Consider the following 234785-nt stretch of genomic DNA (forward strand, 5'->3'; position numbering starts at 1 on the left):
ACCAGGTGGCAGATTATGGTCCATTTCCCTCCACATGAATCGTCAAGGCTTCCATCCTGCAGTTGATAAGGCTGCAGTTTACCTTTTTTTACTTTAATTAGCACATATTAAAGTAATGTGTGGGAGGAGCTAAGTCTGTGTGTCACTGCATTATGCCATGCCTCCTCAGTGATTTCTCAGGTGTATCATATTCTACAGGCTAACCAATATTTCTTCCTGTTTGGGTCCTTTAGCCACTTTGGAGGAACCTTATTTTTGATGTAACTAGATAATGATCTATTTCCGATTCCCATCGTGGGAACAGATAATGATCTATTCCCACGATGTAAGGGTTCATCCATGGCAAACCTTTACATCATGAATGTAGTTGGCAAGTTTTTCACTTAATATTATGTAATTTATAATTGTTTTATAACCACAGATCAATTATCAACTATGCCAAGTATATTTGTCATGAGCCTTGTGTTTGAAGACGAATTTATTACTTTGCTGGATGTTATAAAACTTATTAATCATCGTTTATATACTGATAAGTGAAACTATGGTATCCGATGCAATTCCAATACATTTTACTTTATTGTCATCAGTGTTATTATTATTATAGGACACATGTAATCTAAAGCATGTTCAAATATGATGTCACAAGATGATCCTCCTCCATGTGCAGTGTAACATATAACATGAGTAACTTTGAAAGATTCTTGAATACACATCTTGAGTGCATCAACTGAGACCACATGGTGCCAAACAACTTGCCTTTAATATAACTCCAGTGAGAACTATCACAAGATGACAAATCTGTGTTCTATGGAGACTGGGATAATGTTAATGAAGTCTGCCCAATCACCAGCTGGGAAGAATAGCATTCAGACAATTCTAACAGCAGCTGCAAATAAGCCTTATTTCCAATATGTTAAAAATAAATTTAATCAGCAATATCACATCTCTACAAGGTCAGACTTATCAGGGTGTAGTAGCACAGCTATTCCAGGACCCAAAATCAAGGAGGAGTATGTGGGTGGGAGCGGACAGTGCAACTAGTGTAAGAAAAGTCTTCAGAATTTAATTGCATTTCATTTAGTGTACTTATTGCTCTTTTCATTCATTGTATTTATATCTATTTATTTAAATGCAATTATCTATTGGAGATAATTTATATAAATTTATTTATATCCAATTCCTTTTTACTGTATTTATTGCTATTTTCATTTATTACGCTTAAAATCTATTTATTTAAAAGATTTTAAATAAATGGCTTTATATAAATAAAACGATTGTATGTGAGGCTTAACCATGGATCTGTGCAACAGGGACTCTGGCATGTGTAGATCTGCCCACTGCTAATCATGAAATTTTCTGTTGTAGTGAGTGCTGTTTTGCAACCATCTTCAGGCAGCAGTGTGTTTCTTCCGTTTTTGCTTGTTAATAGGATTAATTTTAAGTATACAGTAGTTAGAAAAAAACGAACCTTGGCTGAACTCCAGATTATGGGTACACCTTGTCATCGTGTTGCGGGCATGGCCAAATTTGGGATAAATTCAGCAGAAACAAGGACGTAATTATCCCTTTGTATAAGGCAGTGGTCAGGCCATGCCTTGAGTACTGCATACAGGTCTGGAGGCCTCATTTTAGGAAGAATGTAGAGTTGTTAGAACGAGTACAGAGAAGGACAACAAGATTGGTGAAGGGAACAAAGGGGTGCGGTTAAGAAAAAAGGCTTAAGTTCTGCAAGTTGCAGCATCCGGAGACTAGGCACCTGCAAGGTGATCTGATTGAGGCCTTGAATGGTTTCAGCAGGCTCAATGCTGATGAGATACTTCCGCTTGCTCCGATTAAGAAACTGAGGGGGAACAGATTCAAATTGAGGAAAGAGAGTTGTAGAATTGATGTGCTGAAGTCTGCCGTTAGCCAGCAGGTAGTTGATTGCTGGAACAGACTTCCATCTGTTGTTGTGGAAGTTGATAGCTTAAATAAATTTAAGGCTGAACTAGACAAACATTTGGAGTGACCAGATGGATGAAATGGGAAGGATTTTTTTTTTTTTTTTTTTGGCTGTTGCTGTATAAGCTTGCTTTCTTGCATCATATGCCTCAACTAATGCTAATGCTAAAAGAAGTGTGGGTATTTTAATAGACTTTCATTTTTGGCTAGTGAAAAAAGGTTAGGTTAGTTTACGACTTAGAGATTCAAGCAAAAGAAGCCACTTCTTCCACAGGTATGCCCATAATCTGGCATTTTGCCAGCACTTTTTTTTTTGTTTTGCTTGAATCTCCAAGTCATAACAAAGTAACTTAATCTAATCTTGTTTACATAGAAGGTGAGTTGATCTTAAGAATATCATATTAAAAAAAAAAAAATAGGTTAGGTTAGTTTGTATGACCTTAGGGAAAGATTCAAGGAAAAATGAAATATATATATATATTTTTTTTCGCTTGAATCCCTCCCGAAAAGCCAACCTTTAATTATTCACAGCAATAAATTTACCGATTACCTAAAAAACAAACAGTGGATGGAGCTGCATGTAGCCAACAGTCTATCACAAAGATCCATGGGTAAGCTTAACATACTGTAGTTGTTAAAATTATTTACTGGGGATACATTAATTTATATTCTCAACTATTCCATATCCAATTCATATCAAAATACACTGAGAATCTAATAGCGAGATCACAATTTATGGGGAGGGGAACCAACCTCTCAGAAATTAGCATTAGCATTAGTAGAGGCATATGATGCAAGAAAGCAAGCTTATTCAGCATCAGCCAAAAAAAAAAAAAAAAAAAAACCCTCTCCCATTTCACCCCTCCGTTCGTTCGAAATTAAGAAAAGCCACCTAATCGTCTCACCCATGAAAACTGTGTTGTGTTGGGAGGTTGTGTTGGGAAGGCGGTTTTCATGAAAACTGCCTTCCCAACACAACCTCCCAAGAAGTTATTTGAGTACACCCCCATTAATCCATTTAATGGGAGCATGAGAAAAGCGAATGATTTTCTTTACACAAAGAGGACGGGGAAGAATTAAATACCTAGCTTGTTGGGGATATGCAGCAACACATTTTAATGTATCAATCAGAGTTTTTTGCTCATCTGCTGTCAATCCGCCATGAGGAGAGACAGCTGTTAAAGCACAAGCTCTTGCTAACTCCCACTGTCCTAAATACACGTGATTGAATACTTGTCGTAGAAGCAGCTGAGCAGTCGGAACAGAAACATCCTGAACGCCTTCACGACCTTCTTCTTCTTCTGAAACGCTCGCCATTTCAAAATATATAATCTATTATATTCTAAAACAATCACACCCTCAGCAACATAAAAGGACTAATTGCAAAATAAACTCCGTTTCGATGGCACACTGCGATACAAAGTCTAAAACATAACACGTACGACGCCATGTTTACATAACTCAAAATGTGGCGCTACAGTGTACAAATTTTTAAAAAATTATATAAATAAAAGAAAATAAAAAACAGTGTTTTAAAAAATATCTCATAAATTGTTTTATAAAAATAAGGAAATATTTTTAGAAATATTTCTTTCTAAAAAATTTTTAGAAAGAAATATTTTATTAAAAACTCATATATACAAGAGTAACAATTAGTACATGGAGGTACTTGTGGACCAAGAAAATATACTTCTCGACAAAATTAACAGAACAAAATGTTTTTCGTGAATATTTTATCATAAACAGTGTCACTGTAGGCGAATATTTGAAAACTTATAGGCATCCTGGCATGCAAATTCCGGCTATCCAATAGAAATCGATCTACCACCTTACAGAGCCGCACATTAAGCAAATTATTCATGCCTATGAAAACACGACTTGCGACCACATCGCTCACTTCCCGTTTTTTTTTTGGGGGGGGGGGAAGGTTATCTTAGTGGGACAGCAACATTTCAGAATGGAAAGTCACCATCGTTTAACTAATTCTCGGAGATGGTGGGCCATTGCACAACGCGAAGCCAGGCAGGAGGAGATGGCACGTTGGATTAATGTGCCACGCACTGTCGTCTCGGCACTATGAAAGCAGTTTGTCTGCGCGAGTATCACAGTGGTATAGTCACCGTCCTCCCCACACATCAGGTGAAAAAGGCACCTGAATCCCGGTTCAGAATCCCGTCGATAAAGCGAAGAAGAGGATTTTAAGGGGATTTTTTTCACTCTGTGGCTGAGTCAGTCGGTCTCAGGTGTAGATAGCAAGTTGCCTCCCACCACCTCCGGAAACTCGAGATTTTCGTCCAGCAAAACAGACAAATCGACGAAAGAACACACGACATGATACACAATGCACGGCAGATGAATAAAAAATATTCCGGTGGCCTAATATAATGATTTAATTCAATTTTATGGAAGCAGTTTCAGGAAACAAGAACCATTACAAAAAAGGCTGGCCAAGGTCGCCCGAAAGCTACGTCAACCAGAACAGACCGCTATCTGGCTCAAACAGCAAGACGGAACTCTACGATGTCCTGTCATCAACTCTGTCTCTTGAGTGTGCTGTGGCCAGAAGTAAAAATATTTCCAACCGGACTGTGTTAAGAAGGCTCCATTCAAGGGGACTCTGCAGAAGGAAGCCAGTAGACCGTATCCGATTAACCCCACAAACCACCGAAGAGATGGTCAAAACTGTTACCATGAAAATGCATGCGACTTGGAGCCCTAACAAATGGAGTACCGTTCTGTTTTCTGATGAGCCCTTTTAGCCAACAAACAAATTCCAGACATTATTTCATCTGGAATTACATTCCAGATGATTTTGATAGGAGTATCATAACTACGCAGAGATATAGAGAACAGATCCTCGAAACCTATGTGTGGGTTCTAGGAGTGCGATATGCCGAGATTTTCTTTTCATGCACGACAACGCCACTTCTCATAGAGCTCAATTGGTGGAAAAATCTTGAAACTGAAGATAATCAACGACTATAGTGTTCAGCACGATCAGCAGACTTAAATCTAATCAACATGTGTGGCCAACTCCTCAGTCAGTTGCCACACGGTCTCTCCATTTCACTATTATTATATGGTAGACCACCATACGTATAAAACGTGGTTTCACTCGTGCAAATTACGACGAAACAAGGCAGAATTTGGTATGGTGGTGTACCATAAAATAATAATGAAATTAGGAGATAGGGAGAAGCTTCGGACACGTATAAAGGCCATTTAAAGTAATAATATAAGAATTACCAAAAGGGTCGCATTACAGAAGTCGATACAGATGCTCGAGAATATGGTTGCATGACATCAGTTTAGCATATGATCCTTCCAAAGAATAAAGAGCCCTGATGGAGTTGAACCATGCTATATAAGGGAGGGGGGGGGGCTATAAGATTATGTGGCAACAAATCCCATACTTCCACCAGCATTGATGTTAGCTCACCAAGTGATCAAGGAATTGACTGTTGGTGTGCAATGCGACACACAAGGGAATCCCAAACATGTTCAATCGGATTTAAATCTGTTGATTATGTTGGCCATGGCAGTCAATTGGATAGCTTCAATTTTAGGATATTCCGCCACCACTTGAGCATTATGTGCGCTGGAGTTGGCATGCATGAAAGTAAAATCTGGGACAACTGTACCCCTAAAAAATCACACATCGAAATTGAGGATATGTTCTCGGTAACTGTGCACAGTTATGGTACCCCTATCAAAAACATGAAACGGTGCGGAATTGCATCACTTTCCACTACTTTTATTACGACTTATAATAATGTTCCAAAAAAAACGAAAAAAAAAAAAATACATACCTATTTGGAAAGCACATCAGATAGGTCGGGCCACTCAGATTGGTTGAGCTTTATTGTGTATTTTATTAAATATACCTGCGTGTACACCAATGCTAGGAGTTTGGTAAATAAATTTGATGAATTTGAGGTATTGCTCAAAACATCAAAGGCAGATATTGTTGGGATATCAGAGACGTGGTGTCACACAGATATAAGTAATGCGGAACTGGAACTTGGGGAATACAATGTGTATAGAAAGGATAGACAGGACAGGAGGGGAGGAGGGGTTATGCTATTAATTAAGAAACACATAAAGTCCAAGGAAGTGAAGCCAGTCGACATCGATGGACAGGGCAGTGTCGAGTCAGTTTGGTGTGACATAATCATAGGGAAATCAAAATTGAGAGTAGGAGTGTGCTATAGGCCTAATGACTCTGATGAGTATAATAAGATATTGTACAGGGAAATAGAGTGGGCCAGTAAATCAGAGAGTCTTATAATGGGGGATTTTAATTTCCCAGATATTGACTGGAATTTGTGGGTTGGTCACTCGCACACTAGCAAGGCTTTTGTGGATTTATTGGATGATTGTTTTCTACATCAGCATGTTCGTGAGGCAACAAGAGGGAGCAATACTCTTGATCTGATTATCAGTAGTGATTCTTCATGCATTAAGAATCTGCAGATAAATGAACCACTAGGTGGCAGTGATCACAGTGTGTTGAAGTGGGATTTACTCAAGGAGGTAAGTACCATCAGAGGTAAAGGGAAGGGTTTTTGTTTTCGTAAAGGCGACTATGATGGTCTGAGACAGTATTTAAATTCTATACAGTGGGACCAACTGATGATGTTACCAACAGCAAACTCAAAATGGGAGGCATTCAAGGAACTAATCTTGGAGGCTACCAGGCTTTACATACCAACTAAGAAATATTGTTCAAGGTATAGGCCTAAATGGTTGTCAGATGAACTAATGAGACATGTGGCAGAGAAGAAAAATGCATGGGATACATACAAATTAATGGGTGATATGGAAGCCTATGATAGATATAAGTTGGTCTGTAACCAAGTCACAAAGGAGATTAGGCAGGCAACGGCAGACTACGAAAAATCCTTGGCAAAGGATGCAAAGAAAAACAGAAAAGAGTTCTTTACCTATTTAAACTCAAGAAGGAAAGGGATGAATCAGATTGGTCCACTGGATATTGATGGTTCAACAGTTGAGGATCCTGCTCAGGAGGCTAACAATCTAAACGAGTATTTTGCATCTACATTCACGCATGAGGAGTTATTCAGGAAGGAGAATGATGTAGGTAAAGTAAACATTGGCAGTGAGCTGGATGATTTTGTAATAACTGAGAGGAAAGTGGAGGAGAGATTGTTGAGGATGAACATAAAAAAGGCACCTGGGGTGGATGGGATCTATCCAGTTATATTAAAGGAGGCAGCAAAGGAAGTAAGCAAACCCCTAGCCATAATTATTAGAGCTTCTTTGGACTCAGGGGAGGTACCCATAGACTGGAGATGTCCAAATGTAACCCCAATTCACAAAGGAGGATCAAAGGCTGACACAAGTAATTATAGACCTGTTAGTTTAACTTCTGTTCCAGGTAAATTAATGGAGGCACTGGTTAAAGAAGCACTGCAGTATCATCTAGACAAGAATTCAGTTATAGCTCAGATGCAGCATGGTTTTGTTAAGGGCAGGTCTTGCCTGACCAATTTGATTGGATACTATGATGTAGTCACAAAAGAACTGGATGCAGGGAATAACTTTGATATTATATATTTGGATCTTAGAAAGGCTTTTGATACTGTTGCACATGGAAGACTGCTGCACAAATTGGAGCAGTGTGGCATTGGAGGCAAATTGCTGCTATGGATAAGGGGCTGGTTGAGTGGCAGAAGACAGAGAGTGGTAATCAATGGACACTGCTCAACGTGGACTAATGTTATTAGTGAAGTTTCTCAGGGTTCAGTGTTGGGTCCGTTGTTGTTTTCGGTGTTTATGAATGATATTGATGATGGGATATCAAGTTTAATGTCCAAGTTTGCAGATGATACAAAGGTTGGCAGGGTTGTTAAGGACACTACTGACGCTATGCTGCTGCAACAGGATCTGGAAAGGTTGAACAGATGGGCTGAGAGGTGGCAAATGAAGTTTAACATTGACAAATGTAAAGTTCTACCTATGGGAAACAGTAACCCCAGAGCAACGTATCAACTCTGCGGTACTACACTGACAGTGGTGGAGAATGAAAAGGACCTGGGGGTAATTGTGCAGGCAGATATGAAGTTCTCTGAGCAGTGCAGACGAGCTGCAAGAGTAGCTCATGGTGTCTTGTCAATGATATATAGAGGAATTTTTCTAGCAGGGATAAGGAGGTGATTATTCCCTTGTATAAGGCAATGGTTAGGCCACATCTTGAGTACTGTATACAGTTCTGGAGGCCTCATTTCAAGAAGGATGTAGAGCTGCTGGAACGGGTACAGAGAAGGGCAACAAGATTAGTGAATGGAACAAAGGGTTGCTCTTACGAAGAAAGGCTTAAGTTTTGCAAATTACAGAGTCTGGAGACTAGGCACCGGCGAGGTGATCTGATAGAGGTGTATAAGGCTTTGAATGGTTTGAGCATGCTCAATGCCAATGGGATTCTTCATCTTGCTCAGAATAATCACCTCAGAGGGCATAAATTCAAATTGAGGAAGGACGGATGTCGGATAGATGTGCGGAAATTTGCCTTTGGCCAGCGGGTGGTTGGTTGGTGGAACCGACTTCCATCACTTGTTGTTGAAGTTGATAGCCTAAACAAATTTAAAGCTCAACTGGACAGGTATTTCGAACGAACGGAGGGGTGAAATGGGAGTGGGTTTTTTTTTTTTGGCTGATGCTGAATAAGCTTGCTTTCTTGCATCATATGCCTCTACTAATGCTAATGCTAATGCTAAATAAATTCAATGTCGATTCGACTGTTTTGCTCTATAAAAATCTAAGTTTCTAGAAGGCAAAAAAAAAAAAAAAACATTGCAGAGAGAGATTAAGGAATTGCATCTGCTGTTGCCTGGTTTCGCATCTGCAATAATGAAGAACTTGAGTTTTTGCTTGGTCCTGTTTCAGACATCAGTGAACCTACACTGATATCTGAAACCGGCTAGCACAATGAGTCAATATTGAATATGGCGTAACAAACTTTTTGTTGTACCCCATGGCTAAAAACGAAAAATTTTACAAAACGGAACAGAATGCTTGACCTTAAAATATCTGTAGAAGGCAGATAATCAATTGGAGTAGAATGGTATTAAAGGTAAGTTGCTACAAGGGATAAAAGGGTGGTTGAGTGGGAGAAGACAGAGAGTGGTGATCAATGGACGCTGCGTTTCGTGGACTAATGTTATTAGTGGAGTTCCACAGGGTTCGGTGTTGGGCCCACTGTTGTTTTGTATATTTATCAATGATATTGATGAAGGTATATCAGGCTTAGTGTCGAAGTTTGCAGATGATACAAAGGTTGGCAGGGTTGTTAATGACAGTAATAGCAGTATGCTACTGCAACAGGATTTGGAAAATTTGGGCAAATGTGCTGAGAAGTGCCAACTGAAGTTTAAAATTCAAAAATACAAAATACTGCATATGGGAAGAAGAAACCCCAGAGGAATGCACCAACTGTGCGGTACTACACTTAGGGTGGTAGAAAATGAAAAAAATCTGCGAGTAATTGTGCAATCAGATATGAAGTTTTCTGAACAATGCAGACAGTCTGCAAGAGCAGGTCATGGGATTTTGTCAATGATATACAGGAATTTTGCTAGCAGGGAAAAGGAGGTGATTATCCCTTTGTATAACAAAATGATCAGATCAAGCCTTGAGTACTGCGAACAGGTCTGCAGGCCTCATTTTAGATAGGATATAGATTTGCTTGACCGTGTACAGAGAAGGGCAACAAGATTGGTGAGAAGGAACGAAGGGTTTCTCATACTAAGAGAGGCTTAAGTTCTACAAATTGCAGCGGCTGGAGACTAGGCACCTGCACGGTGATCTGATTGAGGTGTATAAGACCTTGAATGGGTTGAGCATGCTAAATTCTAATGGGATTCTTCTGCTTGTTCCTATTACGAACCTAAGGGGGCATAAATTCAAATGGAGGAAAGACAGTTGTAGAATAGATTAGGGGAAATTTGGCTTTAGCCAGCGGGTGGTTAATTGCTGGAACAAACTTCCAGATGTCGTTGTGGAAGTTGATAGCTTAAGTAAATTCAAGGAGGAACTGGACAAACGTTTAGAGGGAATAGTTGTGTGAATTTTATTATTCATTATTATTTTTTTTTTTTGGCTGATGCTGCATAAGCTCATACGCTTGCTTTCCTGCATCACATGCCTCTATTACTATTATTAACGCGTTAAATGACAGTCCAATTGCGTACCATGGTGGTTAATGGCCAGCAGTTCTTCCTTTAACAAACCAAATTTTTACGTCCGTCCAGTCATAACGAGACCTTATTTAAGGATTTAAAGTTGCAAAAGAACTAATCTCGATCGTTGTGTGTTTATTTTTTTTAACTGAGAAAAAATCACCATGTAAATAGAAAGTAAAACAAAAAAATTATTTTTAAGATGGTTTTTCAAGATATTTGCATTTTTTATATACAGGTAAAACGTGCACATCAGCCATGTAGCAGTTACACGAGGACAAAACTTTGTAAATTTTAGTTTCTGACCCCTACCACGAAATTTCTGATTGAGGCTTTCAATGATTTGAGCAAGCTCAATGCTGGTATTCTTCCTCTTGCTTACACCACTCACAAGGGGACACAAATTCAATTTGAGGAAGAACGGTTGCAGAATACATGTACGGAAGAGTGCCTCAGCCAGCGGATTATGGATTGCTGGAAGAAACATCCAGTTGTTGTGGAATTTGATAGTTTAAATAAATTCAAGTACTACATGAACATTAGAGGGAATAAATAGGTGAAATGGGAGATGTCGATTATTACTTTTTTTTCTTTCTTTTTTTGGCTGATTGTGTATAAGCTTGCTTTCTTGGATCGTTTGCCACTGCTAATGATAACCTCACAAACCCATGTGTATTATGGCCAATGGCCATAATTTTGTTGGATCAACAACTCGAGAAAAGATCTTGCATTCGCCTGAGATCGATTAAAAAGGCCGTGGAGAGAAAAATGCCCATAAAAGTTGCCGTTTTGACAGGTACAAGCAATGACCTTTTCCAAATGATGGAGGGAAGACGGTGCTTATGACCATTGTGGTAACCACAAGGACTGCCTGGGAGATGAGATACACTGGTGTTCAAAGAATGTTCATCACCCCTTAAAATTGTAATTGTCGTCCGAATAACGTAAGTATATAGTAATATACTATATACTTATATAGTAATATACTATATACATTAGAATGGGAAGAACATACAGGAGGCGTAGCAAGTGCAGTATCACTCAGAAGACGCCTCTTCAAAAATTGGCTTGTAGCCTGTCGTCTAAGAAGCCCGTCCTCACACAGAAAATGAAAAATTCCCGATTAATTTGGTGTAAGGAGCATGACAAACGGACCCCGCGCAGTGGAAGTCAGTTATTTTATCGGATGAGAAAAAAATTCAACCTGCAAACGATTCGCCGTAGACGTGGTGAAGAATACCATCCATACTGTATGGTGTCTACAGTGAAATTCCCAACCAGCTAAATAATATGAGGGTGCATTTCGTATCGCAGAGTAGGTCACCTGTAGTTTATAAAAGGTTCCGTAAATGTCATTGGTATCTGGCTAAATTGGAAGGCAAATTGCTGCCAACCATTAGAGACCATTTCAACCTGCCAAATAACAGTATCTTTCAGGACGACTCTGCTCCTTATCGCCGGGCGAGAAGTGCAAGCAGGCACTCCTGTAGTTATTTTAGCTTCATTTCTGCATTAGAGGTTCGATAGTAATGTGTTTGATACAGGTGAAAAAATTGTTGGAAGAACGGTCCATTACAACTGTTAGCTGGGCAGGAAACACCGCGGACCTGAATCTTACAGAGAACTGTTGGCATCGTGTGTAATCTGCAGTTGCCATAAAGAAACCAAAGACTCTTCGTGAACTTCAGGAAGGCAAAATTCGTGTTTAGAACCACGAACTATCAGTTGATTATCTTCACAATTTGATGTTTTCAATTTTTCGACGTTATGTTGCTGTCCTCAGAGCCAGAGGCGGTTCAACTAAACATTAGTTTGCTCCTAGTGAACTTTTCATTTTTCATGATAAACTGAAGCAAATTGATAGATTTCAGCCATAATTGTTGTATAAAGGTTGGAAATGCTCATTTTGGAACATTTTGAGAGCACCTGTCAAATATAGCTTTGCCTTAACTATTAATAAATATCTTTTGTTTTTATTTCTATTTGTGATCCTAGTCATTAATGTAACATAATGTAATGTAACATACCATCGCGAAAAAGGGTTAAATTGTGAAATTCCTAGGTGATGCACTTTCTTTGAACACCAGTGTAGGTGGATTACCTACCTCTGGCTGGAACTTGAGCAACGTAGTTTGTTGATGAGCCTGCATCACACCCGGTAAACCTGAATGGCTGGTTTGTTGGCACACCTGGTCATGCTTTCTTTTGGAGATTTTCTTTTAATGTATTCGTTTTTCAACCCATAAAATCTGAATGAAATTTAGTGTACTTACTGCGGAAGTTTTGAATTAGACATACTTATTTAGTAACAATATCAATACGGAACAGTATGAGTCTTCAGTGAGATACTGGTTGACAGGTAAAAAGGTACCAGTAAGAGACCAGAATTCCCAGCTAAACTACTCAGATCAATAGTTTCCCTCCTGTTGTCTTCTTGCAGAGTTCAAAACTAGGTGTATTCCCATGGTGGTCGTCAGCTGTGACAGCCCAAACCCTAGCTAGTGTCCAATGCATGCTGATATAGGTTGCGATCCTTGTATTGTACTGCATAATCAATCATTTGCATGCATGTACTAATGGACAGAACAGCAAACCTTCTTCTAGCCACTTTGGTGAGTACATGGAATGTCTGGCTGGTAGTGCTATGGCTAATAGCATAATATAAATTCAGAATCTTCACCAAATTACTCAATAGCTCTAACTTCAGCTTAACCAGCTCTAGAGCCATAGTGCTTTCATAATCGGGCCACTCATAGTACACATTTAATACACTGCCGTATGGATTGTTGTTGTTGGGTTTCAAGAGCATCAGCAACAAAGGCCTTATTACACCCTATATACTACTTGTAAATTTGGGTTTTGCGGTCGATTTTCTGAATGAAAAACACGATACCCCAACCCGAGATGTTTTCATAATGTTTTCATAATGTAGCTACATTATGAAAACATCCCATTTTCGATGGGATTTTTTTTTAATGAAAACCCTAAACACGAGAGGTATTATAACCTATAGTACTTAGTACCGTGCTTGGTCGATGGTTGAGAAGACGAAAGAAGATATTTCTTGACATTAGACTTTAACTTCTCTAGACTGTAATTTTCAGGAAATACGTATGAAAGAAGGTTGTTCCAGAAAACAGCAGTTGAATGAATAAATGAGGAAGATGAAAAGTTGGTTCTGTGAGTTCGAAGTTGTACAGTAAATGGATGTTGGCTGGTGACGGCACATGTTCGGACTGTTTTGAAAGAGAGAGAGGGAATTATAGAAGCCGATTCAGAAGAAGATGGAAGTATCTGTAGAAAAGGTGCAGCAGAAACATGTCTATGAGACAGCGAGTGGACAGACTCTGTTAGAGACGAGTCATTAATTAACCTAACTGCCCTCTTCTGAATGGAATCTAGAAATCTGAGAGAAGTTTTGGGGGCACCGCCCCAGATGTGGGAACAATATTCCATGGAAGGGCGGATTTGCGATTTGTACACAGTGAAAAGCCGAGAGCGAAAGAGAAAAACCCAGATTTTTAGATGCAAAGAGATCAGAAGCCAGGGTAATCCCCAAAACAGAGATATCATTTTGCCTAGAAATTGGAGTTATTATTGTCATTATTTGGTTTTCAGGAGCATTAGCAACTAAGGCCATATTGCTCCGTGAATATGCGGTGGTCATTTCCTGACCTTTCCGCATCCTCCGTAATTGGTTGTCACGGGTTCGAACCCCGGTCTGATCAAGAAGCGCGTGCTATGCACTGCTGCTCCTGCCCACCTGGCTATGGAGGTGGCCAGAAATTGGAGTGTCACCAAAGATAAGCATAGGAGCAGAAGATTCCTTTTTGCGAGATATAAAACAAGACTGAGTTTTAGAAGGATTGAAATCAACTAAGTTGTATTTGCCCCACTGGAGAATTACCTGGAGATTGGCATTAAGCAATTGGTAGCAGAAGCTGATTGAGCACGGCAAGGTTTCTCAAAATGGAAAGTGGAATGGAATGTGCTATCATTGGCAAAACTATGGATAGGATTTTCAGTCAATGGAAGAAAGTCATTAATATACAAGAGGAAAAGAGTTGGGGAAAGAACTGAACCCTGGGGAACACCAGCATTAGTGGTGAAGTTAGAAGACAGAAAGCCATCTACCATCACCCTCATTGGGCGATCAGAGAGAAAACTGGATAACCAATTACAAAAAACAGTTGGCAAACCATAAGATGGAAGCTTGTTTAGAAGACCTTTATGCCAAACACGATCGAAAGCCTTTGAGATGTCAAGAGCAACTGCTTGTGTTCCACCAAACTTTTCCATTGAATTTTCCATAAATAAGTAACACAATCCAGAATATCACCAGTGGATCGACACTGACGGAATCCATACCGGCGATCGTTGATCAGGCGGAAGATTTCTAGGTAGTTTTAAGAGTTGGCGGTTAATTGATTTCTCCATTACTTTCGAAAGAATATAAGTAATTGCGATGGGACGATAATTGGATGGGAGAGATTTGTCACCCATTTTAGGAACATTTATGGCTGGATATGAGCAAATTTCGAAGCAGACAGAAAAACACCTTTGGAATAAGAAAGTGAAAAAAGGCGGCAAAGAACAGGAGTAAGTTCAATTGGACAGGTTTTGAGAACAAGTGGAGAAATACCATCAGGACCTGGAGCTTACTTAGCATCAAGATTAGTCAAAATCCTTCTGTCATCCCTTTGACGGAAGACCCCAGGAGGCATTAAATGGAGTGTGTTGGGAGTGATGGGAGGTGTTTTACCAAGATCATTAATACACAAGTTGGAAGAAAAATGGGAAGGTCAGCTTTATCCTTGGCTGAAGTGACAAGAGAACCTTCTGATTTTGACGGAGGAGGGAGCAGTGATGGGCAAAATTGTGGCCAATAGCTCTGGCAAGAGACCAGAATGCTCAGCTACCATTAGGGAAAGAAGCAAGTTTTCTACTCTTAGCCTGTTCAAAATCTAGTTTGGACTGATTAATAAATGCTTTACAATTGTTGTGAGCTTTGGTGTTGGCAGAAAATGAAACTGGAGAATTGGAAACAAGCCAATTGAGATATGGAACATTCTTCTCTTGAACAGCCTTAGCACATTTTTTTATAACCAAGTTTAGATAAAGGACGAGATTTTAAATTGGAGTGTGGAATAAAGGATTCCGTTCCTACAAGAATAATTTCACTGACACGATCTGAGCAAATGTTGACATCAGAAGTTTTGAAACAGAAATCCGACCAAGGAAAAGAAATCTCGCAGGTCATCCCAGTTTGCATTCTTGTAATGCCAAACAATACAGGCTGGGAATAGCCATAAGATAAAGGCTCCACTGGGGAAGAGACAATCACTAAGTTGTGATCTGAAGTGCCTAAAGGACCACTGACTGGGACCGTGTACTTAGAAATGTTGTTTGTGAGAAAAAGATCAAGCGTGTTGGTTAGGATTGTTCGGTATTCTTGTAGGTAAATGAACAATCTGTGCTAGGTCATTAGTAATTGCAAAAGCCTCAGCACCTTAACCAGCTGGGTTGGCATGACTAGAAAACAGAAGCCAGCTGGAGTTGTGAACATTAAAATCACCAAGTAAAATTACCTCACTGTAAGAAAGTTGCAAAGGGAGGAAGTGATTAGTGGAGTTGGGAGAACGGTAGAGACAACAGATGAATTTGACACGATGGGATAGAGAGAATTTAATCCAGAGACCGAAAAGAGGAGATTCCAAATTACCAAGTCTCTGAGAGGTAATATCAGAACGGACATATGTACAAGTACGACCTTTGAGGAGGAAGGAATCAAACAGCCAACTGAGATGAGCAGTGGTTGAATCAACCGATAACTGAGATTCTGTTAGAAAAAGTACATGGGGCTTGGCAGACTGCAAGTGAAAATAGACATCGTTGAGATTAGAAATGAGACCACATATATTTGTGAAATGAACTCAGGTCTTTTCAACTCCACTAATTCCAAAAGTACTCGGACATTAAAAAAAAAAAAAAAAAAAGGATTACAGATAAGATTTAAATATAGCATAAGACCTACTCAGGACTATAACGAAGTGCACAGTTTTTGGGGTACATTCAAACGTACGGTGCACATAATAGAAATACAAAAACTTGGTTTTGATGGGCTATGCTTTTGCTATGGTTGAAAAGATTTGCATTATGGATTATGTCATGTCATGCCCTTGCAGAGGGTTCCCTCAGCTCCCTCAATGTGAATTGTTAAGTAGGCTTCAATCCTGCAAGTGGATTTATAATGGCTCCAGTTTACCTTTTTTTTTAACCCTCAGCTCCACAGTCTTCCTCTTGTGTAGTTTAGTTTAGCGTAGCATAGTTTAGCAAAGCCAGTCACACTTAGTGTGGGCACTGCTAGTTATTGTGGAGGGGGGTGTAGTTTTTGTCGTATGAATGGCCTCAGCTATCAGGAAGCTAATATCACATGGAATAGCATCCTGGTACCTTCCCAGAACTTCATCAATCTCACACTGGTGAACCAGTGGCAGTTTTCGAGGGAGACTAGAGGAGCAGAGGTTGAACCTCGTACACAAATCCCAGTGTAAGCATAGTGAAATCCCTGAGCAAATCCGAACATGATACAGCAGAGAAATTTTGCATCATGGAAGGAGTCCCACAATGTTCACAATGCTGGAGGATGTTTCCAGTGTCAGCTGCTGACCCAATGGTGGAGTCTCTACAATCAGCAAGGGTGGAACTACTGTCAGCAATAATAAGTATGTGCTTGAGATGGCAGATGGGGACAGGGGAATTTTTGTCAGTGGTTGTTACCTATAGAAGGATGCCTCCCTTTGCTCTGCTTAGGGGCAACTAGTTAAGCCAAAGACCCACAAGTCTGGTGAATAGTCTATGAAGTCTCTCTTCGAAGACTTTTTGAGAAATCTGAGAGTACTTTAAATTTCTCCAGGTTCAGAATGTAGCTACTTTCATCACCTGCTGTTGGGTATTTAACAACAGAGTGTAGTGGTGCAGGCACTGATGTTAGCACTAGCAAGGCTTTTGTGGATTAATTGGATGATTGTTTTCTACAGCAGCATGTTCGGAGAGCAACTAGAGAGAGAGTAATACTCTTGATTTGATTATCAGTAGTGATTCTTCATGCATTAAGAATCTGCAGATAAATGAACCACTAGGTGGCAGTGATCACAGTGTGCTGAAGTGGGATTTACTCAAAGAGGTAACTACCATTAGGGGTAAAGGGAAGGGTTATTGCTTTCGTAAAGGCGACTACGATGGACTGAGACAGTATTTAAATTCTATACAGTGGGACCAACTGATGATGTTACCAACAGCAAATGCAAAATGGGAAGCATTCAAAGAACTTATCTTGGAAGCTACTAGGCTTTACATACCAACTAAGAAATATTGTTCAAGGTTTAGGCCTAAATGGATGTCAGATGAACTAATGAGGCATATGGCAGAAAAGAAAAATGCATGGGATACTTACAAATTAACACATGACACAGAAGCCTATGATAGATACAAGTTGATATGCAACCAAGTTACAAAGGAGGTTAGGCAGGCGAAGGCAGATTACGAGAAATCCTTGGCAAGGGATGCAAAGAAAAACAGCAAAGAGTTCTTTACTTATGTAAACTCTAGAAGGAAGGGGATGAATCAGATTGGTCCACTTGATATCGATGGGTCAACTGTTGATGATCCTGCTCAGGTAGCTAACAAACTAAATGAATATTTTGCATCGACATTCACACATGAGGAGTTATTTAGCGAGGGGAAAGCCAGAGGTGTATTCAACTCTAGCAGTAAGCTAGAGAATCTTGTAATAACTGAGAGTAAAGTGGAGGAGAAATTGTTGAAGATAAACACAAGAAAGGCACCCGGGGTGGATGGGATGTATCCAGTTATATTAAAGGAAGCAGCAGAGGAAGTAAGCAAACCCTTAGCCATAATTATGAGAGCTTCCTTGGACTCAGTGGAAGTACCCATGGACTGGAGATGTGCAAATGTGACCCCAATTCACAAAGGAGGTTCAAAGGCTGACACGAGTAATTATAGACCTGTGAGTTTAACTTCTGTTCCAGGAAAATTAATGGAGGCACTAGTTAAAGAAGCACTGCACGATCATTTAGACAAGACTTCAGTTATAGCTCGGACACAGCATGGTTTTGTTAAGGGGAAGTCTTGCCTGACCAATTTGATTGGATATTATGATGCAGTCACAAAGGAACTGGATGCAGGGAATAACTTTGATATTATATACTTGGATCTTAGAAAGGCTTTTGATAATGTTGCACATGGAAGACTGCTGCACAAATTGGAGCAGTGTGGCATTGGAGGCAAATTGATGCTGTGGATAAAGGGGTGGCTGAGGGGGAGAAGACAGAGAGTGGTAATCAATGGACACTGCTCGTCGTGGACTAATGTTATTAGTGGAGTCCCTCAGGGCTCAGTGTTGGGTCCATTATTGTTTTCTGTATTTATAAATGATATTGATGATGGTATATCAAGCTTAATGTCGAAGTTTGCAGACGATACAAAGGTAGGCAGGGTTGTCAAGGACACTATGCTGCTGCAACAGGATCTGGAAAGGTTGAGCAGATGGGCTGAGAGGTGGCAAATGAAGTTTAACATTGACAAATGTAAAGTACTACACATGGGAAACAGCAACCCCAGAGCAACATATCAACTCTGTGGTACTACACTGACAGTGGTTGAGAATGAAAGGGACCTGGGGGTGGTTGTGCAAGCAGATATGAAGTTCTCTGAGCAGTGCAGACGGGCTGCAAGAGTAGCTCATGGTGTATTGTCAATGATATATAGGAATTTTTCTAGCAGGGATAAGGAGGTGATTATTCCCTTGTATAAGGCAATGGTCAGGCCACACCTAGAGTACTGTATACAGGTCTGGAGGCCTCGTTTCAAGAAGGATGTAGAGCTGGATGTTGTTATTTGGTTTTCAGGAGCATTAGCAACTAAGGCCATATTGCTCCGGGATATGCGGTGGTCATTCCCTGACCTTTCCGCATCCTCCGTATTTGGTGGTGACGAAGGATGTAGAGCTGCTGGAACGAGTACAGAGAAGGGCAACAAGATTAGTGAATGGAACAAATGGGTGCTCTTACAAAGAAAGGCTTAAGTTTGCAAATTACAGTGTCTGGAGACTAGGCACCAGCGAGGTGATCTGATAGAGGTGTATAAAGCCTTGAATGATTTGAGCATGCTCAATGCTGATGGGATTCTTCCTCTCGCTCAGAATAATCACCTGAGAGGGCATAAATTCAAATTGAGGAAAGACAGATGTAGGATAGACGTGCGGAAATTTGCCTTTAGCCAGCGGGTGGTTGGTTGGTGGAACAGACTTCCATCCCTTGTCATGGAAGTTGATAGCCTAAATAAGTTTAAGGCTGAGCTGGACAGGTATCTTGAACGAACAGAGGGGTGAAGTGGAAGTGGTTTTTTTTTTTGGCTGATGCTGCATAAGCTTGCTTTCTTGCATCAAATGCCTCTACTAATGCTAATGATAATGCTAATGTTAGTGGGTAGCCTTATAAAGATGTACAGAGTGTAGAGTGCGTTTAATGTAAACTGGTACCAGGGGTTCTCCTGATCTCAGCATAGTATACATTGTGGGTGTGAAACAGAACACTGTCAAAACCAGAGGTTTAAAGGTGTATGGATTTTGTATGTGTAGTGTGGTGTACTGTTGTTTCTTTGGGTATTTAGGCACTGGACCCCTAATAGGACCCAACGTTATCCACACTCTGCCCCATGGAGGCAGACCTGGTACACCAGTATTAGTTATTTACTCTGGCAGGTACTGCCACCTAATTTCCTGAGATTTCAGTGGCTAGGACCTAAAAAAAATAAAACTCTATAGATAGAGGTCAGCCAAAAGGAGTACTAGTTATGCAATTTGATGTTATTAAGTTTTTGGGTGTAGGGTTCAAGCAATTTAGAGATGATTCGGACACTAGTTGTAAGTTGGGGGGAGATTAAAGGCTGGGGGAAGACAGAGATACGGGATCCATGGAGATCACCCCCAAATCAGTGGAGCAGGTCAATGCCCCACCAGAGGGAAAAGAGGGGCAGTGAGGAGGAGGAGGAAAATATGTCAGGTGCTACATATTTTGTTCTAGTACTAAGGAAGATATGCTCAGCTTGCTAGGAAGTGGTCCAGTGAAAGCTTCCAAAGCATAATGGAGATCAGTGTAGAGAAGAGCTCCACATTTTCATTCATCCCACATTTGAAGGCTGAAAATTCTGAAATTCTAAGATCAAAAAGCTTATTCAAACTGCCATGGCCCATCAAGAGAAATGCAACTTGTAATCCTGTGGAAAACTGGGAAATGTTAGCTTGATTGAGACTTTTGATCAGTGGAAAGAATTGCTTAGTAGTGTGACCTATTTGAGCAGTATCCCAACACAGTTACTAAATACTTTGAAGTTTCATTTTCAAATGGACCATTTCCTGTTTGAGCAAGACCTTTGAGTTGGTCTGCAGTCGGTTCCAAGTATATCCTTCCTGTAAGCATAGATGAACCTTGCACAGGTAAGCTTGAGATCTAGGGATGGAAAGTCTGCAGGAACTTGTAAGGCTAGTGTTGATACAGTGCAATATGCTCTGGTCATTTGAAGGAGCAAGTGCATTGTACCTAACAGACATGATGTTGACAAAATGCCTTGTCCTGTTGAACCCCAGTCCTAACTAGTTACTCTGGAGATCTGGCAGACAGTTTTTGTCATCTTCAAATAATGGATGAACAGAAAGTCAGCCTGGTGTATAAGACCACACTAAGACAGTTGTGGGTGGCAATAAACAATCTCTTTGTTTTTGTACTTGAGAGCCATAAGTTTCTTTCAGTCCAGGATTCCTTCTAGAGGTCTACACAAAGTGATTCCCAAATGTCTCAACAAACAAGTGTTCATTGTTGTTTGTGCCAGCAGCACCCATTATGATACAAGGGTGGAAATGACTTCATAGTTGCATAGCAATGAATGAGACATGGTGCAGGCATTTTGCACCAGAGAGCAAGCAAAACAATGTGCAGTGGAAGATCGAAGTTATGCTTGTGCTATTCTTTGACTCAAGGGATAGCTCTGGGCAATTTCACACATAGAGGTAAAAAAGTTAATTTACAAAATTATGCATGAATCCTCAGTCAAACTCCCATAATAAACTGAAGGACCATCCTTTGTACAGACTTTGTTGCCTCGCAATTTTCATATTTCTCAAAGACCCAAAGTTGGATCTGGCAAGATGTCAATACCATAAGGACCAAAGTCACAGAAAACAAAACACTGGTAAAAACAGCAATGAACATTTATGAACAGGGTATAAAAAACCAAAAAAAACCAAAGGTATAGAAGAGATAAGTGCCTGAGCAGGGATATTTTTTGAAAAATAAAGTGCCACATATTGGTAAGAATTGGCCCCTTCAATTTATTCAAACAAGTGACATTGGTCTCTGTGAATGGGTTTCTACTGGGTGAATCTATTTGGTTTCTAAATGGATCAGTCGATTAGAATATTATCCACTGAAAATCAAGTTATTCACTTACCATAAGCACATGTCTTAAAGACTGAAGGTTTGGCACTGGTGTGTGTTAAATACCAGTTATGGTTCTGAGGGATCAGTTATTGTCTGTAATAGTGTATTCTTTGGTCAGTTTGCTGCATAAAGAACCTGAGTTGTTGAGAGATAAAACTATATAGCCCTCACCAAGACCAACCACCTTGGGGTGTTTGTTAAAATAAACAGGCCTTCCCATTTGCTCACAAACCAGGCATTCCCATTTGCCCCCAAACTTGCTAGCAATGGCATATCTGCAATGTGCCATTGCCAGTTAGTCCCGTGAGATGGCTATCTTCTGAACAGGAGGATATATTCATGAGTTTCAATGCAAAGTAAATGTTCACAAATATCACACTCACAGATATCAAAGTTAGTATTGATCCCTGCCCTATGACCTTGAGGATCTGGAGCACCCAAGGTCACTGCAGTGGAAACTGATACTGTTATCTAGCCTTGTCGAGTCAGTAGAACAGATCTGGATATGACAATGATGAATTCAGAATACCAAAAGCCAGCTAAAATATTTATTTTTATTCTAAAAATACAAAAGGGACCTAATTGTGGTCAGTGTATTACTCAAGCTCAACAAATAAAAATGCATATATATACATAAACATGGATTCAAAAATTCGTAAAATGTTACCAATGTTACATTTTACGAATGTAACATAGGTAACATTACATAGATTAGATAACATAACAATGTAACATAGATAACATAGGTAAAATGTTACTAATGTTTCATTAATGATTTAGGATCCATAAATGTAATATGTTTTGGTATATCATCAGCTAGAAAAATTCCCTGATCTTTATGCATATCTAATTCATCAATGAAACCAAACCAATAAATTACCATTCCAGGACCAAACCTATAAAAGAGAAATAAAATTTGATAAATCAGATACAGGTAAACACAGCATGATCATTTATATATCTGATTAGTTTTTTCCACTGGTTAGCAATACTATTTATGAATACTAAAAATAAAATATTTTCATAATCTTAATTTTTTTTAAACTGCTGATTAATGGTGGTTGTTACTGTTGTATTAGGGTAGGAGCATCAGTGACTAAGGCCATATTGCTATGTATACACACAAATGAGCCAAACATTATGATCACCTACCTAATATGATGTTGGTCCTCCACATGCAGCCAAAACAGCTCGTACCCGGCGAGGCATGGACGCTACAAGATTTCTAAATGTGTCTTGTGGTATCTGGTACCAACACGTAACCAGCAGATACTTTAACTCCTGTAAAGTCCGTGGTTGAGATGCCGCAGATCGGAGTTGCTGTTCCAACATAAACCACAGATGCTCGAGGGGATTGATGTGTAGGGAAACTGGAGGTCAGGGCAACATCTGGAAGTCTTCCTCGTGTTCCACGAACCAGTCTAGAACAATCCGGGCGGTGTGGCATGGTGCATTATCCTGCTAAAAAATGGCACTGCCAGAGAGGAAGACCATTGCCATGAAAGGGTGTACCTGGTCAGCAATGATGTTTGGGTAGGTGGTAGACAGAGTGCCCAGCACATGGATGACTGGACCAGGGTATCCCAGCAGAACATCGCCCAAAGCATGACACCGCCGCCACTGGCTTGTTTTTGTCCCACGGTGCATCCAGGCGCCATCACTTCCCCATGTAAACCACGCACACATATACCCAGCCGTCCACATGATGCAACATGAAACGTGATTCATTGGACCAGACGACCTTCTTCCAATCACTGAAGGTCCAGTTTCGATGCTCGCATGCCCATTGTAGGTGCTGTTGCCGGTGAAACTTGGTTAGCATGGGCACTCAAAGTGGCCTGTAGCTACACAGCCCCATTATCAGCAGGGTTCGATGTACTATGTGTTGTGACACATTATTCACATCACCAGCATTCCAATTACCGGCTAGTTGTGGCACAGTCGCCCTTCTGTTGCCATGTAACATCTGGGAAAGCCTTTTCTCACCTCGAGCATCAATGATGCAGTGATCATCCAATACCTCACTGGCGGTTTGTGGGTTCCCCCTTCTCGGACCACTTTCGGTAGGTACTAAACACGGCTGACCATGAGCACCCCACCCGCCATGCTGTTTCCAATATGCTCTGACCCAGTTGTCTGGCCATTATAATTTGGCCTTTTTTGCCAAACTTGCAAGTCAGCTGCCTTTCCCCATTTGAAGAAACAAGAGTAACACTGATTAATGGAGCTCAGTATCAGGTGTTTTTTATAACGTGTCCTGACCCGCCCGTGTATCGTAGTTCACCTGCAGTTGCTTCGATTTACATAATGGCTTGCTGGTCATAATGTTTTGGCTCATCGGTGTATACTGCCTGTAAATTGCATGTGTTCTGTGGTTGATTTTCTTTTGGTGGAGAAAAAACCATACTACCATTGCTTGAGACCGACTAACTCAGCCACATTGTGAAAAAGGCCCATAAAAATTCCTCCTTCACATCATTGATGTGACTCGAACTCAGGTCTTTTGCACCTGGTGCGAGGAGGGCGGAAATGATACCATCTGTGCTACTCACATGGGCTGATTAATGGTTGTGTGGAAAATTTTTAGATCATAACTTTCAGAAGCCTACAATAATATGCAATATTCCTAACTGAATTTTTTTTTTTCAGTGGTCATTAATGCCAAAAGCACAGTAAAAACAAAATATATTTGCAAATTACAATACTTGTTTGTAAAAAATTAAACCACTAATTACATTAATAGTTATAATGCAAACTGTGTATGTTTCTAACTTTTTTTTTCTCTTTATAATCATTGGAAAAATAACAAATTCATAATTTTTATAGCCACTAAAAAAAATTTTTTTTTTTCGTATCATCTCATCTTTTCAGAAATTTTACCAGTCAATTTCTCAAAAAACACCCTCCCAAAAGGTTGTACAATACAATACAATGGTCTACAATAACACTCAAATACAATGGTCTACAATAACACTCAAATAACATTCTTGGAGTGATTACTTTGCACTAATAGCGCACACAGCACTAAAAATGAATTTTTTTTTTTCAACTGATCAATAACACTAAGTTTTTGCATTGAGCAATATATCTGTACCGTGCATAAACCTAGTAGAGATGAGAATGAAAATCAACTAATTTTCTCCTCGGAAATAATGGGGTTTAGTTATATACTGCTGAGCAAAAACTATCTACACTTAAGTGCGAGCAGCCATTTGTTGATTGTGGTATTTTCAAATAATGGAAGAATTTTCATGTGACAACACCAAACATTTTTTTTTTTTTTAATTTCATAAATTCAATTTAGGATAGCTGAAACTGCATGTGTATTGCAATTTCAAAAAAAAAAAAAAAGAAAAAAAAGTGGTATAAAAGTATTTTACAACAGATCAACCTTTTTCTGTTGTGAAAACATTATAAGGGGAACCGTCGAGGCAAGATTTAATATTCATACTGGGTCTTGCAATTTCCTAGATGCTCAGTAATTAACGAAAATTTCTTAATAGTTTTTTTGAACAAAAATTGGTAGGCAGACAAAATGAGCCTAAAAGAGTTAAAACAATGGGAATTATTTTCTAGGTCCTTCATTTATTATACTGTATTTTGATATATTAAAAATAATATAAAAAAGAACACTTAAATCTGTTATGTTCTGTTTTATTGTTGTTGGGTTTCAGGAGCATCGGCGACTAAGGACATGTTGCTCTGTGTATATTATCTATAAATTGTGTGTTCTGAGGTTGATTTTCTGTTTGCTAGACGAAAAAACCAAGTTTCCAGGGGGAACCATGCTACCCTTGCCTGAGACTGACTAAACTCAGCCAAGCTGTGAAAAAAGGCCCATAAAAATTCCTCCCATCATTGATGGGATTCAAACTCTGGTCTTTTTCCACTTACAGCTCTAAAACGGTGTACAGGGTACAGCTCTAAAACGGTGTTCGCAGGCCGGCCGCTAGTTAGTACACCGGACTGAACCAATTGGTAACTCTCTAGGAAGCTTCCGGATCAGCTAGTGTATAATCTTGCTACCTCTACTCTGCCAGATCATTGTCGAGGCCACGTTATGTCAAGGATCTGAGTATATTCTTACCACATGTACGCCATATCCAAAAATTTCATTACTTCATACAGCATGTCCCACCTACTTTTTCTTACTATTGAATACACCATGAATTGTCAAACCAATAGAGCAAGCTTATCTGCAAAAAGATCAAAACCTCCCAAGGACTTCCTAATTCATTTCACAAATATACGTGGTCTCAATTCTAATCTCAACGATGTCCATTTCCACTTGCAGTCTGCCAAACCCCATGTACTTTTTCTGACAGAATCTCAGTTATCGGTTGATTCATCTACTGCTCATCTCAGATGCCCAATTTATTCGCTGTATGATTCCTTTCGCCTCAAAGGTGGTACTTGTGCATATGTCCGTTCTGATATTCCCTGTCAGAGACTTGGTAATTGATCTTCTCTGGTCTTCTCTTTGATCTCTCTTTGATCTTCTCTGGCTTAAAATCTCTCTACCTCATTGTGTCAAATTCATCTGTTGTCTCTACCGTTCTCCCAACTCCACTAATCACTTGGAGCTCTTTGACTTCCTCTCTTTGCAACTTGACTTTCTCCAGTCCAACTTTCCTAACAGTGAAGTAATTTTCCTTGGTGATTTTAATGTTCACAACTCCAGCTGGCTTCCGTTTTCTAGTCACACCTACCCAGCAGGTTGAGATGCTGAGGCTTTTGCAATTACTAATGACCTAGCACAGATTGTTCATTTACCTACAAGAATACCGGACAATCCTAATCATACAGCCAATACGCTTGATCTTTTTCTCACAAACAACCCTTCTAAGTAAACGGTCGAAGTGAGAGGTCCTTTAGGCACTTCAGATCACAACTTGGTGATTGTCTCTTCTCCAATGGAACCTTTATCTCATGGCTATTCCCAACCACGTGTTGTTTGGCATTACAAGAATGCAAAATGGGATGACCTGCGAGACTTCTTTTCTTCTTTTCCTTGGTCGGATTACTGTTTCAAAACTTCTGATGTCAACGTTTGCTCAGATCGTGTCAGTGAAATTATTCTTGCAGGAATGGAATCCCTTATCCTACACTCCACTTTAAAATCTCGTCCTTTATCTAAAACTTGGTTTTCCAATAAATGTGCTAAGGCTGTTGAAGACAAGAACGTTGCATATCGTAATTGGCTTGTTTCTAATTCTTCAGTTTCATTTTCTGCCTACACCAAAGCTCGCAACAGTTGTAAAGCAGTTATTAATCAGTCTAAACTAGAGTTTGAACAGGCTAAGAGTAGAAAACTTGCTTCTTGCCCTAATGGTAGCCGAGCATTCTGGTCTCTTGCCAAAGCTATTGGCCGCAACTTTTGCCCATCTTTGCTCCCACCTCTGTCCAAACCATATGGTTCTGTTGCCACTTCAGCCAAGGATAAAGCTGACCTGCTAGCATCCCATTTTTCTTCCAGCTCATGTATTAATGATCTTGGTAAAACACCTCCCACCATTCCCAACATGCTACATTCAATGCCTCCTGTGGTCTTCCATCAAAAGGATATCAGAAGGATTTTGATGAATCTTGATGCTAAGAAAGCTCCAGGTCCTGATGGTATTTCTCCATTTCTCAAAACCTGTGCTGCTGAACTTACTCCTATTCTTTGCCGCCTTTTTTTCACTTTCTTATTCCAAAGGTGTTTTTCCTTCTGCTTGGAAATTTGCTCATATCCAGCCAGATCCTAAAAAGGGTGACAAATCCCTCCCATCCAATTATCGTCCCATTGCAATTACTTCTACTTTTTCTAAAGTAATGGAGAAATCAATTAACCGCCAACTCTTAAACTACCTAGAAACCTTCCGTCTGATCAACGATCACCAGTACGGATTCCATCAGTGTCGATCCACTGGAGATATTCTGGCTTATGTTACCCATTTATGGACTAATTCAATGGAAAGGTTCGGTGAAACACAAGTAGTTGCTCTTGACATCTCAAAGGCTTTTGATCGTGTTTGGCATAAAGGTCTTCTAAACAAGCTTCCATCTTATGGTTTGCCAACTGTTTTTAGTAATTGGTTATCCAGTTTTCTCTCTGATCGCTCACTGAAGGTGATGGTAGATGGCTCTCTGTCTTCTAACTTCTCCACTAATGCCGGTGTCCCCCAAGGTTCAGTTCTTTCCCCACTCTTTTCCTCTTGTATATCAATGACCTTCTTCCATTGACTGGAAATCATATCCATAGTTTTGCCGATGATAGCACATTGCATTCAACTTTCCATTTTGAGAAACCTTGTCCTGCTCAATCAGCTTCAACTTCTTGAAAATCTGCTACCAATTCCTTAAATGCCAATCTTCAGGTAATTCTCCAGTGGGGCAAAGACAACTTAGTTGATTTCAACCCTTGTAAAACTCAGTCTTGTCTTATATCTCGCAAAAAGGATTCTTCTGCTCCTATGCTTATCTTTAGTGACACTCCGATTTCTAGGCAAAATGGTATATCTCTTTTGGGGATTACCCTGACTTCTAATCCCTCTTGGCACAAGCACATTACAAATATTGCTTCCTCTGCATCTAAAAAACTTGGTTTTCTCTTTCGCTCTCGGTGTTACTTTTCTTCCAAACAGCTGCTCACTCTGTATAAATCGCAAATTTGCCCTGCCATGGAATATTGTTCCCACATCTGGAGTGGTGCCCCCAAAACCTCTCTCAGGCTTCTTGATTCCATTTAGAAGAGGGCAGTTAGGTTAATTAATGATTCATCTCTAACAGAGTCTCTCCACTCGCTTTCTCATAGACGCACTGTTTCTGCTGCATGCCTCTTCTACAGATACTTCCATGGGCACTGTTCTTCTGAATTGGCTTCTATAATTCCTGCTCTCTCTTTCAAAACAGTCCGAACACGTGCCGCCACCAGCCAACATCCATTTACTGTCGAACTTCAAACCCACGGAACCAACTTTTCATCTTCCTCATTTATTCATTCAACTGCCGTTTTCTGGAACAACCTTCCTTCATACATATTTCCTGAAAATCACAATCTACAGAAGTTCAAGTCCAATGTCAACAAATATCTTTTTTAGTCTTCTTAACCTCAAACCCAAGCACAGTACTAAGTACTATAGGTTCTAATACCTCTCGTGTTTGGGGTTCACATAAAAAAAAAAAAAAAAAAAAACCTTCCACCTGGTGTGGGGAGGATGCCAATCCCACCAACTGTGCTACCCACAAGGGCTGTTCTGTGCAAATCTCTAGTTTTTAAAATACCATTATTCAAATATGAAAATATGTAGGCAGAAAATTGTGTACAAGAATACAACTTTTTTTTTTCCATTTTCATTCTCAATCTGTATTCATCCCTTACAAATTTTAGTCACAGCAAAATTAAGGCCTATACTTCTTTACTGATCTAATTACTTTAAAAAAATCTTTATATCATCTCTATAACTGTAGTAAAGATTCGTGATGAACTGAATTTATTCTAGCTAGCTGCATTTGTTAATTTAATCATGCCATGCAATGCTGCAAATCAATTGTAACATTGCATGTAGAAAAGCTTTTGGTAAAACATACCACATTGCTAGCAGTAAAAAAATGTTGCTATCAATCACAGCTGAGACCATTATAATATAATAAAATCAACAGCATAAATAATCTATATATTATATAAATGCTTAAAAATAAATAGAAAATCTTTATCAAGTATAATCTTAGACAATTCCTGTAATTTAAATCTACCTGTTCCAATAACTCCAGTACTGATCTTTCATATAACTTTTATGACTATCTTCATCTCCAAATGATGCTTTACTTTCAATCCAATTAATAATATGTCCATCAACAGCTGAAAGCAAAGCACATTTCAGAATTAAAATTCTATTATTGAAAGAAAATATTCCAAAGTTATTCTCAGATTCAATATCAGCTTCATTTCATTAATGACAAGTATATTTCAACAAATTTATACATTCAGAAATAATCGACACAAGTACCTTACATTGCTATTGGTTTTTTCTTACTGAAATCCAAATATAAACTTGTTGATGTTGGGGAAAAAAACTTTTCATTTAACATGACTGCATATGAGCATTTTTCATTTTTTTTTATCCTGCTTAATAACTTTATATGCAGTGAAATTCTGAAATATCATTATTATTGTAACAGCAGTATATATATTTTTAAATTATCCTAATTGGTCACATGTTGATTTTTGCATATTATCCTTCATATAATGTGGCTATGTATGAATACGGTTCAATAATTTTTTTCCATCAGTATTCTATATATACGGTAAATGTACTATTATTATTATACAGTGCAACCTTAATATAACATGCTTCATATGGTTTCTGATATTCCACAGTTATATTCATGTTCTCAAAAACAAATTATGAAAAAAAAAAGTAGTGTTCAAAGAACTAGCAATTTCATATTGGAAACTGGAAAATGTGAGTATCGTATATACTTGTGTCTACTGTACATCCTACTACCGTATTTCCAAGAGGGGAAATTAGCTAAAAGTTGCCTGTATAACGGCTAAACTAGACAAAAATATACAAGAACTGACAAGTGATTTATGGAGAAATCATGTGATTTCACTTCAGCACTATGACAGGCCAGACAGCTTGGTTTTGATTTAGTTTTCTCAAAACAGAGTAAATTCTATCAGAAATAAATACAAGGCAAAATTAGCAAATCAGTAGGACTGAAGTAATGGCCACCAAAAGAAAAAATTATACATTTGAATAAAAGTTATTTCAAAGATTATTAAGAGAGTTCAGAGTGGAAAACAAAATGCAGAATATTTTGCAAGTGCGGAATTTCAGAAAGAAATGATCCGTGGTTGGATGAAAGAGGAAGAAAAACTGTTCTGTCGCAGACTCTATAGAAGATGAAGTAGGCTTCCAAAGAAAGAAAACTAGACTTTGTGAAAATGACGATGCTTATACAAGTGATTTCTACAGAAGTGTACTGAAGGAGTACCAATAAATGGGGTAATTTCTTCAATTTCATAAGCTACTTGGTGGAGATAATGACACATTTAAAGCTTCTGAAGGATGGCTTTGGAGATGAAAGGTATGTCATGGGATATTCCAGGCTAGTCTTTTAGGTGAATCTGTATTTGGTGACATTACAGCAATATAAGCATTTCCTGAATTTCTGTGTAGTATGATTTAAGATGGTGAATTTAGAGATGAGCAGTTGTACAACCATGATGAAACAGTGCTGTACTATAAACTTCTCCCTGACAAGTCATTGGATATTAAAAAGGCACCCAACAAAGTCGGCATGAAAACTAACAAAGGGAGAATTACTGTGTTACTGTTCACAAATCACAAGCTAAAGCCATTGTGCATTGGTAAAAGTCAAAGTCCCCATAGCACATCACCATGAAATTGCTACCTGTGATTTATAAAAATAGATCTAATGTTTGGATGATGATGATGAGTGATATTTTTTGCTTTGTGGTTTGAAAGTGGGTTTGTACCTTTGGTGAGATGCCACTTACTTTCCAAACAACTGAAAAGGCTCTGTTACTGAAAAGGTTGATGTCCTGAAATCAAAAGATGGCAAGATCAGAGTTGTGTTTCTGCCAAGGAACACAACTGCACTAATTTAGCCCATGGATCAGGGCATTATTCAAGCCTTCAAAGCCTACTATTATGGTCAGCTGCCTGCTGGTGTTGTGAACTCAGAAATTCAAGTTCTAGAATTTCTGAAAACGTTAACACTGAAAGACGTTGCATACAATATTGGATTAGTGTGGGAGAAAGTAAGTTCAATGACAACAATTGAAAACTGCTGGAGAAAAGATATTGAAAAAGATGAAATCATTAATAACCTTGGATTAGCAGCATTTTCAGAATAAGAAGCAAAGGCTACTTGTAATGTACTTGGTGGTAGCCTTGGAGCAAATGACCTGCCTGCTTGGATTGAGGTAGATGCAGATGCTCCAGTTGCACATTATCTGAGTGAGAAAGAAATTACAGCCCCTGTGAACAATGGGAAGACAACTGACAAACAGAAGACCAGTAATGTAGGGAGTGACTCTGAAGATAATATGGATGACTCGTATCAGGAAAAAATATCAGAAATTAACAAAGTGCTTGAAAACGTTGAGGTGTTTGTGTGGTCAGAACATCAGGGTGATAGTGAACATCTTCATTTATTGCATATTACAACTATTAAGAATTATGTATCGAACACTGTCATCGGTTCTGAAAACGTAAATTCCATGACTATTTCTGAACGGATGTGTAAAATGTAAGTCCATAACAGCATTGTGTATTAATAGAATGTACAGTGAATAATATAATCTTTAATACTTTGTCTTTTAGTCTGTATACTTATAAAACATTAGTAAATAAAGAAAATTAATAAGTAAAGTGTATTTATGTTAAAAAAACTGGGGAAAACAATAGTAAAAAATTTTTTTGCTATAACATGATTTGCATATAATGCCTGTATTAAAGTTATATCAAGGTTGCACTGTATATAATAACAACAATGAATTAACATTGAAGTTAGACATAAAAAATTCCTGAAATAATACTCGCTTCTCTACACGTTCCATTTTTATTAGCTTATAATGCAGCCACATATGGAAATTTCACATAGCTATTTTATTTATTGTTATCTTGGTCATTTCTGGTAATTAAAGTGCTCCATTTTTAAAAAAAAACTTTTAATGCATCAAAGAACAATTTTTGTTTAAAATCTAGTCAACTTTTCTCTGTACACTGTTAAAATAAAATCTCATATAAAGACAATTGATTATTAAAATTAAATAATTTTAATAATCAATTTTCAACATAACTGGTCATTTTTTTGTAATCACTGCAATCCAGTTTTATAAAATAATAACATTGTAACAAATGTAAATTTTATTTCTCATTTTAATTTTTTCCACTGAACTGGTCATTTTTGCTAATTGCTGAATTCAAATTTTAGAAAATTATAACCAGGCTGTGAGCAAATTTTTCATCAAATTTTTTTTTCCATCAAAGCATCTCTAAGTACACTGTTGTTATTTGGTTTTTAGGAGCATTAGCAACTAAGGCCATATTGCTCCGAGGATATGCGGTGGCCATTCCCTGCCCTTTCCGCATCCTCCGTATTTGGTGGTCATGGGCTTGAACCCCGGTCTAATCAAGAAGCGTGTGTTACGCACTACTGCTCCTGCCCACCTGGCTATGGAGGCGCCCTAAGTACACTATAAAAACAATTAGCTATTTTTGTTTTAAATCTAAAAAATTTTTAAATTGTATAACTTAAAAAAAAAAAAAAAAAGAGAACAATTCATATTTTTGTATTAACACAATTCTATGTGACCACTAACCCTGTTATGCTTAGCCCATTTCAGTAGGTTACTAGGGTATTTGAAATACCTTGTGTGCTATTTGAGCCTTTGCTTTTTTAAAGGATACTGCTCCTCAAATTATTTTCCTGCCACCTAACTGTGCTCCATAGTGTCTGTGAATGGCGTGAAAGTTGATTTTTCACTGGATGCTTCATATTTTGGTGTGAAAAATTTCAAACAAGCAATTATTCAAATTTTAACACCTGACTGTTCCGAACTAAAGTCAAATCTAATACCATTTCCTCCATACACAATAAAAGAGGTGTAAGTGCTGTCTTTAATGAAATAAATTCCATCACTTCAAACACAATAAACCAAAAAAACCAAAAAGTATAAAACCAAACATTTAGTATCACTGACGACAATTAAACAGTTATAAAATTCATAACACAAAAATAATTTTATAATAATAATAATAATAATAAAATAAAACTAAAGATGCATAGGAAATTTAAAATTCATTTGTAAAGCCATTATATTCACCTTTTAAAATTAAAAAAAAAACAAAAAAAAACTACATGAAATACTGCTGAAATTGAATACTGAAAAGTTTTCAGATACTGCTGCTCAAAGAGCACCAGATGAAATGTGAGAATCACAGGCTTAAAGCCTGACTTTATTGAAAAGAAAAGGGCAGGTCATGTGATTACTGTATTTGTTTACATTTGCCATTTTGAAAGTGAATTCTGTACTGATATCATGGATTATACTGTTTTACATTTATTTTAAATTAAAAACCCCTCCTTACGGCTCCTAAAGTTAATAAACTTCATACAGAGAAGAAAAGAACAACAACATTAAAGCTTAGTGACAAACTTGATATAATCAAAACTATTACATTAGGGTCACCCGGAAAGTTAATTCAAACACCCATGAGTATTGTGTTTGTAAATTGCATTTGTTCTCTGGTTGATTTTCCTGTTTTGCTGGACAAAAAAAATCCCCATTTTCTGGAAAACTTTGCTATCTATGCCTGAGACCCACTAACTCAGCCATGGAGTGAAAAAAGCCCATAAAAGTTACTCACTTTTCTGACAGAATTCGAACTCAGGCCTTTCCCCACCTGTGTGGGGAGGACGGTGACAATACCACTGTGCAAACTAAACTTGATATAATAAAGAAAATAGAACGGGGCATAAGCAGGAGTGAATTAATGGCAGAATATAACATTGGATCGTCAACATGTTTATGTTTTTTGTGTGCAGTTAATAAAATTGCATTCTCAATCTCTTTATTAAGCCTCATTATTTCTGCATTAAATATATTAAAAATAAAACTTTCTAGATAACAGAAAAATTGAGATAACGGTACCTTCAAAGTGCTGTTATTCTGAAAGTCTACTGTATACCACTAGTAGTGCAGTCAGTGCTGTAGAATTTATCGTTATTGAGATACTGTGGTCCTTGTATGAATTGTCTAGACTCACTTGTGGTGATTAACCTCTTTGGTTGTCATAAAAACAATGCAGCCATGGTAAATTTTTTCTTGATAACTAACTTCACTTTGGTGTTACATATACGACCCAAACATACCTTTCCATCTGCATTTTGTTAAATTATAAAAATGCAGGTAGTTTCAATTCGAAGCTTATACAAACCATGCTTAATCTCTCACATATATTTGTGAGAGATTAGCTATGGATGATGAATGATAAAATCATGATTTTTCTTACAAATGAAAGCATGAGTTGCCATAACTAGGAGCATCAATCATAAGTCCAGTGAATGGAATGAAATTTGGGTTACAGACAAAAGTTAAGAACCATCACCCAGACACTACTAACACACACACACACACACACACACACACACACACACACACACACACACACACACACACACACACACACACACACACACACACACCCCTACTGTCTGATGCCATTTTCCTACTGGCATTCTGGGGGAGGGAAGACGTTTTTTGTCTCTTTCTCTCCCTGCCACACCTCTTTTCGGGGGGCATGGGCCTGCCTCACTGACCATCTGGGGTCGTCTTCTATCGTCCCCATACTTCTGTCTTTCTCCACCAGCCTTCAGTCTCCGCCCCCTACTCTGCCTAACACTCCAGTTTATGCCCACACAACTGTCAAAATCTAAATCACACTTTCAGCCTTTTCTATTCCCAGTGCTTAACCCCCCCTCCCTTTTTTATAGGCCCTAGCCACTGAAATCTCAGGAAACTAGGTGAATTTATATTTACTCTGGGGGCCTGCCAGAGTAAATATAAATCTATTGGGTACCTGGCCTGCCTGCATGGGGCAAAGTGTGGAAACAGTCCCAATAGGGGCCTACAGCTAAATGGCCAGAAGAACCTCTGGCCTTGACAGAGTACTGTCTCACACTCACAATGAAAACTATGCGGAGATATGGGAAATCCATGGTGCTGTGAGACCTAAACATACTTTACACTTTACTTCCCACACCCCATGTATGCAATTTCTATGAGTATCATACAGTATGTGATTACTGGTGATCCATTCATATGTATAACTTTGCAACTTTGCAACATCCTGAACAGCTTACTAGGCATGCTGTTTCAACAGAGAGAGAGAGAGAGAGAGAGAGTTTGTTTGTTATTTGGTTTTTAGGAGCATTAGCAACTAAGGCCATATTGCTCCGCGATATGCGGTGGTCATTCCCTGACCTTTCCGCATTCTCCGTATTTGGTGGGGACGGGATCGAACCCCGGTCTAATCAAGAAGCGTGTGCTACGCACTGCTGCTCCTTCCCACCTGGCTACGGAGGTGCCAAGAGAGAGAGAGAGAGAGAGAGAGAGAGAGAGAGAGAGATCCTCCTGGCATTATAAACATTTCTATTTTATACTCTAATGTATACTGCAACAGGTTTGGCAGATTGGCAGTTAAATTTATTGCTTTCAATAGAAAAAAAAAAGTCTCAAAGCTAATTAGCCCGGATGTGGTGGTATCTGCAACCAACAAGATCAGCTGATGATAGCATATATTAAACTAGCCACACTCAATATTATGACATTGTCCAGAAAAATTGAGGAGTGTGTGGACATCTGAAAGGACAGAAAAATAAGCATACTTGGATTGAGTGAATCAAAATGGAAAGGAAATGGGTAAAGAGAGTTAAAAGGAGGCTATTATCTATATTGGTCTGAGGGTGATGTAGCGAGGAAGGGTGTAGCCATCATTATAGACCACAGGATTAAGGAAAGGCTACTGGAGTTGAATAATATCAGCGACAGACTCATGTCAATTAAACTGTAAATGAACAACAGCGAAAACATTGAAATAGTACAATGTTACGCACCAAAATCGGTTGCAAAAAATGGAGAAACTGGATTTTGAGGACAAGCTCGAAGAGAACATCACAGGTGGAGATATAGTTATCATGGGTGACCTGAACACAAAAGTCGGAGTGGAGAGACACGGACTAGAATACGTTATGGGTCTACACGGGGACCTAAGAATGATGATGGTGACATGCTGTTGAATTTCTGTTTATGGAACAGCATGGTCATAGGAAACACCTGGTTCAAGAAGAGAAAGAGTCACAAAGTGACAAGATACGGTTGGGAGGGTCAACAGGAATCCCTCCTTGACTATATACTCATGGATAAAAAGTGACACAGAAGACTAGTGGACATCAAGGTCATTCCTAGTGTCTCCTTGGGTAGTGATCACAGATTAGTTTTTGGAGTTTTAAGATTCCCTAAATTGAAGAGGATCAAAATAACAAGAGAGAGAAAACTAAGGGTGTGGAAATTGAAAAAAGGAAAAAGGGGCGATGTTCAGAAGAGTTCAGGAAGGTTGTACCTAAGACAGGGGTGAACAGCGTGGAATCAGAATGGAAAGCATTCAAAGATTGTATAGTAGGACTGACAGAGCATTTGTGGAAGGACAAGCAACTGAAGGAGATGGAAAGAAACCCCATGATGGAATGATAGGATGAGAGAGGCTGTGAAAATTAAGAATAATGCATTCAGGACCTACTTTCAGAACAGAAATGATGAGAATAAAGAGAGATATGAAACCGTGAAGAGAGAGGCTAAGAGGATAGTTAACGAAGAGAGAAGACTGTGGTTGGAAGAATGGAGTGAAACTCTACAACAAGATATAGACGGTAATAAAAATATGCTGTATGGTATTGTTGTTGTTATGTTGTTGTTATTTGGTTTTTAGGAGCATTAGCAACTAAGGCCATATTGCTCCGGGGATATGCGATGGTCATTTCCTGACCTTTCCGCATCCTCCGTGTTTGGTAGTCACGGGCTCGAACCCCGGTCTAATCAAGCAGCAGTGCGTAGCACATATTCCTTCTTTATTCCTCACCATACCATACCATACAGGGCGTCTCCTATGGAGACGCCCTGTATGGTATGGTATGGTATGGTATGGGCGGTATGGTATGGTATATTCCTCACCATACCATACAATACAGGGCGTCTTCTATGGAGACGCCCTGTATTGTATGGTATGGTGAGGAATGAAGAAGAGATTGTGAACAAAGCAAATACTTGATGGATGAGAATGAGAATCTAATAACCACGGATGAAGAGATAAGAGAAACATGGAAGAAGTATTTTGAAAAAAATCTGTTGAACGTGCAGGACAGCCTGCAAAAAGGAACAAAGGCAGGTTGATCACAGAAGAGACGGAGAGAGAGCAGACAGACTTGACGTGGAATGATGTAGTGCAGGCATGGAAATACATCAAGACAGGTAAGTCTGGATGAGATAAATGGAGAGATGCTGAGGGTAACAGGCGAGGCAGGGATAGCATGGACATACAGACTGGTCTGTAAGATCTGGGATGAGAGACAGCTGCCAAAGAACTGGAAAGAAGGTTTGATCATCCCGTTGTTCAAGAAGGGGAACAGGGAAAAAGTGTTCCAATTATAGAGGCATCACACGTGAGTAAGCTGTATGAGAGAGTGTTAGAGCGGAAGATAAGAGGAACGATTGAAAATAGGATGGCCGAGGAACAGTATGGCTTTAGGCCTGGCAGATCGAGGGTGGATCTAATTTTTTGCATCAGACAACTGATGGAAAAGTGTTATGAACACAATAAAGAATTATGGATGGCATTTTTGGATATAAAGAAAGCATTTGATGCTGTAAAGAGGGAGAAAGTGTGGGGGATTTTGAGAAACTTGGGGATAGAGGAACATCTTGTGGAGAGAACTGAGAATATGTGCACCAATATGGTAAGCAAAGTAAGAACATTGATGAGGTTGATGGAGAGCTTCAAAATAACATCACGTTTGAGGCAAGGAGGCATTCTGTCACCACTACTATTCATAGCTGTCATGAATGATGTGTGATGTAGAGTGGCAGAACAACTTGGACAGGACCAGATGAAAGTCATGCTCTTTGCAGATGACCTCTGCATATGGGGAGAGAGCAAGGAACAAGTGCAACGTCAGGTTGATATATGGGCTAGTATGGCCAATGAATTTAGACTAGTTTTCAGTCAGGAGAAGAGTGAACTAATGGTTCTAAAGAGAAATGGCGAGCTTGACGGATACATTACAATGGAAGGGAAAGAGCTAAAAATGGTTAACAACTTCAGGTATCTAGGATGCCCCATTACAAAGACTGGAGTGATAGACAAAGAAATAAATAGAAGGATACAAATGGGCAGAAATTTCTATAGGCAGACAAGAGATCTGATCTGGAACAGGAACATACCACTGAAGTGTAAGAAGGCTATATATCAGGCCTATTATGTACCAATTCTGATGTATGCACCTGAAACTTGGACTATGAGGAAAAAGGATGAAAGCAGAATTCAGGGGGCAGAAATGAGATTTGTGAGGAGCATAGCCAGAAAGACAAGATGCGACAAAATCAGGAATGATGTGATTAGGGAGAGAATTCAGGTTGAAAAATTCCAGAATTGGATTGAAAGGTTCCCATTCCTCTTGATATGTCCACTGGGACATGTCAAGAGGATGAATGAGAGGCATTTGCCAAGAAGAATGTTTGATTTACAATTAAGGGGGGGGAGAACAAGAATGAGATGGCAAGACATGATAAAGACCAATGTCAATTAAGAGAGGAGGAAACTGGAGCGAAATCAATGACGGAAAGAAGAATATGGACAGGGCATGATGGCGAGACTTCATACATTGACCAGTGTAATAGCGGAACAATGATTCTAATGGATAACAGCAGTTTTTCAGGCTGGGCATGCAGTTACCAGTTCACAAATGGTGCAGATTACAAATATTGTCAATAGTGACCCAACTTGTTTATTTTTTCCTATACACAAAGAGGACTATTTCTCCATCAGTGTGCATGGGAAGAGGGAGATCACATTTCAGTGTCCACCAAGTATGTACTGTATACACAAAGGCAAGAACAACATCTAATGGCGTTTCAAAAAAAATTAAAACGTGTGTGTGTGTGTGTGTGTGCGCGTGTGTGCGCGTGCGTGCGTGCGTGCGTGCGGGCGCGCAAGGTTGAATTAATAAGTCAGATACGTGTGAAGGAAGCATAAATTACACAAAATGCCAAAAGCTAATAGGAAAAGAATAGTAGAAATAGGAGATATTGTAGATGCGAAAAAGAAAGAAAGAAAAGTAAAAGCAAAAACTGTAAAGTAAAAATGATTAAATTAATAAAAAGAATAATAGCCAGCATCAGATATGGGTGGTCAAATTCGGCTATAAGTCGAAAAAAGGGGAGTAGAGCAAATATGTAATTAAATCTTGATGTTAGCAAAAGTAAATATAGATACATGATCAGGTATTTCATCAGGAGACTACACCTGATCATGCATTGTCCCCTGATGCATGATCAGGTGTAGTCCCTGTTGCATGATCAGGCCCCTCCTCTCTAATTGGCTTTTAAATTCAGCCTATAATTTGCTTAATTGCACTCAAGAAGGAAAGTAAATAGGAAGGCATATGGGCCTGTGGTACTGGATTGCACGATTAAAAAGTAACAATACAGTGTATCCAGTTACACTGGATACGCTGTATTGTTGCTCTTTAAAGTAAATAGGGTTAAGAATAGCAAATAGTATTTGTGACAAAGGTGGTGCTCAGGTAGTTCAGGGTTGCAATTCCCGTTTCTCTAGTAGGACCTTGAACAAAGTTCTGGGAGCAGGTTAAGAGTGTTTAAGTCAATTGTGTTGAAAATGGTGGAAAAACCATGTTTTTTACCATTTAGGGTTAAAACCTTTAATGTGTAAGAGTTTTAAGATTAAGTAGATATCTAAATATATAAAGAATTAAAATAAAAATGCATTAAAGTTAAGAAAATATATATCAAATTTAAAATATAAGTAAATACCAGTTAATTAGCCAATTGGTGGGCACAAGTTTTCCAGACTGTGAGACACCAAAGAGGCTAAGGGGTATATGCTGTACATATTTATACAGCCTGATAGATGAGGATGATTGCTTTATATTATACATTTTATATTAATAGGGTGGCTGATTAATTTTTTGTAAAATAAAATGTGGAGAGCTTTATTGAAATGAAAGTGTAGGTAGGCTGCTGGAAACTTGTTATCCAGCAATTTGTTATAGAGGTATCTTATGTTTAGGGTGACTAAGTTGTGGCTGCTACATATAGATGCTATTCTTATACACTGAGTTAGCATGAATTTTCTTTGCAATGTTGGAGTGCCAATGTGTGAAATTGACTACTTTGAAGCTGAATGCATTACGTTTATTGTAGATGTTTATGTTATGGAGATTAATATCCAAGTCTAGATAATATGCAGCAAGGTTATCGCTATTAGTTTTTCTAGAGTGAGCTCTGAAGGGTAGATATGAGCAATAATAACATAATAACAACATAACATAATATTATATATATATATAAGATATTAAACATAGTATTATATATATAAAATACTATGTTTATATATAACATAGTATTATATATATTATATATAACATAATATTATATATATATATAAGATATTAAACATAGTGCTAATAAGTTCAAAACAGTGGAAATAAAGAAAAAATAAAAATAAAGTGAATATGTCAAATGCACCAAAGCATGCAAAGCAGCAGCAAAGGATGCAGATGTATATATATTTAATATAAAAATGTAAATATGAGTTACACGGAAAGCCAAAAGTCAAAAAGGAATAATAGCCGAAACATAAAAGAAATATTTTAAAGGAAGTGCCCTGTAAAATAAATAAATAAATAAATAAATAAATAAATTAATTAATTAAATTGACCTGTAAAATAAAATAAAATAACGGTAGCTGGCATCAGATAATGGTGGATAAATTTAGTCATAGTTCAAAAAAAAAAGGGGGGGGGGGAAATAGAACAAAAATACAATTAAATCCAATGTCAGCGAAAATAAAAATTGATACACGATCAGGTTTTTCATCAGGGGATGACACTTGACCATGTATCAAAGTACTGCGTTTCCATACTTGTCCAAAACTGTGTAAGAGTAGAAATTTGAAAATAAAGTAAAAATAATAATCGAAAAAGAAAAGCAAAACAACTCCTACAAAGTATGGACAAGGTAGTCCCTAAGCAGTGCTTATAATGAAAGTTACAGTAAAATTTAATACCAAAGTTATGGTAAATTTAATGCAAAAGAATTAAAGTAAATAAATACCAATAAGTCAAAAACTTAAAAGCATAAGATATTTTAGAAAATCTATACCTGAAATACAAAACCAAATGGGCAGGAAATGACAGAGTGAAAACACATAGTCAATCCGATAGCTGCAACCAAAGCGTTAACAAACAGGGACCAGATGTAATATACAGTAACAAAACTGTGAGAGAGAGAGCTGTAAAATAAAATAGTGACCTCTATAATGCATTTTACCCTCAATTATGGACAGAAAGAAATATGAAGAAATGCGGCAGGAAATACAATGAACACGACTATCTAAAGCAATAAAGAAATTAAGCAGAAGTGGCTGTTAAGGCTAGCTTTGCACAAAGCAGCAGAGGGCTAAGACTTAAATTGAGGATAGATAAACATATATTAAATATAGATTGAATATAACAAATGCCCCATAGCAGCAGAATAGGAAGCAGATGTATATATATAAATAATTATACAAATATATACACATCTGCTTTCTGTGTATAATCTATTATGTAGTACAGAGCGAAACAAAAAGTAAAAAAAAAAAAAAAAAAAGACAGGTTAATGTTAAATAGTAAAACAGAATATGTTAAATACATACAGTACAAAAAAAATCTTTCGGTTATTATGGTAACCTTCATCAGTTGAACTGAAAGTTCAGGAAAACAGAACTTAAGAGTGTGTAGTGCCAGTCATGCACAGCAAACTGCATGATGTAACAACTAACTGTTTGAAGTTGAAGCCTGTGGTTGTGACGTATGTGAACATTGCCAACGTTTGTCAGTCATGAGAATGGTTGCCTGAATAATAGGGTGGACACGACATCCACTGCTTCTGTTGACCAAAGTATTAGAGCACATGATGTGTAATGACTCCCACCAGGTGCAGCATTGGTAACGGCAGGACCGATCGACAACCATGACATCGCGGTGTGGGTCAATGTCGTGTCGGGTTGACCACAAGTGCTCAGTAATGGCCGAGTGTTCTATATCTGCTAAGCAGATGGCTCTTTCATGTTCTGAGATACGTTTGCCAAGCTTTCTGCCAGTTTCTCCGATGTAGCAAACAGTGTAGTCATGGCAAGAAATGCGGTAGATTGGTTGCTATGTTAGAGAAACTGGCAGAAGGCTCGGCAAATGTATCTCAGAACACGAAAGAGCCATCCACTTAGTGGACATAGAACACTCAGCCATTGCTGAGAACCTCTGGTTGACACGACACTGACCCACGCCGCGATGTCATGGTTTTCGATCGGTCCCACCGTTACCGACGCCACACCTGGTTGGAGTTATTGCACATCACGTGCTCTAATACTTCCGTCAACAGAAGCAGTGGATATCGTGGCCACTGTATTATTCGGGCAACTATTCTCATGACTGACAAATGTTGGCAACGTTCACATACATCACAACAGGCTTCAACTTCAAACAGTTAGTTGTTACATGACTGGCATTATACGCTTTTAAGTTCTATGTTCCTAAACTTTCAGTTCAACTGATGAAGATTACCATAATAACTAAGCTTTTTGTACTGTACGTATTTAACATATTTGGTTTTACTATTTAACATTAAACCTGTCATTTATTTTATTTTACTTTCCGTTTTGCTCTGTGCTACATAATAGATTATACACAGGAAGCTGATGTATATATATAATTATTTATATTATTTATATATATACATCTGCTTTCTATGCTGCTGCTTTGCGTGCTATGGGGGATTTGTTATATTCAATCTATATTTAATATAAATTTATCTATCCTCAATTTAAGTCTTAGCCTTCTATGCGAAGCTGGTCTTAAAATACAACTTCTGCTTAATTTCTTTATTGCTTTAGATAGTCATGTTCGTTGTATTTCCTGCCGCATTTCTTCATATTTGTTTCTGTCCATAATTTAGGGTAAAATGCATTATACAGATCACTATTTTATTTTACAGCTTTCTCTCATGTTGGTTTTGTTACTATATATTATATACGGTCCCTGTTTGCTAATGCTTTGGTTGCAGCTATCGGATTGACTATTTGTGTTTACACACTGTTATTTCCTGCCCATTTGAGTTTGCATTTCAGGTATAGATTTTCTAAAATGTCTTACGCTTTTAAGTTTTTGACTTATCGGTATTTGTTTACTTTAATTCTTTTGTATTAAATTTACCATAACTTTGGTATTAAATTTTACTGTAACTTTCATTATAAGCACTGCATATGGACTACATTGTCCACACTTTGTAGGAGTTGTTTCGCTTTTCTTTTTTCGATTATTATTTTTACTTTATTTTCAAATTTCTACTCTTACGCAGTTTTGGACAAGTATGGAAATGCAGTACTTTGATACATGGTCAAGTGTAGTCTCCTGATGAAAATCCTGATTGCTAATGCTTTGGTTGTGTATCAATTTTTATTTTCACTGACATTGGATTTAATTGTATTTTTGTTCTATTTCCCTTTTTTTTTTGAACTATGACTAAATTTATCCACCATTATCTGATGCCAGCTACCGTTATTTTATTTTATTTATAGGTCAATTTAATTAATTAATTTATTTATTTATTTTACAGGTCACTTCCTTTAAAATATTTCTTTTATATTTCGGCTATTATTCGTTTTTTGGCTTTTTGTGTAACTCATATTTACATTTTTATATTAATCTGCATATATTTCCTTTTTATTATATAAGCTGGTTAAGCTTGCATTATGTCAGTGGTGTGGCTCTGATCAAGAGTGCTGTCTGTTCTATAGATTATTTCTCGCTGCATAAGGACCACTGCCATGCAAATCCTCTACATTGGTTGATTTATCAGAGAATGGAAGGGTGGTTTGGTTCTTCGATATTTCCGCCTTTGCGATGATTTGTATGACGATTGAAATGCAGCGATTCCACGACCATTATTGGCCTCGTGGTCCTCTGTCGATATGGGGCATAATGGTCAGTCTATTATTTTGATATTTTAGTTTTTGTAGTTTCTTTAACCCCTTTTTGGTGATATTTCACGTCTTTTGGAACTGGTACCTTCAAGGGGGGTACCGCTAAATTATATATAATTGGCATTATTTTAAATTTACATTGTTTTTATTAATTGGGTTTAATGACTAAATTATACAGGGGATTATCGACTACCTTTTTGTCTTATCTCTACTTTCCCTTCCCTGTTTGTTTATTTTATATTATTTTGCGTTTTGTTTCGCTCTGTATTTTTGCCGTACTACTGGCTGATGTTTTTTATTTTAAATATCATATTTATTTTAATTATCAGATATAATTAGGCTTCATGTGGAGGATGTGCATTTGCTGCCTCTAATGATAGCTTCATATTCATATTTATTTATTTTTATTACTTTTTCCCTAACTTTTACATCACATTATATATATATATATATATATATATATATATATATAGATGGGTAGATAGATTAATATGTTACATATTACATATTAATATTTCTAGTCGTAGAGGTTGTTTGCCTAAGTAGTGTCTGGCTCATAATAATAATTTGATTTCTTTCTTTTCTACTCCAATATTTCCTTCCCTTCATTCCTTCATTGTTCAAAGAGTGAAGTTGCCTTCGTTGTTTATTTATTTGTTTTATCTTATAGTTATTATATACATATATTTCAAAATATATAAGAGCAATAAAGCTCAATCCTTCCTACTTTAATACTATTTGCAAAATATAGAGATTAACTCATACTTTTCTAAAGAAAATTCTTATTTTTGGACATTTAGGAAATTCTTATTTCTGACTCATGGACCTTTACACACATGTGTAAATAACATTATTTGCATTGGTTAATAAAAATAATATCATCGTGGTACACTAAATTGAATCTTATTATTAGTATAAAAGAGAGTGGAGATTGTTAAGTGTCACTTTACTTCTTGTGTGCACAGACCACCCCGAAATAACTTTGTCCCTTATTAAGAAGTTTAGTCTATTTAACAATTGTCTTCAATTTCCAGTCCGTTATTATTGGATGGTTTAGTTTTTAGTGAGTTGATAAGCATTGGCTTCGCTTTGCTCTTCCTTTTGGAAGTGAGTGGATTATGGAAATTGAATGCAGGATTATTTTTAAGAAACCCATATATATCAAAAATTTTAAAACTGTCATAAATTTAGTTTTATATAATGTATTAATTGGATTAATTAGATGTGAGCGTCAGGCCGAAGAAACACACACACACACACACACACACACACACACACACACACACACACACACACACACACACACACACACACACACACGTGTGTGTGTGTGTGTGTATATGTATATATATATATATATATATATATATCCATGTTAGGCGAAGAGTTATTTATAAATTTTAAAATCACAGATAACTTAAGGTTGTTGACAACAGAAACAGATAGCTGCGTTAATTATGGGCCGATATATTGAGAGGGTTAGCCCTTGATAAAGTCCCATTCAATAAAGTCCCTTATATCTGCTAACACATAATAAACACATTTTATAATTTTGTCCTATTATATTTCAATTTATGTTTTTTAGTTCATTACATTTTATGCTACTACTATTACTACTTTTTATCTCATTATGCTTTACTTTCACCTTATATTGTACATATAATGTATTTCTAGGTTTTGCCACAGTGCCGGCCTTGGCCTTTGCACGTTACTTGGGCTGTTTTGACTTACAGGTCATTCTCAGACTGCACCTTAACTTACTCAGCTTGTGACCTCATTTCTAATCCGATGTTTTTACACTACCAAATTCTACTATATCAACCTTTTAATATATCTAGAACATATCAAAGTATATATGAAATAGGAAAACGAAGAAGTGGAAGGGAAAAGAAAACGAAAAGAAGAAAAAAAAAAAAAAAAAAAGAAAAAAACAGTATGTGTACCTGAATGCGTCCAGCAGCAAAACAGGATACAGGTATATAAATAAGTGTTACAAATGAAAGTAAAATGAAATAAAAGTAAATATAGATGGAGAAGTTATTAATCACAAAATGCCAGGCCTAGTTGAAAAAAAAATAGAGAGAAAGAATGTTAAGAACCCAAAAAAAAAAAAAAAAAAAAAAAATCATTAAGTAGAATTAAGGTTGAATTAATGCCGAATTAACAGGCTAATCATATGTACAAAAGCTGAAAGAAAAGGAGGGGAGGGTAATAGAGATAAAAATTATAAAATTAAATTCAAAAATAAAAATTAAAAAATTTAAAAATTTTAAAAATTTAAAAATTGGTACATAGATCAGGTATTTCATCAGAGGGCTACACCTGATCATGTACCAAACGCTGTGTTTCTATGCAAACTCATGTTGATGGAGAAGCTATTAAAATGAAATAGATATGAAAAAAAAATAAATAAATAAAAAATAAAAATTAATCTCCAGAAACATGAGTAAGGTAGCCCAAATGCAGTGTGTTTAGATTAATAAATTGAGTCGATAGTATGTAAGAACGCAAACGCAGTGTGTTTAGATTAATAGATTGAGTAGAAAGTATGTAAGTATGTAAATTAAAAGTATGTAAAAAAAAAAAATAATAATAATAAATAAATAACAAGGTAGCGGTATAGAAAAAGGAAGCAATGCAAGGTAAGGGAGGGTTTGTTGTTTGTTTGTTATTTAGGAGCATTAGCAACTAAGGCCATATTGCTCCGGGATATGCGGTGGTCATTCCCTGACCTTTCCGCATCCTCCGTATTTGGTGGTGACGGGCTCGAACCCCGGTCTAATCAAGAAGCGTGTGCTACGCACTGCTGCTCCTTCCCACCTGGCTACGGAGGCGCGGTAAGGGAGGGAAAAGAAGTTAAAAATATAGAGGTGAAGATAGTAAGAATAAGAAAAGTGAGAATGTCCGAATCACCCTCGTATTACACTAATAGTTCAATGGACAGAAAAACGAAGAGTAGAAAGTAGAAAGATGTAAAGAGAAGGAAAAGAGTTTAAAGGATACTAGGCGAGCCAGGTGTGTAAGTATCCAACCTCATAGAGAGGGCCTTGGCTGTGAGAGTGTTAGTAGAAGTGGAAATTAATACCGCTAGCTTGTAGTGTATATTTTGAGTGATAGATATATGAAATATATGATAAAAATTATATAAAATATGAAAAGGAGAAAAATTAAATACCTATGATATCTGGCAGAAACAAGTTGGGTGGAATATAATCAAGAAATGAAGATACAAATATGCGATCATGATTAATAAGGTACAATTATGCAAATATGGTTAATAAGAATGGAATGTAAACAGAGAGGTTAATAAGAATGGAATGTAAACTATGACAACGATGGTGAAGTTGCTCAGAAGAGAAGAACTATGGGAGCCCTCTGTGGCCAAAGTAAAATAGAGAAAATAAGATTGATCATAAGTAATTACTGGTAATATTAAATTAAAAAAATGAAAAGAAAAACTTAGGAAGTGAAAGAACACGAACATCATTCTAATAGAAGTCATAAGGTGTGATCATTTTCCAAGCAGTGGAAATATCACCATTCAAATGTACAACTGTACAGATATCAAATTAACCCTAATCAAGGTGGAACATGGTGAAACCGAATTTTTGTTTAATAAAATCAGAGAGATTTTTATAATAAAATTTAAGAAGTTAATTGGAATGTCATTATTGCGAAGTTTGATATAGAGATCATTTAAAGCACCAGCGAAAAGTGATTGATTGCTGCTAATATTAGCCAAAAGGATAATTTGTGTGTAGATTATATTTTTATGAACCTTAATCGAAATGTTCGAGTTCCAATTCGTTAAATAAATAATATTAAAATTAAATTTGCTTCTTTTGTCGAATAATTCTAAATTATGACGAAGAGGGGGACTGTTTAGAGTAATACTTAAATCAAGGAAATTTGCATGTTGGTTGCCAAAGTTTCTTTATTGAGAGTGAGTTCAGTGGGATATATGGATTTTGCAATATTTTCAAAATGAATATTGAGAATAAGAATGTCATCAACGTAGCGGAATGCAAAAAAATTAAGGTTCGGGTTGTTATGAATATATAGATGTTTGTAATAATGAAGAAATAAATTGGATACTATACTAGAAATTTGTGAACGCATGGGAACTCCTATGGATTGTTTATAAACGTATTTACCATCATAAATATAATTATTTAGAATACAAAGGTTGATGTAGTTATTCCAAGTAACCTCATCTGTTGGTATAATGTTTTGGTATTTGAGGAACAATTGATTCAGTACATTGACAATCAAGTGATGTGGTAAGGAGGTAAATAAGTTGGTGAAGTCATAGGTTTCAATACTAAATATGCTGGAATAGGTATTGGAATTAAAAATTTTAATGATACTATGGTTATTGTTAATGATCCAAGTGGAAGGGATATTAATAAGAATGGTAGTCAACAATTTGAAAAATTGTTTACCTGGTTGATAACAGCCACTTTTTTTGGCACTAGTGATGAATCTAAAGTCAACTGGATGTTTATGGAATTTGGCTATCATATACAAGAAAGGCAAAGTAGAATTGTGAATTTTGGTATGTAAATTTTTATACAAGGTTATAATTTTTCTGATGATTGTATTAATGCCGAGATTACAGCGTAAAAAGGTGGAACTGCTTTCTACTTCTTTTTTGAGGGTGGTGTAATAAAATTGCTTGCAAAAGATAGCAGAGTTATTAGAAGCCTTATCTACAGGGGTGATAATAAATTTTTGTTGTAAATCTGAGATGGCTTTTTTCAGGTTAGAGTACCTGATATGTGAATTATTGTAAAGGTAGTAAGTCTTAGAAATAATTTTTTTAATGTCTTCATATATAACATTTATCCAATTATAAAAAGCTTCGTGGGGTATTGTATATTTATATGCCAACTTGTTGCAAAAGGTCAAAGTATATATATATATATATATATATAGAAATAAATAAAAAAAAACAAAGGACAATTATAAACTAGATTAGAAAAAAAAAGTTTTTTTATAAAAGAAAATAGTCATTAAGAATATGTAACCAGTATGAAATTATTTCTTAAAGGAAATTATTTACTTACCTATAGGAATTTCTAATTTGACATCTGGTGTTTTATCATAGCCCTTTTCCCTTAAAACACTTTCATCTGGGAGGGGGGAAAAAAGTCATTTTTCAAAAGAGAAAATACACATTATCTATAAGTTTTAATTCATATTTATTATTTTGTGAGTGCTATTAATCCCTTTTCAGATCCATGTAGATTAGAGTGACTGTACAATTGAATACCAGCTCAACAAAACAAGTGCATATGCAGGTGAAATTTATCCTAAACATTATGTAAATGTTAGTAACAAATGTAAATGCGCTTAATGTAACTCAGTTCAATTAACTTTTTAAATTTTTACCATTTGCAATTTAAAAATTGCAAATGGTAAGGAAGGTTAACAACCTCCTGTAAAGTGAGATTTATTTTTTTTATTTAAACATCTCATAATTATGGGTGCCTTTTTTATGTTTATCTTCAACAAGATAAACATAAAAAAGGGCTTAAAATCCATTAGGGCATAAAATCTTAATTTTAGTGGGATGTGAACATTAACCCCCACAGAATTATTAAACAGTTCCAAGAAATTGTCCACAGATTTGAGTCTCCATGATAACAAGTACAGGTCACTGTTGAAAAAAAGCCATGAATTAGGGTTGAATTTGAAAGTGTCTACAATTCTGTGCAGACACGATAGGAGAGAGAGTATACGATGAGAGCCTTGTTGATCAATTCGGCCCAGGATTGTTATTTGTTATTGTTATTTTGGTTTTTAGGAGCATTAGCAACTAAGGCCATATTGCTCCGGGATATGCGGTGGTCATTCCCTGACCTTTCCGCATCCTCCGTATTTGGTGGTGACGGGCTCGAACCCCGGTCTAATCAAGAAGCGTGTGCTACGCACTGCTGCTCCTTCCCACCTGGCTACGGAGGCGCCTTTCGGCCCAGGAAAGATTGTGCAAAGCTCAAGGGGTAGAATTTTTTCCAGCCTGGTCTGTACTTGTTAACAGGAGAGACTGCTTCTACAGGGATGAGATACACTTAAATAGAAAGGGTGCAAGAATATTTGCTGATGCTATCGAGCCAGTGTTAGGTGGGTCAAAAACTGCTGGCTTGGGTGGGGGGGGGTACAAGGACTAATAGATTAACAGTAGCCACTAGCAGAGGTGAATGTGATTCTTGCACTGCTTCTATTGGAATGAGCAGCAGCCTGGAAAACAAGATGCAGGGTATTTCAGAGACTGCTGGGAGTCATTGCGGTAAAGTAAACACAGGAGTTGTGTTAGGGTAGCTAAGAATAGGAACAGGTGCATGTATACTTGTGTATACACCAATGCTAGGAGGTTGGTAAATAAATTTGATATATTTGAGGTATTGCTCAAAACATCAAAGGCAAATATTGTTGGGATATCAGACACGTGGTGTCACACAGATATAAGAAACACAGATATAAGAAATGCAAAACTGGAATTTGGGGAGTACAATGTGTACAGGAAAGATAGACATGAAGGATAGACAGAATAGGAAGGGAGGAGGGGTTATGCTATTAGTTAAGAAACACATAAAATCCAAGGAAGTGAAGTCAGTTGACATCGCTGGACAGTGCAGTGTCTAGTCAGTTTGGTGTGACATAAGCATTGGGAGTTCAAAATTGAGAGTAGGAGTGTGTTATAGGCTTAATGACTCTGATGAGTATAATAAGAAACTGTACAGGGAAATAGAGTGGGCCAGTAAATCAGAAAGTCTTATAATGAGGGATTTTAATTTCCCAGATATTGACTGGAATTTGTGGGTTGGTCACTCACACACTAGAAAGGCTTTTGGGGTTTTGTTGGATGATTGTTTTCTACATCAGCATGTGCGGGAGGCAACTAGAGGGAGTAATACTCTTGATCTGATTATCAGTAGTGATTCTTCATGCATTAAGAAACTGCAGATAAAGGAACCACTAGGTGGCGGTGGCGGTGTGCTGAAGTGAGTTTTACTCAAAGAGGTAACTACCATCAGGGATAAAGGAAAGGGTTTTTACTTTCGTAAAGGCAACTATGGTGGTCTGAGACCGTATTTAAATTCTAAAAGGTGGGACCAACTGATGACGTTACCAACAGCAAATTCAAAATGGGAAGCATTCAAAGAATTTATCTTGGAGGCTACTAGGCTTTACATACCAAATAAGAAATATTGTTCAAGGTTTAGGCCTAAATGGATGTCAGATGAACTAGTTAGACATGGGCAGAGAAGAAAAATGCATGGGACACATACAAAATAACAGGTGACACGGAATCCTAAGATAGATATAAGCTTGTCTATAACCAAGTAATAAAGGAGGTTAGGCAGGCAAAGGCAGATTATGAGAAATCTTTGGCAAAGAATGCAAAGAAAAATGGCAAAGAGTTCTTTACCTATGTAAACTCTAGAAGGAAAGCGATGAATCAGATTGGTCCACTGGATATTGATGGTTCAACTGTTGATGATCCTGATCAGGTGGCTAACAAACTAAATGAGTATTTTGCATGAGGAGTTATTCAGGGAGGGGAATGCCAGAGGTGAATTAAACTCTGGCAGTGAGCTAGATGATTTTGTAATAACTGAGAGCAAAGTGGAGGAGAAATTGTTGAAGATAAACATAAAAAGGGCACCCATAATTATGAGAGCTTCTTTGGACTCAGGGGAGGTACCCATGGGCTGTAGATGTGCAAATGTAGGATCCCAATTCACAAAGTAGGATCAAAGGGCGACACAAGTAATTACAGACCTGCTAGTTTAACTTCTTTCCAGGAAAATTAACGGAGGCACTGGTTAAAGAAGTATTGCAGGATCAGCTAGACAAGACTTCAGTTATAGCTTGGACACAGCATGGGTTTGTTAAGGGAAAGTTTTGCCTGACCAATTTAACTGGATACTATGATGTGGTCAGAAAGGAACTGGATGTAGGGAATAACTTTGATATCATATATTTGGATCTTAGAAAGGCTTTTGATACTGTTGCACGTGGAAGACTGCTGAATAAATTGGAGTAGTGTGAATTGGAGGCAAATTGTTGCTACGGATAATGGGATGGTTGAGTGGGAGAAGACAGGGTGGTAATCAATGGACACTGCTCATCGTGGACTAATGTTATTAGTGCAGTCCCGCAGAGTTCAGTGTTGGGTCCATTGTTGTTTTCTGTATTTATAAATGATATTGATGATGGTATATCAAGTTTAATGTCCAAGTTTGCAGACGATATGAAGGTTGGCAGGGTTGTTAAGGAAACTAATGACAGTACGCTGCTGCAACAGGATCTATAAAAGTTGAGAAGATGGGCTGAGATGTGGCAAATGAAGTTTAACATTGACAAATGTAAAGTAATACATATGGGAAGCAGTAACCCCAAAGTAATGTATCAACTCTGTGGTACTACACCGACAGTGGTAGAGAACAAAAAGGACCTGGGGGTAATTGTGCAGGCAGATATGAAGCTTTCTAAGCAGTGCAGACGGTCTGCAAGAGTAGCTCACGGTGTCTTGTCAATGATATACAGGAATTTTTCTAACAGGGATAAGGTGATTATCCCCGTGTATAAGGCAGTGGTCAGGACACACCTTGAGTACTGTATACAGGTTTGGAGGACTCATTTTAAGAAGGATGTAGAGCTGTTGGAACGAGTACAGAGAAGGGCAACAAGATTAGTGAATGGAACAAAGGGTTGCTCTTACGAAGAAAGGCTTAAGTTTTGCAAATCACAGTGTTTGGAGACTAGGCACCTGCGAGGTGATCTGATTGAGGTCTATAAAGCCTTGAATGGTTTGAGCATGCTAAATGCTGATGGGATTCTTCCTCTTTCTCAGAATAATCACCTGAGAGGGCATAAATTCAAACTGAGGAAAGACAGATGTAGGATAGATGTGTGGAAGTTAGGTTAGTTTCCTTTAGCCAGCGGAAGTTGGTTGGTTGGTGGAACAGACTTCCATCCTTTGTTGTGGAAGTTGATAGCCTAAATAAATTTAAGGCTGAGCTGGACAGGTATTTGGAACGAATGGAGTGGTGAAATGGGAGCATTTTTTTTTTTTTTTTGGCTGATGCTGCATAAGTTTGCTTTTTTGCATCATATGCCTCTACTAATGCTAATGCTAATAATGTTAGACTTTGAGTCTTAGTATAATGTACAATATAATTTCTGTGAGTAAACTCTTTTGACCCTATGTGGCCATCCCTGAGTATAAACAGAAATTGTTTTTGGATGAATATACAGGGTGTCTCAAAAATACACAGCATAACTTCAGGAATGAGTTCCTCATATGTAGACAATAAAAATATTTTAAATCAACATAGTTCCGGAAATGCTTGGTTCCCGAGTTATTAACCAGAATGTCTTATCTCCCGCAGGTGATTTCCTTCCTCACAAGGTACTGACAGAATCTGGTGGTTTTCCGTTCTGATCATGTACTAATATCAGGAGCAAGCGGATATGCACTTTACGTATGGTTTGATGGACGGCAATGCTCTGGAGGCTCGTCGTTTGTACCACGAAAGGTTCTCAGAACAAAGATATCCAGACAGGAAAATGTTTGAAGGTATCCTTTGCTGCCTTTGTGAACATGGGACCTTTACACCTCGTGCTGCCGACAGAGGGCGCCCAAGATCTACGACTCCTGAAGTAGAGGAGGAGAAGATTTCGGATGTTGTACATGCCACTCCTTGAATCAGCACACTCAGAATAGCAATGGAACTGGCTGTTCAACCTGAAACTATTTGGAGAGTGTTGCGAGAACACCAACTGTATCCTTACCATCTGCAACAAGTACGACAATGCCAACAGGAATTTGGCATTGTCTTTGCGAGTCCATGAGACGTCGATGTTGAGGCCTGTATTCAAGCAGAAGTTGGACATTTTGAACAATTACTATAAGGTGATGCGAACAGTTAAGTGTCATAGACAGACCTTCAAAACTTGGGAACCAAGCATTTCTGGAACTATGTTGATATAAAATAATTTTATTGTCTACATATGAGGAACTCATTCCTGAAGTTATGCCGTGTATTTTTGAGACACCCTGTATATTCATACAATAACATAACGTGAAGAAGAGATGTTTTAAATTTTCCTTTATGAATGGCATGGAATGACAAGTGGTGGAATACTTGTTGGCAAGTGAGAACATTTTTCAAATATCATAACACATTACTTAAAAAAAATAAAAAAAAACAAAAATTGAATTCATCTATGAAAATGAATATTCAATTTATGTAAAAAACAAGTAAATAATTATACTTTGTAACTGTCTACTTGTTTAAAACTAGAATTAAAACTAACCTTGTTTAAAATTATCGAATATAAAATTAATATATATTTCTTTAAAGGGTGCAGGCTTTAGTTTTTGAATATATAATCTATTTAAGCCAATAGGATAAGGCAAAACATCCAAGGAGAGAAATCTAATAAAAGAGAAAAAAATACTCTTACCTATAAAAGTAACACCAAGAGCATTCAATTCTTCTTTTAATTTGATTTCATGTTCTAATCCAACAGAACTAAAGATTTGAAGCGATTAGAGAAAACAAATTTAATTATTAAATGTAATTATATTATTAAAGATTATCAATGTATATAAGTAAATTATACTATAAAATACCGGCGTAAATACAACATAGTGAACTCATAATGAAAAACTACATAAGCAGTGTAATTGTATCTCATATTCTGACTACTTTCACAATGAGCTACCATGTATTGCACTATCCTTGAATAAGTAACCTGCCCACCACAGGAGATAGGCCAATAAGTCTTGAAATGGTGCTATCTGGGTATTGGTACCCACTGAGAATAAGTAACAATAATCTTCTCTATTAGTGAAGCGTTACTTATTCGAGGTAGTGCAATACATGGTAACTCTTGAAGGTATTCACAATATGAGATACAATTAAATCGATGCTTTTACACTGCTTATGTAGCCTTTCATTATGAGTTCACTATGGTTTATTTACACCGATATTTTATAGTGTATTTTAAACTCATAATATATTATGCCTTGAGCATTTATATTTTATGTAAGTAAATTATAGGTTGATCCATTAGACTTTTTTTTATTAATCCCAAACATGTAAGATTACTGGATTTATAATACCTTACTACCAAGGAGTTCAGTATTAAAAATGACACCAAATTAAATTTAAATTGAAGACAGTAATAGTATTTGCCATATAGTGCAAAGAAGCCACAGGCCTTTGCTGCACTGGAAAAAAAAAACAATTAAGGAGATAAGAAAACACAAATTATATGCTTCCCTGCTCCCACAGGTAAGTATCCAGTTGATTTTTCAATTTATTCAACCTGTCAGCCTTGATTACCTGTGAGGGCAATTTGAATTTCCAGCAATCAATGACTAGCTGGCTAAAAGAAAACTTCCTACAATCTAATTTAAACCTCAAGCCCAGTAATTTAAATTTATGACCCCTAGTTCTGGAATTCATTATAACAGTAAGAATTCCACTTTCATTCATTTTACTAATTTCTCTCAGAGCCTTGTAAACCTCAATCAGGTCACCTCTGAGGTGCCAGGTTGCCAAGCTCTGTAGCCCACGAAATCAGAGTCTTTTCTTGTATGGTCGCCCTTTTGCTGATCTCACCACGTGAGTTGCCAGTCTTTGGACCCTTTCAAGAAGCTCAATGTCTATTTTCAGATGAGATCTCCATACTTGAACACAGTATTCCAAATGTGGTCTTAAAATTGCCTTATATATGCCACTGCCTTATAAATTGCCTTATATATGCCTGTAGAGATATGGAGGTCGTAGTGGGACTACGACCTCCATATCTCTACAGGATAATGTTCAATAAATCAGTGATAGGACATATGGCTTTCCTGGCTGTGCTGTCTGCCCATATTATAACTCCCAGATCCCTTTCTTCCTCTACTCTATTTTGGGGTTGCTATTCCACAAGTGTAAGACCTTGCATTTTGCTGCATTAAAACATAGCTGTCACTTTTCTGACCATTCTTGTAGCCTATTCAAGTCATCCTGAAAGAGCACTGCTTAGTACTGATCATTAACTACTTTACAAATCTTTACATCATCTGCAAATTTTGACATCAAGCCTTCTATCCCATCATTGATGTTGTTTATGAAAAACAGAAACAACAGTAGTTCCTTATGGGACCCCACTTCTGATTTTACACCAAACTGAAGAATATCCATTAATCAAAACCCTCTGCATTCTGCCTTGAGCTTTTACAGTAATTCCAACATGTTCCAGCTTATACAGTAACCTCACATGAGGGACTGAGCCAAATTCCTTGCAAAAATCCAAATAAACTATGTTTAAATTATTCCCTACATCCAGCTCATGAGTAACTGTGTCAAAATAGCTTACTAAGTTAATCATGATTTTCCCTTAACAAAACCGTGTTTTGTGTTATTCAAAATGCCATATCTAAATGTCCTCGAATTGCACTCTTAATCATTGCTTCTAAGATTTTCCCTATCACTGAATTCAGACTAAGCAGTCTGTAGTTACCAACTTCATTCTTAGAACTGCTTTTATGTATTGGCGATACATTGGCACTTCTCTAATCCAAAGAAATCTCCCCCAAAGTCCAAACATTCCCTAATAATTAGCCTCAATGGTTCAATACACTCCTTGGCAATCTCCCTCAAAACCACCAGGTATATGCCATCAACTCTAGGAGCCTTACTTGCCTTTATGCTCAAAAGTTTTTGTAATAAACAGTCATCTGTAATTTCGAAATCGCTAATTTCATGACGGATCCTCACTTTCACAGCCTCTTGTCGGTATGAAGGGTCTTTCTTCAATAAAGACAGATGCAAAGTACCTGTTCAATTCATCCACAAAATCAGCTGGGTTGACTAAGACTTTCCCATTCAGTACACATGGGTCCGATCTGATCTCTTTTTGCTTCCTTGTATTCACATACATGAAAATTTCTTGTCTCCATTCTTTGTTCTCTTAGCCTCTCTAATCAACTTATAGCCGTTGTGGGCTTCAGTACTTTTCATTGCTCTGCAACTCTTCCCTGCAATCTTTTTCTGCTATATTTGACCAGCCAGCTTCGCGTTCATCCATTTCAGCATCAACCTCCTGCAACATATAGGTGGAATAGGGCCAGGGTAAGTCTGCCAGGGGCAAAAGTTGATGACGTAAAGCAGATATCATCTTTTAAGGGCACAAAGAGTGATACTGATGTACATGTTGGCACTAATGACATTAAGAGTAGCAGATCTCCTACTCTTAATGTTGAAAAAAAGTCGTTGAAAAATGTTGAAAAAAAGTCGTGAATTAGGGTTAAATTTGAAAGTGTCTGCAATTCTGCCCAGACAGGGTAGGAGGGAGTATATGATGAGAGCCTTGTCAATCAATTCGGCCTGGAGAGATTTTGCAAGACTCAATGGGTAGAATTTTTCTCAGCATGGTCTATGCTTAGAAAAATTGGAGAGATTGTTTCTACAGGGATGGGATACACTTAAATAGAAAGGGTGCAAGTATAGTTGCAAAGGTTGGTAGGGTTGCTAATGACAGTAAGGATGGTATGCTACTGCAACAGGATCTATAAAATTTGAGCAGATGGGTTGAGAGGTGCCAACTGAAGTTTAACAATGACAAATGCAAAGTACTGCATATGGGTAGCAGAGAATGAAAAAGATCTGGGGGCAATTGTGCAGTCAGATATGAAGTTTTCGGAGCAGCACAGATGGGCTGCAAGAGTATGGGGTCTTGTCAATGATATATAGGAATTTTGCTAGCAGGGATAAGGAGGTGATTATCCCTTTGTATAAGGCAATGGTCAGGTCATACCTTGAGTACTGCATACAGGTCTGGAGGCCTAATTTTAAGAAGCATGTAGAGCTGCTGGAAAGAGTGCAGAGAAGGGCAACAAGATTAGTGAATAGAACAAAGGGTTGTGTTAGAGAGATAGGCACCTGCGAGGTGATCTAATTGAGGTGTATAATGCCTTGAATGGTTTGAGCAAGCTCAATGCTGATAGGACATATGCAAATTAGCATTAGCAAAGGTGAATGATGCAAGAAAGCAAGCTTATATAGCATAAGCCAAAAAAATATAAAAATAAATAAAATCTAATTTCACCCATCCACTCACTCCATTTGTCTAGTTCTGCCTTGAATCTATTTAAGCTATCAACTTCTACAACGACAGATGAAAGTTTGTTCTAGCAATCAACCACACACACTGGCTATAGGCAAACTTCTGCACATCTATCCTACAACTGTCTTTCCTCAATTTGAATTTATGCCCTCTAAGGCAATTATTCTGAGCAAGAAGGAGAGATGGTTGTAGAATAGATGTGTGGAAATTTGCCTTTAGCCAGTGGGTGGGTGGTTGATTGCTGGAACAAACTTCTATCTGTCATTGTGGAAGTTGACTGCTTAAATAAATACAAGGCTGAACTAGACAAACTTTTGGAGTGAATGGATGGGTGAAATGGGAAGGTTTTTTTTTTTTTTTTGGCTGATGCTAAATAAGCATTAGCATTAGTAGAGGCATATGATGCAAGAAAGCAAGCTTATGCAGCATCAGCCAAAAAAAACCTTCCACTTCACTCCTCTGTTCGTTCGAAATACCTGTCCAGCTGAGCCTTAAATTTATTTATTTTTTTTTATGAGAACCCCAAACACGAAAGGTATAAAAACCTATGGTACTTAGTACTGTGCATGGGTTGAAGGAGAAGTATGGGGAGAGGGGGATGCCGGAAACTCTTCTCTAGAGACTAAACATGGGTTTCACTACTTCAAGCCTCCAATAAGCAAAGTGGTGGTATTTCACCGGTTGATGAAAGTCATCTACCAACATTTAGGCTATCAATCAGGCTTCCTTGCACCATATGGCTAATAATAATAATATTGTTCCAATTTAATACAACAATTATGAACAGTTTTACTAATAAAGTGTTAAGTAATTAAATAATTAAAGTTTAAAGTTTTCTAAAAAAGTATCTACTTGTATAATTGAAACAAATGTCCACTTGCATAATTGAAACAAATATCTACTTGAATAATTGAAACATTTAAGTAAAAGTGCAGTTTTAAGGATTAACTTACTGTTTTATAGAATCTGCAATGGGTCCATAATTGTGATCATGCAGAGTACACTAAAACAAAATAAATGTTATAGCAAAAGACTGCAAGAACATAAACCAATTCTAATTAGCATAAGAAAAATCTACATCCATTTATTTATATAGACTGATGTACAAAATGCACAAATATATTTTAGTATGTGCTGTCTTAGATTACTATCTTATTGGTGACTTCATAAAATAATGACTGATAATCAAGTGAATATCAAATGTGAGCCTCTAGTTTAATAAGTTACTCTAGGTAGCGTAAAGTTAAGCTTACTGTGAAAGCATTAAGAAGAAGAAAAAAAAAAAAAGAAGAAGGGGGGGGGACAAGAAATTAGAATTTATGTTTCTAGAAAGTGATCAAGTTTAAATTACTATGGTTAAGAACAAGGCAACCTCCCATTAAAAAGAACCTTTGACCCACGGAAAAGGACAATGCCCAAATTCCTCGAACCAGGTAGAGCAAAGCAGACATTAAGGGTATAGTAGAGCGAGAACATTAGATGGTCAAGGGCTGTCCAGATAACAAGGGATTAGACAAAAATAAAGGGAGGAGAAAAGGGAGCGTGATTTGGTATAAAGGGAGCTGAGAGGTGGGAAAAAGAGGTTCTTTCGGGTAAGGCTTTGGTAGTGTCTGGAGGTAAAGTAGTAGCGATGTGTACGTAGGTCGGATGAAAGAGGTTCCGAAAAGGGTTCAGTCTATAGTTTAGCACAGGATCGGAATGTGCAGAACAGAAAGGTTGGAAATGGATTTCAATGAGCAGTGATCCACAGATGCTCCAAGTTATCATAAAGGATGAAAGTCTACTAGTATGCACCGAGTTGGAGATCCAAAGAAAGGACCTCGATATAAAGTCAAGAAATGGAGGACTCATCTTTATTGAATAAGCTGGCCTGACCTGGTGAAAACCTGTAGGCAGGATTTTGTTGAGTTTAGTCCCCCAAAATTTTGGCCCAAAGGAGCAAAATTAATTAATAACTTTAGAACTCCAGTTCAAAGGACGCTATCTGTATTCTTATAAACTAGGAATGCTTAAGATAAATTGTGATTGAAGATTATTTTCACTGTATTACTGTATGGGACAATACAATGAGTTGTAAGGAATACTGAGAAGGAAAATTGTTATAATAACAATGTTAGTGATATGGGAGTAGCAGTGCTGTTTGCTTGAATTATTCTTTTCTAAGCTATGAATTATAATAGGGAAATTTAACTTAACACAAGTTCCTATGTACCTATTTTATGTTTTGTTTGTTTCATAAAACATTACTAAATATGTATGTGCCTAATGTCGTGTTGTATCACTCTACTCCAGTTAAGATTTAGATACCTGATCCTGTAAGTAGTCAGTGGCACAAGGTAACATAAAGTTAACCTAAATAACAGTAGGTGATCAAAATATATATAATTAAATAAATATATATAAAATATATACAAAAAAAAAAGGCAACACCCACAGTAGCAATTGTGAGCATGGAAGAACATCCACATTTCAATACCTGTTCCTATACTTTTAGTGCTATGCCAAGTTGAAGTCAAACACTGTACAAATCAATCAGAGTCCAGAAACTGCATGTAGAATTAAAGGAGGCCAAAAAAGTTTTGTTTTCAAAAAAAAAACAGAAAAAAAGATCCAATGTACTAAGGTCTATGCCTACAGTAGGCATGTTTCATAGATAAATGTTTTAGGCAAGCTAAAACATTTATCTACAAAACATAGCTTAATGAAGGAAAAAAAAAAAAAAAACCTGAGGAAGGTCATAGAATAAATCAATGAGCATGTATATTAATCTGAGTTGAAGTTTTGCTAAAATAGTATTTATGAAGATATTAAGGATAAGTACGGCGAACCCCAAGTCAAGTTTGTGGCAAGCAACGGGGGTTTAATAGGCTCAAGCATCGCACTGGTTTCTAAAACATTAAAGTATGCGATGAAGTCGCCAGTGCTGATTCTGCAGCTGCAGAGAAATTTTGTGATGTGATAGAAAAAACCCTTCTAAATCTCCACAGCCCTCAACTTCTGCAGTGATGCTCGAAAGGTAAAACTTGCTGATGTTATGCCTGTCTCCTTTCTCTTTTTGTAATTTTATAATTTTGAAATTTTTGTAATTTTTTTTTCACTTTTGTAATTTTTCCTGCGCATGAGATAAAAAAGTTGAATAAATTAAACTATTTACATGTTCGTTGAACATTTCTTTTTTGCTTCAATCAAATTTGTGAGTGCTGCATAACCATTTAGGAAAATTCCGATTTACATAAAATTCCGACTTACGTAGAGTTCCACGGAACTCTACGTAACTATTTTTAACTAAACTATTTTAGTTAAGTCAGGGAATGGATGTATTTTAATAAAGTTTTATTTTTTATGTTCTGCCAGTAGTTACAAGATTTATTTCAGTATGTTTATTATCATTGCCTTTTTTGTTAAATTATTTATTAGTAGGTTAGAGGGTACCACCCTATAACCTACTTGTATGGATCAATAAAATGGCTTCCAGCATTTTGAGCAGTAAAAATTCTGGAAGCCAAAACAGTTAAAATCAAATGGCAGCAATCACAATACAAACAGAATCAAAATGCTGACTGACCGACCAAAACTGGTCAAAATTACAAGAGGGTCAAAATACTAACTGTTCAAAATTTTGATAAAAGTTTGAACTCAGACAGTATGTAACAAGTTAAAATCCAATTTTGTTATGATAATGTAAGTGTATCCTTGTCTAATGCCATGACAATGCAGCAGATTATCATCTGTGGTGCACAGAGATATCCCAAATGACTTTCATGAAACTTGCATATGATAATTTCCTTTCTTACATATGCATGAAACTTTGCAAGAAGGGGAAATTATCATTCCAGCACTATGCTAAACATGAGTTAATTACACTATGAATTTAGCTGATGGTGGATAGAGCCAGAGTGGCATGCATGATGATATAAACACATGGATACATGCACACTTTTGTAATTTTTAACTAGACCACACATGTCCTAGTTTAGTGCATAGTGGATGCTCCAAAAACCTGCAGGTTTAAGCATTGCTATAACCAAAACCACAAATTTCCATATAGAAAATGTTGGGTTTTGGACATGGTTTTTTTGTATCCTGATCATAGACAAAACCAGTGACATAAGAGATTATTCTAAATAGGAATCCCAACTAGAATAATCTCCACATCTGAGCAGACAAAACCATGCACAATACAAGCAACAAAATAAACAACATAAATTCTCACTTAAGAAGGTATGTGATCACTTCTTACTTTCTGCCTACTCATCTTACAAGATACCTACTGGAACTTTATCCACATAAAACTATATGAGTCAAAATGTTGGATCTACACACCTCACCAAGATTTGCTATTCTAGTATTAACACACTAGGTTGATAAACAAGTTATTGTCAATAAAACAGAATCGGTATTTAAAAAAAAAAATGCTGTTTATCTGACAGAGAACAAAAGAACATAATTTAAAACTCTGAATTACATACAGTTTAAATTCTCCAAAAACGAAGTCAAACTTACCAAATAAACTTCAACAGAAAGGTTCTTATCATTAATCAAAGTAGTGTCTCGAATTAGTTTGCTAATATTTTGCCTTGTCACTGAAAATAATAAAAAAGTGTAAGGTATTCATGAAAGATAAGCAGCATTCTTAAAATATATATAAAAGAACTCTAAAATGTGATTTACGTTTAAGTATCTGGAGGAAGGAATACAAATTGCTTGTTTGTTTGTTATTTGGTTTTTAGGAGCATTAGCAACTAAGGCCATAATGCTCCGGGGATATGCAGTGGTCATTCCCTGACCTTTCTGCATCCTCCGTATTTGGTGGTCATGGGCTCGAACCCCAGTCTAATCAAGAAGCATGTGCTACACACTGCTGCTCCTGCCCACCTGGCTACGGAGGCACCAATATAAATTGCATGACATTCTAAAATAAGTATGATGATTTCAGAAATAACTACATATATATTGCTCTCTTCAAAGAGAGATGGAAGGATATTCAGGCAATAACTTAACTTTATATTGGTAATCACTATGAAATTACAAATCCACCCGAAAAAAAAAAAAAAAAAAAAAAAAACAGACACAGAATGCCAGAAATTCAATTTGAATTTTGAGTAAATGAAGTGTGTTTAGGATTACATAATAATCACTCTGTTAGTGGGGAAGAAAAGTATGAAATCTGTAATATAAAAGATTTCAGATGGAAATGTGGCATGAAACTCAAAGTGCAAAACAATGCTTTGAAACTTACAGCATTATGTAAAGAGGAACAATGCTAGTAGATACTAGACAAAAAACTGCAAAGACATTCTTAACTTAAGGTATTCTTATAGAATATTCTACAGGATTAGCTGCAGATTTAGTATCAAAACTTCATTAAAATCAGCTCTTACTCCAAACAAACTTCTTACAAATTAAAAGACATCTTTTTGGCTAGAGCCTTAGACTACGAAGGAGTTTACTGATATATGGGTTAGTGCAATTACATCATTTTTATACATAGTAAACTACCAAGGTAAATGAGAATTGGCATCGTTTTAATTATATCTCATATTGTGAATACCTTCACAAGTTGCCATGATATTGCACTACCTCAAATAAGTAACGCTTCACCAATGGAGAAGACTATTGTTACTTATTCTCGGCAGATAACTGCCCACCCACTGAAGAGAGGCCAAAAGGCCTTGGAACAGTGCTGTCTGGGAGGCAGTATCCACCAGGAATAAGTAACAACAGTATTCTCTATCGGTAAAGCATTACTTATTTGAAGTAGTGCATGGCAACTTGTGAAGGTATTCACAATATGAGATATAATTAAGATGATGCCAATTCATCTACCTTGGTTGTCGCTGTTGTTGTTATGGGAGTTTAATGGCGCATAAGCTACTATGGCTATAATGCACCTCTCTACCTTGGCAGTTTACTACGTAAAAAAATTATGCGATTGCACTAACCCATAACTTCACACAGATTTCATACTCTTCTAAATCCAGAAGTGCCAACTATTTGTATCACAAATGAGTGCAAAGAGATATAAAACATCTCCTCAAAAGCTGCACTTTAAATAACTTTCTCTAAATGTTTTTAATTTTCATTAGTCCTTTATGGAAACATGATAACAATAATATCACACAGTTAATGCTTTCTTGAAAGGGCTTAAAAAAAAAAAAAAAAAACAGAGAGAACCTCTAAGGTAGAATTTTACAATAATAAATGAATAACTGCCTCTGATAATTTCTAACAGTTTTTGTATGAACAGTTGCATTAAAGCAAAATAACAGCTTCACTAGAAGACAGTGTAGGAAGTTATGAACAGCATCTTTATGACTTTTAATTGCATCTGTCTTAAGCATCACCTGAGGTAAACATTTTCTTCCTCACAATACAAAAATACTTTAAATTGAAAGTATTGAAGAATTCAACAGGACAGGGATCCTGATCCTTTAGAAGACTTAATTTTCTTTGATTATCAGCAGTGACTCCTCTTCCTCACATGTTAAAATTCTCCAGATAAAGGAACCACTAAGTAGCAGTAATCATAATCTATTGATATTTTTACTTAAAGGTATACTGTAAATAAAGGGTATACTTTAACTAATGTCAGTGGTAAATTGAAGAGATTTTGCCTTCATAAACGGTGACTAAAATGGCCTTAGAGAGCTTTTAAATTCTATTCAGTGGGACCAACTAATGATGTTACCAACTACAAATTATAAGTGGGAAGCATTCAGAGAAGTAATCATAGAAGCTAAAATCATCTAAATATATTCTAATGTTCAAGAATATAAATCATCTAATGTTCAAGGTTTAGACATAAATGGACAGAAGATGAACTGATGAGACTATGCGTGGCATGATTATAAATTATCAGGAGGCACAGAAGACTGAAGTAAGCATAAACTGGTCTGTAACCAAGTCATTGGATTGGGGGTGGATTAGGCAAGCTAAGGCAGATTATGAGACATCTTCATAGGTGCAGCATAAGCCATAGGCTTTCTTGCACCTGCGGCCATTACTAATATTAATACTAATCTTTGGTTATGAATGAAAGAAAAATAGCAAAGAATTCTTTGCTATTGTTAACACTAGGAAGGAAAAGGATGAACCAGGCTGGCCCACTAGATATATGACTGATATAGATATTGATGATCCTGTTCAGGTTGCTGACAAACTGAATAAATATATTCCATCTACATTCACATGAAAAGGAAGTTTTTTCAGAGTATATATACCAAGTTATACTTTGAAAGCTCTGGAAGCTAATTTTTGTGAAACCTGAGAAGGAAGCGGAAGAGAGAGATTGTTGAAGCTAAAAGTAAACAAGGCACCTGGGGCTGATGGGATATATCCAGTTATATTAAAAGAAGCAGTAAAAGAGGAAAGGAAACCCTTGCCCATAATTATGAGAGAATTCTTGCATTCAAGGCACATCCTAAAGATTGGAGATGCACAAATGTCTAGGAACTGGCAATTATAGACTTGTAAGCTTGTCTTCTGTTCCAGGGAAAATAATTGAGTACATGGTTAAAGAAGTATTTAGAGGATCATCTTGACAGGAATGCAATTATACAGAAATCACAGCATGGATTTGTTAAGAGTAGATTTTGTCTGACCAATATGATTAGCTTGTTTCCTTTGCAATAACAAAGGAAGTGGAATCAAAAAGTGATTTTTAGATCACATACTTAGACTTCAGTAAAACTTTTGACACTATTCTATATAAAAGACTGCTATACAAATTAGAGCAGTGTGGAATTAACAGCAAGTTACTCCTATGGATAAAGTGATAGTTGAGTAGCAGAAGACAGATATATCTTCTTCTTGTATTAAGTTATTGTCCCCTGAATTCAGTGCTGGATCCCTTACAGATTTCAATATTTATTAATGACATTGCTGAACACATATCAAGCTTACTGTCTATGTTTTCAGATGATACAAAGGTCAGCAGAGTGGTTAATGATATGAATTAAGGCATACTAGTGCAACAATAACTATAAAACTATGCAGATAAGTTGAGAAGTGGCAATTGAGGTTTAACATTGATGAGTGAAAGGTACTGCACACACATGGGTAACAGTAATTCCAGAATAGCATATCAATTGGATGATACCACTCTTAAGGTGGTGGAAAACGAAAAAGACCTAGGGATAATTGTACAGTCTGATACAAATTTCTCTGAGCAGTCATTGTATAACAGTTAGGCCATGCCTTGATTATTGTACATATACAGGTTTTGAAGCCTTATTTTAGGAAGGATGTGGATCTGTTGGAATGGATGCAAAGAAGTTAACAAGATTAGGCATGGACACAAAAGGCTCCCCTTACCAATAAAGCTTTCAGTTCTGCAAATTGCAGCACATGGAAACTAGGCATGTGTGAGGAGACCTAATTGAAGTGTTTAAAGCTTAAATGGATTGAGTAAACTTGATAGTATTCTTGATCTTTTTCAGACATCACACACGAGGGAATATGAATTTAAATTTTTTAAAAAGGATAGTTTCAGGATAATGAATAAATAAGCTCAAAATTTGCTTTCAGAGGGTAACTGATTGTTGGACCAAACTTCCATCTGCTGTTGTAGATGTGTGTGGTTTGAATAATTTTATGGAAGGATTGGAGAAGTTGTTAGAGGGGATATAGTGATGAGGTTTGCAGTTTTATTTTGCTGATTATCATGTTATTTATTCCAAAATTTCTAGTATAATATTTTTTATCTGCAGACTACAATGATAGATAAAGCCATAATATTTCTATTATAATTCCAAGCCATTGATGATATTATTAACGTCTAATTATTGTCTTAATATTTTTAATCTTGCTCTTTTATCACTATTACTATTTTATTAATAGCATCTAAATTTCAGTAGTGAATATAAAATTTGTTAACTAAGGCTTTATTAAAATAAAAAAAAATAATAAAAAAACGTCTTATGAAGCAAATTAGGGTGTGATTATAAAATAAATATAACAGGTTCAAAAAGGTGCGACTAAAACTACTGTGCAAAGGAAATAGAAATTGCACAGAGTTGTAGAGAAAGCATGGATAAAAGCTTCAGTAAAGCTTTTGACACTTCTGCATGAAAGATGAATTAGTATTAGTAGTAGCACTAGTAGTAGTGGCATGTGATGCAAGAAAGCAAGTGTATGAGCTTATGCAGCATCAGCCAAAAAAAATCACACAATTCCCTCTAAACGTCTGTCCAGTTCCTCCTTAAATTTATTTAATCTATTAACTTCCACAACGATAGATGGAAGTTTGTTCCAGCAATTAACCACCTGCTGGCTAAAGGCAAATTTTCACACATCTATTCTACATCTGTCTTTTCTTAATTTGAATTTATGCCCCCTTAGGTTCGTAATCTGAAAAGGTGGAAGGATCTCATCAGAATTCAGCGTGCTCAACCCATTCAAGGCCTTATACACCTCAATCAGATCACCACGCAGGTGCCTAGTCTGGAGCCACTGCAATTTGCAGAACTTAAGCCTCTCTTGGTAAGATGATCCCTTCATTCCCCTTACCAATCTTGCTGCCCTTCTCTGTACACGCTCAATCAAATCTACATCCTTCCTAAAATGAGGCCTCCAGACCTGTACGCAGTATTCGAGGCATGGCTTGACCATTGCCTTATACAGAGGGACAATCACCTCCTTCTCCCTGCTAGCAAAATTCCTATATATCATTGACAAAACCCCATGACCTGCCCTGACACCCTGTCTGCATTATTCAGAAAACTTCATATCTGACTGCACAATTACTCCCAGGTCTTTTTCATTTTCTACCACCTTAAGTGTAGTACCACACAGTTGGTACATTTCTCTGGGGGTTACTTCTACCCATATGCAGTACTTTGCATTTGTCAAGGTTAAACTTCAGTTGCCACTTCTTAGCCCATCTGCCCAAATTATTTAGATCCTGTTACAGTAGCACACTGCCATTACTGTCATTAACAACCCTGCCAACCTTTGTATCAACTGGAAACTTTGACACTAAGCCTGATATACCTTCATCAATATCACTGATAAATATACAAAACAACAGAGGACCCAACACCAAACCATGTGGGACTCCACTAATAACATTAAATACCACACTCTGTCTTCTCCCACTCAACCATCCTTTTATCCATTGTAGCAACTTACCTTAATACCATTCTACTCCAATTTGTACAATAGTCTTCCATGCGCAACAGTGTCAAAAGCTTTCCTGAAATCCAAATATATGATATCAAAATTATTTTTTGCATCCAGTTCCTTTGTAACCACATCATAATATCCTATCAAATTTGTCAGACAAGACTTTCCCTTAACAAACCCATGCTGTGTCTGAATTATTGCTGCAGTCTTGTCTAGATGATCCTGCAATGCATCTTTAACCAGTGACTCCATTATTTTACCCGGAACAGAAGTTTAACTGGTCTGTAATTATTCGTGTCACCCTTCAATCCCTCTTTGTGAATTGGGGATACATTTGCACATCTCCAGTCCGTGGGGACCTCCCCTGAGTCCAAGGATGCTCTCATAATTATGGCTAAGGGTTTGCTTAGTTGCTTTGCCGCCTCCTTTAATATAACTGGATAGATCCCATCCACCACAGGTGCCTTTCTTATGTTTAACTTCAACAATTTCTCCTCCACTTTGCTCTCAGTTATTACAAAATCATTAAGCACTCTGCTACAATTTGATAACCTTCTGCCATTTTCAAACCTTTATAACTCATGTGTGAATGTAGATGCAAAATACTCATTCAGTTTGTTTGCTATTTGAGCAGGATCATCAACAGTCGAACCATCGATATCAAGTGGACCAATCAGATTCATCCCCTTCCTTTTAGAGTTTATATAAGTAAAGAAATCCTTGCTGTTTTTCTTAGCATTTTTTGCCAAAGATTTCTCGTAATCTGCCTTCGCCTGCCTAACCTCCTTTGTGACCTGATTACAGACTAGCTTATATCTGCCATAGGCTTCCGAGTCGCTTGATAATTTATATGCATCCCATGCATTTTTCTTCTCTGTCACGAGTCTCATTAGTTCATTTGATAACCATTTAGGCCTAAACTTTGAACAATATTTCTTAATAGGTATGAAATTTAGTAGCATCCACGATTAATTCCTTGAATGCTTCTCACTTAGAATTTACTGTTGGTAACATTGTCAGTTGATCCCACTGTATAGAATTTAAAAACTGTCTGAGACCACTGTACCCACCTTTACGGAAGCAAAAACCCTTTCCTTTACCCCTGATGGTAATTATATCTTTAAGTAAATCCCACTGTGACCACTGCCACCTAGTGGTTCCTTTATCTGCAAATTCTTAATACACAAATGATCACTGCTGTTAACCAGATCAAGAGTATTACCCTCTCTAGTTGCCTCTCGAACTAGCCCACTATTGTATTAATAATGACAAAATAATGCCAGAATGCCAAGCTTTTCTAGCATCAGCCTCACTAAAAATAAAAGTTGTTATCTGTAGTTACCAGAGCTCACTGCATATACTGCTGATGCCAGTTACGCCATTTCTCAGTATAAATATCCCAGAGACACATCAAAATGATCATTCCGGTATTGTGAAGTTCAGATGTAAGCAGATGCTAATTGGCAATGCTGATAAACATGAGTGAATATAGATGTTGTTTTAGAGGTTTGTGGTGCATGAACTGATTGATCATAGTGTGCCAGTTCATGCACATGAGGCACCTCCGTAGCCAGGTGGGCAGGAGCAGCAGTGCTCCTGCCCACCTGGTCTAATAAAGTAGCACATGCTTCTTGATTAGACCAGGGTTCGAGCCTGTGATCACCAAATACGGAGGATGCAGAAAGGTCAGGGAATGACCGCCGCATATCCCTGGGGCAATATGGCCTTAGTTGCTAATGCTCCTAAAAATAAAAATAAAAAATAACAAAACCAAATATGTCACATAATTTTTGCCATGTATTGTGTGCATATGTGTGTTCAACGACTGATTTGCACATTGTGCTGATGAAAATCTAGAATAACTCATAAGAGAAATCCTTCCACCTGAAATCAGTTAACTGCAGCCTTGATCAAACCAGCCTTGAGCTGAATTTGAACCTGATCTTTACCAAATGAGTGACAATTACAAACCCATTATATTGGATGATTAGGGAATACAAAAGCATATTACACAACTTTGCACTGGGCCATGTTCACATGCTATGTATAAATTAATCAAGTTTTAATAAATCTGCTCCTAGGTACCACTTGGATATGTCTGATTTGGCAATTCAGAAAGCTCTTTGGATTGCTTGCTTGCTTGCTCGCTCTCTCTCTCTCTCTCTCTCTCTCTCTCTCTGTTGTATGTTTTAATTCTGTATGTTTTAATTCAGGATGTACAAGTTATAAACACTGCAGGAGAGGAGTACCATTACATGTCAGCTGTGTATTGCATTCTTTGGTATGACATTAATTAGGTGAATGGTTGCCTGTCGATGTCTTTGATCGTGTCTGCATGTGGCACATTTCACTCTCTCTGGATAAAACTTAAAATACACCATATCTTCATACAGTATGGTGTGGCGGGGGTGTTCCCCCCTCAAAGTAGCTTTAACTAAGTGGATATCAGAAGGCATGTCTATACAAAAGGAAAGCTGCACAACTTTAGCCTTTGATGATGCCATTATATGGTAGGTGGCCAAAATACCAGCAGAGATACTTGGTACTGTTGTGATAATGAAGATAAACACATTGAAACATTATGATAATATCAGAAATAACTAAAAATGATATTCTTGGTACAGTCAAATTTTATACAAATGCATAATGATAACTGCATCAAATTGGAACCCATATAATTCTCACAATCAATCTATGTAATTTCAATTTCCCAAGTTTATGAGATACACTTGTTTGAACTCATTTTTTAGTCACTCTAAAAAACTCACTCTTTAGTCACTTCGACCGTGTACTTAGAAGGGTTGTTTGTATATAGAAATTTCCTATTTAAGAAAGTAATTTAAGTAAATTCGTGCAAATGTATAAACTTACCACCTTCTCCATCTTCTAACATCTTACTGTAATACTGTTCCAAAATTATGCGAGCCATTAAAGAAGGTGACAAGTCAACCTAAGATAAATATTTTAATACATATTCAGGATTTTCAGATAATATACTCTATGCATATTCAGTGTCACTGTGACATTTCCAAAACTACTATCACCTATTACTTTTAAAATATTACAAGATCAAAGCAGTAATAACCGTAAAATATTCATGTAGAATGCAAATTTAATAAATAATTCTAGAGATCTCTGCAGATACCGATATCTGCATTAAAATTCCTATGGTGTATGAAATTTTGCTAGTACTATGTAGAAATATAAATATGAATACAAAAAAGAAACAAAAATAACTAATTATTCATTTACCAGTCTAGAATGGGTTCAACGTTTTAGGTACACAACTCATTTTATTGGGGCATAGTCCATTCAGATGCTCATTGAGAATAAAAACTGATTTCCTTTTGGTTTTATAATCAACATACACTGAGTGATCACTGAATTATTTCCCAAGTTTATGAGATACACTTGTTTGAACTCATTTTTTAGTCACTCTGTATATAGAAATTTCCTATTTAAGAAAGTAATTTTTTAAGTAAATATGACCCCTATGAAAACTGAATGTGACCCATTGACCACATGAGGTACAAGAGTGCAGAATTAGTTGACATACGTAACATAGATAAGGTGTCAGTGGTTCAGTAGGTAGTAAAATTCCAAGCGTGGTGGGTAAAAGGAAGGATTTACCATACTTTGAAAAAGCACAGATTGTGGGTACTTGATGAGCTGGTGCCTCGATTTCCCAAACAGCTGAAATAGTTTGAGAGCTGCCGTAGTTAAAGTGTATCAGGACTGGTATCAAAATGGTCAAACAATGACCAGACGGCAAAACTTCAAAGGTCAGCGAAAGGTTGATGTTAGAGGTGAGCATGGCGCCTCCGTAGCCAGTGGGCAGGAGCAGCAGTGCATAGCACATGCTTCTTGATTAGACCAGGGTTCGAGCCCATGACCACCAAATACGGAGGATGTGGAAAGGTCAGGGAATGACCACCGCATATCCCCGGAGTAATATGACCTTAGTTGCTAATGCTCCTAAAAACCAAATAACATTAGAGGCGAGCGCTGGCTCCGACAACTCGTACAGGGGAACAGGAGTAGCACTGTTGAAGAGTTGACTATCCAATATAACATATTGGATAGTCAACATATTGGATAGTCAGATATTGTTGTGGGCCAACCCGCAACAATATCTGGCATGACCATGCCAGATAGTGTCGCATGCTCGCACGTATAGGCTACACCAGCAGATGACCCCTATGGCATCCTCTCTTACGCAAACATTAGTGTAAAAGCCTCATCTGGTGCAAAGAGCATAAAGTTGGACATTAGAAAACTGGAAGAAGAAGGTGTGCTTTTTTTTTTTTTTTTTTTTTTATTTAAACCCCAAACACTAGAGGTATTAGAACCTATAATACTTAGTACCATGCTTGGGTTGGAGGTTGAGAAGATGAAAGAAGATATTTGTTGACATTGGACTTGAACTTCTGTAGACTGTAATTTTCAGGAAATACGTATGAAGGAAGGTTGTTCCAGGAAACGGCAGTTGAATGAATAAACGAGGAAGATGAAAAGTTGATTCTGTGAGTTTGAAGTTGGACAGTAAATGGATGTTGGCTGGAGGCTGCACATGTTCGGACTGTTTTGAAAGAGAGAGCGGGAATTATAGAAGCCAATTCAGAAGAACAGTTATTTTTTGTTATTTAGTTTTTTTTTTAGGAGCATTAGCAACTAAGGCCATATTGCTCCGGGATATGCGGTGGTTATTCCCTGACCTTTCCGCGTCCTTCGTATTTGGTGGTGACGGCAGAAGAACAGTGCCCATGGAAGTATTTGTAGAAGAGGCATGCAGCAGAAACAGTACGTCTATTAGACAGCGAGTGGACAGAGTCTATTAGAGATTAATCATTAATTAACCTAACTGCCCTCTTCTTAACGGAATCAAGAAGCCTGAGAGAGAGAGGTTTTGGGGACACCACCCCAGATGCGGGAACAATATTCCATGGTAGGGCGGATTTGCGATTTAGACAGAGTGAGCAGCTGTTTGGAAGCAAAATAACTGCGAGAGCGAAAGAGAAAACCAAGTTTTTTAGATGCAGAGGAAGCAATATTTGTAATGTGCTTGTGCCAAGAGATATTAGAAGTCAGGTTAATCCCCAAAAGAGATATATAATTTTGCCAAGAAATCGGAATGTCACCAAAGATAAGCATAGGAGCAGAAGAATCCTTTTTAGCATTAGCATTAGCATTAGTAGAGGCATATGATGCAAGAAAGCAAGCTTATTCAGCATCAGCCAAAAAAAAAAAAAAACCCACTCCCATTTCACCCCTCCATTCGTTCGAAATACCTGTCCAGTCGAGCTTTAAATTTGTTTAGGCTATCAACTTCAACAAGTGAAGGAAGTCGGTTCCACCAACCAACCACCCGCTGGCCAAAGGCAAATTTCCGCACATCTATCCGACATCCGTCCTTCCTCAATTTGAATTTATGCCCTCTGAGGTGATTATTCTGAGCATGATGAAGAATCCCATTGGCATTGAGCATGCTCAAACCATTCAAAGCCTTATACACCTCTATCAGATCACCTCGCCGGTGCCTAGTCTCCAGACTCTGTAATTTGCAAAACTTAAGCCTTTCTTCGTAAGAGCAACCCTTTGTTCCATTTACTAATCTTGTTGCCCTTCTCTGTACCCGTTCCAGCAGCTCTACATCCTTCTTGAAATGAGGCCTCCAGACCTGTATACAGTACTCAAGATGTGGCCTAACCATTGCCTTATACAAGGGAATAATCACCTCCTTATCCCTGCTAGAAAAATTCCTGTATATCATTGACAAGACACCATGAGCTACTCTTGCAGCTCGTCTGCACTGCTCAGAGAACTTCATATCTGCCTGCACAATTACCCCCAGGTCCTTTTCATTCTCCACCACTGTCAGTGTAGTACCGCAGAGTTGATACGTTGCTCTGGGGTTACTGTTTCCCATATGTAGTACTTTACATTTGTCAATGTTAAACTTCATTTGCCACCACTCAGCCCATCTGTTCAACCTTTCCAGATCCTGTTGCAGCAGCATAGCGTCAGTAGTGTCCTTAACGACCCTGCCAACCTTTGTATCATCTGCAAACTTGGACATTAAACTTGATATCCCATCATCAATATCATTCATAAACACCGAAAACAACAACGGACCCAACACTGAACCTTGAGGAACTCCACTAATAACATTAGTCCACGTTGAGCAGTGTCCATTGATTACCACTCTCTGTCTTCTGCCACTCAACCATCCCCTTATCCATAGCAGCAATTTGCCTCCAATGCCACACTGCTCCAATTTGTGCAGCAGTCTTCCATGTGCAACAGTATCGAAAGCCTTTCTAAGATCCAAATATATAATATCAAAGTTATTCCCTGCATCCAGTTCTTTTGTGACTACATCATAGTATCCAATCAAATTGGTCAGGTAAGACCTGCCCTTAACAAAACCATGCTGCGTCTGAGCTATAACGGAATTCTTGTCTATATGATCCTGCAGTGCTTCTTTAACCAGTGCCTCCATTAATTTACCTGGAACAGAAGTTAAACTAACAGGTCTATAATTACTTGTGTCAGCCTTTGATCCTCCTTTGTGAATTGGGGTTACATTTGCACATCTCCAGTCTATGGGTACCTCCCCTGAGTCCAAAGAAGCTCTCATAATTATGGCTAGGGGTTTGCATACTTCCTTTGCTGCCCCCTTTAATATAACTGGATAGATCCCATCCCCCCCAGGTGCCTTTTTTACGTTTATCCTCAACAATCTCTCCTCCACTTTCCTCTCAGTTATTACAAAATCATCCAGCTCATTGCCAATGTTTACTTTACCTACATCATTCTCCTTCCTGAATAACTCCTCATGCGTGAATGTAGATGCAAAATACTCGTTTAGATTGTTAGCCACCTGAGCAGGATCCTCAACTGTTGAACCATCAATATCCAGTGGACCAATCTGATTCATCCCTTTCCTTCTCAAGTTCAAGTATGTAAAGAACTCTTTTCTGTTTTTCTTTGCATCCTTTGCCAAGGATTTTTCGTAGTCTGCCTTTGCCTGCCTAATCTCCTTTGTGACTTGGTTACAGACCAACTTATATCTATCATAGGCTTCCATGTCACCCATTAATTTGTATGTATCCCATGCATTTTTCTTCTCTGCCACATGTCTCATTAGTTCATCTGACAACCATTTAGGCCTAAACCTTGAACAATATTTCTTAGTTGGTATGTAAAGCCTGGTAGCCTCCAAGATTAGTTCCTTGAATGCTTCCCATTTTGAGTTTGCTGTTGGTAACATCATCAGTTGGTCCCACCGTACAGAATTTAAATACTGTCTCAGACCATCATAGTCTCCTTTACGAAAACAAAAACCCTTCCCTTTACCTCTGATGGTAGTTACCTCCTTGAGTAAATCCCACTTCAACACACTGTGATCACTGCCACCTAGTGGTTCATTTATCTGCAGGTTCTTAATGCATGAAGAATCACTACTGATAATCAGATCAAGAGTATTGCTCCCTCTTGTTGCCTCACGAACATGCTGATGTAGAAAACAATCATCCAATAAATCCACAAAAGCCTTGCTAGTGTGCGAGTGACCAACCCACAAATTCCAGTCAATATCTGGGAAATTAAAATCCCCCATTATAAGACTCTGATTTACTGGCCCACTCTATTTCCCTGTACAATATCTTATTATACTCATCAGAGTCATTAGGCCTATAGCACACTCCTACTCTCAATTTTGATTTCCCTATGCTTATGTCACACCAAACTGACTCGACACTGCCCTGTCCATCGATGTCGACTGGCTTCACTTCCTTGGACTTTATGTGTTTCTTAATTAATAGCATAACCCCTCCTCCCCTCCTGTCCTGTCTATCCTTTCTATACACATTGTATTCCCCAAATTCCAGTTCCGCATTACTTATATCTGTGTGACACCACGTCTCTGATATCCCAACAATATCTGCCTTTGATGTTTTGAGCAATACCTCAAATTCATCAAATTTATTTACCAAACTCCTAGCATTGGTGTACACGCAGGTATACATGCACCTGTTTCTATCCTTAGCTACCCTAACACAACCCATGTGTTTACTTGTACCGCAATGACTACCAGCAGTCTCTGAAATATCCTGCATCTTGTTTTTCAGACTTCTGCTCATTTCAATAGAAGCAGTGCAAGAATCACTTCCACCTCTGCCAGTGGCTACTGTTAATCTATTAGTCCTTGTATCCCCCCAAACTAGCAGTTTTCCGACCCACCTAACACTGCCTCGACAGCATCAGCAAAAATTCTTGCACCCTTTCTATTTAAGTGTATCCCATCCCTGTAGAAGCAATCTCTCCTGTTAACAAGTACAGTCCAGGCTGAAAAAAATTCTACCCCTTGAGCCTTGCACAATCCCTCCAGGGCCGAATTGATCGACAAGGCTCTCATCATATACTCCCTCCTATCGTGTCTGGGCAGAATTGCAGACACTTTCAAGTTCAACCCTAATTCACGGCTTTTTTTCAACAGTGACCTGTACTTGCTAAGTAATTCCGCCGGTCTCCTACTTTTAATATCATTGGTGCCAACGTGTACAACTATATCACCTTTTGTGCCCTTAAAAGATGATATCCGCTCTACAACATCATCAACCTTTGCCCCTGGCAGACATACCCTGGTCCTATTCCACCTATCCTTTTTACAAAGCATGTTCCCCGTTTCCCTGACAATAGAGTCACCAACAACTATTAGTTCCTGTGGGACCAGCGCATTTTGCCTAGGGGGCTGCTTCTGTGTTGCCTGATGACAAAGTGCAAGCTCTGGCGTTGATGTGGGCAGCTGAGAGCTTGATGGGCCCCTCAATTTATTTCCTTCGAGGGCATCCACCCTGTCCTTCAAGCTCTCATAAAGGCCCATAACAACGCTGAGTTGTCGCCTGATTTCCTTGCACTCCTTACATCGTGCACACACAAAGACATCCCCCTTGGCAGTATCATGTCCCGTACCAGACTGCTCCGCAAACATCAAGCAAACAGTGCATTTTAATAGACTGTGATTCAGAGGGCAACTGCTCCCCTCAGTTCTCCCCTGAACCACAGCACTCCCATTAGCTTGAGCCTTTTGCTTTGCTGCTCTGGTCAGAGTCATGATTCCGATTTAATTCAATGAAATTCAAAACAAAAATTAAATCCTTAAGATATATCCCAAAACAGTTATGTTATATATATATTTTTTTCGGTATCTAGTGTTTTCTACGAGTTCCCTTTATACAACTTCCGTATCACGTGTACCACTATAGTTATGTATTAATTATTTGTTACGATTAAGTCGTTATATATTTATAGAGTTAAAAATACAATTTAATTGACAATAAAGTTTATCAAGATTAATAGATTTACTGATTAATTGACAATATTATATTATGCACTATACTACACTAAGCTTATGCTATCGTGTAAAAATGGCGGGAATTCACGAACGGTATTTCTACGGACTCGTAAGTATTGATTAGCTTCCAAATCTCGCTATCTCAATTTAGAATAAACTAAGTATCCTGATTAGGTCTATAATCTACTTATAGAAGATAATTTGATATAACAATTGGTTAATAAATCGACTAAATTTGGTTAAAAAAAAAAAAAAGACCACTCGTTCAATTTGTGACACGTGGATTTGATACCGTTACCGATACTAAGTAATATCTACAAAATCTCTGTCTAAGTTAAACTTTAAACTAAGTATCGTAACTAGGAATATAAAGCTACTCTAGAAAATAAGTTAATATGACAATTTAAACTAATAAAGCAGAAAATAAATCAGGAAAAACTTCTCTGTTTGAAGAGCTTTAAGGAGCAACGTCTGCACAGGCTAACCTCGCACCCAGACTCTTTTTGTGGGATATAAGACAAGACTGAGTTTTAGAAAGGTTGAAATCAACTAAGTTGTCTATGCCCCACTGGAGAATTACCTGAAGATCGGCATTTAAGGAATTGGTAGCAGATTTTCGAGAAGTTGGAGCTGATTGAGCAGGCAAGGTTTCTCAAAATGGAAAGTAGAATGCAATGTGCTATCATCGGCAAAACTATGGATAGGATTTCCAGTCAATGGAAGAAGGTCATTAATATACAAGAGGAAAAGAGTGGGGGAAATAACTGAACCTTGGGGGACACCGGCATTAGTGGAGAAGTTAGAAGACAGAGCCATCTACCATCACCCTCAGTGAGCGATCAGAGAGAAAACTGGATAACCAATTACAAAAAACAGTTGGCAAACCATATGATGGAAGCTTATTTAGAAGACATTTATGCCAGACACAATCGAAAACCTTTGAGATGTCAAGAGCAACTGCTTGTGTTTCACCGAACTTTTCCATTGAATTTGTTCATAAATGGGTAACATAAGCCAGAATATCACCAGTGGATCGACACTGATGGAATCCATACTGGTGATCATTGACCAGAAGGAAGGTTTCTAGGTAGTTTAAGAGTTGGCGGTTAATTGATTTCTCCATTACTTTAGAAAGAGTAAAAGTAATTGCAATGGGATGATAATTGGATGGGAGGAATTTGTCACCCTTTTTAGGAACTGGCTGGATACGAGCAAATTTCCAAGCAGAAGGAAAAACTCCTTTGGAATAAGAAAGTAAAAAACAGCAGCAAAGAACAGGAATAAGTTCAGGAGCACAGGTTTTGAGAACAAGTGGAGAAATACTATCAGGACCTCGAGCTTTCTTAGTATCAAGATTCGTCAAAATCCTTCTGCCATCCTTTTGATAGAAGACCACAGGAGGGATTGAATGGAGTGTGTTGGGAATGGTGGGAGGTGTTTTACCAAGATCATTAATACACAAGTTGGAAGAAAAATGGGAAGCTAGCAGGTCTGCTTTATCCTTGGCTGAAGTGACAAGAGAACCTTCTGGTTTTGATGGAGGAGAGAGCAGAGATGGGCAAAAATTGCGGCCAATAGCTTTGGCAAGAGACTAGAATGCTCGGCTACCATTAGGGCAAGAAGCAAGTTTTCTACTCTTAGCTTCTTCAAACTCAAGTTTAGACTGATTAATATCTGCTTTACAACTGTTGCGAGCTTTGGTGTAGGCAGAAAATGAAACTGAAGAATTAGAAACAAGCCAATTACGATATGCAACGTTCTTGTCTTGAACAGCCTTAGCACATTTATTGGAAAACCAAGGTTTAGATAAAGGACGAGATTTTAAAGTGGAGTGTGGGATAAAGGATTCCATTCCTGCAAGAATAATTTCACTGACACGATCTGAGCAAACGTTGACATCAGAAGTTTTGAAATAGTAATCCGACCAAGGAAAAGAAGAAAAGAAATCTCGTAGGTCATCCCATTTTGCATTCTTGTAATGCCAAACAACATAAGGTTGGGAATAGCCATGAGATAGAGGCTCTATTGGAGAAGAGACAATCACCAAGTTGTGATCTGAAGTGCCTAAAGGACCTCTCACTTCGACCGTGTACTTAGAAGGGTTGTTTGTGAGAAACAGATCAAGCATGTTGGCTGTATGATTAGGATTGTCCGGTATTCTTGTAGGTAAATGAACAATCTGTGCAAGGTCATTAGTAATTGCAAAAGCCTCAGCATCTCGACCAGCTGGGTCGGCGTGACCAGAAAACGGAAGCCACCTGGGGTTGTGAACATTGAAATCACCAGGGAAAATTACCTCACTGTTAGGAAAGTTGGACTGGAGAAAGTCAAGTTGCAAAGAGAGGAAGTCAAAGAGCTCCAAGTGATTAGTGGAGTTGGGAGAACGGTAGAGACAACAGATGAATTTGACACAATGAGGTAGAGAGATTTTAAGCGAGAGAAGATTCCAAATTGCCAAGTCTCTGACAGGGAATATCAGAACGGACATATGCACAAGTACCACCTTTGAGGCGAAAGGAATCATACAACGAATAATTTGGGCATCTGAGATGAGCAGTAGTTGAATCAACCGATAACTGAGATTCTGTCAAAAAAAGGATTAGAATTAAGACCACGTATATTGTTGAAATCAATTAGGAAGTGTTTGGGAGGTTTAGATCTTTTCGTAGATAAGCTTGCTCTATTAGTTTGACAATTCGTGGTGTATTCAGTAGTAAGAAGAAGTGAGTGGGACATGCTGTATGAAATAATGGAATTTTTAGATATGGCGTACACGTGGTAAGACTATACCTAGATCCTTTACATAACGTGGCCTCGACAATGCCCCCAGCATACACACTACTCGGACTCCCTCCAGTCACTATCTGGCAGAGTAGAGGTAGCAAGATTATACACTAGCTGAACCAGAAGCCTCCTACAGAGTTACCAATAGGTTCGGTCCGGTGTACTAACTAACGGCCAGCCTGCGAACACGTTTTAGAGCTGTACCCTTGAAATGTAAGGAATATTGGATCTCGCCACGATGTTCATCATAACCTCAAAAGTCATCAATCATACTGCATGATGGAAGAGATGGGGAAGGGTTGACCAGAACTTGGCTCTAGAGATTAAACATGGGTTCCACCACTTCAAGCCTCCAATAAGCAAAGTGGTGGTATTGCACTGGTTGATGAGAGTCATCTACCACCTAGTACCGCCTAGTAACGTAGAGGGATGGCCTTCCTCCATGTGGTGTGGGCATCACACCTCGATCCTTGCTTACGTTGGTTCGCACCTGGGTGGTCACCCACCGTGTACTTGTGCATGGAGGTTATACCCAGGATTACTAACAGTCCCACCATCATGAAGGTGCAAGCAGAGGATTTGGCTGTCACGGACTGTCCTGACTTTGCCGAAATTGGGTCCACTTGACTTAAGTGTCACCCGAATATCAGTTCCATCAGCGTTTTAGACTCCCAGGTAGCAAGTGCAGCTTGTCTGGCATATCTGAGAGAATGTCTGTGACAACCTCAAGGCTGGTCGAATGAGTCACGTTATTTACTCCACACCGTGGATGGTTGTGTACGGATTTGGCGTCAACAACATGAGGCTCTTCATCCATCATACATGGTATCAAAAGTGCAGGCCGGTGGAGGTGGTTGTATGGTGTGGGGCACGTTTCACTGGCAGGAACTTGAACCCCTGGTGCATGTGGAATAACGTATCAGTGGTCTCCGCTATTGTCAAGTGCTTGCTGACTGTGTAAACCCCCCTCTATGTTACACTTTTCCCTGAATGGTGATGGTGTCTTCCAAGATTACAATGCGCCAAGCCATCGGGCACTTGTTGTGCAGGAATGGTTTGAGGAACACAGTTCTGACTTCCAGCATATCGATTGGCTTCTGAACTCCCCCGATATCAATCCCATAGAGCACTTGTGGAATGCTATTGAAAGGTATCAGGCATCTGGATATGCTAATCACCTCCATACCTGCATTGCTGGGTGCATTACACACAACTTGGTTGGCCATACCTCCCAAACGCTTCCGACATCTTGTTGAATCACTGCCACGTCGGATAACTGCTGTACCGAGGGGAAAAAGGAGGTCCAAAGTATTAGGTAGGTGGTCATAATTCAAACTCAGTGTATATTTAGTATTACTGCAATATTGCTCTATGTTCAAGGAAGCTAGGCTTTTGCAACATCAGTCAAAAAAAAAAACTGTCACCCTCCACTTGTGTGAGTACTAATTCAGTTGCCTATCAAATATGACCAGACTGTCAGCCTTAACTAAAGGGACAGCTTTCTCAAATAATTAAAAGTTCACTAGCTAAAGAGAACCTCTCAACAAACCCAAACTATCTAGTTTTAATTTATGCTCCTCCCAAAAAACTTTGAACAGGTACCAAGTCATCAAGTTCTATAGCCCACATATTTGAAGTCCCTCCCCCCAAAACAATGTCTTTCTAGCAATCTCACAGGCACACTGTCTGTGGTTGAGCCCTTTCAAGAAGTTCAATGTATTTTTCTAATGTGGCCTCCCAATGTAGACAGTCTAAGTGCAAACTCACAATTGCCTTATACAGCAGAATTATCACTTGCCTGTCTCTACAAGCAAGTTTGATAAATCATTGACAAGAATTAGCCCTTCTTTGCTGACAGTCTTCATTGCATGGAGAACATGTCTTCCTGGTTCGTATCTCCCTCCACAGTCCCTTTCTTTCTGTACTGTTTTCAATTCAATTCTTGCAAGAAAAACTCTTGCACACAGAATACCTCTGGAAGTGATTTATCACCCTATGCTGGAGAGCGAAGCAATGCACACTTACTTCATTCCAACAATGGCACAACCACTACTAGGTATCTTCAAACCATTGTTTATCCAGTTATTTTATATACTGCTGCATCTGTGTCGCCCTCACTTAAAAAATCGGTGTTCATGTGTGAATACTGGACCCTGAAATGGGCCATAAATAAGCATCGCCGACCCCCCTCAATTGAGAACAACTGACATGGCTGACAGCTAAATGTACTAAGGCTCCCAAAGTTAATTGACAGCAGGCATTTTAATGACTACAGTAAAAATGCACACAGGCGTGATAAACACTCCAAACATCTGGGATTTCTGTCAGCAGCACAATCCTTTGCCATCCTTGAGGTTGGACCCCACACTAATCCTCAAATACAAACGTCTGAAACTGTGAAATTGTTTCCTGCCTGCCCAGCCACTCCTCAAAATTCAGGCACTGCTCTGTCTTGGAATTAACCTGCAGAAAATGACCAATGACTAAAAATACCATCACATTCTCCTCAAGTGGATTGCACCTCTTGAACTGGAATAAATCCTTCCAAACTATGTTACGATGTTCATTTCTGCTTCTCTTTATATTTTCCTTTTTATTATAATTTCATTTTTACATGTTTTAATTTTGTAACTTATAATTTCCCATGTAACTATTCATTTTCCCATTCATATATTGAAGTTCTATTTATTCACATATATCATTCCTTAATGTAAAACTTTTCCTTAATGTAAAACTACTGACCATGTTGCTGTGATGAGAATTATTATTTCTAGTACTGTACTTGTACCATACTTAGCAGCAATAAAGAAGTTTTATTTAAATAAGCTATTTTGGGATTGTCTTTTCCAAGTACATTTTTTCACTTGGAATGCACCATGCATTTTGCAACATTAAAAAACACTCATCATCCTTGAAGTCTATCTAAGTTATCCCAAGGGAGTACTGACTAGTACTGGGCATTAACCAATCGCCTCATCTCACATCATTTGCAAATTTTAGCAGTACACCTAGTGTCCTTTTGTAAATGTCATTTAAGCAACTCAGAAAGAGAAGCAGGTCAGGTGCTTGAACTGCTTCTAGGGTTAGAAGTGGATTTCACCCCGAGGAAATTCACTTCTAATCCTAGCCCATTCTGAAGAGTTATCATTAATTATAACTTTCTGTCCCCTTTTCTGTAGGCATCTCATAATTCATCTAAGGATTCTGCCTATGATCCTAGTATGTTTCAGCTTATATAGCTGAAACATTTCAGCTTATATAGCAATCTCTTGTGCTATAGAGGCTTTGCTAAAATCGTAAAATTATTTCCCATATCCAACTGATAAGTGACATTGTTATAATAGTTTACTGGATTAGTTAGGCAAGATGAGAGATTTGAACAAGAGTTTTCCATTTACAAAACTAAGCTGTGTCACCCTTAGAATATCATTTCTATCTAGATGATCCTGTACTACATTCCTAACCCAGGATTTTTTTTGGGGGGGGGGGATATTTTTAAGTTTTTATTAGGTTGGAGACTATTCACATAAGTGCTTTTATATAGTAATTCATTTTTATTTTGATTTGAGTGTCCAATACCACAATGAGATAACTAACTGGTAAAACTGCATTTATTGTAATTCAATCATTTAACATTTGAAATTGGACTGCTTTCTTTTTTGAAGATTCTATTTATGTTTCTCAGTTGTTTCAGTATCTTCTAACTTGTCAATACCTTTTTTGGTACAATAATATTCTCTATATTTTTTTTTTTTTTTTTTTGCTGATCTAAATTCCAGACAATTTCTTTAATTTCAGCTTTACAGGTGCACATTCTACAAAGATTTTCAAAACTGCTTTCCTGATGCTATCTGTTATTAACTAGGTTTACTATTACTCAAAAACATTGACAGAAAGTATCTGAGTAGTTTCAAGACAATCCATATGTACACTAGCACATTCTGTTGAAAAAAAACTCAAAAACATATATGGAGCTAACAATAAGCACACTGGAAAAAAAAAAAAAAAAAACATATCTATACATAAATGTTCATTCCCTCCATGATTTTCCTCACCGCAGAAGTCAGCACGACTGGTCTGCAATTACTAATTTCATTCTTAATACAACCTTTATAGTAGTGATACAAGGACACTTTTGAAATCCAAGAGAACAATCAGCTCTAACCTGTGCAGGAACTTTCTAGAAACTTAGCAATTGGAGGGGTATTGCAAATTACAGTTTGGTCACCCCAATCGCCCGACTTAAACTCAATAGAGCTCTTATGGGTTCATCTAGGCCGTCAAGTATTAGTAATGGCTATATGGTGTAAGGAAGCCTAAGGCTTATGCTACACCAGCCAAAAAAAGAAAAGTAAAATAGTATATAAAATAAATAATTAATAAATAATAAAAGAAAAGGAAATAAACAATCTACATTTCCCTCCACTCATAGGTAACTATCCAGCAGACCTTTGAATTTCCCCAAACTGTTGTTAGCCTCAACCACCCATGTAGATAACTTATACCAATAATTTATAACTCGCTGACTAAAAATTCTGCCCATTTTCACAAAATTTATGAGAAACCTTGTAGATTGCTTGTAATAACATTAGTCAAGATACTATTACAAAATTAATTTCCAGAATGCCATGTCTGCATAAGGTAGTGATAAAATCTCATGGAGGATATTTTGATGAATATATCAATATGGTTGTTAATATTAATCATTTCAATATTTTTTGCTGTAAATTTTTCAATGTTTAATAAAAAATCTTAAAATACTTTGTAATGCATTTTTTTTTAATATTAAACCTTACATTGTCATAGCTAATTTCAAAAAATTTAATGAAAACTTCTATCATATGCCTTGATTCCAAATTTTTAGGTGGGAGTGTATGTAAGGGGTGCAACTAAAAATTGTCCTTTATTCTTTGCATTTACATACAGGTAAAACTCCTCTTCTTAGCCAGTGATTTCTAATACTCACGCTTTGACAGCTTAACTATTTCTGTGGTATTATTGCAAATCAACTTATAACTATTATACAGGGAGTCTCAAAAATATTGGTACAAACGTTTAGGGGAGGTAGGTAACATCTAAAGGAATGTGAATCGCACAGGAACCCATAACCGGAAACGTCACGGGAAAGTAGTAGCAGAGGCACAAGAAGCAGAAATGACACAAGACATAATTAGTGGGAAACATTTATTTGACATAATATTAACAATGGAGTATGAGATGCATGCAATTCATGATGTTACAATAGATGCTCGAAGGTTCCACCATGAGACACGATGCATGCGTGACACCGACGCAGCATGGACTGGAGAAATGGTCAAACATACCTGGAGTTTCTTTGACAGTAGCAGCAGCGCAGACGAGTCTCGCCACGAGATCCATTTCCATCTCCACAGGCGATTCATACATGATAGATTGAAATCAAGGTGAGCATGGGGGCCAGGCAACGGGTCCACCATGGCCAATCCATCGACGCCCAAAATGCCTGTTCAAATGGTCACAAACACACCTTCCATAATGGGCAGGCGCCCCCGTCATGTTGAAACCAAATGTTGCGTCTCACATATGCTGGAACATCGTCAAGTAACCCTGGTAGAACTTGTTCAAGAAAGATCTGATATTTAGCGGAGTTCATGCGGGATGGTAACAGGTATGGGCCGACTAAGCAGTCATCGGCCATACCTGCCCACATATTTATTGCGAAGCGATGTTATGTCGCATGGGGGCACTCACCATGTGGGTTATCGTGAGCCCACACATGAGCATTGTGCTGACTGAATAAGCCTTCCTGAGTGAAATAAGCCTCATCCGTGAACAAAACATAGGCTTGAAAATTCAAGTCTTGAACACTTTCTTGGAGAAACCACTGCGCAAAAGCCACACGTGCAGGATGATCTTGGGGGAACAGTAACTGAACCCTTTGGAGATGAAAGGGGTGTAAGGAATCGTCATGCCAGACACGCTGTACACTGCAACGAGACACTCCTAAGGCAGAGGCAATGGTACGTGTGCTGGTAGTAGGATTATTCTGGACAGCATTCAACACACTTTCTTCCATGGCGGGAGTTCGTGTCGAACGTGGTTTGCCCACACTACTCCTGTTACCTCTAAACGACCCATAATCGCACAAATTTTGATGCCCACGCGCAAAAAAACGGTGGTCTGGTACATGTCTGTCTGGGAAGCGTTCTCCATAAATTCGTTGAGCAACCCATCCATTGCCCTCTGCTAATCCATACACTAGGTGCATGTCTGCCAGCTCACAGTTTGTATATCGATGCATGCTCTTCGTGTGGCGACTACCGCTCTATCTACCGAACTTACGGTGACGTTTCCGGTTATGGGTTCCTATGCAATTCACATTCCTTTAGATGTTATCTACCTCCACTAAACGTTTGTACCAATATTTTTGAGACACCCTGTTTAATTCAGACCTTTTTCATTGTTTTATAACTATCCCATACCTTTTTTTTTTTTTGCTATATTAAAGTAGATTCTTTGTCATTCATCTACCTGTTCTTTATTTATCCACCTCAACATCCTCCTCATGCTATATTTTCTTATTGGTATATAAGCATACATGGCTTCTGTGATAGTGGTTTTAAAGTTATTCCATAATTTCCTCATGCTTATTCTCCTCATATTGTCTTTCCATTTGAAAGAAGTAACATCTTAGATTGTCACAGCTCCTTTTCTCTGCAACTGAAACCTCCTGCCCTTACAACAGATTACCTTTAACAACAGGGACTACTGAAACAAACTAGAAAACATATACATAAAAAGTTACTGCAGTAAGCTTGTCCATGAAAAATGTACATATACATAAATGCTTATAAAATTTGCCTTAGTACTCCACAATCACACTGCTGCTAAGGGTTCCTGTACTATCACTCCTCTGATATTACTGTTGTTATTTAGGAGTTTAATAGTGCAAAAGCTGCTGGGGTTATATTGCTCACTCATATCATTTAAGTACTGGTGCCTGTTATAGTCAAGTAAATTCATGGCAGTATCTGCACAATGACTGCCTCTGATACTATCTGGATCATGGATGATGGTCAGGCCAGAGTATCCTTACCCCTGGTAATTTCAATTATATGCTAATATAGATAATGATTGTGTAGTTCTCAAACTTTATTGACATAAGGATCCACCTCTTTTAGCTTGAAAATGTTTTCATGGACTCTCATGCTTAACAGCATTCTTTCTATGCTCTAACATTTTTCGATTTTTAAATATTGATAACAAATTTTTGACATTATTTGTGGACCCCCTGAAGTATTTCTATAGATCCCCAAGGGATATTACGGGCCACAGGTTGAGAAAATCTTGTTCATTTTAAAATTTTGTCTGCAATGGTGAGTTGCATTCCGATTTGTTTGAATGCAATCAATAAAAGGCAAATCTCCAATAAAAGGCTCTCACACTTGCTTGCACCCACCATCTGTAAACGGAAACTCTTATCTTACTCTTTACAATACTCTACTCTCATTTCTCCCTTGTTTTCTAGTATCTCAATGCCATGCAGATCCAATACAGGCATGTCAAGTTACAAGCCTTGGAATGCCTTTTCTGTGCACAAGGTGCTTTTGGCAGATATGACCCTTTCTACCCTGTTTATCCTTTTTAAATATATTGTACATGCTACAGAAAAACTCATCTCCTATTTCTAGGTGACTCCAGGTTTCAGTAACCCTGTTAGTTGTCCTAATCGAGAATTCAATTTTCAAGTTTAAGCATATAAAAATATATGAAAAATATAATTTTATTTTATTATGCTAGATGTTTTCACAAAGAAGAGCAGGGACTTGGAAGAACCTTTTAAGTTTATCTGCACAGGAGTATACATTTGAATGGTTTTGTAGAAATGGCCAATATGTGTAGTGAACAGTAAGGAAAAGTGAGAGTACGTCCTTGTAGCAATCCACTGAAAAATAAACAGTGAATAGAAAATAAAAAAAGATAATTAAATAAGTTACAATGAAAACTTTTTTTTTCATTTATTTCACATCAAATCTGATTATCTGTTTTATTTGTATAAAAAATTTATACCAACCTGATCTGCTAGCCTAATAAGATATCCGGCACTTTCTCCATTAGCAACTGCCTTTAGATAGCTGAAATATTATAAAGTGAAATCATAGAACCTTAATTCAACCTTTTGACGATTGTTGGTCTTTACGAAGAATGATATTCATCTTGATATAATTAAACACAATGCATTGGGTCTTTTGCTAGACCCTTGATCGTACATATCACAAAAATTTTTCATTATAAATCAATGATAACCTATAAATTATATATAGACATGAAGTCTTATCCCCACTGATTAAGAATGGGATAAGAATATTAGCAAATTAAGTCAAACTATAATCTCAAATGCACTGCATTTGAGATTATAGTTTGTGGTGACTCAAATGCACTGCATTTGAGTCACCACACAATAACAAAAATAAAACCTTTTTAAATTTGTCTAACGATTATTAATATTTAATAATTATCTGCTATCACTAAATACTTGATTATCACTAAACAAATGTATCTTTATTACCTAAATTTATTAATGAAAACTACTTCATTAGTTTGCCTTTTAACCATGTCATTTTCACTGTTTAAAAACTCAAGATAAATTTTATTAATTATATCCCTATTTCTCAGACCAGTCATTTCTGGTGTGAGATCTTGCAGTCAGTTTTTTTAACCATCCATAATATGATGTGGCATGGATGTCACAAGATCACTAAACACATCAAGAGATATGGCCTATTTCAATGCCTACAGAACATCATACATTTGCACCACAGTGGCCAATGGAAGATCCATATACTATACAGGGTGTTTCAAAAGTGATGGTCAATAATTTAAAGGTGAACTGTACAGACTACAATATGCAAAAAAAGCCTAGTAAACATGGGTCCTTAAGTGAATCGTTTTCGAGATATTGCACATTTCAAGTTGGGATCCACCACCGACAAGGTGAACTGTACAGAGTTGGGATCCACCACTGATTTGTTTGTTTAGGTTAGGTTATGCTCATTCTCTCTGTTTCCTCTCTCTCTCTCTCAATGCTCTGAGACATAGCAGGCATACTAGTCAAAGGATAGTCAACATGGAAAGAAGTATGCAGACATGCACTTCATGTATGGTAAAGCCAAAGGCAGTGCACTTGAGGCTGCACGTTTATACCAAGAAGAATTTCCCCGCCGAATGCCCAACAGGCGCACATTCATCGGGGTACATCAACGCCTTAGGGAACATGGGCGCTTCACACATGGAGTACGAGCAGGTAGGCCCAGCAGCATAACACCTGATGTTGAGGAAAGGGTGTTAGAAAGAACATCCTGTAACATCTATAAAATCCTGTAGTGTTGAAACCAAAAATTAAAAATTCATTATCTTATGTTTAATAAAACCACCCTTAGCAAAGGATTCACAGCTTTTTGCTAAACTAGTGCTCCCACAGTCAGTGGCGGATCTTAACAGAAAATGTGCATTATCTCGAAAACGGTTCATTTGCGGCCCGATGTTCACTGGTACTTTTTTGCTTATTTTAGTTTGTACTTTTCACCTTTAAATTATTGACCATCATTTTTGAAACACCCTGTATAATATGTTCCAATCTCATCCTAGAGCACACGCTTCTTGATTAGACTGGGGTTCGAGCCCTTCACCACCGAATACGGAGGAAGCGGAAAGGTCAGGGAATGACCACTGCATATCTCGGAGCAATATGGCCTTAGTTGCTAATGCTCCTAAAAACCAAAATAACAACAACAACATCCTAGAGATGCTTAATGGAGCTGAGACATAGGTAATGGCAAGCCAAGGGAGGAGGGCGAGTTTAAAGATTACAAGCAATTGGGAAACAAAAACATTTGATGGATGTATCTGATCCACTAAAAGTTCATATGGTCTATAGCTCCCAGACATTGCACTTATAACAGAGGATCCATAAACACTCCAAACGAAACATTTCTTAGAATATAATATCATCACTACTACCAGCCTGCACTTTGTGAACTATGCATGTCAGGTACACTGCCTCATGTTGTTTTCACCACAAGCAACTTTTGCCACCAGTAAAGCACAAAAGGAAACAACTCATCACATTTTCCCTGTCCAATGATCACATTTTTGGCACTATGCAAGTCTCAGTTATCAATATGCCAGTGGTGTTATTTGAATGTCTGCTGTTAACTCCAATCAGTAAAAATATGTCAGAACTGCCTTGCAGAAAATATGGACTAGACTATATAGATTGTATTTCAAGGTGTGTGTGTGTGTGTGTGTGTGTGTGTGTGTGTGTGTGTGTGTGTGTGTGTGTGTGTGTGTGTGTGTGTACTGAACATTCTGCCCATCTCTCACTCCATAAGTTTAATTTTCATTTTTCACTATATGCTGGCGATGGTGATGGCTGGTTGTTGTCCTCAGTACGTTTTCTTTTCTGTGCATAGCAAAAGCACTATTCAGAGTGAGCCAAGTAATCCTTATTCCATATTATAAATCATAAATATCACTACCTCTTATACAAAGGACACAGACTAGAGATATAATGTAGATACAATCCTCAAACCAATAAATAAAATTGGTAACCAGCTTTAAAAAGAAATGGAACAGTCAGAAGGGGAAATGAGGTTTCTGTAATAGTTTTATTGTAGCAAACAAATCTGCACAAGAGTTAACAATGGGCTGTGCATTTTTTTTTTTTTTTGGAAGTGAACAGATTCAATCTCTCAGTGTGCATGCCAATATCTATACACATCAGCTGAAGACCACAGCCAGCCCAGACACTAAATATCTCAGAGGCATGCAGTCTACCTCCAGAAAAAGCAAGTTCAAGATCACCCATCATGCCTATGAAACCAGGACAAGTAATCTGTGAAATTATTTTTAAGATTTTAACTATTGAAAATGACAAAGTTAAAAATATATACAATTTGAATTTTCTTTATACATGGTATCAACAAATTATTACATCTGTATATGCACAAATTATCTTGGAACTCTAGAGAGCCCTGCAGCAATCTATCAACTGTATCTGCAACTAATAGTGACTATTTTTACATTTGTAGTAGGTTTGAAAATGGCATAGGAGGATGTACTTTTTCAACAAGATTTAAAATGATATGGGCATACATAAGCTGAAACTGAAGAAATTCTCTGGAATTTAGACCCAGAAATTGATGAAACTGAATCAAATAATACATATATAAATATCAATGATATTACTGCAAATAAAAAAATAAGTAATGAAAAATTTTATTTTTTAATCTTTCTAATCTTTTGATTTTTACAAACTTTCAAATTCCACAAAAAAATTCATTCAAGGGCATGTGCATATGATGCAGAAACCCACTCACAAAAAGGTTATGGGAAATATTATTTATTAGCATTCAACTACTTTTGCTTTGAGATTATATCAATATACCATATATACATAGGATGTTTCAAAACTGCATAGACAAAATGAAGGAACATATTCTACAGCTAAAAAATAAAAAAGTTCCTATAAATATATGTCTCAAAAGCCTTTATTTTTGCAATATTAAACAATATTCATAAATTAAAAAACATAAAAAGAAACTAAAATAAATTTCTAAAAGGAAAACGATAGGAGGGAGTATATGATGAGAGCCCTGTCGATCAATTCAGCCCTGGAAAGATTGTGCAAGGCTCAAGGGGTAGAATTTTTTTCAGCCTGGTCTGTACTTGTTAACAGGAGAGACTGCTTCTACGGGGATGGGATACACTTAAATAGAAAGGGTGCAAGAATGTTTGCTGATGCTATCGAGGCAGTGTTAGGTGGGTCGGAAAACTGCTAGATAAGGGGGATACAAGGACTAATAGATTAACAGTAGCTACTGGCAGAGGTGAAAGTGATTCTTGCACTGCTTCTATTGGAATGAGCAGCAGCTTGGAAAATAAGATGCAGGATATTTCAGACTGCTGGGAGTCATTGGGGTACAAGTAAACACATGGGTTGTGTTAGGGTAGCTAAGAAAAAGAACAGGTGCATGTATACTTGCGTGTACACCAATGCTAGGAGTTTGGTAAATAAATTTGATGAATTTGAGGTATTGCTCAAAGCATCAAAGGCGGATATTGTTGGGATATCAGAGACGTGGTGTCACAGAGATATAAGTAATGCAGAACTGGAATTTGGGGAGTACAACGTCTACAGAAAGGATAGACAAGATAGGAAGGGAGGAGGGGTTATGCTATTAGTTAAGAACACATAAAATCCAAGGCAGTGAAGCCAGTCGACATCACTGGGCAGTGCAGTGTCGAGTCAGTTTGGTGTGACATAAGCATTGGAAGATCAAAATTGAGAGTAGGAGTGTGCTATAGGCCTAATGACTCTGATGAGTATAATAAGAAACTGTACAGGGAAATAGAGTGGGCCAGTAAATCAGAGAGTCTTATAATGGGGGATTTTAATTTCCCAGATATTGACTGGAATTTGTGGGTTCGTCACTCACACACTAGCAAGGCTTTTGTGGATTTATTGGATGATTGTTTTCTAAATCAGAATGTTCGGGAGGCAACTAGAGAGAGCAATACTCTTGATTTGATTATCAGTAGTGATTCTTCATGCATTAAGAAACTGCAGATACAGGAACCACTAGGTGGCAGTGATCACAGTGTGCTGAAGTGGGATTTACTCAAGGAGGTAACTACCACCAGGGGTAAAGGGAAGTGTTATTGCTTTCATAAAGGTGACTGCGATGGTCTGAGACAGTATTTAAATTCTATAAAGTGGGACCAACTGATGATGTTACCAACAGCAAACTCAAAATGGGAAGCATTCAAAGAACTTATCTTGGAAGCTACTAGGCTTTACATACCAACTAAGAAATATTGTTCAAGGTTCAGGCCTAAATGGATGTCAGATGAACTAATGAGACAAATGGAAGAGAAGAAAAATGCATGGGATACATATAAATTAACGATGATATGACACAGAGGCCTATGATAGATATAAGTTGATCTGTAACCAAGTTACAAAGGAGGTTAGGCAGGCGAAGGCAGATTATGAGAAATCTTTGGCAAGGGATGCAAAAAAAAAAAAAAACAGCAAGGAGTTCTTTACTTAACTTTACATAACAAGGAGTTAACTCTAGAAGGAAGAGGATAAATCAGATTGGTCCACTTGATATCAATGGTTCAACTGTTCATGATCCTGCTCAGGTAGCTAACAAACTAAATCAATATTTTGCATCTACATTCACACATGAGGAGTTATTCAGGAAGGGGAATGCCATAGATGAAGTAAACACTGGCAGTGAGCTAGAGGATCTTATAATAATTGAGAGTAAAGTGGAGGAGAAATTGTTGAAGATAAATACAAGAAAGGCACCTGGGGTGGATAGGATCTCTCCAGTTATATTAAAGGAGGCAGCAAAGGAAGTAAGCAATCCGTTAGCCATAATTATGAGAGCTTCCTTGGACTCAGGGGAGGTACCCACAGACTGGAGATGTGCAAATGTAACCCCAATTCACAAAGGAGGATCAAAGGCTGACACAAGTAATTATAGACCTGTGAGTTTAACTTCTGTTCCAGGAAAATTAATGGAAGCACTGGTTAAAGATGCACTGCAGGATAATCTTGACAAGAATTCAGTTATAGCTCAGATACAGCATGGTTTTGTTAAGGGAAGGTCTTGCCTGACCAATTTGATTGGATACTATGATATAGTCACAAAAGAATTGGATGCAGGGAATAACTTTGATATTATATATTTGGATCTTAGAAAGGCTTTTGATACTGTTGCACATGGAAGACTGCTGCACAAATTGGAGCAGTGTGGCATTGATGGCAAATTGTTGCTATGGATAAAGGGATGATTGTGTGGCTGAAGACAGAGAGTGGTAATTAATGGACACTGCTCATCGTGGACTAATGTTATTAGTGGAGTCCCTCATGGTTCAGTGTTGGGTCCATTGTTGTTTTCTGTATTTATAAATAATATTGATGATGGTATATCAAGCTTAATGTCGAAGTTTGCAGACGATACAAAGGTTGGCAGGGTTGTTAAGGATGCTACTGACGCTATGGTGCTGCAACAGGACCTGGAAAGGTTGAGCGGATGGGCTGAGAGGTGGAAAATGAAGTTTAACATTGACAAATGTAAAGTACTACATAGGGGAAACAGCAACCCCAGAGCAAAGTATCAACTCTGTGGTACTACACTGACAGTGGTAGAGAATGAAAAGGATCTGGGGGTAATAGTGCAGGCAGATATGAAGTTCTCTGAGCAGTGCAGATGGGCTGCAAGAGTAGCTCATGGTGTCTTATCAATGATATACAGGAATTTTTCTAGCAGGGATAGGGAGGTGATTATTCCCTTGTATAAGGCAATGGTCAGGCCGCACCTTGAGTACTGTATACAGATCTGGAGACCTCATTTCAAGAAGGATATAGAGCTGCTGGAACGAGTACAGAGAAGGGCAACAAGGTTAGTGAACGGAACGAAGGGTTGCTCTTACGAAGAAAGGCTTAAGTTTTGCAAATTACAGTGTCTGGAGACTAGGCACCGGCGAGGTGATCTGATAGAGGTGTACAAAGCCTTGAATGGTTTGAGCATGCTCAATGCTGATGGGATATTGCCTCTTGCTCAGAATAACCACCTGAGAGGGCATAAATTCAAATTGCGGAAATTTGCCTTTAGCCAGCGGGTAGTTGGTTGGTGGAACAGACTTCCATCCCTTGTTGTGGAAGTTGATAGCGTAAATAAATTTAAGGCTCGGCTGGACAGGTATTTCGAACGAACGGGAGTGAAGTGGAAGGGTTTTTTTTTTTTTTTTTGGCTGATGCTGCATAAGCTTGCTTTCTTGCATCATATGCCTCTACTAATGCTAATGCTAATAATGCTAACATCTAAAGCAACTGTTCGAAGTTACTTTTGTTATGTTCAATGCAACAAAATCATAATTCACTGGCATTTCTTATCACTCCAGGGCTCTGGTATTATTCTTAACAGTTTCAAAAACTTCCAAAATGCAATTTATCAGTTTGTCTAACCGATAAATGGATGTAATGGTAATATGTACAGAATAAAGCACGGATTTCACGTAACCCCACATAAAGAAATCTAAGAGTGTGAGGTTGGGCAATTGTTGTGGCCACTGTACAGGGCAGTTTTGACCAACCCATCAATTATTGTACTCTATATTTACAAAGTCAGAAACATCATTGGAAAAGAGGGCTGGTTCACCATTGTGCATAAACCACATCCTCTACTGATTTTCAAGGGTATGTCTTCTGAAAGTTACTACAAATTGTTCCAAAAAAAATGTAGATAGACCATTCCTGAAACCACATCCTCTACTGATTTTCAAGGGTATGTCTTCTGAAAGTTACTACAAATTGTTCCAAAAAAAATGTAGATAGACCATTCCTGAAAGCCATACTGATAAATATAAAATAAAATAAAATAAGGACCAATACGATTGTCTTGAGGAACACCCTCCAAAATTAAATGAAAAGGTACATTGACAATTGACAACTGCATGTTGGTCTTTTTCAGCCATGGTATAATGACTTGAGAACTGATAATTTCATTTCTTGTAAAACATGATTCATCTATAACCATAACATGGCTGAGAAACTGAGGATAAGATGCACATCACAATGTGAACCATTGATAAAAGTTTGTGTTTATTCATATCTTGCTGCAACTATGCTTGTACATGTTGTGAAATGGATAGAAATTGCTGTTCATGTAATGTTCTCCATACCTGACAACATTCTGATAGATGTGGTGGGAGAAACTTCAAACAACATGAAGTATTTGCTCTTCAATATTTGCAGTTAGTTGAAATCTTGGCATTTACTCATAATGGTTTCAACGTACCAATTTCACTAAGTTGCTTCTCCACAGCAGCAAATGGTTAACCATCAGTACCCATTAAATTGGAAATTTTTTGGCACATCTGCAAACAACAGCTATGGAATTCTTATGAACCTTACCATAATTTAAAATCATATCAATTAACTCAACAAAAGTAAACAGATTCATAGTGTCTCCAATAATATCACTTTAACAAATGATGTACTATGAACAATAATATCTCACAAATAAAGACTTTTGAGATATGTTTATAAGAACTTTTTTTAGTTGTAAAATATATGCTCCTACATTTGCTCCATGCAATTTTTAAACACTGTATATAATTCATTGTCTCTATTTTATAATGAAAAATACTATATGCATGTAATCAAAGGAAGTTATACTTAATATGTATAATATTACAAACTAATAATGTTTCTGTTTTACTGTGGTGCTTACATTTAATTATACCAAGATGAACTTGTACAAGACGAGACATTTTTTTCAGTTATGATATATTTTTAAATAGTTTAAATATATAGGTCTCGTATTTCATGAAAATAAGGACATAATATTAATTGGTTAGAAGCAATGCATTATGATTCAGTACCATCCAATTAGTGTTTTACATTTTTTTGTAGAGTTTATTTTGTATTCAGCCGGTTACTAACAATTTTAGTATACTGGTGTGCAAAATTTAAGGACCAGTGAGGTTTTCACCTGTAGCTTCTCAAGTGGCCTGGATATGGGAAAAGCATACCAAAGGAACCTCGTGAGGTACAGAAATGATGAAGGAAACAACACCGACACAACAACGGAAACAAAAGTACAGAGGGACTTTATTCAAAAATGGCAACAGAGCACTGGCTGCCATGATACAGATGCATCACTACCAAAGATGGAACAAAGGGAAGAGGTGGTCCTCAGTAGGAGATATGGCCACCTCTAATGTTGATGCAGGCTTTGCACCGCCCATCCATATTTAGAACAATGTTGTTGATAGGTTCTTGTGGTAACATCGTCATTCCTCTGCCAGCGGCATCTTCAGCTGGTGAACATTTTCTGGTGGGTGTGGACGTGCTGCTAGGCGTCTCCCCCAGAGCATCCCATATGTGTTCGATGGGATTTAGATCGATCCATATGAACAATGTCCTCACTTTGCAAAAGCATATCAACAGCTGCAGTGTGATGGGGCGTGGCGTTATCATCCATAAACACAAACTCGGGGCCAATGGCACTTCAGAACAGACGCACATGCGGAAGGATTACCTCAGTACAGTAGCGTGCACTGGTTACAGTACCGCCTTTCAGTACCTGGAGTTGTGTACATCCATCCAAGATAACACCTCCCCAGACGAGAACACCTCGACCGCCAATATCGATCCCTTTCAGTGATGTTTGCGGGGGTGATACCGTGTGCCAACCTCTTGCCAGATTAGCTGACATCCAGAATCGCTGCTGAGACTGAATCTAGTCTCATCAATAAAGAGTACCTTAAGTAAAGATTTTGTGGTTGTAACCTTTAGAAACAGTGTTGGTCCTTAAGTTTTGCACACCAGTGTATTAGCCACACAGTGCAAAGAAGTCACACTTTTGCTGCACTAGCCAAAAAAATAAAAAATAAAATAAAAGAAAGTTAGTTACAAAAATGAGCACTATTTACTAGTGCCAACCAAAACCTCAGTTTCAGTTTTCCACTCTTGTTCTATGGTGTAGCAAAAGTCAAAATATCATTGTAAAGTAAGAGTTACTTTAGTTATTGCATGAAATTTGGGATAATCCATTTCTATTTTAGGATGCTGTTCTTTATACTGTGATGCATATAATGTTGTGGATCCATACCAATAAATAATACATGTAATATGCAACCAACCCACACAAAACCTGAATATACCATCAATTTCACAAGTCACCCTTAGCAAAAGATTGTGATGTAATTATCATATTCAAAAAAACTATATAAAAAATTAATTTGCAAAAAACATTATTATTTTTACTTTTTTTTTTCTCTCTTTTGGCTCAGGAAAAAAAAAGTAACAGAAATTTTACTTTAAGATCAACTTTTTTTTTTAATGGTAATGTGACATATCAAAGAATAATGAACCATATTCTTAGTATAATGCTGGGTAGAGGAAGAATAGAGAAAGAACTTATTAACAATAAATTATACTTTCCGAGGACTGTAATATTCAGGGATGCATATTTAAGCATCCCTGAATTCCATTAGGAGGAAGACTGTTCCAGAGAACAAAGTACTTGGCAATTAAAAATTTACAGTGTTCCTATATGGGACAAAGTATAGGATGACTGAAAAAGTACTGTTTTGTGCAAATTTCAGCATAGCAGTATAGAAAGCTGTCCCATTCTTGATAGAAATGTCTACATGATTTTTTACCTTTAGTGACCATCTCAGTTTACTTGCCTCCTTGATCTTTTAAGCTGGTACTCGCTAGTACCTGTTTGTAAATGGGTAAGTTGGAAACATCCTTCCAACTTACCCATTTTAAAATTTATTGTAAAAATAAATTTTACAATTTTTATTTCTACTAATTAGTAGTAATTAATAGTAATTTCATTAGTGTAGTGTTAGGTAGACAAGGAAATTAAAATGTCCCTGTGCTTTTTGATTACCATGCAGAAGGGCAATAAAGTATAAAACAGTTAGTTTGAAGTTCACCAAAAGAAGATGGATGGCTGACTGCCTAACAAAGGTCCACACTAAGGAGCGGTTGTGTTTTTTTTTTTTTTTTTTTTTTTTTTTGTACAGAATTAAAGCTTTTTAGTGAGGCTTTTGGGAAACCATTCCAGATATGAGATACATCAAAGTTTTGACTGCGATTTGGAAACTGGCAGCATCTCTTGCAGCCCAAGCTGTACATGTAAGAAGTCAAGAATCAGTAATAAAATTTTGCCCCCTGAATATGTTGTTATGTTATTTGGTTTTTAGGAGGATTAGCAACTAAGGCCATATTGCTCCGGGATATGCGGTGGTCATTCCCTGACCTTTCCGCATCCTCCATATTTGGTGGTGACGGGCTCGAACCCCGGTCTAATCAAGAAGCGTGTGCTAACGCACCGCTGCTCCTTCCCACTTGGCTACGGAGGCGCCCCCCCCCTGAATATAAAGGGTTTTGACAATGAGATATAGAAGGGGAAAAAAAAAAAAACTTACGCTTCATAATAAGCAGATACTGATTCAGGAAGACTATGCTTATGATGAGATTTCTTCATTTTTCTCTAAAAACAAAACAAACATACAAAACCATCAATTCTATACAAATTAAATAATTATGAAAATAAATAACCTTTGTTTGAAAGCCAATCAGTGTATATTTTAAGTAAACTAGGTTGGTTATTTTACCGAAATGCACATTTAACATTAAAATTGAACAGTTAGAAGTTGGAGAATGAACAATCTTTGATATAAAATACATATGCAAAGGGTAATACACGAGAATTATAATTGTACATACACTACACAGCTTTGAAATTAGAAGTGACATTTTGGAAAGTACGTGTGAAAATGTACAAAAGCACACACAGAAATGATCTTGTTCTTTCTGTAGCTTGTGCTTTTGGTACATATCTTGTTATTTAATTTCTAGTAAATACTCTAGCTTTAGAAAACATTTAACAGAATTTTGTTGGTTGGTACCAGCAGCATTTTGTAGCCCACATTATTTTTTTGGTTTAAGTCTTCCACTGCAATTAGCACTGCTTGATATATAAGATTTTACTATATAATATCAGTGTAGATCCACCATAGATAGCTCTTAAAGCAAAAACTATAAAAGTAGTGTAAAAGGCATCATTTCATCTATATCTCATATTGTGATCATCCTTCGCAACGAGTTACCGTGTATTGCACTACCTCGAATAAGTAACGCTTCACTAATAGAGAAGTCTATTGTTACTTATTCTTGGTGGGTACTACCACCACCCAGATGGCACCGTTTCAAGGCTTGATGGCCTTTCACTGGTGTATCTACACCGAAGAAAGGCCAATCTATGGTGTATCTACACCGATATTATATAGATAAGTTCAAGCTCTTATGATATTATGCCTAGTTGCATTTAGTTTTTATTATAGTATAAGATTTTACTCAATTCCAAATTTATGAAATCATCCTCTCTCTCTCTCCCAGATATAACACAATATCACTGGGAAAAGTTTGTTTTGTTTGTCTTTCAAATATAAAAAATTTAACAATTATCAGATGGCTCCCTCTTCACTCTCTCTCAAATATGAGAGAGAGTGAAGCTTATAAAACAAGCTTTATAAGCTTTATTCTCATTTTTAGTTAGTTCTTGTTAATAATTACAAGGATTGCTTATTTATTTATAATGTAATGCTGAGATAATTGTGGCAACAGCAATGTAACTAAAAGGTCTGGGCTGCATATAATATATAAATAAAATTTAAAATTTATTTAAAATTAATTATTTATTAAAATTAAAAATAAAAAAGTGGATTTTATTAAAATATATATATATATATATATATATATATACAGTTGACCCTTGAACAACACAGGTTTGAACTGCGCAGGTCCACTTATACGTGGATTTTTTTCAATATACTGGAAAATTTTTTGAAGATTTGCGACAATTTGAAAAAACTCTCAGACAATTTTTTTTTTTTTTTTTTTTTTTTTTGGTAGTTGTTGGCGCATCGGCTTCTGTGGCCATAATGCACCTTCCAAGGTTTTTTTGCAGTACTTTGATCCAAGCCCGAGGCAGGATTCGAACCCGCGACCTTTGGGTTGCCAGGCAGGCACTTTACCCACCCGGCTAGCTCGGTCGGCTCTCGCAGATGAACCGCATAGCTTATATAGCCTATATATATATATATATATATATATATACTTTGCCTATAATAGCTTAATTTTTGATGTTTGTACAGGAGGCGATGTATGCATAAACTCGAGAGAAGAAAAAAGCAAAAAGTATAAAAAATCATATTAAGTAAATAATATGAGATGAATTAACAACTTAATAATTGTATCCTGTTTTAAAAACAGATAGCCTACAGTTAGTCTATTATAAAAAGTTAAAATTTATCAAAACTTACGGACACAAACACTTACAGACCGTACATGGCACCATTCGCAGTCGAGAGAAAACAAAAGTAAAGATGCAGTATTAAATCATAACTGCATAAAATTAACTGTAGTACATACTGTAATGTCTGCGCAGGTAGCACAGTGGTATCGTCACCATCCTCCCCACACTGGGTGGAAAAGTCCCGGATTCGAATCCCGTCAATGACGCGAAGACCTTTAATGGGCTTTTTTCACTTTATTGAGTTAGTTGGTCTCAAGCATAGATAGCAAATTTTTCCCCCAGAAACTGGGACTTTTTTGTCCAGCAAACAGGCAAATCAACCAGCAAACACAAGCAATTTACAGACAAATAAATATATGGGTAGATGCAATCATTTTACGGGGGACCCTAATATCATAATTTTTTGTACTACTGTAATAATTTTGTAGCCACCTCCTGTTGCTATTGCAGTGAGCTCAAGTGTTGTGAGTATCACTTAAAACGCCGTGTGACGCTAATCATCTCTGCGTGAGCAGTTCGTCTCTCCAATAAATTGCGTATTGCAGTAAAAATTGATCTCTCAAAAAATACGCGGTTCTCACGTATTTTTCATCGTGTTTAGTGCAATACCAGAAACCTTGAATAACACCATGAGACCCATATGAAGTGCCACTAGTGATGCTGGAAGTGCTCCTAAGAAGCAGAGAAAAGTCATGACATTACAAGAAAAAGTTGAATTGCTTGATATGTACCATAGATTGAGGTCTGCAGCTGCCCGCCATTTCAAGTTAAAAGGAATCCAGCATAAGGACCATTGTAAAAAAAGAAAAGGAAATTAGTGAAACCATTTTGCGCCTGCTGCAGCTACGCCAGCAGACGCAAAAACCTTGAAATTTTTTGCGAAATACCTTTTTATTTCATATTGAAAATGCAGCTTTTATGTGAGTGCAAGATTGTTATAAGGCATACCTATAGACTCTAATATGATTCAAGAAAATGCGAAGTCATTATATGACAACTTAAAGCAAAAGGAAGGTGAAGGAGCTAAAGCTGGAGAATTTAATGCCAGTAAAGGATGGTTTGATAATTTTAGAAAGAGGTTTAGCTTAAAAAATGTCAAGATAACAGGAGAAGCAGCTTCTGCCGAGTTCCCCAGATGCTATTAAGAAAATCATTGAGGAAAAAGGATATCTGCCTGAACAGGTTTTTAATGCAGAAAAAAGTGCCCTATTCTGTAAAAAAATGCCATAAAGGACATTTATTAGTAAGGAAAAGAAGCGAGCACCAGGATTTAAGGCACAAAGGGATAGGTGAACGCTACTGTTTTGTGCAAATGCACTCGGGTTTATGATCAGGACAGCCCTTATCTATAAAGCTGCTAACCCCCGAACCTTGAAGGGAAAAGATAAACACCAGCTGCCAGTCTTTTGGTTGAACAAAAAGGAGGCCTGAACAACGAGAACCCTTTTTCTGGATTGGTTCCATCGATGCTTTGTCCCAGAAGTCAGGAAGTACCTTGCCAGTAAGGGACTGCCTTTTAAAGTTCTTTTGATATTGGACAATGCCCCTGGCCACCCAGAACCCCATGACACCAAAGGCATCGAAGTGGTCTACTTTCCCCCCAAACACGTCTCTAATTCAGCCTCTAGATCATGGAGTCGTAAGGAACTTTAAGGTTCATTACACACGGGCTATGGAAAGGATTGTCAACGCTATGCAAGAGAACCCCGACAGAGAGAACATCATGAAAGTCTGGAAGGATTACACCATTGAAGATGCCATCGTTGTTATAGAAAAAGCTGTGAAAGCCATCAAGCCCGAAACAATAAATTCCTACTGAAGAAAACCGTGTCCAGATGTTGTGTATGACATCTTCACAGGATTTACAATAGAGCCAATCAAGGAACTCATGAAAGAGATTGTGGATATGGCAAAAAAGGTGGGGGGGTGAAGGGTTTCAAGATATGGATCTTGGAGAAATTCAAGAGCTAATAGACACCACACCAGAGGAATTAACAGAAGACGACTTGATGGAGATGAGTGCTTCCAAACCAGTGCCAAACAATGAGGAAGAAGCTATAGAAGAAGCAGTGCCAGAAAACAAATTGATATTAGACAATCTGGCAGAAGGGTTCCAATTATTCAAGACTGCTTTTGACTTCTTTTACAACATGGATCCTTCTATGATACGGGCACTGAAACTAAAGCAAACGTTGGAAGAAGGATTAGTACCGTATAGAAAAATTTTTAGAGAAATGAAAAAGCAAAAAAATCAGACAGAAATTATGACGTATTTCCGTGAAGTTACACCGAGTGTGCCTGCCTCTCCTTCCACCTCTTCCGCTTCTACCATCTCTGAGACAGCAAGACCAGCCCCCTCCCCAGCCTACTCAATGTGAAGACGACGAGGATGAAGACCTTTATGACGATCCACTTCCACTTAATGAATAGTAAATAATCATCATGCCGTACAGTTAATAAACTTATCTGTTGTGTGTGAGTGTCTTCGTGTGAAAATCTAATAACTTTACGGCAAGAATGTATGAGATGTTTTTGTGTCATAGCGTATAGGCTAGTCTACCATAATTGCTGCTTCTTCGTTATCAATGCATGAATCGTTATACCTGTAAATAAATATGAATTCCTTTTTTACATTAACTTTTCATTTTTGATGTCTAGTGTTAGTAATATGTATAACATCTACAGTGTTTTGTATCATATAAGACAATATTAATGTCGGTACTGACAGAGAGACGATTCATCTTGTAAACAGACGACGTAAACTTATGGTATCAATAAATACAGTACAGTACTGTACTGTAAATGCATTTTCTCTTCCTTATGATTTTCTTAATAACATTTTCTTTTCTCTAGCTTATTTTATTGTAAGAATACAGTATATAATACATATAACATAAAAAATGTGTGTTAATTGACTGTTTATGTTATCGGTAAGGCTTCCGGTCAACAGTAGGCTATTAGTAGTAAAGTTTTTGGAGAGTCAAAAGTTATACGTGGATTTTCCTTTGTGTGGGGGGTCGGCACTCCTAACCCCCCCGCGCATTGTTCAAGGGTCAACTTTCTGTATATCATTATACAACAAATAGACATAAGCCCTGTAATAAGTAATAATAAATAAAATTTTTAGTAACAACTTTTTTTTGTTTTGTATCAATAAATATATATACAGTAGAACCCCATTAATCCGGACCCCGATGATCTGGACTTTCTGTTAATCCAGACTAGATTTTCAGTCAGGGGAAAAATTCTAACTATTGAAAAAAATATACATATTTCTGTTCACTGACATTTGAGGGGATTTAAAATTTAAAACAATAAAAAATATAAGCAATCAATAACAAAGAACACTGCACGCACAAATTGCAACTAACACGATACGTGCAAGTGAGAACGGAATAACAAGTCATGAAACTTTAAAAATAGGAATGAAGAGAACATTCTGAAAATTTATTTTTTATGTTTTTGATATGATTGATGATTTCATGGAAGGGGAAACACATTTCACCATAATAACATAAAAACCCACAGAATTCCATCTGTTGGTATTATCGCAAATTCAATAAGATCATGTTTACTATCCGTTTATAATAGATTGCACTAACAGAAAAGCCTAATAAACAGGGGACTGCTAATTGTTTTATGGTTGGGACCTCCAGAATTCCGACCAGACCATGTGGTATGGTCAGAGACAATCATATGGTAATCTCAAATGCTGACCTATTCAGTTGACAGCTGCAGCTAGCACTGTCCATGCGTTAATTTTGAAAGTGAGTTTCAAAATTAAAGGCGCCTCCGTAGCCAGGTGGGAAGGAGCAGCAGTGCGTAGCACACGTTTCTTGATTAGACCGGGGTTCGAGCCCGTCACCACCAAATATGGAGGATGCGGAAAGGTCATTCAGGGAATGACCACCACATATCCCGGAGCAATATGGCCTTAGTTGCTAATGCTCCTAAAAACCAAATAACAAACAAACAAACATCAAAATTAAAGCAAAAAAAAAACATTGAGGACTATTTCAAGTAAACTTCTTGAAAATAGTTATTTGTTTTGTGTTGTAATATTTTTTTTTCGTGTTTAATTTTGTGTAATATAATGTTCTACATTAAAACTTTATTGCTTTGCACAGTATTTTGTTTACTTACCATGTTCTTTTACTTTTAATTTTTACTTTAAAATACTGTTTTATTAATTTAATATAAAAACCAATTTAGTTAAAATTTTGTCATTTAGTAACTGAAAGTTACTAAATGACAAAAGTAAATAAAAACTGGTATGTTGAAGATAGCTTTAGGTTAATGCAGACTTTCACGGACTGAGTGTGGTTCCCTCAAGTCCGGATTAACGGGATTCTACTGTATATGCATTTGTAAGTATATAATATCGGTGTGTAGATACACCATAGACAACTCTTAAGAAACTACAAAGTAGTTGTTGTAGGCATCATTTGCTCTTTCTCATATTGTGCTCTGCCTTCACGACGAGTTGCCATGATATTGCACTACCTCGAATAAGTAACGCTTCACTAATAGAGTAACGCTTCACTAATTCTCAGCGAGTACCACCACCCTTGTGGTGGTGGTACTCACTGAGAATAAGTAACAATAGTCCATAGACAACTCTTAAGAAACTACTTTGTAGTTTCTTAAGAGTTGTCTATGGTGTATCTACACACCGATATTATATAGATATTAAACTCTTAATGTATTATGCCTTGTGCATTTAGTTATTTTAAAAATTTGTAAGTATATACGGGTGTGAATATATATATATATATATATATATATTTTACTATTATTTTATTAGTTTTTTTTAAATAAAATTATGTATTTTTATGATTTATTAGTTTAATTATTTTTTATCGATATATTCATTACTGTATTTACCTTTTATCTATTTACACTTATTTTATTTTTAATTTTTTAAAGTTATTTTAATTGACTTTTTAATGCATTTTAATTATTTTTTTTTATCATTCTTCAATGTATAATATACACTCATGAGCCAAGTATTATGACCAACCCTGTCTCTATGAGTGAATGCATCCCACATTACCTGGGAGTGATGTCACGGGTAGTGCTTGTCAATATGAAGTCTGTGCAATGACGAAAAGGAAAGAACTGACAGAGTTTGAATGGGGAATAATTTGCAGCACTTGGTGGGTGGGAGCCAGCATCTCAGAAACTGCAGGCATTGTCAGTTGTCTGAGGGCTGCCATAGTGAATATGCAGCAGGAATGTCCAAAGAGTGACCCATACAACAACCCAATGTGTTGGGACAGGGAGACCACTGGTTGACAGATGAGATTGGCATGTGCTGTCCAAGACAACAGATGGCTCACAATCCCTCAATCAATGGCAAACTACAACCAGAGTGCAAAGAAAAATGTTCCCAAGCACATCACCCAGCAAATGCTCTTGCAGATAGGCCAATAAAGTAGGCAACTTGTTCGTGTGCCCACGATGACTGACCATCATCAACACCTCCACCTACAGTGGACAAGGGAGCACCATTCTTGGACATTGGATGACTGGAAAAGAGTTATCTGGCCTGATGGATCAAGGTTCCAGTTCCATCATTCCGATGGATATATGTGTATTCAATGGCAAGCAGGTGAATAGCTGCAATCAGACTGCATGGTTGGATGAAAACAGGCCAGCAACGGTGGCATCATGGTTTGGGGAATGTTTTCGTGGACCTCACTGAGTCTCCTCTTTCCATTGAACACATCCTCACTGCCGGATCATAACTCGGCATGTTTCGGACCAAGTTTTGCCCTATGTAGTGACTGTATATTCAGATGCACTCTTTCAACAAGACAATGGCCTGTGTCACAAGGCTGCATTGTGCAGAAATGGTTTGAGGATCATGTTCAAGCATTTTGTGTATTCCCCTGGACACCAAATTATCCCAACATCAACCTCATTGAACATTTGTGGTACGCAGTGGAACAACATTCACCAGTCCACACCAGTGCCTTGCTCCAGGAATCCTTCTGTCCAGGTGGTCCAGGATATCTGAGGATACTTCTAACAGTCTTATGGAGTAGATGCCAAGTGCAAGTGGTTATCATGATGAAAGCAGCCCAACATATTATTGGGTGGGTGGTCATAGTGTTTGACTCATGAGTGTATGTTCTGTCTGTGTAAAGCCTCAGCTGTTTTGGAGGAATAAATTAAAAATAATTTTTAAAAAAATTGCTAATAAATACCTGATATTCTTGTGCAATAATGCTCCCAAGTGTCTTTTCTGGAACGCTATATATATATATAAAAACATATAAAATCTGATATAGATATATAATCAATGCCATTCCAATACAGGATTTACTAAAGTTTACAGTGATCAATAAAGAAGGGCGGACTGAAAAGTAATGCCTTTTAGTTCATAACCTCAGTGCTGAGTGTCTCAGCTAACAGTAATTTTTCTGTGTGGTTGTTTGTTTATTTAAAAAATCATTTTTGAATGCAAAGTTCAAGCAATGTGTAATTATCAAGTTTTCTGAATGCTGAAATTTTCAGATCAAATTTTTTGAAAAGGGGATCATAATTCAGTCTGGCAAAATGAGACATTGGAAAGCTCAAAAAAGACTCAAACAAGAAAGGCCTGGCAATATAGCAATGCAGCTTCAACACAGCAACATTGGTCTCACTGCATCCATGCAAAATTGCAAGAATTTTGTTGCTGGGATTTGAAATTGTACTGCATCCTCCTTATAGCTCAGATTTTGGTCTAAGTGACTGTTTTTTGTTCCCAAAGATTAAAGAATAGTTCTAATTAACAGATATGACTCCAATATAGAAGTAAAAGTAGGCACAAAAAGATGGTTAGCTTTAGCCTTCGAGATGGAAGAATTTGACTTAAAACACATAGGAAAAACTTGTATGTGCTAGATGAAATGTGTCAAGTTAAGTAAAATGTGTAAACACAAAACAACTTTTTTTTTTTTTTTTATCTACTAGTATGGTTTTTCCTCTTTTGATTTGTCTATTACTGTAAAAGTTATGCAATAAGAGGTATTACTTTTCAGCTCAACCTAGTATGTAGCTAACTTATAAAAGCAAGAATCAAAAAAATAAATAAATAAAAAATATAAAAACACTGTATAAAAACAAGTTAAATTGATGGTATGATTTATGAAGATCAAAACTAAAAGCAAAATGATAAAGAAATTTCATATTATCAAAAATTCTACATTATAAAGATTCATAATTTATAATCAATTTAATTTACACATTTTAGGAAATTTTCTGAAAATCTATTCCCTTAATAACATTTAACTTACAAATATATCTTCAAAAAAAAATAATTAGGCAAAAAATTAAATAAAACATGTATAAAACTGGGAGGGGAAATATATAAAGCACAAAGGCTCTGATGAGTTAACCCAACGTCTTTTGTGAAATTAGTATTTTTACAAGTTATGTAAAAATACAAAGTATTAAGGGTACAGGGCTTGACAGTTTGTTTGGCAATTCGCTATATACAACAATTCAGTGCATGACAATTTGGTGTATGAGACAATTTTGTGTATGGCAGTTCAGTGTATGAGACAATTTGGTGAAAGACAATTGGTAACTACTTGAATTCGTCGAATTTTATACAAGAATTCAGTGTATGACAAAGCAAGACTGAAATGCAAACTTTTAACATGTGCCTTAAATGGTTAATTTAGTGATCACAGTACGACTCAACTTTTGATAAAGCACACTAACTGCCTTCATTGTTTAATACACATTCTACTTTTTTTTAGGTATATTATTAGTATTAGTAATGGCCGCATGGTGCAAGAAAGCCTATGGCTTATGCTGCACCAGGCAAAAAAAAAAAAAAAAAAAAACGAATAAAACAATGATAAAAAATAAATAAATAATAATAATTAATAAAAGAAAAGGAAATTAAACCTATCATCCTATGTGCTTCCCTCACCCAAAGGTACTATCCAGATGACCTTTGAATTTCCCCAAACTGTCAGCCTCTACCACCCATGTAGGCAACTTATTCCAGTAATTTATAACTTGCTGGCTAAAATAAAACTTCCTGCAGTCCAATTTAAACATTTCCCCCCCCCACCCCCTTAACTTGAATTTATATCCCTTTGTTCTAGCATCATTTATAATCTTGAAAATTTCGTCCTCATTCATTTTACTGATGCCTCTCCAAGCCTTAAACACCTCAATCAAATCTCCTCTAAGGTGTCTAGTTTCCAAACTCTGCAACCCACATATTCGAAGTCTTTCTTCATAAGGACGCCCTTTTGCCGATCTCACCAGGCAAGTTACCCGTCTTTGCACCCTTTCAAGAAGCTCGATGTCTTTCTTTAGGTGCAGTCTCCATACTTGAACACAGTATTCCAAGTGTGGTCTAACAAAAGCCTTATATAATGGGATTATCACATCCCTATCTCTACTTGCAAAAGTTCGATAGATCATCGATAGGACACCATGGGCCTTCCTTGCAACCTGTTTAGAATGCTCAGAGAATTTCATGTCTGACCGTATCGTAACACCCAAGTCCCTTTCCTCCAGTACTGGGTTTAGTTGAACTCAACCAAGTGAATAAGTTATTTTGGGATTACTCTTTCCCAGGTGTAATACCTTACACTTTGTTGGATTAAAGCATAGCTGCCATTTTTCTGACCATTCCTGAAGTCTATCTAGGTCTCTCTGAAGAAGCTCAGCTTGACAGTGATCATTAACTACTCTACCAATTTTAACATCATCTGCAAATTTAGACATCACGCCCTCTATCCCTTCATTGATGTCGTTTATGAAAATTAAAAACAGCAGTGGTCCTAATACTAATCCTTGGGGAACCCCACTTCTTACATCAACCCAATCTGAGGAACAGCCATTTGTCACAACCCTCTGCCTCCTGCCCTGAAGCCATCCTGCTATCCATCTAAGGATTTTTCCAGTGATTCCAACCTGTTCCAGCTTATAAAGCAACCGCTCATGTGGGACTGAATCAAAAGCTTTGCTGAAATCTACATAAACAATGTCGAAATTATTCCCTAAATCCAGCTCGTGAGTGACCCTTTCAAAATAGCGAACCAGATTTGTTAAATATGATTTTCCCTTTACAAAACCACGCTGAGTATCTTTGAGAATTTCAATTCTATCCAAATGATCCTGAATTCCACCCTTGATCATTGCCTCCATGATTTTCCCAACCACTGAAGTTAGACTGACAGGTCGATAATTTCCCAATTCACTCTTAGAACCACTCTTATGTATGGGAGATACATTGGCACTTTTCCAATCCAACGGAATCTCCCCAGAGTCTAATGATGCTCGCATAATTAACCTCAATGGTTCAATGCACTCACTTGCTGCCTCCCTTAAGATTATAGGGTATATTCCATCAACTCCGGGAGCCTTACTGGCCTGTAGGCTCGAAAGTTTTTTCATTAAATAATCTTGCGAAATTTCAATATCGTTAATTACATATTTTTCAACTTGGCTCCCACAATTTCTCATTGCCACAAAAGGTTTTTCATTTGTAAATATCGATGCAAAATAACTGTTGAGTTCATCTGCAACGGCAGCTGGTGTATTTAATACTGTCCCCTTTCCCTTACGTAAAGGTCCAATCTGGTTTGTCCTGCTCTTCTTGGCATTTAAACCTTTTCTGTTTGTTTGTTTCTTTCTTATTTGGTTTTTAGGAGCATTAGCAACTAAGGCCATATTGCTCCGGGGATATGCGGTGGTCATTCTCTGACCTTTCTGCATCCTCCGCATTTGGTGGGCACAGGCTCGAACCCCGGTCTAATCAAGAAGCATGTGCTACGCACTGCTGCTCCTGCCCACCTGGCTACGGAGGCGCCACCTTTTCTGTGGCTCTATTACAGATCATCTTGTAGCTGTTATAGGCTTCATTACTTTTTATTGCTCTGTAACCTTTCCATGCCACCTTTTTCTGCTCAAGTAATGTGGCAATTTCACTATTTATCCAACTTGGAATCATCCTCGTGGAGTATTTTTTTAATGGTAAACACGCATTCAAGGCATCTGTGATTAATGTTTTAAAAGCATACCACAGTTCAATTGTATTCATTCTCTGTGCGATATCTACCCAGTTAATAGAGGCCATGTAGTACCTTAAGGCATCATAATTTCCTTTTCTGAAATTATACCCCATTCCTTTGCCTTTTACTACTGCTACCTCTCTCTTCATCATCCACCGTAGAACTCCGTGATCACTTCCTGCTAGTGGTTCCTCTACTGTCAGCCCTGTTATGTCATCTGATTTATGGGTGATGAGGTCTAGAATATTATTCTAATATTCTAGACTAGAGTACTAGAGAATATTTTCTCTAGTACTTTCCCTGACATGTTGATACAAATAACAGTCATCTAGTTGATTTAAAAATTTTGTTCCCCATGTTGAGTTTCCTTCCCATTTACTCCAATCAATTAGAGGCAAATTGGAATCACCCATAATAAGACATTGACGCTTACTTGCCCATTCCATTTGCATGTAGAGGCTTTCGTCATAATCTTCACAATCACCTGGTCTGTAGATTACTCCTACTCGCATTATACCTTTGTTTCCAACTATCTCACACCATACAGATTCTATACTAGCATGTGAAACGTCTGAATCCGGGAAAGCTATCGTTGCACTAAAGCTGCTTCTGATAAGAAGCATTATCCCACCATCCCTTCTATCTATCCTATCCTTCCTAAATACATTCTACAAGCCGTACTGAAACTCATCATCCCCAATTTCCGGGTGGCACTACGTCTCCGTAAGCCCTATTATGTCCGCGTTACTTGTTTTAACCAGCAGTTTGAATTCGCTTATTTTATTGACGACACTTCTAACATTACTATATAAACAATTAAGACTTACTGTGCTTGTATTTTTAACAATCCTAACACAACCCTTGAAGTTTTTTAGACTCACTTCCCTGGCATTAGCTACCCACTCACTTGAAACATTTCTGCCCCCAGAACATCTAGATAATATGTCCAGTTGGGATAACAGATAAGAACTCTTGAGGTATGTGCAAGAGTTACTTTGAAAAAAGTAACTCTTTGACTTTTACTTTGATAGGGTAGATAGAAGGGGTAGTGGGTTTATCAGATAAATGCGTGTCAGTATTACCCACATTGCCCCTAACTAGCAGTTTCCCTGAACCTTTAAGGTATCCTCAATAATACTGGCAAAAACTTTTGCACCACCTTCGTTTAAGTGTATCCCGTCTCTACAAAACAAATTCCTTCTACCTACAAGTGTGGGCCATGCTGATAGAAATTTCCTCCCTAAAGCCTTGCAGAGTCCTTTAAATCTTTTTATATCCTATAAAAAGATACCATTGGCAGGTTAATGATTGGAAAACAATTACTTTCCTTTTGGCTACTTTACTTCTAAGCACTTAACTTTCACTTCTGTAGATTGTATTTTTAGGATGTTCATATGGAGTAAGTTGTTCCAGAGACAAAAAGTAGAGATCATTAATGGATACTGGCTGGTTAATGCAAGTCTTCTGATTGTTTTGCAATCCACATTATACTTTTTATTGAAAGCAGTTAAAGTTAGCAGTAGACTAGTTCCATAGATGGGTTAAGGACAAGAGCAATGAACAGGAAACAGGCGAGTAAGCATCACTGGGCATTTCGGAAGGGGCTCAGAAATGGAGTCTAGATCCCCACACAAAAAGGCAGTCTGGCCCAGTGAGGCATTTTCCTCAGGGCTCCTGGCGGCTCTCAACACTCCTGATTAAGGTTTGGTAAGACAGAAAACACTTGATTATTGTGGAGAAGGATAATTAAAAGGGTGTTTATTTTTATGTCAAACAGTTTTGTTTGTTATTTGGTTTTTAGGAGCATTAGTAACTAAGGCCATATTGCTCCGGGATATGCAGCGGTCATTCCCTGACCTTCCCGCATCCTCCATATTTGGTGGTGACGGGCTCGAACCCTGGTCTTATTAAGAAGCGTCTACGCACTGCTGCTCCTTCCCACCTGGCTACGGAGACGCCTCATGTCAAACAGCTAAGGCTATGAGCAGTCTGTATATAATGGCTGTAAATTGCATATACAGGGTCATCAAAAAAGGTGTCTGTGATTTCCTTTTTAATTATCTTCAGAAATATTTAATCAATTGCTGTGATCGTAGCAGAAAACAGTGTGGTAACTCACTAAGTTTTATTTAACACCTCAACAAAACAATGACCTTGGCTGCGCTGTGAGTGTGCGCAGAATAACTCCTACCTGCACCGCCTCAGTTAGTGTCAGTAAGATGGAAGAGGTGGACCTGTGCCTTGGCCACCAAGAAGTCCTGACCTGACACCATTAGACTTTTTCTCTACCTAAAGAACATCGTCTATGCAGAAAAGATTTGCAATCTGCTCCATTTAAGAGAGAGGATCACAGCTGCAATAGCAACAGTTACGCTAGAAATGATTGAGTGTACATGGACAGAGATCAACTACCATTTGGATGTTTGCCAAGCAACGAACAGTGCTCATATTGAAACATACTAAGGCAGAGGTTCCCAAAGTTTCTCGGTTCACAGCGCCCCTAGGCCAAAAGAAATACTTAACACAGTGGTTTTCGACCATTTAATAATCTGATTCTGTGTGTGTGTGTGTGTGTGTGTGTGTGTGTGTGTGTGTGTGTGTGTGTGTGTGTGTGTGTGTGATATTAAAAAAAAAAATGTTACATGATAGTTATTATAATAATATAATTATAAACAAAATTAAAATCCACAATGCAAATTATATATACTTATATAATAATTTTATTCTTTATATAGAGATACTAAATAAACATCAATTATAGATCACCACAAAATTAAAAAGATACAATACAATGGATACAGTACACCTTTTTATAATGAAATAAATATATAAATTTCAAAAAAAAAAAAAAAAAATATATATATATATATATACAGGCATACCTCGGTTAACGTTACCTCTGATAACGAAGCTTCGATATAACGAAGTCCGCAATTTAGCATTAGCATTAGTAGAGGCATATGATGCAAGAAAGCAAGCTTATTCAGCATCAGCCAAAAAAAAAAAAAAAAACCCCTCTCCCATTTCACCCCTCCGTTCGTTCGAAATACCTGTCCAGTTGAGCTTTAAATTTGTTTAGGCTATCAACTTCAACAACAAGTGATGGAAGTCGGTTCCACCAACCAACCACCCGCTGGCCAAAGGCAAATTTCCGCACATCTATCCGACATCCGTCCTTCCTCAATTTCAATTTATGCCCTCTGAGGTGATTATTCTGAGAAAGATGAAGAATCCCATTGGCATTGAGCATGCTCAAACCATTCAAAGCCTTATACACCTCTATCAGATCACCTCGCCGGTGCCTAGTCTCCAGACTCTGTAATTTGCAAAACTTAAGCCTTTCTTCGTAAGAGCAACCCTTTGTTCCATTTACTAATCTTGTTGCCCTTCTCTGTACCCGTTCCAGCAGCTCTACATCCTTCTTGAAATGAGGCCTCCAGACCTGTATACAGTACTCAAGATGTGGCCTAACCATTGCCTTATACAAGGGAATAATCACCTCCTTATCCCTGCTAGAAAAATTCCTGTATATCATTGACAAGACACCATGAGCTACTCTTGCAGCTCGTCTGCACTGCTCAGAGAACTTCATATCTGCCTGCACAATTACCCCCAGGTCCTTTTCATTCTCCACCACTGTCAGTGTAGTACCGCAGAGTTGATACATTGCTCTGGGGTTACTGTTACCCATATGTAGTACTTTACATTTGTCAATGTTAAACTTCATTTGCCACCTCTCAGCCCATCTGTTCAACCTTTCCAGATCCTGTTGCAGCAGCATAGCGTCAGTAGTGTCCTTAACGACCCTGCCAACCTTTGTATCATCTGCAAACTTAGACATTAAACTTGATATCCCATCATCAATATCATTCATAAACACCGAAAACAACAATGGACCCAACACTGAACCTTGAGGAACTCCACTAATAACATTAGTCCACGTTGAGCAGTGTCCATTGATTACCACTCTCTGTCTTCTGCCACTCAACCATCCCCTTATCCATAGCAGCAATTTGCCTCCAATGCCACACTGCTCCAATTTGTGCAGCAGTCTTCCATGTGCAACAGTATCAAAAGCCTTTCTAAGATCCAAATATATAATATCAAAGTTATTCCCTGCATCCAGTTCTTTTGTGACTACATCATAGTATCCAATCAAATTGGTCAGGCAAGACCTGCCCTTAACAAAACCATGCTGCGTCTGAGCTATAACTGAATTCTTGTCTAGATGATCCTGCAGTGCTTCTTTAACCAGTGCCTCCATTAATTTCCCTGGAACAGAAGTTAAACTAACAGGTCTATAATTACTTGTGTCAGCCTTTGATCCTCCTTTGTGAATTGGGGTTACATTTGCACATCTCCAGTCTATGGGTACCTCCCCTGAGTCCAAAGAAGCTCTCATAATTATGGCTAGGGGTTTGCATACTTCCTTTGCTGCCTCCTTTAATATAACTGGATAGATCCCATCCACCCCAGGTGCCTTTTTTATGTTCATCCTCAACAATCTCTCCTCCACTTTCCTCCCAGTTATTACAAAATCATCCAGCTCACTGCCAATGTTTACTTTACCTACATCATTCTCCTTCCTGAATAACTCCTCATGTGTGAATGTAGATGCAAAATACTCGTTTAGATTGTTAGCCACCTGAGCAGGATCCTCAACTGTTGAACCATCAATATCCAGTGGACCAATCTGATTCATCCCTTTCCTTCTCGAGTTCAAGTATGTAAAGAACTCCTTTCTGTTTTTCTTTGCATCCTTTGCCAAGGATTTTTCGTAGTCTGCCTTTGCCTGCCTAATCTCCTTTGTGACTTGGTTACAGACCAACTTATATCTATCATAGGCTTCCATGTCACCCATTAATTTGTATGTATCCCATGCATTTTTCTTCTCTGCCACATGTCTCATTAGTCCATCTGACAACCATTTAGGCCTAAACCTTGAACAATATTTCTTAGTTGGTATGTAAAGCCTGGTAGCCACCAAGATTAGTTCCTTGAATGCTTCCCATTTTGAGTTTGCTGTTGGTAACATCATCAGTTGGTCCCACTGTATAGAATTTAAATACTGTCTCAGACCATCATAGTCACCTTTACGAAAACAAAAACCCTTCCCTTTACCTCTGATGGTAGTTACCTCCTTGAGTAAATCCCACTTCAACACACTGTGATCACTGCCACCTAGTGGTTCATTTATCTGCAGGTTCTTAATGCATGAAGAATCACTACTGATAATCAGATCAAGAGTATTACTCCCTCTTGTTGCCTCACGAACATGCTGATGTAGAAAACAATCATCCAATAAATCCACAAAAGCCTTGCTAGTGTGCGAGTGACCAACCCACAAATTCCAGTCAATATCTGGGAAATTAAAATCCCCCATTATAAGACTCTCTGATTTACTGGCCCACTCTATTTCCCTGTACAATATATTATTATACTCATCAGAGTCATTAGGCCTATAGCACACTCCTACTCTCAATTTTGATTTCCCTATGCTTATGTCACACCAAACTGACTCGACACTGCCCTGTCCATCGATGTCAACTGGCTTCACTTCCTTTGACTTTATGTGTTTCTTAATTAATAGCATAACCTCTCCTCCCCTCCTGTCCTGTCTATCCTTTCTATATACATTGTATTCCCCAAATTCCAGTTCCGCATTACTTATATCTGTGTGACACCACGTCTCTGATATCCCAACAATATCTGCCTTTGATGTTTTGAGCAATACCTCAAATTCATCAAATTTATTTACCAAACTCCTAGCATTGGTGTACACGCAGGTATACATGCACCTGTTTCTATTCTTAGCTACCCTAACACAACCCATGTGTTTACTTGTACCGCAATGACTACCAGCAGTCTCTGAAATATCCTGCATCTTGTTTTTCAGACTTCTGCTCATTTGAATAGAAGCAGTGCAAGAATCACTTCCACCTCTGCCAGTGGCTACTGTTAATCTATTAGTCCTTGTATCCCCCCAACTAGCAGTTTTCCGACCCACCTAATACTGCCTCGACAGCATCAGCAAAAATTCTTGCACCCTTTCTATTTAAGTGTATCCCATCCCTGTAGAAGCAATCTCTCCTGTTAACAAGTACAGTCCAGGCTGAAAAAAATTCTACCCCTTGAGCCTTGCACAATCCCTCCAGGGCCGAATTGATCGACAAGGCTCTCATCATATACTCCCTCCTATCGTGCCTGGGCAGAATTGCAGACACTTTCAAGTTCAACCCTAATTCACGGCTTTTTTTCAACAGTGACCTGTACTTGCTAAGTAATTCCGCCGGTCTCCTACTCTTAATATCATTAGTGCCAACGTGTACAACTATATCATCTTTTGTGCTTCAAGCCCCATTTAACATAAAAAAAAATATTCCAGTTTAATCACCTGAAATCTAAACAAACTGAAGAAATTACGGAAACCTTTGGGGCTTCTCGTGGTTGGTTCGTGAAATTTAAAAAACGGGCCAGGATTCATAGTATAAAATTAACAGGAGAAGCTGCAAGTGCAGATGTTGAAGCTGCAAATAAGTTTCCAGAAAAACTAAAGGAAATAATTGAACGTGAAAATTTTCCACCAAATTTGGTGTTCAATGTTGACGAAAGCGGTTTGTTCTGGAAACGGCTACCAACAAAAAACTTCATTTCTATTGAAGAAAAATCAGCTGCTGGGTTCAAAGCAGCCAAAGACCGTTTAACGTTACTCTTTGGATCAAATGCCTCTGGCGATTATAAATTAAAATTGTTATTAGTTTACCATTCAGAAAATCCGAGGGCGTTAAAAGGTAACATAAAAATGAATTTACCTGTAATATGGAAAGCAAATAGAAAAGCGTGGGTTACCAAGGAGTTATTTACTAATTGGTTTGTTAACCACTTTTGTCCTGAAGTAAAACGGTATTGTCAAAAAAAAAACTTTGAAGAAAAAGCTCTTTTGTTGTTAGACAATGCTCCGGGACATCCTACTGATCTTAACACGTTGGACACATGCATTCCTGTCAAAGTTGTGTTTCTTCCAGCAAACACAACTTTCCTGATTCAACCATTGGATCAGGCAGTAATAGCATCATTTAAAGCTTATTATCTGCGTCGAACATTAAGCAATTTAACTGAACTAGAGGATAAAGAGGAAATGACAGTTAAAACTTTTTGGAAAAAAACTACACCATTAAAAACGCAATTGAAAACATTGATAGTTCTTGGAAAGAAGTCACTAAGAAATGCTTAAATGGAGTTTGGCGCAAAATATGGCCAGAAGTTGTACTAGAAGAAGAAAATAATATCCAAGAAATTAGAAATGAAGTTATCGAGATGGCTCAATCAATAGGTTTCGAAAATGTCGATGAAGAGGATGTTAGAAATTTATTGAATGCAGAAGATGATGGTTTTTCAGTGGAAGATTTAGAAAACCTTGTTAGCAACGAAGACAAAGATAATGAAGACGAAGTTAAAGAAGTTCCTGCCGAAAAAGTGTTAACAACCAAAGATTTAAAAAGGTGCTTAAATGACATTGAAAACGTTTTAAATTTTTTTAGTGAAAATGATCCTGATTTAGGAAGAAGTTTTATTGTTAAGCGATCAGTGTTAAATGCAATAACTCCGTATAGGCAATTGTTAAATGAAAGAGAAAAAAAGCATAAACAATCAACTTTAGACTCATATTTTAAAATGTGATTTCACTTTGTATGTAAGTTGACTGTTTATTTAATAAAAGTTTTCTTTGCTCGAAAAAAAAAGCTTTTCATTTTCTTTACGTAGGAACGTATCCCTATTCTGGCCATACTATTTTTACCTCTGAAAACGAAGTTTCGCTTAACGAAGTAATTTCGTGGAACGCATCCTATTCGTTATTCAAGGTATGCCTGTATATATATATATATATATATATATATATATATATATATATATATATATATATATATATATAATAATAATAAGTTTAAATAACGTAATCCAAAATTACATGGCACCCCTGGAATGTTGTTGGGCACCCCGGTTGAAAACCACTGTACTAAGGTATAAAGTAAAACTTGAGATATTCTTGTAGATATTAACAAATAAATTGATTCATTGATGTAAGTATTTGTGTTGTTATTTTATCATGAAATCATTTTGTGACATTCGATGACCCTGTACTGTATTGCCAATTTACCTTGTTTGATAAAAAACTCAAATTGCCTAACAGAAGGGAAGTCCCCAAACAATTTCTTAAATGGCATAATATAACTATAACAAACAAAAGGGGAAGCCCCAAAACCAACCACACACCTGAGTCCCCAGATACCAATGCACAGTTCTGAAAGAGCAGCAGGGATTGGTTGGGTACATGCCTATTATCTTTAGTGGGGGGCAAGGTGTGCCTGTTATCTTCAGCATAACTATCGATATCATAAAAAGTTGTTACAAAATGTAACAACTGATAAAAAAATATATTCTTTCTTTTTTCTATTATTTTTAAATTTCTTTTAGTTTAATGATTTTTCTTAATTTCTGGTCTGTATGTGATGCAACTGACATGAAGCCACAGAGTGGAGGCACTTGTTCAAGAAATTTGTGGTTAGTAGAAACTTTGTAGTCTGTAGTGCCAAATGATGGAGGAGGCTAAATTATACATCAGCCAAAAAGAAAAGGAAAAAACTACTACTATTATTTGTCCATCTCCTCTAATAATTTTCCTAATTCTTCTTTAAATTTATCCAACCTACCCACTTCCACAACACTAGATGGAAGTTTGTTCCAACAATCAATTACTCTCTGGCTGATAGAAAACTTTCACACAACTATCCTTTTTCAATTTAAATTCATGTCCCCTTATGTGCATCATCTGAGAACGAATAAGGATGCCATCAGCATTTAGTTTACTCAATTCATTTAAAGCGTTACACACTTCAATTAGGTCTCCTCATGGGCACCTAGTTCCCAGATGCTACAATTTACAGAACTTGTCTTTCTTGGTAGGAGTTCTTTTGGTGCTGACTAATCTTGTTGCTCTTCTTTCCACTTATTTCAACAGATCCACATCCTTCCTAAAATGATGCTTACAGGCTTGGATGCAGTGCTCAAGATGCAGCCTAGCCAATGCGTCATACAATGGTTTCACCTTTGTCAAGAGGATAACTAATCCATGTTATACCTTGTTGATGACAATTGAATAAATATTTTGCATCTACATAAACTACACAAGGAAATTTTTAGAGAAGGGTATAACAGAAATCTGTCTGACACTGAGTGACAGGTCAAATGATCTTAGGATAACTGAAAAGAAGCTCCAAATTGAAAAAAGTACCTGGGGCTATTATATATCAAAAGAAAAAGCATAAACTCAAGTTAAATCTTCAACTATAATAATGAGTGCACCCTAAGATTCAGGAGACATCCCTACAGACTAGAGAAGAGCAAATATATCTCCTATTTGCAACAGTGGATCAAAGGATGAAGTGAGTAACTATAGACATGTAAGTTTAACTTCTGTGTCAGGGATAATGCCTGACCAATCTGATTAGCTACTATGAACTGGATGCAAAAGAATTCTGACATCATATACTTAGATTTGAATAAAGCCTTTGATACTGTTCCACATAAATGATTGTATAAATTGGTGAAGCATGGCATAGAATTTCCACATTTTTAAAATTCCTGACCAGAGATGTTTAGGAAGGGAAAGAGGATTTATAAACAGCAATCCTGAAGGTTTTTCAAATAAAATATAATCTTTTAGATTACTTTGTAACTAAAGAATTAATTTGGTAAATGTTATTTATCACAGAAAAAAAACACTATAAGGACTTTAAAATAGGTACTGAAAGCATAGTGGTAGTAGTAGTAATGGAGGCATGTGATGCAAGAAAGCAAGTGTATGAGCTTATGTAGCATAAGCCAAAAAAAAAAAAAAAAAAAATTTCACAAATTCATTCCCTCTAAAAGTTTTTCCAGCTCCTTGAATTTATTTAAGCTATCAACTTCCACAATGACAGATGGAAGTTTGTTCCAGCAATTAACCACCACCTGCTGGCTAAAGGCAAATTTCCGCACATCTATTCTACAACTCTTTCCTCAATTTGAATTTATGCCTCGTCAGGTTTGTAATCTGAGCAAGCAGAAGAATTCTATCAGAATTCAGCATGCTCAACCCATTGAAGGCCTCATACACCTTAATCAGATCATCTCACAGCAATATAATAAATATAATATAATTTTCTTATTAATTACTTGATTTAGTTTTGAATTTACAAAATTTGAAGTAATGTGTTTTTATCATAATAAAAATTATAATAATTCTATTAATTTCATTCTAATAATAAAAATAGACTTTTAAAAAAAAATTGTAATAGGTCAATCTCGTGATTCTTGTTCATTTTTAAAGTAAGTCACTTTGTGGGAAAGGCTGCTGCTGGATGGACCCTGGCTCAAAACATTGTGTAAAATATTAAAAACATTATATACATTCTAAAAAAAGTATACAATAACATGTACAATAACATCACATTTTCCTCAAAATGGAATGGAAATTTTATATTTTTTTTTCTGTACCATTCAACAGCACAGGAAAAATTACAAGCCCACGGAGCCCAAACATGGTATAAATAAACCTGAATACACCCAGACAAACCCAGTGAGGTGGCATTGAGAGTAAGTTACCATAGTGGATAAAGGGATGGTTCTGTGGTAGGAGACAAAGAACAGTTTGAGAAAATAATGCTACTCTGCATTAGGTTTCTCTGTCTTTACTGCTTGGGAACATATCCCTCCAGCACCATTTTACCCATACTAATATTAATGCTAATGCAATGGATAACAGCATGACTAAATTATACACAATAACAAGTATTATTAGTAATCTAATCAATAAGCCAAATTAAATTTATGTATTTATTTACAAACTTCTCACCCACAGAGCATGCAGACCCTAGATAATGGTGAGAACTTTGAGAATCAATACAAAACAGTATTAAAATATATATACAAAATTTGGAATAGAAATTGGAATTTTGAAAATACTTCAAAACATAGTAAAGGGCAATTTCTTATACATAGATGGTTAAGTGTAAAATTAATATTGTGATTATTCAATATCTGAAGGAAAAGGAACAGAAGACTTCCAAGTAAGTATGAGGGACAGACAGTGAGAAATTAGTTTTATAATGAGAATTCAGGCAGGGTATAGTGAAAGGTATTTGTTTGAGAAGAGATGGAGAATCGATAACAGATTTTATGATATTGTAGACAAAAAGAGGCCAGTGGAGTTGTCATCTGGAGTGAAGAAGAACGGTTCTGAAGTGATAACAAAGAGCTCCATAGTTTCGACAGTAAAAGACAAGGTGATTTCAAAAGCAAAAGAATTTAATTTAAATTCTTTAAGAATTATTAATATGTATAATTAATCACTCTTTTACCACGTGGAGTTTTTAATATATATTTTATTAAACATAGCGTAAACTAATATATACAATAGTGTGACATTTTGGGTATCTTGCGGGTACTCCTCAAAAGACCGTGCTGCTGACTGCCCTCAACTTTCCCCAACTATATTAATTTAAATTCTCTCAAATCTGTGAGAAAGATATTCCTATTGTAGGGACCAAATAATATCACAATAATCAAAAATGGGAGGTATAAGCTGCTTGTAGAGAAGAATTATAACTTTGTCACTCTTAAAAATTGAGGAAGAATACTTAATTAATCCAAGAAGTTTGGAAGTCTGAGATTTTATATGATCAACATGGTAAGAGGAATGAGGGTCAGATCGAAATAGGACACCTAAGTCCTTGACTGGAGATATGAAAACAGCAAAGAGTTCTTTACTTATGTAAACTCTAGAAGAAAGGAGATGAATCAGATTGGTCCACTTGATATCGTTGTTTCAACTGTTGATGATCCTGCTCAGGTAGCTAACAAACTAAATGAGTATTCTGCATCTACATTCACACATGAGGAGTTATTCGGGGAGGGGAATGCCAGTGGTGAATTAAACTCTGGCAGTGAGATAGATGATTCTGTAATAACTGAGAGCAAAGTGGAGGAGAAATTGTTGAAGATAAACATAAGAAAGGCACCTGGGGTGGATGGGATCTATCCAGTTATATTAATCATCATCTTCAGCCATTTTCAATCCACTGCAGGATGAAGGCCTCTCCAGCAACTTTCCAGTTCCTTCTGTTTTGAGCACTGGCCATCCATTTGCTACCCACAAACTCATGAATTTCATCTATCCATCTCCGCCTTTGTACCATTCTGTTATTTTCTTAGTCCATCTGTCATCATGTCTTCGAGCTATGTGTCCTGCCCAAGACCATTTTAGTTCTTTAGTTTTGATAAGAATGTCCTTTACTTGAGTTTGCTGCCTAATCCATGTGTTTCTCTTCTTATCTAACAATCTGATTCCCAATATAATTCGTTCCATTCTTTGCTGTGTAGTTCTCAGCTTCTCTTACATTCTTTTGGTGAGTGCCCAAGTTTCACTTCCATAAGTCATGGTGGGGAGTATACATTGATTCATTATTTTACGTTTCAGACAAACTGGGATATTGCTCTTCAGTATGTGACTATATTTCCTGAATGCTATCCATCCAAAATTTATTCTTCTCTTGACTTCCAGCCATTTATCATTATTACATCTAATAACTTGTCCCAGATAAGTATATGACTCCACCTTTTCAATTACTGCTCCTTCAATCATTATTTCCCTTTCCGTGGCATACTTGTTCATCATTACTTTTGTTTTAGCCATATTCATCTTTAGTCCAAAATCCTTACTAACTGTGCATAACTGATTAAGATTTTCCTCTAATTCTTTGGGATCGTGGCTTATGACCACAATGTCATCTGCAAATTGTAAATGGTTTAGGTACTCTCCGTTCACATTGACTCCTTTTTCTGCGACCAGTCTAATCTTCTGAAAGCTTCCTCAAGGGCAGCAGTAAACAGCTTCGGAGATATTGTGTCTCCTTGTCGAACTCCTTTCTCGATTTTAAATTTGCTACTGTCTTTGTCTAGTCTAATAAAGGAGGTAGCACTCTCATATATTTTCTTCAAAATCATAATATATGGGGTATCTATGCCTTGTCTTTCCAGTGCCCGAAACATTGCCTTATGCTGTATGGAGTCAAATGCCTTTTCATAATCCACAAATGCCAGGCATAATGGTGTTTTATATTCATTTGCTTTCTCCATTAGCTGTGATATTACGTGAAAGTGATCCATAGTTGAGAATCCTGTCCTAAAGCCAGCTTGCTCTTTCAGTTGATTCTCATCAAGTATTCTTTCTAATCTGTTAGTAATGACCCTTGTGAACAACTTGTAGATGTGGGATAACAAGCTAATTGGTCTATAATTTCCAATTTCTGATTTATCTCCTTTCTTATGCAGTAAAACTATGATTGCATTATTCCACTGCTTAGGCGTCATACCTTTTCTAATGCACTTTGTGAAGAGCCTTGCCAGTTTTTGTGTTATGTCTCTTCCTCCCAATTTTAACAACTCTACAGTAATTTCATCTTCCCCCGGGGCTTTCCGATTCTTCATTTTCTTCAATGCATGTTCTACTTCATCAGGAAGAATATTGGGTATGTCGTATGTGTTGCTACTTTGCAATCCATCTTCCCCACTGCTGGTATCATTCCCTCGCTCTACTACTTTTCTTGTGTTAAATCTTCTTATGTCCTCTCTGAGTCTCTTTCTAATGGCTTTGCATAACTCAATATACTCAATTTTCTCCCCGTCAGTGTTTTTCTTGCTCTTCATTTGTCGTCTTCGGTTCATCGTGACAAGTGTTTCTTGACTAATTTTTTCTTCTTTGGATTCTGTTTCCCTATAGGTTTCTTGGGCTTTATCACTTTCAGAAAGTTGTAATATTCCTCGTCGATATCTTGGTCCTGAGCAGTCTGCAGAAGTTCAAAATTGTTCTTAAGTTCCAGTACATACTGCTTTTTTTTTCCTCCTCTGTTATCTCAAAGACTTTTGTATTATTTACTCGAGTCAGTTTTTTCCTTTCCTTTCCTTTCCTACATCTATATCAAGTGTACATCTTACCATTCTGTGATCACTTCCAACATTTACCTTATTCAGGACGGTAACGTCATCCACAATATAGCTTCTGTTAGTGAGGATGAAGTCGATTTCATTAGTTGTTAATCCATTTGGACTCTTCCATGTCCACTTTCTGTTCACCCTTTTCTTTAAAAAAGTTCATTACTGACAGTCCTTGAGATTCTGCAAATTCCACAACTCTTTCACCTCTTTTATTTCTTTCACCAATTCCAAAATTTCCTATAGTTCCTCTTTCTGCACTGTTTTGCCTTTTTCCAACCTTAGCATTGAAGTCCCCCATAATAATAGTGTAGTGGGTTTTCTGCTCATCTAGAAGACTCTCAATTTCGGTGTACATTTCTTCAACCTCTTCATCATCATGGCTCGATGTTGGTGCATAAATCATTATAATCTTTAGCTTGTACCTCTTAGAAATCTTGAGTATTAGTCTTGACACCCTTGGTGATGTACTTTTGAATTTCAAAATGTTGTTTTTAAAATCTTTATGGACCAGAAACCCAACTCCACCTTCACTCCTTTCACTGTTTCCATTGGTGTACAGCAGATTTCCACTTGATAAACTTATAAGTGATTCGTTTCTTCTTCTTGTTTCAGCCAAACCGATGATATTCCAATTCACATTTTCTAATTCCTTTTCCAGCTCTAATATCCTGTCTTCACCGATGAGTGATCGTACATTATAACAGGCCAAGTTCAGTTTCCGTGCATGGCAGCCTGGTCGTACCCAGAGATTCTTAGCACCCTCTGCTTCCACTCTGATCCTCTCGCTGCCGTAAGGAGAGTGAAAGCTGCTGGGGACTGAGGGCCATTTGTATTGTTGTGCTCTCATATGCTGGAGGGTTTGGTCTTTTCCTCTTCACGCTGACCAGGCGTCTTGAAGAGAACCACTCTACACGTTCGTTGCCACCTAAGTGACATAACAGGGCTTACCATCGAGAAGGTGTGCATGAGTGGATTTTAGGGAGGCAGGCCAACCGGACTTCTCCTAAATCTTCTGTAATAGAGAGATATTGGATCCATCAGTGTTTTAGGCTGAGTGTCTGAAACACTGATGGAGTTATATTAAAGGAGGCAGCAAAGGAAGTAAGCAAATCCTTAGCCATAATTATGAGAGCTTCCTTGGACTTAGGAGAGGTACCCATAGACTGGAGATGTGCAAATGTGACTCCAATTCACAAAGGAGGATCAAAGAATGACAAGTCATTACAGACCTGTTATGAGGCACTGGTTAAAGCAGCATTGCAGGATCATCTAGATAAGACTTCAGCATGGGTTTGTTAAGGGGAAGTCTTGTCTGATCAATTTGATTGGATACTATGATGTGGTCACAAAGGAACTGGATGCAAAGGATAATTTTGATATCATATACTTGGATCTTAGAAAGGCTTTTGATACTGTTGCACATGGAAGACTGCTGCACAAATTGAAGCAGTTTGGCATTGGAGGCAAATTGCTGCTATGGATAAAGGGATGGTTGAGGGAGAGAAGACAGAGTGGTAATCAATGGACACTGCTCTCCATGAACTAATGTTATCAGTGGAGTCCCTCAGGGTTCAGTGTTGGGTCCATTGTTGTTTTCTGTATTTATGAATGATATTGATGATGGTATATCAGGCTTAATATCCAAGTTTGCAGATGATACGAAGATCGGCAGGGTTGTTAATGGGGTACTACTGACAGTGGTAGAGAATGAAAAGGACCTGGGGGTAATTGTGCCGGCAGATATGAAGTTTTCTGAGCAGTGCAGATGGTCTGCAAGAGTAGCTCATGGTGTCTTGTCAATGATATACAGGAATTTTTCTAGCAGGGATAAGGAGGTGATTATCCCCTTGCATAAGGCAATAGTCAGGCCACACTTTGAGTACTGTATACAGGTCTGAAGGCCTGATTTTAAGTAGGATGTAGAACTGTTGGAACGAGTACAGAGAAGGGCAACAAGATTATTGAATGGAACAAAAGTTGCTCTTACGAAGAAAGGCTTAAGTTTTGCAAATTACAGTGTCTGGAGACTAGCCACCTGACAAGCTGATCTGATTGAGGTGTATAAAGCCTTGAATGGTTTCGGATTGATGGGACTGATGGGATTCTTCCTCTTGCTTAGAATAATCACCTGAGAGGACATAAATTCAAATTGAGGAAAGACAGTTGTAGGACAGATGTGCAGAAGTTTGCCTTTAGCCAGCGGGTAGTTGATTGCTGGAACATCTGTCGTTGAAGAAATTGATAGCTTAAATAGATTCAAGGCAGAACTAGACAAACATTTGGAGTGAGTGGATGGGCGAAAGGAGAAGAGGGTTTTTTTTTTTTCCTTTGGCTGGTGCTATATAAGCTTGCTTTTTTGCATCATGTGCCTTTACTAATGCCAATGCTAATTTACATTTTAATTGCTTTAGAAACAAGTTAATTTTATTGAGCCAGAGTGAGAGGGAAGAGTTCATCGCTGTCAATTGAAGAATATATAACTTTGTAAAAGTTTAATATCATCTGCATAGAGTTGCCACTCAACACTAATGGGTTGAAATAAAGTTGACAGATCATTAATGTAAACAAAAAAGAAGAGCAGATCCAAGGGTGAATCTTGAAAAACACCTTGCAAACCAGTAAACAGAATTGATAACGTACCATCAATTATTACGGATAGTTTACGATTTCTAAGCAGCGAATCAAGCGAATCCAGTAAAGGGAATCGCAGATCATATGATGAAAGCTTGAAGAGCAGAAGATCAATGTGGACAGTCATATGCATGTGAAATATCAAGGAAAAGCAAATCAATTTGATTTCCTTTGTCCAAATTAGTTTGAAGAAATGAGAGCCCAGATTTAAAACAGTTGATTTCCTTGGAAGAAAAGCATACTGATGGTAGTTATTAGGCATAGACTTCTCACCCTGTTTTTTATATATTGGGATGATATAGGCCTCTTTCAATGCTGAAAAGTAACAACCATGAAGAAGACAGAATTGAAGAGATTTGTAAGAACTGATGCTAGTGACAAACTACTTTTCTTGAAGAAAAGAGCAGGGTAGGGGGTATCAGGACCAGAAGCAGTGAAATCTTTAAGCTGAGAAATGGCTGACTGGACATCATCAGTAGTGAGAACTAATCTATCAGAACAGTCATTAGTACTGTATTCAAACAGGTAACAGGGAATAGAAGGGAGGACAAAGGGGGACAAAGTTTCGAAAAATGGGTAGCAAAAAGATTGGCAATGCCAAGAGAATGACAGTTGATTGAGATATTCGAATAATTAGGTAACTTAGGAATTCCTCTTTTTGCAACTTGACTTTCCCCAGTCCAACTTTCCTAACAGTGAGGTCATTTTCCTTGATGATTTTAATGTTCACAACTCCAGCTAGCTTCCGTTTTTTAGTCACACCGACCCAGCTGGTCGAGATGCTGAGGCTTTTGCAATTCCTAATGACCTTGCACAGATTTTTCATTTACCTACAAGAATACCGGACAATCCTAATCATACAGCCAACGTGCTTCATCTGTTTCTCACAAACAACCCTTCTAAGTACACGGTCGAAGTGAGAGGTCCTTTAGGCACTTCAGATCACGACTTGGTGATTGTCTCTTCTCCAATGGAGCCTTTATCTCATGGCTATTCCCAACCTCGTGTTGTTTGGCATTGCAAGAATGCAAAATAGGATGACTTGCGAGATTTCTTTTCTTCTTTTCCTTGGTCGGATTACTGTTTCAAAACTTCTGATGTCAACGTTTGCTCAGATCGTGTCAGTGAAATTATTCTTGCAGGAATGGAATCCTTTATCCCACATTCCACTTTAAAATCTTGTCCTTTATCTAAACCTTGGTTTTCCAATAAATGTGCTAAGACTGTTCACAAGAGAAGAATGTTGCATATCATAATTGGCTTGTTTCTAATTCTTCAGTTTCATTTTCTGCCTACACCAAAGCTTGCAACAATTGTAAAGCAGTTATTAATCAGTCTAAACTAGAGTTTGAAGAGGCTAAGAGTAGAAAACTTCCTTCTTGCCCTAATGGTAACCGAGCATTCTGGTCTCTTGCCAAAGCTATTGGGTGCAACTTTTGCCCATCTCTTCTCCCACCTCTGTCCAAACCAGATGGTTCTGTTGTCACTTCAGCCAAGGATAAAGCTGACATGCTAGCATCCCATTTTTCTTCGAACTCATGTATTAATGATCTTGGTAAAACACCTCCCACCATTCCCAACACGCTCCATTCAATGCCTCCTGTGGCCTTCCGTCAAAAGGATGTCAGAAGGATTTTGACGAATCTTGATGCCAAGAAAGCTCCAGATCCCGATGGTATTTCTCCACTTGTTCTCAAAACCTGTGCTTCTGAACTTACTCATATTCTTTGCTGCCTTTTTTCACTTTTTATTCCAAAGGTGTTTTTCCTTCTGCTTGGAAATTTGCTCATATCCGGTCAGTTCCTAAAAAGAGTGAAAAATCCTTCCCATCCAATTATTGTCCCATTGCAATTACTTCTACTCTTTCTAAAGTAATGGAGAAATTAACCACCAACTCTTAAACTACCTAGAAACCTTCCGTCTGATCAACGATCGCCAGTATGTATTCTGTCAGTGTTGATCCACTGGTGATATTCTGGCTTATGTTACCCATTTATGGATAATTCAATGGAAAGGTTTGGTGAAAGACAAGTAGTTGCTCTTGACATCTGAAAGGCTTTTGATCATGTTTGGCAAAAAGGCCTTCTAAACAAGCTTCCATCTTATGGTTTGCCAAATGTTTTTAGTAATTGGCTAAAAAATGAATAGCAAATGCTTTGAAAACGGTACTCACCTTGTATAAATCTGCAATAAAATATTTTTGGTAGATGATGGTTAAATTTAGGTTGGAAGAAGCATTAAAAAGAACTAAGGCGGGGAATGGGGTGAAAATATTTTAAACAGATTTTAAAATGAGCGCAAGGAAGTAGAAATGCAGATCTCCAATCCTTGGTTGTCATAAAGAGGTTAAAAAACTTAAATGAAAAAAAGAGAAAAAAATAGAGAAGACCGGTGGTGCCAATAGTCATTACGAGGGACTTTCGTGAGTAAACCGTCATCAGTTGGCAAATGGAAGAAAAGTGAGCGCATGTTGTATTTAAAGTTATCTAAACTCCCATGATGCTTTTTGACACGTGGGAACTTTAGTCGCGAGAGGTTTCAAGCCGGTGAAAGGTTGAAGGGAAGTTTAGCGTTAATAATGTTGAGATCAGAATGGTGTCGGTACCATTCGATGGTGAGGGCTTCATATTGAAGAATTCTGTAGCTCGATCTAAGTTTAATAATAGTGATGGCAGAGTCAACAAGGAGGGTGGGGTTGTGGGTTTGAGCATTTCACTATTTTAGTAATTGGTTATCCAGTTTTCTCTCTGATCGCTCACTGAGGGTAATGGTAGATGGCTCACCGTCTTCTAACTTCTCCACTAATGCCGGTGTCCCCCAAGGTTCAGTTCTTTCCCCCACTCTTTTCCTCTTGTATATTAATGACCTTCTTCCATTGACTGGAAATCCTATCCATAGTTTTGCCGATGATAGCACATTGCATTCTACTTTCCATTTTGAGAAACCTTGCTTGCTCAATCAGCTCCAACTTCTCGAAAATCTGCTACCAATTCCTTAAATGCCGATCTTCAGGTAATTCTCCAGTGGGGCAAAGATAACTTAGTTGATTTCAACCCTTCTAAAACTCAGTCTTGTCTTATATCTCGCAAAAAAGGATTCTTCTGCTCCTATGCTTATCTTTAGTGACACTCCAATTTCTAGACAAAATGATATATCTCTTTTGGGGATTACCCTGACTTCTAATCCCTCTTGGCACAAGCACATTACAAATATTGCTTCCTCTGCATCTAAAAAACTTGGTTTTCTCTTTCGCTCTCAGCATTAATTTTCTTCCAAACAGCTGTTCACTCTGTACAAATCGCAAATCTGCCCTTCCATGGAATATTGTTCCCACATCTGGGGTGGTGCCCCCAAAACCTCTCTCAGGCTTCTTGATTCCATTCAGAAGAGGGCAGTTAGGTTAATTAATGATTCATCCCTAACAGAGTTTCTCCACTCGCTGTCTCATAGATGTACTGTTTCTGCTGCATGCCTTTTCTACAGATACTTCCATGGGCACTGTTCTCTGAATTGGCTTCTATGATTCCCGCTCTCTCTTTCAAAACAGTCCGAACACGTGGCGCCACCAGCCAACATCCATTTACTGTCCAACTTCAAACTCACAGAACCAACTTTTCATCTTCCTCGTTTATTCAGTTAACTGCAGTTTTCTGAAACAACCTTCCTTCATACGTATTTCCTGAAAATTACAGTCTACAGAAGTTCAAGTCTAATGTCAACAAATATCTTCTTTCGTTTTCTCAAGCACCAACCCAAGCACGGTACTAAGTACTATAGGTTCTAATACCTCTCGTGTTTGGGATTTACATAAAAAAAAAAAAAAATTCTGCAATATCCTGATAGCCATATGTGATAGCACCATAATGGTCTGGAATAGAAATTCAGAGTAAGTTCAGTTTCAACTGAGTGAAGATGAGAACATTGAGATTTCGTAACTTTCTTCATGGCATCTAAGAGATGAGAAGGAAAAGTAGAAAAGAGAAGGAAAAATTAATTTCAAATTATTATTTTATAACCAATTTAGCAAATTAGTTATGTTATTTGCATTGTTATTTACATGACGAATTAGCATATAAGCTAATATTGCTCAGATTACGAACCTGAGGGCCATAATTCAAATTGAGGAAAGACATGTGCCAGCAGGTAGTTGATTGCTAGGAAAAAAGTTCTATCTGTTAGCATTAGCATTAGTAGAGGCATTTAATGCAAGAAAGCAAGCTTATGCAGCATCAGCCAAAAAAAAAAGTAAAATAAATAAATAAAAAATAACCACTTCCACTTCACCCCTCTGTTCGTTCGAAATACCTGTCCAGCTGAGCCTTAAACTTATTTAGGCTATCAACTTCCACGACAAGGGATGGAAGTCTGTTCCACCTACCAACCACCCGATGGCTAAAGGCAAATTTCCGCACATCTATCCTACATCTGTCTTTCCTCAATTTGAATTTATGCCCTCTCAGGTAATTATTCTGAGCAAGAGGAAGAATCCCATCAGCATTGAGCATGCTCAAACCATTCAAGGCGCTTTGTACACCTCTATCAGATCACCTCGCTGGTGCCTAGTCTCCAGACACTGTAATTCGCAAAACTTAAGCCTTTCTTCGTAAGAGCACCCCTTTGTTCCATTCACTAATCTTGTTGCCCTTCTCTGTACTCGTTCCAGCAGCTCTACATCCTTCTTGAAATGAGGCCTCCAGGCCTCATTTCTCTAGGTGTACTCTACAGTCTATATAGTACTCTAGGTGTGGCCTGACCATTGCCTTATACAAGGGAATAATCACCTCCTTATCCCTGCTAGAAAAATTCCTATATATCATTGACAATACACCATGAGCTACTCTTGCAGCCCGTCTGCACTTGTCAGAGAACTTCATATCTGCCTGCACAACCACCCCCAGGTCCCTTTCATTCTCTACCACTGTCAATGTAGTACCACACAGTTGATACGTTGCTGTTTCCCATATGTAGTACTTTACATTTGTCAATGTTAAACTTCATTTGCCACCTCTCAGCCCATTTGCTCAACCTTTCCAGATCCTGTTACAGCAGCATAGTGTCAGTAGTGTCCTTGACCATTAAGCTTGATATACCATCATCAATATCATTTATAAATACAGAGAACAATAAAGGACCCAATACTGAACCCTGGGGGACTCCACTAATAACATTAGTCCACGATGAGCAGTGTCCATTGATTACCACTCTCTGTCTTCTCCCCCTCAACCACCCCTTTATCCATAGCAGCAATTTGCCTCCAATGCCACACTGCTCCAATTTGTGCAGCAGTCTTCCATGTGCAACAGTATCAAAAGCCTTTCTAAGATCCAAGTATATAATATCAAAGTTATTCCCTGCATCCAGTTCTTTTGTGACTGCATCATAGTATCCAATCAAATTGGTCAGGCAAGACTTCCCCTTAACAAAACCATGCTGTGTCCAAGCAATAACAGAAGTCTTGTCTAGATGATCCTGCAGTGCTTCTTTAACCAGTGCCTCCATTAATTTTCCGGGAACAGAAGTTAAACTCACAGGTCTATAATTACTTGTGTCAGCCTTTGATCCTCTCTTGTGAATTGGGGTCACATTTGCACATCTCCAGTCCATGGGTACCTCCCCTGAGTCCAAGGAAGCTCTCATAATTATGGCTAAGGATTTGCTTACTTCCTTTGCTGCCTCCTTTAATATAACTGGATAGATCCCATCCACCCCAGGTGCCTTTCTTGTGTTTATCTTCAACAATTTTTCCTCCACTTTACTCTCAGTTATTACAAAATTCTCTAGCTTACTACTAGAGTTGAATACACCTCTAGCATTCCCCTCGCTGAATAACTCCTCATGTGTGAATGTCGATGCAAAATATTCATTTAGTTTGTTAGCTACCTGAGCAGGGTCATCAACAGTTGACCCATCGATATCAAGTGGACCAATCTGATTCATCCCCTTTCTTCTAGAGTTTACATAAGTAAAGAACTCTTTGCTGTTTTTCTTTGCATCCCTTTGCCAAGGATCTCTCGTAATCTGCCTTTGCCTGCCTAACCTCCTTTGTAACTTAGTTACAGATCAACTTGTATCTATCATAGGCTTCTGTGTCACGTGTTAATTTGTATGTATCCCATGCATTTTTCTTCTCTGCCATATGCCTCATTAGTTCATCTGACATCCATTTAGGCCTAAACCTTGAACAATATTTCTTAGTTGGTATGTAAAGCCTAGTAGCTTCCAAGATAAGTTCTTTGAATGCTTCCCATTTTGAATTTGCTGTTAGTAACATCATCAGTTGATCCCACTGTATAGAATTTAAATACTGTCAGTCCATCGTAGTCGCCTTTACGAAAGCAATACCCCTTCCCTTTACCCCTAATGGTAGTTACCTCTTTGAGTAACTCCCACTTCAGAACACTGTGATCACTGCTACCTAGTGGTTCATTTATCTGCAGATCCTTAATGCATGAAGAATCACTGCTGATAATCAAATCAAGAGTATTACTCCCTCTAATTGCCTCCTGAACATGCTGATGTAGAAAACAATCATCCAATAAATCCCCAAAAGCCTTGCTAGTGTGTGAGTGACCAGCCCCCAAATTCCAGTCAATATCTGGGAAATTAAAATCCCCCATTATAAGACTCTCTGATTTACTGGCCCACTCTATTTCTCTGTACAGTTTCTTATTATACTCATCAGAGTCATTAGGCCTATAGCACACTCCTACTCTCAATTTTGATCTCCCAATGCTTATGTCACACCAAACTGACTCAACACTGCACTGTCCAGCGATGTCGACTGGCTTCACTTCCTTGGATTTTATGTGTTTCTTAACTAATAGCATAACCCCTCCTCCCTTCCTATCCTTTCTGTAGACATTGTACTCCCCAAATTCCAGTTCTGCATTCCTTATATCTGTGTGACACCACGTCTCTGATATCCCAACAATATCTGCCTTTGATGTTTTGAGCAATACCTCAAATTCATCAAATTTATTTACTAAACTCCTAGCATTGGTGTACACGCAAGTATACATGCACCTGCTCTTCCTCTTAGCCACCCTAACACAACCCATGTGTTTACTTGTACCCCCATGATTCCCAGCAGTCTCTGAAATATCCTGCATCTTATTTTCCAGGCTGCTGCTCATTCAAATAGAAGCAGTGCAAGAATCACTTTCTCCTCTGCCAGTGGCTACTGTTAATCTATTAGTCCTTGTATCCCCCCCCCAATCTAGCAGTTTTCCGACCCACCTAACACTGCCTCGATAGCATCAGCAAACATTCTTGCACCCTTTCTATTTAAGTGTATCCCATCCCTGTAGAAGCAGTGTTGTAGTGGAAGTTGATAGCTTAAATAAATTCAAGGATGAACTGGAAAAACTTTCAGAGGGAATGGATGTGTGGAATTGTTTTTTTTTTTTTTTTTTTTTTTTTGCTAATGTTACATAAGCTTGCTTTCTTGCATAACACGCCTCTACTACTACTACTTTGGAAAAACTGAGCAATGCAAACTTAGGTTAGGTACATATGTGAAAAGAATGATTACGAACAAAATGAATACGATATTCTTTTTCTCTAAAATTGTTCTGATTTAGAACTTCTGAATGTGCTTCACGTTCCACAGAGTAAATTTCTGATTTACTTACGTTGTTCCTATTTGTCTTCTATCGAATACTTTCTTAGAAATGGATAAAACAGTATATATGGTTATTGTGAAAAATAGCAAAATTTTTCGACTGACATGCAGTGTATTGCAATAACAATAATGATCCCATATTTTTCTGAATATAATGATCTGTACTTACTTGGGAAACATTGTAAGAAGCGTGGGTAAACAGTTTCTCGATTTCATGTTTCGGTACTCTGAAATAATTGCATTATATTCGCAGTATTTCATAGTTGTTCTATAATGCGATCATACAAGAGACAGCTACAACAAACGAATGAAGCAACTGATAAAGTTATTATAGATCATTATTATTATTTTATTTAATTATTTATTTATTTTTCCATGGTGCTTCATGACACCATTACCTACAAACATTTCGGCGCTTGTCATGTTCGCACGTGGTTTTACATCTCGTATTATGCGTAGATTTGATACACTACTGCCATCTAGCATTGCACGAATGCATCAATATGGCGGAGGTTTAAAAGGCATGGTAGCAGTAGTATTTGTTTTTAGAGTGCCGTTATAACATTTAATTTAAAGATTAAATTTGATTTCGTTTTATTCTATGGCATTATCTAATACTGCAAGTAATATTAACCAAGAAAAAGTAAATGTGTCAACAAACGGGTATAAATTTATTACTGACACGTATAATATGAAAAAATTGAGATCTCCATCATCTAGTTCTAAAACTAAGTTGACTGCAAACAGTTCGCAATTGTCAAAGGCAGAGGAAAACATACAGACACTGTCAACACCTGGAAAGCGTCGTTTGCGAAAATCAAAACGGCTTTCGAATAATGGCAAGTAATTTTACAGTATACTCAACAACAGTATTGCAGATAAATGCCCATACATATATAGCTTATTTATGAAAGTAATTAAAAAAAAAAAAAAAAAACTGTGAAGGTTGTAAATTGTGTTAACCAAATTAATCTTTAAAGAAAAACAACCCCATCCCACCGGAACTTGATTTTTACAATAATTTAGTCAAAATAAATAAAACATGATATATATATTTAAAATTATGAATTAGAAATTGAAGTACATGTAAAGGTGGTTGAAGTGTTCAAGTGCAGGAAAGCAAACTAAATGAAGTAAAGAAAAGGGAAAGTAGAAATATAAAAAAGGAAGAATATAGAAAGCTTAAATAAGGTGAAAAAGAACTAAGATATAAGTAATATAAGATAAATTTTATATACATATAATGTCAGTATTGATGCATATGATGTTAGGAAATTTGGCTACTCTCTCAGAATCATAAATAAGATCAGTCTGCTTTGCACCATTATGCCTTTTTTTTTTTTTTATTGTAATTCAAAATTTTTGCCCTTTCAGCCTTTTGAAAAATTAGACTATTGACATCAGGCATTGTTTATGAATTGGAGGATGCCCACAGCTTTCTTACAAAACCTCTTCCTCTTGTCTCATTTCATTAAAGGCTAGTGAAATCTGTAAATTCTTATTGAATTATGTCATTAATTAATTAAACTCAAACACTTATAACTTGGATTTTTGGTTCATCTCTTGTGACATTAGTTACTCTTTGAGTTAAAATCCTACGTGTAAGATAATTGCCCATTTTGTTGAGCTTAATGAATCTTATGTTTTTTCTTTTTTCCATACTTTTTATCTCTGCCTTTGTTCCAAAAGACTCCATTGATCTTCTCCTTTGGGATGTACGTATTTTATCTCATGTCATTGTAAATATTATTTTACATAATTAAAAAGAGTATTATTTTGATTTATTGAAAATTATTATTTTCCTACCTTCTCTAGCATAAATGATGCAAGGAAACAATGCTTATATACCATCTGCGATCTTAAGCACATTGTTTTCACATTATAGTAACATGCCCCATGAAGTATGGATATAAGTTGTCTATCATGGTATTGCATTCACATTTTTTTTTTTTTTATCCAGTTGTAATAGTATAGTGTGCTGCAGTCAAGTATCTAAAGTGAGTGTAATCACTATGCTTATATATCATGGATCTGAACCAGGGGTACACATACCTCTGGGTGTACCTAAAAGTGATCCCAAGGGATTCCTCGGGCATTGCATCCAAAATTTTTATGTGCTTTGTTTTTAGTAAAATAATTTTCAACTAATTGCAAAATTTTACCATGTATTTATTCTTGATATTGTAGAATTAATTGTGTTTTCAGAAAATTAAATCGAAACCAAACTATCCAGCTTATCACAGTGCTAGAGTGAGGTCACATGATTTCTCAATATTTTTGTCCAGTTTCTACACTTCACTTTTCTAAAATTCTTCTGACGATGATTAAATTACTTAATTAAATTAAATTACATTACTCATACTTATTTAATATAAAACAACATAATTTAAAATAAAAATGTGATTTTACTTTAACAAGTTCCATTTTTTGTTTCCTTTTTATTTTTTAACAATTTGAGTAAAATTTTTGCATAAGTAACATGCACTTGGTACTTGTTTCCAGCACAGTAATGCAATCATTAGCATTAGTGAAGGCACATGATGCAAGAAAGCAAGCTTATACAGCATCAGCAAAAAAAAAAATAATAAAAAAATAATTATAATCATTTCTACTTACGAACAAATTTGACACTAACGAATCGCTTTGCAGAACCTAAAGCGTTCATAAGTAGAAGAGTGCCTATACATAGTACTTTTATCATATTGTGTGACACTGTAGTTCCTACAATGTCATGCAGTATGATAAAAGTATTATGTTTGGGTATGATTTCTTTTTCAATGTTCCTTCTGCCACCCATGAGTTATGCACCCCTGGTCTAGTTTATAATGACTCCAAGAGATTCCCAAGAAAACACCCTCCATGCCAAAAATCCTCCAATTCATAAACAATACCTGGTATCAGTTTTTGTAATACTGATACCAGGCCAGGCCATCAGAGTGATTCCTCTCTGCAGTTTGTTGCCATCCACATGGCTTATCAGGAAATATGATTCATCGAAAAAGGCAATTTTTTTTCCCAGTCATCAGTGGTCCAGTGATTGCCATTCAGATGCAAACTTTAGCCGTCATTGCAAATGGGTGGCCATAAACACAGGTACCTTGATCAGGTACCTACTTCAGAGGCCCATATGGAGAAAGGTCACTAAATTGTAGTTTTGAAAACACTGCTGGTCAACCTTGGTTAAAGTCCACAACCATTGATGCATGGGTGCCCACCATTGGCCTGGTGATTGCTACTTTGTCCACTCTTGGGACATTTTAACTACTCCCTGAACTGCTCACAAGATTCTCAGTTTCTGTAATACTGATACCTGACAAGTAAAGTACTTTGTATGGACTGCCTGCCACAAATCTGTAGTATCACATTTACTGGGTCTCACTATGACACATGTGCCACCAAGTGGGGAGGAATGGCTGATTTTGCTAAAATATGGGGGTAGTCATCATATTTTGACTGGATAGTGTATTTTTTAACTAAATTATATTTGCTTTTGTATATTTTGTATGTATGGTGTTAGAGTAAATTCAGTTCTGTAGTTAAAAACTGTTCTTGACTTGTAGTTCTTCACTATTAACCTATCTTCTACACTGCTGCAAAGACAGAGGTATTTTTTTTTTTATGAAAACCCCAAACACGAGAGGTATTAGAACCTATAGTACTTAGTACCTACCATGCTTCGGTTGGAGGTTGAGAAGATGAAAGGATATTTGTTGACATTACACTTAAACTTTTGTAGACTGTAATTTTCAGGAAATACATATGAAGGAAGGTTGTTCCAGAAAATGGCAGGTGAATGAATAAATGAGGAAGATGAAAAGTTGGTTCTGTGAGTTTGAAGTTGGACAGTAAATGGACGTTGGCTGGTGATGGCATGTGTTTGGACTGTTTTGGAAGAGAGAGAGGGAATTATAGAAGCCAATTCAGATGAACAGTGCCCATGAAACTATCTTTAGAAAAGGCATGTAGCAGAAACTATATGTCTATAAGACAGCGAGTGGAGAGACTCTTTTAGGGATGAGTCATTGATTAACCTAACTGCCCTCTTTTGAATGGAATCGAGAAGCTTGAGAGAGGTTTTGAAGGTACCACCCCAGATGTGGGAACAATATTCCATTGGGGCAAATTTGCCATTTGTACAGAGTGAACAGCTGTTTGGAAGAAAATTAATGCTGAGAGCGAAAGAGAAAACCAAGTTTTTTAGATGCAGAGGAAGCAATATTTGTAATGTGCTTGTGCCAAGAGAGAGATTAGAAGTCAGGTTAATCAAAAGAGATATATAAACTTGAATAGAAATTGGAGTGTCACCAAACATAAGCATAGGAGCAGAAGAATTCTTTTTGTGAGGTATAAGACAAGACTGAGTTTTAGAAGGATTGAAATCAACTAAGTTTTTCTTTGCCCCACTGGAGAATTATCTGGAGATCGGCATTTAAGGAATTGGTAGTGGATATTTGAGAAGTTGGAGCTGATTGAGCAGGGCAAGGTTTCTCAAAATGGAAAGTGGAATGCAATGTGCTATCATCGGCAAAACTATGGATAGGATTTCCAGTCAATGGAAGAAGGTCTTTAATATACAAGAGGAAAAGAGTTGGGGAAAGAACTGAACCTTGGGAAATATCTGCATTAGTGGAGAAGTTAGAAGACAGTGAGCCATCTACCATCACCCTCAGTGAGCGATCAGAGAGAAAACTGGATAACCAATTACAAAACACAGTTGGCAAACCATAAGATGGAAGCTTATTTAAAAGACATTTATGCCAGACACAATCGAAAACCTTTGAGATGTCAAGAGCAACTGCTTGTGTTTCACCGAAATTTTCCATTGAATTTGTTCATAAAGGGGTAACATAAGCCAGAATATCACCAGTGGATCGACACTGATGGAATCCATACTGGTGATCATTGACCAGAAGGAAGGTTTCTAGGTAGTTTAAGAGTTGGCGGTTAATTGATTTCTCCATTACTTTAGAAAGAGTAGAAGTAATTGCAATGGGATGATAATTGGATGGGAGGAATTTGTCACCCTTTTTAGGAACTGGCTGGATACGAACAAATTTCCAAGCAGAAGGAAAAACACCTTTGGAATAAGAAAGTAAAAAACAGCAGCAAAGAACAGGAATAAGTTCAGGAGCACAGGTTTTGAGAACAAGTGGAGAAATACTATCAGGACCTCGAGCTTTCTTAGTATCAAGATTCATCAAAATCCTTCTGCCATCCTTTTGATGGAAGACCACAGGAGGCATTGAATGGAGTGTGTTGGGAATGGTGGGAGGTGTTTTACCAAGATCATTAATACACAAGTTGGAAGAAAAATGGGAAGCTAGCAGGTCTGCTTTATCCTTGGCTGAAGTGACAAGAGAACCTTCTGGTTTTGATGGAGGAGGGAGCAGAGATGGGCAAAAATTGCGGCCAATAGCTTTGGCAAGAGACCAGAATGCACCGCTACTATTAGCCGAGTTTGGACTGATTAATAACTGCTTTACAATTGTTGCGAGCTTTGATGTAGGCAGAAAATGAAACTGAAGAATTGGAAACAAGCCAATTACGATATGCAAGATTCTTCTCTTGAACAGCCTTAGCACATTTATTGGAAAACCAAGGTTTAGATAAAGGACAAGATTTTAAGGTGGAGTGTGGAATAAAGGATTATATTCCTAAAAGAATAATTTCACTGACATGATCTGAGCAGACGTTGACATCAGAAGTTTTGAAACAGTAATCCGACCAAGGAAAAGAAGAAAAGAAATCTCGCAGATCATCCCATTTTGCATTCTTGTAATGCCAAACAACGCGAGGTTGGGAATTGCCATGAGATAGAGGCTCCATTGGAGAAGGTACAATCACCAAGTTGTGATCTGAGGTACCTAAAGGACCACTGACTTCGACCATGTACTTAGAAGGGTTGTTTGTGTGAAAAAGATCAAGCACGTTGGCTGCATGGTTAGGATTTCTCGGTATTCTTGTAGGTAAATGAACAATCTGTGCAAGGTCATTAGTAATTGCAAAAGCCTTAGCATCTCGACCAGCTGGGTCGTGTGACTAGAAAACGGAAGCCAGCTGGAGCTGTGAACATTAAAATTACCTCACTGTTAGGAAAGTTGGACTGGAGAAAGTCAAAGAGTTCTAAGTGATTAATGGGGTTGGGAGTAAACAACAGATGAATTTGACACAATGAGGTAGAGAGATTTTAAGCTAGAGAAGATCAAAAAGAGGAGATTCCAAATTACCAAGTCTCTCACAGGGAATATTGGAATGGACATATGCATAAGTATTTGGGCAACTGAGATGAATAGTAGTTGAATCAACCGATAACTGAGATTCTGTCAGAAAAAGTACATGGGATTTGGTACACTGAAAGTGGAAATGGACATTGTTGAGATTAGAACTGAGGCCACGTATATTTGTGAAATGAACTAGAAAGGGTTTGTGAGGTTTAGATCTTTTAGCAGATAAGCTTACTCTATTAGTTTGGCAATTCGTGGTGTATTCAATAGTAAGAAAAAGTGGGGGGGATATGCTGTATAAAGTAATAAAATTTTTGGATATGACATACACGTGGTAAGAATATCCCAGATCCTTGTCATAATGTGGCCTCAACAATGCTCCCCCTCCCCGCATACACACTACTCAGACTCCCTCCAGTCACTATCTGGCAGAGTAGAGGTAGCAAGGTAATACACTAGCAGATCTGGAAGCCTCCTAAAGAGTTATCAATAGGGTCAGTCCGGTGTACTAACTACCGGCCAGCCTTCGAACACCGTTTTAGTGCTGTACCCTTGAAATGTAAGGAAAATTGGATCTCGCCATGATGTCCATCATAACCTCAGAAGTCATCAGTGATACTGCATGATGGAAGAGATTGGGATGGATTGACCAGAACTTAGCTCTGGTGACTAAACATGTGTTGCACCTGTTCAAGCCTCCAGTAAGCAAAGTGGTGGTATTTCACTGGTTGATGAGAGTAATCTACCACCTAGTACTGCCTGGTAACATAGAGGGGTGGTGTTCCTCCATGTGGTGCAGGTGCCACACTTTGACCCCTGGTTACGTTGGTTCCCGCTGTGTAGTCACCCAAAGTGTGCTTGTGCATGGAGGGTATACTCAGGATTACTAACGGTTCCACCATCGTGAAAGTGCAAGCAGAGGATTTAGCTGTCACAGACCGTCCGGACTTCGCCGAAATCGGGTCCACTTTACTTGAATGTCACCCGAATATCAGTTCCATCAGTGTTTTAGACTCCCCAGTAGCAAGTACAGCTTGTCTGGCATATCTGAGAGAATGTCTGTGATAATCTCAAGGACCAGCTTGAAATATGTAGCTGTTCACTTGTATTTATTCATTTGGTTTAAATGTTATGTGGTCACAGGCAATTGTATAGGCTTTTGCGAACAAGAGGTGAAATTAGGTAGGGAATTAGGATAGGAATAGATACTCCTACACTTGCTAGCCCTAATAGCCCCAAAGTGTTGAAATAAATAGCTGGAGAAAAGTGAGCAGTTTACGAATGAAATCTATAAAGTTTGTACTCAGGTTATTTGAGAGTATAATTTCCCATCTGCATTTGCATTAGTAATAGCTTTGGGTATTGTAGTTATGTTGATCAAGGATTGGTTATATGATTTAAACTACGTTTTCCCTTAAGGTTAATTACAAATCTTAATTATATGTTAATTTATATATTAATTATAGTCATTATAATTACATGTGTGATTCAAATTCTTAACTAGCTTACATTTTGTTTTTTTCTCAGTTATATTTGCTTTTATCCTGTTGGATAATGCCTGTTATATTTCTAACTTGGCAGGTTATTCAGTTAATTTCATTCACCCCATCTCATTTCTGGACATGTGCATTCCATATCTATTATACACCTGGCATTGTGGTGTCTTACAGTGTGGAAAGCTTGTTCCTGTGAATGTAGAATGCCTGTACATGGATAGAGAACATTATACCCTTTACTTTGGTGTATATTAATGGATTTTATATATATATATAGTAGTAATATACAGCTGTTAAGAAGCAAAATAAGCAGAAAAAGGAAAATAACAAAAGTTATCGTATGTCTAATGCTCTAAAACATGCAGTGCAGCAGTAAAGGAAGCAAAAGGATATAAATAATGTGTGGTTTGTAAAATAGAAAAGTGTCTGTGAAAATGGAAATGAAAAGTACACACGGTGCCTGAACTAAGAGAAGTTTAAGGGATAATCGAAAGTGGAAGTGAAGTAGTGGTTAAACAGGTGAAAGAATTTGAAAAACGTAGTGCAAAAATGAACTGGGACTGAGGAGAAAAAATTAAATAAAAAATATAATAATCAATAGCAAAGAAATAAGTAAATAACACTATATTCAGATATGGGAGGGAAATTTTAGCAAGAGGTTGAATCAGGGGTTGGCAAATATGCAGAATCTGAATATAGTAGATGAAAAAATATAGTCAGGAATTTGGAAACTGCTGCGTTTCCAAATTTGTCTGTAGTATTATAAAAGGGGGGGGGTGCAAATATGCGGCCCTTACGTAATACTAGTAGACAGGGTAGTCCCTACGCAGTGTAAAAATATAGTAAAATAAAATAAATACAAATTTACAAAAGTGTAATGTGAAAATGTATTTATTTTAATTTACTTTATTTTTACACTGCGTAGGGACTACCTTGTCTGCTAGTATTTATGCATATGCATATTTGCTTCCCCCCTTTTTCTAATACTACAGACGAGTTTGGAAACACAGTGCCTGATACAGGAGTAGTCCCCTGATGAATTTTCTGACTATGTATCATTTTTTCATCTACTATATTCAGATTCTGCATATTTGCCACCTCCTGATTTGACCTCTTGCTAAAATTGCCCTCCCATATCTGAATATAGTGTTATTTACTCATTTATTCCTTTGTTATTGATTATTATTGTATTTTTTTTTTTTTCTCCTCAGTCCCAGTTCATTTTTGTACTAGGTTTTTCAAATTCTTTCACCTGTTTAACCATTACTTCACTTCCACTTTCGAATATCCCTTAAACTTCTCTTAGTTCAGGCACCGTGTGTACTTTTCATTTCCATTTTCACAAACACTTTTCTATTTTACAAACCACACATTATATATATATATATATATATATATATATATACATATACATATACACACACACACTATTATTCTCTCATAACAAACTAAATTTATTATTCATCAGTTGGTCCCATTGTATAGAATTTAAAAACTGTGAGATACCACCATTGTCACCTTTTCAAAGACATAAGCCCTTCCCTTTACCCCTGATGGTAGTTACATCTCTAAGTAAATCCCACATCAGTACACTGTGATCACTGCCACCTAGTGATTCCTTTATCTGTAGATTCTTAATTCATGAATAATCACTGCTGATAATAAGATTGAGAGTATTACTCCTTCTGGTTGCCTCTTGAACATGCTGCTGCAGAAAACAATCATCCAGTAACAGCGCCGTACCTAGGAATGGCAAACCAGGCAGCTGCTCCGGGCCCAAATTACGATGATATTTTAATTTTTTGAAATATAAAAAAAAATTGTTGTTTCTTGATATAATACTATTAGCAGGTCAGTGCCTTTGCACCATGTTTTGTTCATAGTAAATTGCCCCAGACAATAATTGGCAATGTTTTAATTGTATCTCATATTATGATCACCTTCACAACAAGTGGCAGGGTATTGCACTGCTTTGAATAAGTAATGCTTCACCAGTGGAGAAGACTCTTATTCTCAGCAGATACCACCACCACCACCCAGACAACACCATTTCGCAGCTTACTCGCTGCGTTGTTGCGATATCTTATTGTTGCAATAGTGACAACCCAGCTATAAAGTATAAATCCACAATACGAGAGATGCCTTGATGGTATGTAATAGTATGAACTAAGGTGATTATTTTGCATGAAGCATGGGGCTACGCTTAAGATTCACTATTGAACAGATGAGTGCCTTTCCATCATTTTTTGTGCCACTGACCATTCAGTAGTGAACCTTAAGTACCATGCTTCATGCAAAATAATCACTTCAGTATAATAATACTACTTTCATTGTACAAAAAAAATTCAGTACTGGCTTATTACAGTAAATATTTATTTTATAATCAGATGTTAAAAGAAATTAATTTTTTTGCCTATTTTTGTTATTTAAACATAGTTTTAATGCAACAAAAAACCATAATAATGCAGATACACATTTAAAACAGTTCACTTTCATTGAAACGTTATCCCAATGATGCTCATCACCGATGGGCATCATTTCAGGCGAAAAGCTTGAAAGGACTTGGTTGATATACTTGGAAACAAAGGATGTCATTTTCTGCTTTTACTGCAAATAATTTAGTTATGCAAATATTGTCTTGAAAACTACTAGGTTCTGTTCTTAGCTTCATTCATGAGATGGTTTAATGAGAACTCAAAATTATAAAATAAGCATGCAACAGTAGACGGAATTGGAACTCCAGTAAAAGTACAATAAAAATATGGATGTTGTAAATCAAAATTTGATAGGAAAAAAAAAAAAAAAAACTGGAGAATGATTTTGGAATGAGTAATTCAGATAAATTTTTAGCTTCACAAAATTTTGCACTGAAAGGAAGCAATGAAAAACTATTTGAACCAAATATTGGAAATTTTTTGAGACAAATAAGAGTACAAGCAAGAATTTTACAAGAAAATAGAAGAGCTTTTTATGCTCTGTGTGTTGTTTGTTTATTATTTGGTTTTTAGGAGCATTAGCAACTAAGGCCATATTGCTCCGGGGATATGTGGCGGTCATTCCCTGATCTTTCCGCATCCTCAGTATTTGGTGGTCACGAGCTGAAACCCCCAGTCTAATCTCCCTGTGTTGCGTACAATTTAAATTTAGTTGTGTCTGATGCAGCTCATTCTTCAACAACAACAGAATTATTTTTTGGAACATTACAAATATTATATGCAACTTGTGCTGCTTTGCCAAGTAGGTGGGATATTTTAAAAATGACTGTGAAATCTCTACTAGAAAGAAGATGGGAAGGCAAGATAAAAGCTGTTGAAGCAGTACGATATCAGTTACGGGATATTACAACTGCATTAAATGAAATCAAGGAAAAGATGCAAAATTACAGTCAAAAATACAAGGTTTGTTAACAGAAATTACATTTAATTTAAATTTATTATAAATTTAATAATATCTTAATAATATTTAATAATTTAATAATATGAAATATTGAGTATAATATAAATAAAGTAATAAAGCCGTGCAAAGTGTACAATTGATATGAACACTGCAATTATATTGATAGAAGGTGCTCTTAGTCAACTAAATGAATTTAGAGCATCAGGAATTTAAATTATGTATAAAGCTATAGACATTGCAACTACATTGGAAGTACCATCAGTGTTACCAGAAGTGCGAGTTTCTAGAAAAAAAAGCATGAGTATACCTATAAAACTTCATTGGATGAATGCTCTATTAATCTGACAAAATGTTTGAAAATGGATTGATGTAGCTATTGTTAGCTTACAAGAAAGATTCGATCAGATGAATGAAATATTCTCAATTCTAATTCTAAAATCAGAAAACTTCATGAATTTATTGACAGTGCAATAGAAACGAAATGTCAACACCTTGATGAAATTTTAATGGGAAAGACGGGAGCAGCGACATCAATGCCAAAGAGTTACATCAAGAAATCCAATCTTTGCAGCATGTTTTAAAAGGAAAAAATTGACATTTATTTATTGACATTTATTCAAGAAAAAAACTTAGTTGAATTATATGCTAACATTACCATTTCTCTTCAGATATTATTAATATTGCCAATTACAGTTGTGTCTGGAGAGGGGAGTTTTCAAAACTCAAAATGATTAAAACTTATTCATGAGCAACAATTGGCCAAGAGTGAATTAATGGCTTGGCCATTATGTCAATAGAACAAGATATACTAAAAGATATAAAACATCAGACGTTATACACAAATTTGTCAAGTAAATATCGTAAGGTGATATGAAAACTTTTAAGTTTATATAAATAATATACTAGTCGTTAAAAGTTTAAATCAATAATTATGATTTGAATCATTTTTGGGTGTTTCTTTTATTTTTAAATTTTATGAATTCCACCTTGAATTTTGCAAGGGGGGGGGCACCCCAGATGAATATTTCGCTCAGGGCTGACAGAAATCTAGGTATGGCACTGTCCAATAAATGCGCAAAAGTCTTTCTAGTGTGCGAGTGACCAACTTACAGGTTCCAGTCTATATTTGGGAAGTTAAAATCACCCCCATTATAGGACAATCCGATTTACTGGCCCATTCTATTTCTCTTTCTCTTTATAATTGTTCATTGTACTCATCAGAGTCATTAGGCCTATAACAAACTCCTACCCTCATTTTTGCTCTCCCAGTGCCTATGTCACACCAAACTGACTCAACATTGCATTGTCCACCCATGTCAACTGGATGCACTGCCCTAATTTTGTGTGTTTCTTAACTAACAACATAATTCCTCCTCCTTTCTTATCCTCTGTCCTTTCCTCAAATTCAAATTCTGCATTTCCTGATATCTGTGTGACACCATGTCTTTGATATCCCAATAATATCCACCTTTGATGTCTTGACCTGCACTTCAAATTCATCAAATTTATTTACTATACTCTTAGCATTGGTGTACATGCACCTGTTTTTACTCTTAGTTACAATTACACAGTCTATGTATTAGATAGTATGAATCAGAGCTGTAATACTCAATACGTTCTACGTTGGTATTAATATTTGTAAAATAATATACGAAGTATGTAGAACACTTCCCGTAGAAGTGTTCTACGTACTATATTGAGGTAAACTCCTCTTATTATTTTACAAACAGTCCATGTATTTACTTGTTTCATGATGACTCCCAGCAGTTCTTGAAATCCCCAACACCTTGCTTTCCAGGGTGCTGCTCATTCTAAAAAAAGCAATGTAAGAATCACTTTCACCTCTGCCTGTGGCTACTGTTAATCTATTAGTCTCAAGCCAGTAGTTTTCCGACCCACCTAACACTGCTTTGATAGCATCAGGAGATATTCTTGCACCATCTCTATTTAAGTGTATCCCATCCCTGTAGAAGTCTCTCCCATTGTTAACAAGCACAGACCATGCTGGGAAAAATATTTTTATTTGTGTATTTATATATATTATTTTTTATACTGTAATTTCTTTCATTTTTGTACTCTTTTTTTTTTTACTGTTTACTGTTTCCTCTTCACTCTATTACTTGTTTTTACTCTTTTTCCTCTATTTCTTCACTCTGTTACTCATATTCATTATGGTCATTGGGTGCTTTCTGACTATCAGTGGCTCTTGTAAAATGCAAAATTGTGTAGTGCCACCTTGTTTTCACCGAGAATTTTGATTTTAGCTTTGTACCACAGCTTTTACTAAATACAGCCCCTCCCTGTCTTACGTAATACTCAACTTACGAAAATTCAACTTTACGTAAGTTTTTGTGTGCTAGTGCAAACTTAAAAAAATCGTGGAAACGTATTTTGCATCCCGTCGGAATAAATGTAGGTATCGTGAAAATATCTTAATTTGAACCCACTAACACTTTTTCTTTTTTTTTTTTTTTTTTAATTGGTTCTAAGACCTCAGAAATTTAAATTTTCGCTATATAACTAAGCTATTTATCTCTCTAAAAGGTCATTTTTATCATGGAAATTGCACTACACTTTCATCATTATCATATGTTCCGTTATAAGAATCAATTTTGAATGCCTTCGTGATATTTTTCTAAAACACATTTCTGGAGGTTGCTACCATAAAACAATAAAAACAATTTGCATTTGCTGGTTTATTGGGCTTTTCTGTTAGTGCAATCTCTTATAAACGGGTAGTAAACTCGATCTTATTGCATTTGTGATGATACCGATAACTGGAATTCTGCCAGTTTTTACATTACGGTATTATTGTGAAATGAGTTTCCCCTTCACTGAAATCTTCAATCATATAAAAAACAAATAAATTTTCAGAATCTTCTCTTCACTCCTATTTACTTATTACAATGGTGAAGGGAAAGGGACCAACGGAAAGTGCATGTGCTGGCGATGCTAGGAAACAAAACAAAATTGATTTAGACATGAAGATGATTAATTAAGAAGTACGAAGCAGGACAAAGTTTGTCATCTGTTGCACGGAATTAAGTCTCGCTGCTTCAACAGTGAATACTATTTTAAGGGACAGTGTGTGTAAAAAAGACCATGTTAAAGGATCAATGCATTTATGATCAATAGTGATCACAAAATAGCGTTCAGGTGCTATATCGAAGATGGAAAAGCTATTAATAATATGGAATATGGAAAATCAGATTCAGAAGCAAGTGCCTCTGAGTCCAATGGCTATTCAAGCAAAAGCAAGAAGTATTTATGAAGATATTAAGGATAAGTACGGCGAACCCCATGCCAAGTTCATGGCAAGCAACGGATGGCTTAATAGGTTGAAGCATCATGCTGGTTTCCAAAACATTAAAGTATGCGGTGAAGTCGCCAGGGCTGATTCTGCAGCTGCAGAGAAATTTTGTGATGTGTTGGTAAAAATCTGTTTTCTAAATCTCCACAGTCCTCAACTTCCGCAGTAACGTGCTTATCGGCTGAAGAGTTAATTCAACGATGCTCGAAAGATAAAACTTGCTGACAATTATGCCTGTCTCCTCTCTCTTTTTGTAATTTTATAATTTTTAAATTTTTGTAATGTTGTACACTTTTGTAATTTTTCCTGTGCATGAGATAAAAAATTTGAATAGATAATTCTATTTACATATTCGCTGAACATTTCTATTTTGCTTCAATCAAATTTGCGAGTGCTGCTTAAGCATTTAGGGAAATTCCGACTTACATAGAGTTCCACGGAACGCAACCCTTATGTAAGTCGGGGAATATATTTTTCTGTATGGCTGTATATTTTTCAGCTTTTCACCAAAAAAATCTTAAACAAACAAGCTGGATTACCAAGCTGGATTTTGCAGTGTAGATCACTATACATATCACTGCAATACAAGGTTACTCAATTAGAGATGCCATTTTATTTAAATACATTATATTGTAAACACTTGGAATATATATATTGTATTGTATTCTTCATCCTAGTCCATCATCGAGGATAGCAGGTAGTTAGATCGTGTCACTCTAATAAAATATGACTGCTCTAAGAACCCATGTTCTTCGAGCAGGTCATATTTATGAAATACTGGGTCTTTTTGCATTGTTTTGAGCCCTTGAACTTATTTATGAAACCTTCTGTTACTTCATCTGATACATTATATGTACGCATACCAGTTTATTTACTTAATTGCATGCTACTAGCATTGGCATATATATTAACATACATATAGTATATAGCAAACTAACCCTTTGCAGCACTAAGGCCAAGGGTATTACAGAGATGTTTCAAGGTTGACTAACATGATATTTATTGAAAATATAAATAATCAGTAAATAATAATAATATACAGGCAACCCTCGGTACTTCTACAACACAGTTTTGCATTAACATCACTGATAAAATACGGCAATCCTCGCAAACACAGTACTTATACAGGGTGTCTCAAAAATATTGTTACAAATGTTTAGGAGAGGTAAGTAACATCTAAAGGAATGTGAATTGCATAGGAACCCATAACCGGAAGCGTCCCTGTAAGTCGGTAGACGGTGCTGTTCATCAGTTCACGAGAGGGAAAATTTCTGGTTTACTCATTCAAGCAGTAGTCGCCGCAAGAAGAGCATGCATCGATATATGAACTATGAGCTGGCAGACATGCATCTAGTGTATGGATTAGCAGAGGGCAATGGACGAGCCACTCAATGAATTTATGGAGAACGCTTCCCAGACAGACATGTACCGGACCACTGTTTGTTTGCGCGTGTGCATCAAAATTTGTGCGATTATGGGTAATTTAAAGGTAACAGGGGTAGTGCGGGCAGACCATGTTCGATGTGAACTCCCGCCATGGAAGAAAGTGTGTTGAATGCCGTCCAGAATAATCCTATTACCAGCACACGTGCCATTGCCTCTGCCTTAAGAGTGTCTCGTTGCAGTGCACTACGTGTCTGGCACGACGATTCCTTATACCCCTTTCATCTCCAAAGAGTTCATTTACTGCTCCCCCAAGATCATTCTGCACGTGTGGCTTTTGCGCAGTGGTTTCTCCAAGAAAGTGTTCAAGACTTGAGTTTTCCAGCCTATGTTTTGTTCATTGATGAGGCTTATTTCACTCGGGAAGGCTTATTCAATCAGCACAATGCTCATGTGTGGGCTCACGACAACCCACACAGTGTGCACCCCCATGCGGCACAACATCGCTTCACAATAAATGTGTGGCCGGGTATGGTCGGTGACTGCTTAGTCGGCTTATACCTGTTATCATCCTGCATGGACTCCACTAAATATCGGATCTTTCTTGAACAAGTTCTACTAGGGTTACTCGATGATGGTAACCCTGGTAGAACTTGTTCAACCAGGGTTACTTGATGATGTTCCAGCAAATGTGAGATGCAACATTTGGTTTCAACATGACGGGGCACCTGCCCATCATGGAAGGTGTGTTCGTGACCATTTGAACAGGCGTTTTGGGCGTCGATGGATTTTCCATGGTGGACCCATCACCTGTCCCCCATGCTCACCTAATTTATTGATCCTTGATTTCTTTCTGTGGGGGCCCTGAAATCTATCGTGTATGAATCACCTGTGGAGACGGAAATGGATCTCGTGGTGAGACTCGTCTGCGTTGCTGCTACTGTCAAAGAAACTGCAGGTGTGTTCGACCGTGTCCGCCAATCCATGCTGCATCGGTGTCACGCATGCATCGCGTCTCATGGTGGCACCTTCGAGCATCTGTTGTAACATCATGAAATGCATCTATCTCGTACTCCATTGTTAATATTATGTCAAATAAATGTTTGCCCCCAATTAGTGTCTTGTGTCATTTCTGCTTCTTGTGCCTCTGCTACTACTTTCCCGTGATGTTTCCGGTTATGGGTTCCTATGTGATTCACATTCCTTTAGATGTTTCCTACCTCACCTAAACATTTGTACCAATATTTTTGAGATACCCTGTATAACACAGTTTCATTCTAACACAGTTAAGAGAATTGCAGAAAACCTTGCACAACAAGGTTTGCCACAATTTTTGAGATTTTGTGCAGGTAAACCCTGCTGTTATGTTGGATGTAATTTTTTAACATTTCCATTCTTTTTTATGAATGACCACTGTTGATTCGCTAGTCATTATGTAAAAAAATTATTGGGAAATCCGCATGTTTTATTTTGTTGGGAAATCCCCATGTCAGGTTCTGTGCTATTGTACTTGTGTTTGTTTGAGACCATAAATATTTGTGACTTCGAAGCATGCAGTTTGTGACTTTTCCAGTTTTTGTAAGGTTATATTGGTTTTTATTTGATAGCTTATACATTTTTTCCAGGTATGTATTACTAAACTTTGCTCTTAAGAATTGGATTGGAATAATTTCTTTGTTGGGAATTAAATTCCAGTCGTAAATTATGTCTAAGGAAAGTAAAAAAGCATCGCTCTAAAGAAACTTTATTTCTCTAGAATCAAAGATACAAATTTTGGAACGTTTTAAAAAAGGGGGAAAAGTATTGTACGTTGCAAAAAGTTTAAATTTAAATGAAGCAACAGTCTGGACCATAAAGAAAAATGAACAGAAAATTGGAACTGCTGTTGCTGTAGGATCTTTTCATGAATATGACAACTTGCTCCCAAGCACTAATAATTGAGGAAATAGAAAAAGCACCCAGTATTTCATATTTATTCACTTTATTCATATTTATTGGTGGATTTGGATATTATTATTTTTAATAAAAATTAAGTTTATGACAATTATAAAAAAAAAATTAAAAAAAAGGTGTATTTTTTTTAACTTTTGGAACATAACCCCCCCCCCCTCTTTGTACTTAGTCCTGTATAACACGGTTTTGCACTACATGAGATTTTATAGGAATCTAACTACTGTGTTATACGAGGGTTAACTGTATAAATTTAACTATATGCTAAGAGCCTTCTGGAGGAGAAATACCATAAAGATACTTAGGCTTTCATTTAATGCAACAAATTATTTTAAAAAATAAAGATCATATTGGAAAAATATAAATCTTATATTAAGTGAAATAAACTATATATGTTGTTTGCAGATGCAGCAGCAGGAAATATATCGCCTAAAACTCCTCAGACATCAAAAAGGAGTTCTCCTATAACATCTCCTTTGACACCTAACAGTACAAGTACACCTGCTAGAAGGAAAAAGGGTGGCTGTTCTCAAGAAGCACAAGATGTGATTACTTGGGATTATAATTCTCCTCGGAGGGAGCTACATCCTGGTATATTAAATTTCTTCATGAACAGTTTAAATTTGCAAATTTACTTCTAACTTTAAAGATTTTTTTAAAGCAATTTAATACAGTTGTTTTCATGAATTCATAAAACTGGATGCAAGAAGTGTGTGGTTTCCCTATATATAAAAATATACACCCTTTCCTTATCTTCTTTGTGGATGTTAAATAAATGTAGTGTTTTTTTTTTTTTTTTTCCCCTTAACCCTTGAATCATGACCATAGGTAAAATAAAATACAAATTTACTTAAATTTTCTATTTAAGTAAATGTTTTGTATCATTTTATACATTTATTAGTTTAATTTTTGTTATATTCAATTTCCATTATAGCTTTTTTTTTTTCAAGTATTATTAAATCTTGCTATCATTGTTGCTGATTCAGTAGAATTGTGTTGTTTAATCTTTATTATTTGCAAATGGCTAGAATAATTAAATTTCAACTGTTTTAATAAAATTTCAATTTCTATGGACAGATTAAAACAACAGTTTCTTCATTGAATCTATCCAAGGGGGGTGCACGTGTGCGTGCGCGCATGCACGCACATTGAGGAACTGTTCATTCAGCCATTCTTTGACTATAAGGCTATAATGAATGCTTGAAAATGCTTTGTTCTATAACATATCAAAGTGCCTTTCTCCTCTCACTGTGTTTCGGAAGAACAAGTTAGTTATTTGGGACTTCCTGATATCACACTACTGTATACCCCAACACCTTATCTTTTTGGTCCTTTAATATGTGTTTTGCTAATTAACTTCAACAGATGCATAAAAATTTATCACTAAAAAGTATGGTTGTTCTGAAGCCAGGATTTTTTGCTCTCAGTGTTAAGCTCATAGAATTTTGTGCATCCATCAGAATTATAAAACTGCAAGTTCTGCTTAAAGAATTTTCAGTTGGTAAGGATGCCACTGCTTTCTCTTTCCTAGATGTGGTGAATACTGGATTTTGATGCTCTAGTTTCTTTAGAAATATAATGCAAAGATTTTCACAGTTAGGTTTTAATTTTTTTTATTATTCGAAAAATTTTTAAATGTTAAGAACTTGTAGATTTCATCATATCATATTAGTGGTCAGGTGCAAAGGTGTGCTGAAACACATGTACTTTAAGTGGATGTGGTTCAAGTATGTATGACTGTTAAATATGGTCAATAATTGTACTGTATGTAAAACAGGATAAACAATTGTTTATCCTGTTTTACATACTGAAGGAACTCTTTACGTGTAAAAGAGAAATTCATTGCAATCTGCAACTCTGCCTCGATTAATTCTCGGTGACTTCTGTTTCTGACATTGTTATTATTTGGTTTTTAGGAGCATTGGCAACTAAGGCCATATTGCTCTGGGGATATGCAGTGGCCGTTTCCTGACCTTTCTGCATCGTCCATATATAGTGGGCACAGGCTCGAACCCCGGTCTAATCAAGAAGCGTGTGCTACGCACTGCTGCTCCTGCCCACCTGGCTACGAAGGTGCCGTTTCTGACATCTGTCCACTTCAATTTCATTAACAAAAACACCCTTTCTACTACGGCATTTGAGCCAGGAATACTTAACAAATATCCTACTATTCTACTGATATTGGGTACATTTTCTTTAGGAACTTTGAAAAAAAAATCAAGCCGCTTTATTTATATAAACTCTAAAAGGAAGGGGATGAATCAGATTGATCCACTTGATATCGATGGTTCGACTGTTGATGATCCTGCTGAGATAGCAAACAAACTGAATGAGTATTTTGCATCTACATTCACACATAACGAATTATTAAGGAAGGAAAATGTCAGAAGGTTATTAAATTGTAGCAGGGTGCTTAATGATTTTGTAATAACTGAGAGCAAAGTGGAGGAGAAATTGTTGAAGTTAAACATAAGAAAGGCACCTGGGGTGGATGGGATCTATCCAGTTATATTAAAGGAGGCGGCAAAGGAACTAAGCAAACCCTTAGCCATAATTATGAGAACATCCTTGGATTCAGGGGAGGTCCCCATGGACTGGAGATGTGTAAATATATCCCCAATTCACAAAGGGGGATCGAAGGGTGACACGAGTAATTACAGACAGAACAGAAGCTATTTTAACTTCAGTTCCGGGTAAAATAATGGAGTCACTGGTTAAAGATTCATTGCAGGATCATTTAGATAAGATTGCAGCAATAATTCAGACACAGCATGGGTTTGTTAAAGGAAAGTCTTGTCTGACAAATTTGATTGGATACTATGATGTGGTTACAAAGTTAAAAACCACCTGCAATTTTATTTTTGAATCTGTATCCTCACTTTGAAATAATTTGGAGAAAAATTTGGGGCAATCATCAATACTTTGGAAATTGCTCTTAATAGCAGGCCAGTTTTGAAGTAATCTTTTGACAGCTGGTGTCAAGAACTATTAAGAAGAAATAATGTGCACAAGCATTTTTATATTTAAAAATACCAATAATAGTGCACAATGGACATTAAATTTCTATAAAGTTCAACATTCCTTACTATAACTTATTGACAACTTTTCAACACATGATAAACTACATTGCATCCTTCTCCCACACGATGGACAATGAAAGTGAAAGAACAATATGTTTCATGACTGCTTCTTTCTTCTGCTTTTCTCATGGTAGGCAACTGTTGAAAAAACGTTGTTGCCAACAGTTTTTGAATAGTTGCAGCATCATCTGATGGTTGTGTTAGCAACCAACTTTTAACTATATTTACCGGGACATTTAAAACATGATTTTCATCGTAAAAAGAAAAAAAAAGTTAGAAACTTAATTACAGGAAAATTAAAAACTTAAGCAGTAAAATCAACCAAACAAACATAAAGCTTACGGGAAAAACGTAGGACCTGCCAACCCTACCTGAAAATGTTGTTACTAATAATAGAATGTTTTTTTGAAAATGTACTATTATAGAATGTGTATTAAATGTATATCTGATGGCAGCCACATTGTGAACTGACAAAAACATGAATCATTTCTGCTTTGCTTTTGCTATTAATTTTATTCCAAGTAGCTCCTTAATCTGTAGAAATTGATTGTCAGGAAATATTAATATTAGTATTAGAATAACTAAATAATGCAAGGAAACCAACTTTTCCACATTTGCAAAAAAAAAAAAAAAAAAAAAAAATGAGTAATTGTGTTGTGCACATGCACAACACAATTATTCACACTTTTCCCATCAAAAAGTGACTACCCAGTTATGCTTTGAACTTAACCAAACTTTCCTCCTTGCATACCTTGACAGGTAATTTATTCCAGTAACATATAGCATACTGCCCAAAGATAAATATCATTCAGCCTTATGTTACTTGTTGAGATTTTATATTTGTCTGTTGTTTCTCCTGCCAGTGAGAATATACCTCCCATATTTATTTTACTGATCACCTACACAGCCTAATACACCTCATTTAAGTCTCTTCTAAGATGTCTAGTTGGCCAGCTTTGAAGTCAGCACCTTCTAAGCCATTCTTCACATTGCTTTGATTAGTGCCACTCACCAATCTGGTTATCCTTTTCTGATGAGAAATCCTTAGACTCCTAAAAGTCCTGAATCTTGAAACCTTCTAAAAGTCCTTTTTTTGTTATGATCACTGCACCTGAATACAGTATTTCAAGTGTGTTCTCACCATTATCTTATACTGAAGAATAATGACATTCTCTCCCTAGTTGCAGAGGTAACATAAATCATAGACAGGACACCATGGGCTTCCCTAACCACCTGTTTACACTTCATGGTAAATTTTATGGTATCATAACCCATGGTAAATGTATGGTAATTCTATTTGTATTCTAAACCTAATGCTTGGATTTCTGTTCCCAAGATGTAGAACCTTACATTTAGAAGCATTAACCTTTTCACGAAGTGAGTTCTTGAACATGTTTGGACTCTAATCAGTGAATTTTTCACTAACAGCTAGCTGTGGAACAAATTTCTTTAAGAAATTTTAAAAATTCCTAAAAATTAAGATTTCAAACACAAATGCTTTTAAATATTAATCTGTTCTCACTTGGACTTGATTTGCTAACTATAAGAATGAAAATTATTTCAAAATTCAAATCAGAATTTTTTTTAAAAATTCTATAAAAATTCATTTCTGTAAAAACGTTTTATGACAAATCATAAAGGCCATGAACACTTCATTAGTTATTTTTGATATATTACTTCTGGATCTGAATTTCAGAGAACTTTAGATTATATAAGCCAGAATCACATAACAATGGCTGACAGGCATGATCTCCTCCCACAATTTTAAAATCTGTTCTTGTTCTGCTATTTATTATAAACCAGGTCTAGGATTACCCCTTCCCCACTAAGAATCTCTCTTAAATCCTTAGACTCTCCAAAAGAAGTTAGTTGGGTTAATTAATGATCCCTTGCTTACAGACTCACTATACTCACTACACTCCACAGATGTTCAGTTGCTGCCATATGCTTTTTCTACAGATATTTTTCTGTTCTTCTGAACATCAAAATATCTGTAGAAAATTAGAATATGTGATTCCATCTTTCTTACAAACTAGTTTTGCACCAATTAGTGAACATCTGTTCACAGCTCATTGTTGTGCATGCTTGCTAAACTGACTTTTCTTTACTTTCTGTTGTTTGGAATAGAAGTAAAGAGGAAAATTATTACATATTTTCTGAAAATTACAACCTAAAGAACAAGTCCATTTGTGACAAGTATGTTCTGCCATCTCAACCCCACGCACACACAGTATTGAAGTACTATCAGTTCCAATACCGTTTGTGTTTGGGATCACAAAAGCCAAAAAATTGTTTACAGTGGCATGACCAATTAAGTGGCCTGCTGATTTTAATCTAGTGCTTTGTAACCTATTTATTTGAGACTGGACCTATGAAGAGGCTCACAAAAACCCATCAAAAACTATTGATGAACTGACTATATTTAGCAACATTCTTTTCTACCTTTTATGTAAAAATTTGTGGATTATGTACCACTTCAGTTTTGAAGGTGCCTGAACAGTTTGAACAATTTGTGTGCCTGTATTAAAATCTGACATGTCCTGGATATAAGCATTAAATTTATAAAACTGGATCATACACTTTCATATATAATGATGTACCATGGCTTCCCAAACTTTATATAGCTGGGAACTGGTTATATGGACCCAAATTTTATATAGTTGGGCAAGTTTTTTTCAGTACCTTTTTTACAGTACAAAAATATAAATTCATATAATAAAAGCAATAAAAAATGAATAAATTTCACTTTTTATTTAACCATATAACAATAAATCATTTATTGTTATATGGTTAAATAAATAAATAAATATCTAAGAAGAGAACTAATGCAAATGATGTTATTTGTATTAGTCACATAGCAACTTTACATCAGGAACAAAAGACAATTTTATCCTTAAATGATTTGACATTCAATCTGTATCTATAACTGTTTTTGAAGCAAAGTAAAGATATAAACTAGCTTCATGCTCATATGATATGACTTGCAGCATTCATGTATGATAATAATTGGATGATAGTTGCATGATAATAATTGGATCATGCAATTATTTGTATATTTTTTAAGGACTGATACTTTTTCCCTAAAGGTCAATAAGAGGCCACACTTTTGTAGTTAAAATAAAAATAGGAATATCAGTCAGCCTTTAATATGCATATTTTGATATATGCAATTTTTTTTCCCTCTAAGTTTTTAATTGTACAGTGTTGGAATAGTCTTATCAAGTTTTGTTTACAATGTGATTTGCTGTTAATAAGGTCAGCTATTCTGTATTATTAAGAAAATAATTTTGCATAAAAGATTTTTGCACTTCACATATCTAATTTTCCACTCTAAAATAATATTAATCATTTTAATGTTCATCATTTTAATGATTAAACTGTCATAAAGGTGGGTGCTGCATAAATGTTTTATATTTATTTTTCATCGTTGTTTCATTATTTATTTTTGATAGGAAGAAGAAGAAGAATAAAGCGATTTAATATCACAGATCTGATAAGTTTAAATAATCAGGTAAGTACACTTGTGTATATTTATTATGCTGTAATAAAAACATGCAGTAAATGATTTGTTAGTTTGTTTTTAAATGAAATTTCATATAAAGTATTATAACTTGCAGCATATGGAAAAGTTAGCTTAACAAGAACATATCGACTCCTCCCTTTCAGGTGATAAAATATTGAGGGAAGTGTAATCACTGTGAGTTTTGCTAAACGATAAAACATGGTAACTTTTATCTGTATGTGTTACTATTAGTATTACATTATAATTGCTAAATGATTCTAGGAAGTGGACTTTTTTTTTTTGCATTTGCCAAAAAAAATTCTCAATTGCTTATGTCTTTTCCATTGACAAAAAAGTGGCTGTCCAGTTCTTCTTTGAACTTTGCTGAACTCTCTATCTTGACCACTGTGATGAGCATATTCCAGTGATCTACAACATGTCTTTCAGAAAGCTTTTGATAAAAACATTACTCTATTCCTTTTGACCATCCCTATCTCTCCTATAGATTCCTGGCTCTATGCACCAAGGATAGTAACCAAATGGTGGCAGTTTTTGTTGCCTTCTGGCTAAGTGCCCAGTTACTAGACATGAGAAACATAACTGAACATTACACTATGATACATTTACACCACTTCACTGATTGAACTTTATCAGTGGTATCAGTGTAAAATGTGCAACCTATATTCTGGTTGAGACTGCATAACACAATAAATAAAAAATAATAAATAATATCTCTTCTGAACATGCTGTACTCACTATAATGAAATTCTTCATCCCCTATCTCTGAATAGCAGTACGTCTTAGTTATTGCTGTTATAGCAGCGCTCAGTGAAAAGCTCAAAATTCCTTAAGTTGTTAATGAACGTGACAAATTTTGATTATAAGAATAAGATGGAGTTGCTAAGAATAGCAATTCCATCTTCTTTGCAATAACATTTTAAATTATTTTGATAATATTGGATTGTGTTACATCTGAATTCTCTGCATTTCTGTTTGTCATACTTTTAACTGCTCTATTAAATTTCGATTTGCAATAATTCAGGCCACTTTTATGTTAAGTACAATTTTTGGGGATGATCTCAGAGGCAACTCTGAATTGAGAATGCATAATCCACAAGGATCATCAAGTACGATGTTCTTGCATCCTGATGACAGTTACTATTAGTGGCCACAGAGTGTGTCTGTCCAGAATGGGTTGCAGCTGTTGTTTATCTTTCTGGTAATAGAGCTTAAGCTCAAACAGTCTGAGATTAACCAATTACTGAAAAAAAAAAAGTTTCAAAAGTGTATGCTTAGGCTTGGCAGTAGCTTGGAAAACAACAAAGAATTCTCATCCCAGTACAACTTATTTAGTTTTTTCCAGTTATGCTCAGCTTAAATTTATATAATCAACCGAGGACTCATGTTGCACTAACATTAATATTCATAGTCCTTGCAACTAGAACAGTGGTTACAATCACTGTCCTTCAACACTGGCTGGTAAAGGCCCAAGTGTTTGAATTAAATAGCTTTTCATTCAAAAACCTAATATGTAGCAGGGACTACCTTTGTTCTATATGACAACCTCAACCATCTGGTACTTTCTGCCATCTGTCAGAATGTATGGAAGAAGGCTATTTGGCTGCAGCATAATTTGGCACTAAACTTTTTCCCACATGTAGCAGTAGTAGTGGCATGTGACGCAAGAAAGCAAGTGTATAAGCTTATGCAGCATCAGCCAAAAAAAAAAAAAAAAAAAATCACACCATTCCCTCCAAATGCCTGTCCAGTTCCTCCTTAAATTTATTTAATCTATCAACTTCCACAATGACAGATGGAAGTTTGTTCCAGCAATTAACCACCCGCTGGCTAAACGCAGATTTCCGCACATCTATTCTACATCTGCCTTTTCTTAATTTGAATTTATGCCCCCTTAGGTTCGTAATCTGAACAAGTGGAAGGATCTCACCAGAATTCAGCATGCTCAACCCATTCAAGGCCTTATACACCTCAATCAGATCATCGTGCAGGTGCCTAGTCTCCAACCACTGCAATTTGCAGAACTTAAGCCTCTCTTGGTAAGAGGATCTCTTCATTCCCCTCACCAATCTTGTTGCCCTTCTCTGTACACTCTCAAGGAAATCTACATTCTTCCTAAAATGAGGCCTCCAGACCTGTACGCAGTACTCAAGGCGCAGCCTGACCATTGCCTTATACAGAGGGACAATCACCTCCTTCTCCCTGCTAGCAAAATTCCTATATATCATTGACAAAACCCCATGACCTGCCCTGGCAGCCTGTCTGCATTGCTCAGAAAACTTCATATCTGACTGCACAATTACTCCCAGGTCTTTTTCATTTTCTACCACCTTAATTGTAGTACCACACAGTTGGTACATTTCTCTGGGATTACTTCTACCCATATGCAGTACTTTGCATTTGTCAAGGTTAAACTTCAGTTGCCACTTCTTAGCCCATCTGCCCAAATTATCTAGATCCTGTTGCAGTAGCACACTGCCATTACTGTCATTAACAACCACCCTGCCAACCTTTGTATCATCTGCAAACTTCGACACTAAGCCTGATATACCTTCATCAATATCATTGATAAATATACAAAACAACAATGGACCCAAAACCAAACCCTGTAGGACTCCACTAATAACATTAGCCCACGAAGAGCAGCACCCATTAATTACCACCCTCTGTCTTCTCCCACTCAACCATCCTTGTATCCATTGTAGCAACTTACCCTTAATACCATTCTGCTCCAATTTGTATAATAGTCTTCCATGTGCAACAGTGTCAAAAGCTTTCCTGAAATCCAAATATATGATATCAAAATTATTTTTTGCATCCAGTTCCTTTGTAACCACATCATAATATCCTATCAAATTTGTCAGACAAGACTTTCCCTCAACAAACCCATGTTGTGTCTGAATTATTGCTGCAGTCTTGTCTAGATGATCCTGCAATGCATCTTTAACCAGTGACTCCATTATTTTACCCGGAACAGAAGTTAAACTAACTGGGCTGTAATTAGTCGTGTCACCCTTCGATCCCCCTTTGTGAATTAGGGATACATTTGCACATCTCCAGTCCGTGCAGACCTCCTCTGAGTCCAAGGATGCTCTCATAATTATGGCTAAGGGTTGCTTAGTTGCTTTGCCGCCTCCTTTAATATAACTGGATAGATCTCATCCACCCCAGGTGCCTTTCTTATGTTTAACTTCAACAATTTCTTCTTCTTCTGACATTTTCCTTCCTTAATAATTCGTTATGTGTGAATATAGATGCAAAATACTCATTCAGTTTGTTTGCTATCTGAGCAGGATCATCAACAGCCGAACCATCTATATCCAGTTGACCAATCAGATTCATCCCCTTCCTTTTAGAGTTTATATAAGTAAAGAAATCCTTGCTGTTTTTCTTAGCATCTTTTGCCAAAGATTTCTTGTAATCTACCTTCGCCTGCCTAACCTCCTTTGTGACCTGATTACAGACTAGCTTATATCTGGCATAGGCTTCTGAGTTGCTTGATAATTTATATGTCTCATGCATTTTTCTTCTCTGTCACGAGTCTCATTAGTTCATTTGATAACCATTTAGGCCTAAACCTTGAACAATATTTCTTAATAGGTATGAAACTTTTAGTAGCATCCACAATTAATTCCTTGAATGCTTCCCACTTAGAATTTACTGTTGGCAACATCGTCAGTTGATCCTACTTTACAGAATTTAAAAACTGTCTGAGACCACTGTACTTACCTTTACGAAAGCAAAAACCCTTTCCTTTACCCCAGATGGTAATTATATCTTTAAGTAAATCCCACATCAGTACACTGTGATCACCGCCACCTTGTGGTTCCCAAATACGGAGGATGCGGAAAGGTTAGGGAATGACCACCGCATATCCCGGAGTAATATGGCCTTAGTTGCTAATGCTCCTAAAAACCAAATAACAATAATCTAGTGGTTCCATTATCTGCAGATTCTTAATACACGAATGATTACTGCTGATAACCAGATCAAGAGTATTGCCTCTCGAACATGCTGCTGCAGAAAACAATCATCCAATAAATGTGTGAGTGACCAACCCACAAGTTCCAGTCAATATCTGGGAAGTTAAAATCGACCCATTATAAGACATTCTGATTTACTAGCCCACTCTATTTCTCTGTACAATTGTTCGTTGTACTCATTCGAGTCATTAGGCCTATAAAACACTTCTACTCTTATTTCAGTGTTCAGTGGGGTTGAGGTCCTGTCCAACTCTATGCCATTACTGGACACAAATCATTCAGATGATATCTTGACATCTTGTTAAGATGTCAACTGTCAGTGTTATCTTGACACTGACAGAACCCATTTCCATAGTAGCATTAGTAGAGGCACATGATGCAAAGAAGCAAGCTTGTGCAGCATCAGCAAAAAAAAAAAAACCCTCTGATTTCACCCCTCCATTCATTCCAAATACCTGTCCAGCTCAGCCTTAAATGTATTTAGGCTCTCAACTTCCACAACAAAAGAAAAAATAAAAGTCTCTTCCACCAATCAACTACCCACTGGTGAAAGGCAAACTTCCGAACATCTATACTACAACTGTCTTTCCTCAATTTGAATTTATACCCTCTCAGGTGATTATTCTGAGCAAGAGGAAGAATCCCATCAGTATTGAGCATGCTCAAACCATTCAATGCTTTATAGACCTCATTCAGATCATCTCACAGGTGCCTAGTCTCCAGACACTGTAATCTGCAAAACTTAAGCCCTCCTTCGTAAGAGCAACCTTTTGTTCCATTCACTAATCTTGTTGCCCTTCTCTGTACTCGTTCCAACAGCTCTACATCCTTCTTAAAATGAGGCCTCCAGACCTGTATACAGTACTCAAGGTGTGGTCTGACCATTGCCTTACACAATTGGATAATCATCTCCTTATCCCTGCTAGAATAATTCCTGTATATCATTGACAAGACACCATGAGTTACCCTTGCAGGCCCTCTGCACTGCTCAGAAAACTTCATATGTGCCTGCACAATTACTCCAGGTCCTTTTCATTCTCTACCACTGTCAGTGTAGTACCACAGAGCTGATAAATTAATCTGGAGTTACTGCTTCCCATATGCAGTACTTTATATTTGTCAATGTTAAACTTCATTTGCCATCTCTCAGCCCATCTGTTCAACATTTCTAGATCCTGTTGCAGCAGCGTACTGTCATTAGTGACATTAACAACCCTGCCAACCTTTGTATCATCTGCAGACTTGGGCATTAAGCCTGATATACCACCATCAATATCATATATAAATACAGAAAACAACAATGGACCCAACACTGAATCCTGAGGGACTCCACTAATAACGTTAGTCCACGAAGAGCAGTGTCCATTGATTACCATTCTCTGTCTTCTCCCACTCAACCATCCCTTTATCCCTAGCAGCAATTTGCCTCCAATGCCACACTGCTCTAATTACACTTAAATAGAAAGGGTGCAAGAATGTTTGCTGATGCTGTCAAGGCAGTGTTAGGTGGGTCGGAAAACTGCTAGATTGGGGGGGATACAAGCACTAATAGATTAACAGTAGCCACTAGCAGAGATGAAAGTGATTCTTGCACTGCTTCTATTGGAATGAGCCGCAGCCTGGAAAATAAGATGCAGGATATTTCAGAGACTGCTGGGAATAATTGGGGTACAAATAAACACATAGGTTGTGTTAGGGTAGCTAGGAAAAAGTACAGGTGCATGTATACTTGCGTGTACACCAATGCTAGGAGTTTAGTAAATAAATTTGATGAATTTGAGGTATTGCTCAAAACATCAAAGGCAGATATTGTGGGGATTTCAGAGACGTGGTGTCACACAGATATAAGGAATGCAGAACTGGAATATGGGGAGTACAATGTCTACAGAAAGGATAGACAGGATAGGAAGGGAGAAGGGGTTATGCTATTAGTTAAGAAACACATAAAATCCAAGGAAGTGAAGCCAGTCGACATCGCGGGACAGTGCAGTGTCGAGTCAGTTTGGTGTGACATAAGCATTGGGAGATCAAAATTGAGAGTAGGAGTGTGCTATAGGCCTAATGACTCTGATGAGTATAATAAGAAACTGTACAGAGAAATAGAGTGGGCCAGTAAATCAGAGAGTCTTATAATGGGGGATTTTAATTTCCCAGATATTGACTGGAATTTGGGGGCTGGTCACTCACACACTAGCAAGGCTTTTGTGGATTTATTGGATGATTGTTTTCTTCATCAGCATGTTCAGGAGGCAACTAGAGGGAGTAATACTCTTGATTTGATTATCAGTAGTGATTCTTCATGCATTAAGAATCTGCAGGTAAATGAACCACTAGGTGGCAGTGATCACAGTGTGCTGAAGTGGGATTTACTCAAAGAGGTAACTACCATTAGGGGTAAAGGGAAGGGTTATTGCTTTCGTAAAGGCTACTACGATGGACTGAGACAGTATTTAAATTCTATACAGTGGGACCAACTGATGATGTTACCAACAGCAAATTCAAAATGGGAAGCATTCAAAGAACTTATCTTGGAAGTTACTAGGCTTTATATACCAACTAAGAAATATTGTTCAAAGTGGATGTCAGATGAACTAATGAGACATATGGCAGAGAAGAAAAATACATGGGATACATACAAATTAACACGTGACACAGAAACCTATGATAGATACAAGTTGATCTGTAACCAAGTTACAAAAGAGGTTAGGTAGGCGAAGGCAGATTATGAGAAATCTTTGGCAAGGGATGCAAAGAAAAACAGCAAAGAGTTCTTTACTTATGTAAACTCTAGAAGGAAGGGGATGAATCAGATTGGTCCACTTGATATCGATGGGTCAACTGTTGATGATCCTGCTCAGGTAGCTAACAAACTGAATGAATATTTAGCATCGACATTCACACATGAGCAGTTATTCAGCGAGGGGAATGCCAGAGGTGTATTCAACTCTGGCAGTAAGCTAGAGAATCTTGTAATAACTGAGAGTAAAGTGGAGGAGAAATTGTTGAAGATAAATACAAGAAAGGCACCTGGGGTGGATGGGATCTATCCAGTTATATTAAAGGAGGCAGCAAAGGAAGTAAGCAAACCCTTAGCCATAATTATGAGAGCTTCCTTGGACTCAGTGGAAGTACCCATGGACTGGAGATGTGCAAATGTGACCCCAATTCACAAAGGAGGATCAAAGGGCGACACAAGTAATTATCGACCTGTTAGTTTAACTTCTGTTCCTGGAAAATTAATGGAGTCACTGGTTAAAGAAGCACTTCAGGATCATCTAGACAAGACTTCAGTTATAGCTCAGACACAGCATGGTTTTGTTAAGGGGAAGTCTTGCCTGACCAATTTGATTGGATACTATGATGCAGTCACAAAAGAACTGGATGCAGGGAATAACTTTGATATTATATAATTGGATCTTAGAAAGGCTTTTGATACTGTTGCACATGGAAGACTGCTGCACAAATTGGAGCAGTGTAGCATTGGAGGCAAATTGTTGCTATGGGTGAAGGGGTGGTTGAGGGGGAGAAGACAGAGTAGTAATCAATGGACACTGCTCATCGTGGACTAATGTTATTAGTGGAGTCCCTCAGGGTTCAGTATTGGGTCCATTATTGTTTTCTGTATTTATAAATGATATTGATGATGGCTTAATGTCCAAGTTTGCAGACGATACGAAGGTTGGCAGGGTTGTCAAGGACACTATTGACACTATGCTACTGCAACAGGATCTGGAAAGGTTGAGCACATGGGCTGAGAGGTGGCAAATGAAGTTTAACAGTGACAAATGTAAAGTACTACATATGGGAAACAGCAACCTCAGAGGAACGTATCAACTCTGTGGTACTACACTGACAGTGGTAGAGAATGAAAGGGACCTGGGGGTGGTTGTGCAGGCAGATATGAAGTTTTCTGTGCAGTGCAGACGGGCTGCAAGAGTAGCTCATGGGGTATTGTCGATGATATATAGGAATTTTTCTTGCAGGGATAAGGAGATGATTATTCCAATGTATAAGGCAATGGTCAGACCACACCTAGAGTACTGTATACAGGTCTGGAGGCCTCATTTCAAGGATGTAGAGATGCTGGAACGAGCACAGAGAAGGGCAACAAGATTAGTGAATGGAACAAAGGGGTGCTCTTACGAAGAAAGGCTTAAGTTTTGCAAATTACAGTGTCTGGAGACTAGGCACCGGCGAGGTGATCTGATAGAGGTGTATAAAGCCTTGAATGGTTTGAGTATGCTCAGTGCTGATGGGATTCTTCCTCTTGCTCAGAATAATCACCTGAGAGGGCATAAATTCAAATTGCGGAAAGACAGATGTAGGATAGACATGAGGAAATTTGCCTTTAGCCAGCGGGTGGTTGGTTTGGTGGAATAGACTTCCATCCCTTGTCGTGGAAGTTGATAGCCTAAATAAGTTTAAGGCTCAGCTGGACAGGTATTTCGAACGAACGGAGGGGTGAAGTTTTTTTTGGCTGATGCTGCATAAGCTTGCTTTCTTGCATCAAATGCCTCTACTAATGCTAATGCTAATTACTGGAATGGGTGGTAGAGGCTGACAGTTTGGGGAAATTCAAAGGTCAGCTGATAATTACCTACAGGAGGAGGAGAAATGCATAGTTTGTCTATTTCCTTTTCTTTTATTATTTATTTTACTTAAATTTATTATTATTATTTTACTATTTTTTTCTTTTTATTTTTTGGCTGGTGCAGCATAAGCCTTAGGCTTCCTTGTACCATATGGCCATTACTAATACTAAAAATACTAATTTGTGCAGCAGTCTTCTATGTGCAACAGTATCAAAGGCCTTTCTAAGATCGAAATATATGATATCAAAGTTATTCTTTGCATCCAGTTCCTTTGTGACTACATTATAGTATCCAATCAAATTGGTCAGACAAGACTTCCCCTTAACACACCCATGTTGTGTCCAAGCTATAACTGAAGTCTTGTCTAGATGATCCTGCAATGCTGCTTTAACCAGTGCCTCCATTAATTTCCCTGGAACAGAAGTTAAACTAACAGGTCAGTAATTACCTGTGTCTCCCTTTGATCCTCCTTTGTGGATTTTGGTCACATTTGCACATCTCCAGTCCAAGGGTACCTCCCTCTGAGTCCAAGGAAGCTCTCATAATTATGGCTAATGGTTTGCTTATTTCCTTTGCTGCCTCCTTTAATATAACTGATCTGATTCATCCTTTTCCTTCTAGAGTTTACCAAGGTAAAGAACTCTTAGCCGTTTTTCTTTGTATCCTTTGCCAAAGATTTCTCATAATTTGCCTTTGCCTGCCTTAACCTCCTTTGTGACTTGGTTACAGACCAGCTTATATCTAATATCAGCTTCTGTGTCACCTGTTATTTTATATGTATCCCATGCAGTTTTCTTCTCTGTCACATGTCTAATTAGTTCATCTGACATCTATTTAGGCCTAAATCTTGAACAATATTTCTTAGTTGGTATGAAAAGCCTAGTAGCTTCAAAGATTAATTTTTTGAATGCTTCCCATTTTGAATTTGCTGTTGGTAACATATTCATTTGGTCCCACCGTATAGAATTTAAATACTGTCTCAGACCACCGTAGTCACCTTTATGAAAGCAAAAACCCTTCCCTTTACCCCTGATGGTAGTTACCTCTGAGTAAGTCCCACTTCAGCATACTATGAAAACTGCCACCTTGTGGTTCCTTTATCTGCAAATTCTTAATGCATGAAGAATCACAATACTGATAATCAGATCAAGAGTATTACTCTCTCTAGTTGCTCTCCGAACATGCTGCTGTTGAAAACAATCATCCAATAAATTCACAAACACCTTGCTAATGTGTGAGTGACCAATCCACAAATTCCAGTCAATATCTGGGAAATTAAAATCCCCCATTATAAGACACTCTGATTTACTGGCCCCCTCTATTTCTATGTACAGTTGTTTACTATACTCATCAGAGTCATTAGGCCTATAAAACACTCCTACTCTCAATTTTGCTTTCCCAGTGCTTATGTCACACCAAACCGACTCAACACTGCACTTGCCAGTCATGTCAACTGGTTATACTTCCTTGGATCTTATGTGTTTTTTAACTAATAGTATAACCCCTCCTCCCTTCCTATCCTTCCTGTACATATTGCACTCCCCAAATTCCAATTCTGCTTTCATTATATCTGTGTGACACCACTTCTCTGATATCCGAACAGTATCTGCCTTTGATGTCTTGACTATCACTTCAAGCTCATTGAATTTATTAACTATCACTTCAAGCTCATTGAATTTATTAACTATTCTCCTAGCATTTGTGTACATGCAAGTATACATGCACCTGTTTCTACTCTTAGTTACCCTAACACAGCCCATGTATTTACTTGTTCCACTATGACTCCCAGCAGTCCTAGAAATCCCCATTGCCTTGCTTTCCAATCTGCTGCTCAATTGCATTTCAATAGAAGCAGTGCAAGAATCACTTTCACTTCTGCCAGTGGCTACTGTTAATCTATTAGTCCGTGTATCCCCCAAATATTCTCGCGCTCTTTGTATTTAAGTGTATCCTATCCCTATTGAAGCAATCTCTCCTGTTAACAAGTACAGACCAGGTTGAGAAAAATTCTACCCCTTAAGCCTTGCACAGTCTCCCCAGGGCCGAATTGATCGACAAGGCTCTCATCATATATTCCCTCCTATTGTGTCTGGGCACAATTGCAGACACTTACAAATTCAGCCCTAACTCATGGCTTTTTTTCATCATTGACTTGTACTTGTTAAGTAATCCCGCCAGTCTCTTACTCTTAATATCATCAGTGCCAACGTGTACAACAATATCACCCTTTGTGCCCTCATTTCAATAGTGTAATACTCTCATTTTCATAGTGTAAGTAGTCCATAATTGTCCAAAATGAATAAATAAGTGTGGCTTCTTGACTTATAGCTTTTTCAGCCAGTTCAGACCAAATCTAAATTGAAATAGGCTCATGTAGTCAGACCACCTCCACCAAACTTCATGGTTGAGACAACACACTTAAACAAGTGATTAGTTACACAGTTCATTGTTGCTTTTCAAATGCTAGTTGCATCATTTGATAAGTTTTGTTCACAGACTTTCTAATTTTCCTTCAAAATTTAATGCATACCTGTTGTTCTGTACTATTGGGCATAATTAAATGTGGTGCTTCACATTATTAGCACCACAAACAACTCAAGCAGTGGAAGAAGTGTAAATACACTAGATTATGCAATAACATGTCTGGTGATGTCTATCACAACACCTCCCACAAGTGTTTGATTTGTTAGAGAATATACATTCAGACCTTGATACTTTTTGATCATCCCTCATAATTAAGTCCAGTGAAGATTGTGCCTTTTCATCTCTAGTAAGAAATGGTTTCTTATTTATATAATCAGTATGTTTTGTCATTGCTTAAAGTCATATTCACCAGTAACAACATCCACATCCTCTTTGTAGATGTCATTGCTTAAAGTCATATTCACCAGTGAGTCATATATGACTTTACTCACCAGTGAGTAAAGTCATATACATCCACATCCTCTTTGTAGATGTTACTTTATAGTTTGTCAGACTTTTGTTCACATAACTATCTGTTCATCAAGTAGACTTTCATTATGTTCCAAACCAGGTTTTTAGTGTCTCATCACATGTGTTAATGAAAATGTTGGAAGATACAAACAGTGATATTTTATTTCCTAGAGAAAAGGCTGTATAATAAAGAGCAATGACAGCTTTTTTTTTTCTTTTGAGATGTTGATTCAAATACAGTGGGTAACTGTTGTTCACTCTTCATGTTTAGACTACCAGCTACAATAATGTTCCCTGCCCCCCCCCCCCTTTTTTTTGACAGTTATTGTTTTAATTTGCACAAGAACATGTTTCAGCAAGAACAGAACAGATTATATGGTTATTCTAATTTCATTTGCTTTTGAAAGTTTAATTTTGTGAATGGTCCAGTAAATTTTTCAATCATAAATGGTTATTTTGAACTGAGTTTTTTAATCCACATAAGTACAAAGTTTAATCAAAATTTTTTTTATAATCCTTGAACACATTTAGCAGTAGTTACAAGATTATGAGCAGGACATACAGTGGCATCTTCTGAAGATATGCACACCAAGTTTTAAGTTGTTATGCACCAATCTAGCAGAAAGTTGCTTTGAGTTATTTTTCTCATTTGTCACGTGTACCAAAAATGAAACAATTTGAACAAAATGCAAACATTGAATTTTTTGTAAACTTGGAAAGTTACTCACAGAAACACAAAATGCTAATTACAATTTATGCAGCTGATGCTCTGATGAAAAAACCGTTTCAAGTGGTTTCAAAGATAAAAAGGTGTATAAAACAAATCCTATGTGAAAATCATGCTGATTGCATTTTTTGATGGGGAGGGGATGGTGTTATCTAAGTTCATTCTATGAGGTTTCACTATTAATGCAACCTACTGATACTTTTTGAGTAGACCTTTTTTTTTTTTTTTTTATATTGCCTCCACCAAGAAGCTTTAAAACAATTGAGAGATGCAATCTACTGTAAACAGCTCAAAAATGCAAAAAATATCATGGTGAACCAGTCCAGCAGTTTACATTGGCTCTGTCATCACAACAATGTACTGTATTCATACATCACTCTTTACCCAGCAATTTTTAACTGACAAAAGCATTCCCGTCATGCCACACCACATATTCCCCCCCCCTTTTTTTTTCTTTTTTTTATCTGATTTGGCACCATGTGACTTTTGGTTTATTCTCAAATTCTCAAATTAAAACAGGGCATGTTTTAATTTGAGAATTTGAGTTTCAGTTGGTCCAAAAAATTCAGTTAACACAATGGATTGCCAAAAGCATTCACAAAAAATTTCCAAAAATGTTTTGATCAGTTACAGGTAGGGTGGAACAAGTGTGTGGTTGCAAACTTGCATGCTATGTATAACTGTATTGTTTGTAAAGTTTTTTCCCCTAATCTAAAAAAAAAAAAAAAAAAAAAATCCTACTTAACTACATTCCAATGTATCTGTATTGTATAACACACAATTTATTTAGTATTTGTATGTAGATTAAAAACATGTTTTCAAATAGGAATGAAAATTTCATCACTAGATGAAATGTACTGCAGAAGGGGTAGTAAATGGATGGCCATTGCACAAAACAGAAGGAACTGGAAAGTTGCTGGAGAGGCCTTCACCCTGCAGTGGTTTGAAAATGGCTGATGATGACGATGATTGCAGAAGGGAAATATAATTTTTTTTTCTTGTGCGCAGTATTAATTACATAGGTTTTTGTAATTCTGTATGCAGTAGTGATTAAAAAATCTTTTTTTTTTTTTTGCATCAATTGCAAAATTGATTATTATTAATATGATCTTAACCATACACATTCATCTTTATTTATTAATTTTTTATTAATTATTTATTAATCTTTATTAATATGATCTTAACCATACACATTCATATGAATGTGTATGGTTAAGATCATATTAATAAAGACAAGCCACAGTACTTTTTCATATAGAGAATGACAAATGGAGATGCTTAAATTAAAAAAATAAAATTTAAATTTTCATTTTCACTGTGTACTTATTTCCTTCCCTTTGCTTATTGATGAACTTCAGCAGTAATTATTATAATGAGATTTTTTTTTAGGTGATGCCAGAAAATGGTACAAAAAATTATATTTGGTTATGCAAATATTATTTTATCCTCCCTATCAAAAAAAACTGATTTTTTTCCCTTGATTCTGACTAATTGGAATAATTTACATTATAATAATTTTTCTCTTAGGATATGAAGATAAAAGAAAATAAACTAAAGATATTTTAATGATCTTAAAAATATCTCTGCTGCAGTTATTATTCTTTTAATAGCTTTAAAGATGATAATTATTTTATTTTTTTTAGCAACTCCCATTCATCTTATGAATATTTATTGATCAGAACATGTTTTTATTTGAAGCTTCCCAGTGACAAAAAATGTGAACAGCCAAATAAGGTAAATCTTATAGATTACTGGGTGACAGGCAGACTCACAGATGATGAGAATACTTTACAAAATTCAGATAGGTATGCACTTGTATTTATGTTAAGTACATTATGCATTAACAGATTTGCACATAATTTGCCTTCTTCCTTTTTAACTATTTTACGTAAAATTGAGATGACAGTGCTTTAAAGTCATATTCTTCCATGATTTTATTATGCAGAGTAATACAATGGATATTGATTGATACACTTAATTTTGATCTGAAATCAAGTACTGAAGCACTTTAAAAACTTTTGTAATTGAAAAATAAGTGGAAAATCTGTCAGTGTTTTGTCTAAGTTTTCATGATAGTAAGTCACTTAGAGAAAAATATTTTCCCATATTTAATATATGCACTATTAAATATAGGAAATATTTAATAGTGCATAAAGGCAAAAATTTGTTTATTGAAATTCATTTTAAATATGTATGCTTGAACATTGAACACGCAGAAAACTAACAGCTTCAGTGGGGAATGATTGTTATATGTCATGTGGGAGAAAATGTCAGTCTGTTTATGCTGTTGCACGATAATTTAATATTCCCAAGTTAACAATTGGCAGTGTGCTGGAGAAATTGAAGTCGTAGAATTTTTTTCAAAGGGGTAGAATTTTTTTCAGCCTGGACTGTACTTGTTAACAGGAGAGATTGCTTCTACAGGGATGGGATACACTTAAATAGAAAGGGTGCAAGAATTTTTGCTGATGCTGTCGAGGCAGTGTTAGGTGGGTCGGAAAACTGCTAGTTGGGGGGGATACAAGGAATAATAGATTAACAGTAGCCACTGGCAGAGGTGGAAGTGATTCTTGCACTGCTTCTATTGAAATGAGCAGAAGTCCGAAAAACAAGATGCAGGATATTTCAAAGACTGCTGGGAGTCATTGCGGTACAAGTAAACACATGGGTTGTGTTAGGGTAGCTAAGAATAGAAACAGGTGCATGTATACCTGCGTGTACACCAATGCTAGGAGTTTGGTAAATAAATTTGATGAATTTGAGGTATTGCTCAAAACATCAAAGGCAGATATTGTTGGGATATCAGAGACGTGGTGTCACACAGATATAAGTAATGTGGAACTGGAATTTGGGGAATACAATGTGTATAGAAAGGATAGACAGGACAGGAGGGGAGGAGGGGTTATGCTATTAATTAAGAAACACATAAAGTCCAAGGAAGTGAAGCCAGTCGACATCGATGGACAGGGCAGTGTCGAGTCAGTTTGGTGTGACATAAGCATAGGGAAATCAAAATTGAGAGTAGGAGTGTGCTATAGGCCTAATGACTCTGATGAGTATAATAAGATATTGTACAGGGAAATAGAGTGGGCCAGTAAATCAGAGAGTCTTATAATGGGGGATTTTAATTTCCCAGATATTGACTGGAATTTGTGGGTTGGTCACTCGCACACTAGCAAGGCTTTTGTGAATTTATTGGATGATTGTTTTCTACATCAGCATTTCGTGAGGCAACAAGAGGGAGCAATACTCTTGATCTGATTATCAGTAGTGATTCTTCATGCATTAAGAATCTGCAGATAAATGAACCACTAGGTGGCAGTGATCACAGTGTGTTGAAGTGGGATTTACTCAAGGAGGTAACTACCATCAGAGGTAAAGGGAAGGGTTTTTGTTTTCGTAAAGGCGACTATGATGGTCTGAGACAGTATTTAAATTCTATACAGTGGGACCAACTGATGATGTTACCAACAGCAAACTCAAAATGGGAAGCATTCAAGGAACTAATCTTGGAGGCTACCAGGCTTTACATACCAACTAAGAAATATTGTTCAAGGTTTAGGCCTAAATGGTTGTCAGATGAACTAATGAGACATGTGGCAGAGAAGAAAAATGCATGGGATACATACAAATTAATGGGTGACATGGAAGCCTATGGTAGATATAAGTTGGTCTGTAACCAAGTCACAAAGGAGATTAGGCAGGCAAAGGCAGACTACGAAAAATCCTTGGCAAAGGATGCAAAGAAAAACAGAAAAGAGTTCTTTACATATTTAAACTCGAGAAGGAAAGGGATGAATCAGATTGGTCCACTGGATATTGATGGTTCAACAGTTGAGGATCCTGCTCAGGTGGCTAACAATCTAAACGAGTATTTTGCATCTACATTCACGCATGAGGAGTTATTCAGGAAGCAGAATGATGTAGGTAAAGTAAACATTGGCAGTGAGCTGGATGATTTTGTAATAACTGAGAGGAAAGTGGAGGAGAGATTGTTGAGGATAAACATAAAAAAGGCACCTGGGGTGGATGGGATCTATCCAGTTATATTAAAGGAGGCAGCAAAGGAAGTAAGCAAACCCCTAGCCATAATTATGAGAGCTTCTTTGGACTCAGGGGAGGTACCCATAGACTGGAGATGTGCAAATGTAACCCCAATTCACAAAGGAGGATCAAAGGCTGACACAAGTAATTATCGACCTGTTAGTTTAACTTCGGTTCCAGGTAAATTAATGGAGGCACTGGTTAAAGAAGCACTGCAGGATCATCTAGACAAGAATTCAGTTATAGCTCAGACGCAGCATGGTTTTGTTAAGGGCAGGTCTTGCCTGACCAATTTGAATGAATACTATGATGTAGTCACAAAAGAACTGGATGCAGGGAATAACTTTGATATTATATATTTGGATCTTAGAAAGGCTTTTGATACTGTTGCACATGGAAGACTGCTGCACAAATTGGAACAGTGTGGCATTGGAGGCAAATTGCTGCTATGGATAAGGGGATGGTTAAGTGGCAGAAGACAGAGAGTGGTAATCAATGGACACTGCTCAACGTGGACTAATGTTATTAGTGGAGTTCCTCAGGGTTCAGTGTTGGGTCCGTTGTTGTTTTCGGTGTTTATGAATGATATTGATGATGGGATATCAAGTTTAATGTCCAAGTTTGCAGATGATACAAAGGTTGGCAGGGTTGTTAAGGACACTACTGATGCTATGCTGCTGCAACAGAATCTGGAAAGGTTGAACGGATGGGCTGAGAGGTGGCAAATGAAGTTTAACATTGACAAATGTAAAGTACTACATATGGGAAACAGTAACCCCAGAGCAACGTATCAACTCTGCGGTACTACACTGACAGTGGTGGAGAATGAAAAGGACCTGGGGGTAATTGTGCAGGCAGATATGAAGTTCTCTGAGCAGTGCAGACGAGCTGCAAGAGTAGCTCATGGTGTCTTGTCAATGATATACAGGAATGTTTCTAGCAGGGATAAGAAGGTGATTATTCCCTTGTCTAAGGCAATGGTTAGGCCACATCTTGAGTACTGTATACAGGTTACAGAGAAGGGCAACAAGAGAAGGGTACAGAGAACGGGTACAGAGAAGGGCAACAAGATTAGTGAATGGAACAAAGGGTTGCTCTTACGAAGAAAGGCTTAAGTTTTGCAAATTACAGAGTCTGGAGACTAGGCACCGGCGAGGTGATCTGATAAAGGTGTATAAGGCTTTGAATGGTTTGAGCATGCTCAATGCCAATGGGATTCTTCATCTTGCTCAGAATAATCACCTCAGAGGGCATAAATTCAAATTGAGGAAGGACGGATGTCGGATAGATGTGCGGAAATTTGCCTTTGGCTAGCGGGTGGGTTGGTTGGTGGAACCGACTTCCATCACTTGTTGTTGAAGTTGATAGCCTAAACAAATTTAAAGCTCAACTGGACAGGTATTTCGAACGAACGGAGGGGTGAAATGGGAGCGGTTTTTTTTTTTTTTTTTTGGCTGATGCTGAATAAGCTTGCTTTCTTGCATCATATGCCTCTACTAATGCTAAGTCCAGATATGAGAGTATGACATTAATCACAAGAAACAACAGATAGGTGTAATATACTGGCTGACAGTAGCCATTGCACCCAGAGTTGGTTGGATGTTTCATCATCATCAGATTGTAAAGAATTTGAGTCTGGAGCTGTGAAGCAGCCACAAAACAAACCTGTTACATATTTCCAAAATATGTAGAGGGCTGAATGCCATGAAATTTCATGGAAGAGCTGCAGCTCACAAACCTTCAATTAAAAAAAAAAAAAAAAAAAAAAAATACATTTTTGATTGGCATGGTGAGGGACATACCAAACCTGGACTATGGATCAGTGGAAATCAGTCCTTCGCAGTACGAGTCATGTTACACACTCTTCAAGTCTTATAGACATGTTTGGGTATGGAAGACACCTGGACACTGCTTACTAGCTAAGTGTGCTAGTAATTCAGAAACCCTGACAGACCACAAAATCTTTTTTCCCCCAACTGTGAAGTTAGGGAAGAAAGGTTTAGTGGCCTGGCAGGATTTCTTGAGATGTGGACTGTTTTTATTTGAAGGTCATCTGGTTGCAATGCATGAAATCATAACACCTGCATTGTTCATTAATGTTCTGGACAATTCTATGTGCCTTACATTGTGGCAAATATGTACAAGTGGTCCTCGCACTCTCTGGTGCTCCATATTACAAAGTAGGGATTGTGAATGCATGATTCGAAGTGGGCAACATTGGAACATTAATGGAGCCCTAAATTTGTCTTTGTATTAACTTAAATCTATTTCAAAAGCACCCAATAAAAACAATGTTTGCAGTCATGAAATTCTAAACTTTAGAAACAAAGTATGTACTGCACTAATTTTAAACAAAAGATAACATCCCATGAAAAGGTAATTATTTTACTGTGTTTGGCTCTAATTAACTTAATGTTTAAGCCAAGTCTTTTGTTCCATGCTTTAAAATCACAGGTTCTGATACCCTTGAGATATTTTTTTTTTGTATTTGAAAGTTTAATTATATATAATAGAGACTCATAATGCCAAAATAGTAAAATATTTTAGTAATAAAACAAAATATGTACAAATTTCAGAGCAATTTGTTTAAGTAAACAAAGATTAAAACTCCTTTTAATAGCAGTAAAACAATTTTAGCTTAATTAAACTTCCTCTACAGACACAAGAACTCAAGTTTATATATAAACAATTAGAGTAATTAACTGGTGAATGATCTGCAATTTAAAACCGTGTGTATAACCTTTAATATAATAGTTGCACTAGAGAAAATGCCTTGGGTTTCAGGTTACATAATCGTTGCATATTTTAGTAACGCTTCAAACATAGCAAAAGCAGTCTGAAATTGTATGTTCAGTTTATGTCTGTTTCTGTTTCAAAGTTATGAGTGGTAGATACATTTGTTAAAGTAATATAGCAGTTGCAGTGAGGAAATCCTCATAGCAGTGCAGTTATTAATAACAAAAGTTTTGTCCTACTTCAGTATTCTTAGTTTTCAAACCTTTTCTTCAAAGATAACAGAAAACTGTGGCTTGTGGAATACAGAATTATAGCCCTCTTCATTAGGGGAACTGACAAATGCTTTAAAGGAGCAATGAAGCATAATACCACTAACTTTCTATTAGAAATTAGTAGCAAATCTTCAGCACATTAATGTAGTCATTATATCCAAAAATTTGCTACTTATTTCTTTAAATAAACACATTTTGTTTTTAAATGCAAGTATCCCATGACTTTTGATAGGACAGTATACATTCATTTGGTTTGAGTAGTTTAATGTCTTTTATCCACCTTATATTTTTCATTTAAGGCAGCGGCTTGCTACTTCTATTTCAGAGAACCCAGAAGTTTAGTGAAGGGGCCTCGAGGCTCTGATAACATTTAAAAATTTTTTATTATTGAAGTTATATTTAATTATGTTCTTATAAATGAGAGGCACTCAAAAGTTATCTTCCTCAATAATAAACAATTTAGCCTAATTATTAAAAAACTTTTTTCAGTATCTCTCCCCTTGAGTTCAATACGTGTCGAAAATAAGGATGCTTTGTTTGGGTCTCTGAAAAGCCATTTGCATGAGAAGGCACATAACATCCAGAAAGATATTGTATGCCTTCTCAGCTGCCTGTTTACTTGATAAACTGTCTGACTGTATTAGAACCCAAGTTTTTCTGTCTCAACCCATCTTTAACTTCCTTCCCCATTTAGTGTGTAAGTTACCGTTGGGTTCACCAGGTTTTTTTTTTTTTTATGTGAACCCTAAACACGAGAGGTATTAGAACCTATAGTACTTAGTACCATGCTTGGGTTGGAGGTTGAGAAGACAAAAGAAGATATTTGTTGACATTGGACTTGAACTTCTGTAGATTGTAATTTTCAGGAAATACGTATGAAGGAAGGTTGTTCCAGAAAATGTCAGTTCAATGAATAAATGAGGAAGATGAAAAGTTGGTTCTGTGGGTTTGAAGTTGGACAGTAAATGGATGTTGGCTGGTGGCGGCACGTGTTCGGCCTGTTTTTAAAGAGAGAGCGGGTATTATAGAAGCCAATTCAGAAGAACAGTGCCCATGGAAGTATCTGTAGAAGAGGCATGCAGCAGAAACAGTACGTCTATGAGAAAGCGAGTGGAGAGACTGTTAGAGATGAATCGTTAATTAACCTAACTGCCCTCTTCTGAATGGAATCAAGAAGCCTGAGAGAGGTTTTGGGGGCACCACCCCAGATGTGGGAACAATATTCCATGGCAAAGCGGATTTGCGATTTATACAGAGTGAGCAGCTGTTTGGAAGAAAAGTAACGCCGAGAGCGAAAGAGAAAACCAAGTTTTTTTTTAGATGCAGAGGAAGCAATATTTGTAATGTGCTTGTGCCAAGAGAGTTTAGAAGTCAGGGTAATCCCCAAAAGAGACATATCATTTTGCCTAGAAATCGGAGTGTCACCAAAGATAAGCATAGGAGCAGAAGAATCCTTTTTGCGAGATATAAGACAAGACTGAGTTTTAGAAGGATTGAAATCAACTAAGTTGTCTTTGCCCCACTGGAGAATTACCTGAAGATCGGCATTTAAGGAATTGGGAGCAGATTTTCGAGAAGTTGAAGCTGATTGAGCAGGACAAGGTTTCTCAAAATGGAAAGTGGAATGCAATGTGCTATCATCGGCATGGATAGGATTTCCAGTCAATGGAAGAAGGTCATTAATATACAAGAGGAAAAGAGTGGGGGGAAAGAACTGAACCTTGGGAGACACGGGCATTAGTGGAGAAGTTAGAAGACAGAGAGCCATCTACCATCACCCTCAGTGAGTGATCAGAGAGAAAACTGGATAACTAATTACTAAAAACAGTTGGCAAACCATAAGATGGAAGCTTGTTTAGACCTTTATGCCAAACACGATCAAAAGCCTTTGAGATGTCAAGAGCAACTACTTGTGTTTCACCGAACCTTTCCATTGAATTAGTCCATAAATGGGTAACATAAGCCAGAATATCACCAGTGGATCGACACTGATGGAATCTATACTGGTGATCATTGATCAGATGAAAGGTTTCTAGCTAGTTTAAGAGTTGGCGATTAATTGATTTCTCCATTACTTTAGAAAGATTAGAAGTAATTGCAATGGGACGATAATTGGATGTGAGGGATTTGTCACCCTTTTTAGGAACTGGCTGGATATGAGCAAATTTCCAAGCAAAGGAAAAACACCTTTTGAATAAGAAAGTGAAAAAAGGTGGCAAAGAATAGAAGTAAGTTCAGAAGCACAGGTTTTGAGAACAAATGGAGAAATACCATCAGGATCTGGAGCTTTCTTACCATCAAGATTCATCAAAATCCTTCTGATATCCTTTTGACGGAAGACCACAGGTGGCATTGAATGGAGCATGTTGGGAATGGTGAGATGTGTTTTACCAAGATCATTATTCCATGAGCTGGAAGAAAAATGGGATGCTAGCAGGTCAGCTTTATCCTTGGCTGAAGTGACAACAGAACCATCTGGTTTGGACAGAGGTAGGAGCAGAGATGGGCAAAAGTTGTGGCCAATAGCTTTGGCAAGAGACCAGAATGATCGGCTACCATTAGGGCAAGAAGCAAGTTTTCTACTCTTAGCCTGTTCAAACTCTAGTTTGGACTGATTAATTACTGTTTTACAATTGTTGCGAACTTTGGTGTAGGCAGAAAATGAAACCGAAGAATTAGAAACAAGCCAATTACGATATGCAACATTCTTCTCTTGTGAACAACCTTAACGCATTTATTGGAAACAAGGTTTAGATAAAGGACGAGATTTTAAAGTGGAGTGTGGGATAAAGGATTCCATTCCTGCAAGAATAATTTCACTGACACGATCTGAGCAAACGTTGACATCAGAAGTTTTGAAACAGAAATCTGACCAAGGAAAAGCAGAAAACAAGTCTCGCAGGTCATCCCATTTTGCATTCTTGTAATGCCAGACAACACGAGGTTGGGAATAGCCATGAGATAAAGCTCCATTGGGGAAGAGACAATCACCAAGTTGTGATCTGAAGTGCCTAAAGGACCTCTCACTTCGACCGTGTACTTAGAAGGGTTGTTTGTGAGAAAAAGATCAAGCATATTGGCTGTATGATTAGAATTGTCTGGTATTCTTGTAGGTAAATGAACAATCTGTGCTAGGTCATTAGTAATTGCAAAAGCCTCAGCATCTCAATCTGCCGGGTCAGTATGACTAGAAAACGGAAGCCAGCTGGAGTTGTGAACATTAAAATCACCAAGGAAAATTACCTCACTGTTAGGAAAGTTGTACTGGAGAAAGTCAAGTTGCAAAGAGAGGAAGTCAAAGAGCTCCAAGTGATTAGTGGAGTTGGGAGAATGGTAGAGTCAACAGATGAATTTGACACAATGAGGTAGAGAGATTTTAAGCCAGAGAAGACCAAAGAGAGTAGATTCCAAATTGCCAAGTCTCTGACAGGGAATATCAGAACAGACATATGCACAAGTACCACCTTTGAGGCAAAAGGAATCATACAATGAATAATTTGGGCATCTGAGATGAGCAGTAGTTGAATCAACCGATAACTGAGATTCTATCAGAAAAAGTACATGGGGTTTGGCAGACTGCAAGTGGAAGTGGACATCGTTGAGATTAGAATTGAGATTAGTATATTTGTGAAATGAATTAGGAAGTGCTTGGGAGGTTTAGATCTTTTCGCAGATAAGCTTGCTCTATTAGTTTGACAATTCATGGTGTATTCAATAGTAAGAAAAAGTGGGTGGGACATGCTGTATGAAGTAATGAAATTTTTGGATATGGCGTACACATTGTAAGAATATACCCAGATCCTTGACATAACATGGCCTTGACAATGCTCCCCGCATACACACTACTCGGACTCCCTCCAGTCACTATCTGGCAGAGTAGAGGTAGCAAGATTATACACTAGCTGATCTGGAAGCTTCCTAGAGAGTTACCAATAGGTTCGGTTCGGTGTACTAACTAGTGTCTGGCCTCCTCTGTAACCAAGTTACAAAGGAGGTTAGGCAGGCGAAAGCAGATGACGAGAAATCCTTGGCAAAAGATGCTAAGAAAAACAGCAAGGATTTCTTTACTTATATAAACTCTAAAAGGAAGGGGATGAATCTGATTGGTCCACTTGACATCGATGGTTGGACTGTTGATGATCCTGCTCAGATAGCAAACAAACTGAATGAGTATTTTGCATCTACATTCACACGTGAGGAATTATTAAGGTTTGAAAATGGCAGAAGGTTATCAAATTGTAGCAGGATACTTAATGATTTTGTAATAACTGAGAGCAAAGTGGAGGAGAAATTGTTGAAGTTAAACGTAAGAAAAGCACCTGGGGTGGATGGGATCTATCCAGTTATATTAAAGGAGGCGGCAAAGCAACTAAGCAAACCGTTAGCCATAATTATGAGAGCATCCGTGGACTCAGGGGTGGTTCCCACGGACTGGAGATGTGGAAATGTATCCCCAATTCACAAAGGGGGATCGAAGGGTGACACGGGTAATTACAGACCAGTTAGTTTTTCTGTTCCGGGTAAAATATTGGAGTCGCTGGTTAAAGATGCATTGCAGGATCATCTAGACAAGACTGCAGCAATAATTCAGACACAGCATGGGTTTGTTAAGGGAAAGTCTTGTCTGACAAATTTGATAGGATATTATGATGTGGTTACAAAGGAACTGGATGCAAAAAATAATTTTGATATCATATATTTGGATTTCAGGAAAGCTTTTGACACTGTTGCGCATGGAAGACTATTGTACAAATTGGAGCAGAATGGTATTAAGGGTAAGTTGCTACAATGGATAAAAGGATGGTTAACTGGGAGAAGACAGAGGGTAGTAATCAATGGGTGCTTGCCGACCGGGCTAGCCGAGTGGGTAAAGTACCTGCCCGGCAACCCAAAGGTCGCGGGTTCGATTCCCGCCTCGGGCTTGGATCAAAGTACTGCAAAAACCTTGGGAGGTGCAATATGGCCACAGAAGCCGATGCGCCAACAACTACCAAATCAAAAAAAAAAAAAAAAAAAAAAAAAATGGGTGCTTCTCTTCTTGGACTAATGTTATTAGTGGAGTCCCACAGGGTTCGGTGTTGGGACCACTGTTGTTTTGTATATTTATCAATGATATTGATGAAGGAATATCAGGCTTAGTGTCGAAGTTTGCAGATGATACAAAAGTTGGCAGGGTTGTTAATGACAGTAATGGCAGTGTGCTACTGCAACAGGATCTAGATAATTTGGGCAGATGGGCTAAGAAGTGGCAACTGAAGTTTAACCTTGACAAATGCAAAGTACTGCATATGGGTAGAAGTAACCCCAGAGAAACGTACCAACTGTGTGGTACTACACTTAAGGTGGTAGAAAATGAAAAAGACCTGGGGGTAATTGTGCAGGCAGATATGAAGTTTTCTGAGCAATGCAGACAGGCTGCCAGGCAGGTCATGGGGTTTTGTCAATGATATATAGGAATTTTGCTAGCAGGGAAAAGGAGGTGATTATCCCTCTGTATAAGGCAGTGGTCAGGCCACGCCTTGAGTACTGCGTACAGGTCTTTAGGCCTCATTTTAGGAAGGATGTAGATTTACTTGAGCATGTACAGAGAAGGGCAACAAGATTAGTGAGGTGAATGAAGGGATTCTCTTATCAAGAGAGGCTTAAGTTCTGCAAATTGCAGTGGCTGGAGACTAGGCACCTGCGCGGTGATCTGATTGAGGTGTATAAGGCCTTGAATGGGTTCAGCACGCTGAATTCTGACGGGATCCTTCCACTTGTTGAGATTATGAACCTAAGGGGGCATAAATTCAAATTAAGAAAAGACAGATGTAGATTGGATGTGTGGAAATTTGCCTTTAGCCAGCGGGTGGTTAATTGCTGGAACAAACTTCCATCTGTCGTTGTGGAAGTTGATAGGTTGAATAAATTTAAGAAGGAACTGGACAGGCATTTGGAGGGAATGGTGTGATTTTTTTTTTTTTTTTTTTTTTTTTTTTGGCTGATGCTGCATAAGCTCATACATTTGCTTTCTTGCATCACATGCCACTACTACTTAGTTCTAGAGACTAAACATGGGTTCCACCACTTCAAGCCTCCAATAAGCAAAGTGGTGGTATTTCACTGGTTGATGAGAGTAATCTACCACCTAGTACTGCCTGGTAACGTAGAGGGGTGGTGTTCCTCCATGTGGTGCAGGTGCCACACCTCGACCCCTGCTTACGTTGGTTCACACCTGGGTGGTTACCCACCATGTACTTGTGCATGGATGTTATACCCAGGATTACCAAAAGTCCCACCATTGTGAAGGTGCAAACAGAGGATTTGGCTGTCACAGACTGTCCGGACTTTGCTGAAATTGGGTCTACTTGACTTGAGTATCACCCGAATATCAGTTCCATCAGCGTTTTAGACTCCCAGGTAGCAAGTACAGCTTGTCTGGCATATCTGAGAGAATGTCTCTGACAACCTCAAGGACCCAACTATATTTATAACTGGTCCAGATCATTTTGAAGCAGCATGCCCTCGTTTTGGTTGTTAATTATCCTCATGACATATAGTTGTTTCCCCACATCACTCATTTCAAGAGGTCTGAGTTTAAATTTCATTTAATACTGGAAGTATTACTTGTACTTCATAATAAGACAACACAATATGATCATAGTTGCTAATGTGCTATATAAATAACAATAATAGTCATCATTACCCACCCTCCAAACCTTCAAATCATCATTTCCTGCATATTGATATTTTGTGCATTTCCTGCATATTCACTGGTATTGTTTATTGATCTGCCTGGTGCCTTGATTTTAAAACCAGATCACAAATGTTAAAACTCTTTGTACCTTCTCTGATATGATGGAATGAATAACAGCTATCCAGTTGGTTGAAAAATTCAGTTCCACTTGTTTTGTTGCTGGTGTCCATTCTATAAGAGAAAGTCACTCATAATGAGGCATTTGTATTTGCTTGCACTGCCATCTCACATACAAACCTCCCCCTCTCAGCTTGATGATTCTGGGAAAAATGATTTTGTCAACTTCAGACAAGTTTTGATCAAGGTATGTTGCTTCCCAAGCGGCCTCCATAGCTGAGTGCTCAAGAGTGCAAGTGTAGTAGCACATGCCCTTTGAGTAGACCAGGGTTCAAGCCCCTGACTGCTAAATATGGTTGATCTGCAAACCCACACTGGACCAGTGTGACAGATTATGGTCCATATCCCTCAACATGAATTGTCGTGGAGGCTTTCATCCTGCAGTGGATTGATAATGGCTGCAGTTTACCTTTTTTTTTTTTTTATATATATATATATATATATATATATATATCACCTCCCACCTCTCTTGTACACACTGTATTCAATTCTTTGTCCCATATCTCGGGAAGACACCACATGTTGGTTACCCTTATGGTATCAACCTAGTTGACCTAATCAAAAGCTGAAATTTGTTAATTTTGTTTACAGCATTTCTGGATTTACAACATAGTCTAAATTTTATATTTTATTATGGTTTGTAGAAGAGTAAGAGAAATTTACCTCAATATGATATGTAGAACACTTCTGTATGATGCTCTCCAGAAATTAAAATGAATAAAAGATTAACGCAAAATGATTCCAGTAAAAAATCAGTTGAACACAGTCCAAAAATTAACTAAAAATCAAAACACAATTTTAAAAAATTAATTAAAAAATCAATTAAAGTTAAACGTAAATGTTGAAAAACAGTTCCTGAAGCAGACAATGCTTTTTGACCATGTGCCGTGATCACAGGAATGGAAATTATGTAGTGTGTAGCTGGAATCTTAAATAGAGAGATTTGTCCTCACATGTATGCGTGAAACACTGCTTTGTGCTCAAAAGACCATGAATCGGAGATTAGATATGGATGACGAATGTTAATAGAATTCTCATGTAATTTAATTTCGATGGTTTCTGCAATTAATAGTCTCGTATAATTATATTGGACACTAAGTATTTTGGCCTCTTTAAATAAAAATGTGTTTTTCGTTAACGGCATGGAAAGCCAATTCCGACGCTGCTGCACAAGAAGCACGAACTGAGAACACGTGCTGTTTTATTCGGGCAATGAGCTGAAATCGCATGGATCCTTGGTAAGACAAATCGCAATCACTTATTGTCTGCGTAAAACAGCACGCATCCTCAGTTCGTGCTTCTCGTGCAGTGTCAGAATTGGCCTTCCATGCCATTAATGAAAAACATACATTTTTATTTAAAGAGGCCAAAATACTTAAGTGTCCAAAATAATTATACGAGACTATTAATTGCAGAAACCATCAAAATTAAATTACATGAGAATTCTATTAACATTTGTCGTCCATATCTAATCTCTGATTTGTGGTCTTTTGCGTGCATGCACGAAGAAAATAATAATCACAGCGTTTCACATGCATGCATTAAGACAACTCTCTCTATTTAAGATTCAAGCTCACACACTACATAATTTCCATTCCTGTGATCACGGCACACGGTCGAAAAGCATTGTCTGCTTCAGGAAGGAAAACTGTTTTTCAACATTTACGTTTAACTTGATTTTTTAATTAATTTTTTAAAATTGTGTTTTGATTTTTAGTTTTGATTTTTGAATTGTGTTCAATTGATTTTTTACTGGAATCATTTTGCATTAATCTTTTATTCGTTTTAATTTCTGGAGAGCATCATACGGAAGTGTTCTACTTATCATATTGAGGTAAATTTCTGTTATTCTTCTACAAATATTGATATCAACATAGAACGTATTGAGCATCATAGCTCTGTTATATACTATCAAATTTATTATGGTTTACAACCCTGATTTTATAGCTATTTAAAGAACAATTATTTCTCTTTTGTCCCTCGTTGTTGCTGTGATCAAGGTGTAATGGCACAAGGGCTGCAATGGCCATAATTGACCCTTCTTAGCCCCATTCACAAACACTTTATTTGGTCCAAAGATAGATTTCGATTGAATCCAAAAATGTTGTTAAAATAACCTGCATTAAGCTTTTGTACTGAAATGATTTAATTTCAATAAATGACTTATACAACCTCATGCATAGTAAAAGAGTGTTTTTCAATTAATTTTAGACTTAAAGAAGTTTTTTCCTTGTGTCCTGTGTCTGCTGATGATTTAAGTACTTATTTCATTTGTTTCTTCCTGTGTATAAGTTAATTCAAGGTTATACATGAGTACTCTTGATGAGTATAACTTTACCATGCAAGTATAACCCATGCTGCTAACCAGTGGTTTTTGGTGCCCCTCTTAACTCCCTCCAATTAGCAATTGAAGTGAACTTTAATTATTTAGATTAAATTATTTTTCTTAATCTGATATGAAGATCATTTCTGTATTGCATTTTAGCATATCAACAAAAATAAATCACAGTATGGGAAGAACTGAACGCCGTCAGTACCTCTCAGATCAGATGCAGGAATTACAACAAGTTTTGATTACTAGTAAGTGACAGATAATAATTTTCTTAAATGTTATATATATATGTTTTAACCTACATTTTACCAAGTTGAATTGAAGGAGGCATGCTTTTAAAGACATGGGTTCTTAAATGCATACCTCCTTCAATTCAATTAGCCTTATACTTTATCATTGTCGACTCTATCAAGATATCAGACATAACATAACTGGTCCAGATAAATTTTAAGCAGCTTCCAAAAGCTCCTCTAGTTTCCATAATTTACAACTTTTCTCCATGTTCTGAGCATTAGCTTATAGTTAGTCAAGATATTTTGCTATTCTCCAGGATTACTCTAAGCATGCTTTTCTTAGACAACACAACCTACTTGATTCCTCCACAAGCTTTTCTTTTGGAATTACTCCTACTGGAATCTCCAGTACTTGAAAATTACTTCCTTCTTTTATAAGATTTCTTCTATTTATGCTTTCTTTAATCAGGTCCATCTTACAGAACTTGCCAGTGTTGAACGTAGCTATTTTGGAATAGCAACAGGACTCTCGATTTGTTTTACAGAACAAAACTTTACTTTGCAATTTACAAAACAATTTACCCAGTTTACAATTTACAGAATTTATAGAACCCCAGCCTTTCCTGGGGGTCTATAAATGAATATCCTTTTGTGTCTCCATCTCCAATTGCTCTTGTTGTTCTTCTTCTTTGTACCCTTTCCAACAGATCTATGCTTTTCCAAAAATGAGGTTTCCAAACCTGTATGCAGTACTTAAGATGTGGCCTAACCATTGCCTTACACAATGGGATGATTGCCTCTTTGTCCTTGCTGGCAAAGTGTCTGTATTGACAAAAGCTCATGAGCTGTTCTACAGAGCTTGTTTGTACCGCTCAGAGAATTTCATGTCAGACTGTACAATTACCCATAGATCTTTTTTGTACTCCACCACCTTAAGTTTGGTATGACGTAAAAGGTATTTTTCTGATATTACTGCCATTCATTGAAGCTTAGTTTGTCTAGATTTTCTTGAAGTTGCATATCCTGACTGTCATTAACCACTGTGCCCACCTTTGTGTCATCAGCAAACTTAGACATCACACTTGAACTACCTGTATCAGTATCATCAAAAAATATTGTAAGGGACCCAATGTTGACCTCTGTGGAACCTTACTCATCACATCAGTTCATGAAGAGCACTGGCTGTTAATAATTATTCTCTGTCTCCTACCACTTAACCCTCCCTTTACCCATGGAAGTAACTTTCCCTTAATGCTGCATTGCTCCAATTTATACAACAGTCATTCATGTGGGATGGTATCAAAAACTTTATTCAACTCTGAATAAATTATGTCGGTAGTTATTCTTTCCATCCATTTCTTCATTGACAACCTAGTAGCTAATTAGATTATTTGTAAGAAGTAATATAAGGAATACTTAGCTCTCAATGAAAAACCTATTCATAAAAACATCTTAATTCTTGTACAAATGGAGTGGTCAGTTTATTACGTATATTGCCCATCATCGGAGATAGTATTGTGTGTATGCATGCATAATGCACTGAGAAAATGAGCCAACAGTGTAACCTAAGAGACTTTGAGCAGGGTATGATAGCATTAGCATTAGTAGAGGCATATGATGCAAGAAAGCAAGCTTATTCAGCATCAGCCAAAAAAAAAAACAAAACACAACCACTACTCCCATTTCACCCCTCCGTTCGTTCAAAAAACCTGTCCAGCTGAGCCTTAAATTTGTTTAGGCTATCAACTTCAACAACAAGTGATGGAAGTCTATTCCACAAACCAACTGCTCGCTAGCTAAAGGCAAATTTCCGCACATCTATCCGACATAGTCAGCATTAGAAGTCAGAGAGTATCACAGACACTGCTACCCTTCTGAAGTGTTCCTGCACAACAGTGTGTAGAGTATATAGAGAATGGTCAGAAAACATCCAGCTAACAGCAGTCTCCTGTTTGACGGATTGTGCAGTCTAACAGACTTGCAACAATCAGACAGTGCAGTAAACAGTGGTATGCAAAAGGATATATCAGTATGTACAGTGCATCAAACTCTGGAATAAAGGATGGAATATAGCATTAGGCAATCTCACCAGGTTTTGCTCTTCTCAGCTAAAAACAAGCAGTGGGCAGAGGAACACTGACAGTGTACATTTGGGAAGTGAAAACTGTTACCTACTCCAATGAATTTCAGTTCCAGTTGTTCCATGCTGACAATGATGACGGTAATATCATAGTTGAGTGGTCATCATATCATAGTCATAGTGGATATCATAGTCAGGTGTCAACAGTGAAGGCTGTGATAGAAGTGCAATATTGTGCCACACTGAAGTCACTTAAGTCAAGGTCAGAATGCCATATCCTACCAGATCAATGCCAGAATGCCATATCCTACTTGAACATTGTTGTAGACCAGATATATCTCCTCATGCTCACGCGCCGACTGGGCTAGCCAGGTGGGTAAAGTGCCTGCCTGGCAACCCAAAGGTCGTGGGTTTGAATCCTGCCTCGGGCTTGGATCAGAGTAAAATGCAAAAACTTTGGGAGGTGCATTATGGCCACAGAAGCCAATGCGCCAACAACTGAAAAAAAAAAAAAAAAAAGCCATGCTCACACTGTATGCATTTGTTAATGGTTAACTCTAATAGAATAACAAACCATGCTGTAAGGCATAGGTCATATACAGGGATGGTATTAACAAGAATCAGATTGACAAGGACGATAATTATATATGATCAGGAGAGTGGTTAATCATCAGTGCCAAGTAGCTCTCCTTATTCGGGACAATTTGGATGGGCTTCAGGGTGTTCAGAAAAGTGACAGTTATATTTTAATACTGCAGAATGTGAGGTCTTAGAGGAAATAAAAACCTGAAAATAATATGGAAGGATTGAATTAAAATGGTAGAGCAATAAAGGGGTTTGTGGGTTATAATACAGGCAAACATGAATTAGTTTTCGCAGTGTAGAGAAGTGACAAAGAGGAGCCCATGGTGTGCTGTTATTTATCAGCTATTTTCATGTAGAGTAGGGAGGTTATGCCTTCCCCACCACCATCATCACTGTATAAAGCAATTGTGAGTCCAGACTGGAATATTGGGACCACATATGGAGATGTGTGTGTGTGGTATGATTGGCAAAAGGGTACCCATATGAAGAAAGGTTTTGAATATTTTGACTACAGAGTTTGGTAACTAGTTATATTAGAGGAGATCTGATTGAGATCTCACAAGACTTTAAGAAGGAATGGTAAAATGAATATAAAGGTGAAATTTTCACAATTACAAAAGAAACTAGGACTAGAAGCCATAAATTCAAATTACAGGAAAAGAGATATAGACTGGATTATAAGAATTTTTTTTTAGCAAGTAAGGTGAGGCTGATAGCTTGGAGAAATTTAAAAATCATTGGATTGGTACTTATGTCAAGAGTGAAACACATAGGTAGGTTTTTTCCCCTTCCTCCCTCCCTCCCTCCCTCTCTCTCTAGGCGCCTCTGTAGCCAGGTGGGAAGGAGCAGCAGTGCGTAGCACACGCTTCTTGATTACACCGGGTTTCGAGCCCGTTACCACCAAATACAAAGGATGCGGAAAGGTGAGGGATTGACCACCGCATATTCTCGGAGCAATATGGCCTTAGTTGCTAATGCTCCTAAAAACCAAACAACAACAACATCTCTCTCTCTCTCTCTCTCTCTCTCTCTCTCTCTCTCTCTCTCTCTCTCTCTCTCTCTCTCTCTCTCTCTCTCTATACATATATATATATATATATTTTTTTTTTTTTTTCCCTCCTTGTACAGGAATAACATGGTTCCATATGGCTAGCACTAATAATCTTCATTTTCTTTTTGTATATAGCTACTTTTAACTTTTCAGTATACGAAATTCCCAATAAAAGTTAAAATTAATATTGTATTTGATTTGACACTAAATGTAATGTTTTTCCTAGATAATTTATTAAAAGAAGAAGAAGAAAAAGAAGAAAAACTAATTTCTAGGTATTACTTTTAATTTGTTTAAAAATACTGATTTATTTTATTAATTTATTTAATCCTTTATCCTAAGTATGTACATATATATATATATATATATTTTTTTTTTTTTTTTTGAACGTTCTCTCAGCACAGTCAACCATTTCATTTTTCTTCTTTTTTTTTTTTTTTTTTTTTTTTTTTTGCAGAGAAACAAAGTAAACACTCCTAGTAGAGGTGGGTGATCAGGTTTTAAACATGAATCAGTAGATATATAATGAACTTGTGAATTAGAAATAATGCAATTGAGAGGTAAGCCCAACACTACTTATGGTGAATATTAATGTCAAATCAAGAATTTGCAATTCACTGAGAAAGAGGAAGCAGCCCCTTTGAGTCAGAATGCAAATTGAAGTCATCTGTTATTAATGTTTCAACCCCAGGTGAACAGACAGCTGACAGCCTTTCACATAAAATCAGTAATATTGAAATATGACCTGCAGGAATTAGATATACTTGTACTACAGTAATTGTAAAAATTGTATTAATATGTCTACTGCTTCAATGCTGTCACTAATCAATTTCAAAGTGCCATTCAGACATTAATAACACTTTGCTTCCAGACTTATTTTTTCTAGAAGATGCAAATTTATGACCCATATAAGTACAAAATTTAGACATGGAACAGTGCTCCAACAGCCGCATTTCAGATATAACTTTTATACCCAGATTATGTTTGTAAGAAACATCAACTAATCCATCAGGTTTGTCCTTGATACTATGGACATTTTTATTTTAAAAAAATTTAACTACTACTGACTAATATTATTAACATGTCTGAGCACATGATATCTATGAGAAGTAAATTTATACTTGGAACCCTTTCTCACCCCACACTTATCTCCCTTACACCTTTTCAATATTCCATACAGAAGTGAAGCACCTTTGTAGAAAACTAGTGAAATGCACTGGGGCTCCTAGCCAAAGGAGTGGGAGGGCCCTAAATACCTTTAACATTCTTATATCAAATCAGTGGAAGAATAAAAACAAAAGTGCAACATGCATTGTTTCCCGTGCCTCCAGAGGTCCCCCGCTCTGTTTAAAATGTGCCTTAAATGATATTTGGCAGACTGCTGCAAGGTGCTTTTTCCAACATTATATTGCTATTTATGTTTCCTATGATGGCATTATCAAAAATTTGTCTTTTTCTTGGCCTACAAAGGTGAAACCTTTCTTCAAGAACAGCCCAAAGGAATTCATCAAGGTTTCTTTTGGAAATCTAACAAAGAACCATGAATCTGGGGGCCCAAAATCAAATTTTTAACTGGAGAACCCACAAGTTTGCTATGCTACTGATTACATGAAATTTTAAATTAGAGAACAAAGTGGATCTCAGCTTAAACCTATAATGGCAATAGAAGAGCAGTTCAGACCTGGTGAACACTTCCATAGATAATCTAAAATAGACAAATCAGAGAGTAGTAAAAGCAATCTGATGAGCTGAAGTTGACTTGTTCAGTGTGCTGTTTGTCTCAGCATTTTTAGTTAAATTTTGTTGTTAGTTTTAACAAATGAACTTAACAGAATTAACAAATTTTAACAAAATTGATGAAATCCAATAAATTTAACTTTAGTTAACCTGGTGAATTCTAGTAATAATAATCTTTTAACAAATATTCTGCTGCCCTTGTTTAAGGGCAGCAGAATGGAGAGCGTAATATTATCTGCATTGTCTCAGACAGGATCACAGCAAAAAAATATGTCAGGACCTATTGTATACTCCCCGCTACTTTATGCAGCTGAAATCTGGGCATCAGCAGCACCTATGATCAGAAAACCTATCTAGGCAGCAGAATATATTTTTTTAAAGAATATTTGTTAAAATCTGGAAGGCCAAATATAGTTTTTATATAATTCCATGCCAGAATGACTAATAGTTTGTATACAGGGTACCAGACTTGTTTCCAGTTCGTAAACACAAAGTTAGTCAGTGAAATACCAGTTGTTCAGGTTTTTAAGGAAATGGAAATGGTGGCGAATGTTAAAGAGGGTGGACATTGACCACATCACAAATGATAACAAATCTTGAAATCTAAATTGGAATGCAGGAAAACGTTGGCTCGAGAATCACCTCTCATGCCCTTAACTGTAGATTTTATCAGGTGAATGAGAGTTAAACAGTATTAAATTTAAGCTTTAAGTAAATCAGACCTATCACTTAATCACAAAGTTAATACTTTGTATCTGTAGATTTATCTTTTGTAACTTGCCACCATTTTTATACAATACAACGTATATCCCGAACTAGATAGCGTAAGGTTTAACATAAAACTAGATAACGAAACACAGAACACTGCATTAGAAATCTGTTAGCTTAGTATAGTATTATCAAATAATCAGTAAAATTTATTAATCTTATTAAATTTCATTGTCAATTAAATTGTACTTTTTACTAAATACATATAACGACCTAGATTTTACAAATGTAACATTATAAATTAATACATATAACTTGATAGGAGATACAAAAGTCATATAACGTAACTTGGAGATAATACTCGATACTGAAAAAAAAAAAAATATATATATATATATAAGTTTAGAGTTATATTTTTGTATTGAAATTGAAATTTTATTTGAAATTGAATCAAAATCATGACTCAGACCACAGCAGAAAAGAAAAAGGCTCAAGCTAATGGGAGTGCTGTGGATCAGGGGAGAACTGAGGGGGGGGGCAGTTTTCCTCTGAATCACAGCCTTTTGAAATGTACTGCTTGTATGATGTTTGTGGGTCAATCAGGAATGGGACATGATATTGCCAAGGGGAATTTCTTTGTGTGTGCATGATGTAAGGAGTGTGAGGAAATTAGGCACCAACCCAGCGTTGTTATGGGACTATACAGGAGCTTGAAGGACAGGGTAGATGCCCTAGAAGGATTTAAATTGAGGGGCCATCAAGCTCACACCTGCCCACATCAACATCAGAGCTTACATTTGAGCATCACCCAACACAGCGGCAACCCCCAAGGCAGAATGCGCTGGTCCCACAGGAACTAGTTATTGTCGGTGACTCTATTGTCAGGTAAATGGGGAACATATTGTGCAAAAAGGATAGATGGAACAGGACCAGGGTATGCCTGTCAGGGGCAAATGTTGATGATGGTGTAGAGTAGATGTAATCTTTTAAGGGCACAAAAGGTGATATTGTTGTACACATCAGCACTAATGATATTAAGAGTAGGAGACTGGCGGAATTACTTAATAAGTATAGGTGAATGTTGAAAAAAAACAATGAGTTAGGGTTGAATTTGAAAGTGTTTGCAATTCTGCCCAGACACAATAGGAAGGAGTATATGATGAGAGCCTTGTCGATCAATTCCGCCCTGGAGAGATTGTGCAAGGCTCAAGGGGTAGAATTTTTTTCAGCCTGGTCTGTACTTGTTGACAGGAGAGACTGCTTCTACAGGGATGGGGTACACTTAAATAGAAAGGGTGCAAGAATATTTGCTGATGCTATCGAGGCAGTGTTAGGTGGGTCAGAAAACTGCTGGCTTCGGTGGATACACAGACTAAAAGGTTAATAGTGGCCGCAAGCAGAGGCAAAAGTAATTCTTGCACTGCTTCTAGGAGAATGAGCAGCAGCATGAAAAGCAAGGCGATGGAGATTTCCAGGACTGTTGGGAGTCATAGTGGAACAAATAAATACATTGGCTGTGTTAGGGTAACTAAGGGTAGAAACAGGTGCATGTATACCAATGCTAGAAGTATAGTTAATAATTTTGATGAGCTTGAAGTGCTAGTCAAGACATCAAAGGCGGATATTGTTGGGATATCAGAGATGTGGTGCCACACAGATGTAATGAAAGCAGAAGTAGAATTTGGAGAGTACAATATGTACAGGAAGGATAGACAGGGTAGAAAGAGAGGATGGGTTATACTATTAGTTAAAAAACACATAAAATTCATGGAAGTATAGCCAATCGACATGACTGGACAGTGCAGTGTTGAGTCGATTTGGTGTGACAGGGAAAGCAAAATTGAGAGTAGGAGTGTGTTATAGGCCTAATGACTCTGATTAGTATAGTAAACAACTGTACAGAGAAATAGAGTGGGCCAGTAAATCAGAGTGTTTTATAATGGGGGATTTTAATTTCCCAGATATTAACTGGAATTTGTGGGTTGGTCACTCAATCCAGTAAATCAGAGTGTTTTATAATGGGGGATTTTAATTTCCCAGATATTAACTGGAATTTGTGGGTTGGTCACTCACACACTAGGAGTGTGTTATAGGCCTAATGACTCTGATTAGTATAGTAAACAACTGTACAGAGAAATAGAGTGGGCCAGTAAATCAGAGTGTTTTATAATGGGGGATTTTAATTTCCCAGATATTAACTGGAATTTGTGGGTTGGTCACTCACACACTAGCAAGGCGTTTGTGGATTTATTTGATGATTGTTTTCTATAGCAGCATGTTCGGGAGGCAGTTAGAGAGAGTAATACTCTTGATCTGATTATCAGTAGTGATTCTTCATGCATTAAGAATCTGCAGATAAAGGAACCACTAGGTGGCAGTGATCACAGTGTGCTGAAGTGGGATTTACTCAGAGGTAACTACCATCACGTGTAAAGGGAAGGGTTTTTGCTTCCATAAAGGTGACTATGGTGGTCTGAGACAGTATTTAAATTATATACAGTGGGACCAACTGAAGATATTATCAACAGCAAAGATATTATATCAAAGAAGATATTATCAACAGCAAATTCAAAATGGGAAGCATTCAAAAAAATTAATCTTGGAAGCTACTAGGCTTTTCATACCAACTAAGAAATATTGTTCAAGGTTTAGGCCTAAATGTATGTCAGATTAACTAATGAGACATGTGGCAGAGAAGAAAAATACATGGGATACATATAAATTAACAGGTGACCAGAAGTCTATGATAGGTATAAGCTGGTCTGTAACCAAGTCACAAAGGAGGTTAAACAAGCAAAGGCAGATTATGAGAAATCTTTGGTAAAAGATGCAAAGAAAAACAGCAAAGAATTCTTTACCTATGTAAACTCTGGTAGGAATGGGATGAATCAGATCGGTCCACTTGATATCAATGGTTCAACTGTTGATGATCCTGCTCAGGTAGCTAACAAACTGAATGAGTATTTTGCATCTACATTAACACATGTGTTATTCAGGGAGTGAGCTAGATGATTTTGTAATAACTGAGGGCAAAGTGGGGGAAAAATTGTTTAACATAAACATAAGAAAGGCACCTGGGTTGGATATCCAGTTATATTAAACGAGGCAGCAAAGGAAGTAAGCAAACCCTTAGCCATAATTATGAGAGCTTCCTTCGACTCAGTCAAGGTAGTCTTTTTTTTTTTTTTTTTTTTTTTGGTAGTTGTTGCCGCATCGGCTTCTGTGGTTATAATGCACCTCCCAAGGTTTTTTTTTTGCAGTACTTTGATCCAAGCCCAAGGCGGGATTCGAACTCGCGACCTTTGGGTTGCCAGGCAGGCACTTTACCCACCTGGCTAGCCCGGTCGGCAAGGTACTCATGGACTGGAGGTGTGCAAATGCGACCCCAATTCACAATGGAGGATCAAAGTGCAACACAAGTAATTATAGACATGTTAATTTAACTTCTGTTCCAGAGAATGTAATGGAGGCACTGGTTAAAGAAGCACTGCAAGATCATCTAAACAAGACTTCAGTTATAGCTCGGACACAGAATGGGTTCATTAAGGGGGGGGGGATTCTTGTCTGATCAATTTGATTGGATACTATGATGTGGTCACAAAGGAACTGGATACAAAGAATAATTTTAATATTAGCATTAGTAGAGGCATATGATGCAAGAAAGCAAGCTTATGCAGCATCAGTCAAAAAAAAAAAAAAAAAAACCTTCCCATTTCACCCCTCCGTTTGTTCCAAATGCCTGTCCAGCTCAGCCTTAAATATATTTAGGCTATCAGCTTCCACAACAAAGGATGGAAGCCTGTTCCACCAATCAGCTATCCGCTGGCTAAAGGCAAATTTCCACCCATCTATTCTACAACTGTCTTTCGTCAATTTGAATCTGTGGCCCTTCAGGTACTTAATCTGAGCAAGAGGAAGAATCCCATCAGCATTCAGCTTGCTCAACCCATTCAAGGCCTTATACACCTCAATCAGATCACCTCGCAGGTGCCTACTCTCCAGATGCTGCAATTTGCAGAACTTAAGCCTTTCTTGGTAAGAGCATCCCTTTGTTCCCCTCACCAGTCTTGTTGCTCTTGTTTGTACTCATGCTAGCAACTCTACATCCTTTCTAAAATGAGGCCTCCAGACCTGTACACAGTACTTTAGGTTTGGCCTGACCATTGCCTTGTATAATAAGATAATCACCTCCCTGTCCCTGCTAGCAAAATTCCTATATATCATTGACAAGACTTTATGACCTGCCCTGGCAGCCAGTCTACACAAATATGAAGTTTTCTCAGCAAACTTCATATTTGACTGCACAATTACCCCCAGATCTTTTCCACTTCCCTGTGTGTAGTACCATTCAGTTGGTACGTTTATGTTCAGTTTATCTTCACCTTTATTGCTACCCATATGCAGTACTTTGCATTTGTCAATGTTAAACTTCAGTTGCCACTTCTCAGCCCATTTGCCCAACTTATCTAGATCCAGTTGGAGTAGCATACTGTCGTTAACAACCCTGTCAACCTTTATGAAAGTCACCTTTCACCTTTATGAAAGCAAAAGCCCTTCCCTTTAGCCTTAATGGTAGCTACATCTTTAAGTAATTCCCACATCAGTATATTGTGTTCACTGTCACCCAGTGGTTCCTTTATCTGCAAATTCTTAATGCATGAATAATCACTGCTGATAATCAAATCAAGAGTATTGCTCCCTGTGGTTGCCTCTTGATGACAGTTTCCATGTTGCCGTGGAAACTGTCATCCAATAAATCCACAAAGTCTTGCTAGTGTGCGAGTGACCAATCCACAAGTTCCAGTTAATATCTGAAAAGTTAAAATCCCCCATTATAAGACATTCTAATTTACTGGCCCACTCTATTTCTCTGCACAATTGCTCATTATACTCATCAGATTCATTAGGCCTATAACACACACACACACACCTACTCTCATTTTTCCTTTCCCAGTGCTTATGTCACACCAGACAGACTCAAAATTGCATTGTTCAACGACATTAATTGGATGCACTTTCTTAGATTTTGTATTTCTTAACTAACAGCATAACCCCTCCTCCATTCCTGTACTGTCTATCCTTTCTGTACACATGTACTCCCCAAATTCCAATTCTGCTCTGCTTATGTCTGTGTGACACCATATCTCTGATATCCCAACAATATCTGCCTTTGATGTCTTGACTATCACTTCAAGCTCATCAAATTTATTAACTATACTTCTAGTATTGGTATACATGCACCTGTTTCTACCCTTAGTTACCCTAACACAGCCCATGTATTTATTTGTTCACTATGTCTCAAACAGTCTTGGAAATCTCCATTTCGTTGCTTTCCATGCTGCTGCTCATTCTAATAGAAGCAGTGCAAGAATCACTTTTGCCACTGTTAACCTTTTAGTGTGTGTATCCCCCCCCCCAAGTAGGCACCTCCATAGCCAGGTGGGCAGGAGCAGCAGTGTGTAGCACACGCTTCTCGATTAGACCAGAGTTCGAGCCCGTGACCACCAAATACGGAGGATGCAGAAAGGTCAGGGAATGACCACCGCATATCCCCGGAGCAATATGGCCTCAGGGAATGACCACCGCATATCCCCGGAGCAATATGGCCTTAGTTGCTAATTCTCCTAAAAACCAAATAACAAACAAACAGTATCCCCCCAAGCCAGCAGTTTTTCGACCCGCCTAATACTGCCTCAATAGCATCAGCAAATATTCTTGCACCCTTTCTATTTAAGTGTACCCCATCCCTGTAGAAGCAGTCTCTCCTGTCAACAAGTACAGACCAGGCTGAAAAAAATTCTATGCCTTGAGATTTGCACAATCTATCCAGGATCGAATTGATCGACAAGGTTCTCATCAGATACTCCCTCCTATCGTGTCTGGGCAAAATTGCAGACACTTTCACATTCAACCCTAACTTGCGACTTTTTTTCAAATTGACCTGTACTTGTTGAGTAAATCTGCAGATCTCTTGCTCTTAATGTCATTAGTTCCAACGTGTACAACAATATCACTTTTGTGCCCTTAAAAGATGATATCTTCTCTACAACATCATGAACTTTTGCCCCTGGTCCTGTTCCACCCATCCTTCTTGCATAGTATATTCCTCGTCTCCCTGGCTTCATTTTTCCCAAGACATTCAGATTTAACAGCATTCTGAACTAAAACAGTTCAGAATGCTGTTAAATCTGAATGTCTTGGGAAACAAGTATTGCGTAATATCAATAACTAGTTCCTTTGGGACCAGCGCATTCCGCCTCGGAGAATACCTCTGTGTTGGCTATTAATTAATATTAATTTCTTCAAGGGCATTTACCCGACACCTCAAGCATCTGATAGATGCCCATCAGAATGCTGAGTTGGTGCCTAATTTCTCGACACTTTAGGCACCTAGCACACACACAAAGACAACCTCTTTGGCTAGATCATGTCCTCTTTTATAAAGTTCAGCAAATATTTCACATTTCCCACATTTTTGAGACTGTGATGCGTTGGAAAATCTCCCACTTCGTTTCTCCTCCGTGTCACAGCACTCTTGCTAGTCTGTGATCTTTGCTTTGCAGCTCTAGTCTGGGTCATGATTTCCGTTTAAATACAGTTTAATTAACAATGGAATTTAATAAGATTAATAAATATTTTTGATTAATTGATAATACTATACTAAGCTAACAGATTCCTAATACACTGCTTCATATTACGCTATCTAATTTTACTTTATACCTTACGCTATCAGTTCAAAATATATATACGTTACACTATTTCTTATTGACTACAATATTGGTGCCAACACTGGCAGTCGTAACTTCCAAAATCACTAGTTTAAATTCAAAATAGAAGCTAACGAATGCTACTAAACCTATTTAATATCTCTGTAAAACACAATGTAGTATGTTAATTAACGAAGTATACGGTAAAAATTAAAAATACTTATCCCTTTACAGCAGCCAAAAATTCACCGACCGCAACTAGAGTGCCCTCTTAAAATTTCTACAATCCAAATATCATATATTTGAATCTTAGAAAGGCTTTTGATAATGTTGCACATGGAAGACTGCTGCACAAATTGGTGCAGTGTGGCATTGGAGGCAAATTGCTGCTATGGATAAAGGAATGGTTGAGTAGGAGAACACAGAGTGGTAATCAATGGACACTGCCCTTCGTTGACTAATGTTATTAGTGGAGGCCCCCAGGGTTCAGTGTTGGGTCCATTTAAGTTTTCTGTATTTATTAATGATATTGATGATGGTATATCAGGCTTAGTGTCCAAGTTTGCAGACAATACGAAGGTCGGCAGTTTTCTTAATGACATTAATGACAGTACGCTGTTGCAGCAGGAGCTAGAAAAGTTGAGCAGATGGGCTGAGCTGTGGCAAATGAAGTTTAACATTGACAAATGTAAAGTACTGCATATAGGAAGCAGTGATCCTAGAGTAACAGTATCAACTGTGTGGTACTCACTGACAGTGGTAGAGAATGAAAAGGACCTGGGGGTAATTGTGCAGTCAGATATGAAGTTTTTTGAGCAGTGCAGATGGTCTGCTATTGTTATTTGGTTTTTAGGAGCATTAGCAACTAAGGCCATATTGCTCCGGGAATTTGTGGTTGTCGTGCACTGTTGAGTCAGTTTGGTGTGACATAAGCACTGCAAAAGCAAAAATAAGAGTAGGAGTGTGTTATAGGCCTAATGACTCGAATGAGTACAATGAACAATTGTAGAGAGAAATAGAGTGGGCCAGTAAATCAGAATGTCTTATAATGGGGGATTTTAACTTCCCAGATATTGACTGGAACTTGTGGGTTGGTCACTCACACACTAGTCAGACTTTTGTGGATTTATTGGATGATTGTTTTCTGCAGCAGCATGTTCGAGAGGCAACCAGAGAAAGTAATACTCTTGATCTGGTTATCAGCAGTGATCATTCGTGTATTAAGAATTTGCAGATAAAGGAACCACTAGGTGGCAGTGATCACAGTGTGCTGAAGTGGGATTTACTCAAAGAGGTAACTACCGTCAGGGGTAAAGGAAAGGGTTTTTGCTTCCATAAAGGGGAGTACAGTGGTCTCAGACAGTTTTTAAATTCTGTACAGTGGGATCGACTGACGATGTTACAAACAGTAAATTCTAAGTGGGAAGCATTCAAGGAATTAATCGTGGAAGCTACTAGACTTTTCATACCGATGAAGAAATATTGTTCAAGGTTTAGGCCTAAATGGTTATCAAATGAACTAATGAGACTCGTGACAGAGAAGAAAAATGCATGGGATGCATATAAATTATCAGGCGACGCAGAAGCCTGTAGCAGATATAAGCTAGTCTGTAATCAGGTCACAAAGGAGGTTCGGCAGGCAAAGGCGGATTACGAGAAATCTTTGGCAAAAGATGCTAAGAAAAACAGCAAGGATTTCTTTACTTATATAAACTCTAAAAGGAAGGGGCTGAATATGATTGGTCCACTTGACATCGATGGTTCGACTGTTGATGATCCTGCTCAGATAGCAAACAAACTGAATGAGTATTTTGCATCTACATTCACACGTGAGGAATCATTACAGTTTGAAAATGGAAGAAGGTTATCAAATTGTAGCAGTGTGCTTAATGATTTTGTAATAACTGAGAGCAAAGTGGAGGAGAAATTGTTGAAGTTAAACATAAGAAAGGCACCTGGGGCGGATGGGATCTATCCAGTTATATTAAAGGAGGCGGCAAAGCAACTAAGCAAACCCTTAGCCATAATTATGAGAGCATCCTTGGATTCAGGGGAGGTTCCCACGGACTGGAGATGTGCAAATGTATCCCCAATTCACAAAGGAGGTTCGAAGGGTGACACGAATAATTACAGACCAGTTAGTTTAACTTCTGTTCCGGGTAAAATAATGGAGTCACTGGTTAAAGATGCATTGCAGGATCATCTAGACAAGACTGCAGCAATAATTCAGACACAGCATGGGTTTGTTAAGGGAAAGTCTTGTCTGACAAATTTGATAGGATATTATGATGTGGTTACAAAGGAACTGGATGCAAAAAATAATTTTGATATCATATACTTGGATTTCAGGAAAGCTTTTGACACTGTTGCGCATGGAAGACTACTGTACAAATTGGAGCAGAATGGTATTAAGGGTAAGTTGCTACAATGGATAAAAGGATGGTTAAGTGGGAGAAGACAGAGGGTGGTAATCAATGGGTGCTGCTCTTCGTGGACTAATGTTATTAGTGGAGTCCCACAGGGTTCGGTGTTGGGTCCACTGTTGTTTTGTATATTTATCAATGATATTGACGAAGGTATATCAGGCTTAATGTCGAAGTTTGCAGATGACACGAAGGTTGGCAGGGTTGTTAATGACAGTAATGGCAGTGTGCTACTGCAACAGGATCTAGATAATTTGGGCAGATGGGCTAAGAAGTGGCAACTGAAGTTTAACCTTGACAAATGCAAAGTACTGCATATGGGTAGAAGTAACCCCAGAGAAACGTACCAACTGTGTGGTACTACACTTAAGGTGGTAGAAAATGAAAAAGACCTGGGAGTAATTGTGCAGTCAGATATGAAGTTTTCTGAGCAATGTAGACAGGCTGCTAGGGCAGGTCATGGGGTTTTGTCAATGATATATAGGAATTTTGCTAGCAGGGAAAAGGAGGTGATTGTCCCTCTGTATAAGGCAATGGTCAGGCCACGCCTTGAGTACTGCGTACAGGTCTGGAGGCCTCATTTTAGGAAGGATGTAGATTTGCTTGAGCGTGTACAGAGAAGAGCAACACGATTGGTGAGGGGAATGAAGGGATCCTCTTACCAAGAGAGGCTTAAGTTCTGCAAATTGCAGTGGCTGGAGACTAGGCACCTGCGCGGTGATCTGATTGAGGTCTATAAGGCCTTGAATGGGTTGAGCACGCTGAATTCTGATGGGATCCTCCCACTTGTTCAGAATACGAACCTACGGGGACATAAGTTCAAATTAAGAAAGGATAGATGTAGAATAGATGTGCGGAAATTTGCCTTTAGCCAGCGGGTGGTTAATTGCTGGAACAAACTTCCATCTGTCGTTGTGGAAGTTGATAGGTTAAATAAATTTAAGGAGGAACTGGACAGGCAATTGGAGGGTATGGTGTGATTTTTTTTTTTTTTTTTTTTTGGCTGATGCTGCATAAGCTCCTACACTTGCTTTCTTGCATCAAGTGCCACTACTACTACTACTACTACTATTCCCTGACCTTTCCGCATCCTCCATATTTGGTGGTGATGGGCTCAAACCCCTGTCTAATCAAGAAGCGTGTGCTACGCACTGCTGCTCCTTCCCACCTGGCTACGGAGGCACCTGCAGATGGTCTCCAAGAGTAGCTTGTGGTGTCTTGTCAATGATATACAGGAATTTTTCTATCAGGGATAAGGAAGTGATTATCCCCTTGTATAAGGCAATGGTCAGGCCACGCCTTGAGTACTGTATACAGGTCTGGAGGCCTCATTTTAAGAAGGATGTAGAGCTGTTAGAAAGTTCAGAGAAGGGCAACAAGATTAGTGAATGGAACAAAGGGTTGCTCTTATGAAGAAAGGCTTAAGTTTTGCAGATTACAGTGTCTGGAGACTAGGCACCTGTGAGGTGATCTGATTGAGGTCTATAAAGCCTTGAATGGTTTGAGCATGCTCAATACTGATGGGATTCTTCCTCTTGCCCAGAATAATCATCTGAGAGGGTATAAATTCAAATTGAGGAAGGACAGTTGTAGGATAGATGTGCGGAAGTGTGCCTTTAGCCAGTGGGTGGTTGATTGCTGGAACCAACTTCCATCTGTCTTTGATAGAAATTGATAGCTTAAATAGATTCAAGGCAGAACTAGACAAACATTTGGAGCTAGTGGTTGGGTGAAATGAGAAGAGTTTTTTTTTTTTTTTGATGCTATATTAACTTGCTTTCTTACATCCGTGCGTTGCAGTTATGTAAGGAGTTATGTAAGGATCTCGCCATCGTTGTCTTGGTCAACCAACATATCTCTCTCTCTCTCTCTCTCTCTCTCTCTCTCTCTCTCTCTCTCTCTCTCTCTCTCTCTCTCTCCCTCTCTCTCCCCCCCCCCCCTGTAGGTTTGTAGTTAAAGGCTAATTTTGGGATCCGGTCTTGATTCATTCTTTCTATGTGGCTGATCCATTTTTCCTGATACTGTTTTATGTAATTTACTATGTTATCTACTTTTAATTTCTTGCAGATGCCTAAATTTCTTTGGTGGTCTAGTCTTGTAAAGCCTAATAATGGTCTTAAAAATCTCATTTGTGCTGCTTCTAGTTTGTATGCATATTTCTTATTTATGACCCAAGTCTCACAGCTGTAGAAGAGGGCTGGTTTTGAAGTGATGTTGTGCAGTCGTAATTTTGTTTCAGTTGTCATTTGTTTTCCGAAGTGGCGTTTAATCGTTCCATTCATTTTATTATATTTTTGTAGTTTAGTGTGGATGTCTTTCCCTTCATTTGATATTAAATTTCACAAATAGGTGAAGTCAGATATTTGTTCTATTATTTTATCATCAATAACAATTTTGACTCTTTGTATGTTTTTCCCACATAATCCCATTGATTTTGTTTTTGAGGTAGAGATTTTCATCTCGTACTTTTTACCTATTTTATTAAGTTCATTTGCTGCTATCTGTAGTTCATCTTCGGATTTTACAATTATAACATCATCAGCATATAATATAGTTTGGATTTTATTCCTGTTGTTCAACTGTATTCTGTTGTTAATTGTTTGATTCCTTTCTTTAAGAATTTTATTGATGTAGATATTAAATAAATTTGGTGATAGTCCACATCCTTGTTTGACTCCTTTATTGGTGTTAATTGGGTCTGATAGTTGGCCATTAGAAAATTTTATACAGACTTTTGAGTTTTTATATAGGCTTTGGATCGCTGGCCGAAGTTGGGTTGGGATATTTTCTTCATGTAGAATCTGCCAAAGTTTTTTCCGGTTTACATTGTCATATGCTTTTTCATAATCAATAAAGAGCAGAAATGTTGGTAGATTGAATTCTCTTCTTTTCTCCAAAATTTGTTGTAGTGAGAAAATGGCAGCTATTGTGCTTCTCCCTTTTCTGAACCCAAATTGTTCTTCTAAGAATTGTTCACTGTATTTATTAAGTTTATTCTTTAGTATATTAGAGTATAGCTTTGCAGCAGTTGACAGCAGTGTTATCCCTCTGTAGTTGTTAGGGTTATTTCTGGAGCCTTTTTTTTTTTTTTGTGTAAATTGATTACTATTCCTGTTTCCCATATGGCATAAGAAACAGTATCTGTTTCTTATGCCATATGATTGTTAAATAATTTTAGTAGTGCGTTTTTTAGTAAGGTGTCCCCCATATTTAAATAGTTCTACATTCAGATTGTCTATGCCTGGGCTTTTTTGGTTTTTTGATTTTTGTAATATTAACTCTAGTTCTTCCATTGTTATATTTTCTTCATCTTTGGTTATCACAGATTCATCTTCCAATTCCCTAGTGCCTGGGTTATACCATAGTTTGGAATAGTGTTGCTTCCATTCTGCTTGGGGGGCACCTCCGTAGCCAGGTGGGAAGGAGCAGCAGTGCGTAGCACACGCTTCTTGATTAGACCGGGTTTCGAGCCCGTCACCACCAAATACGGAGGATGCGGAAAGGTCAAGGAATGACCACCGCATATCCCGGAGCAATATGGCCTTAGTTGCTAATGCTCCTAAAAACCAACCAAACAAACAAAACAACATTCTGCTTGGGAGATGGAGTTGGTTTTTATTTGATCATTTGTGTCTAGTTGTAATTTCTTAAAAATTTTAAAACCTCTTCTCTGTGGGCCTGTGATATCACATTCTAAAGATTTAACAAATTTATCCCAGTCATCTCGTCGGATTCTTCTGGTTAGTTTTCTGGTTAGCTCTAAGCTTTTATTATTTTATGTGTAGATGTAGGACTTTAGTTTGTAAGAACAGTTTATAGGTCTTTTTTTTTTTTTCTCATTGATTGTTTGTTTCAATTCTTCATTCCAAGTTCTTAGCCAGTTTTTATTTTTTATAGGTTTATATCCAAGACTTTCTTCAGCAGCTCCCAGAATTGATTTTTTCATGTTTGACCAGATTTCCTCAACATTATCACTTTCATCTGATTTGAGTTTATCTTTCAATCGACTTTCATACAGGAATTTAGTGCTTTCGTCTTCCAACAAATGTATTTTTAATTTCTTAGTAGTTTTTGTTGGTATTTTCTTCTTTTTATTAAGATAATTTCTTTTTATTTTGAAAGTGCTTTCTGCTAGGCAGTGATCACTGTCAATTTCACTGCCTCTGAATACTCTAGTGTCTCTAATTTTGTCATTTAAATTTTCATTAATGATAATATAATCTATTATAGACTTTGTGTTTCTTGCTTCCCATGTGAATTTATGGATATTCTTGTGTCTGAAAAAAAAGTATTTGTAATTTTAAGTTTATTAAAAATGCAGAAGTCTATCAGGCATCTTCCATTATTGTTGACCACGGGTTCGCCTTCTGATCCTATACATTTGTCTACTGATTGAGCACCAACCCTTGCATTAAAATCTCCTGCTAGTATGGATACTCGTTTTTGTTAGTTTGGTCTATGATCTGTTGTAATTCGTCATAAAATTCTGTGGTTTCATCAATGTTGCCTTCTATTGGTGCATAGATGCCAATGATTGTTATTGTATAAGATAGAATTTTTAGTCTTAATTTCAATATTCTGGGTGATATCCAAGAGTAGTCTAATATTTTGTTTTCCCATTCTTTCTTCATTATAACAGCAACTCCCGATGATGCCCACATTTCACTTGGTATACCGGAGTATATCATTATGAAGTTACCTATTTCTTTGGATCCTTTGTTCTTCTTTTTTGTGTCAGTAATGACTGCTATGTCAATATTTCTGTTTTCTAGTTCCATGGTCAATTCATCTAATTTGTGATTTATTCCCCTAACGTTCCAAGTTGCTACTTTAAGTTCCTTAATTGTAGTCCTATATCCATTGCCTAGGTCGTTACCCTTGAGATCGTCCAGTTTTTTCCCTTGAGCTTATTTTGACTATTTAGAATGTCCCCCGGATAGGTTACCAGCCTTTCGCGGGGTAAGTCTAGTGGTGGGGGCTGCCACCTTATAGCCTCTAGACAGGCTTCAGGTACAGCATTTCCTCTGTATGTGATGGGACAGTTATACCACTGTGACTCGGTCACCAGAGCCTCGTCTGTGCAAACGGGTCAGTTCGCCCCGAGAAGGTGAGGTTGACATTTGGGTAGAAGAGGTTATGGAATGCACGTCACCACCCCTTGAACACACCCGAGTATATATATAGCCATATTTATTTGAATGTAGACATCAAGGAGTCTTCGACACCAGACTTTTTGATTTCTTAAGTTATAATTAAGTGTATTATCATTGGCTGCATCAAAAATATCTTTGAGGTTTCTAAATTAAAATTAAAATAACTTTTGACATCTCTTCTGGAAATAAAATTTTATACCTTAGAAGTTTTTTTGTGTGTTTATTTTCCCAGATAACAGTAATAATAACTAAAATATAAATATAAATTAAAAGAATAATGTGAGTTTGTATGTCTAGTTTGGACATCTCTTAGCACTGAATTAAAACACTAATTTTTCCTTACCTAAGTAGTTTTTCAGCATTCTGTAAATACTTAATTTTTTTTTAAACATTTAGCTTTTATGGTAATGCTATTAAAATTTAACTTTGTATTTCATTTTTAGGCATATGGTCGATGAAAACAGTAAAGAATATAAAGAAACTGAAAGCCTAAAAATTGAATTGGTGTATGCAGAAAAAACACCTGACATTTCAACTGAAGAACTATGGGGTGATGATAATTATAGTGATAGCTTTATTATTAAAGCTTCCCAGTTAATCCAAGAAAATATAGAAAGTGTTGCCATTAGTGTGGCTGAAGGTCATGCCACTCAACGTTTTCCTAGTCATAGTTTTGAAAGCGGTTTTATAGCAATACCAGAAACTTTGACCAGTGAAAGTGATAACAAAATAAAAATGGAACATAAGGATGGAATAGGAATAGTAATTCAAAATACCAAAGTTCCTTTGAACTTCACCAAAAGTTCAAATGTCTTGCCACAATCACTATCACAGATGCAGTACAGTAAAGATCAGTGGGAGGACCGCTTAGCTGATGAAATCTTGGATTCGGTTCCTGAAGAAACACTTGAAGAAGCATCAGAAGATGCCTGTAATAGCTTAACATCACTTTGTACAGAACCTCTGCAGAATATTGATAAAACATTACATGTTGGACAACATGGAAAGCATAATACAAAATCTCCAAAATTGCGATGCCGAGTAAAATCCCCAAAGTGCAGAACTTCTCCAAGGCTTCTGAAACAAAACTCTCTTTTGAAAGTTAAAAACACTGTAAATCAAGAGACCAAACCCCAGAAATCTGAAGAGGGTTCTAGTAAAAATACTGCATCTGGTATTGACCTTGTTACAATGAATTGTAAAGATGATTGGGAAGACAGTTCTATGGATGAAATTTTAGTGTCGATGTCTGATAATGCAGTTTTCAGTTCCTCACAAAATACTAGTAATAATAACATTAATTCAGTTTCTTCTACTAAAACAGTTCAGAATGCTGTTAAATCTGAATGCCTTGGAAAACAAGTATTGTGTAATGCCAAATCCCCGGTTTTGGTTTCTTCTACTAAAACAGTTCAGAATGCTGTTAAATCTGAATGTCTTGGGAAACAAGTATTGTGTAATACCAAATCCCCGGTTTTGGTTTCTTCTACTAAAACAGTTCAGAATGCTGTTAAATCTGAATGTCTTGAAAAACAAGTATTGTGTAATACCAAATCTCCCAAAACACGATTCAGAGCACCTTGCAGGACTTCTCCCAGACTGTTGAAACAGATTTCCTATGTGCAGAATAGGAAAAATATAAGACAGGAAGCTAAAAACCAACCTAGTGTATCTTCTAATAATAATAATAATAATAATAATATAGTTTTAGACAGTGAGCCGGCATCAAATGTTTCATCATCGGTGTCTGTTGTATTGCAGTCCACTGCTTCCTCAGTTTCAGGACAAAAAAAGACAGATATGTATGTAATACAAGAATCTGATGGCTTTGATGAGTCTTCTTTAAATGCTGAAGTTTTAGAATGGCTTGATGAAGTTGAAAGTAAGTAAAAATCTTCATTCTACACTAATATAATTGTACTTTGTCAGAATTGCATTTTGTTTTTATTTTAGATCTTTATTTATTTATTTATGTCTACATGCCAAGAAAAAATAAAATAATAATAGTCACATTTTTCTGAATGATACATTTCAGAAAAATGAGACTTTCTCTAGTATGTGACTGTGGGAATTTTTTAAAAGAGTTTTATGTGTTTATAATTAACAGTCATAAAAAATATAGAATTTTTTATTGTGTTTCTTCAGTCAACATCTAACACCTTAAGGTTGTGTTAAGGTGTAGTTGTATTGTTAATAATAATAATAAGGTTGAGTTAAAGTGTCTAACACCTTATTATTAATAAGATGTTAGACACTTAAGAAATATACTAGACACCTGTCTTGTATATTTCTTAAGTGACTAGCTAATCTGGCCTAAGAGATCGAGTGAAACATTGCCAGGATTTATTGAAAGTACAGAAAATCTTGTTACAGTGAACTCCTTGGGATGGTAAGTTAGAATCATTTTGTTGTCCTGAAATTTCTTTCTAATGAATAACAATGAAAATTATTTCAGAAGCATCCTTATTTGTATAAATAAATTTGCTTATTTTCTAATATATCTAAATATAATTTCTGCTTTATTTTACTTAACTATTGACTTTAAAATCAGTCATTTTGAAAGCATAATTTATTTATAAGAAATACCCCACATTCAAAATTGATAAAAATTGATTAATGCTGAACCATCCTTATTTTGTTATCACTTTCACTGGTCAACGTTTCTAGTATTATTATTAAACACTTTCAGAATTATGACGGTGCCTCCATAGCCAGGTGGGCAGGAGCAGCAGTGTGTAGCACACGCTTCTTGATTAGACCGGGGTTCGAGCCAATGCCCATCAAATATGGAGGATGCGAAAAGGTCAGGGAATGACCACCGCATATCCTCCCGGAGCAATATGGCCTTAGCTGCTAATTCTCCTAAAAACCAAATAACAAACAAACAAACAGAATTATGACTATGATAAAGTTGGGTGGCATGACCTTCAGCCATGCTAATGGTGACACTTTTTATATTTTCTTGGGTTAGCTGGGAAGCTTTAACAATAAAACTATCACTTAATTGTCCCTTGATTTACAATCACCTTACATCTGTTTTCTTTTTGCATATTAATAAATATGCAAAAAGAAAGTCAGTTTTGTTTTAAATGCTTAACTTACCCTTGTCCCTTGCATTAATATGACAATTCAAATTTAGTAAAACTTCCATTTTTTTCCTTCAAGAAAATGCTTCGATAGCTGTATTTACATGGGCCATTCATGCTTTTCAATAAAGTTTCTCTTTTGTTGAAAATGAGTACATTTTAAGTATAGATTGAGTTTGAAATAATTCGTTGTACCAAATTTTGTGACAAAATTATTCATTCAAATGCAATTTACAAAGCAATAATAATAAAGGAAGTCAGGACCTAAAAATATTTTCATTAAAATAGTATTCATTGTAATGAGATTTTACTCTTCTTGGAAGAGAAGCAGGAAAGCATCCAGTTGATATTACCACTAAAGAATATGCTGTCTTATGGCCAAAAAATAGGTAGTAATTTCTGCAGATTCAATATTATAGAGAAGTAAAAATAATTTCTAAAAAACTACAGAATGGTACTCACAGTAGAATTGAACCTAGGAAAACATTTATGATAAAAGATTTAGTCATTGAAAATGAGTAAAACATCAGTAACAGCATGTCACATGGTAATATGAATCAGGGATGTCTGATTCAAATTACCTTCTGCTCAACTGGATTTTAAAAACAGATGAAATAATTACCAATATGGAAATAATGTACAAATGGAAGTAGTCAAATAGTTTGTAAATTTCTATGCAGACATCTCATCATTTTTCTCTTGTCATTTAATTGTAAAAATGTTCACAATGCAATTATAAGTAGGGATGGTTTATGAAGTCTTCTCTAAAGAAATGTACAAAAAATTCAAATTTATTTTAGCATTAGCATTAGTAGAGGCATTTGATGCAAGAAAGCAAGCTTATGTAGCATCAGCCAAAAAAAAAAAAAAAAAACCCACTTCCACTTCACCCCTCTGTTCGTTCAAAATACCTGTCCAGCTGAGCCTTAAACTTATTTAGGCTATCAACCTCCACCACAAGGGATGGAAGTCTGTTCCACCAACCAACCACCCGCTGGCTAAAGGCAAATTTCCGCACGTCTATCCTACATCTGTCTTTCCTCAATTTGAATTTATGCCCTCTCAGGTGATTTTTCTGAGCTAGAGGAAGAATCCCATCAGCATTGAGCATGCTTAAACCATTCAAGGCTTTATACACCTCTATAAGATCACCTCGCTGGTGCCTAGTCTCCAGACACTGTAATTTGCAAAACTTAAGCCTTTCTTCGTAAGAGCACCCCTTTGTTCCATTCACTAATCTTGTTGCCCTTCTCTGTACTCGTTCCAGCAGCTCTACATCCTTCTTGAAATGAGGCCTCCAGACCTGTATACAGTACTCTAGGTGTGGCCTGACCATCGCCTTATACAATGGAATAATCACCTCCTTATCCCTGCTGGAAAAATTCCTGTATATCATGGACAATACTCCATGAGCTACTCTTGCAGCCCGTCTGCACTGCTCAGAGAACTTCATATCTGCCTGCACAACCACCCCCAAGTCCCTTTCATTCTCTACCACTGTCAGTGTTGTACCACAGAGTTGATACGTTGCTCTGGGGTTGCTGTTTCCCATGTGTAGTACTTTACATTTGTCAATGTTAAACTTCATTTGCCACCTCTCAGCCCATCTGCTCAACCTTTCCAGATCCTGTTGCAGCAGCATAGTGTCAGTAGTGTCCTTGACAACCCTGCCAACCTTTGTATCGTCTGCAAACTTGGACATTAAGCCCGATATACCATCATCAATATCATTTATAAATACAGAAAACAATAATGGACCCAACACTGAGCCCTGAGGGACTCCACTAATAACATCAGTCCACGATGAGCAGTGTCCATTGATTACCACTCTCTGTCTTCTCCCCCTCAACCACCCCTTTATCCATAGCAGCAATTTGCCTCCAATGTCACACTGCTCCAATTTGTGTAGCAGTCTTCCATGTGCAACAGTATCAAAAGCCTTTCTAAGATCCAAGTATATAATATCAAAGTTATTCCCTGCATCCAGTTCTTTTGTGACTGCATCATAGTATCCAATCAAGTTGGTCAGGCAAGACTTCCCCTTAACAAAACCATGCTGTGTCTGAGCTATAACTGAAGTCTTGTCTAAATGATCCTGCAGTGCTTCTTTAACTAGTGCCTCCATTAATTTTCCTGGAACAGAAGTTAAGCTCACAGGTCTATAATTAATTGTGTCAGCCTTTGATCCTCCTTTGTGAATTGGGGTCACATTTGCACATTTCCAGTCTATGGGTACCTCCCCTGAGTCCAAGGAAGCTCTCATAATTATGGCTAAGGATTTGCTTACTTCCTTTGCTGCCTCCTTTAATATAACTGGATAGATCCCATCCACCCCGGGTGCCTTTCTTGTGTTTATCTTCAACAGTTTCTCCTCCACTTTACTCCCAGTTATTTCAAGATTCTGTAGCTTACTGCTAGAGTTGAATACACCTCTGGCATTCCCCTCGCTGAATACCTCCTCATGTCTGAATGTCGATGCAAAATATTCATTTAGTTTGTTAGCTACCTGAGCAGGATCATCAACACTTGACCCATCAATATCAAGTGGACCAATCTGATTCATCCCCTTCCTTCTAGAATTTACATAAGTAAAGAACTCTTTGCTGTTTTTCTTTGCATCCCTTGCCAAGGATTTCTCGTAATCTGCCTTCGCCTGCCTAACCTCCTTTGTAACTTGGTTGCATATCAACTTGTATCTATCATAGGCTTCTGTGTCATGTGTTAATTTGTATGTATCCCATGCATTTTTCTTCTCTGCCATATGCCTCATTAGTTCATCTGACATCCATTTTGGCCTAAACCTTGAACAATATTTCTTAGTTGGTATGTAAAGCCTAGTAGCTTCCAAGATAAGTTCTTTGAATGCTTCCCATTTTGAATTTGCTGTTGGTAACATCATCAGTTGGTCCCACTGTATAGAATTTAAATACTGTCTCAGTCCATCGTAGTCTCCTTTACGGAAGCAATAACCCTTCCCTTTACCCCTAATGGTAGTTACCTCTTTGAGTAAATCCCACTTCAGCACACTGTGATCACTGCCACCTAGTGGTTCATTTATCTGCAGATTGTTAATGCATGAAGAATCACTGCTGATAATCAAATGAAGAGTATTACTCCCTCTAGTTGCCTCCCGAACATGCTGATGTAGAAAACAATCATCCAATAAATCCACAAAAGCCCTGCTAGTGTGTGAGTAACCAGCCACCAAAATCCAGTCAATATCTGGGAAATTAAAATCTCCCATTATAAGACACTCTGATTTACTGGCCCACTCTATTTCCCTGTACAGTTCCTTATTATACTCATTAGAGTCATTAGGCCTATAGCACACTCCTACTCTCAATTTTGATCTCCCAATGTTTATGTCACACCAAACTGACTCCACACTGCACTGTCCAGCGATGTCGACTGGCTTCACTTCCTTGGTTTTTATGTGTTTCTTAACTAATAGCATAACACCTCCCCCCTTCCTATCCTGTCTATCCTTTCTGTAGACGTTGTACTCCCCAAATTGCAGTTCCTCATCCCTTATATCTGTGTGACACCACGTCTCTGATATCCCAACAATATCTGCCTTCGATGTTTTGAGCAATACCTCAAATTCATCAAATTTATTTACTAAACTCCTAGCATTGGTGTACACGCAAGTATACCTGCACCTGTTTCTATTCTTAGCTACCCTAACACAACCCATGTGTTTACTTGTACCGCAATGGCTCCCAGCAGTCTCTGAAATACCATGCATCTTGTTTTTCAGGCTTCTGCTCATTCTAATAGAAGCAGTGCAAGAATCTCTTTCACCTCTGCCAGTGGCTACTGTCAATCTATTGGTCTTTGTCTCCCCCCAAGCTAGCAGTTTTCCGACCCACCTAACACTGCCTCGATAGCATCAGCAATATATTTATCTCTTATCTATTGAACATTACCTGTACAGTTTCAGAACTGTATATTTTTATTGTTATTCATATCATTTTCTAAGGGAACACCCCTAAAACACCATTGGCTAATGTGTTCTCCCTCCCTTTTTGCTGTTATCTCCTAAAAAAGTGTAACATAAAATAGGGATAAATAAATAAACTATTATTATTATATTATGTTTTAGTTATTTGAGGGAAAATGTTATAACCAGAACTGATGGCTGTAGTCATTTTCAGCAAAGAAATTTCACATAAACATCTATCTGTTTTCAATGGTAAAAAATATTTTAAAAAATAAGAATAATCAGATGCATAGTGAAACGTTTATTCATACTAGTTACACGTTTTCTTATTTTATTTATATTTTTTATTATTACAGTAAACTCTTTAAAATCCAGTGCCATAGGGGATTGAGAGGTGCTAGAATTTTCCAGTTTAGAGAAGTACGCCTATTGGTTGAGCAGTTTTATATAAATATTAAGCACATTTTATTTAAATGTTAAATGGGTAATTATCCATTAATACACCTAATATCATTTTCCTGGTGTTTTTAGATCTGAAGATAAGGATGGGCAAAGTGACAGCCATTTTTGGCAACAGTGTGTGATGGAGTTCCTGTTCAAATTGGGTGAACATTTAGCCACATCTATCCTTTGAAAACTGCTGGCAATCTATAGGGGCCAGACAGTTGATCATAGTAATGCTCAGAGGTGGCTCCAACAAGTCAGGGAGATGATTTCAACATCAAAGACAAACCAAGAGTCAGAAGACTAATCAATCCTCACATGAGAGATGATAGCTGTGAGGAAAGAGATCTGTGAAGATCATCTGGAGAGGTTTGGTACTAGTGATCCTGAGTGCTTTAAAGGGTCATCACATGTGGCGAAACATGGCTCTTCCATTATGACCCACAAACCAAACAACAATCCATGATATGGGCACCCCCAATTTCACCTGTAAACAGAAAGCCAAAACTTTCCAAATCATCAACAGAACTTATGGCCACCTTCTCCTGGGATCAGAATGGCATAATTTTTATTGATTTCTTGGTAAGTGGAACAACCATCAACCTTAATTGAGCTCTGAAAACCAAAAGACCTGAACTGAATTAGCAGGACATCAGGTTTCATCAGGATAATGCAAGGCCTCACACAGCACAGATGACACTGTCAAAGATTGCCCAGCTGGGGTGGAGCATAATGCCTTATTCACCCTATAGCCCTGACCTTGCCTCATCAGATTTTTGTTTGTTTGGTAGACTGAAGGTATATCTGCATAATAAGGTGTTTGAGATTGACATGGAATTCATTTCTGACATTAAACATTGGTGTAAACTTCAGCCTCCTGATTTTTACCAAAATGCCTTCACTGCCTGGAAAGAATGCTGGAGAAAATGCAATGAGTGTTGGTGATTCTTATATTGAGTGATATTTTCGCAAAGTTGAAAGATTGTATTTTATGTATGTATAGTGTGGTTACAATATCTCAGATAATAAAGATGTTACAGCTTATAGTGCATTACTTATTGCCCTCCCCTTTGTGCATTATCATATCATATCAGTCCATATAATTTAAATCAGAAGGCTGCAAATGATGAAAATGCCTTCCATTTTCCAGAGTTGCCTAAATGTCCCATTTTATAACAACTGATTTTGGGTGATCAAATGCTGCTTTGCTGCATGACAAAGTTATTCTTTCTGTGACATCCACTGCCTTTCATTTCCTGAAGAGATTTTTCTTTGTGTTGAAAGCTAGTCCAAGAATCAGTGACCACCAGCTCATTGAGAGTGGTTTCAAAATTTTTGAAACAGCAGAATAAGCCGGAGAGAGTAACCATTGAATGAGAAAATCTATTTCAATTGGAAGAGCATACTTGCACAAAGATTGCCAAAGGGTTTCTGTGGCTGCCCATATGAACCATTCAGGGCGATAGAAACTTCAGTGTCATCAGTTTGATTGGGTTTAATCTTTAGCATTAGCATTAGTAGAGGCATATGATGCAAGAAAGCAAGCTTATGCAGCATCAGTCAAAAAAAAAAAAAAACCACTTCCACTTCACCCCTCTGTTCATTCGAAATACCTGTCCAGCTGAACCTTAAATTTATTTAGGCTATCAACTTCCACAACAAGGGATGGAAGTCTATTCCACCAACCAACTACCCGCTTGCTAAAGGCAAATTTCCACACATCTATCCTACATCCGTCTTTCCTCAATTTGAATTTATGCCCTCTCAGGTGACTATTCTGAGCAAGAGGAAGAATCCCATCCGCATTGAGCATGCTCAAACCATTCAAGGCTTTATACATCTCTATCAGATCACCTCGCCGGTGCCTAGTCTCCAGACACTGTAAATTGCAAAAACTTTAAAATTTCCTCAGTTTCATTCTCCTGAGATTAGCACTTGATGGCAGAAGTAATTGGATATAAGCTATAAATGGATATAATAAATAAATGATATAAATTAATATATTCATTTATTTAGCACGGTACATTCAGGAATAAATTCAGTAAATATAGCTTTTCTACTATATTAAATGCTTGATGTTTAAATCCTTAGGAATATTTTTCCAGCATTTCAGTGCCTATTACAATCAAGATAAATCCAACTGCTTGGTACCTTAAAACATTTTTTAATAAACACATTATACATTAATATATGAACTGCAACATTTAAAAAGTTGATTATTAAAAGAGAACTGTAAAATGACTTATAAGTTGAATATTTTTATTAAAATAAAAATCATGCTTTTTTAAATTTTATTCCAAAGCACAAGCATCACAGAGTCAACGGTGTACTCCAGAAGAAATTGCTAAGAAGCGGCAAGAGGCAATTGCAAGGAGAAAATTAAAACAAAAAGAAAGGTATATTCAGTCGCAGCTTGGAGCACAAAAGCGGATCAGCAGGTCGAGATCTTCGCAAAACATAAAATAATTGCATTGTTTTGTATTTCTGAATCACAAAAGAATAGACTTGTGCAAAACAAGTAAAAATGATCAGTATAGCATAAAAATGTGATTTAACAAACAGATGCACAGATTGAAAAAGAAAAAGCACACACACATACATACATACATACAGGGTATCTAAAAAGTCAAGGCCCTTTCAATAACATTGATATTCTATGTATGTAAATAATAATTGGATTATTTTTTCATATGAGAAGTGTCTTTTCATGCCAACTGCTGAGTTTCTTTTAAATAATTGGTAGCGATTCCATTTCCCATTTGAACAGTAATATATTTTTTTAACTTTCCAGCATTAAAAAAAGTATATGTATATAATAAAACTTCAGGTTTACACAAAAGAAACTAAAAACTAATTTTTACATATATTGTTAACTAAGTGTAGCAAAAGATATTTAAATGTTGATTATAAGGTTGTTTCAAAGAAATTATCATCAAATTTTAATTTTAGTATTGGTGGTGGTGACAGTTAAGTATCTTTTTTATATCACTGGTTTCTTGTTTGTCTTGGACTGGAACTGATTATGTAAAACTACATTCCTGTTGCCTGTTGAGTTTTTCTGCTCCATGTAAAGTGAAGTGCCTTTTTACATTTGTACATAATGACAATTTGCATGCACACGTGCATGTTCCACACAAATAGAGTTTGAACAATCCTGTATATAAAAAGATCACAGTAAAGAGTCAAATTAAATTGTCACATGTATTATAATAAAAATTAACATCAATAAATTTGAATATAAAGAACTTCCTTAGCTTATTTTATTTCGTAAAGTTTCAAAAGCATCCCCTGCCATCTACACAAGATCAAACTGAGGCTTTTATCACACCATTTTGGAAGGGCAGTGAGTACAGGCAACAATGAAATGTTAAGGAGAGTGATATGTTATAATGAAATATGTATAGTAAACTTCCATTAGAACACTTTGGAAGGAACATCCCAAGGAGCACTATAAGCAGGGACCATCCCATCCTTTTTTGGAGGCTATTTTTTTTTAATTTTTATCAATATTTTGGAAGATAATTGTTGATTTTATTTTTTTTTAGCTTCTTTTGCAGTGTTTATGAAGAAATGTTTTTTTGGTATACCTTCAGCCTTTTCCTTTGCTTCAAAAGAATTAAAAATTTTAAAAGATTTATTAAATAAAACTAAATTAAACTAAATCTTATATATATATATATAGTATTCAAATAATAATGATGTCATTAATTAAATTTATTGATGTCATGTTGAACACAAAAGACACTAATTACTGCACCAATAAGGATAGGAGATGAATAAAATTGAATTAAAAAAAAAAAAAAAAAACTAGGAGAGTGCGAAAAACAAACTACCCAATTAACAATTCCTAGAGTTTAATCTTTACCATTCCTTTCCCAAAATCAAGAGGAATGAGGGTTATATTCAGGTTTCCTTCATGAGGTCTTGAAAAAAAGTTATTTAAGTGAGCAAGTATTTGATTTTAGCACTGTGCTCATTCATAGGTTTGAACATGGGACCAGAAGAAAAGAGCATTAAAAGTAGGTTGGTCCTATAAGTGGGAGTTTACTGTATACAAAAGTAGAATATATGCTGAAATAAAAATGTATGTATTTTACACTACTTTGTTGAAATCAGAAAGAATATTTGGCACTTGTGAAAGTTCAAAGTTTTTTTGTTATGAAAGTTTGTTATTCCTGTGCTGTATTATTTGAATTTTTGGTACTGTATTTTCAAAACATCTTGGGTATCATTAGAAAGTGCTATCTGCAAAGGAGACAATATCTTGGCAAGTTTTAAATACTTTTTGTAAGTGCCTTCCAAATATTCTTTATGATTTCATTGCAGCATACTATAAAATATTTACATGTGATGTTATCTCAGGAGTGTTCGACCCACAGGCTGTGTGCAGTCCACTCCTTTACATTGTGTAGCCTGTGGCCATGGGCAACCTTCAAGTGTTATGCCCCCCCCCCCTCAAGTGTAAAACTAGTGTAGGAAAGTATAGTAATAGTATTCAATATATAGTGCAAGATGAAGTCACAGGCTTTTTTGCTGCACTGGCAAAAAAAAAAAGTAGATAAAAAATACAAATTATATGCTTCCCTCCTCACACAGGTTGACCTTTGAATTTATTCAACCTGTCAGCCTCAACTACCTGTGAGGACAACTTGTTCCAGCAATCAATGACTCACTGCCTAAAAGAAAACTTACAATCTAATCTAAACGTCACTCATCCCCTGTAATTTCAGTTTATGGCCCCTAGTTCTGGAATTTATAACAGTGAAAATGCCCCCTTCATTCATTTTACTAACCCCTTCTCAAAGTCTTATAAAACTCAATCAGGTCACCTCTGAGGTACTTGGTTGCCAAGCTCTGTAGCAGCCTGCATAATCAAAGCCTTTGCTCATATCGTCACGCTTTTGCTGAACTCACCATGCTAGTTGCCCATTTTTGGACCCTTTCGAGAAGCTCAACTTCTTTTTCAGTTGGGGTCTCCATACTTGGATACAATATTCTAATGTGGTCTTACAATTGCATTATACAGTGGGATTATGACCTCTCTATCTTTGCAGGATACCGTTTGATAAATCATCGATAGGAGACCATGAGCTTTCCTGGCTGCCTGCTTACACTGCTGAGAAAACTTCATATCTGCCCGTATCATAACTCCCAGATCTCTTTCTTCCTCCACTGCTTTTAATTCAAACCCACAAAGTGTATAATTTATTTTGGGGTTGCTATTCCCCAATTTACTTAATAATATTCAATTTTTCTATAATTGCTTTCTCATGTATCATACTCAGAATTTAGCAATATTATTATAACCATAATAATATTGTTTTTAGTATTATATAACAGTTGGTGTAGCTTCATGTTTAATTATTAAATGTAAAAGAAAAAACTAACTACAAACGTAGGTAAAAAAAATCAAATTCTATTTTTAAAAATGTATAATTAGTGGCAAGGTAGTTAGTTGTCTTGTAGCCTTCAACCTGCTTGCCACAACAACCCATGACCAGCATTTTATCTTTTGACCCCTATCCAAAAAAAGATTGGATGCCTTTGTGTCATCATAGTTAATTTATATCAAACTGGAGCTGTAGAACAAGAACTACTTCTAGGTTTCTGAATGGGTGAAACTTAAGAATCATATAAAAAATTCACCATCTATAAATACTGCTAGGAAGTATGACATCTTTAATTTTGTGAGTATGCATGTGTATGTTTTTTCATGTGAAGGTGCAAAGGATTATGAATCCTTATATTCACATAGTGAAGGTTGCTTCAATACAGTAAATAAAATTTACTCTGTAAATAAAGAATTTTTTAAATCTTTTTATTATATTTTTATTATATTGGTACCATGCAACTCTTGAACAAATAGTTTTTGTTAACAGCTTCTTGCCAGATTATGTAAATTAATGGATATTTAGTGGGTATTGTGTTGTGCCATATAAGTTTTTTTCAGATTACTATAGATTACACTGGTCACACATTTTGTCACATGAACATTTCTAATTTTTTCTAATTTTTTATGTATTTTTTTTCTGAATTCAAAAATGCAAAGAGAATTTCTCTGTTTTGCACAATTTTTATGTGACAAGCAAATTTTGATATAAATACAGTAACAAAATAGTAAGAGTGTAGTTTTACAAAATGAATAAATGTGTAGAAAGGGTTGTTCTATGTGGTTTGACAGGAAGACAGAGGCATGTTCAAACTTCTGTGAAACTATACTTGTAGTAGATGGCTGTTCAAACAAGTTCAGATCTGATGTAATATTGCTTACATCCACAGAGTAGACTGTTCCCTCAGTTGTGTGCTGGATGGCACTTGGTTAAAGTCATTATTGTTTGTGATCCTCTTCATTAAGTGTTGTGTATACTTTTTTAAAATGTTTGTGTATTTACAACCTAACATGTCTTGTAAATGTGTCAATCATCCTAATAGTTTTTATTATACATGTGGTGACTTTTAAAGAGAAAAGAAAAGTTTCACAGAGATGAAACTTCACTCCTCTAGTTAAAAAAAAGCTTACAAACTTTATTTTTGATGTAAAGTGGGTAATCACGATAGGTCTGGAGCCTCATTTCTGCTGTATCAGTTTTGTTAAATCACTTACTTCCTGGTGAAATGGAGCTCACCATCATGTGCCATTTGCAGTTCCTATGATTTGTAGGGAACCAAAAGACCGTTCTACAGGTTGTTATTTTTGTTTAATAAATATTTCAGAGATTTCCTCTAAATCAAAGTGTACCATAAAATATACCACATACCAAACAAAAGTCCCATAAAATATACCATTGGCTATAAGACCTATTTCATACAGCGAAGAATATAAAACCATGAGAAACTCTTTCAATTTGAATGAAGAAGATGAACCAGATGATTTTGGGTTTAATGGTGAGACTCAGAATGACCATGGAGAAGACCAAGTTAGTGGCCCCACATGTGAAGTGATATTTTCATCCTCGGAACTGCACTTAATATCACAAGAGGAACTAAATGATATTGTTCGTGATCTGAACTTATCTAAAAATCAAGCTGAACTTTTGGCTTCTTGGCCGAAAGGATAAAATCTGCAAGAGGACATAAAAATATGCTATTTTGTCAAGAAGGCAATTTGGTTTACTGCAGTGATGTAAATTCTCTAATGGAAACTGCAGGACATCTGTATAATCTTGCTGAATGGCAGTTACCCTTTGATTCCTTGAAAGTGACATTGCTACATAAAATGAAATTTTTATTATCAGTACCCTTAGCATATGCTGCAAATATGAAAGAAACCTATAATAATATGAAACTTCTCTTGACAAGCACCAAGTATGAGCAGTTTTCTTTTATTACCACCACTACATATTGGCACCTCCGTGGGCAGGAGTGGCAGTGCATAGCACACGCTTCTTGATTAGACCGGAGTTCGAGCCCATGACAACCAAATACGAAGGATGCGGAAAGGTCAGGAAATGACCATCACATATCCCGGAGCAATATGGCCTTAGTTGCTAATGCTCCTAAAAAAAAAAACAAATAATAAATAAATAAATAAATAACCACTACATATTAAATTTGGCTTAGCAACTAAGCAATGTCAAAAGCAATGGATCAAAATAGAACAAGTTTGTTTTCTTTACCTGAAAGAGAAATTTACTGGATTCAGTGAGAACAAAATCAAGGAGGGCCTATTTGTGAATAAGGAAACTGATGAAAGATAGATATTTTGAAGAATAGTCAAATTAAGTTGAATGAACTGAATGGAATTTGCTTAAAAAAGTTATTGAAATTTTTGGAAAATTTCAAAGTTGAAAATTACCAAGAAATAGTCAGTTTCTCAAGGCCTAGGAAGTTATGGAATGTAATATGTCCTTTAAGCCTCATTTCTTGGATTCACATTTGGACTTCTTTCCGAGAAAACCTATGAGCTATCAACGATGAGCACAGGGAACATTTCCATGTATTCCAACTATTTCCACAATGGAAAAGAGGTACTAGGGCTAGCATGCTGTCTGATTATTGTTGGATGCTGAGGAGGGATGTTTCACAGGCAAAATACAACAGGAAATCATTAGGAGCCACATTCTAGTTCAGTTAAAGATGACAAGTACATCTTTAAAAAAAAAAAGTGTTTTCTAGTGCAACCTATTTTAATGTTTGCATAAAACCGAAATCACATTACAACTGTGGGTGATAGACAAAAACTGATTTAATATTTTAAATAGTTTGAAATTAACAAAAATATGCTGAACATATACTGTATTAGAATATGAATCTAAATGATATTTAGATTCATATTTTAATACTAAACTTTATACTCTTTGCTAATAAATAGTGAATTACAACAGAGATTATATTAAGTGTCTGAATTTATAGACTGCCTTCTTGCCATTTTCTGTGTGACATTAAGTTCTTTAGAGACAAAATATCTATTTAACCTTTTCTGGAGTATATATATATTTGTAGAATAATCAGAGAAATTTATCACAGTATGGTACGTAGAACGCTTCTGTATGGCATGAGTGTCATACAGAAGTGTTCTATGTACCATACTGAGGTAAATTTTTCTTATTCTTCTACAAATATTGAAGTAGAATGTATTAAGCATTGTAGCTCTGTTTATACTATAAAAGGAGTGTGTGTGTATATATACATACACTTGTTATATACTTTGTGTTGTAACCTGAGGAACAAGTACATATGTATTTTTAAGGTTTTCTGAAATAATGCCTCAAATTCTGTAGGAAATGCTGCCATCTCTTTATCTATGTTTCTAAGTAATTGTGGATATAGTTTATAATAGATGGCAGTGTGAAAATATATTGTAAGAAATCAAGCCTGTCAGTTGTCTGCTTTTGACTTACAAAAGTGAAAATTCTCTGCAATTCAATTCCATACAAAGGGTACTAGGAAAGTTTTGCAATATGACGCAACAATGAATCACAGGAAGCTGCTTGTTGCTGCATGTCGAGACATGTTCATACGTGCATAGTAGCCGCCGCGCCAAGTCGATGGGCTCAGTTATTCATTAGTAGTGAGAGTGTAAAGTGCTTGCGATGGCATCGTGGTCACGAAATGAGATAAGGACAGTTTTGCGGTATAATTTCGTGCGTGGTTTAACCATAGACCAGTGCTTAGAAGAAATGACTCTTGCATTAGATGATGATTGTCCACATCGTACAACGATATTCAGGTGGTATAGAGAATTCCAAAGGGGAAATTTCACTCTGGAGGATTCTGAGAGGCCGGGAAGGCCACGAACGTCAGTTACGGAGGAAAACGTTACTGCTGTGAGGAAAATGCTTGACGAAAACAGGCGAGTGACCTACCAACAGATAGAGGATACTTTGGGCCTAAATGCACCAGAAATTCGTTCGATTCTGCAAGATCATTTGCACGTGAAGAAACTTTGTTCTCTCTGGGTGCCGCATCAACTGACTGAAGAGCAGATGACACGACGTGTGACTTGGTGCTGGGAGATGTTAAAAAAAGTTTGATAAGGGCCATCTCGGTATGTGAACAACATCGTGACAGGTGACGAGACTTGGCTGTACTATTACGATCTGCCGACCAAGGCTCAAAACAAAGTTTGGGTCTTTGATGATGACGACACACCCGTAATTGTCAGAAAATCCCGATCTGTAAAGAAGAAAATGATAGCTGTATTTTTCAAATCGAGTGGAATTGTGGAACGTGTCATTTTGGACACGCAGAAGACAGTCACAGCTAAGTGGTATACTGAACAATGCCTGCCTAAAGTCATTGGATCTATGAAGAACCTGCGGCCAAGTCAAGAATGGACACCTGGTACCTCCAATCACGATAATGCTCCAGCTCACCGCGCCAAAGCCTGCACCGAATATTTAACCACGACAGGACTGAAACTTCTCGAGCACCCTCCCTACAGTCCAGACCTTGCTCCCTGCGACTTTGCACTGTTCCCGCATGTGAAAATGAAGCTAAAAGGGAGGCAGTTTTCCAGTGATGAGGACCTTCTACAGGCTTGGGACAACGAGTGTGCTTTACTCCCTAGTGAAACTTGGCAGAACTGGTTTAAAGATTGGTTTCGGAGGATGGAGAGGTGTATTGAATGTAGAGGAAATTACTTTGAAAAAATTAAATAAACAAAGCTGTATTGCAAAACTTTCCTAGTACCCTTTGTACATTGATTATATTGAATCAAATGATATATAAATAGATGTTGAAGAGAGTATAATACTCTCTTCAACATCTATTTATGTATCACTTGCTTCAATTTAAAATAAACTGCAATGAGTTTTATACAATTTTACATTAAAATTAAACACTTTTTCACAACCTAAACTTATTCCTGGAATTAATGTTACCTGTAATCCAGCAAAAACTAAAATAAAATAATAATAAATGTGGACAGACTAGTCATTCTGACTCCAGGATTACTGCTACCCATATGCAATACCTTGCATTTGTGTATGTTATACCTCAATTGCTACCACTTCTCAGCTAGATCTTGTCGTTAAATCCTCACTCCTATCATTAACCACCCTGCCAGCTTGGCACCATCTGCAAACTTAGACATTAAACCTGATGTCTTCAATGTCGTTAATAAATATTTAAAATAATAAGGGACCCGGCACCAAACCCTTTGCTAATAAAATTAGTCCAAGAAGAGCAGTGTCCATTAATAAACACCCTTTGCCACTGAACCATCCCTTTATCCATAGTGGTAACTTGCCTTTAATGCTACACTGCCCCAATCTGTACCGTAGTAGTCTTTCATGTGTAACAGTATCAACAGCTTTTCTGAAAGCTTTTAACATGGGCATTAAAAATTTACCTAAGCCAAGTATTGCATTATGTATATATATATTTTTTTTATTATAATAAATTTGGGAATCATGATAATGTACTGCTTTGTATCTTTCCTACTTACTGTGTTGCAATTCTTTACTTTTGATATTTTTTTATTTTATACGATAAAGTTCTTTATTGTATAAAATCTCAATTATCCTACTCTAATTGGTTACCTTACAAGAAACTATGGATGGAATGTGTGCATTCAGCCAAGGCAATTCCAAATTTGTTTCCAATACTTCATAATTTTCACACAAAGATTTAGCATGGATAAGTCAACACTAATTGATTTAAATATACTGTACAGATAATACTGAGAGAAAAAGAAATGACAAGCTGTTTTACCTCTGTTCATAAAAGAAGTAGAATTAAAAAAATTTGATCTGGTGTCTTTTTTTTTTTTTTGCAAGTAAAAGGACTGTTTTCAAAATGGAATTTTTATTGTGACTTCATATACATATCCATTAAATTTGAGAAAAATATGCATTCGTTTAGGGATGATTTATCTCAAGAAATTAAAAAGACAACTTAAAATTTTTATCACTTAATTTAAAAATATTCACTTAAAATATACAAATTAAATACATTTATATTTAGTACAGCTGAAATATGACTATTGCTCTGAACAGATAGTGGTTCCCTTTTTTCCCCCCAGCAATATACATAATTTACTAGATCATAAAATGACTGTTCCCTGAAGGAAATTATTTACCAATTACAAGTACCGTATTTTCTATATAAGATGCACCGAATCAAGATGTACCATGTTTTAGAAAGCAAATTTGGAAAAAATATTTTATTGCATATGTTTGAAACAATTCACTAGTGCTTGCAACAAACTCTGAATTAGCAAAAAATGGCAACTCTTGAAGGTATTACCAATATGAGATTTATCTCATATTGTTAATACCTTCAAGAGTTGCCATGATATTGCACTACTTCAAATAAGTAACGTTTCACCAAAGGAGATTATTTTACTTATTCTCAGCGGATACCACCACCCAGACAGCACCGTTTCGGAGCTATTTGGCCCTTCTTCGGTGGTTAGGTAGGTACCCTAGTGATGCAATGATAACAAACAGTTATGAAGTATAACTACACAATATGAGAGATGCCTGATGGTGTATAAAGTGAATTTAGACTGAACCACTTAAGCTTCAGGCTGTGAGAGAATTAGACAACGCACAAGTTAGTGCAAATGCACCCACCCACCAAAGAAGGGCCAAATAGCCCGGGAATGGTGCCGTCTGGGGTGGTATCTGCTGAGAATAAGTAACAATAGTCTTTTCCTTTGGTGAAGCATTACTTATTCAAAGTAGCGCAATATCATGGCAACTCGTGAAGGCATTCATAATATGAAATTTAACTAAAATGATGCTGATTTTACTAATTCAGAGTTTGCTCCATACTAATATGCTGTGTTTGCACTAACTTGTACATTGTCTAATTCTCTCTCAGCCTGAGGCTTCAGCCCTTAAAGTGTTTCAGTTTAGAACACCAATAACTTCTTATCATGACTGCCACATTCATCATTACTACTAGGTCTCAACTTTCACTTTCTCCAGAGTGCAATATCTGTAGAAAGTGAATAAAAAATTTATATTTCAGTCTTTTAGAAAAATTTTTCAAGCCAGCACTAATTTCATTAAAATTAGGCCAATAGAAATCCTACAATTACTATTTCTTTGTCCATTTATCTATTTGGAATGATTTATTAATCTTCCTCAAATTTCATTAAAATCGCACCAATAGAATCCATATATTGTAGCTGAAACAGTGGATATTACGTGTGCTAATTAGAGGAATGAAAAAGAATATGGCAGATGTGCAGAAATGAAATTTTTCAGTTGATACACTTCTGTTAAAAAAAAATACCCAAGTTTTTTTTTGAAACATAATGCAGTGTGCACATTAACTTATTTAATCATTTGCACACCTGTGAAATTTTTGGCTGCTTCAGTTGTTCTGCTCGTCAATTTTCACTCCACACACACACACAAAGGGTTTGTTAATGAACATACCTAATGGTTGTAATTGGCTAAGAATCACAGCTAACTTTATTTAATTCAGCAATCATCCTTTTTCTCGCCTTCATTACTATGACAAACTGGTTGCACAATAAAATCTGCCAGCCTTTTCAGAAGACTTATCATTATGATCAGGAGACCATAATTTCTGTAGCCACAGCTATATCCTATGGTCCAGAAAATATAGTATATATCCTTAAATACAAATATTAGGTCAACCATACAAGTTAGGCTGCCCACATTAATGTAAATTTAACTTCATTTGTAATAACTACAACTTGAATGCTACTGTCAGAATATTAATTTTGATTATTTTAATTCTGTTTCAAATTTTCATTTGAAACAGAATTAAAAATTTTTTTTTTTATTTTTAAGTTTTTTTTTCTGCTGACCTAATTTGAAAATAATTAGCTATACATTTTTTATTCAAATTTTTTGTAATGACTAATCATATATAGAACCAGATTCTGTATACTTCAAAATTAATTCACAGAAATTTGTCTTTTGGTAATTTATTTCCATACCCACAGAAATTATTAAATCCTATTGTGTTTTGCAACTCTAAATACAAAGATGATACTCAAGACTAGCAAAATAGCAGAGATTTACACCAAGCAGTAAGCACAAGATGCCAAAAAAAAAAAAAACAGACCTAAACATATTAGAAATGTCAAACTAACACACAAACAAATATTTACATTTGTGCTAGGTTTCATGAGCTCTATAATCCTGCAATAAAAAAATTAAACACTGAATTTTCTCTGACTTTCCATTTTGTAGAGTATCCACAAATCAGAAAGTTGGGGAAATCAAAACAGATTAGCCAAAATCAGAGAACAGGTGCTCATTGAAGAGTAATACATAATAGGGCCTATTATGATAAAATAGGATAAGGGTAGAAATAACTACAAATTATAAATAGCAGTTTTTTTTTTTTTTGTATGCTGTTAAGTGATGCAATGCCATCCCAAAAGGAAAAAGGTAGCCTTTCATCACAGAAATAGGTCAGGGAAATTAAAGTTTACAATATTATAGGAATCCTGTCCAAACTAGTCAGTGTTTCTAGGCACTTAGGCCATATTGCATCATATATATGTCTGTAAATTGTGTTCTGTGGTCAATTTGCTATTTAATGGATACCCCCCCCCAAGTCCTGTAATATATATATTACAGGCTACCAAGTCTTGTAATATACATATTACAGGACATGGTAGCCTGTAATATGTATATTTTTACTATTTATTAGGTACACTTACCCTTTTCAGGAAGTGGAGTATTCCTTTAGTAATAACATCTCGTGTTCACATGAGAAAACTCAAGTGACAAGGTAATGAGAACCAGACATGTCAGTAAGATTATCTCTGAATGCAACCTGTTGGGGGTTTTCACATATGACTGTGTATTGAAACTAACATACAGCCAGTGGTACTCCTGTAATCAGAAACACCTTGTTTTGCAAGAGGCCAACAGAGGTTTATAAGACTTGTGCAGGGTAACAAAAAGGCTACATTCAGTCTAATAACTTTGTACGATGGTAAGCAGAGGAATTTCAGAATGCAACTAGCCATACATTGTCACAGATGGAGTATTTGAAGCCAACAACTGAACCTGGTTTCCACCCTTGTCAGCAAAAAACAAGTTACATTTGGCTTGGGGAAACCACCGGATGGAGGAGTGGAAAAAATATTGCCTGGTCTGACAAATCCTAGTTCCTGTTGCTTCATTGATGGGAAGACCAGAATACAGCATAATTCCATGCATCCATTCTGCTAGATGTCGACAATGCCAGATGGGAAATTTTTTGGTAAACAATGCCCTCTCACTCCCCCCCCCCCCCGTACGATGGTAAGCAAAGGAATTTCAGAATGCAACTAGCCATACATTGTCACAGATGGAGTATTTGTAGCCAACAACTGTACCTGGTTTCCACCCTTGTCAGCAAAAAACAAGTTACATTTGGCTTGGGGAAACCACTGGATGGAGGAGTGGAAAAATATTGCCTGGTCTGACAAATCCTAGTTCCTGTTGCTTCATTGATGGGAAGACCAGAATACAGCATAATTCCATGCATCCATTCTGCTAGATGTCGACAATGCCAGGTGGGAAATTTTTTGGTAAACAATGCCCTCTCACTCTCCAAATTTAAAAAAATAAAAGAAAATACAATCTATCAGATACCACACAACTTAGAAGGTTAACAGCTATGGTTTCATTCAATTTTTGAGGAGACAATTGCCATTAAATGGCTAGTTTTAGCGTGATAAAATAAATTTCCTTCTGCGATAAAAGAAATTTCCTTTATGTCATGACTGTATCTCCCATATATCTCTTATTGCATCTTTCTTGACATTCTGTAACATATACTAAACTGTTATTCAGAAAACCAACCATTTCAATCCTTCCACATCTTAGCTATAACCTGATAATGGTAAAAAATGGTATGCAAGTTTCTTCCACTAAGACGATGGGAATTTAACATACCTCCTATTGTTAGATTAAATATAGGAAACGTTGTTTTCTCTATTTAGAGATCCAAAATTATTATTTTTATCAATTCGAAGTGTTTTTTTCTCATAATTTAAGAATTAATATTCCTATTATCAATACTCCAATGTTTTTAGTTTATTCATAACATTTATAAAGCTTACAAACAGACACATTTCATCTTTATTTGTAAAAATAAAATTTAAAGTAATTTTCTTTTAGTTCATACAATAGTAATTAAAAAAAAAAAAAAAAAAATTAAACTTTTCACATACAAGTTCAAAATCAATCATGTCAGCATAATTTAATTTTTTCAAACACCAATGATAAAAAAGATACATTAAGTGTCTTTCTGTCCTGTGTGTATAACATATGTGAAAAACACAAATTGCACTGTTTAAAAAAATTAAGACTGAAAGATGGTATCCTCAAGTGGCACCTGGTATGGTAGCAACTATAGCACCTGCCTAGTTTAAAAAATGCTTTCTGCAACATCAGCCAAGCAAATAATGAAAAAAATGTTGCACAACAAAAGAAACTAATGCTACAGTACCTTCCACTAAAGTATGGATAAAAGCAAATGACAGCTATCATTTGGCTTTCCACTCCATGCTAACATCATGGAAGAGAAAGCCTATCGAGTGACCTTGAGACGCCTGTTGTTTTTCTCTGCTATAACTTTGAGTCTCATGTGATGAATGAAAAGTTTATTTTCTGTTAGCACTCTCATATTTTTAGTGCACTACAACAAATAGTGGCTACAGAACAGTTAAAATATTCAAGAAGGGTGGCGTAAATAAGTTAACTGCATGACTACTTAAATAATCTTTTATTTGAGATATGTGATCATGAACAAAATCGCTGAAAATAAAAAATAAGTGATTCATGAGTACAAAATGATTTGCAATAACCAGATAAAGAATTCCCAGAATTCCTAAAGATTAGCGAGAAACTTGTCTCTCAAAACCCGAGCTGGAAAATTTAACAATGGACAAAAACATATGCAAATAATCTGCAACTAAAAATTTACTGGGAACAGAAAGTAGACTGAGGGAATAAGCATCGATACAAAATAAGTACTTCAGTTTTACTGTTTTATTTAAAAATGAATAAATAAAACAGCACTGATAATACCATATTTCAATATGGTATTATCAGTGCCACAACGAGGGAAGGGGGGAGAGGAGGAGGATTAACTAATTCCAGCCTAAAAGCAACAGGAAAATCACCGGAAAGCAAAAATTGAACCAGCAGGTGCAAGTAGTAAAAGGTTTTCCACAGATGTACTGTAGTCAGTAAACTCAGTTTGAGCTTATAAGTGCTAAAATTTTGTATCTCAAAAAAAAATAAAAAAATTATGAAATACAGTAAGAGTGAATAAAGTATTGAATAAAAATTTTAAATTTAATGCAGACATGTAATTTTACAATGGAATGTCAGTTATCCAAACTGAATGCAGATTATCTGAATAAATTCAGATAATCTCCATTTTGTTTTAATGGCATCACTTATTATACTATAGTCTATTTTTGTAGCACTTAACACACACACATTGTAATATTCTGTGCACTATTTCATTTGATTTTTAAGCAGTTTTATTGGTGAAAGGTTATCTGAATAAAATAAATAAATGGAGATTATCTGAATTTATTCAGATAATCTCCATTTATTCAGATTTTTGCAAACGCTTGGCCAAAAGCATAAATGCCAGATTACAGTACAGGAAGAATTCATTAACAGTGAATTAAAACATATTTTAAAAGGAGAAGAATGGGAATATAAATGTAGTCTGTTTTAATTCGCAATACTGAATGGACTAATATAAACTAAATTTCAAACAAGAGCTAAATTTCTCATTCTGTACATTACTAAAGAAAAATTCAACTTTTTCACAGCACCATGTCAGGGGTCTTAAAAGAAAATAAAAACAATTAAATTGATCCCTTGGGCAAGGGTCACTTGCTGGGTGTTTTTAGACTGGTGAGTTTCCCTCATATATAGATACTTAGACTTGTATAATTGCAGTGGATTACATTCTCCATCAATTAGTAATTCCTCCATATATTTCATATATTTTTAGCTTATCTTTTACAATAGCGGTTTTTGTATCAATTTTATCTTAATGGTCACTTTTTCCAAGGAACATATTCCTTGGAAAAAGTAACCTTGAATTCATTAAAAAAAAAATTCACACAAATAAGTTCTCCATTGCAACTTAATCAGCACAATACATGATGTATTGTGCTGATTAAGTTGCACTCATTGCACTCATTTGGAGAGGTCTTGGTTCAAGTTCCATCTGCAACTGGAAGAATTCTTTACATCTCTAAGTGGAACTGTGGTTAGCCAAACTCATTAAAGGCAGAGGAGCAAGGTTTTACCACTGTGAGTTAGTCCACA

General features: G+C 37.0%; 1 protein-coding gene and 1 long non-coding RNA gene across 2 annotated transcripts; one reads left to right on the forward strand and one right to left on the reverse strand.

The window, feature by feature from the left end:
- Positions 1-22415: 22415 nt before the first annotated feature.
- Positions 22416-136346, reverse strand: LOC150085015 (CDAN1-interacting nuclease 1-like). Its single transcript, XM_090376436.1, has 11 exons — positions 136256-136346; positions 107985-108030; positions 99884-99948; positions 88938-88998; positions 71617-71695; positions 63127-63206; positions 59577-59626; positions 54967-55034; positions 49557-49622; positions 29396-29501; positions 22416-22554 (listed from the first exon to the last, which is right to left on the reverse strand). Exons 1-11 carry the CDS (start codon positions 136300-136302, stop codon positions 22416-22418), a joined length of 807 nt encoding a protein of 268 aa, XP_090232562.1. The 5' UTR covers positions 136303-136346.
- A 74976-nt stretch (positions 136347-211322) lies between these two features.
- On the forward strand, positions 211323-219752 carry LOC150085016 (uncharacterized). The gene is made up of 2 exons (XR_016547089.1): positions 211323-211477; positions 219368-219752. It is a non-coding gene; the product is annotated as an uncharacterized LOC150085016 (long non-coding RNA).
- The last annotated feature ends 15033 nt before the right edge of the window (positions 219753-234785 follow it).

This window comes from Mastigoproctus giganteus, chromosome 6 (genome assembly GCF_048544385.1).
Source record: "Mastigoproctus giganteus isolate SK-2022 chromosome 6, ASM4854438v1, whole genome shotgun sequence".
NCBI lineage: Eukaryota > Metazoa > Arthropoda > Arachnida > Uropygi > Thelyphonidae > Mastigoproctus > Mastigoproctus giganteus.

Bases quoted from the DNA above. Each gene is read 5' to 3' on its own strand.
- LOC150085015 (XM_090376436.1), bottom strand. From the start codon at position 136,302: ATGAAATCGAGAAACTGTTTACCCACGCTTCTTACAATGTTTCCCAA. The intron at 108,031-136,255 runs GTAAGTACAGAT...ATATATATATAG, and splicing joins CTTCTTACAATGTTTCCCAA to CGTTCCAGAAAAGACACTTG. The intron at 59,627-63,126 runs GTAAGTTTGACT...ATTTTGTTTTAG, and splicing joins TTTCTGTTGAAGTTTATTTG to TGTACTCTGCATGATCACAA.